General features: G+C 47.2%; 6 protein-coding genes and 1 pseudogene across 18 annotated transcripts; 4 read left to right on the top strand and 3 right to left on the bottom strand.

The window, feature by feature from the left end:
- Window positions 1–25,260: 25,260 nt before the first annotated feature.
- Window positions 25,261–26,094, top strand: LOC116755060 (histidine-rich protein PFHRP-II-like). The gene has a single exon (XM_032633911.1). The coding sequence runs from the start codon at window positions 25,261–25,263 to the stop codon at window positions 26,092–26,094; it is 834 nt and encodes a 277-aa protein (XP_032489802.1).
- On the top strand, window positions 25,916–33,786 carry DEFB136 (defensin beta 136). The gene is made up of 3 exons (XM_032633824.1): window positions 25,916–26,050; window positions 32,148–33,140; window positions 33,568–33,786. Exons 2-3 carry the CDS (start codon window positions 33,086–33,088, stop codon window positions 33,738–33,740), a joined length of 228 nt encoding a protein of 75 aa, XP_032489715.1. The 5' UTR covers window positions 25,916–26,050; window positions 32,148–33,085; the 3' UTR covers window positions 33,741–33,786.
- Window positions 27,894–29,733, top strand: LOC116755059 (annotated as a pseudogene).
- Window positions 33,787–64,030: 30,244 nt separating the features above from the next.
- CTSB (cathepsin B) lies at window positions 64,031–129,090 on the top strand. 8 transcript variants are annotated; one of them, XR_004350220.1, is made up of 11 exons: window positions 91,201–91,332; window positions 121,267–121,414; window positions 122,397–122,482; window positions 123,401–123,515; window positions 125,074–125,192; window positions 125,740–125,825; window positions 126,120–126,263; window positions 126,563–126,679; window positions 127,638–127,766; window positions 128,094–128,232; window positions 128,649–129,090. XR_004350220.1 is itself a non-coding variant. In XM_032633833.1 (11 exons), the coding sequence occupies exons 3-11, from the start codon at window positions 121,292–121,294 to the stop codon at window positions 128,177–128,179; spliced, it is 1,005 nt and encodes a 334-aa protein (XP_032489724.1). In that variant the 5' UTR covers window positions 91,210–91,336; window positions 113,083–113,250; window positions 121,267–121,291; the 3' UTR covers window positions 128,180–129,090. The 8 variants fall into 8 exon arrangements, 6 of the variants coding, with proteins under 6 accessions (XP_032489722.1, XP_032489728.1, XP_032489724.1 ...); XM_032633833.1 differs by adding an exon at window positions 113,083–113,250 and having other exon boundaries at window positions 91,210–91,336; window positions 128,094–129,090; XM_032633834.1 differs by adding an exon at window positions 92,986–93,092 and having other exon boundaries at window positions 91,217–91,332; window positions 128,094–129,090.
- Window positions 129,091–132,480: 3,390 nt separating this feature from the next.
- Window positions 132,481–176,018, bottom strand: FDFT1 (farnesyl-diphosphate farnesyltransferase 1). Of its 5 annotated transcripts, none has more exons than XM_032633826.1 (8): window positions 175,765–176,018; window positions 165,118–165,215; window positions 164,127–164,310; window positions 159,211–159,339; window positions 155,064–155,255; window positions 149,276–149,452; window positions 148,008–148,160; window positions 132,481–133,367 (listed from the first exon to the last, which is right to left on the bottom strand). In XM_032633826.1, the coding sequence occupies exons 1-8, from the start codon at window positions 175,861–175,863 to the stop codon at window positions 133,146–133,148; spliced, it is 1,254 nt and encodes a 417-aa protein (XP_032489717.1). In that variant the 5' UTR covers window positions 175,864–176,018; the 3' UTR covers window positions 132,481–133,145. The 5 variants fall into 5 exon arrangements, with proteins under 5 accessions (XP_032489717.1, XP_032489719.1, XP_032489718.1 ...); XM_032633828.1 differs by lacking the exon at window positions 175,765–176,018 and adding an exon at window positions 165,733–166,313; XM_032633827.1 differs by lacking the exon at window positions 148,008–148,160 and having other exon boundaries at window positions 175,765–175,943.
- A 5,922-nt stretch (window positions 176,019–181,940) lies between these two features.
- Window positions 181,941–196,681, bottom strand: NEIL2 (nei like DNA glycosylase 2). Its single transcript, XM_032633830.1, has 5 exons — window positions 196,557–196,681; window positions 194,558–194,697; window positions 189,089–189,423; window positions 184,688–184,887; window positions 181,941–182,991 (listed from the first exon to the last, which is right to left on the bottom strand). Exons 2-5 carry the CDS (start codon window positions 194,693–194,695, stop codon window positions 182,630–182,632), a joined length of 1,035 nt encoding a protein of 344 aa, XP_032489721.1. The 5' UTR covers window positions 194,696–194,697; window positions 196,557–196,681; the 3' UTR covers window positions 181,941–182,629.
- Window positions 196,682–205,085: 8,404 nt separating this feature from the next.
- Window positions 205,086–254,261, bottom strand: GATA4 (GATA binding protein 4). 2 transcript variants are annotated; one of them, XM_032635312.1, is made up of 6 exons: window positions 253,646–254,261; window positions 218,185–218,354; window positions 217,054–217,179; window positions 209,521–209,608; window positions 207,826–207,956; window positions 205,086–206,769 (listed from the first exon to the last, which is right to left on the bottom strand). In XM_032635312.1, the coding sequence occupies exons 1-6, from the start codon at window positions 254,259–254,261 to the stop codon at window positions 206,587–206,589; spliced, it is 1,314 nt and encodes a 437-aa protein (XP_032491203.1). In that variant the 3' UTR covers window positions 205,086–206,586. The 2 variants fall into 2 exon arrangements, with proteins under 2 accessions (XP_032491203.1, XP_032491202.1); XM_032635311.1 differs by having other exon boundaries at window positions 218,185–218,351.
- Between the last annotated feature and the right edge of the window lie 34,097 nt (window positions 254,262–288,358).

Raw genomic sequence — 288,358 nt, 5'->3', positions numbered from 1 at the left:
CAAAATGGCATATATTGCATAGCATGCTATGTATGATTCCATATATATATGAAATGTGCAGAACAGGCAAATCGTCAAAAAGTAGATTAGGGTTTCCCTGGTGGCGCAGTGGTTAAGAATCCTCCTGTCAATGCAGGCAACACGGGTTTGAGCCCTGGTCCGGGAAGATCCCTCATGCCCACTGAGCCTGCGCTCTAGAGCCCGCGAGCCACAACTACTGAGCCTCCGTGCCACAACTACTGAAGCCCGCGCACATAGAGCCCGTGCTCCACAACAAGAGAAGCCACCGCAATGAGAAGCCTGCGCACCGCAACGAAGAGTAGCCCCCGCTTGCTGCACCTAGAGAAAGCCCAGGCAGAGCAACGAAGACCCAATGCAGCCAAAAATAAATAAATTATTTAAAAAAAAAAAAAAAAGTAGATTAGTGGTTGCCTGAGGCTGAGCGGGGATGGAAAGATATGGAGAGTCTTATGGGCTAAATTCATGTCCCCAGAATTTCATATAATGAACTCCTAACTCCTAGTACCTTGAAATGTGACTTTATTTGGAATTAGATCAATTGCAGATATAATTAGTTAAGATGAAGTCATTAGGATGGGCCCTAATCCAATATGACTGATGTCCTTATAAAAAGGGGAAATTTGGACAGACATACACACAAGAAGAATGCCGTATGAAGCTGATGGCAGAGGCCTACAAGCCAAGGAACACCGAAATTTCCTACAAACCCCAGAAGACAGGAGAGAGAGAAAAGGAACAGATTCTCAAAGCCCTCACAACCAGCCAACCCTGCCAACATCCTGATGTTAGACTTATAGCCTTCAGAACAATGAAACAATACATTTCTGTTGTTTAAACCACCCAGCCTGTAATACTTTGTCATTGTAGCCTTAGCACACTAATACAGGTTTTGCTACTGGAAAATGGGGTGTTGCTATAACAAATACCTACAAATGTGGAAATGGCTTTGTAACTGGGTAATGAGTAGAGACTGGAAGAATTTTGAGGTGCATGACAAAGAGAGTCTAGATTGCCTTGAGAAGAATCTTGGTAGAAATATGAACATTAAAGGATATTCTAGGGAGGGCTCAGAAAGAAAAGGGGAGATCTGTAGAGGCGGCTTCAGTCATCTTAAAGAATACATATGTCATCACGAATAGAAGGTTAGGAATGATGGATGCAGTTCTGGTGAGGTCTCAGACAGAAATGAAAAACAAGAATCTGGAGGAAAGGGGATCCTTGTTATAAAGTGGCAGAGAATCTGGCTGAACTGTGTTGTTAAATGAAAATTAGAACTTGCAAATAATGAACTCAGGTGTTTAGCAGAGATAATTTCTAAGCAAAATGTTGAAGGCATGGCCTGGTTTCTCCTTACTGTTTATATTAAAATGCAAACGGAAGGAAATAAATTAAAGAGAGAATTGTTTAGAAAAAAAAAAAGAACCAGAACTTGAAGATCTGGAGAATTCTCTGCCTACCCATATTGAGAAAAAAAAAAAAATGAGAAGGCACGCTATGGAGAGAACTCTAAGGGTGTAACTGGACAACAAGTGCTAAAGATTAGGTGTGCTTCCATTAGCCGAGGAATGCCAGCAAATCAGAAGCTAGGTGAGAGGCAAAAAAGAGATTCTCTCTCACAGCCTTCATAAGGAACCAACCCTGCTAACATCTTGATCTTATGATACAATGAATATCTGTTATTTATGTCCCCTGGCTTGCGGTACTTTGCTATGGCAGCTCTAGCACACTAATACAGGGAGTGACTGCTACAAGAGGTTTTTCGGGGAGTGATAAAGAAGAATGCTAAACTTGATTGTGGTGATGGCTGCACAGCTCTGTGAACCTATTAAAAACCACTGAATAGTACACTGAATATATTAAAAACTGCTTAATTGTACACCTGAAAACCACTGAATTGTACACTTTAAAGGGGTGAATTTTATGGCATTTTGGAACGTGAATTATATATTAATAACGTTGTTTACAAAGAAAACTAAACCTAAGACGAACTTATGACTGAGAAACTCCACTCATAAGAATTTACCCAAGAGAAATAAAAGCTTATCTTTACAAAAAGATTAGCACGAGAATGTCCACTGTAGCTTCATCACAATAGCCAAAAACTGGAAACAGTCCAGATGTGCATTAGGAAGACAATGGATTAAAAACTGCAGTGAAGTCACACAACAGAATACCCCTCAGCAAAAAAAAGGAATGGACTACAGATACAAGCAACATCATGGAAGGATCTAAAAATATTACCTCAGGGAGGGAAAATCCTTACACAGCACAGTACACACTCTAATTAGACACTATATGTATGAAGTTCTAGAACAAGCAAACCTAACCTGTGGTTAATATAAAACATAACAACAGCTGCTGCTCAGAAAACAGAAACTTGGTGGCAGATATCAACTGGAAAAGGACATCAAGGAACGTTCTGGAGTGATGTAAATATCATCTTGATAAGGTTCAGACTATAGGTGTATGCATTTGTCAAAGGTCTTTGAATGGCACACGAGACGTGCATTGCATGGTATATAAAATTTTTAACGTAAAAAGAAACTATTAAACTCTAACGACATCATTCTGAATTCTTAAGGAGAAGTGTACTGATGCTTGTAACTTACTTGAAATGCATCAAAAAGTTAGATGGATTGGTGGATGTCTTTTACATTGATAGAAATAAGTACTTTGTGCAGAGTTGGAGGGATGATATTGGCCCTAATCTATTGGCAAAAGTTCAGCTGTATGTGGGGAAAGGGACAAAAGGGAAAAAAAATTTTTGCAAAGATTCCTGGAAGGAGAGAGGAATGCAGACTCAGTAGAATGGTATCTCTTTTCCTTCCAGGCCACATTAATATCTGCCTGAGTCCTGTGTGGAAAGAGGTTTCAGGAAATAGCAGTAAATGATGTTTTCAAAAGGGAATCATATGATCATCTCAGTACCTGCAGAAAAAGCATCTGACAAAACTCAACATCCATTTATGATAAAAACTCTAAGTAAAATGGGTATGGAGGGAACATAACTCAACAAAATAAAGGCCATTATGACAAGTCCACAACTAACATCAGAGACAATGGTAAAAAGCTGAAAGCTTTTCCTCGAAGATCAGAAACAAGACAAAGACGACCAACCTTGTCACTTTTATTCAACGTAATATTGGAAGTACTGGCCAGAGTTCATTATGCAAGAAAAAGAAACGAAAGGCATCCAAATTGGAAAGGAAGAAGTAAAACTGCCACTATTTGCAGACAACGTAATATAAATATCACATATAGAAAACTCCAAAGAGTCCACCAAAGGAGTTTGGGATTGACATCTACACACTGCTATATTTAAAATGGATAACCAACAAGGACCTAATGTTTAGCACAGGGAACTCTGCTCAATATTATGTAACAATCTAAATGGGAAAAGAGTTTGAAGAATAGATGCATGTATATGTACAACTGAATCACTTTGCTATACAACTGAAACTAGCACAACATTGTTAATCAACTATACTCCAATATAAAATAAAAATTTTTTAAATAAAATTAAAATTAAGAATTACAAAAAAACCACTAAAACTAATAAAGAAACTCAGTAAATATGTAAGGTATAAAAAATCAATATACACAAATTGGTTGCGTTCCTTTATGCTGATAATGAACTATACAGAAGAGAAATTTAAAAAACAATCCCATTTACAACTGCATCAAAAAATAAAATAAAATACCTAGGAATAAATTTCACCAAGGAGTTGAAAGACCTATATAATGAAAACTACAAGACACTGATGAAAGGAACTTAAGAATACACAAGAAAATGGAAAGATATTCTGTGCTCATGGATTACAAGAATTAATATTGCTAAAATGTCCATACTAGGGGACTTCCCTGGTGAGCCATTGGTAAAGAATCCACCTTCCAATGCAGGGGATGCAGGTTCAATCCCCAGTTGGGGAACTAAGATCCCACATGCCATGGGGCAACTAAGCCTACATGCCACACTATTGAGCTTGGGTACCTCAACGAGAGAGACCACATGCCGCAAACTACAGAGCCCCCGCGCTCTGGAGCCCACGCACCACAACTAGACAGAAGCCCAAGCACCACGACGTACATCCTGCGTGCAGCAACTAAAACTCAACACAACCAAAATTAATTAATTAATTAATTAAATATGTTTTAAAATGTCCATACTACCCAATGCGATCAACATCAAAATTCAAATGGCATTTTTCAGTGAAACAGAATAAGCAATCCTAAAATGTGTATGGAACCACAAAAGACCCTAAGTTAACCATCTTGAGAAAAAAAGAACAAAGTTGGAGGCATCAAGTTCCTTGATTTTAAACTATATTACAAAGCTACAGTAAATAAAAGATTATTTCATTGGCATATAAACAGATACACAGATCAATGGAACAGAATAGAGAGCCCAAAAATAAACTCATGCGTATAAGGTCAATTAACTTACAACAACAGAGCCAAGAATATACAATGGGGAAAGGACGATTTCTTCAATAAATGGTGTTGGGTAAATTGGACAGCCACATGCAAAAGAATGAAACTGGACCACTATCTTACCCCATACAAAAAAATTAACTCAAAATGGATTAAAGACTTTAATGTAAGAACTTAAACCATAAAACTCTTAGAAGTGAACACAGGCGATAATCTCTTTGACATTGGTCTTGGCCATGAGTTTCTTAATCTGACACCAAAAGCAAAAGCAAAAATAAACAAGTGGGACTATATCAAACTAAAAACCTTTTACACAGCAAAGGAAACCATCAACAAAATGAAAAGGTAACATACTGAATAGAAGAAAATAATTGCAAATCATATCTGATAGGGGCCAACATCCAAATATATAAAGAACTCTTACAACTCAAAAGCAAAAAGCAAACCATCCAATTTCAAAATGAGCAGAAGATCTGAATAGACATTTCTTCAAAGAAGACATATAGAAGGCCTACAGGTACATGAAAAGATCCTCAACATCACTAATCATCAGGGAAATGCAAATCAAAATAATGAGATCTCACCTCACACCTGTCAGAATGACTGTCATCAAAAAGACAAGAAATAACAAGTGCTGACAAGGCTGGGGAGAAAAGGGAGCCTTTTGCAGTGTTGGTGGGAATGGAACTTGACACAACTATGGAGAACTGTACACAGATTCCTCAAAAAATTAAAAATAGGGCTTCCCTGGTGGCACAGTGGTTGAGAGTCCGCCTGCCGATGCAGGGGACGCAGGTTCGTGCCCCGGTCCGGGAAGATCCCACATGCCGCGGAACGGCTGGGCCCATGAGCCATGGCCGCTGAGCCTGCGCGTCCGGAGCCTGTGCTCCGCAACGGGAGAGGCCACAGCAGTGAGAGGCCCATGTACCACAAAAAAATAAATAAATAAAAATAAAAGTAGAACTACCATGTGATCTAGCAATTCCACTTTTAAGCACCTACCAGAAGAAAACAAAAACACTCATGCAAAAATATATATGAACCTCCAGGTTTCCTGAAGCATTATTTACAAAGGCCAAGCTATGCAAACAACCTAAGTATCCACTGATGGATGAATGGATAAAGAAAATGTATCATGTACATACGGTGAAATATTAGTCGGGCATAGAAAAGAACAAAACATTATTTGTGACAAAGTGGACCTCAAGGGCATTACGCTACGTGAAATAATTCAAAGAGAGACAAATTATTGTATAATCTCTCTTATATGTGCAATCTTAAAAAAAACAAAAACAAGCTCATGGATACAGAGAACAGACTGGTGGTTGCAACAGGTTGGGGGTAGGGTGGGTGGGAAAAATGAGTGAGCTGGGGATTTTTTAGTAAAAATAAATTTAATTTTTTAAAATAATGCTATCAACAGGGCTCTCTATGAGACCTGAGACCATGAGCAGCATTGATTTGATACTCAGGTGATTAAAAAAAAACAGAACAGGAATATTTACCCTATCTCAATATGGATCATAGCACGAGGCGGGCTCAGTGAAGCCTACAGGGAATGTGGCAACCCTTTCTTTTGATGTCTCCCAAAATACTGAGAGACATCAGTATGACTAGGACAGCAACAATCCCAGTGGCAGCTACAAAGGGAAGATGCCACCTTCCAGTCAAATTTCCAGTAGCAGACACCCCAACAAGAAAAGCAGGAAAGAATTTTGGGGGAGGTCACATACGACACATCCAAGGTCTCTCAGCAGTAAGGAGTGACGTGAGGTGGACAAAATGAGGAAGCACAACCCAGCACAATCTTAGCTCCATCATTATTCAGAGGCCTGAGGAAACTCATGTATCACAGATGCTATTGGCAGAAAAATGAAGGCTAGCCTATTCCACAAACACATATGGATGACATGAGCAAACAACAGTAAACACTGAAAGAAGAAAGAGAAGGGCAAGGGGAAGGGGAGGAAGAGACAGAGAAGAAGAAGAAAGGGCCCTGTTTATTGGTTGTAGCAGATAAGGAAGGAACCACCCGTACTACTTATTCTCCCCATCTGAGCAGGACACTCTCAAGAGGAATGTAGCTGACAGTAGGAATGATGTTAATGACACTGAAAGATGATTTGGCTGTGCATGTAATCACCTTTGTCCTTTTCTCAGAAGAGCCAAAAGAGTCTAGTCCTAGCTCAGTCTTACGACGCAATCTGCTCAGGATGGGTACTTCACCCATCACGGCAGGTTTGTTTACAGCTCCCCCGTCATGCTGGAAGCACTGCCTCTCTCTCATCGACTTAATTCCTCCTAAAAGCTACTCAAAAAAGAAGGGGGTTGAAGTGTCATTAACTCAAGTGATTTGTCTTGCTTTGCTTAGGTTAATGAAATTTAAAAATACTTAAGAACTAAAACATTTTGATGGCCTGGTCATACTAAGCAGTACAAAATTTCTGTAACTGTGCCTTGTAAACTATAATGTACTCCATATTTAAACAGCAATATTTTCAATACGAATTTCACTTTATTATTGCCAATGTCAAATAATGAGTGTTCCTTAGGAGGTTCCCAAGTAGAAAAAGTTAAGACAATCCAGTAGAAAAACAGATGAAAGTCTTGAACAGTACATCACCAAAAAAGGATTATCTAAATGGCCAATGAACAAGTGAAAAGGGGTTCAGTTTCATTAGCCATCAGTGAAATGCATATGCCATTACGATCTACCTCCTAGATGGAAAAAAGGGGAAGATAATAATAGTTGTGGAAAAGGATGTAAAGCAACAAGAACTCTCAGACACTGGATGGGAGTTGTAAATTGGTACAACCAATTTGGAAAACAATTTGGCCATATCTACTAAAAGTGAATACATGTACAGCCTATGACAGGAAATTCCATTCCTGGGTATATACCCACAGAAATGCTTGCATATAAGCCTTAAAAAGCATCCACAAGAATGTTCATCACAGCGCTATTTAAAAGAGCCAAGACCTGAAAACTACACAAATGACCATCTATATTACAATTTTCAAATACACTGTGGCCTATTCTCCAATGTAGTATTATACAACATGGAGAATGAATCAATTACAGTTACATCAAACAATAAGAATGTCACTGAAATAATGTAGACCAGAAGGAGCCAGATACAAAGGAGTACCTACTGTATGATTCCATTGATATAAAGTTCAAAAACAGGTGGCAGAACTCCTGCTGTTAGAAGTCAGGCTACGGACTGTCTTTTGTGGAGTAGTGACTCGTAGTGACTGGAATATTATTACATTCTTTTTTTCATCTGAGTTCAGGTTACATGGGCATGCTAAATTTGTGAAGTTCATTATGAGGTTCACTTATGATTTTTACACTACTCTGATTATATGATTATTTCCATGGGAGAGACAATGAACGCCTCTAAATAAAGAGAAACACAGCCAACACAAAAACATCAGCTAAAGCCATCATTTTAATGGGATGGTACATCTGAGGAAGTCAGCAGGGGCCTCATATACAACTATTTCCCAACCATTACAGGCAAATACTTTTTGTCAATGCAGCACAGAACTGCCACTTCACAGAAAATATGAAATATTTCACCCGTTCCACATGATCTCTTGCAAACACCTTTTGTTCGCCAGCATGTATGAAACAATCTTCTTATGTATGCATTCGGTCCAATTCTGCCAACAAAAACAAAAATAAGTGCACAGTGCTTGCAGGGTCATAAAGCTATGGATAAATTAGATTGAAGGCTACACTTTACAACTTTTTAACGGTAGACTGGACAGGATCCAAAGACCCCAGTCATGTTACAGCTGAGTGCCCCTTTTTCAGTTGCTCTTCAGTTATTTTCCACAGACCCTATTATGAATCCTTAGTTCCCATGGTCCCGACTCACATGAATCACTAAACAACTATGTACAGGCAAACAGGGCCCAGCAGATTCGCTTGGGAGTGTTTGTTATGGAAGAAACATTTACACCTCAAAGTAGACCAAGGAGTCTGTCGAGGCCCCATACCAGGAGACATGCAGGGTCTAGGATAGTAGCAAGGCAGTCTGAGATTACCAAGTGTCGGCTTGAAGAAGGAAAGATCACTAACACAGAATCACAGAAGCCCATGGTTCTAGGCCTGCCTTCCCAATAACATTCTATTGGACTTTTTGCTCCATGCCTGACTACCTGCCTAGGCTTACTCACAGGTTAGTTGAAAGCATCCCGTGGGGTAACGAGTGTGAAATGGTTTGAAATACCTGAAACATGTATCTAAATCAATTGCTAGTATTTTTCCTAACCTTAAGACCGGGGTGCCTCTGGAAGCTGAGGGGTCAGGGAGGAGTGGTAAGGCAGGCAGTTTAAGAGGGTGAAGGTGGCTCTGAGTCACCTTACTGAACGACCCACTCTTCTGTGCTAAGCGTTATCAGTCTCTCCACCCAGCTGGCCCATGGGTGTGAGAGTAATCAACGTGGTATGACCAAAGGCCACCGGCAAGCAAATGTGCCTTTCACATGCCCATTAGCCCTGGAGTACCTCTCGGAGGACAAAGGAGTCCAGTGGAGACACCATGTGTCCAGAGGTCCTGCCATCCAGGACAGTGGCAGAAATCTCAACACAATCCTCACCTGCCCTTTGAATACCTCACCTTTGGCCCTCAAGTGATACCTTTAGAATATGAAGCTTCGGGGCAAAGGGTAAAAGCTTTCTGCAGACTTTAGCAAACCACAAGCAAAGTCTGAGAACGTCCACTTCAGTGACTTAAGTGGACCCTCTTCAGCAGTGTCAAGTTGCTGGTTTCTGTCCAGAGGGCATAAATTCTGACCCCCTCACTGATGTTCCATAGGATCCCATCGTGCTTTGAGCTAACACCCTGGAACAACTTGCTCTCTCCGTTGAGAGAGCTGCTCAGCGTAAAGTCTGCCTTGGTTTCTAAACACGTGTGAAAAAATAATCCAGGTAACTGACTTGGGAGTGCAAGTTCTAAGAGTCCTAAAGGAACAGCCCCCTTCCCACTCCCAAAGCCTACCTGTCCTCTAAAGGTCTCACACTTTTGCGCTGCCAATACCATCAGTCCAACTTTCCCTGCAAGCTTCACAGATTCCCCAGACCAAAATCCAGAACCAATTTCTTCTTTGAAACTACTATGTGTCCTGAGCATTTATCTCCGTCCCCTGAACAGCCTGGAGCATACATCTCTGCTCACATCCCTCCCTGTTTCAACTTCCTTCATCCAAGTCCAGCTTCCTCCTCACTCTTATAGGACCTCATACCCACTTTCCCTTAACTGTTCATAATGCCACGGGGAGGGGATTCCGTTTTACCTGGTGGAACACAGGAGAGGCAAGACTAGGACCACAAGGATGAAGAGTGAGCTCCTCATAGCTGAACCAATCAGCAAAGAGACAGCTGATGGCAGGGGAGAGACTCTATGTAGCTCTCGAGACACAGGGAGCTGCATGACTAGTGAACCTTTTAGGAACAAGAACATCTGCTTGCTCCACTGAGCAGTTCAATAAACTAAAAGTCTGACTTGGAACATGATGTCTCACCATTAAAATAGACTTCCTGAGCGCCACTTGCAAACTGCATTCTCACCGTGGGAACGGCCCTGACGGCCTGGGAGGGTGCTGTGTAGGCTTCCTTGTATCTTCACTGTACATCCATTTAACAAATGCCTACAGTGTGCAGAGAACTGCAAGGCTACTTTATTTAGCTGACAAAGTGTTTTCAGCAATCTCTCACCCTGAAAAAATAGAAAGCCCAGGTAGATATAGCACTCTCCCATTTTAAAAGCAAAGAATACGAAGCTCAGGTGGAAAAAATGACTTGCTCAAGTTTATACGGATCATAAATGACAGCAACACAACTTAATGTGACACCTGCATACAGAAGAATTAAAGCATGCTCCAGCCCAGTTCTAGGGAAATCAGAGCTTCCCAGAGGGCAGGGCAAAGCCCTACAACACCATCAACATGAGTCTCCCATGCTGGGCAAAGTGGGATCTACAGAGAATTTGTGTTAGAACTCTTGCTTTGAGGGACTGAAGGTCAGAGCACTTGACAGTTTACCTGACGGTTTTCAACGTGTTTTAAGCTTAAGGAAACCTCTATCTGACCTTTATAGAGAACATGGAACCCAGAATCAGGCAATCCGGGTTCAGATCTGGACTCGGCTTGATGAGCTTTCAACACGTCACTTCTCTCACCCCTAAGAGAGGCCGTAGAGACGCAGCTCCTCCAACTAGAGAGCAGCGGAGCCGGGGCAGCAAGCCACCCCTCCATCACTCTGCCCCACGCGCTTGGCGCCTCATGGAAACTCACCTGCACGGGTATCACTTTGGTGGCCTCGCGCTTACCAGCTTCAGGAAGCCTGTGATGTGACTGCCCTTACAGAGCTGTGCAAGACCCAAAATCAACTGCAAAACAACCATTCAGTACAGAAAAAGGTGAAAGACATGAGTTTGGGGAAATGATCAAGAGAGCATGGGTGCACTTCGGGACATGAGAACCACTTTCCAGACCGAAGCAACAAGTACAGCCAGAAAGGCATTCTTTCACCTCATCTGGCTCTGATCTCCTCTTCTCCAGCCATCCTCCTTGGCCTCCAACTCCACTCTTACCACGGTGCCCTCCAGAACCCCAATTCCTTCTACTTTATACCTTCTCCCCAGCACACCCTTCCACCTCTACGTTCCAGTGAAACGCTGGGTTCTCCTCTGAAGGATGCTGCTTCCCAGCAACCTTTGGTGACCAGAGGCTATTCATCTGTTGAGGGTCCACACACCATGGAACAGGCAAGAACATTTGCTAACAGCCTCATGCAGTTTCCAGAACAATCCCAGACATGATCTGACACCTCCTCTCCCTCACCCCACCCACACCGCATTGCTCAACAAACCTCACCAATCAGCTCACTCCCACCCACCCCTCCATCTGCACGACCACCACGCAGCTCGAGGTATCACCATCTGTCATTCGACTGAGTAACTGGCCTCTTAACCAGCCTCCTGTGTCATTTTTACGTATTTATCATTCCTGCTTCACGTAGTCATCAAAATGACCTTTATAGGACCTTCTCTGGTGGCGCAGTGGTTGAGGGTCCGCCTGCCGATGCAGGGGACACGGGTTCATGCCCCGGTCCGGGAAGATCCCACATGCCGCGGAGCGGCTGGGCCCGTGAGCCACGGCCGCTGAGCCTGCGCGTCCAGAGCCTGTGCTCCGCAACGGGAGAGGCCGCGACAGTGAGAGGCCCGCGTACCGAAAAAAAAAAAAAAATGACCTTTATAAAACAAACTGGATCACGCATTTGCCACGCGTAAAGCCTTTCACCGTCTTCCTAATGGGCTGAAGTACCAGCTGCTTACATGGACGCCAAGCTCCCCGACTGGCCCCCGACTACCTCCCCAGCCCTATTCCTCTCTTTTGCCCACCCCCTCCCCTTGGTCCAACCCCTGGACTTCACTGTTCTCAAACACACCCCCTCACAGCTTCTACCCAAGCTATTCGCACATCCTGGAAATCTGCATCGCCATCCCCCAACCTTCACCTAACATTTACTCATTTAAAGAGAGATTCTCGGTCTTTTCCACAGAATAAATTTTCCTGAATGCTCCACACCTAAATCATATTCTCCCTCGTTAATTTTTATCACAGGATCCTTTTCCATTGTTAGCATACTTATGTTTTTCTTGATTTAATATTTGCTCCCTCCACTTGACTACAAGCTCAATGAGAGTATGCACCACGCACATCACATGTATATGACATCACATCAACCAAACCCAAATTTTTTTCTAGGGCACTGCATTAATTCCCTAGGGCCGCCATAATAAAGCACTACAACCTGGGGGGCTTAAACAACAGAAATGTATTGTCTCACAGTTCTGGACGCTAGAAATCTGAAATCAAGCTGTCTTCAGGGTTGTTTCCTTCTGAGGCTTGTGAAGGCAGTATCTGTTCCAAGTCTCTCTCCTAGCTTCCAGTAGCCCCTGGCATTCCATGGCTTGGAGATGGTGTTCTCCCTGTGTCTTCACATTGTCTTCCCTCCATATGTGTCTGTGCCTGTGTCCAGTTCTGCCCACTTATGAGGACACAGTCGTATTGGATCAGGACCCACCTTAACTCGATCATCTGCAGGGACCCTATTTCCAAATAAGGTCACATTCACAGGCACTAGAGGTTAGGACTCCAGCATCTTTGCACAGTTTAACCCATGACAAACATTAACCTTTCATCTTCCTGGGTAATATCTATGACCCAAATGACATCACATCAAACAATTTTTTTCTAGGACACTAATTGTTATTTTTTTCTTCTATCACACTACACAGAAGAAAAGTCAGCCACAGGGCTACTTCTACTCCTAGGCTTCTGAAAGCCACTGGAGAGTATTACACAATCCTGCAAGCAAGCTGAGAGTAGAAATTAGGTCCTTCCTTTCACTTCAGATGCTATTTGACCTCACCGCCCACCAGAGCCTGTCCTACTCTCAGCAGGTGATCTGGTTTCTGCTCCAGAAAAAAATAAACGTCAGAGGGTCTTGAATCATTTACCTTTGCACCCTATTCCCACCCACCTCACTCAATAAGCAACCATATACCTATAAATATATATGTATTTTTCCTCTTTTCCTTCTTCTTCAGAGGAATAAGTGTCAATTCTCCTGCCAAGTCTTATCCTTCCAGCCACGCTCCTAGCACATTCCCACCCATCTCTTAAGTTATGCTTTGTCATTAATCCCCTCTTTTAAAAAAATAAAACTTTTTTTTTTTTACTTTTATTTGCATTTATTTTTTGCAGCATTTCTTCAGTTTCTTCTGGGATATCTTTTTCTTCTGTGCAAACTGCTCTTCTGCTTTAGAAACAATCTGTTCTTTTTCAGTAAGGATCATCTCAGTGGGGCTGGGAGAGCTCATGTATGGGATGATCCAACCATGAGCTCTGTAAGTCCTGCACCAAATCCTGGCGGCTTTGTTCACCTGGATGTTCTCAATGACCACAAAATCTACATTTAAGCCCTTAACTTCAGCATTACTCTCTGCATTTTTGAGCATGTGCAGTAAAAATTCAACACTTTTTTTGGGCCACTCACCCTGCGTCCAGCCCCACGGTTTGGCCTGGACACACCTACCAACTCCACCATTGTAATGATGGAATGGCGCACCGCGCAGGCTCAGCGGCCATGGCTCATGGGCCCAGCCACTCCGCGGCATGTGGGATCTTCCCGGACTGGGGCACGAACCCGTGTCCCCTGCATCGGCAGGCGGACTCTCAACCGCTGCACCACCAGGGAAGCCCCACATTGCTTCTTTAAAGTGACATCCTTCAGATACTTGGTGGCTTTTCGGATATGCATACCCTTAATGGCCTGGGCAGTTTCACAAGTGTTCTTAAAGTGAACACGAAGATTTGAACCTCCTGACTTGCATGATTTTGTGGGGTTTTCTGGGTCAAGTGAATAGCGAACCACTTTTGGAGGTCACCTCAGGCTGCTTACTGGAAAAGGAATCAAAAAAATAAAACTTTTGGTTGTAAAATACATAAATAACACATGTACAAAAAACCCACAAGACAAATGTAGAGCTTCACAAATTATTATAAGCTTAACCCTATAGTAAACACCACCCAGATGATAAAACACAACTTTGTAGCCACCCAAGAAATACTTCTCTATACCCCCATCCCAATCATAAACCTCGCAAGTTACCACAACCCTTGACTTTTATTGTAATCATGTCCCTGAATTTCCTTCTATTTATGCCAACCAATTGAGCAAACTACAATTTACAAATCTTACAAAACTAAAATTTCATTTTGCTCATTTTTTATTTGATGTATCATTTGGTCTCTGTTTATCTGTGTGTTCTCCCTCCTGCTCTCTTACAAATTACCTGTTGAATAGCCTAGGACCCCTGACCTGCAGATTTACCCACAACCTGGATTTTCTTGACTGTGTACTCACTCACGGTGACATTGAACTTGTACCTCTGTCCTCATATTTCCTGGAGATTGGCAGCTGGATCCAGAGGCTTGGTCAGGCTCGGGTTCAACCCCTTTACCATAACTACAAGTTTTCTTGTATCTTTTCATCAAAATCTCATAATAGGGCTTCCCTGGTGGCGCAGTGGTTAAGAATCCGCCTGCCAATGCAGGGGACATGAGTTTGAGCCCTGGTCCGGGAAGATCCCACGTGCCACTGAGCAACTAAGCCCGTGAGCCACAACTACTGAGCCTGCGTTCTAGAGGCTGTGAGCCACAACTACTGAAGCCCATGCTCCTAGAGCCTGTGCTCTGCAACAAGAGAAGCCACCTCAATGAGAAGCCCACGCACCACAACGAAGAGTAGCCCCCGCTCGCCACAACCAGAGGAAAGCCCTCGCGCAGCAATGAAGACCCAACACAGCCAAAAAATAAATAAATAAATAATTTTTAAAAAATCTCATAATATCTGGTTGTGCCTCTTTTTGTGCTTTCAGTAATCATTGATACTTAACTCTCAGATCCATTAATTCATCAAGGGTTGAAAAGGGGTGATATTTTAATTGCCAATGGCAGTTTTTACAGAATAAAAGTAACAATTCTAAAATTCATATGGAACCACAAAAGATCCCAAATAGCCAAAATAATGCTGAGAAAGAACAAGAAAGCTGGAGGCACCATGCTTCTTAATTACAAACTATATTATAAACCTATAGTAATCAAAACAGTATGGTACTGGCATAAAAACAGGCACATACACCAATGGAACAGAAATAAGAGCCCATGCATATATGATCAACTAATATATTTCAAGAGAGCCAAGAACACTCAATGGAGAAAAGATAGGGAGATGCAAATAAAAAACACAATAAGATATCACTTCACACCTGTCAGGATGGCTATCATCAAAAAGACAAGAGATAACAAATGCACATGAGGATGTGGAGAAACGGGAAGCCTGATACACAACTGATGGAATGTAAATTGGTGCAGCCACTATGAAAAACAGTTTGGAGGTTCCTCAAAGATTAAAAATGGAACTAACAACCCCAATATTCACAGCAGCATTATTTACAATACCCAACATATGGAAGCAAACTAAGTGTCCATCAACAGATGAATGGATAAAGAAAATGGGACGGATACACACACACACACACACACACACACACACACACACACACACATATATAATCAATGGCATACTACTCAGTAATAAAAAAAGAAATGAGATTTTGCCATTTGCAACAACATGGATGGACCTGGAGGGTATTATGCTAAGCGAAATAATTCAGACAGAGAAAAACAAGTATCATTATGATATCACTTATATGTGGAATCTAAAAAATAAAACAAACAAATGACTATAACAAAAAAGAAACAAGACTCACAGCTATGGAGAACAAACTAGTAGTTACCAGTGTGAGAAGGAAGCGGAGAGGAGCAAGTCAGGGGGAGGGGATTAAGAGGTACAAACTACTATGTGGAAAACAAGCTACAAGGATATATTGTACAACACAGGAATTACAGCCAATATTTTATAATAACTATAAATGGAGTATAACCTTTAAAAAATTGTGAATCATGGGCTTCCCTGGTGGCACAGTGGTTGAGAGTCCGCCTGCCGATGCAGGGGACACGGGTTCGTGCCCCGGTCCAGGAGGATCCCACGTGCCGCGGAGCGGCTGGGCCCGTGAGCCGTGGCCACTGAGCCTGCACATCCGGAGCCTCTGCTCCCCAGCGGGAGAGGCCACAACAGTGAGAGGCCCACGTACTTCAAAAAAAAAAAAAAAATTGTGAATCACTGTGTTGTACACCTGAAACTCACATAATATGGTACATCAACTATATTGTAACTAATAAAAATCATCACTAAAACTATTACTAAAAGATGCACTTCATAAAGCAGTAAATTAAGCCCAGAGAGAAGAAATAAGATGAAAAAGCATTAATAAGGAAATTATTTACATCAGAGAATATTATAAGCAACAACTATTAAAATAATAAAATATATAAATAAGTAATTTAGAGGTATAAAAATAAGGTTAAATTAAAATATTAAACACAATATGAAAGGTGAGCAGAAAACCACTGCACTAAAACATTCCAAAGTCTTTGAATTATTGGAAGAAGATGAAGATAATGATTAACTTTAGACATTTCTTAACCAAGTTTACTGGTTAAAAATAAATCTCTATTAGAATAAAATTAGAACGTGTAACTTCGAAACCAAAGGAAGCATAATCAGTACAAGCAAAAATCAATCAATAATCACTTAATCAATAAAACAGTAAATAAAAAGCACAAAAAAGACAGAAATAAATTGTCACTTATCAAAGCAAATATAAATGGACGATAATTATCAGTTAAAAGACAGAGGTTTTAAGATTGATTTTTTTAATCTGGCAATAACCTATTTATAATAAGAGTGAAAACAACACCGGCTATAATAGTCAGAAAAAATAATGTCAATTCTAGCAAAAACTGCTGATTTTACATTCCAGTATACTTTCTCCTATTTTTCTTTAATAATCAGCCAGAGCACAGGGCCACTGGGGACTTTCATTCTTTAGTTGCAGTTGAGCAGTCCATTCACTAATGAGCTTTATGATTTCATATCTCTTAGCAGCCATAAATAATGAGGCCCACAAATTAGATGCACATTGCTGGGCAGAAACACCTATGACCCTCCTGGTTTACAAAGATCAGGGCTCTGATATGTGCTTGGCTGTGTCCTTTAGCTTTGTTTTTTAATGCCATAAAAGTGGGCACCTACAGTACGTTTAGAATTATTGTATCTTCCTGTCTCTTATCATTATGTAGTGACATTCTTTGCCTTTTTGCCCATAAACATTGTTATAGTTTTTTGCTTCAGATCCTCTTTTTGCTAATGTTCATGTAGCTTTACCAGGTTTCTATGAAATATAATTTTCCTGTGGTGACACTTAGGATCTGGTATAATGTAAATAATGGGAAACCCCAAAATAAAAGTGACTTAAATAAGATAGAATTCTCTCTCATATAAAGGAGACCTAGAAGGAAGTTGAAACGGCTACCAAACTGAGTAGCTGAAAACTACTAAATGTCCTCATATCTCTGATGCCACCAACAAGTCATGTTCAGCTTAGCCTAGGAGGAGACTATCTGCATCCCACAGCACCAAGTCGCTGAACAAAGTGAGGAGCCTTTCTGTCTTTAAAAAATGATAGATAGAAGGTATGGACATGTACTCCATCTACCACATAAGCCTCAAAGTTAATATTATTTCAACTTTAGGAAGCATGTTTTAGGACACAAACCAAGGAAAACCAATGTAAGATGTGTGGACTTCAAACCCGTATCAATAAAACGCATTATTCTCTGGCCACCCCTCATCAGTGTAATCGTGATCATAAAATACTCCAACCGTGTCCATCCTCCAGCAGTGCATGCGGGGCTCAAAGTACTCTTGCTGCAACCCAGCTGACATAGAATATTTCAACCCCGTGATGACTGTTTCTCATCATAAATCAATATGTTATGATACATGTTTTGTAAATAAATCTGATGAGCCTGGTTTATGTGAATCTAGACCTGGGGGATGGATATGCTTTGGGAGAGTGGAAAACCAAGACACAGACCCCGGATTATGGCAAATACACAAGTGTAATGAGTACCCCAGAGTCAGACCACTCTTCTTCACACACTGACATTACCTCTCCCCTCAACATCTGCATAGGCTTCGCTTGTACAATATCACTGGCTTATTAATAGTTCTATAGTGGACACTACCAGCTTGAGCAATGTTTCAGTGTAAGGGACAAGCCAACAGAGGCGTTGCCTAATGAGCTGACTGAACACTTGAAACAACCTTCTAACTTCCTTAACTCGAATCCTGCCCCGACATCCATCCCACACAGAACTGCTCAATGGGTCCATCCAAAAGACAAGTCAGACCTTCCCACATCCTCACACTCCCTTCAGGAGTGCCTCTATAATACACTCAGTCTACAGTTGTTAACATTTCACTCATGGGGGGAGGGATAAACTGGGAATTTGGGATTAACATATACACACTACTATACATAAAATAGATAAACAACAAGGACCTACAGTATAGCACAGGGAATTATATTCAATATCTTCTAATACCATGAAAGGAACCTGAAAAGAATAGATATATATATATATAAAAACCCTCCAGAAAGTAGGCAAAGAAGGAACTTACCTCAACATAATAATGGCCATATATGACAAACCCACAGCCAACATCGTCGTCAATGGTGAAAAACTGAAACCATTTCCACTAGGATCAGGAACAAGACAAGGCTGCCCACTCTCACCACTATTATTCAACATAGTTTTGGAAGTTTTAGCCACAGCAATCAGAGAAGAAAACGAAATAAAAGGAATCCAAATCGGAAGAGAAGAAATAAAACCATTACTGTTTGTGGGTGACAAGATACTCTACATAGAGAATCCTGAAGATGCTACCAGAAAACTACTAGAGCTAATCAATGAATCTGATAGAGTAGCAAGATACAAAATTAATGCACAGAAATCTCTTGCATTCCTATACACTAATGATGAAACATCTGAAAGAGAAATTAAGGAAACACTCCCATTTACCACTGCAACAAAAACAATAAAATATCTAGAAATAAACTTACCTAAGGAGACAAAACACCTGTATGCAGAAAACTACAAGACACTGATGAAAGAAATTAAAGATGATACAAACAGATGGAGAGATATACCATGTTCTTGGATTGGAAGAATCAACATTGTGAAAATGACTATACTACCCAAAGCAATCTACAGATTCAATGCAATCCTTATAATACTACCAATGCCATTTTTCACAGAACTAGAACAGAAAATTTCACAATTTGTATGGAAACACAAAAGACCCCAAAGAGCAAAAGCAATCTTGAGAACGAAAACCGGAGCTGGAGGAATCAGGCTCCCTGACTTCAGACTATACTACAAAGCTACAGTAATCAAAAGAGTATGGTACTGGCACAAAAACAGAAATATAGCTCAATGGAGCAGAATAGAAAGACCAGAGATAAACCCACACACATATGGTCACCTTATCTTTGATAAAGGAGGCAAGAATATACAATGGAGAAAAGACAGCCTCCTTCAGTAAGTGGTGCTGGGAAAACCGGACAGCTACATGTAAAAGAATGAAATTAGAACACTCCCTAACACCATACACAAAAATAAACTCAAAATGGATTAAAGACCTAAATGTAAGGCCAGACACTATCAAACTCTTAGAGGAAAACATAGGCAGAACACTCTATGACATAAATCACAGCAAGATCCTTTTTGACCCACCTCCTAGAGGAACGGAAATAAAAACAAAAATAAACAAATGGGACCTAATGAAACGTAAAAGCTTTTGCACAGCAAAGGAGGCCATAAACAAGACAAAAAGACAACCCTCAGAATGGGAGAAAATATTTGCAAATGAAGCAACTGACAAAGGGTTAATCTCCAAAATATACAAGCAGCTCATGCAGCTCAATATCAAAAAACAAACAACCCAATCCAAAAATGGGCAGAAGAGCTAAACAGACATTTCTCCAAAGAAGATATACAGATTGCCAACAAACACATGAAAGGATGCTCAACATCACTAATCATTAGAGAAGTGCAAATCAAAACTCACACCAGTCAGAATTGCCATCAGCAAAAAATCTACAAACAATAAATGCTGGAGAGGGTGTGGAGAAAAGGGAACCCTCTTGCACTGTTGGTGGGAATGTAAATTGATACAGCCACTATGGAGACCAGTATGGAAGTTCCTTAAAAAACTAAAAATAGAACTACCATACAACACAGCAATCCCACTACTGGGCATATACTATGAGAAAACCATAATTCAAAAAAGAGTCATGTACCACAATGCTCACTGCAGCTTTATTTACAATAGGCCAGACATGGAAGCAACCTAAGTGTCCACTGACAGATGAACGGATTAAGAAGATGTGGCACATACATACAATGGAATATTACTCAGTCATAAAAAGAAATGAAATTGAATTATTTGTAGTGAGGTGAATAGACCTGGAGACTGTCATACAGAGTGAAGTAAGTCAGAAAAAGAAAAACAAATACCATATGCTAACACATATATATGGAATCTAAAAAAAAAAAAAAAAGGTTCTGAAGAACCTAGCGGCAGGACAGGAGTAAAGATGAAGATGAAGAGAATGGACTTGAGGACACAGGGAGGGGGAAGGGGAATCTGGGACAAAGTGAGAGAGTGGCATGGACATATATTCACTAGCAAATGTAAAATAGATAGCTAGTGGGAAGCAGGCACATAGCACAGGGAGATCAGCTCGGTGCTTTGTGACCACCTAGAGGGGTGGGATAGGGAGGGTGGAGGGAGATGCAAGAGGGAGGGGATATGGGGATATATGTATACATATAGCTGATTCATTTTGTTATACAGCAGAAACTAACATACCATTGTAAAGCAATTATACTGCAATAAAGATGTTAAAAAGAATAGACATATAGATACATTTATGTATTACTTAAATACTTCCCTGTATACCTGAAACATTGTAAATCGACTATACTTCAGTAAGTTTTAAAAAAAGAATCTGAAAAAGAATACATATAACTGAATCCCTCTGTTGTATACGTGGAACACTGTAAATCAACTGTACTTCAATAAAAAATAAAATTAAATAAATAAATTTTCACTCATGGTCCTTTGTAACCTGGCTCTACCTCCTTCTCCAGCCTTATCTGTAACCACCCCCCATGTTCTAGTGATACATAAATGTGTGTTCATACCGGCACACACCAAACTTTTCTATACCTCTCTCCCCCGATCCTATGGATCTACTGATTGTTCCTAGAGCCCTCTTTCTTGTACTTCCTGGATAATCCCTACTTAGCCTTAAAGATTCTACTCCAGAGTATCATCTCCTCCAGGAGTCCTTCCCTGTTTCCCTCAAAGCTCAGTTTCATGCCCCAAGTTTCCATAGCACCCTGTACATAAATCCTGTAGAACAGCTTTTACCTCATCATATTAAAATTATAACCTATGGCCCATGCAACTGTGAGCGCAGAGTTTTCTGTCTTCTTTACGTCCCTGGAACCCAGAACAGTGCCCGGCATAAAGTGCCACTAATTTCAGTGGCCACACTGAATGGAACGGAACTGAATCTCCCCCTTTTCCTGCTCTCTTGAGTGCTCTACTTCCACGCCCCATGCTACATTTCTCCTCCACACCCACAGTGATCCTGGCCCTTCCGTAGTTTCCCACATTGGGTCTGTGCCTCACTTCTTACAGATATGAGTCTGAGTAAGGGAAGGGTGGGCTGCTGATCTGCCCATACTTATGAGCAAGGCTGAATATGTGTCACATGCCAGGCACATGACCAGTGTTGCAGAACTGCCTTTCTCCACAGCCCCTCATAGAAATCCTTGGAGATGCGGACAGCCCAGTTAGCTACAAGTGTGCTAAGAAATTTGAGGACGGGGAAGAGACTTCAATGCCCAATGGAAAAAATCATGTTCTCTAAGCAATCTGGCAGAAGCTAAGGAAGAAGGCAAACTAGCCCTGGGGACTTCTGGGCATCAGTCCCAGTGGCATAAGGCCATCTGATCTTGAAAGAAGGTACTGAGAACATTCTTCCCTGCGTGTGGCCAGGGACCAGTTCCCAGCCAATATCTCCTCACAGAATGTCCTAAGACTCCAGACATAATCAAATCTTGCTAAAGGCAATAAACTGATTCACCTGATCACACAGCCCCTTCCAGGCAGATGTATCTCTTTGATCACTTGGGACAACCAGACCCCACTTTCCTCTCTCAACTTCTCCAGGTCCAGGGAGTGATTTCTTCATTATCCTCATGTCGAAGGAGCTGTTATGTGTAGCCAGCTGGATTTTCCTACTTGGGTTTGGACTTGGGTTTTGGTCTGAAATTGTCTCTCAGAGCTTGCAGGGTGTTAGAGACACTGAAACTATGATCTTAATCCTCACTCTAAGTCCTGCCCCAGCAAACAGTTAGAAGAACATGGTAAAAGAGTGGAAGGTTCTGGACCATGGCCTAGGAGAGCCAAGATTTAGGTCAAGTTTTGCCAGTAATCAGAGGAGCTGCTGTGCTCAGACCCTTTGTTCCTGTTCCTCTGCCCCCAGTCGCTGCAGCCTCCGCTGCTTTTGGGCCTACCAGCCTAAAGAAAGAGTCTGAAGTCCCACAGCTGCTAAGGAGACGGCAGCAATGCACTCCTACCCTCTGACTTCCATGGAGTCTCCTATCAGCTCTATATGGCAGAATGGGTCATACTGAAGCCCCAACCGTCCTGCCCAGCTTGAAGCAAGGGTCTCTCCATCTTCCACTGGGAAGTTCTAGGGTCTGAACCATGTCCCTTCATCAGATATGGAAGGCCACCTCCTTGCACTGACCCGGATCTTCCTCTTGACACGTGTGCTTCCAGATAAGGGGATGGGTGTAAGTTAAGCTGGGCCACGGGAATAGGTCTCAGGCCTTCCCCGAGACTGACATCTCCACGGATTCTCCAGGGATGAGCTGGATGTGGGGCAAAGATCCTGCAAGAGGAGGCTGGTCTAGGGAAATGAATCTTTAAACCTTGCGATCCAGTGCTCTGTTGTGAAACCTTGGGCTCCTGGTCAAAATCTCAGGCACCATCCCTCCCTACTCCCGCGTTCCTAAGCCCCGGAGATTAACCACAGAAGTTAAAAGGAAAGGAGCTCTGTGTGCCCACTGGTATATTCCGGGATTAGTGAGATGGGAGGACTTTTTTTTAATCCCAGGGATTTTCACTATAGGAAACAGAATCTCTTCCAACTTGATTCTGGGTAAAGTATTCATTATAACACGAATACACTGAGCATTTTGCAGTCCACGAAGGCAGGTGTGCAGCAGATCATATATCACAAAAGAGAACCATCAAACAAGCAAGGTTGTAGCAACATAAGCGTTCTGTTGTTGAAATAGGGACGGAATCCCTTGGGGAGCCCTGGCAAAGCAGTACCCTCAGAAGCACACCTGGGAAAGATATTTTCTGAGGGTAATCCATCCCTGACCCTCACCTAAACTTTTTCCAATGAAAAAGCTGTGTGCTTGGGCTTCCCTGGCGGCGCAGTGGTTGAGAGTCCGCCTGCCGATGCAGGGGACACGGGTTCGTGCCCCGGTCCGGGAAGATCCCACATACCGCGGAGCGGCTGGGACCGTGAGCCATGGCCGCTGAGCCTGCGCTCCACAGCGATAGAGGCCACAACAGTGAGAGGCCCGCGTACCGCAAAAAAAAAAAAAAAAAGCTGTGTGCCTGCTAGAACAACCAGATTTTCAGCTATTCCATCAGGGGCAGGCAAGTGGAGGCCAAAGACGCGTTGCAGGAGGGATGAAACTGACAGAGAAACACAGTTCTACAAGACTTGCTGAAGAGCCACAGTGCAGTAGGTAAGGGCCAGCCTGCCAATGTCGCTCTTGTTCTTTTCTCATCCCTCTTCTCTCGCAATTCTTTCGACTTATAATATTATACATATAAGGCCAAGTCACTTTCCACTCATTTTTTCCCCTTTTCCTGATTTAAAAAGGCAGAACAATCAACAAGAACCCACAGTTCCTATATTTTATATTTGTCATCTCCATTTACCTCTACAATAATCTTATAAACAGGTACATTTATTTTCATTTTACAGATGAAGAACCCGAAATTCAGACATATTAGGTAACTTAGCCAATATCACATAACTCATAAGTAGCAGAGCCCAGAAGCCAACCCATTCTAGCAGAAGCCAAGGTCTGTGTTCTTTCCACTATCCATGGCCTGCCTTTACATCAGTACGAAAGTTAGGGTAGCAATCGTAAAAGAAACCATTCTCTCTCATTTATTCCCATTTGGAGCGCCCAATTTAAGTATGGGACCCTACATAGAGTGAGTTTTCTTTGAGCTTCCCCATCCAACGAGACTCGATTTCCATGTCTTTCATGGGCCTCAAGCTCTGCCGTGCCACAAACTTCATGCAACTTTTATGGCTTCTTTACTTTATGTGCCTTTTTTTTTTTTTTTAACCGCTTACCTGTCTTGAAAAACCTTCTCTTGTTCCTGCGTAGGGTGCCTACCCTATGATATTTATTTCTAACAGGTCACCCTCCGTAGTAGACAATAATAGCAAATAACTGATAAGAACGTATACTTTGCTATCTCCACCCCCGGTCGCGGCAGCCTCCGCTGCTTTCACGCCTAGCACTCTGAAGATAAAAAAAAGAAAAAAAGGTTTTTTAAAAACCCTAAAACGCTTTAAAATCTAAAAACTGACGGGGGCAGAAGAGCGAATCCTCCCCGAAGAAACCGCGGGGAAGTCACTTTCGCACGCTTCCAGAACCTGGGCGACCATTGGTCCCCAACCGGAAGGCTAGCGGTGAGCCGCCCGCGTGCCCGCGCCCACGCGCCTCCGCCCGCCGCCCTCGCCCGCGCACACCGCGCGTCCGCGCACAGGAGTCCGCCCACCATGTTTCCGCGCAATACGTGTCCGCCCACCACGCGTCTGCGCACCAGACGTCTGCCCACCACGTTTCCACGCACTACGTGTCCGCTCACCACGCGTCTGTGCACCAGATGTCCGCCCACTACGTGTCCACGCACCATGCGTCTGCGCACCAGATGTCCGCCCACCAAGTTTCCGCGCACTACGTGTCCGCCCACCACGCGTCTGCGCACCAGACGTCCGCCCACCACGTTTCCGCGCACTACGTGTCCGCCCACCACGCGTCTGCGCACTAGACGTCCGCCTACCACGTGTCCGGACACCAGGCGTCCACCCACCACGTTTCCGCGCACTACGTGTCCGCTCACCACGCGTCTGCGCACCAGATGCCCGCCCACCACGCTTCCGCGCACTACGTGTCCGCCCACCACGCGTCTGCGCACCAGATGTCCGCCCACTACGTGTCCGCGCACCACGTGTCCGCCCACCACGCGTCTGCGCACCAGACGTCCGCCCACCACGTTTCCGCGCACTACGTGTCCGCCCACCACGCGTCTGCGCACCAGACGTCCGCCCACCGCGTTTCCGCGCACTACGTGTCCGCTCACCACGCGTCTGCGCACCAGATGTCCGCCCACTACGTGTCCACGCACCATGCGTCTGCGCACCAGACGTCCGCCCACCACGTTTCCGTGCACTACGTGTCCGCCCACCACGCGTCTGCGCACCAGACGTCCGCCCACCACGTTTCCGCGCACTACGTGTCCGCCCACCACGCGTCTGCGCACCAGACGTCCGCCTACCACGTGTCCGGACACCAGGCGTCCACCCACCACGTTTCCGCGCACTACGTGATCGCTCACCACGCGTCTGCGCACCAGATGCCCGCCCACCACGCTTCCGCTCACTGCGTGTCCGCCCACCGCGCGTCTGCGCACCAGACGCCCGCCCACCACGGGTTAGCACACCACGTTTCCGCGCACTACGTGTCCCCCCACCACGCGTCTGCGCACCAGGCGTCCGCCCACTACGTGTCCGCGCACCACGCGTCTGCGCACCAGGCGCCCGCCCACTACGTGTTCGCCCACCACCTGTCCGCGCGGCGCGCCTCAGCGCTGCCTTGCTTCTACTCGGCGTGGGAGGCTGTTGCGCCCAGGGCTTGCCTTTGCCGAGTTGGTACGTACGTATATTTGGTTTCCCTCTTATCCGGGCTGCTGTAATTTTAAACCCCAGGAGCCCGAGGCCTGTATTTATACAGAAATGCGATTCTCGAGGCCACCGTGTGTACCCTTGGGTTGCCTCTTGGAAGTATTTGTGTCGTTTTCAGGGGAGTCCCCGTTTTAATTGTGTGTGTGTGTGTGTGTGTGTGTGTGTGTGTGTGTGTGTGTGTGTATGATTCAACGCATAATGACGTTTATTAAAATTTTTAAATACACACAGGAAAACAATGCTACATCTTGTTAAAAGCCACCCTCATACTTAAAGACATACCAGACACATTAGAATGGAAGGGAGGGAACGAGAATGGAGACAAGGGACGAGAGGAGGGAGTCCTCGTTCTGATCAGTGATTACAGGGTGCTGTGAAGTCATTGGGAAAGAGGAACTCCATTCTGGGACCTTGAGAACAGCAATATAAACGGATAGTCAAATGGGTTAATAATATAAGTTGATCAGGAAGGAGCTCCCTGAAGAAATGGCATTTCACTTGAGACTTGAAGGGTAATGGTTCCTGATCTCAGGTGGTACATTTTCTTTCATTTCTTTTTCTTTTTGGAGTAAAATTGCTTTACAATGTTGTGTTAGTTTCTGCTGTACAATGAAGTGAATCAGCTATATGTATATCCCCTCCCTCTTGGACCTCCCTCCCATCCCCCCCAGCCCACCCCTTTAGGTGGTCACAGAGCACTGAGCTGTGCTCCCTGTGCTCTACAGCAGGTTCTCACTAGCTATCTGTTTTACACATGGTAGTGTATGTCAAACCTAATCTCCCAATTCGTCCCACCCTCCCCTTCTCCCCCATGTCCACACGTCCGTTCTCTACATCTACATCTCTATTCCTGGCCTACAAATAGGTTCATGTGTACCATTTTTTTAGATTTCACATATATTCGTTAATATACGATACTTGCTTTTCTCTTTCTGACTTACTTCACTCTGTATGACACTCTGGGTCCATCCACATCTCTACAGATGACCCAATTTCATTCCTTTTTATGGCTGAGTAATATTCCATTGTATATATGTGCCACATCTTCTTTATCCATTCATCTGTCATTGGACATTGAGGTTCTTTCCATGTCCCGGCTATTATAAATAGTGCTGCAATGAATACTGGGGTATATGTGTCCTTTTAAATTATGGTTTCCTCAGGGTACATGCCCAATAGTGGGATTGCTGGGTCTTATGGTAGTTCTGTTTTTAGTTTTTAAGGAACCTCCATACTGTTCTCCATAGTGGCTGCACCAATTTACATTCCCACCAACAGTGCAAGAGGGTTCCCTTTTCTCCACACCCTCTCCAGCATTTATTATTTGTAGACTTTTTTATGATGCCCATTCTGACCGGTGTGAGGTGATACCTCAATGTAGTTTTGATTTGCATTTCTCTAATAATTAGTGATGCTGAGCATCTTTTCATGTGCCTCTTGGCCATCTGTATGTCTTCTCTGGTGAAATGTCTATTTAGGTCTTCCACCCATTTTTTTAATTGGGTGGTTTGTTTTTTTGATATTGGGCTCCATGATCTGTTTGTATATTTTGGAGATTAATCCTTTGTCCGTTGCTTCAGACCAGGACAGCTGAAAATTAACAGACTCCCAGGGAGGGCCATATGAGCTTTGAGAGCCTGCGGTTTGGCAGTCTCTTGGGAGCCAGCCCCGAACTCCTCTCTCTGGCCCTCGGAGCCCCCTCCAGCTTCTCTGAGCTTCAGACCACGGCTCCAAGCAGAGCCCCTATTGTCCTGTGTGGTCCCGCTAAGATGTCCTCCTGGCAGGTGTGGGAGTGGTCAGGGCTGGGGAGATGAGCACTGCTGCCAGCAGCTACCCCACGGCCCCCCATGTGTGGGTAACCTGCACTCGCACATCACTGAGGCCTCGCTGTGAGCAAAGTTCAGCCCTGCGGGGCCTGTGCTGTCCGTCTGTGTGGGCCACTCCCTGGGTTCTGCCTGCGTCCACTTCCAGCAGCCGGCTTAGCGGGCCTTGGAGACCACAAACTTTGATGTAAGGGAAGGCTGACCCGTATCACGCGGCCTCAGCGGATCCCTCTTTGAGAAAATCTGGTGTGGGAAACGTCTTCATGAAGAACCTGGACAAATCTATACGTATCAAGGCACCTCGTGATTCTTTTTCTGCTTTTGGAAACATTCTGTCCTGCAAGGTAGGGTGTGATGAGACAGGCCCTAAGGGTTATTCCTTTGACCCAAGAGGCTGCCGACAAAGCCATCGAGAAGATGAAGGGCATGACCCTCAGTGACCACAAAGTGTCTGTGGGCAGATTCAAGTCTCGAAAAGAGCAGGAAGCCAAGCTTGGAGCCAAAGCCAAGGAATTCACCAACGTTTACATCAAAAACTTGGGGGAAGAGGTGGATGATGAGAGACTGAAAGAGCTATTCAGCCAATTTGGTAAGACCCTAAGCGTCAAGGTAAGTGAGAGATCTCAGCGGGAAATCCAAAGGCTTTGGCTTTGTGAGACACAAAAAACACAGGATGCCAACAAGGCCTTAAAAGAGACAAATGGAAAAGCAATCAGTGGGAAAGTCATTTTCCTCGGCCGTGCACAGAAGAAAGTGAATCAGCAGGCCCCGTTAAAGCGGAAATTTGAACCGCTGAAACAGGAGAGAATTGGTCGCTGTCAGGCGGTGAATCTCTACATTAAGAACTTGGATGACACCAGTGATGATGAGAAGTTCAGTAAGTTTTCTCCTTTTGGATCAGTCGCCAGTGCCGAGGGGGACGCAGGAGGATGGGGAGAAGCAAGGGTTTGTCTTTGTCTGCTCCACATTCCCCCAAGAGGCAAGCAGGCAGTCACTGAGCGGATGCATCGCGGGCTCCAAGCCACTGTGTGTCACCCTGGCCCAGAGAAAGGCTCACCTGCCCAACCAGTATACGCAGCGGGTGGCAGGGATGAGAGTGCTCTCCACCAATGCCATCTTAAATCAGTCCCAGCCTGCAGCTGGGGACTACTTTGTGCCAGCAGTTCCACAGGCTCAGGGGAGCCCTCCGTGTTACACACCTAACCATCTAGCACAGATGAGACCTAATCCACGCTGGCAGCAAGGCTTCCAAGGAATGCCAAGTGCTATATGCCAGTGTGGGCCTCATCCAGCTCTTCGCCATCTGGCTGCATCTGGGTCTGAGTGCCCCCGGACTGCTTGGCTATGAACTTCGGTGGCTAGCGCTGCCTAGCGAGGTGTGACTGACAGCTGCCCGTCTGGAGGCGGTCCCCCGTTTTTGCAGAACTTACCACCTCGTGCTGCTGGTGCTACTGCTACTCCTCGGGCTGCTGCACCTTACAAGTCCACCTCAAGGGTATCCCTCACCCTGCCGTACAGCCTCTGCAGACACCCCAGCCTGCAGTCCACGGACAGGGCCAGGAGCCGCTGAGCGCACCCACGCTGGCCGCCACAACACCTGCACCCCTCCACCCCGCCAGGAGCGGAAGCAGGTGCTGCGCCGGTGGACGTTTGCACCGGCTCATGCGGACCATGCACTCAAAACCCCTTTATGAGGGAGGGAGTGGGCTGTGGTCACTCAGTGGTGCACTAGGACCGTCGGTGGTGCTGGAGAACATCTGTTTCCTTGATCTGAGTGGTGGTTACACAGTGTTTGCTGTATGTTCAATCACTAAGCTGCGTCTGTGATTTATTTTTCTTTATGTGTATTAAATTGCATCTTTTATCAATAATTTATGTTAAAAGTTTAAAAATAAGAACCACGGCAGAGCACAGAGGATTTTTAGGATAGGGTAACGATTCTGTAGGATACTACAGTGGTGGATAGATGTTATACGTTTGTCAAAACTCACAGAATATACAACACCACAGGTGAAACTTAGTGTAAACTATAGATTTTGAGGGATACTGTGTGTCAGTGTAGGTTCGTCATTCGTAACAAATGTACCACTCTGATGCAGAGTGTCGATAATGGAGGTGGTTGTACACGTGTGGGAACAGGAGGGAGCTGTCTGCACTTTCTACTCAATTTTCCTGTGAACCTAAAGCTGCTCTAATAAATGGACTTTATAGATTCACAGGCATAGAGAACAGACTTGTGATTGCCAAGGGTGGAGTAGGGGAGAGATGGATTGGGAGTTTGGGGTTAGCAGATGCAAACTAGTACATATAGAATGGATAAACAGCAAGGTCCTACTGTGTAGCACAGGGAACTATATTCAATATCCTGTAGTAAACCATAATGGGAAAGAAAAGCATAATTTTAAAATGGAGTTTAAGTCATTGCACTTAGGAAGGGTCTGACTAGTGAATGAGGCAACTGAAAAGGAAGCCTGCTCCTTAAACAGGGTAATTCATTTAGGGTTACATAGGATGTGCAGTGGATGTTTTTTTCTCAAAGGTAAGGACGATAATAAGGAGGGCATGAGAATTCCAGCAAATTAAAGGAAGAAAGCACCAACAGAGCAACACTAAATCCATTTGTGTTTCCCTGGCAGCTTAGCCCAACAAGACCTGGGGCAGAAGGAACACTTGGCTCACTTAGGAGGATCTCCTGCCCGAAGGTCGGGACGGTAATTTAATCAGGACATCTGTGGGTGGAAAGGAAAGGGTCTGTCCTGAACACATACTGATCCCCAGACACATATTAGATCTGCTTTTCCAGAACTGCATGTAGGAGGGACTCAGAAGTATTTAGAAAATGTTAGGTTCATAGTTCCCATATTCCCTAATGCACAATTGAACAATCTAAAAGACAGAGTTCCGAACCGAGTATTAAGACAGCTGAACATTTGATGCCAGCACAGCCCACAGCTTGCTTCTTTCCTTTGTGCAAGCCCATTCACCAATCTGAGCCTTGTTTCCTCCATCTCTAAAAGAATAAGGTGCCACTACTAGCCTACACTGTGTCTATGGCAGCAGATGGTAAGGATATGGCCTGGGCTCCGTGGGCGGGAATCATATGCCCAGTGCAGGGTCTCTTGGGAGCCTTTCCTGGGGACTGCAAGGGAATGCTCAGCCCTGATCTAGCACCGACCTCCATATTTCTAGTCCACTAGCCCACCATTTCTCTCCCACTCCCATTCCAACCTACAGCCATGCTCTCAAACATACGCATTGTTGGAACCCAGAATAAAACTTTCCCTGCAGCATTTTGCATTCACTAAGAAGTCTCTTGGAGAGGGTCTGCAGAAGAGAAAGAAATACAGCTATAGTGGTGGTGGGATTTAATACAGAATAAGCACGAAGAGTAGCAGAAAGAGGAAGAGGAGAGGAGAAGAAGGAAATCTATACCAGAATGAGCGTGATGCGTTTTTCAAGCTCTATTTCATTTCATCATCAAAAAAAACCTCTTACAATGCACTTTTAGAGAAAAGGAAGCTTATCTGAAAAAAAAAAAAAACAGAAACACTAATTTGAACAGATACATGCACCCTAGAGTTCATATTCATAGTAGCACTATTTACAGTAGCCAAGAAGCAACCTAAGGGTCCATCAACAGATGAATGGATAAAGATGTGGTGTATATATACATACAATAGAATACTACTCAGCCATAAAAAAGAAAGAAATTTTGCCATTTGCAGCAACATGGACGCAGAGGATATTATGCTAAGTGAAATAAGTCAGACAGAGAAGGCAAATACTGTATGATATCATTTATATGTGGAATCTAAAAAAATTACAACAAACTAGTGAATATAACAAAAAAAGCAAATTCACAGGTTTTCAGAACAAACTAGTGGTTACCACTGGGAAGAAGGAAGAGGGGATGGGCAGTACAGGGGTAGGGAATTAAGAGATACAAACTATTAGGTATAAAATAAGCTACAAGAATATTGTACAACAAAGGGAATCTAGCCAATATTTTATAATAACTATAAATGGAGTATAACCTTTAAAATTTGTGAATCACTATATTGTACACCTGTAGCTTCCATAATATTGTACAGCAACCATACTTCAATTTTTAAAAATAGTTAAAAAAAAAAAGAAAAGAAAGAGGCTGAAGCTCAGAGATGCTAAATAATTTATCCAAGGGCCTGTTAATCAATAAAAAGGGAGTCTAATCAATAAAACTATGCTCTGTTGCCACTTTACAGAATCAGAATCCTACAGTCATGGGTCACTCGGGTACAAGCCTGCCTCAGGGGCAAGAATAAACCCTAAGTTCGTGTCTTCTCAACTCCCGGTCCCCTACCATCCCTCCAAGGAGGCAGACCTAATGACCCTTCACCAGATCCACGTCCCTGCAGCTCCGGGGAAGCGTTGTTCTACTCCACTCCCGGCAGAGGGCAGCCAATCCTGAACGTAGCACTGAACTGGCTCTTCCCGTCAGGGGCCAGGAGAGGGCTCTAACCCACCCACTCCAAAAAGAGAATCTTTCTCAGAACGCTCAAGGTTGCCAAACTCCAGCCAACATTTTATATCAACCATTTGGAAAACGAAGACCCTCAGCGAACTTCTCTGGGGGAAAGATTCCCTGCAGCGTGGGCCTCCAACAGGAGAACAAATCCGCATCTGAAGAGAAGGCTTTCCCTTCTCCACTGTGTCTGAACACCTACCTAGCTCTTGGTCAGGCCACGACAGCTTGAGATCCTTTGCTTCTTGGAACACTGTAAGTTCTTGCCGACTTCCTTTCTGGCCTGAAATTAAGCCTGTATTTTATCACATCACCTCTCTGGGCTCCTGTGTTCTCAGTTGGACCGGAAAAACGAGCAGACATTTTCCTGCCGTTTTTCCATCAGTGTACATTTGAAGTTACAGGGGAAGTACCCAGGCCTGAGCGTGAGGACGCCTGGTCTCTACTCCTGTTCTGCCTTCACTGTCCCTTCTTCTCCCATGATTTGTAGAAGAGGAAGTAGTGCCGAATGGCCTAGGGACTTTTTTTCCTCTAACCCTGAAGAAGCCTGTCTTCCCTGGGTGTCCTTCCAGATAGAATGAGGCCAGCATCCAGCCCCACCCAGCCTTGCCCAGCGCTATAAAGGAGCCTCCCAGACAGCCACCCCCAGGCAGTTGCAGCTCTGTGCCCTGCTCAACGATGAGGCTCTGCCTCTCTGGGTTACTCTTCCTCTTTGTGATCTCATTGCCTTCAGGTAAGATGATGGGGTCAGGTCTGATCATGAAAATGAGGATCTTCCAAGGACTGAGGCACTTGAAAAGCCCTATTGGTGTAAGCCCAGCAGGGAGACACCAATATCAGATCAGCAGACTAGGGGCAAGAGGTGGGTCGGTGGTGTTCGGCCCCTGCCCTGCTCCTCTGTCACTACATCCTGAAAATCTGCCAAAGCTTAAGAGAGTGGAGCCCGTTTCACCACATGCAGAGATCACTTTCCAGCTATCCAAATTCCCGTTTCCCTCAACTTCGTCTCTTGAGCGTTGGACTCAGCGGCCCTCGCCGAAATGTAGCAGCAGGTGAGAGGGTAGAGTCCTTCACCAGGAAAGAGAGGACAGCCCTAAGATCTCCCCCAGCCTCTTGAGGACTGATTTTTCTTTCTTGTGTGTGTGTGTTTTTCCCTTCAGGGAACGGCTTGTTCGGAAATGATGGAGTGGAAGTTCGTACTTGCACTGCGCTCGGGGGCAGATGTTTCTTTGGCTGTAGCATAGGATGGAAATGGGTTGCCTACTGTCACAATGTATTGTCTTGTTGCCTAAAACTGAGGAGACATCGTCCGCCTCAGGTCTATAGAGCATGAGCCTCACCTCATGGGTCCACATTAAAAGGATACGCAAATGGCTAAATGGACAAGACCTCCAGTCTGTGTGTAAGGATGGTGGACGAGCTATGGGCGCCAGATGCTATAACCAATTTACTGGCGAAATTCCAGGTGTGTTTTTCTAAAGGGGCATTGTGGCAAAAGGCATTCCTGTTCTACTGTCTGCCCTCCAGTCTCCAATCGATAATTCCTAAATCCCATTCAGAATCCAGTGATCAATACGTGACCACAGGCCCAAGGAGATGACATCCACTGAGCCTAATAACAATCGCTTACCACGTGCCAGTCCCACTTTTAAGTGGTTTACACGTGTTCAATCACTTAATCCTCACCCAAAACTCTATTATTTCTCCCATTTTGCAGATGAAGAAACTTTTCCAAGGTCACACGACTAGTAAGAGTTAGTTAGCGCTGGATTTGAACCCAGACTGTCTTGATCCAGTGTCTACACTATTAAGGTGTACCACCTTTCAATTACTAAGTAGAGGAATCTAACTGGATGTTTTTTTTTTTTTACTGAAGTATAGTTGATTTAGAATGTTGTGTTAGTTTCAGGTGTATGGCAATGTGATTCAGTTATGTGTATGTGTGTGTATATATATACACATATATGTATATGTATACACACACATATATATACAAATTTTTCAGATTCTTTTCCATTATAGATTACAAAATATTGAATATAGTTCCCTGTGCTATACAGTAGGTCCTTGCTGTTTATCTGTTTTCTATATAGTAATGTGTATCTGTTAATCCCAGACTCCTAATTTATCCACCAGAGGCTTCCCATCTTCCCTTTCACTACCCAGTTCCCAATTTTGTATCTCAGGGGCTCCAAAAACCACACTGGGAGAAATTGTCCTTGGTGGGGTGGGCAAGTGGGGTGCGAGACTGGAAAGGCGGGGAGCAGTTTTGTATCAGGGGGCGCCTCTGTGGCATCCTTCTCATGTCCTCTCTCTGGCCAGCAGTCGGGTCCGGGAGTCAGAACTCCGCACAACAGAACCGGGTCATAGCGTCCCCCTGAGGTGTTTATTACATCCACCACCACTGGGATTGTGCCAGACTCTGAAAAAAGGAAGCATTCTATGAGCAAGACGATGTGCTCCCTACCCTTGGGTGCTCAGAGTTCCAGTCGAAGAGCAGAAACCCCAGACCAACCTTTGGCAGGAATCACATGTCTTCTGTCTGCACGAGAACGGCCGGTCATGCTGGGCACACGCCCAGAGACCCTAGCAGACAGGACTGCGTGCGGTATGATGGGGTGTCATGGAGCCGGGCCATTCCGGGGCTGTGTTCCCCACCCTCTTTCCCCTCCAGAGTGACAGCAGAGCAGCAGTGAGCTCCACCTGCCAGGTCCAGGTGACAGCCTCTGCTTCTTAGCTCTTCTCCACAAGCCGCCGACGAGAGGTTCTGACTCCATAAGACACGAAGTACCTTGGAATTAACCTGTTGAGACAATAGTGCCTCCTGCACGTGCTGGTGGTTTGGTTTGGATATGAAACTGTGCAACTCAGACTGGGACTTGAACCCACGCGCCAGAACTCAAACCCAGACAAAATCCAAATTGGGACATGAATCCACGGTCTTTTAATTGAGATCACACACCTGGTCTCAGGACTTAGTGAAGCTCAGGCTCTTGATGTTGCAGAAAGAATTCAGTGAGAGACAAAGTGATAGGTAAGAAGTGGATTTATTCAGAGAGAAACACACCCACAGAGTGTGGCCCATCTCAGAAGGTGAGAAGCCCCCAAATATGGCATAGTTAGTTTTTATGGGCTGAGTAATTTCATAGGCTAATGAGTGGGAGGATTATTCCAACTATTTCGAGGGAAAAGCCTTCACAGGAAGATGGAAAATAACTGACTCCGTCAAACTTGAACTGAGGGAGAAGGTGATGTTTCCCCTTCACACTTGTAAGTGAAGGTCTGCTCGGGTGTGTGCCTGACCTAAAACCTTCTTGCTCCAGGCATGAAGATTCTCTGCTCTGTCTCCTGTCTCTCCCTGTCTCTGTCTCTGTCTTTTTCTCCTTCTACTCTTGGCCCACTCTCTCCTAGGTAAAGCAGAATCTTGGGAGGAGACAAGGTAATTATTAATAAATCCTGGGTTCTGCGGGCCTGGGGTCACCTAAGGCCAGGGCTGGCCTGAGCTCTTCTGGAAGATCATGGTCACGCCCTGACTTTCTGCTTCTGCCGTTGGTGAACTACCACACGGGGACTGCTGCTCCCACCTTCGATCAGGGCTTACAGGACACCTGGGGTGGGACCCGAGAGGAGTCTGATGACAGAATGGATGAGAGGCAGTGAGACAAGTTCAAGCATAAGGACTCAAGATGTTCCTGGGGCTGCCGGCCACCTGGCTTGGGTCAGGGGCCCTGATGCCATCAGGACTTATTAATGGGAGCGAGGTCATGTACTCATTCAGAATGGGCCTCAGTATCAGACAACCTGGATTTCAATCTGGGTCCTTCCGGAACTACATCTCAGCTTGGTGACCTTGACCAAGTCATTTAATTCCTGTTAGCCTCCATTTTCTCTTCCCTGGGAAAGGAGTAGTAAGGGAAAAGAATAAGAAGGGGGAGGAAGGAGAGGGGGAGGAGGGAGAGGGGGAGGGGAGGGAAGGGGGAGGGGAGAAGGAAGGGGAGGGGAGGGGAAGAGGAAGGGGAGGAGTGGGAGGAAGGGGAGGAGGAGGAGGGGGAGTGGGAGGAGGAAGGGGAGGGGAGGAGGAAGGGGAGGGGAGGAGGAAGGGGAGGGGAGGAGGAGGAGGGAGAGGAGGGGAGGGAGGAGGAAGGGGAGGGGAGGGGGAAGGGGAGGAGGAGGAGGGGGAGTGGGAGGAGGAAGGGGAGGGGAGGAGGAAGAGGAGGAGGAGGGGGAGTGGGAGGAGGAAGGGGAGGGGAGGAGGAGGAGGGGGAGGGGAGGAGGAGGAGGAAGGGGAGGGGGAGGAGGAAGGGGAGGGGAGGAGAAAAGATTGGAATAATAAGAGAAGTTACTCCCTAGGACGGTTGGGGACTTGAAGAAGCTAAAAAGTTCTTAACACAGAGCCTGGCACACAGTAACACTGGATAATTATTAACCCCTAGGTAAGCACTCAATAGGGACTAATTTTTTTTTTCAGATTAGTTATTGTTGCTGCTGCTATTAGTGTTGGAGCTGGCCCATTGCCCCCTGATTTCTGTCAAGTTCTCTTCTCACTGCAACAGGGCAGTAGATCAGGGTAGCAGCCCCCAGAAGCCCCTACAACTCACTAACAAAATGATTTATTCCTAGAGGTACCCACTGCTGGAGAGGACAGCCTTGTGGTCCAGCTGCTGGGGAGATACTCCCACAGCCAGCACGTCTCCCCCAGCCATGGCCACACCCCACCCTCACCACCTGCCTACTAGGAAACCACACGATTTGCGCACAAAGTCCTGGCCTGGGAGCCCGGAAGCTGGGATTTTCCCCACTCATACACAAACCATCTCTATGATCCTGGACACATCACTTCAACTCTTTGCACTAGGAAGGGTGGGCTGCATGTATCATGGTTCTTCCTATGAAGGAGGGTGCCAGTCTAGAAAGCAGCCTGGAGACAGTAGCAGATGCTACTGTTCATGACTAGCTTGGTGGCATCACAGACACACGGAGTGTCCCTTGGGCAGCGTCCTACCAAGGGCAGAGAGGCAGTGGACACATCCCCTCAGCAGGCATGAGGGGGAGGGTGCACTGTCTGAAGAGGATTTAAAAACGATCATAGGGACTTCCCTGGCGGTCCAGTGGTTAAGACTTCGCCTTCCAATGCAGGGGATGCAGGTTCGATGCCTGGTCAGGGAGCTAAGATCCCACATGCCTTGCGGCCAAAAAACCAAAACATAAAACAGAAGCAATATTGTAACAAATCAATAAAGACTTTAAAAATGGTCCACATCAAAAAACATAAAAATAAATAAATAAATAAAAACAATTATAAAGCCAACTAACAGCCAGTCTACTCTCTATTATCACCACATGCCAGCAATTCTAAACAATGCCAATGATAAAACACTTCTGGGGACAGGGAGGGGGTACCACTCCTATTGCCCTAGATCCACAGCTCCCATCTCCTAGCCTGTATATTTCCTAAAATGCTCCCTGTCAGCACCCACCCCTCTCTGTCTAGAATAATGTTCTTTTTCTCTGTGCCCCAGCTGCTGACGTCTCCCCCCCGCCCACTGCAACCACTGAGATCACCCAGACTTGAGAGCCTCAACCTTGAAAGCCCTAAGTTGCCCTCACCTTTGCTGTGCTCCCTCCCGGCTCTGTACCTGGCATGGAATCCTGACCAGCAAAAGAGAACATAAGCTTGAATGTTAGTTGTACCAACTCTGCCATCTTGGGCAACTCAGGTAACCTCTCTGAAACCTCAATTTCCTCAGCTGTAAAATGGGGATAATACATAGCACACACACTTGTGAATATTGACCAAGATACTGCACGTGCAAGCCTTTGAAAGGTTTACACAAGTTTGAGTTGCTTTTGTCTTGTTTATCCATCACCATTTTTATTATTTTGCTCAGCTCATTTCCTCTGAGCCACAGGACGTGGGTCGAAGCCCTGTGAACCTCTGCTCAGCTCTAAAGCTCGGTGTCCCAGGCACAGTTTTTCAGGCCTGCTCTGGCCAGCATAGAGACACCAGCAGCCTCCCCTCCCTGATTCTAGATTCCAAAATCCCATGAATGCAGCCTGAAACCAAATTCCCTTTGCAAGAATCGGTGACCACCAGTTTGAATGCTCCATCTACAGGAGGCACTTTTTCTTTTTCTCTGATGCTGTAATTAATCTTCATCCTCCCAAAACGGATACTTGTGTCACTGATTTTTTTTTTTTTTTTTCTTAAATTTGGCTGCATTGGGTCTTCGTTGCTGTGCGCGGGCTTTCTCTAGTTGCGGTGAGCGGGGGCTACTCTTTGTTGCGGTGCACGGGCTTCTCATTGCGGTGGCTTCTCTGTTGCCGAGCATGGGTTGTAGGCGCGCGGGCTTCAGTGCTTGTGGCACGTGGGCTCAGTAGTTGTGGCTTGCAGGCTCAGTAGTTGTGGCACACAGGCTTAGTTGCTCTGCAGCATGTGGGATCTTCCCGGACCAAAGTTCAAACCCGTGTCCCCTGCATTGGCAGGTGGATTCTTAACCACTGAGCCAATCAGGGAAGCCCTGATTTTTTTTTTTAATCTAAGGGCACAAACTTACATTTATTCCAGTTTGCCTTTGTTTTGTTAGATTTGGCCTCTCAACGCCAGTCTGTTGAGATCTTTCCGGATCCAGACTCTGCCACCCTGGCAGAAGGCAAGAAGCTCTTGGCAGGGAGTGGGGGGGCGGGGTGCGGGTCAAGCCTGAAACCTCCCCCAGGAAAACAGGGCGCCACAGGCCAGGCCCAGGGAACATCTGTGCCCCAGGCTCCACTCCTGGGATCCTTGCCTTCTGTTATGAGTGTACGTTCAGGGCAGTAATGAACAAATTACGAGGCAGAGGATGTTGGTATTTGAAACCTTCCATCTTTGCTGTCACCTTCCTTCTCCTTTGCTAGACCACCTACTGCCTCACTTTCAGCAAAGTTCATCCCAGAGTGTCCAAGGCAATTGACTCCATAAAGGGAATCTCAACTTCAAGACTCAACACGCTTTTTCTGGAAGGGTCAGAGAATATGCGTATTAAGCTTTACGTCCGGGCTTCCCTGGTGGCGCAGTGGTTAAGAATCCGCCTGCCAATGCAGGGGACGCGGGTTCGAGCCCTGGTCCGGGAAGATCCCACATGCCGCGGAGAAACTAAGCCCATGCGCCACAACTACTGAGCCTGAGCTCTAGAGCCCGGTTGCCACAACTACTGAAGCCCGCGCACCTAGAGCCCATGCTCCGCAACAAGAGAAGCCACTGCAGTGAGAAGCCCGTGCACCACAACAAAGACCCAACGCAGCCAAAAATAAAAAATAAGTAAATGTATAAGCTTTAGGTCCATGTGATCCCTGTCGCAACTACTCAGCTCTGCCTTTGCAGTGTGAAAGCAGCATGTTTCAATAAAACTTTATTTATAAAAACAAGCGGTGGGTAGGATTCCACCCACAGGGCTTGGTTGGCCAAGCTCTGCTCCAGGGGATGTTTCAGCCCCTTGGCTGACTGTGGAAGCCACGGGAAATGCCGAGGGCCAGAGAGCCTGGGCCAGGGTGTCTGCCCTCAAGGGGCTTATAATCTACATGTATTCATGATAGATGAATAAGTACACGAATGGAAACATTTCATGGTATCTATCAGTATCACCGCTGCTTTTCCATTCGCTCCTCGAATATCTGTTGTTGACCTGCTATGCGCCAGGCACTGCACTAGCCTGTGGGGGACGTGGAGGTGGAGCCCCCGCACTGCCCTTGGAGCCCCTCCTCCCACTACTGGCTGAGTGAGCAAGGCTTCTGGACTTCTACCCCAGGGCTATGTCAGGGATCACATGGTCAAGAGGGTAGAGGACAACAGCAAGAAGAAGCAAGGTCCCCAAGTCGCCCCATATACCTTCCTTCTTTATCCATCAGTGTGACTTTGGACCAGTCACTGAACTCCAAACCTCAGCTTCTCCTCCTAGTTAAGAAAAAAAATTATTAGGGTGCAATGGAGTCAGAACTATTCAGCAAAGAAAAAGTTCAAGTGCCACAACTGGAATACTAAAGCATGGACAAATGCTTCATGTGTACTGAAAATGTCAATTTGGGATTAAAAACATTTAAATGTCAAAAAAATAATAATATTTATCTCAAGGGATTTTATTAAGCTTAAATGAGACATTTTCAAGGCACAGGGCCTGACATATATTAGATGTTTAATAAGTGATAGTTACATTGATTCAAAAAATCTTCCTGGGCTTCCCTGGTGGCGCAGTGGTTGAGAATCTGCCTGCCAATGCAGGGGACACGGGTTCGAGCCCTGGTCTGGGAAGATCCCACATGCCGCGGAGCAACTAGGCCCGTGAGCCACAACTACTGAGCCTGCACGTCTGGAGCTTGTGCTCCACAACAAGAGAGGCCGCGACAGTGAGAGGCCCGCACACTGTGATGAAGAGTGGCCCCCGCTCGCCGCAACTAGAGAAAGCCCTTGCACAGAAACGAAGACCCAACACAGCCATATATAAATAAATAAATAAGTAAATTAAAAAAAAAAAAAAAACCTTCCTTATAAACACTATTCCTGACCATTCTATGCAATTCTGAGTCATGTTTACTCCTTCCAGGGCAAGAACGAAGCATTCGTTTTTTGTATTCATTTATTCATCTAACAAAAATAAAATTCTTGGCTACTGTGTGAATAGGCACACACACACACACAAAAAGGGTTGTGATCACCATCCTCTTTGAATTTATAGCATACTAGAAGTGATAAACCAAAAGTAAATAAAAAAGCAAGCAAATCAATAATCACAAAAATGATTACTTCATATCTTTCTAAATGTTTATTGGGTTATCATTTTAAAATGTTGCCTTGATCATTAGATTCTGTAGGAAAATCATAGTAAAATTGTCTTTATAAAAATCTATTCCCCCAAATATTTTAATGGAGCTTATATGACTTCACCAATTCTCACGAAATTGAAGTGAAAATTACTATTGCCTTGTACTCATAAAATATATTTTGGTGAAATTATCTACTCAGTTACCAAAAAAATCACAAAAATGGTAATTGCTTTGAAGGAAGGGTGTAGGGACACATTAATATATGTGTATATGTACATACATACATACATGTGTGTATGTACATATATACATAAGTGTGCATACGTAGTACACAACCTATGTAACCACACCCAGATCAAGATATAGGATATTTCCACCACCTCCAGAAGATTCTCTCTTGCCCCTTCTCAGTCAATAACCCCTTCTTTTACCAGCAGTTAGTTTTGCCTATGGTTGAACTTCATGTAAATGGACTCATACTGTGTGCAGTCTTATGTGCCTGACTTTCATTCAACACAATGTTTATAAAATCCATCCACTATGCTACATGTAACAGTAGTCCGTGCTTTTTTATTACTGTGCAGGTACCACAGTGTATTTATATACCAATTTCTTCGTGAATACTGACAGTTTCCAAACTGGCTGTGCCAGTTTAACTCCCATCAGCAATGTGTGAGAGTTCAGGTTGCCCTGCATCTTCACAAACACTTAGCATTGTCAGTCTTTACATTCTCAGCATTCTGGTGGGCGTGTCTACCGTCTCTTTGTTATTTTAATTTGCATGTCTTTAATGAGCATAATGCTGAGCATCTTTCACATGCTTATTGGCCACCTGGAGAGCCTGAGTTATGAAGCACCTGTTCATACCTCTGGCCAATCTTTTATCGGGCTGTTTGTCATTTTTTTATTGATTTGTAGGACTTCTAAAACATTTGAGTTGACAAATATGTCGACAGTAATGAAATGATCTTTATCTGCTTTAAAATCGAGCTCGACAGCCCTGGCACCATAGCTAAGCCATGAGGACGTCACTAAGTTAATGACGGAGCCCAGACAAGAGCTTGGGTCTCCTAACTTGTGTCGCCTATTCCTCGGAGTATTGTAATGTTCACACACGCAACCTTGATACGGGGAAGATGAGAGGGGATGTGGCGGAAAAATGAGCGCCACAAAATGCTATTAAATTGTTCCTTTTTAAAACAATGAACAGTTGAGTTGTCACCCTGGACCAGGTCCCGGAGGATGTACCTTACTTGCTTATCACCTCTCGTTATGATTAAATAAATAATCGTGACCTGTCCTGCAGACCAAGTCTAAATATCGATAGATCACGGGGCTGAAGGAAATCAATCCGTACCAAGGCAAAAACAACTTCATTTATGGAACAGTTCCTTCTGCTCTCTGTGCCAGACGCGTGGCCAGCCAGCTCTTCCCTTTCTGTCCTGCTTGCTCGGGGGAGCTGCACAGAGCACCCCGTATGGGGCAGTACTCTTTCCTGCCACCAGGTGGCAGACTCTGCCTGTTTTGCTCCCTCCGCAGCCTTCTGACTCAAGAGTCCACCGGGAGCCCCCGCTGACCACCGCAGGACGTCTTCTCCAACGTCCAGCTTAACAACCAGCTCCTTCGTGTCCTTTAAGGTCCTCATGGTCAGAGCGATACTGGGCATAGAGTCAGCATTCGATCAAAAGCACAATCGATGAATGAAAGCAGAGCCCCCTCTGTGCAGTGATTTCTCCGCAATGCTGTCCACTTTCCAGAGGGCTCTGTTTACAGAACATGACAGTTTACAGAAACGAGGGTCCCAGCCACACAGCAAGTGAGAGTCAGACCCCACATGAAAATTTAAGCCAAGGACCACAGCCATTAGTGTCCTAACCGTGGGTTGAGGGAGGGAGCAGAGCGGGCTGAGGCTCTTGCCCTGCTGGGTCTGACCCAAGCACAGGCCAGTGAGGAAGCCCCCTCTTGTCTGAAAACACTCACGCACCGATGCCTGGGTCTGGAAAGGCCCTTAGAAATCGTCACCACAGATGAGAAAACGGAGGCCCAGAGAGGGGAAGGGAAGCCACTAGTGAGGCCAGAACCCAGGAAAGGCCCCAGGTCTCTGAGAGGCAGCCCCGTGCTCCCTGCTCCACACCACGTGCATTTAGGGAAGGAGCTGGTCAAAATGATGGGCCACCATTTACATTTTTTAAATCTTTTTAACCGTGCCTGTTTGGGAAGGCAAATCTTTTAATTTTTAAATTAAACATTTTAAATTTTAAATTTTAAATCTTTAAATTTTAAATTTTAAATCTTAAAATTTTAAATCTTTCTAACCGTGCCTGTTTGGGAAAATTGATACGTGCCAACTTGTGTAGGACTAGAAATAAGTTGGACCGAAATTAAATGCATCCGATGATGGTCCAAAAGGGACTCGAGTCACTGAAAAGCCCCTAAGAGCTTTTGCTCTGAGCAGGTGAGAGTGACCGTGGGCAGGAAGACCCCTCCCACCCCATCCCCACCCCTCTGCGGGCGAGCAGGTAGAGCCTGTTCTCACCACCAGGGGGCGCGGCCTACCTACTTTTCCCGCTCGGGCGGGCGGCTGAGGTGTGTGCGCTTCTCCCATCCCCGTGGGCGGCGGTCTTTGCAGAGCCCAGACGACCCCTCTCGCCACTTTTCCACCAGTAGGAGGCAACATTCAACAACTTTTGAAAGAGTGGGACAGAAAACGAAGAGTGTGAACTTGGATATAACCTCACATCACACAGTAAGAACCAGAGAAATGAAATTGTACGTTGTTTAGTTTTGGGGTTTGGGGGGAATTTTTTTGCGGGGAGGGGAAGGGGGATTGGAAGGGGAGAGTATTCCAGTTTTGTAATGAAAGTCAATTTCTGACTGTTTAAGACATGGAAATCATTAGCAAATATAAATTGATAAGATGTATCAATTGGAGGTGAAGTTTTTTAAATTGTACGTTAAAATGTATATGAAAGGAAAGAAACTAACTTGCGGGGAAAAGGGGAAGGCAGAGCAAGTGTAATAGAAAGTCAGTGACGAGAACAGCACTGAAGTGTTATAGACTCAGATGCAGCCTCCCTGCTTCAGGCCCAAGTGTCACCTACTAGCTGAGTGATATTAGGAAAAGCATTGAACCTCAGTTACTCATATGTAAATGGAAAATAATAATCACTCAAGAGGCCATACATAAGTTCATGCGGTTGGCACCGTGTCATGGTATGAGTCAATAGATGTGGTATCTATTTGTTGATAATGAGAATCAATGACACAGGTAAGGTGTGTACCCAGATTCTGGTTCACAAGAGGTGAGAGGAGGCATGTTCCAGGGTACATAAGTGTTTTCTTATATAATAGTTCTAATTTTAATATGACCTTTGAAGTTCTCTGAATATGTATTTTTCATATCCATTTTTATACTTCAGTATACTTCTTCCTTTTATTTCACAATATAATGTTCAACTAGTTGAACAAAAAATCCAAAATCATTCTTTTGGAATGTTTCCTATGGAGTCAAAAATCACCACCAGGGGGCGCTGCCTACCTGCTTTTCCCGCTCGGGCGGGCGGCGGAGGTTTTCGACTCCATAGGAAACATTCCAAAAGAATGATGCTCTGACTTTTGAAGGTGTGTTTCAAAATAATGATGGAGCTCTAATTTGAGAATAGTCACTGTCAGCTGGCTGGGTATCACTTAAAGAGCACATCAGCTGCAACTAGTCAAGAGCAGCTGAAAAAGGTAAAGACAGCTTTAGGGCCACACCTGAGGGCACTGCCCCGAGCCTCACCTAAAGGCTTGCCCTTCCACTGCTTACCAGCCACACCTTAGCAGGGTGCCTGGCACTTGGGCACTGGTGGCACCACCTCATCCAGCGGCCCCAGGGGCACCTGGTCTGTAACTGTCAGGTGGGCTCTGCAGCGGGCTCAGGTGGGTATCGGGGATGGGCTCCCTCTCCTGCTGTGCTCTACATACTAACACAGAGCAGCCAGCTCTGGATCTGGGTGGTCCACAGGGAGCACAGAACCAGCTCCTGCGGCCCCACCCTGCCCGGTGTCCTGATGAGGCTGTGCTGTCCCAGGCCCAGCCCAGGGCTAAGGGCATCAGCTTGACATCTTAGCCTATACCGGCTGCTCTAACAAGATACCACAGACTGGGTGGTTTACAAACAGCAGAAATTCACTGCTTACAGTTCTGGAGGCTGGAAGTTCAAGATCAAGATGCCAGCAGATTGGGTGTCTGGTGAGAGCCCGCTTCCTAACTCACAGCCTTCTTGCTGTGTCCTCACATGGTAGAGGGGCTAAGGAGCTCTCTGCGGTCCCTTGTAAGGGCACTAACCCCCTTCCTGGGGGCTCCACCCTCATGACTAAGCACCTCCCAAAAGCCACTCCTTCTAACACCATCACCTTTGGGGGTTGGGATTTCAACGTGTGAATCTGGGGGTGGGGACACAGAATTCAGACCACATCAGAGGGTGTGAGGCCCTGGGTTCCGGGCTTTCAGCTTCCCTCTGTTTCTGACCCCTTCCCTGAGTACATGCGCATCATATCCCATGCCTGAGGAAGAGCACAACGTTTTTCTCTGCCTGGAGAAGCATCCCAAGATGGGCCTTCAGTCCAGTCCAAGAAACCCACCCAGCACTGGACGCAGTTTCCCTCATGCTCCACTAATCAAGAATAATGGCTGACATGGTGAGTGTTCCTCTGAGGCTCTTTGCTTCTGCTTCCAAGGCTCCGCCTGCTCTTGTCCACCTCCGTCCAGGGCTTGTCTCTGGCCTCTCTGTCCCCTAAGAGACACATCCTTCACTGTGCCTGGGCCCTAGACCCTGGGACACAGATGGTCCTTCTCCTGGTCTTGATTTCTTGATGATTGGTTGGTTGGGTCTTACGCCCATGGGTGCCCTTGCCCTGAGTGGGCTCACACTTCTGTCACCCTTGTTACTTTGCCCTGCAACATTCTCTGTTGCTTCATTTGGGAGCGAGGAGGTAACTTCCAGCACCGTCTCTCCAGGACGCCCCTCCCCCTCTCAGAGAGCTGGATTGGTCCACCGCTTCCCCGCGACCTCGGCACTTTGGAATGTCCTTTAGGTTCTTTCCTTCTTCTGTGGCACATGGTCAAAGGAGTGCTTACATCAGATCCCGATTGAATCATTCCCGGTATCAGCTAGACAAACTTTGCAGAGACCTACAAATGCCCCGATCCCTGACATTTCCACCAAACTCTCATTTTCTCTTCCAGATTTGCTGACAATACACAGGCCTTCCCACCGGGCCCCCTGCCCTCCTAGGGCCCCCATTCCCACCCACCATCGCCTCCCCGCAGCGGGCACTGCCTAGATAAGACTCAGGCTTTCCAACCCGTGGCGCCAGCCTGAGGAAGGCAGACAGAGCGGGGACCCTGTGGCCCCTCGGCCTGCTCCCCCAGCCCTTCCCTTCCCTGGCACCAAAACAGATGACTTCATGGCAGAACCCAGCTCCTATCAGCTCGGCCTCCCTGGGACCGGAGAGGGGAGGGAGCCTGGAGGCAAAGGACAGCCCGAGCTCTGGTTATTTTGGCACAGGCTGGGCCTCTGCGGACTGTCAGCTGCAGCCTTCAAATCCGCGTGGCCCCGGCCTTTTTCTGGGGGTTCCTGCTGCCCCGGCCATCAGGGCACATGGCCACCTCTCCTAGCTCAGCTTCCACCGCCCTCCAAGCTGCACTAGGGAACAAGGCCAGCTGCAAACAGAGCCACCACTTAGCCAGGCACAGAACAGCAGAGGGAGTCTCCCCTTGTCCCCTGAAATAAAAGTCCATGCTTGCTCCCAGGTCCCCACGACCCAGGCCATTTCTTTCCATCCCTGTTGGCCGTCTCAGTCCAGCCCAGCGCGGCACTCATCCAGCTCAGGAATTAAAGTCTCCGGCATGGTGCAGGCTCAGCATCCACTGTCCTCCTCCGGTGTCGTGTGAGGCTATGGAGAGAGCTGTGGGGAGCTGGGGGAGCCCAGGGGAACGGCCGTGTCACTGCTCTGCTGGCTTCACAGCTGGGGTCGGTATCCAGTCTGGTCCAGCACTGCAAGGGCTGGTTTCTGCCCCGGCCAGGTGGGGCTCGCCTTGTCACCCCCAGAGGACGGGCCTGGAGCTGGGCTTCCCACGGCCATGTGCTCTGAAGTAGAGACAGTTCCCTGCAACCCCAGTTGCCACATCTGTAAAATGGGAGTGTAACTGTTACTCCTCAGAGCATGTTGCAAGGACCAAATAGACTAATACATTAGTACTTCATGCCCGGCGGGCAGCAAACACTCAAGAAACATGTTCTTTTCGTCCCCCGTCTCTGAGAGATGGTGGTCTGCCCCCGCTGGGCTCCCTCAGCCCCCAACAGTCTGCCTGCACCACCTTCAGGTGTACAAATGAGGGTTCTATAACTCCCCCCAGGGGCCCCTGGGCCCCCCTCTTGCTGGATCACAGGCCTCCAACCTCTCCCCCCAGACCAGGACACACAGGGATTCCTGGTGCCTGGGTACTTCAGCCACCCCTGACTTCAGGAATCGCTAGATGGAGAAGGGGACGTTTGTCACACATGAGGGGAGCACTGCACCGTGCCTTCCCCCACCCCACACGGGTGAGGTGCCAGTGAGGGAGAATATGCCATCCGTACACATCCCAGGGCCTCTCTCTCCCTTCTGCTCGCTTCCTGTGCCCTTCCGGAAGCACCAGGCCAGTCGACTCTCACGAACGTTTGTGCAGACTCTGAGTGTCCCTTCTTGGCCAGGAGGCATCTCCCAGGTAAACCCTGCACCTCCCTCCTAGAGGTTGGATGCAGGGCAGATGGTCAGGGAGCAGAAGGGGCCTAGAACAGTATTTCTCATCCCACGTGCCACCCAGATCTCACATTGTTGCCCATTTCCTTCTTAATACCTCCGATAGCTTCCTGCATTTTTGTGAGACTTTTATCTTTCCCTACCTGAATTGAATGCACCTCATCTCCCCGACAACAGCTCCACGTATTGGAAACGTGGTTTTTCTGTCTCTATCTTGTGCTCAAGAACATTGAGAAAGGAGAGAGCCAGTGACTTGCCCAAGGTCACACAGCTGGTTCGAGAATAGGATCTGGACCTTCTGGTTCTGGTTCTAGAGAGCAGGCCTGTATCTGTCTGGCTGCCCCCAGGGAAGAGGCTCGCTCCCTCCTTTAGGGATAGCCGGGCCAGGACACCTAAGGCTTGGCCTCCAGATTCCCCTCCCAGGCCCACAAACCCTTTCCCCCGATCCGGGTGATGACCGTGAATTGCTAATGCTTACTGAGGGTCTTCCATGTGCTGGGCACTTAAATTCCCCCAGACAGTAAGACCCTCCAGGACCATAGTCTCATGAGATCCCATTTTTTTAGTTGTAATATCAAGTACAGCAAGTCCCCTACATACGAACCTTCAAGTTGCGAGGTTTCAAAGATGCAAACGTGTACTCGCATGCCATCACCTGAGTTAGCTGACGTGCCTGGTGTACAGGGTCACGAGGCGTGCATCCTCTACAAGTGGTTGTGCTTTTGTGTACTTCACTGTACAGGACTGTATAGAGTGCAGTAGTACAGTATCTTTATTTCAATCCCAGGATGTCTGGAAGCAAGAGTAAAAGCAGCAGTGATGTAGCTGGTACTGCAGTACTTTTCAAGGTACTGTACTGTAAGAGGAACAATTAAAACAGCTTTAAACATTAAAAATGTTTATTTTTTGTGTTTTTTTAATGTATTTTTTGTGTGAAAAGTATTATAAACCTGTTACAGTACAGTACTATATAGCCGATTGTGTTAGTTGGGTACCTAGGCTAACTTTGTGGGACTTACAAACAAATTGGACTTACGAACTCACTCTTGGAAGGGAACTCGTTCGTATGTAGGGGACTGACCGTATGGGCAAGAGTGCTGGTCAACAGGAACTGTCACCCCTTGCTGGGAGCAGTGAAAATTGAAACAACCTTTTTTGGGGGGAGATCGGGCTCCACGGTTCAAAACACGTGAAAACCATGACCCCCAAATACTCCAGTTCTTCTCCGTGACCCTCCCGTCTGCTTCCAAACCTCTTCTTGACCCAGCTCCGAATCCCAGCTCCACATTAAAGCTTCACTCCTGCTTCTGGCCCAGTTTGGCATTTGGTTTTCCCACTGTTTGATATTTAACCCTAGATTCTTTTATAGAATTCCGCCGTGGACCCCAGTGTATGACTCTTCCCAGTCTAGACAGGCTGTGCTTGGACTTGCGCAAGTTGTGGCCCTCACATCCAAGCTCAGGGTCCCGTCACACGGCTGTCACTGGGGTCAGGATGCCGATGTGCGGTAAATCAGAAGTAAAAAACTCTGAGGGTTTGGGGTTTCAATCTGACTGGAGAACAAAAGGCTCAGACTATTTCTAAGGAAAAAGCCAGCGGCTTCATCAACTACTGCTGGGAATATTATTCGGCTTATACACACACCCAGCCCATAAACCCCTCAAGCCCACCCTTAATGTCTAATTTCCCCTTCTTAACCTTATTATACCTGGAGGCTCATGTTGGGGGCTGAGCAGGGCATAAATGTGACTTTCTCTGTCTCCCATCTCCCTAAGGATGCACACAGGGGCCTGGGCCCCAGGAGAACACAGGGGATGCCCCCGCCTCGTCCACCGAGAGGGCGCTTGCCAAGCTCCCGTGGATGTGACCCGTGGCTGGGCCCGCATTCCTCGAGTCCAGAGACGTGGGTTCTTCCCTTCCCAGCTGTGCTGCCTGGGGTGAGTCATTTAACCTTTGCAGGCTTCAGTTTCTTGTCTGTAGCAGATGTGAGGAGCCCTGCCCCTCCCGCCCAAGTGGGAGGACCAGACATCATCAGGACGGGCCACCTTCACGCTCTGCACAGCCTGACAACGTCTCCAGGCTTCCAAGCAGAGTCTCTCGGGCTCCAGCTTCTCCTTCCGAGCCCTGGATGCGGGGAGGTGGAGCCGTGTATTCCTCTGGCCTCAGGTTCGTCGCTGCTGGTCTCCCATGTGCCCGTCTCCAGGTTTTTACTTCACAAATAGCAGTAAGGACTCAAAACAGGCATTGTGAGCAGCCTGATCTATCAGCAGCACCGAGACCATGAACGTTGGACACAGCAGCAAGGAACACGGGGCAGGGAGACATGGTCTAGGATTATAAAATAATTATAATGCCAGAGGGATCCGAGACATGTCTCCAGACCATGAGGTACTTGAGGGCAGAAATGAGCACTTAACTGTGTTCCGTTTCCTTTAGGACGAGCAGAGTCCCTGGCACTCAGTAACCTATTGCAGAAGCCACAGCGTAGAGGCTGACAGGGCGGGGAAAGGAGGGAACGTTGGCAGCAGAGGGAGTCTTGTTACCAGGGCCATCCCACCCAGAGTGCCTGGTAGACAGAGCGGAGGAAGGTTTACACACCTGTTGGACGTACCCCTCAAGCTTGGCCACTTTGCATCCTCCCTTCCAGGCCACAGTGATAATGTGGGCCCCTGAGATTACTCTGATTGGCTGCTGTACTCCCAGGTGATGCTGGGCACCCGGGCATCCCCAGCCACGCCACAGTCGTGGCTGTGACCCCTGCTCCTAGGTCCTCATTGCTGTCCACCCGTTCATTGCTCAGAGCTGCTGGCCCAACCCAGCCGCAGGCACAGCCGTGACGACGGTGGCTTCTCAGGACGGGCGGGCTGAGGGCTGCAGAGAAGCTGTCAGCTGGAGTATTATTGTCCAGATGTGGGAGGCCACTTATCTGGGACGCCCACACAGGGAAATGAGATAGTTTGCGGCACTTTTCCCACCAACAGTCTTATCTTGACTGGAAAGAAGATTGCGTTTGTGTGTGAAGACGTGTGTGTGTGATTTTACAAATTTCCGTGGATGCCTGTTCGAGTGATTTTCACTCCATGACTTCTGACCATATGGATTGTGTTTGTGTGATTTTATGACTTGAATACAAAGTATGAGTCTCTGAAGTGTGTCTGTGTTTGGTGTGTCGGAAGAGAAGTCGATGGCACTAAGGGATGGAGAAGAGGGAGAGTAGTGAGAAACAGCGTCAGGGAAAACATTTAAAAGATGAAAACAACCGGTTTTGGTGAAAGGATGAAGACATAGGTATTGTTATCATCTTTTTAATTGATATATCGTTGATGTGCAGTATTATGTTGGCTTTTGGTGTACTACATAATGATTTGACATTTGCATATATTATGAAATGATCACCACAATGAGTCTGGTAATCCTCTGTCCTCATACAAAGTTATTACTATGTATATATATATATAATTATTTTTTATTTTTTGTTGCGTTGGGTCTTCGTTGCTGTGCGCAGGCTTTCTCTAGTTGCAGTGAGCAGGGGCTACACTTCGTTGCAGTGTATGGGCTTCTTATTGCAGTGGCTTCTCTTGTTGCAGAGCATGGGCTCTAGGCGTATGGGCTCAGTAGTTGTGGCACACAGGCTCAGTTGCTCCACAGCATGTGGGATCTTCCCGGACCAGGGCTCGAACCCGTGTCCCCTGCATTGGCAGGTGGATTCTTAACCACTGCTCCACCAGGGAAGTCCTGGTATTACAATATTAATGGCCATATTCCTTATGCTGTATATTAACATCCCTATGACTTATTTATTATGTAACTCAAGGTTTGTACCTCTTATTCCCCTACACCTATTTCACACGCACCACCCACTACCCTCCCTTCTGACAACCACCTGTTTATTTTCTGTATCTGAGTCTTTTTGTTTTGTTTCTTTGTTTTGTTTTTTAGATTCCACATGTAAGTGTGATAATGTGGTATTTGCCCTTCTCTGTCTGACTTATTTGACTCAGCATAATATCCTCTGGATCCATTCCTGTTGTTGCAAATGGCAAGGTTTCATTTTTTATGGCTGAGTAATACTCCATCGTGCGTGTGTGTGTGTGTGTGCGTGCGTGCGTGTGTGTGTGCGCGTGCGTGTGTGTGTGCGTGCGTGTGTGCGTACGTGTGTGTGTGCGTGCGTGCGTGTGTGTGTGCGTGTGCGTGTGTGTGTACGTGTGTGTGTGCGTGCGTCTGTGTGTGTGCGCGCGTCCGTGTGTGTGTGTGTGCGTGCGTGTGTGCGCGTGTGCGTGTGTGTGCGTGCGTGTGTGTGTGTGCGTGTGTGTGCGTGTGTGCGTGTGCGTACGTGTGTGTGTGCGTACGTGTGTGTGTGCGTGTGTGTGCGTGTGTGTACGTGTGTGTGCGTGCGTGTGTGTGTGTGCGTGCGTGCGTGTGTGTGTGCGTGTGCGTGTGCGTGTGTGTACGTGTGTGTGTGTACCACATCTTCTTTATTCATTCATCTATCAATAGACACTGAGGTTGCTTCCGTATCTTGGTTATTGTAAATAATGCTGCAATAAACATTGGAGTACATATATCTTTTCAAATTAATGTTTTTGTTTTCGGTGCGTAAATACCTAGAAGTGGGATTACTAGATCATACAGTAGTTATATTTTTAACTCTTTGAGGAAACTCCATACTGTTTTCCGTAGTGACTATACCAATTTACAATCCCACCAACAGTGCACAAATGTTCCCTTTTTCTCCACATCCTTGTCAACACTGAATTGTCAAAATACGGTGATCCCTGCTGTAGCCCTGCTGACTTTGTTTTTGTTTTCAGTTTTTTGGCAGTACGCGGGCCTCTCACTGTTGTGGCCTCTCCCGTTGCGGAGCACAGGCTCCGGACGCGCAGGCTCAGCGGCCATGGCTCACGGGCTCAGCCGCTCCACGGCATGTGGGATCTTCCCGGACCGGGGCACGAACCCGTTTCTCCTGCATCGGCAGGTGGACTCTCAACCACTGCGCCACCAGGGAAGCCCGGGCCTGCTGACTTTGTTAGGCGACTTCTGGGTTATAGTCCCAACTGTGGGAAGCTGTGGTCTGTGATCATCCCTAGGCTGCAACGTTAATCTGGAGATAGTACTGACTGTCAATTGTAACTACCTCCTTCAGCCTTCTCCATGAGATCTTACCTGCAAATCCCAGATTCGGTGCCAGTAACATTCTGACGTTTTACACCACATCTCCTTATGGAGACTGGACCATTCTTTAGCAACAACGAAGAAATGAGTCTGTCCAGTATCAAACCAGCAAATGCATGTATCATCTTCATCTCGTCACCTCTACTGAAGAGCGCCATTCATCTTTAGCCCATACATGATGAGTCTTTTGTTGCTATTCAGTTATTTGCATCAACTGCGGTAAACCTGTTAATTATAATAATAGCAGCCAGCAAGTATTAACAACTTTTGCTATTTAAGCTGCTCTACTGCCATCAGTGCCAAAAACCTGGACCCCAAATTTTACATTCTTATTTTTTATTGTCCTTACATACATGTAATTATACAATACACCGTGAATATATAACTTTACTATATAATATAGTACAATAAACATATACTATATAATAATCATTACTATTATTATAACCTATATTAAACGAAGAGATAAGTGCAGAAAAACACTCCATTATTACCTCCTCCAAGATTTAATTGATGTTTGCACTTTTTCATATCAGCTTCAGATTTCTTTAAAGGAAAAACATAATTATTACATATAGAGCTAAAACCCTTACCACACTCTCCATCTCTACCCTCCCCAGAGGTAAGTTCTATCTTGAAGTTATGCTTGTCATTTGAAGGCATATTTTATACTTTTTCTGCATGTGCTTATATTCATGAATAACATATGAATTGCATGCTTTTACACTTTTTTACACACTATAAACTGTTGGAATCAAGGGACGACTCGTTGCCCGGCGTACGTGCACTGCCTACAAATTCCGGTAGATGTCGCTAGCGCTCCAGCCATGGGGATCCGGTTTCTCCGCTCTCAGTGCCGGGCTTTGGGATTTCCTTCTGCGCAAGTTTCAACTCTCGTTTGCAGTTGGAAGCTGTCTACAGGCAAGATACCGGAGCGGCAGCACCGTAAGCAGTGAGACCTCCGATGATTTCTTTCAGTTCTTTCCCTAGAGGGAAGGCCTGTGAGCTCTGGGGTGCGCAGAATGCTTTCAGCAGCGCCAACCTGGGCAGGCACGTTGGGTCCCTGGACCTCGGTGCCAAACCCCCCTCACCACCCCCTCACCCCACCCCGAGAATCAGTGGTAGCAAACGCTGCATCTCCCTGAGGCACTCCGGTCCTTTGATAGAGGCTCCCTGGGGGCTGCTCTGGGCAGAGGAAGGAAAGATTCCCTAATGCACGAGGACAGAGGGGAACTGGCCGCCTGCAGCCCGGTGTTCGCCATCCCAGAGGTGATGAGCTCTGGGGGGGTCCTTCCGGCTCGAATCCACCTCCCACCCTCCCCAGGTGCTGTGTAGCAGCCCCCCAGCGACTCGCAGGCCTGGGCCGTGACCATCTCCCATCGTGGTTACACGGGTTTCTATTTATTATTTTCTTTTTTAAGTAGCTGTGGCTTGAGTCCCAGGAAGGCTTAGCTGAGATGAAACCTTCTCGGTGGCGGCTTCAGGGTCAGAGCACAGAGGTTGAGAAAATGTTTGGAGCGTGATCAGGCCTTGGCTTTTCCTGAAACCACCGCCCAGATTAACCCCGGGTACCCTCCCACCCCATCCACAGCAGGGCCTTGAACACGGAAGAGACCAATCGGACTACATGCTGGATCTGGTTCATTTACTTTTAACCTTTGCTTTCCGCTGCTTTTGTTCACTGAAAAGATACTGTGTATACATAATGGCCTGCCTCGGGGAACCCTGCCCCTCTGCCTGAATATTGAACCAAAGTGCCTTTGTTCGGGGAAGCATCCGGACACGGTTCCACCTGTGGCTGGCCGCAAGAAAGAAGAAATGAACACATCCCCTCCCCGAGGCTGGCGATTCCAGAGGATATTTGCAAAACGTACTGGCCTTTTTACTTTAACTTCCTCATCTCCTCCCCGTCTCTGTGCTATAAAAGAAACTGACATCCAAGCCCCGGTAAGATGGTTATTTGGAGACTTTAGTCTGCCATCTTCTCCGTTCCCCCTTGCCTCGACACCTGTCTCCGATTTATTGGCCTGTCGAGCGGCGAGCAGAGCGAGCTTGGACTCGGTAACAAATGCCCGAGTCTACTTCCCCACATACTAAAATCTGCCAACAGATACAGCAGATTGCGATGAAACAAGAAAAAGTCCAGGGAAGGAAGTGCTGCCAGTTTGACAACTTCCCAGGAGTTACTGTGGCCAGTGGTCTGCCCAGCACACGTCAGTGCGTCCTAACAACTGTTTGGCCTAGAGGCGGGGGCTTGGACCAACAGTAAGGCCCTGAGCCCTGGAAGCCTGGGCCCCTGTGGGATCTCCTGAGGACCCCCTCCTGCTGGCCCCTCCCTGACCTGCCCCCTCTCTGGCCTCAGGGCCCTGGGGGAAGCCTGCCCAGGCCGTGGGAGTTTGGCTACCATTATCCGGCCCTTATCTGGGCCCACTTAGTTCAATGACCAGGAGCCGACCTGAGGGTCACGCCTGTCTCCAGGGAGCCAGTGCTATCTCGGTGACCTGCAGAAACCCTGGCGTGAGCTCATGTTTTCTGACGACAGAGAGGACCCCGCCGTATCGCTGCCCTGCATCCCCACCCCCAGCGTCTGGCAGGAGCCCGGCGGAGGCTCCACGGCTCCTCACTGAAATAGCAACGTTGATAACTGGGGCAGACAGAAACACATTGATGAATTTCCATTGAGAAAAGTGCCCCCTCCCACCCTCCCCCCTGTGTTCCCGAGGTCCCACTCCGGGGGACATTCGGGGCTCACAGGCGGGACCTTCTTCACAAGTGTCCTCAAAATTGTCCTCACCCCTACCACCACCACCATGAAGTTGTGCGGTGACCCCAAACCCCTAGAAAAAGGATGTATCCAAGAATTCCTGCTGAAACGTACTTGTTCCTCGTTTAGGATAAGTAAGGATAGAAATTTTGTTTTCACCCATCTGTATGTTCCAAACTCTGACACCACCCAGCACGCAGTGGGCTGCTCAGTACTGAGAGACTGGGTTTGATTGGACTGGGTAGGGCTGGAGGAACACAGGACTAGGAAGCAGGGTGCTGCCCCCTGCCCCCGGGCTCCCTGGGAACTTGGGTAAGTTAGTTTCCTCTCTGGTCCACACAGAGTTACTTTACACCGACTTAAAACCTTTGTTACAGGAGCATTTAGTGCATTTACATCTAATGGGATTACTAACATATTTGAGTTTACATCTACCACTTCTTTTGTGATTTTCTTTTGTCTTGGCTGCTCTAAGTTTGTTTTTCTGTCTCTTCTGGGCATCACTTGACTTGATTAATTTTATCATTCCTTTTTTTTTTTTTCCCTCTCTACCACCTTGGAAGTTATAAGCCCTATTTTTATCATGATTACCCTGAAAATCACAGCATGCAGAGTTAACTACTCATCAAAGTGTAAAGTTGAACAATATGTTTATCCCACTCCCAGACAGTGTAACAACACTTTAATTCCACTTACCCCTGCAGCTGGCGTGCTATTGCTATATATGTCCGGTTTCCCTGTTCTTCTTTCAAATTAGTATTTTTGTTTGACACAGTGTATCATTTACATTTACCCATATTTTCACTCACCTGCTTGGATCTCTATTATTGCAGCTCAGTCCTTCCATCTGGGATTGTTTTACTGTCAGCCTGTAGAATTCCCCTACGTGGGTCTAATATTGAAAAATCCCTCTGGTCTTATTTATCTGAAAATGTCTTAATTTTGCTCTTATTCCTAAAAAAAAATTGTACTGTATAGGATTCTAGATCGGCAGTTATTTTCTTTCAGCACATTGAAAATGTTGGATTACCTCCTAGATTCCATTATTACTGGTGTGATCATCTCTGTTTTTTCTCCCTCTGGTGATTTTTAAGATTTTTTTTTCTTTGTCTCTGGTTTTCCGCAGTTTTAGTAAGATGTGTCTAGTGTGGATATATGTTTTCTTTATCCACCTAGGGATTTATTCTGTTACACTTGAACCTGTGGATTGGGATCTCTTACCAATTCTGGGAATTCCTTAACTATTATTTCTTCAAAGATTGTCTCTCTTCTATTCTCTCTTGTCTCCTTCTGAAACTCCAACTATACATATGTTAGACCCTCTTATTCTATCTTCTATATGGCTCACCCTTTCTTCTCCATTTTCCATTGTTTTGTCTCCCTGTGTTTCATTCCAGATGATTTCTTCTGGCTAATTTCCTGTTCTTCTACTTAGTTGTGTCTAATGGACTGTTATTTCCAGCCACTGAGCTTTTAATTTTTGGTTATTGTATGTTTCATTCATAAACGTTCTGTTTGGTTCTTTTAAGATCTGTTATGTCACTTTGGAAAATTTCCTGCAGATATTTTCAAGCTTCTCTTTTATTTCTTTAAGCGTATTTAGTATACTTTTTGCGGGGATACACTTGGAATATTCAGACAGAGAGGAGAGCGACGTATTTGTATATCTGTTTCTATTATCTGTTATTTATGCTGGTTCTCCTCATGGTACCTTGTTTTCTTTTGGTGCCAGTTTATCTTCTATTGTGAGCTGCTCGTTGTACTTGAAAAAATATTTATAGCAATAATTTAAGATCTGGGGTCAAACTACCATTCTCCAAAGAGGATTTTGCTTGCTTCTGTCAGGTATGTAGGGGCTATGCACCTCCAGAGCTGCCTTAAACTAAGTTCAAAGCTTAAGGTTCCTTGGACCACCCAGACAATGGGAATGCAATTTCTAACCCCCAGTAGGATGACTGTACATCAAGTTCACCCTTACTCTAGGGATGTAACCCTTTGTGATGCCAGCATATTGCAGGAGAAATTTTCTATTAGACTTTCCAACTTACATGGGCTTGGACTTTTATTTCTGTCCTCTATCATCCAACCCATGAGACCGTCAAAGGAAAGTCCAGATTTTCCAGGATCAGCAAATGCCCTCAAGGCAAAAGTGGTTTCCAGATTCTGCTTACATCTCTAGGTACTTGTTTATACTTCAGTTTTGACCTGATAATTTGTTGCTGTTATATCCCTATTTAAATGCTTTTAAGACTTTTTTTTTTTCATTCCAGAATTTGTTGTTTTCGGGGGGGGGTGGGTTGGTATTTGGCCCAAATAACTTATCAATAATTTGCCATGGCCTGATGTCTTGAACTTATTTAACATTCATTTAATGAACGGTGGTTTCCGTCAACCAAAGAACATTCTGTCTGTCTCAGAGGACTATTTAAAGACAGTTAACTACGTACATCTTTGAAAGGACAGTTTTTGTGATTTTGTTCAAGATGTTTAAAACTAAAAGTAGTGTATCTTAATCTTTAACTTAACTGGATAATATGATTCCCATAGTTTTTCATGGTATTTGATGTATGTCAGTGTTTGCTACCTATTGCCATATAACAAATGATCACAATCTTAGGGACTTAAAAAAAATGACATGTATTTATTATCTCACAGTGTCTGTATATTGAAGTCCAGGAACAGCTGACCTGAGTCCTCTGCTTCAGCTTCTCTCAGAAGGCTGCAATCAAGAGGTCAGTCAGGGTCTTCCCTGGTGGCGCAGTGGTTGAGAGTCCACCTGCCGATGCAGGGGACCCAGGTTCGTGCCCCAGTCCAGGAAGAACCCCCATCCTTTAGATACAAGGGTACCTTGAGCAAGTCAGGTAACCTCTCTGAGCCTCTGTTTCTCCATCTGTGCTGAGATCCTTGTCCCACCCACCTCCCGGGGAGGACCTCCTGCTAGATGGTAAATTTGAGCTCCTTGTAGCTAAAGCATTTTATAACGTGGGTTATGTTCCCCTCCTGTTCCCCAGCTCCTCCCTGCCAACCCAGGCAGCCAGCACGACCCTCTGGGGACCTCCAGAGACTGCATGGAGGATGCTGGCCAAATCCGAGACCCATCCCCATTTTCAACGCGATAATTGTCACCTCTCGTGGCACCCGCTCCACCCTTAGACATACTGAACTGCCCCGGGAGCCTGTTTCAGGGTTCACGTCCTACCCGTTCATTCACTGAACTGACACTCTGGATGTCCACTGGGTGTCTGGCCCCGTGTTAGGCCTCTGCCACCAAGGGAAGACACAGCTCACAGGGCCACAGTGGTCAGGGCAACCAAGCGAAGAAGTGCAGTATCTCTAGAGCACAGGGGAGGGTGTTCCACCACCTCGCCAGCCAGAAGAGGAGGACAGCAGTGCTGCCCGGGCCCAGGAGGGTGGCAAGGGCCTGTGAAGGGACCGGTCTGTGCTGTAGGAGATGGGGGAGGGCCCGGGGGTGTAGCTGGCCCACTCTCTGAAAGGGGGCCAGCCCCCTCCCCTTCCCAGGGATCACGGCCCTCTCCAGCGACAAGGATGGTGGATGCTCAGAGCAGGGACAGCAACGCTGAGATGCCACCAGCTGAAAATCTGAGACCCAGGCTCCCTGTCAGGTGAAACGTTCAGGATTGGTCCCCCCAGATAGGCTTCTTTTTTTTCCTTTTCCTCTTATCTGTGTCAGTACCCACACACATTCCCCCGTTCCCCTTGGTTGAGACCAGGTCCAGCGACCTCTGAGTCTTTCCTTCCTCGGCACGGCCTCCCCCCTGCACCCCCCCATCTCAGCCCTGTGTCTGCAGCCACATCCGACACCCGGGTGTCCCTGAGGACAGGCAGACGTGTGGGGAGACCTTGGGGAGATCAAGGGTGAGGGTGGGAGAGGAAAACAGGAAGGTGGAGGTGATAAGGAGAGAGTCTCAAGGGAAATGGAAAAACAAACTTGAAAACAGCAGGTTTGGGGAAATCCTGGCCTGAAGAGTAGCAGTCCCTGGTCATCAGAATGACAGCAGAGCTGGCCTAGGAACACTCTTTGGCGCAGGACAGGGAAGGAAGACCCTGACCCCTTCATTTACTCGATATAACATTTATGGGGACTTCCCTGGTGGTCCAGGGGTTAAGAAGCCGCATTTCCACTGCAGGGGGCATGGATTCAATCCCTGGTTGGGGAGCTAAGGCCCCACATGCTGCACAGCACAGCCTATATATATATACATATATATATGACATTTATGGGCAGCCTGTTATGTTTTGCACAAACACAAATGTGGCAGGTCTCCGTGGGCTGAGGTGTCTTTTCCTGAACATGCCAGGTACACGCCCGCCACAGGGCCTTTGCACTTGCTTTTCCCTCTGCCTGGAATGCTCTTCCACAGATATTCACATCACTCCTTCCCTCATCTTCCTCAGGTCTTCAGTAAAATATCACCTTCTCTGTGATGCCTTCCTGACATCTGATCTAAAATTGCAGTGAGGCTCCCTCCCCCCGCAAAAAGTCCCTATCCTTATTTTCCTGGGCCTGACCCTAACATCTGTGGATCCTGCTGCAAGAGTAAAACCGTGGTCCCCAAAATATAGCCCCTCCTTTCTCTTCCCACCCCCATTTCCACCTGGCCCCTCAAGATCTTCACCCACACATGTGAGCATCCCAGCTGTGTCCCCAGCAAGAGACCACCTCCTGATCACAACGCGGACTTAGGGGTACACACACCTGTGTTCCATTCTACCTGCTAAGATCAGACCTCAGGGAGATCCATACAAGCCCTGGATGTGGACTCTGCGCCATTTGGGCAGGAACTTTTGAGATTCTGGGTAACCAGGGTGTGCTCTAAAAAGGGGGTTTAGGCTCCCAGGGGTGCATCTCCTTGGCTTGGCAAGCTCCTCCCCCTGGAGGAGACCGGGCAGGCCTCTAAAGTGTGGGGCTTAGGGCAGGGGTCCTTCTAGCTCAGTCTAGGGATGGGACTGTCCCTTCCTTGCTTTGTTTTTCTCCATTTGATATAGTATATATTTTACTTGTTTATTTGGCTTATTGTCTGGTTCCCTCCAGTAAAATGTAAGCCCCAAAGAAGGCAAGGATCTGTTTTGTTTGTTTATTAATTTTTTTTATTTTTAGGCTGTGTTGGGTCTTTGTCGCTGCGTGCAGGCTTTCTCTAGCTGTGGTGAGCGGGGGCTACTCTTCCTTGCGGTGCGCGGGCTTCTCATTGCAGTGACTTCTCTTGTTGCTGGGCGCGGGCTCCAGGCGCACGGGCTTCAGTAGTCGTGGCACCGGGCTCAGTAGTTGTGGCTCATGGGCTTAGTTGCTCCACAGCATGTGGGTTCTTCCCGGACCGGGGATCGAACCCATGTGCCCTGCATTGGCAGGCAGATTTTTAACCACTGCGCCACCAGGGAAGTCTGGCAGGGATCTGTTTTGATCACTGTTATATTCTCTGTTCTTACAATAGTATCTGTCACGTAATGAGCGTTCAATAAATATTTCTTGAAGAAATAATGGATTTGGGGGGTATGAGATACCAGGATAGAAGCCAGGCTGGGGGTCTTCATAAAGTTCCTGTGTCCTACAGAGGGCTTCTGGCATCAAGGGTGATGTGATGCATGTTGCCAAACTCCTTCTTTTCAAGTTTACAAACTCTGGAGAGGAAATTATAAGTTTTGCTCTTAGAGGGTAGTTTAAAAATTCAGTGGCTTGTTTTTAATTATGTGTGTGATATTTACGTCAGTACATACATACTCAGTGGATGTGTTTTGTGACAAAGACTCTCTCCTTGACCAAACATTACAGTCAGGCTCCTCTGAGCCCTCCTCTCAACTGTGTCTCGACCTTGGCCCCCATCCTGTCCCCAGGCCGCTTGACTCAGTTTAGCAAGAATCCCCCCACCCTTGATAACTGATCACCCCGATATCTGATCACCCTGGGTATCTGATCAAGTTCCTCATGCCCCACCCTTGCTATCTAAGTCCTTGTCCTGCCTTTAGCAAGAATCCTGTTAGATCAGTTTAGCAAGACTCTCCCCTACCCTTGACATTTCCTCTTAGTAATTTTCCATCCATTACCCCCACTCTGCTCCTTGACTAGAAATCCCCGCTTGTCTTTTTTTTTTTTTTGGCCACGCTGCATGGCTTGCAGGATCTTAGTTCCCGACCAGGGATAGAACCTGTGCCCCCTGCAGTGGAAGTGTGGATTCCCCCCAACTTGTCCTTGTTGTAGTAGGAGTTGAACCCCATCTCTTCCTCCTACTGCCAGAGTCATAACCCCCTTTGCAATAGTCTTGAATAAAGTATTTTTTACCGTTTTTTTCATTTTTTAAAATTGAAGTATAGTTGATTTACAATGTTGTGTTAGTTTTTCTTACCATTTTCACAAGTATCAGAATAATCTCTCTTTATAGGTAGGAATACAAAAATCTATCAGACAGGGTCCCAGCCTCAGTTCCAGTCAAGTGGGGAAATCAGTTGCCTAAACCAATAGCCAAATGCAAGATAATAAATATGGAAATAAAAGTATGGTCAAGCTGTCGTCAACACCCAGATGAGAAAGCAGTTAACACTGCCTGTGCGAATCAGAGAGTCCTTCAGACAGGAGTGACATGGGCTGGGCTTTGCAGGGTGAGTAGGAGTTCGTGCTTTCTGGAAGCTCAATAACTAACTTCAGAAGCATAATTTTTTTTCAGAAGTATAACTTTTGCACATTAAAAGATGGTTAAGGGACTTCCCTGGTGGCTCAGTGGATAAGAGTCCACGCTTCCAATGCAGGGGGCCCAGGTTTGATCCCTGGTCAGGGAACTAGATCCCACATGCATGCCACAACTAAGAGTTTGCACGCCGCAACGAAGGAGCTGGCGAGCCACAATTAAGGAGCCCGCCTGCTGCAACTAAGACCTGATGCAACCAAATAAATTAAAAAAAAAAAAGATGGTTCATAGATATGATCTTATGTTTGTAAAATACATGTACTTCCACAGAAAAAATTATAAGTCTAGAGGAATGTACTAATTAAAATTAATAGTAGTTATATCAGGGTAGCGGTTTAATGGGTGATTCTTACTTTTTCTTTAAATGTTTTGTACAGAACAGCACACACATCACCCTTCTAATTAGAAAAACATTAAGATAATTAACAAACTGTGTCAACACGTCCAATATGAGCTTTTGGTCCTGGAGCTCGGGTGGCAGAGACTTGTCAGATGTCTGTGAAGGCTCAGGGAGCAAAAGCAGAGCCCGTGTGGATGTGCAACATTTCAGGCCAAGGGAGCTGAGCGGCCTTCCAGCGGAAGACACTAGTGGGAAATTATGGAAATGTTCTGGGGGAACAGCGACGCTACCTGTTGGAGGAGTAGGCTGAGCCAGAAGATGGGGTCTGGGATTGCGGGGGCGGGGGGGGGGGCTTTGTTCCCTGACCTACAGGCTCAGGGGGCTCCACAGCAGAGCTTGGAGGGTGCGAGCCAATCAAGGAAGCTCTGTTTTCGACCGTGAGCCTCTCCTGCCCCACGTGCCCTAGGTCAAGATTCTCCCATGGGGCACAGCTCTGTCTGGATCCCAAGTCCCTTGACTGCACGCACGCCTTGGGTCACTCAGCGGCAGACACCTGCGTGTCTAGAAAACGGAAGCGTTTAATGAAAAAGAGGAAGGAGTGGGGAGGAACCGGAGGGGACAGGAATTCCCAGGAGGTCTGCAGGGAAGGCGAAGACGACTGAAACCCGCGCGCCGCGTGCATCTGTGAAAATGCTGCAGGTGCGGACGGGAGGCCCCCCCCGACAGACTCAGCACAGGGCTCCCCACAAGTCTCAGCCCTGGGCACACACAGAGCCCACTCCGGGGACGGGAAAAGGGGAAAACCTTAAGTCACGGCAGCAGAAGCAACGGAGGTGGCCCTAGCTGGCTTGTGTGTCGCCGTCCGTCCTCCACAGGGAGAAGGCCGCCCCCCCTGCCTGGGGTGGTTTCCATCCGACCCAGCGGATCGGGACCAAAGCGGGGCTCTCCCCACCGCTCCGTGCCCAGAAGCCCCCTCCCTTTCTCCGGGCGGTGGCGACTGTTCCCAGGTGAGCCGCTGGGTGGCGCTGTCGGCAGTAACGGAGGATGCCGCGGGCTCGCAGCGTCTGGAGAGGCGGCCTGGGGCTGGGCGTGGATCCTGGAGCTCCGCCGGGAAGACCGAGGCTCGTGGGGTTCCAGGGACCCACCCGCAGTCTGAATTCGAAACGAATACAAACCCCGGGCGCCAGCTCTTGGCTGGCTTCAGCGTGAGGCTCCAGAAGAGAGGGTCTGTCCAATCTACATACGACGAGAGGGCACGAACGGCGGTGGCTTGTTTGCGAGTCTCGGGGAAACTGGTCCCTTGAGATTATAGGATTTACTCGGGTTTCTCTGGCTCCGGAGTCCAGTAAGTACACTTGTTTCTCATTTCGTTTTTTGTTCGGTGAACAGTGTATGTTTGTTCAATAAATAAAAATGGGAAGGCGGGATCCACAGGGAAAAGAGAGAAGATAAGGTACACCTGAAGCAGGTAAACTGTGTGAGAGGTCAAGCCGCGTGATGCTGAGGCTGCCCTGGGAATAACTCCACCAGGTCTCTCTGGGCTGGAGAAGGAGTCCTGCCTCCATCACTCCCAGCCTGACCCTCGGTCAGTTTCCCTGTAAAATGGGCACACTGACCAATGCCCTGCCCATCTCAAAGGGAAAAAGGACACTAGGCAAGGACAGACTTTTTAAATTGTTGTGTGCTCAGTTAGTGTAAAGAATTATTAGTATCCTCACCCCAGTCATCATTACTGGCAAATCATTGCTCTGTGATCCACAAAACCTCCCTGAGGCAGCAGAGCAAAGACCACCAAACCCACATCCTGGCTGCTTCGGCTTTACACGGACATCAGGTTGGTGATAAGATTAAGCTCTGGTGTTTGCACTTTGCAGCCACATTTCCTGGTAATTTGTATGTCCGTAGTTTGAGGGGATTTCAACCTGGAGCCATATAGGGGCTGGGATCAAAAAAGTGGGAAGGGGTGCCTAGACGCAGGGACCTCTCCAGATACATGGACCCTCTTTCAGAGGTTACGATGCCATAAGATGCCCGCCAACCTCACCGCACCCCCGTCCTCTGCATGTGACCCTGTTGGCTGCATTTGCCCAGGTCCTTATAGTTCCCCTCTACCACCACCACCACTTGATGTGGGCAGCAAGCTATAAAAGTCAGAAGGAAAACTAGGCAGGGCGCACTCTTCCTGTGCAAATAATTTACGTGTTTGTAGCACTCTCTAGACTTTGCATTTCACTCACTCAGAAGAAGACAAATGGCCCCATTTCAAAAATGGGCAAAAGCCTTGGATAAACATTTCACAAAAGAAGGTATATGAATGGCCAATAAGAACATGAAAAAGTGTTTAACATCACTAGTCATCAGCAAATTAAAACCGTGATAAGATACAGCTGCCTACCCACTGGCCTGTTACACTAAAGGATGACCACAGCAGGTGCTGGTGAGGGTGCGGAGGGGCTGGAACTCACACACTGCTGGTGGGAGTGTAAAAAGGTATAACCACTTAGAAAACCAGTTTTGACAGTTGCTTGAAAAATTCAGTGTACACCTACAGGCGATCTAGCCATTCCGCTTTTAGGTATTTACTCAGTAGGAATTAAAATACTGATTCACACGAAGACTTGCGCTCAAGTGTTCATTGCAGCTTTCTTTATAATAGCCAAGAAATGGAAACAACCCAGGCTTCCATCCATGGTGAGTGAATAAAATAAAATGTGGTCTATTCAATGGAATACTACTCAGTAATAAAAAGAAAGTGAGCATGTACCTACAGAGACGAATCGACATACAAGAAGCCAGACAAGGGACTTCCCTGGTGGCTCAGTGGTTAAGAATCCGCCTGCCAGTGTAGCGGACACGGGTTCGAGCCCTGGTCCGGGAAGAGCCCACATGCCCTGGAGCAACTAAGTCCGTGAGCCACAACTACTGAGCCTGTGCTCTGGACCCCGTGCTCCGCAACAAGAGAAGCCACCACCACGAGAAGCCTGCACACCGCAACTAGAGAAAGCCCGCGCGCAGCAACGAAGACCCAGTGCAGCCAAAAATAAATAAATAAATTTATTTAAAAAAAAAAAGCCAGACAAAAAGGACCCCATACTATATGATTCCACGTATATAAAATTCTAGAAAATGTAGTTGAATCCATAGTTAGAGCCAAATCAGTGGTTGCCTGGGGCCGGGGGTGGTGTACAGAGAAAAGCAGCAGGGAGGGATTACACAGGGGCACAAGAAAACTTTGGGGAGTGATGGATGTTTTCATTATTTTGATTAATGTGATGGTTTCATTGTGCATATTCATGGGTCAAAATTTATCAAAGTGTATACGTTAAATACATGCAGTTTATTGTATGCCAATTGTACCTCAATAAAGCTGTTAATATTGTTTAATTTTTAAAAAGGAACAAACTCACAGGGAACTCCACTGTACAGTAGAAACTAACACAACATTGTAAAACAACTATACCTCAATTTAAAAAAGTTTTTTTAAAAAGGAACAAACTATCGGTTCCTTTTTTAAAAAGGAACAAACTATTTTCAAAATCATTATGTTGAATGCAAGGAACCAGACATAAAAGAGAATGCACCGTGTGGTTCCAGTAATCTAAAATTCTCAAAAATGAAAATGCTCAGTAACAAACAGCTTATCAGTGGTTGTCTGGGGTCAAGGGTGAAAGTAGGGATGAATTACAAAGGGGCACAAGGAAACTTTGGGGGGATGGAAGTATGTTCCCCGACCAGGGATGGAACCTGTGCCCCCTGCATTGGAAGTGTGGAATCTTAAGCACTGGACCTCCAGGGAAGTCCCAATGTAGGCATGTGTTGAAACTCATCAGCCTTATGGGTGATATGGAAAGCGTTTAGTGGTCTGGATAGAAGATCAAACCAGCCACAACATTCCCTTAACCCAAAGCCTAATCCAGAGCAAGGCCCTAACTCTCTTCATTTCTTTGAAGGCTGACAGATGAGGAGGCTGCCAAAGAAAAGTGAAGCTAGCAGAGACGGGTTCATGAGGTTGAAGGAAAGAAGCCGTCGCCACCACGTAAAAGTGCAGTGAAGCAGCAAGTGCTGATGTGGAAGCTGTAGAACTCAAGAGATCCAGCTCAGATAATTCACGAAGGTGGCTGTGTAACAAGGAAGACCCTTTGTATTCTATTACAAGTTAATCCCTAAAAGGATGTTTCCCAGAAGCTTAAATGATACATAATGGCCCATCTCTGGGAACCCTGCCCCCCAGGTAGTGAGCATTCAGCTAAAATACCTGTGTTTAGCTCCCAGGAAACATCCTGACCAAGCCCACCTGTGAATGGCTGCAGGAAGGAAGAAATTAACCTATCCCCTCTGGAGGCTGACTGAATCAGGACTTTACTCCCACCCCTTTCAGTATAAAAGAAGTCTGAATTCTAACTAGGGGAAGATGACTCCTTGGGACACGAGTCTACCATCTTCTGAAGCCAGCCAGGAGCCTTGCTGCTTGTGGCCCGCAGGCCCCAGATTGGGGAATATTCTGGTAAGGCCCGGGCAGCTGCTGGGACCACTTGTCCTGAGACTCTTTCCTTGAAAATTCCCTGAAGCAGCACTGGCTGCCCCTTGGCAAATGAAGCAGGGAATTGACATCTGGGAGCTGACAGGCTCAATACAGTAGGGTAAGTCACTCTGGTGTACAGCCAGAATTTTTATTTCCTCTGTTTTGGGCTTTTTTTTTCTCCAGAATAAGCCAGTTTGCTTTGTATTTGAGTGGGGTACCCTGTTGGAGAGAGGAATTAGTTGCTAGCCTTGTACCTGATCTGTGAACCAGTTCGTTTGTTTCTTTGGATGCTGCTAGCATTTGTGTGTGCCATTTGTGATTTGTTTCTCTGGTATTTCTGTCTTTAAAAATTGGGGAATGTTTCAACTAACCCTAAAGAAAGTCCTCTGGGGTGCATTTTGGATAAGTGGTCTGATGACAGTTACGAACCCATGACTGACAGGAAGATATTTTATTGTAACAATGTGTGACTACAGTACCTGTTAGGGTCTCCAGGAGTGGCTTAGGCAGGGTTATCTTGGTACCCTGTGCACCATGTACTGTCACCCTTGCTGTGTTAATTACATCGTTTGTGGTCTCCTGTATCATTGGCCTGGCCAAGGAGTCGCATTGCATGGGGGTTGGGTTGATGGTTCTTGTGATATGTAAAACCCCGAGACAAAACTTGAGGGTTTATTTAGGGTTTTCTGTTTGTTCTTTGGGTTTCTCATTTCATTTTGTTTTGGTACCATTTCTCCATTTACAGACTGATGTCAAATTGAGGAAAAGAACCAAAAAAACCTGTCTGCTCTTGTCCAAAAGTGGGACATTCCCAGGGAAAAGAGAAAGTTTCCACTTGGTTCCTAAAATCACCAAAAGGCCCATCCCAGAATTCAGCCCAGTTGGTTGATGCCAAGGCAAAAAGGCATCCTTTTAATGAATGGTTAGAGATGATCAATTGCTATTTATGGTTTCACGGTGGCCTTCGAGTGGCTCTATAGCTGTTCTGTGAAGACGTGAGGAAGAATGATGAAATCCTCTATGAGAAAGCATCTGTGCTCTTATATCAGGGTGGGAAAATGTCAGACAGTCGTCACCATATGGTAAAAGAAACCCAAGGGGAAATCTGTCATACAGGAAGAAAAGAAAGGGAACAAGGTTTAGGATATGGTGCCCCAACCTCTGGCCAGGCTGGCTGTCCCAGCTGCTCTAGCTGTTATGCCAATATACCCACCCCTCCCACTGCCTCTCGTTCCCATCCAGCCCCAATTCCCGACACTGGGGCTCAGGAAGCTGTGGTACTGGCTCCCCCTCCTTGTAGGGATCAATTAGAAAATCCTGTGTTAGTTCCTGGGACACAGGGACCTGGCCTGGTATCGTGATCTAAGACCCAATAGGGCACCCAGCGTGGGCCAGGAGCCGCTCCCAGGGCAGGGCGGTTTCCCTTCCGTCATTGTCCTATAGGGGCCTAAATGCAGTGTGAGCTTGGAATCCATAACAGCTACACTAAAGAACAGATTTTCAGTGTAGACGAAATGCCTTATATTGGAAGAAGGTGCCACCTAGGAATTTCATAGCTAGAGAGGAGAAGTCAATGCCTGGCTTCAAAGATTCTAAGGACAGGCAGACTCTCTTGTTAGGCTCATGCAGCTGGTGACTTTAAGCTGAAACCAATGCTCATATACCATTCCCAAATTCCTAGGACCCTTAAGAATTATGCTAAATCTACTCTGCCTGTGCTCTATAAATGGAACAACAAAGCCTGGGAGACAGCACATCTGTTTACAACATGGTTTACTGACTATTTTAAGCTCATGTTGAGACCTACTGTTCAGAATAAAAGATTCCTTTCAAAATAGTACTGCTCATTGACAATGCACCTGGTCACCCACCATCTGACGGAGACGGACAGTAACATTAATGTTGTTTTTATGCCTGTTAACACAATGCCTGCAGACTATGGATTGAGGAGTCTTTTTGACTTTCAAGTCTTACTATTTAAGAAATACATTTCATAAGGCTATAGCTGCCATAGATAAGAGATTCCTCTGATGGAACTGGGCAAAGTCCATTGAAAACCTTCTGGAAAGGATTCACCATTCTAGATGACATTAAGAACATCCATGATTCATGGGAAGAGGTCCAAATATCAACATGAACAGGAGTGTGGAAGAAGCTGAGTCCAGCCTTCATGGATGACTTGGAGGGGTTCGAGACTGCAGTGGAGAAAGTCACTGCAGATGTGGTGGAAAACGTAGGAGAACTAGAATTAGAAGTGCAGCCTAAGGATGTGACTAAATTGCTACAATCTCATGATAAACCTTGAATGGGTGAGGATTTGCTTTTTTTTTAATTAATTTATTTTTGGCTGAGTTGGGTCTTTGTTGCTGTGCGCATGGGCTTTCTCCAGTTGCGGCGAATAGGGACTACTCTTCATTGTGGTGCGCGGGCTTCTCATTGCAGTGGCTTCTCTTGTTGGAGAGCACAGGCTGTAGGCGCACGGGCTTCAGTGGTTGTGGCACGTGGACTCAGTAGTTATAGCTCGCGGGGTCTAGAGCACAGGCTCAGTAGTTGTGGCTCATGGGCTTAGCTGCTCTGCGGCATGTGGGATCTTCCTGGACCGGGGATCGAACCCGTGTCCCCTGCATTGGGAGGTGGATTCTCAACCACTGCGCCACCCGGGAAGCCCCAAGGATTTGCTTCTTATGGATGAGCAAAGAAAGTGTTCTCTTGAGATGGAATCTGTGAAGATTGTTGAAACAACAACAAAGGATTTAGGATATGACATCAACTTAGTTGATAAAGCAGTGGCAGGGTTTGAGAGGATTGACTCCAATTTTGAACGAAGTCCTACTTTGGGTAAAATGCTATCAAACAGCATTGCCTGCTACAGAGAAATCATTCATGAAAGGAAGAGGCAATGGATGAGGCACACTTCACTGTGGTCTTATTTTAAGCAATTGTCACGGCCACGCCAGCCTTCAGCAGCCACCACCCTGATCAGTCAGCAGCCTTCAACATTGAGGCGAGACCCTCCACCAGCAAAAAGATTGTGATTTGCTGAAGGTTCAGATGAAGGTTAGCATTTTTTTAGCAAGAAAGTATTTTTTAGTTAGGGTATGTACATTGTTTTATTTTATTATTATTATTTTCTCTTCTGCCTGAGCTGCATGGCTTGTGGGATCTTGGTTCCCCAACCAGGGCTTGAACTCAGGGCCCCGGCAGTGAGAGCACAGAGTCCTCACCACTGGACCGCCAGGGAACTCCCTGTACATTGTTTTAAACTTAATGCTGTTGCACGTATAACAGACTGCAGTATAGCATAAACATAACTTTTATACGCACCGGGATACAAATTCATGTGACTTGCTTTATTGCAGTATTCGCTCTATTGTGGTGGCCAGGAACCAAACACACAGTACCCTGAAGTATGCCTGTACTAGTTTTGGTGTAATCGGTTGCTCATACTGTAGTTAGTGATGGGCAAAAGCACTAAACCTGAGACCCAGGGCTGAGTTTCAGTTCCTGCTCTTCCCCTGGTTCTGTGTCACTCTACACTTTGAGCCTGGTTATCGTCCTAGTCAATTCAGAATCAATAACAAGGATACCGTAGATTGGGTAGCTTACCCAACATTTACTTCTCACATTTCTGGAGGCTGGAAACCCAAGACCAAGGTGCCAGCAGATCCAGTGTCTGGGTGAGAGCTGCCTTGTCACTGTGTCCTCACGTGCTGGAGAGAGGGTTCTGATCTTTCTCCTGTGAGGACACTCAACCCATCATGGGGGCCCCAATCTCATAATTTTATATAAACTTAATTATCTCCCAAAGACCCCACCACCTAATACCATCCAATGGGGGTAAGGACTTCAACATATGAATTTGGGGGGTGGAGGGAGGAACATAAGAGTTGTCTTTTAAAAAATAGCATGAAAATACTACTTGCCTCCCAAGTTTGTTTAAAGGGTCAAGCGTGTACAGAGCACCCAGTGCCGGGCAAGGCCCAGAGAAGAGTCAATAAATAAATACCAGTGTCTTCTCTGACCACACTTTTCCCACCCCATTGTCCCACTTGACAATGGACCATCCCCTCCGTCAAATGGACTTGGAGTGCCTGCCCGCAGGGTTGCTGCAGGAATCATATGGGAGTGTGTTTGGAGAGGCTTTGTAAACCAAAGCAGCACGTGAGGGCTGTCATTAGCGGGTCAGGGCCTGTCTCAGGACAGTGTGCGCCGTGGGTTCCTCTAGGGAGGCTCAAATCGGGGCGCCCCAGGACTCACTGCACTCACGTGGACGGATAGAGAGCGGCGGAGAGACTTGTCCACACTGCTGACCTCAGGCCCACACATTACCTATGGCCAAAGAGTTGGGGCTTTATAAAGCTCAGACTCCAAGGTAGAGAAAGGCATGTGACTCTACAGTCAGGAGACGCTGAGGTCACTGCATGGGCCAAAGATACAGAGAGGAAGCAAAAATGCCAAAAATAAAAGACCCTTACTAACCACTTCCGAAGAAAGCAGCAGAGTTTCGCTGCGCTGTGAGGTTTGCGCGCCCTGCCCTGAGCTGTCCAGGGGCTCTGCCCTCGGGTCTTCCTGAAATGGGAGCCGGGCTGGGCAGGCTCAGGTCCGGTAAGCATGCAACCCTCTGAAATCATGTCCTGGCAGCAGGCGAGGAAATACGCAAACAGGGAGGGAAAGAGGAAAGAAAACAACCATGACTTGGTCACATCATGCCACAGGTCCCTGTGTGCAGAGTTTGGCTCTCTGAGAATTTTGTCTCAAAATCTTATTTTCCTTTTTCCCCACCTGTATTCCTTTATTCCCAAATACCTGGACAAAGCCATAAATGAATACATTTGAAAAGCAGGCTATACAGCAACGGAACCGAGTGCAGAACAGCTATATAAATCAATATGAATCAGCGTCAGGTGTATAACCTTGAACCAAAAAATATGTCACAAAACTAGGATGTACACCATTCTAATAAACCTCAAAATAAATAGGACTGAACAATTACCATTTACAGATTCATAATTCACAGCAATACTATTTTTAAAAAGGTAAAATAGTGATAGAAGTTCAACTTTGAATATTTATTACCTCTGGGAGGGAGGGGGTAGATAGGGAAAAAGTATACAGGTGATGCACTTCCATGGCTAACACTTATTCCTGGGTGGGTAGTGGGGTCACAAACTCACGTCATTATCGTGTTCCATCACCTACGTGTTTCACATACTCTCTTAAAATCTGGATTCCTTCTATGCGATTTTCCTATAATATTTTCCACAGAAGTGAATATAAACATATTAAAGAATTTTGAAAAATTAAAAGGGAGAAAATCTTCCACAGTCCTACTATTTCAGCTTTCCCTCTGCAATGGGTCTCCTTTTTACCCGGTCATAATCACACTGTACATAATTCTGCTTTCTGTTCTTAATTTGGAAAACTGTTTATAATAGTACCTGAAAATCTTCAAAATCATCCTTCTTCATGGCCACATAGTGGAATATCTATACTTAATGAAAATTCCAAGAATATCAATGACTTCTGTATAGTATACATAAACTTAAAAGAAAATAATTATGCTGTTGTATGAGTCTCCTAGGGTTGCCATGTCAAATTACCACAAACTGGACTGAAAACAGTAGAAATGTATTCATTCACAGTTCTGGAGATCAGAAGTCCAAAATCAAGGTGTCAGCGGGTCCATGCTCCCGTCAAAGGATCTAGGAAAGAATCCTTCCTTGTTTCCCTCGTAGCTTCTGGTGATTCCCGGCAGTCTTGGATTCCTCAGTTTGTAGCTGGTCACTCTCATCTCCTCCTCTGTCTTCTTATCTTCATATCCCCTTCTTCTCAGTGTGTCTCTGTGTATCCTCCTCTTCTTCTTTTTCTTTTTTCCTGGCTGTGTGGTGCGGCTCGTGGGATCTTAGTTCCCCGACCAGGGATCGAACCCAGGCCCACAGCAGTGAAAGCACCGAGTCCTAACCACTGGACCACCAGGGAATCCCCTTCCTCTTCTTATAAAGGCACCAGTCATTGGATTTGGGGGGGCCAACCCTAATCCAGTAGGATCTCAACCTAATTACATCTGCAAAGACCCTCCTTCCAAATAAGGTCACACTCTGAGGTTCTGGAAGGACATGAATTTTGGGAGATACTATTTGACCCACTCCGGCTGCCTTCTTCAAAACTCTGAAATGCCAAACACTGGCTTTTAAACAAGGTGTCAATGGGCTGCCACAAGCCAACGAACCCAAGTGCGCTGGCTGTGGCCTCTTAATCATATCGTAGAAAGTTGGCACCAGAAGAGACCTTGGAAATCTGTCCAAACTTCTCATTTCATCAATGAGGAATTTGAGAGTCAGTAGAGAGGTGATTCATCCCAGGAGACTCCAGTTTCCAGGTATAGTCAAGGAGTCTGCCTCAGGCCATTGTTAACTGGGCCCAGAATAAACTCCAGCCTCCATCTCAAAGAGCTATTTCAGGATTGTGTTATTTACCTACTGCCAAGTAACATTAGCACACCATTCCTTAAAACACATCTACTATCGCACAGCCGCTCTGGGTCAGGAATCTGGACACAGCTTTGCTGTCCGCTGCTCGGGGTCTCTCACAAGGCTGTAGTTGGCCAAGGTTGAGGTCTTGTCTGAAGGCTCAGCTCGGGGAGGATCCGCTTCCAAACTCACTTCTGTGGTTGTCAGCAGGATTCAGTTCCTTTGGGGCTGTTGGACTGCTGAGGGCCTTAGATCCTAGCTGGCTTCTGGCTGGAAGCTACCCTCAGTTTCTTGACTTAAGCAATAGAAATTAATTTTTTCACAGTTCTGGAGCCTGGAACTCTGAGATCAAGGTGTCAGAAATGTTGGTTTCTTCTGAGGCCTCTCTCCTTGGCTTACGGATGGTCACTAAATTAGGTTCCTGAACCCAATTCTAATTAGGGGGGGCGGTGGTCCCGCATACCACCAAACAATCCTCAGACACCACCAGGGTATCTTACAATTCAACTCAATTCTAACATGTCTACCCAGAGATAGCATCAGATCCCACAGGTTAAGGATTCAGTCCTACAAGACTGCCCCTCTCCCCCACTTCAGACACAGTTAATTTGCTAGAGCAGCTCACAGAACTCAGAGAAACATTTTACTTACTAGAGGACTGACTTGTTGCAAAAGAATGTAACTCAAGAACAGCCAGGTGGAAGAGATGCACAGGGCAAGGTATATGGGAAGAGATGGGGCACTTCCATGCCCTCTCCAGGCACACGGCTCTCCCTGAATTTCCTCGTGTGCACCAACCCAGAAGCTTTCCAAACTCCAACGCTTTGGGTTTTTTGGATACTTCATTACATAGGCATGGTTGATTAAATCATTGGTGCCGGCAACTGATCCAACCTCCAGCCCCACCCACCTCCCCAGGGGTTGGGGGCAAGACTGAAAGTTCCAACCCTCCAGTCACTTGGTTGGTCTCCCTGGCAACCAGCCCCCATCCTTAGGTGGGATCCAAAAGTCACCTCATTCACATTTATCACTCTCAACCCTTAGGAAGTTCCGAGGGTTTGGGGAGCTGTGAGTCAGGAACTGTGGACAGAGACCAAATATATACGAGGAATATATTTTGGTAATCTGGGTGACCAAATATGTAGTTTTTATATATCACAGTATCACAGTCTCCTTTTCACCGTGTGCTCATGTGGTCTTTTCCCCTCTGTGTCCTCTGCCTGGTCTCCACATTTTTTCTTCTTATAAGGACAGCAGTGAGATTGGATGAGGGCCCACCCTAAAGGCCTCATTCTAACTCAGTCACCCCTTTGAAGACCTTATCTCCAAATATGGTCACACTCTGAGATATGGGGGCTTCAACAGATGAATTTGGGAAGGGGCACAATTCAGCCCATAGCGGGGACCTGGCCTCATTTCGCAGCCCTTACCACCCCCTGGCTCTCACCAGAACCCCGGCCCCAGTGTCAGCCTGACAGGATGGCTGGACCAGCAGCCCTGGAGCTCAGGGAAGACCCTTCCCCTGGGGGTGAGTCCAGCGTACTCTGGAGGTCAGCCCCAGTGCCCAGGGCCCGCAGGGGACACCTCTGGACAGCTGTTTATCCTCAACCACAAATTCCCACTCACTCGTAGGGGCCGCTCCCCTCACACCCCGGCCCTCCCTGAACTGCTGCTGAACGCGGCCCCCAGCTCCGTGCCGCTCGCTGGCCCACCAGGGACCCTCATCCCCCGCCCCCGCAGGTCTGTGCAGCAAGCGATTGTGTAGAGCTCCTTGGAATGCATTCTTCATGGGATTCCCCAAGGACACACCCTCCTGGTCTCCCTTCTCTTTACCACCAAGAACTAGCTCACTGCTTGAGGACTAGTAAGGGCACCACTGCATCCAGACTGACTCATCCCTTTTTTTTTGCGGTACGCGGGCCTCTCACTGCTGTGGCCTCTCCCGTTGTGGAGCACAGGCTCCGGACGCGCAGGCTCAGTGGCCATGGCTCACGGGCCCAGCCGCTCCGTGGCATGTGGGATCTTCCCGGACCGGGGCACGAACCCATGTCCCCTGCATCGGCAGGCGGACTCTCAACCACTGCGCCACCAGGGAAGCCCCCCCCCTTTTTTTTTTTATTCCTTTTTTTGACTGCACTGCATGGCATGTGGGATCTTAGCTCCCCAGTCAGGGATTGAACCCACGCCCCCTGTGTTGGAAGCATAGAGCCTTAACCACTGGACCACCAGGGAAGTCCCCAGACGGGCTCATCCCTGAGATCAAATGTTCCAGCCTTGCTGTGAGGACAAAAATGTGTTCATCAAGAAATTATATATATATATATATATATATATATATATATATATATGTAACTGAATCACTTTGCTGTACACCTGAAACTACGACATTGCAAGTGAAGTATACTTCAAGTTTAAAAAATGGTTAGAATTTTTTTTTAATTAAAAAATAAAAAGAAATTATGAACAACAAGGTCCTACTATGTAGCACAGGGAACTATATTCAATAAGCTATGATAAACCATAATGGAAAAGAATCTGAAAAATAATGTATATACATGTATAACTGAATTACTTCACTGTACAGCAGAAATTAACACAGCATTGTAAATCAACTATACTTCAATAAAATAAATTTAAGAAAAATAAAAAGGACGTTATGGAACCAAAGCAGGGAGGATGGTGCCATCATTAGAGGAAAATCCTGCAGGTCCCATAGGTGCTGCCTGGCCAGATAGCCTTCAGAACTGCCTTCTGCTGACCGAAAGAATGTCTCCATCACTCTGATGACAGTTTTCTTTCTCTGTGTGGGCGATGAGAACTACTCACTTCTATGGCCAGAATCTTCCAGAACTGAGCAGAAGTTATCCCTTTCTTTAAGGCTTACATGCTCTATTTCTCCCAACTCCTCACCACCCTCTTAGTTTCTCCCCAACACTGAGGCCAAGTATTAGTTACCACTTCATCATAATCCCTGAATTGTTTTTTCTTCTAATAGAGAAATAGTTCTCTGAGCCAGACTCTTCTCAAAAACGGGAAAAGGACCTCAGAGCCGCCAACTCAGGGAATCCTCTGATGGACTCTGACATGACAAAGACAGTGTATGAAATGCAGAAGGGGGCTCACGACGTGGTTGTGTACCTTTGTGCGTTCACCTCCTCATGTCTGTGAATGGCTCCCCCCAGGGTCGTGCAGTGAACCATCTGCACAGCTGTTCAGTGTATCCTGGAGAAAAGATAAGATACAGCAAGAAGGATACAGATGTGGCCAGCGGACGATGGCCCCCAAATGGGGCTGGGAAAGTGCACTAAGGCTGACAAAGGAGCCCTTTCAGCTTTACTAGGATAGAGAAGAAGAATGAGGAGGCCTTGGGCTGGCAAAGCACAGAAGGAAGTGAAGGCCTTTAACTCCTTCCTCCTTTCATTTTCACCAAAGCGCGTGAAGCTCAGAGGGGAGGGGCAAAGCAAGCATCAGGGGGCCTCTGATGTGCAAGGTTAGGGATGGGCACCTTGACCTTGTTCGTGCAGGGGCTGGCGCCGCCGAGGACTCCGGACTCGGGAGTGAGCCCGGCACAACTGGCCTCCCTGGGTGAGGCCTCACCTCCACACTTTCTGTCACAGTGAGAAGCAAGTTTCTGGACAGTAAGAGACAGAGACCAAATGGCTTTGTGTTCCCTTTATTTCCTGACCTCCCGACTCTCCCTGGGCCACAGGGTGAACCTTGATGGGCGCCCAGGACCTGCAGCGAAACTCAGGGGCAGCACACCAGAGAGTGGCTTGGAGCCCCTCTGTCCTTCCCCTGGGGCAGGAAGGGGGCCCACAGAGATGCGCTACTGTAATTCTGCTGCATCTGTAATACTGAAGGGCAAGTGTCCTGGGTTTGAACTGTCCAACAGAAACAATAAAATGCCAGTGAACTTCGTAGACCCAGAGGGGCTCCTGCAAGAGATCCTGCCGGCAGGAGGCAAGGCGTTCCCCCTTCTCTGCCTGGCACGTTTGCTGGGAAAGGGGAACGCAAACCGTGTGAGGGTCCAGACTAGACAGGGGTCCAGCTTAGCTCCGTCTGCCCCCGGAGGAGAGAAGCTTATTGCACAGTGAGAGCCGTGGCCTGGAGCGGGGGGGGGGGGGGGGGGGGGGGGCGGTGAGCGGCCAGGGGGCTCCCGGGGCAAGTCCACGGACTTATTCAGAGGAGGGGCTGGGATGAGCACCACGTGCAGGGACAGAAACGGGGTCCTGGAAAGGGACAGAGGTGAGCAGGGCACCGTCCCTCCCTCCCAGGGCTCCCAGTGTACTTACCCCGAATGACCATTAGCTCCAGTAGCTCAGGAGGGTGAGGTCCTTACCGCCACGGGATCAATAAATGCTTCAGGGAAGAGGTGCGTTTATTCTTAGCCTGGAACTCAAGTGGAAATAAAGAGGGGGAGACCATTAGAAGCAGAGGGCGCTGCGAAGACAAATTCCAAGTTCCAAAGGCATGACAGGGAAAGAGCGTATGTAGAAATTCTTCGAAACGGGAGCCGTGCTGGGTCTACCATCACCCCAGCGCTTCCCCTGCTGAGTCCTCTCCCCCAGGCCCCTGGCCACACCCAGCCCTCCTCAGGATGTGCCTGCCTCGTCCCTGGGCCCAAAGCTTTGTTCCTGCTGTTCCCTGCCTGGAGGGATCTGGGGCCTCTGCTCCCCAAGTCCCCTCCTCCTGTTCAGACTCTACTGTCTTTCAAAGTCTAACTCCGAGGTCACTTTGGTAAAGCTGTCCCAGATTCTCTCAGTCAGAACCCTCGTCCTGCTTTCCTTCTCCCCATCCTTTGCTGGACACGGACGTGTATGTGTGTGTGTGTGTGTGTGTGACGTGTGTGTGTGTGTGGTGTGTACACGTGTGTATTTGTGTGTGTTGAAGTACAGTTCATCTGGCTCCCTGGTAAAATGCCACCAGCCGGTTGGGCTGCGCTCTGGGGCCCCCCTGCTTTCTGCCCGCCACCTCCTCCCGGCCCCTGGCTCTAGGAGGGCCCTTGGTGGCGCTGGTTACTGCTCCCGACTGATTTGCTGAATCGCAGCCAAATGAGCAGATTCCATGTCCCGGCTTTAGTGCTGACTGGCTCTGGGTCCTTGGACAGGTTACCTCACTGTTCTGCCTCAGTTTCCTAATCTGTTTAAAGATCTTACAGGGTCGATGTAAAGACTCAATGACATTGTGCACTGAAAGTGCACGTAGACTCTTATTATCTTTCTTTTGTCCTTGTCTCGCTGCTTGCAGGATCTTAGTTCTCTGATCAGGGATTGAACCTAGGCCCTTGGCAGTGAAAATGCGGAGTCCTAACCACTGGATTGCCGGGGAATTCCCTACTATTATCATTTATATTTACTTGTTATGTATGTATAACATATATTTTAAAATCTGTCTTTGCGAATTCCAAAGTCCCTTTCCCCTGGAACCCAGAGATAAGAGTTTGCTTCAAGGACTGCCGTTGAGCAGAAGAGGCTGGCCTGTCCTCGGGCTCACAGTGACCTGGGAGTGTTCTGGAAAGACAAAGGCATGCCTGTCATCCTCTTTGCAGCTCAAACCACAGGTCAGGCTTTTAGAAATCCATAAAATATTTAAGGCAAGGCCTTTGTTACACCACAGCTGGTCAACATTACTATAAATAAATGAACATATTATTCATAACAATAAAGGGGGTGAGAGACAGGTGACTTGATTGTGTAGCCCTAACCCAACCCTAATACAGAGAAGGGAGAAGGTCAAGTGATTTAATGAAGAGTCTGGACATTAGGAATTTGAGAAAAAAGACTCTTTTGCCTTTAGAGAAACCATCCATTGGGCTTCCTTGGTGGCGCAGTGGTTGAGAGTCCGCCTGCCGATGCAGGGGGACACGGGTTTGTGCCCCGGTCTGGGAGGATCCCACGTGCCGTGGAGCAGCTGGGCCCGTGAGCCATGGCCGCTGAGCCTGCGTGTCTAGAGCCTGTGCTCCACAACGGGAGAGGCCACAACAGTGAGAGGCCCACGTACCGCAAAAAAAAAAAAAAAAAAAAAATAGAGAAACCATCCATGAGCGCACTGCTTGTGGAGAAAATGGCCCTTGGGTCTTGGTGGGGAGGGCTGTCCCCCATCCCACCCCAGGCACTGCACTGCTCTGGGTTGGATCCATTCTGGAGGCCATGCTTTCAGGGAGATAGTGGTAAATGGTAAGAAACCCGACCAGGATGAGGTCAGGTCTGGGAACCGAATCCCAAGAGCATGAGCTGATGGAATCGAGGCCATTTGGCCCAAATCAAAGGATGTGGCGGCCTCACCTGGGCAGAAAGTGATACTTGAACCTGGGTGGGCGGGGCAAGTAGGACAGAGATCTAACTCTGTATTCAGATGTCAGGGAGACCTGGTGAGGTAGCAAGCATCCTAGCACCCTCACTGTTCAGGCAGAAGGCCAGTGACCACCAGCCAGGGTTCAAGTTACCTATAGAAAGTACTACTGCCTTGTAACCTTTGGCAGTGGATGTATGGGCTATTGTAAACAGTCTCCCTCCGGGAGAACAGAGAGCCTGTCGAGACCCTCTCTGTATTCCCAACATCCAGGAGGGTACCTGGCACGTACAAGGCCCTCAGTCACGTTGAGGTGCCTTTCAATTTTAAGATTACTTAGACTCTTTCAAGGACAATAAAAGTAAATAATAATGCTACTGGACTTCCCTGGTGGTCCAACGGTTAGGACTCCATGCTTCCACTGCAGGGGGCATGGGTTCGATCCCTGGTTGGGGATCCCGCATGCCATGCAATGTGGCCAAAAAAAAAAAAATGCTACTAAGAGAGACCTCACCAAAAAGACTCCACTAATGTGGATGTAGAAATATCCTCTAAACACCCTTTCTTCATTTATGCAGCAAATACCCCATCACAAAAGGCACAAGAGGTCGGTTGTAACCACCAGCATGTTTTTGACCTGGGAGTAACACATTTTCCACATATTCAGAACCAGCGACAATTTCTCTACTAGTAAGACTAGCCCAAGGGAAGTCCCTGAGGGTAGACTGTAAAGCAATGCTGAGCAGGCTTTTCACGTTTCCTCTCTTCTTGCCATTAATTAGTTTTTACTATTAAGCTCTGTGAAAAATACTACTATCACCCCCTGCATAATTATCTAAAGCACAAAAACATTCCAGATTTAGGAGCAGGGAGAAAGAGGCTGGGGAAAGAAATGGCAGGGTCTCATAATAATGAGGATCTGTGGAGGCCACTACTTGGCTGGAAGCTTTCCCTGGTGTTATGGGCTGAATCGTGTGTTCCCCCCGCCACCCAATATTCATATGTTGAAGCCCTAATCCCCAGTGCTTTTTTAAAATTTTATTTATTTTTTGCTGTGTTGGGTCTTCGTTTCTGTGTGAGGGCTTTCTCTAGTTGCGGCGAGTGGGGGCCCCTCTTCATCGCGGTGCGCGGGCCTTTCACTGTTGTGGCCTCTCCTGTTGCGGAGTACAGGCTCCAGATGCGCAGGCTCAGCAGTTGTGGCTCACAGGCCCAGTTGCTCCGCGGCATGTGGGATCCTCCCAGACCAGGGCTCGAACCCGTGTCCCCTGCATCGGCAGGCGGACTCTCAACCACTGCGCCACCAGGGAAGCCCTCCCCAGTACTTCTGGATGTGACTGTGTTTGGAGATAGAGCCCTTAAAGATGTGATTAACTTAAAATGAAGCCAGGCCTTGAGCGTGGGCCCTAATCCAACCTGACCTGTGTACTTATAAGAAGGTGAAATTGGAACACAGAGAGACACCAGTGGTGCTCAAGCACAGAGGAGGGACCACCACAGGGCTGAGAGAGACGGCGGCCATCTGCAAGTCCAGGATGGAGGCCTCAGAAGAAACCAACCCTGCTGACGCCTTGATCTCAGACCTCCAGCCTCCAGAACTGTGTGAACACAAATTTCTGTTGTTGAAGCCCCCGAGTCTGTGGTTCTCTCAGCCTACTGTTGCAGTAGGCTGAGCAGACGAATGTACCTGGGATACTCCCTCTCACCCTCATAAGCACTCTGATTATTTTGCAGAAGAAATCGAGGCTCACAGACATCAGTTAACCTGTCCCAGTTCTCACAGTGAGTGAGTGTCAGAGCCTGGATCTGGTGTCAGGTTTGTGGGTGGCAAAACTCACATTCTGGGCTTCCCTGGTGGCGCAGTGGTTAAGAATCCGCCTGCCAATGCAGGGGACACGGGTTCGAGCCCTGGTCCGGGAAGATCCCACATGCCATAGAGCAACTAAGCCTGTGCGCCACAACTACTGAGCCCGCGAGCCACAACTACTGAAGCCCGCGTGCCTAGAGCCCGTGCTCCGCAACAAGAGAAGCCACCACAGTGAGAAGCCCACGCACCGCAACAAAGAGTAGCCCCTGCTCGCTGCAACTAGAGAAAGCCTGTGCGCAGCAACGAAGACCCAATGCAGCCACAAAAAAAAAAAGAAAAAGAAAAGTGAACCCTAATATAAACCGTGGACTCTGAGCAATAATGATGTTCAAATGTAGATTCATCACTTGTAGCAAATGTACCATCTGGTGGGGGATGGTGGTAGCGGGGGAAGCTGTATGCTTGCCGGGGGCAGGGAATATATGGGAAATCTCTGTACCTTCCCATCAATTTTGCTGTGAACCTCAACAGGCTCTACAAAACTGTCTATTAAAAAAACAACTGAGGAGTTCCCTGGCGGTCCAGTGGTTAGGACTTGGCGCTCTCACTGCCGTGGCCCCGGGTTCAATCCCTGGTCCGGAAACTAAGATCCTGCAAGCCCTGTGGCACAGCCAAAAGTAAAAAATACATTTTAAAAACCTGAAGAAATCTTCAGGGCAACCTTGGTAGGTGTGTCTCGAACGTGTTCCCTTGCCTGGGAGGGCTTCTGCAGCATGAGTGCCTCACTCGTGCCACCTACGAAGGAGCTGCACCTCCAAGCCCCTCCCAGTGTTGGGCTCCCCTGGGGCACCTGGAACCTGGGAGGCCAGGACAACGTGGAGTCTCCATGTGCGCACAACCCCACAGCAGTCCTGCCCTGACCCACTTCGTTCAGCTGAGCAAGATTGGGATTTGCAAAAGGAACTTGCCTGGAGAAATGAAATTAAAAAGAGAGAGCACAGCTGAACCCAGAACTCCAACCGATACAGGAAGGATCTTGAGCTAGGCCAGGTTGGGACAGATGAGACCTTGTGGGGTGGATGAATGTCAGCAAGGACCCCGACATCAGAGAAGCGGGGAGGCAGCTGTACGTGAGGCAGGGAAGGAGAGAGGAGAAGTCGGGGCGACATGAAATCCAGCACGGTGGGGTCGGCAAAGAACATCTTATGGAAGGAGATGCCTCGGGTTCTGGATGGCTTTCTGCAAGGTACAGCTCTCTTCCACCTCATGGCCTCCAGCTGCCCATCCTCGCGGTCTGTTCCTAAATCTCCAGGAGGGTTTACTAAACTCACCAGATTCAGTGTGAGCTTCAGAAATGGAACAAGGGTGGTGGATCTTCCCTGGCGGTCCAGTGGTTAAGACCTCGTGCTTCCACTGCAGGGGGTGAGGGTTTGATCCCTGGTCAGGTCACTAAGATCCCCCGTGCCTCACGGTGTGGCCAAAATAAATACATAAATACATAAATAAAATAATAAAGGAGTTGAACAAGGGTGGAGTTTTACGTCTTCAGAAAGCAAGCACGTCCTCCTCCCGCAGTATCCTCCTTCATCTGGAGATTTGCAACATCTAGGGACACCTTTAACATCCAAAGACCGTCAAAATGGAAGTTTTCCATTCATTTTACCTGAATCTAAAGGGAGGTGAGGTCCCAGGTGAAAACCTAAGGTGCAAGAAAATAGCAAAGCGTAAAAAGGAGCAAGGATATTTTTGCTAACAGCATAGATATTTTTGCCTTGATTAACTCAGGCTTGTCTCAGACACACAGACCCTAGTTCCCCTCTTGCCCCTGGGCATGAGCTGATGTGCCTGTTCATGGCAACGGCTGGCTGCAGGCTCGAGCTCAGCCTGTCCTCCTGCCCTTAGCTTCCTGATGGACCTCTGGCCCAGCGCTACCAGCAGATTGCTGACAGCTAGAAGCCGGCCTCCTACAGGTCACATTCACTCTGCTGGCACGAGGCACCGTTCTTTTTTTTTTTTAAACTTTATTTTTGGCTGCGTTGGGTCTTTGTTGCTGTGCCCAGGCTTTCTCTAGTTGTGACGAGTGGGGGCTACTCTTCGTTGCGGTGCGCAGTCTTCTTATTGCGGTGGCTTCTCTTGTTGTGGAGCACGGGCTCTAGGCATGTGGGCTTCAGTAGTTGTGGCACACGGGCTTCAGTAGTTGTGGCACACGGGCTCAGTAGTTGTGGCACGTGGGCTCAGTAGTTGTGGCACACAGGCTCAGTAGTTGTGGCACACAGCCTTAGTTGCTCTACGGCATGTGGGATCTTCCCGGACCAGGGCTCGAACCCGTGTCTGCTGCATTGGCAGGTGGATTCTTAACCACTGCGCCACCAGGGAAGCCCAGGAGGCACCATTCTTTTATGGGTTCATGAGCCTGTTACCCCAGCCACGAGCATGTGTGAAGCTCCTGCTCCAGGACTGAAGGCCACTCCTGGCTGAACGGAAGGCAGAAAACTGACTGGGATTCAGGCTGTACCCTGGCCCCAGTGGATGCTCAAGCCCTTCTCAGCTCTTGTTGCAAATTCACCAACTTCCCCCACCTACTCCCTGATGACTAATCCGCTACTCCCCTTCACACACAGGCAAATTAGATGACTAACAATCAGAAGATACTTTATTCATCCAGTCACAGACCAATGCCAATTAGAGGAGGTTTTCTCACCTCCACAGAACCCAACATAAATAGACTAAATAGATGAGGATGGGAGCTCACACAGGCAGACATCTGGAGAAAACAAAGGATTTCGTATCTCACCATGCATTTCTTTTCTTTCTTTTCTTTTTTTTTTTTGAATTTTTTTGGCTGTGCTGTGCAGCATGTGGGATCTTAGCTCCCTGACCAGGGATCAAACCCGTGCCCCCTGCAGTGGGAGCATGGAGTCTTAACCACTGGACCGCCAGGGAAGTCTCCTCACCATGGACTTCTAAAATCTAAAGACATCCTCAAGCACAAGAAGAATTCATGAGAAATAAAAGATCTTCTCTGAATATTAGTTGATTTTTGAAAAGTACTTATTGGCCATCTACAGCAAACAAGCCTTCTGAAATCGATAGAGAAATTACACCATCCGTCCATGATGACCTCACTGGTCTCTAAAATGAGCCAGAGCAATGACTATGCATTTAAACGGGAACAGTTTACTCTTTACCTTCCCTTAGCAAAAAGAATCTCATACTCAGAAACGATTTCTGCTGGTGTACGGTAATAAAACTTTTCTCCCATTTGAGCCCCAAATGATGGAGAACTCCGAATTGGGGTACTTCCCTATTGTCACTCTTCCTGATGACTTTGCTGATTGTATGTTCTCTATTCACTGCTGACGGCATGGAGCTGCTTTTTCACAGAGAGCTAAGTCAACAGATCTGTCTCTAGGGGAAACTTAGTACCTAGGACAGAAACAAGTCTGACACATTCCAGGAGACCCCCAAGTATGGGACCCAAAGCAGACTCGTCAATTCTCTGTAACTCAGACCCCTTTGCGAGCTCCTAGGCAGCCTTGGAGTGGGTCCAAGGGGACACATTTTGCTAAAAGTGGTGCCGGTGACCTGAGAAGAAGAGACAGGAAACACATGGGCTGAGTCAGGAGACTTAAGTGCACGTGACTTTAGCAAATGGCCCAGCCTCTCCTGGGTTTTCTCATCTGGAGGAAGCCTACCTCAGAGGGCGGCTAAGAGGCTCCAAGTGGGAAAGATTATGAGGGTGAGACTGCTTTGCAAACTGTAAAGAGCTATATGAGTACAAACATATTCACATGTGTGGTCAGCACTCTTGATCTGGAGTGTGTTTCCTGTGCTGGGCGCTTGGTGCCTTACATGTATTAACTCCCTTAATTAACTCCATTAATGGACTGAATCGTGTCCCCCCCAGATTTCACATGTTGAAGCCCTAACCCCCAGTGAGATGGTATTTGGAGGTGAGGTCTTTGGGAATTAGGTTTAGTTGAGGTCCTGAGAGTGCCCTTATCAGAAGAGACTCCAGAGAGCTTGCTTCCTCTCTCACTCTACTTTTAATTAAAAAAAGAAAAGAACCCCCATTGCTTCAAATCCTTGCCAACATTTGGTATTGTCCATGTTTTAAGACCAGAACTTTCTATATATCTCGCTCTGGCCATTAGAAAGTGGGAGGAGCTTTGTAAACTTGAAGAGTGTATTTGTGGGTGTTACCAAACCAAACTTGGTTCCGCTCACCCAGATGTGCAGCAAAGCCAATATATTGACACCGGGTTGTGGTGAAGGAAAGTACAGCATTTATTGTGGGGCCAAGCAAAGGGAACGGACAGCTCACGCTCAAAAGACCTGGACTCCCCACTGGCTTTTAGGGAAGGGTTTTTAAAGACAAAGTGAGAGGGAGGGTCTGGGGTACATGATCAACTCATGGACATCCTTCTAATTAGTTGGTGAGGCAGTAACAAGGTGATCTCAATTATCAGTTTTCTGGCTCCAGCAGGTCTGGCGTCTAAGTGCTTTGCTGCTGGTGGTCCGAATGTAGTTAACATCTTCCACCTGATGGGGGGTTTTTGTCTCTGCAAAACAACTCAAGGATATGCTTCAGGATATTATCTATAGTCCTTGAGGAGGAACTAAAGGTCCTTGACTCTGTTTTATGGCTAAACTATTATTATTTTGTCTTCTTTCACTGTTTTCCTTTGTTTCTGCATTTTTAAATTTCTCTGATTAAATCTGCTCTTTGGAACTTGAGGAAGACCTAGGAAGTTAAAGGTTTTTTACAAACAAGAGGTGGGGAACATGGGGGGAGTTTGTCACCAGGAAGGCCCCTTAGTGTCCTGCTCGGTTTCATGGGCACTGTGGTTGGTGCACTACACAGAATCTAACTTAAATTATCCCCTCATAACAACCTGTTTAGAGGCTGGGAAAAGTGAAGAAACTTTGGAACTAGAAATCAAACCCAGGTTTTTCTGGGTCTGTTTTTTTTTTTTTTTTTTCTACCCTGGCTAGGACCAGTGGGAAAAAAGAGTGTTGAGAAGGGAGATTGTAAGCAGCTAGGGTAGGGGGTCCTGGAGAAAGGGATCCAGGAATGGTTTTCTTGATACAAGAGAACCCATTTTGGCCTAAGCCCTTTTGTGATCTAAGCCTGGCCACAATGCTTGCCCTTGAGTAGGTCTCAGTAATTAATGATTTTAATGGAACAAAGGAACGCAGGAATAGAGAAAAGGCAGTCAAGTAGTGCAGTGATAAAGCAGAGTCCTAGTTTCTCCTCAACGGGTATACATAATAATATGTCCTTTTAAAAAATTTATTTCTTGTGGCTGAATGGCATGTGGGATCTTAGTTCCCCGACCAGGGAAGTCCCACCAATATATCTTAGAGTTCTGCGGGAAAAAGGTCCCTACCCAGGTGGAGGACAGAATGATGACGTTGACCCTCCCGACTTCAGTCAGCTAAGACTTGGACTCTGTTGACCTTAGCCCCAGTTCTGTGCTAATGGTCCTCTGCTCAAGCCCCTTCATTAATATGTATGTACCCTTAGCTTAAACCTTCCCAAGTTTTGCTGTTTGGGGAGATACTGCTTTGGGAAAGGTACCCAGTGTTCTCCTTCCTTGCTGCAAGTAATATACATCCTTCTCCTGATCTTTCACTTGGTTGTGTCTATTGGCTCAACATCCAACAGGAGGTGAACCCAGCTTTCAGGGAACAAGATCTCTGTGCAGGAGACTATTGTCAACTCTTCCCATTGGTCAGAGCCCTCCAGGAAGCTCAGAAGATTCTGGTTCATGGTAGAATCCAGTGCTTCTGGCCCTGTAGGCTTGAGTGAACTGGGGGCAGGGCATAATGGGGGAAAGAAATCCTCCTTCAAATACTTCCTTCCTTCCACCTGCTAGAGGTCTCAGGAGATCACACTCTCAGGCTCATAAAAGGCCTAAAGTAAGAATTAGGGGCCCAAGGAGACCTTCAAAAGGTCTTATCTGTGGGACTTCCCTGGTTGTCCAGTGGCTAAGACTCTGCGCTCCCAATGCAAGGGGCCTGGGTTCTATCCCCGGTCAGGGAACTAGATCCCACATGCATGCTGCAACTAAGGAGCCGGTGAGCCACAACTAAGGAGCCCGCCTGCTGCAACTAAGATCCCACACAACCAAATAAATAAATAAATATTTTTAAAGAAAGAAGGTAGAGAGAGGATTCGCTCTTATCAGTTGTCACTCTGTTGGGTTAACACCTGGGAGGAAGAACTAGCTGATGCCCAAACCGTCAGACTCCACTGTCAGCTACTAAAGAGCCCAGTAAATATCGACAGACCATCCATTAAAAATCTCTCCACCACCAGCCTAACTCCTCTGGATTTAGAAGCTGGCAGAAAGAGGTCAGAGGAAAATGAATTTACAAGTGTTTACAAAAGAGGGAGAAACAGATCAGGTATTTCTTCAGAAAAGGGACTTTTTAAAGGACAGCCAGAAAAAGTGGGGGGAGGATTGTTTCTACTTTAGCCTTTTCCAGTACTTCCTTAAAGTCTTTAAAAAATTTTTTTGTAATAGTTTTATTGAGATATAACTGACATACCAAAATATTTACTCATTTAAAAGTGTACAATTCAATGTGTTTTTTTACTAGGCTCATAGGGTACATATATATCTATCACCACAATCAATTTTAGAGCACTTTTATTACTCAAGAAATCCCATACCTTTTAGCTCTCACCTCCCAAATCTCCCATCTCCCTGTCTGCCCCCCCATCCTGAGACAATCACTAATCTACTTTCAATCTCTATAGATTTGCCTCTTCTGGACATTTCATATAAATGGGATCATATAATATGTGGTCTTTGTGACTGGCTTCTTTCACTTAGCATAAATGTTTTCAAGGCTTATCCATGCCATAGTATGTACCGATATTTCATTCCTTTTTATAAATGAGTACCATTCCGTCATATGGGCATATGGCGTATTGTGTATCAGTTTATCAGTGGACAGGCACTGGGTTGTTCTACCCTTTGTTTATTGTGAATAATGCTGCAATGAACATCTGAATCCAAGTTTTTGTGAGGATATGTTTTTATCTCTTTTGGTTGTATACCTAGGCCTCTTTTCCAGAAGCTCAACAGGCAAACATCTTCTGTGCATACAGGCCAAGGCCCTTCTGTACATTCTGAGAGCTATTCCCTGGTCCCAAACCTGGCAAGTTAAGCCAATATTCTATTAAACCTTCAAAGTCCATTTCATTCATTTATGAATTCACTCAATGAACAAGTGTTCGTTCTCTACTAGGTGCCAAGCACGCTACTATGTGCTGGGGATGCAGAGGGAACAACACAGGCAAAATCCTGGTCCTCTTGGAGCTTAAGAACCAGTGAGAGCAAAGAGGGAAGTAACATAGATCCTGTGGCATGTTGCTTCCTCCATGAAGCACTCCTGGATCTCCCGGGAATGGTTCAATTCTACTCTAGTAGTACCTGCTTATTTTTCTTTTGTTCTATTTCAAAAGGGATTTCTATCTCTATAATGGCACCCATCCAAAATCCCGTAAAATTGAGTGAACGCATGGAAAGCACTTGGCACTCCTCTTGTCATGCTATAAAGAAGAGAGAGGGAGAGAGAGAGATTTATCGTGATCATGGGCGTGTCCTCCTACTTGTGCCTCTTATGAGCACTCTTATGGAATTCAAGAATGACTGATGTCATATGAAGGTGACTTGGCAAAACACTGACTTGCAGTCTGGAGTCCAAGGCTGGAGTCTCTTGATCCCCTGCTTACAGCTGCTGTTGTAAGTTCCTTGGATATTCCACACACTTGAGGATGCAGCAACCATGTGTGGACTGAGTCTTTTTTCCTTCCACTCTTACCCCTAACTGGGACCAAACAGGTGTGACCACATGTGTCCGGAGAGCTCTCTGAAGGGCCCTGGCATGCACAGGGACTGTGTCACGGCTCATGGCCAGGCATCTGCAGGACACAGCAGACATCCAGGGCCTGCTGGAGTTGGCCAGATCTACAGCTTTCTTACTACAGGAGCACCAGGATAAAATACCAGACTTTTCTGAGCCCGTTGGATAATACTGGGATCATACCAACCTCGCAAGATTGTCATGTTAGAAACATCCAGGGGACTTTCCTGGTGGCGCAGTGGTTAAGAATCCGCCTGCCAATGTAGTGGACACAGGTTCTAGCCCTGGTCCGGGAAGATCCCACATGCCACGGAGCAACTAAGCCCGTGTGCCACAACTACTGAGCCTGCGCTCTAGAGCCTGTGAGCCACAACTACTGAGCCCGCGTGCCACAACTAATGAAGCCCACACGCCTAGAGCCCGTGCTCCACAACATGAGAAGCCCCCGCAATGAGAAACCCTCACACCACAATGAAGAGTAGCCCCCGCTCGCAGCAACCAGAGAAAGCCCGCGCGCAGCAACGAAGACCCAACACAGCCCCCAAATAAATAAATAAATAAATTTATTTTAAAAAAACATCCGGGGAATCATGGAACCAAGTGGGACTTGAGCCCCTCCATCAGCCTCCATAGGAACCCCCACCAAGTAAACTTCAGGTACAACAGTGTGCTTGCTGTGTACGTCCTCTTCAGGACCGGCCTCCTGGCAACCACTCTTCCAAACAGATTTTTGCCTCTCAGGTGCTTCTCTATAGAAATCCTGATGCAGCTCCTGAAATTGGTACTCAGTGGTAATTAACTACTACCTTTTTTTTTTTCTTACATAGCTGGACGATCTGATAGGCACAGTCTCAGAATAGTAAAGCTAACAGTCTTTTAAGGCTTTTCTGGGAAGCCTGCTGTCTCGATACCCCCCATCTCTGGCAGTTGTTTCTGGATCAACGAAATAAGAAACAGCTGTCCCCTCCCTCAAGTAGGAATCCAGGCTTTGGCTTTGATGCGCTGCGTCTCGGCCGGGTGGGCCCCGGGGAATCTCTCCAGGCAGGGTGAGGCCCGAGGGCCGCCTCCAGCCCCCTTCCGCTCCGCACGGGTCCCAGCGCGCAGGGTGGAAGCCGGCGGCGCTCAGAACCCCTCTCCCCAAGCGGCTGGAGGCCCGGGAGCCGGGCGGGCGCGGCGGCGGGCCGCCGGCGGTCAAGTGGTGAGTCAGCCGGGCGCGGGGCGGGGCGGGGCGCCGGCGGTCACGTGAGGAGTCAGTCGAGCGCGGGGCGGGGCCGGGCGCTCTACTTAGCGCGGGGGCGGCCCTGAGGAGCTACAGCTGCTGCTCAGGCACCGGCATTATCACCAGCGCCGGCCAGGGCGGTCTCAGTCTGCAGGCCCAGGCCCTCTGCGACGGCAGCGGAGCGCGGTGAGTGAGTGCGTGCGGGCGGGTTGGGGGGATGGGGAGACCGGCGTCCCTGGCCGGCGGAAAGGGGGACCCTCGGGCAGTCGTAGCCGGGCGAGCCGGGGCGGCACGGCGTCCTCCCGGATGTCGTTGTGGTGAGAAAAGCAAAACTCAATCCCAGAGCGAGTAGCCGGTGCTCCTCCCCCATTCCCACTCCGGCTGGGAGGCTCGTGTTCCCCCCACCAGCCCCCAGTCTCCGAGTCGTGTTCTGACCCCAGGCCGGGTCATCCAGACCCCACGGTCCGCCGTCTTCAGGGCCGGGGAGGGCCGGGCGGTGGGATCCAAGGGAGGAGCCTGCGAGGAAGAGCTTGGCCCGGGCCCCGCTGACTTCGGCGGCAGCTCGGCTCCTCAGCCCCTTTTGAGCTAATGGGCCTCAGTTTCCTCGGCAAATTGCTGGGATGATAATATTTACCTGCATCAGTTTTAGGTGCATTCTTTTTCTAAAGGGTTTGCCCGGGCAGTTTCTTGCACACAATCACACCCAAGTCCGGGGACCCCCAGAGGACAGAAATTGGGAAACAGGAACCTGGAACTGGGTGGAGGAAGGTGGGACCCACAGGAAGAGTTAAATCCACAGATGGGAGGAGAAACTAAGCAGAGGGGGGGACAGGAGGCTGTAGGACCCGGGGTGCCAGCCCCGGGAGTGTCGGGGGAGGGAGAGGCCGGGCCCCTCCCTGGATTGCTAAGGAAGGGAGCCGGTCTGGGCCCAGGGTGCTGCGGGGGAGGCGAAGGCAGGGCAGAGCCCCGGGGGCATCGCCTGTCCCTCAGCTGATGACCGTGGAGGCCTCGGAGAGGGAGCGTTGTGGGGTGACCGAGTTTGGGGGTCCGCCGGCTGTCCAGGTAGATGTGAATTGGATTTGTCTTCTTCGTGGGCCTCGGTCAACCCCTTCCCCCGGCACTGAGGAAGCCAGTAGGCTGGCACGGGGAGAAGGACAGTAGCTCAGGCTCCACATTCCCTCCCCCTGACCCAGGAGAGACTCATACCCAGTGGGGGGAGGAGGGGTTCAAAGGGAGGCCTAGCACCTTTGGTTACCTTTGGAAAAACCGACCCTCAGGTGCCTCACTAGAGGCGAATGCAGCTGAGGCGCGTTCATCTAATTGAATCTATAGATGCAGGGTGATATGAGGAAGAGCCTTAGCAGGGCGTCTGCTTTGGTAAAGGCTACTTTCCTTTTCTTTCATAACATCCTTAACTTGCTGGAGGATTGTTTCCTGTTGGCACTGGGGATGGTGACTTAGCGCCTTTGAGCTTTGTAGAGAAAGGGGCTGTGCTGCCCCCAACCTGTGTGGCTTTCCCAACGAGTTGAAGGCACCCTGGAGAATGGATTCACTCAAACCTTTGGGGGCATTTTTGTCCCAGAGCTGGGGTGCAGCCAAGTGGAAGGGTGCTGATCCCTTATCTGGGGGCTTCCCAGGCCCAGGGGAAGGCGACTTGGGCCAGACACAGCCCTGACTCCACTTGAGCTCCCCTGCTGCTGGGTCTGGACAGCCTGTTTCTGAACTGGCCAGGCAGTGAGTGTGGAAGCCCTTTAGCTCCAGGAAGCACCTTCCTGTGTGCTGCCGATTCAGCAGCCTGGGCTGCGGCCCTCCTTGTAGATGGGCTCTTTCTTTCCCCAGCTGCCGGCCCTGGGAGTTGGAGTAGGATGTGGTCTACGTTTTAGGGCTAAGATACCTTGTGTTACCATTGGCAGCTGGATTGGGAAGTGAAGGAAGAGTGCTTTCAGGTGAGCCTTGGGTTGTCTCTTGGGTGGTTTTCTTAAATGTGGTGATGAGTTGGGGTTGTATTGAATATCCCTGTGCTCGGGAGAGAAGAACTGAAACGTTTGAGGGTGAGGAGCCACAGTGTCTGCCGCCTGTTTTGGGCAGTTTAGCATAAGGAAAGCGTTGGAAATACGTGAGGCTGAACTACATGAAATGGTAGTTTTTGTACATCAAGGAGGATTGCAGTCAGGCACTTGGATATGGTTCAGCCTCACGTGTAGAGGTGGTCAGGATTGACGGTAAATTGACGAATCTAGTTGAAGCACACGCAGGTGTGTGTTGGACTCACTGGGTTTTGGGAGGCTGTTGGCATTCCACCCCTCGTCCCGTGTCTTCATCTTTCTTGGTTCACGCTCAGCGCACACTCCAGAGCTGCCTAAGCAAGGGTGCCTGGGAGATGACTCCCGAGTTCCTCCATGCCTGGTATGTTCACATCCCAACCTAGTTTGGGTAGGAGGGGGATCTGGGGAATCTAGGGATCAAACACCATTAAACATTTAGACTTCAGTCCCGTTTTAAAGCACAGGCCTCATCCCCACCTGCTTTCTGCAGCACCCACAGCTTCTTATCTCAGGTGAGTGTGTGTGTGTGGTCTTAGAGTCAGTGCCTTCCCTGCTGGTCATGGCCCCGGTGGGCAGGCAGCAGCTTCCAGCTTCTTCACTCTGCGAATCTGTTACTGGTGTCTGAGGGACCTTGTAACTCCTAACTGCTCTTCTCTTTATGATTCTCCTGCCTGGTTGGGTTTTTTTTCTCCTTGTTCTTTTAATACTTTGTATCAATTTGTGAATAATGTTATTGAAATTAACATACTTTAATTATACTGCATGTGTCCTTTTTCCACTTGTGTCTGTGAGATTGATTTACATTAATACATAGCAGGTCCAGTTCATTCATCTTAAATGCACGGTGTATTTATTTCCCGAGGGACAGTTAGTTTTGCTTTTTCACTGTTCTCAGCGCTGCAGTATCCTTGTCTCTGTCAGACACTTGCAAGAGTTTCTCTAGGGCAGAGGCAGCGGAAGTCAGTAAGTTGCTGGGTCCTAAGGTGTGTGCACCTTCCATTTTTCTAGATACTGACAGTGCTGTCCAATGAGGTTTTACCAACATATATTTCCAGTGGCCTTGAAGGTTTTTGTCTCTCATATTTACCAACACCAGACATTATCGGACTTTAATTTCTGCCAGTCTGGTGCGTTTGAAATGCTGTCCTTGTTTTGATTTGCATGACTGGGAAGTCAAATTTAATTCTTCGCTCTAGGAAATCATTGATGAGATTTTTCTATTTTTGTTGTTGATCAGTGATAGTTTGTGGGTTCTAATGTGTTTGTCCACAGCAAGAACTTAAGAAGGCTTCTTTTGATCCTAACCTAGGTATCTGGACTTGTCTGCAATTAGATAATATTTTCTGATTTTTTAACTTTGAGGATGCATGTGGATTTGGGTACTGGAAGTCTGACTCTTCCACTTCACAGGTGAGAATACTGAGGCATCTGCAAGTTTGTGACGTGACAGGTGTCACCCAGATAATTGTGGAGGAATCTCTACAATTCGATCTCTTGGCAGTTCTGTCCCTACCCAGGTACACCATCCAGAGCTTGCCTTGGGTCTTTTCTTAAGCTTCCGTTCCCCTCACCTGGGAAACAAAAACCTTAATCAAGACCAGAGGCCCTTTTCCATCACTACCATCTTATGAATGCTGGGTGCTGGGAAGGATGGTGCCTGCAGTCTTGACTGTATTACCTGTCTCTATGGGGCAAATCACTCACTTAGTCTGGTCATCAAGGTAACCTAGAGTTACCAGCACGGATGCGGCAAGGAGGATGGGACAGATACCATCTAGATAGTGAACTGATCCAGTATAGAGCAGTGTGAAACTAGCTACTCTGCCGAGAGACCCAGCGGGGCTGAGCTTCTCCGTGACCGCCTGACCTGCTGACCTGGACTGGGGCAGGATGTGCTCACTGGAACAAACCAGTCACATGGCCTCTGGGCTTGCGCAAGACCTGGGAAGGCGATGCCGCCCAAGGGGTTCAGCCACTCCAGGGTACAGGCCTTGTCACACATCAGCTGGGAGCCATCAGCCCCCCCTTCTCCAAATACTTAGCCCTGCAGGTATTTGGGGGGTACTTTGTTCTGGTGGTCAAGATAGCAGGATAAACCATCATCTGAGTAGGGGGATCATGATTTTTCTTCCACACTGGGATACAGCTGAGAATAGAAGAATTACCCTGGGATGGCAGGAGTTAACCGGCCTGTGCACAGGGAGCTGTATGTTTGCGCTGCTGGTTCTGGTGCGTGAGGGATTGTTTTCTGTTGGCAGTAGGGCTGTCCACACCCAGCCAGGCTGCAGGGAAGACGTCTCCTTCCATCTCCCAGCAGCCTGGCGAGGGGAATGTATCTTCCCAGGGCCCCAGGGGAGGAAACCCAGACCAAGCCGGAGAGGCGAGGCCTTTCTGTTGCTTGTTCTTGTGTCTGCCAATTCCCCCCACCAGTGCCCAGCCAGCAGGGAGATGTACTCCAGCCTGGGATTGAATTAGGGAGCTGCTGTGTTCCCGCAGGCTGGAGAGGCATGGCACACTAATCTCATTTGAATCTCCAAGGATTTCTGGAAGCTTTTATGAAGTAGCCCCAAGGTCCTTCAGAATCCAGGCAGCACGCCCGTTTTAGAAGCTGAGACACGGGGATGAAGCACCTCTTCAGCATCTCACTAAGTCAGGGTCAGAGTCGGGGAGCAATCCAGCAAGCAAAAGCCTCCAGAACTTTGCCCAAATGGTCATGTTTCTCAAAACTACAAAATGTTTTGACCGCTGAGGGCCTTCTTGGGGGGTCCATGGTTTTAGGCCTAGGAGAGTAATTTTCTAAGCGTGCAGGTTATGAGCTGCTGTGACCGACCTTAAGCAGTGTCCCATTTGTGGGCAGTGTAGCCGCGCGGTTTCCAGGCACCATGGGAGAGCAGCTCGAGGAGGCCTCCCTGCTGAGCCTGGTGGGAATTAGTCACTTATTTCAGGCAGACAACTGGCAGACGGGGAGCAGGGGAGTCCCTGTGAGTGTCCGAAAGGGTTCAGGTGGCGGAGGCAGGTGGGGCCTTCTCACAGCTTCTGGAGCCTGCAGTGACGCGCTGGGTGCCTTTTCTGGGCCACACAGCGCTTGCTTGGGCGCATTCAGCTGCGGGGAGCTGGGCTCTAGGGGCTGGAGAGCCAGCGGTGCCTGGCCATCTGTCTCCTTAAAGCTGTGAGGATGAAGACTGGCAGCTGTTTTTGTTTGGTTTTGGTTTTGATTTAAAGATTATAAGCCAGAAAGCAGCTTCACATGTTTCCATTAGGAACCAAGACGTAAAACAGAAAGACCACGTCGAGGCTGTGCTTCAGACCCAAGGAGAGGTCCTGGGTGTCCTTCGGGTCGATCAGAGCACATCTGAGGTCAAGGCGCTTGTACCGCTCCAGCATGGAGGTGTAAGTGGGCGGCTGACATGGAGGGGAAGCGCAGGCCTGCCTGCTTCTGTGTGGGTGCGCTGAAATGGCCCAGGCTCCCGGAGCCAGTGCCGCGGTGACGGCAAGGGGCAAGAGCAGCCTTTGGGGAAGAGAAAGAAACACAAGCTGTAGCAAGGTCCCACTGAACCTTCACAACCCTCCAGCCCTTCCACCTCCCCCGCCCCCCCCCATGCCAACAGCCACTTTGCTGACATGAAAGAAACAATCTTAATTTGTGGCTATTGGAAAAATGTAGGCACTCAGTCCTTTAGAGCCAACAGTGAAAGGGGTCAGCAGTATTTAAGCGGCAGCAGTGGGTAAGGAAGAGCAGAGGACCTGATGAAAGACTGTGGCTGGACATGCATCCATCTTCTTCTGGATTAGTCAGAAGATTGCAGCTGGCTGATTTGGAAATTTCAGGTACATGTCCTGTCTCCTTAGATCAGATTTAGAAACCAGTCTACAGAGGATTCTTAATTACGTAAGAAGCCTGTTTTAAAAATCAAGCTTGCCATATGATTATCTCAAAACATGCAGAGAAAGCTTTGGACAAAATTCAACACCCATTTATGATAAAAGCCCTGCAGAAGTAGGCATAGGGGGAACTTTCTTCAACATAAAAAAGGACATAAATGACAAACCCACAGCCAGTATCGTCCACAATGGTGAAAAAATGAAACCATTTGCACTAAGATCAAGAACAAGACAAGGTTGCCCGCTCCCACCAATCTTTTTTTTTTATGGCATTTTTTTTACATCTTAATTGGCGTATAATTGCTTAACAATGGTGTGTTAGTTTCTGCTTCACAACAAAATGAATCAGTTATACATATACATATGTTACCATAGTTCTTACTGCTTGCGTCTCCCTCCCTCCCACCCTCCCTGTCCCACCCCTCCACGCGGTCACGAAGCACCTAGCTGATCTCCCTGTGCTACGCGGCTGCTTCCCACTAGTTATCTACCTTAGGTTTGGTAGTGTATATGTGTGCATGCCTCTCTCTCGCTTTCTCACAGCTTACCCTTCCCCCTCCCCATATCCTCAAGTCCATTCTCTAGTAAGTCTGTGTCTTTATTCCTGTCTTACGCCTAGGTTCTTCATGACATTTTTTTCCTTAAATTCCATATATACGTGTTAGCATACGGTATTTGTCTCTCTCTTTCTGACTTACTTCGCTCTGTATGACAGACTCTAGGTCTATCCACCTCATTACAAATAGCTCGATTTCGTTTCTTTTTATGCCTGAGTAATATTCCATTGTATAGATGTGCCATATCTTCTTTATCCATTCATCCGATGATGGACACTTAGGTTGTTTCCATCTCCGGGTTATTGTAAATAGAGCTGCAATGAACTTTTTGGTACATGACACTTTTTGAATTATGGTTTTCTCAGGGTATATGCCTAGTAGTGGCATTGCTGGGTCATATGGTAGTTCTATTTGTAGTTTTTCAACGAAACTCCATACTGTTTTCCACGGTGGCTGTATCAATTTACATTCCCACCAGCAGTGCAAGAGGGTTCCCTTCTCTCCCCACCCTCTCCAGCATTTATTGTTTCTTGATTTTTTGATGATAGCCATTCTGACTGGTGTGAGATGATATCTCATTGTAGTTTTTTTTTTTTTTAAACATCTTTATTGGGGTATAATTGCTTTACAATGGTGTGTTAATTTCTGCTTTATAACAAAGTGAATCAGCTATACATATACATATGTTACCATATGTCTTCCCTCTTGCGTCTCCCTCCCTCCCACTCTCCCCATCCCACCCCTCCAGGCTGTCACAAAGCACCGAGCTAATATCCCTGTGCCTTGCGGCTGCTTCCCCCTAGCTATCTACCTTACTACGTTTGTTAGTGTGTATATGTCCATGACTCTCTCTCGCCCTGTCAAAACTCACCCTTCCCCCTCCCCATATCCTCAACTCCGTTCTCCAGTAGGTCTGCGTCTTTATTCCTGTTTTACCCCTAGGTTCTTCATGACATTTTTTTCCCCCTTAAATTCCATATATATGTGTTAGCATACGGTATTTGTCTTTTTCTTTCTGAGTTACTTCACTCTGTATGACAGACTCTAGGTCTATCCATCTTATTACAAATAGCTCAATTTCATTTCTTTTTAAGGCTAATATTCCATTGTGTATATGTGCCACATCTTCTTTATCCATTCGTCCGATGATGGGTGCTTAGGTTCTTTCCATCTCCGGGCTATTGTAAATAGAGCTGCAGTGAACATTTTGGTACATGACTCTATGAATTTTGGTTTTCTCAGGGTATATGCCCAGTAGTGGATTGCTGGGTCATATGGTAGATCTATTTGTAGTTTTTTAAGGAACCTCCATACTGTTCCCCATAGTGGATGAACCAATTCACATTCCCACCAGCAGAGCAAGAGTGTCCCCTTTTCTCCACACCCTCTTCAGCATTTATTGTGTCTAGATTTTTTGATGATGGCCATTCTGACTGGTGTGAGGTGATATCTCATTGTAGTTTTGATTTGCATTTCTCTAATGATTAATGATGTTGAGCAGTCTTTCATGTGTTTGTTGGCAGTCTGTATGTCTTCTTTGGAGAAATGTCTATTTAGGTCTTCTGCCCATTTTTGGATTGGGTTGTTTGGTTTTTTGTTGTTGAGCTGCATCAGCTGCTTATACGTTTTGGAGGTTAATCCTTTGTCAGTTGCTTCATTTGCAAATATTTTCTCCCATTCTGAGGGTTGTCTTTTGGTCTTGTTTATGGTTTCCTTTGCTGTGCGAAAGCTTTGAAGTTTCATTCGGTCCCATTTGTTTATTATTGTTTTTATTTCCATTTCTCTAGGAGGTGGGTCAAAAAGGATCTTGCTGTGATTTATGTCATAGAGTGTTCTGCCTATGTTTTCCTCTAAGAGTTTGATAGTTTCTGGCCTTACATTTAGGCCTTTAATCCACTTTGCGCTCATTTTTGTGTATGGTGTTAGGGAGTGATCTAATCTCACACTTCTACGTGTACCTGTCCAGTTTTCCCGGCACCACTTACTGAAGAGGCTGTCCTTTCTCCACTGTACGTTCCTGCCTCCTTTATTAAAAGTGAGGTGACCATACGTGCGTGGCTTTATGTCTGGGCTTTCCATCCTGTTCCTTTGATCTGTCTTTCTGTTTTTGTGCCCGTACCGTACTGTCGTGATTACTGTAGCTTTGTAGTGTAGTCTGAAGTCAGGGAGCCTGATTCCTCCAGCTCCGTTTTTCGTTCTCAAGACTGCTTTGGCTGTTCGGGGTCTTTTGTGTTTCCATACCAATTGTGAAATATTTTGTTCTAGTTCTGCGAAAAATGCCAGTGGTAGTTTGATAGGGATTGCATTGAAGCTGTAGATTGCTTTGGGTAGTAGAGTCATTTTCACAATGTTGATTCTTCCAATCCAAGAACATGGTATAGCTCTCCATCTGTTTGTATCATCTTTAATTTCTTTCATCAGTGTCTTATAATTTTCTGCCTACAGGTCTTTCGTCTCCTCAGGTAGGTTTACTCCTAGATACTTTATTCTTTTTGTTGCAATGGTAAATGGGAGTGTTTCCTTGATTTCACTGTCAGATTTTTCATCATTAGTGTATAGGAATGCCAGAGGTTTCTGTGCATTAATTTTGTATCCTGCTACTTCACCAAATTCATTGATTAGCTCTAGTAGTTTTTCTGGTAGCATCTTTAGGGTTCTCTGTATAGTAGCACGTCATCTGCAGAAAGTGACAGCTTTACTTCTCCTTTTCCGATTTGGATTCCTTTTATTTCCTTTTCTTCTCGGATTGCTGTGGCTAAAACTTCCAAAGCTGTGTTGAATAAGAGTGGTGAGCGTGGTCAAAGTTGTCTTGTTCCTGATCTTAGCGGAAATGCTTTCAGTTCTTCACCATTGAGGACGATGTTGGCCGTGGGTTTGTCATATATGGCCTTTATTACGTTGAGGCAAGTTCCCTGTATGCCTGCTTTCTGCAGGGTTTTTTTTTTTTATCATAAATGGGTGTTGAATTTTGTCGAAAGCTTTCTGTGCCTCTATTGAGATGATCACATGGTTCTCTTCCTTCAGTCTGTTAATATGGTGTATCACATTGGTTGATTTGCGTATACTGAAGAATGCTTGCATTCCTGGAATAAACCCCACTTGGTCATGGTGTATGATCCTTTTAATGTGCTGTTGGATTCTGTTTGCTAGTATTTTGTTGAGGACTTTTGCATCTGTGTTCATCAGTGATGTTGGCCTGTAGTTTCCTTTCTTTGTGACATCCTTGTCTGGTTGTGGTATCAAGGTGATGGTGGCCTCGTAGAATGAGTTTGGGCGTCTTCCTCCCTCTGCTATATTTTGGAAGAGTTTGAGAAGGATAGGTGTTAGCTGCTTTCTAAGTGTTTTATTTTTCACCTTTATTGGAGTATAATTGCTTTACAATGGTGTGTTAGTTTCTGCTTTATAACAGAGTGAATCGGTTATACATATACATATGTTACCATACCTCTTCCCACTTGCGTCTCCCTCCCTCCCACCCTCCTTGTCCCACCCCTCGAGGCGGTCACCAAGTACCGAGCTGATCTCCGTGTGCCATGCGGCTGCTTCCCACTAGCTATCTACCTTACGTTTGGTAGTGTATATATGTGCGTGCCTCTCTCTCGCTTTGTCACAGCTTACCCTTCCCCCTCCCCATATCTAAGTCCATTCTCTAGGAGGTCTGTGTCTTTATTCCTGTCTTACCCCTAGGTTCTTGATGACATTTTTTTTTTCTTAAATTCCATATATGTGTGTTAGCATACGGTATTTGTCTCTCTCTTTCTGACTTAGTTCACTCTGTATGACGGACTCTAGGTCTATCCACGTCATTACAAACGGCTCGGTTTCGTTTCTTTTTATGCCTGAGTAATATTCCATTGTATAGATGTGCCACATCTTCTTTATCCATTCATCCGATGATGGACACTTAGGTTGTTTCCATCTCCGGGCTGTTGTACGTAGAGCTGCAGTGAACATTTTGGTACATGACTCTTTTCGAGTTATGGTTTTCTCAGGGTATATGCCCAGTAGTGGCATTGCTGGGTCATATGGTAGTTCTGTTTGTAGTTTTTAAAGGAACCTCCATACTGTTCTCCACGGGGGCTGTATCAATTTACAATTCCCACCAGCAGTGCAAGAGGGTTCCCTTCTCTCCCCACCCTCTCCAGCATTTATTGTTTCTAGATTTTTTGATGATGGCCATTCTGACTGGTGTGAGGTGATATCTCATTGTAGTTTTGATTTGCATTTCTCTAATGATTAATGATGTTGAGCAGTGTTTCATGTGTTTGTTGGCAGTCTGTATGTCTTCTTTGGAGAAATGTCTATTTAGGTCTTCTGCCCATTTTTGGATTGGGTTGTTTGGTTTTTTGTTGTTGAGCTGCATGAGCTGCTTATACGTTTTGGAGGTTAATCCTTTGTCAGTTGCTTCATTTGCAAATATTTTCTCCCATTCTGAGGGTTGTCTTTTGGTCTTGTTTATGGTTTCCTTTGCTGTGCGAAAGCTTTGAAGTTTCATTCGGTCCCATTTGTTTATTATTGTTTTTATTTCCATTTCTCTAGGAGGTGGGTCAAAAAGGATCTTGCTGTGATTTATGTCATAGAGTGTTCTGCCTATGTTTTCCTCTAAGAGTTTGATAGTTTCTGGCCTTACATTTAGGCCTTTAATCCACTTTGCGCTCATTTTTGTGTATGGTGTTAGGGAGTGATCTAATCTCACACTTCTACGTGTACCTGTCCAGTTTTCCCGGCACCACTTACTGAAGAGGCTGTCCTTTCTCCACTGTACGTTCCTGCCTCCTTTATTAAAAGTGAGGTGACCATATGTGCGTGGCTTTATGTCTGGGCCTTCCATCCTGTTCCTTTGATCTGTCTTTCTGTTTTTGTGCCAGTACCGTACTGTCGTGATTACTGTAGCTTTGTAGTGTAGACTGAAGTCAGGGAGCCTGATTCCTCCAGCTCCGTTTTTCGTTCTCAAGACTGCTTTGGCTGTTCGGGGTCTTTTGTGTTTCCATACCAATTGTGAAATATTTTGTTCTAGTTCTGCGAAAAATGCCAGTGGTAGTTTGATAGGGATTGCATTGAAGCTGTAGATTGCTTTGGGTAGTAGAGTCATTTTCACAATGTTGATTCTTCCAATCCAAGAACATGGTATATAGCTCTCCATCTATTTGTATCATCTTTAATTTCTTTCATCAGTGTCTTATAATTTTCTGCCTACAGGTCTTTCGTCTCCTCAGGTAGGTTTACTCCTAGATACTTTATTCTTTTTGTTGCAATGGTAAATGGGAGTGTTTCCTTGATTTCACTGTCAGATTTTTCATCATTAGTGTATAAGAATGCCAGAGGTTTCTGTGCATTAATTTTGTATCCTGCTACTTCACCAAATTCATTGATTAGCTCTAGTAGTTTTTCTGGTAGCATCTTTAGGGTTCTCTATGTATAGTAGCACGTCATCTGCAGAAAGTGACAGCTTTACTTCTCCTTTTCCGATTTGGATTCCTTTTATTTCCTTTTCTTCTCGGATTGCTGTGGCTAAAACTTCCAAAGCTGTGTTGAATAAGAGTGGTGAGCGTGGTCAAAGTTGTCTTGTTCCTGATCTTAGCGGAAATGCTTTCAGTTCTTCACCATTGAGGACGATGTTGGCCGTGGGTTTGTCATATATGGCCTTTATTACGTTGAGGCAAGTTCCCTGTATGCCTGCTTTCTGCAGGGTTTTTTTTTTTTTATCATAAATGGGTGTTGAATTTTGTCGAAAGCTTTCTGTGCCTCTATTGAGATGATCACATGGTTCTCTTCCTTCAGCCTGTTAATATGGTGTATCACATTGGTTGATTTGCGTATACTGAAGAATGCTTGCATTCCTGGAATAAACCCCACTTGGTCATGGTGTATGATCCTTTTAATGTGCTGTTGGATTCTGTTTGCCAGTATTTTGTTGAGGACTTTTGCATCTGTGTTCATCAGTGATGTTGGCCTGTAGTTTCCTTTCTTTGTGACATCCTTGTCTGGTTGTGGTATCAAGGTGATGGTGGCCTCGTAGAATGAGTTTGGGCGTCTTCCTCCCTCTGCTATATTTTGGAAGAGTTTGAGAAGGATAGGTGTTAGCTGCTTTCTAAGTGTTTTATTTTTCACCTTTATTGGAGTATAATTGCTTTACAATGGTGTGTTAGTTTCTGCTTTATAACAGAGAGAATCGGTTATACATATACATATGTTACCATACCTCTTCCCTCTTGCGTCTCCCTCCCTCCCACCCTCCCTGTCCCACCCCTCGAGGCGGTCACCAAGTACCGAGCTGATCTCCGTGTGCCACGCGGCTGCTTCCCATTAGCTATCTACCTTACGTTTGGTAGTGTATATATGTGCGTGCCTCTGTCTCACTTTGTCACAGCTTACCCTTCCCCCTCCCCATATCTAAGTCCATTCTCTAGGAGGTCTGTGTCTTTATTCCTGTCTTACCCCTAGGTTCTTCATGACATTTTTTTTTTCTTAAATTCCATATATGTGTGTTAGCATACGGTATTTGTCTCTCTCTTTCTGACTTAGTTCACTCTGTATGACGGACTCTAGGTCTATCCACGTCATTACAAACGGCTCGGTTTCGTTTCTTTTTATGCCTGAGTAATATTCCATTGTATAGATGTGCCACATCTTCTTTATCCATTCATCCGATGATGGACACTTAGGTTGTTTCCATCTCCGGGCTATTGTACGTAGAGCTGCAGTGAACATTTTGGTACATGACTCTTTTCGAGTTATGGTTTTCTCAGGGTATATGCCCAGTAGTGGCATTGCTGGGTCATATGGTAGTTCTGTTTGTAGATTTTAAAGGAACCTCCATACTGTTCTCCACGGGGGCTGTATCAATTTACAATTCCCACCGGCAGTGCAAGAGGATTCCCTTCTCTCCCCACCCTCTCCAGCATTTATTGTTTCTAGATTTTTTGATGATGGCCATTCTGACTGGTGTGAGGTGATATCTCATTGTAGTTTTGATTTGCATTTCTCTAATGATTAATGATGTTGAGCAGTGTTTCATGTGTTTGTTGGCAGTCTGTATGTCTCCTTTGGAGAAATGTCTATTTAGGTCTTCTGCCCATTTTTGGATTGGGTTGTTTGGTTTTTTGTTGTTGAGCTGCTTATACGTTTTGGAGGTTAATCCTTTGTCAGTTGCTTCATTTGCAAATATTTTCTCCCATTCTGAGGGTTGTCTTTTGGTCTTGTTTATGGTTTCCTTTGCTGTGCGAAAGCTTTGAAGTTTCATTCGGTCCCATTTGTTTATTATTGTTTTTATTTCCATTTCTCTAGGAGGTGGGTCAAAAAGGATCTTGCTGTGATTTATGTCATAGAGTGTTCTGCCTATGTTTTCCTCTAAGAGTTTGATAGTTTCTGGCCTTACATTTAGGCCTTTAATCCACTTTGCGCTCATTTTTGTGTATGGTGTTAGGGAGTGATCTAATCTCACACTTCTACGTGTACCTGTCCAGTTTTCCCGGCACCACTTACTGAAGAGGCTGTCCTTTCTCCACTGTACGTTCCTGCCTCCTTTATTAAAAGTGAGGTGACCATACGTGCGTGGCTTTATGTCTGGGCTTTCCATCCTGTTCCTTTGATCTGTCTTTCTGTTTTTGTGCCCGTACCGTACTGTCGTGATTACTGTAGCTTTGTAGTGTAGTCTGAAGTCAGGGAGCCTGATTCCTCCAGCTCCGTTTTTCGTTCTCAAGACTGCTTTGGCTGTTCGGGGTCTTTTGTGTTTCCATACCAATTGTGAAATATTTTGTTCTAGTTCTGCGAAAAATGCCAGTGGTAGTTTGATAGGGATTGCATTGAAGCTGTAGATTGCTTTGGGTAGTAGAGTCATTTTCACAATGTTGATTCTTCCAATCCAAGAACATGGTATAGCTCTCCATCTGTTTGTATCATCTTTAATTTCTTTCATCAGTGTCTTATAATTTTCTGCCTACAGGTCTTTCGTCTCCTCAGGTAGGTTTACTCCTAGATACTTTATTCTTTTTGTTGCAATGGTAAATGGGAGTGTTTCCTTGATTTCACTGTCAGATTTTTCATCATTAGTGTATAGGAATGCCAGAGGTTTCTGTGCATTAATTTTGTATCCTGCTACTTCACCAAATTCATTGATTAGCTCTAGTAGTTTTTCTGGTAGCATCTTTAGGGTTCTCTATGTATAGTAGCACGTCATCTGCAGAAAGTGACAGCTTTACTTCTCCTTTTCCGATTTGGATTCCTTTTATTTCCTTTTCTTCTCGGATTGCTGTGGCTAAAACTTCCAAAGCTGTGTTGAATAAGAGTGGTGAGCGTGGTCAAAGTTGTCTTGTTCCTGATCTTAGCGGAAATGCTTTCAGTTCTTCACCATTGAGGACGATGTTGGCCGTGGGTTTGTCATATATGGCCTTTATTACGTTGAGGCAAGTTCCCTGTATGCCTGCTTTCTGCAGGGTTTTTTTTTTTTATCATAAATGGGTGTTGAATTTTGTCGAAAGCTTTCTGTGCCTCTATTGAGATGATCACATGGTTCTCTTCCTTCAGTCTGTTAATATGGTTTATCACATTGGTTGATTTGCGTATACTGAAGAATGCTTGCATTCCTGGAATAAACCCCACTTGGTCATGGTGTATGATCCTTTTAATGTGCTGTTGGATTCTGTTTGCCAGTATTTTGTTGAGGACTTTTGCATCTGTGTTCATCAGTGATGTTGGCCTGTAGTTTCCTTTCTTTGTGACATCCTTGTCTGGTTGTGGTATCAAGGTGATGGTGGCCTCGTAGAATGAGTTTGGCCGTCTTCCTCCCTCTGCTATATTTTGGAAGAGTTTGAGAAGGATAGGTGTTAGCTGCTTTCTAAGTGTTTTATTTTTCACCTTTATTGGAGTATAATTGCTTTACAATGGTGTGTTAGTTTCTGCTTTATAACAGAGAGAATCGGTTATACATATACATATGTTACCATACCTCTTCCCTCTTGCGTCTCCCTCCCTCCCACCCTCCCTGTCCCACCCCTCGAGGCGGTCACCAAGTACCGAGCTGATCTCCGTGTGCCACGCGGCTGCTTCCCATTAGCTATCTACCTTACGTTTGGTAGTGTATATATGTGCGTGCCTCTGTCTCACTTTGTCACAGCTTACCCTTCCCCCTCCCCATATCTAAGTCCATTCTCTAGGAGGTCTGTGTCTTTATTCCTGTCTTACCCCTAGGTTCTTCATGACATTTTTTTTTTCTTAAATTCCATATATGTGTGTTAGCATACGGTATTTGTCTCTCTCTTTCTGACTTAGTTCACTCTGTATGACGGACTCTAGGTCTATCCACGTCATTACAAACGGCTCGGTTTCGTTTCTTTTTATGCCTGAGTAATATTCCATTGTATAGATGTGCCACATCTTCTTTATCCATTCATCCGATGATGGACACTTAGGTTGTTTCCATCTCCGGGCTATTGTACGTAGAGCTGCAGTGAACATTTTGGTACATGACTCTTTTCGAGTTATGGTTTTCTCAGGGTACATGCCCAGTAGTGGCATTGCTGGGTCATATGGTAGTTCTGTTTGTAGATTTTAAAGGAACCTCCATACTGTTCTCCACGGGGGCTGTATCAATTTACAATTCCCACCAGCAGTGCAAGAGGATTCCCTTCTCTCCCCACCCTCTCCAGCATTTATTGTTTCTAGATTTTTTGATGATGGTCATTCTGACTGGTGTGAGGTGATATCTCATTGTAGTTTTGATTTGCATTTCTCTAATGATTAATGATGTTGAGCAGTGTTTCATGTGTTTGTTGGCAGTCTGTATGTCTCCTTTGGAGAAATGTCTATTTAGGTCTTCTGCCCATTTTTGGATTGGGTTGTTTGGTTTTTTGTTGTTGAGCTGCTTATACGTTTTGGAGGTTAATCCTTTGTCAGTTGCTTCATTTGCAAATATTTTCTCCCATTCTGAGGGTTGTCTTTTGGTCTTGCTTATGGTTTCCTTTGCTGTGCGAAAGCTTTGAAGTTTCATTCGGTCCCATTTGTTTATTATTGTTTTTATTTCCATTTCTCTAGGAGGTGGGTCAAAAAGGATCTTGCTGTGATTTATGTCATAGAGTGTTCTGCCTATGTTTTCCTCTAAGAGTTTGATAGTTTCTGGCCTTACATTTAGGCCTTTAATCCACTTTGCGCTCATTTTTGTGTATGGTGTTAGGGAGTGATCTAATCTCACACTTCTACGTGTACCTGTCCAGTTTTCCCGGCACCACTTACTGAAGAGGCTGTCCTTTCTCCACTGTACGTTCCTGCCTCCTTTATTAAAAGTGAGGTGACCATACGTGCGTGGCTTTATGTCTGGGCTTTCCATCCTGTTCCTTTGATCTGTCTTTCTGTTTTTGTGCCCGTACCGTACTGTCGTGATTACTGTAGCTTTGTAGTGTAGTCTGAAGTCAGGGAGCCTGATTCCTCCAGCTCCGTTTTTCGTTCTCAAGACTGCTTTGGCTGTTCGGGGTCTTTTGTGTTTCCATACCAATTGTGAAATATTTTGTTCTAGTTCTGCGAAAAATGCCAGTGGTAGTTTGATAGGGATTGCATTGAAGCTGTAGATTGCTTTGGGTAGTAGAGTCATTTTCACAATGTTGATTCTTCCAATCCAAGAACATGGTATAGCTCTCCATCTGTTTGTATCATCTTTAATTTCTTTCATCAGTGTCTTATAATTTTCTGCCTACAGGTCTTTCGTCTCCTCAGGTAGGTTTACTCCTAGATACTTTATTCTTTTTGTTGCAATGGTAAATGGGAGTGTTTCCTTGATTTCACTGTCAGATTTTTCATCATTAGTGTATAGGAATGCCAGAGGTTTCTGTGCATTAATTTTGTATCCTGCTACTTCACCAAATTCATTGATTAGCTCTAGTAGTTTTTCTGGTAGCATCTTTAGGGTTCTCTATGTATAGTAGCACGTCATCTGCAGAAAGTGACAGCTTTACTTCTCCTTTTCCGATTTGGATTCCTTTTATTTCCTTTTCTTCTCGGATTGCTGTGGCTAAAACTTCCAAAGCTGTGTTGAATAAGAGTGGTGAGCGTGGTCAAAGTTGTCTTGTTCCTGATCTTAGCGGAAATGCTTTCAGTTCTTCACCATTGAGGACGATGTTGGCCATGGGTTTGTCATATATGGCCTTTATTATGTTGAGGCAAGTTCCCTGTATGCCTGCTTTCTGCAGGGTTTTTTTTTTTTATCATAAATGGGTGTTGAATTTTGTCGAAAGCTTTCTGTGCCTCTATTGAGATGATCATATGGTTTTCTTCCTTCAGTCTGTTAATACGGTGTATCACATTGGTTGATTTGCGTATACTGAAGAATCCGTGCATTCCTGGAATAAACCCCACTTGGTCATGGTGTATGATCCTTTTAATGTGCTGTTGGATTCTGTTTGCTAGTGTTTTGTTGAGGACTTTTGCGTCTGTGTTCATCAGTTGATATTGGCCTGTAGTTTCCTTTCTTTGTGACATCCTTGTCTGGTTGTGGTATCAAGGTGATGGTGGCCTCGTAGAATGAGTTTGGGCGTCTTCCTCCCTCTGCTATATTTTGGAAGAGTTTGAGAAGGATAGGTGTTAGCTCTTCTCTGAATGTTTGATAGAATTCGCCTTTGACGCACTGTGGTCCTGGGCGCTTTTTTTTGGAAGAGTTTTAGTCACAGTTTCAATTTCAGTGCTTGTGATTGCTTTTTTCATATTTTCTATTTTTTCCTGATTCAGTCTTGGCAGGTTTTGCTTTCTAAGAATTTGTTCATTTTTTCCACTTTGTCCATTTTATTGGTATAGAGTTGCTTGTAGTAATCTCTCGTGATCTTTTGTGTTTCTGCAGTGTTATTTTTCCCTTCTCCTTTTCCATTTCAAATTCTATTGATTTGAGTCTTCTCCCTTTTTTTCTTGATGAATCTGGCTAATGGTTTATCTATTTTGTTTAACTTCTCAAAGGGCCAGCTTTTAGTTTTATTCATCTTTGCTATCATTTCCTTCATTTGTTTTTCATATATTTCTGATCTGATTTTTATGATTTCTTTCGTTTTGGTAACCTTGGCGGTTTTTTGTTCTTCTTTCTCTAATTGCTTTAGGTACAAGTTTAGGTTGTTTATTCGAAATGTTTCCTGTTTCTTAAGGTGGGCTTGTATTGCTGTAAACTTCCGTCTTAGAACTGCTTTTGCTGCATTACATAGGTTTTGGGTCATCATGTCCCCTTTGTCATTTGTTTCTAGGTATTTTTTTATTTCATCTTTGATTTCTTCAGTGATCACTTCGTTATTATGTAGTGTATTGTTTAGCCTCCATTTGTTTGTATTTTCTCTAGATCTTTTCCTGTAATTGATATCTAGTCTCATAGCGTTGTGGTCGGAAAAGATACTTGATACAATTCCAGTTTTCTTTAATTTACCAAGGCTTGATTTGTGACCCAAGATATGATCTATCCTGGAGAATGTTCCATGAGCACTTGAGAAAAATGTGTATTCTGTTGTTTTTGGATGGAATGTCCTGTAAATATCAATTAAGTCCCTCTTGTTTAATGTATCTTATAATGCTTGTGTTTCCTTATTTACTTTCCTCTTGAATGATCTGTCCATTGGTGAAAGTGGGGTGTTAAAGTCCCCTACTATGAATGTGTTACTATCAATTTCCCTTTTTACAGCTGTTAGTATTTGCCTTATGTATTGAGGTGCTCCTATGTTTGGGGCATAAATATTTACAGTTGTTATGTCTTCTTCTTGGCTCGCTCCGTTGATCATTATGTAGTGTCCTTGTTTGTCTCTTCTAATAGTCTTTATTTTAAAGTCTATTTTGTCTGATATGAGAATTGCTACTCCAGCTTTCTTTCGGTTTCCATTTGCATGGAATATCTTTTTCCATCCCCTTACTTTGAGTCTGTATGTGTCTCTGGGTCTGAAGTGGGTCTCTTGTAGACAGCATATATATGGGTCTTGTTTTTGTATCCATTCAGCCAATCTGTGTCTTTTGGTGGGAGCATTTAGTCCATTTACATTTAAGGTAATTATCGATATTATGTTCCTATTCGCATTTTCTAAATTGGGGTTCATTATTGTAGGTCTTTTCCTTCTCTTGTGTTTCTTGCCTAGAGAAGTTCCTTTAGCATTTGTTGTAAAGCTGGTTTGGCAGTGCTGATCTCTCTCAGCTTTTGCTTGTCTGTAAAGGTTTTAATTTCTCCATCAAATCTGATTGAGATCCTTGTTGGGTAGAGTAATCTTGGTTGCAGCTTTTTGTCCTTCATCACTTTAAATATGTCCTGCCAGTTCCTTGTGGCTTGCAGCGTTTTTGCTGAAAGATCAGCTGTTAACCTTATGGGGATTGCCTTGTGTGTTATTTGTTGTTTTTCCTTTGCTGCTTTTAATATGTTTTCTTTGTATTTAATTTTTGACAGTTTGATTAATATGTGTCTTGGCGTATTTCTCCTTGAATTTATCCTGTATGGGACTCTCTGTGCTTCCTGGACTTGATTAACTATTTCCTTTCCCATATTAGGGAAGTTTTCCACTATAATCTCTCCAGATATTTTCTCAGTCCCTTTCTTTTTCTCTTCTTTTTCTGGAACCCCTATAATTCGAATGTTAGTGCGTTTAATGTTGTCCCAGAGGTCTCTGAGACTGTCCTCAGTTCTTTTCATTCTTTTTTCTTTATTGTGCTCTGCAGTAGTTATTTCTACTATTGTGTCTACCATGTCACTTACCCGTTTTTCTGCCTCAGTTATTCTGCTATTGATCCCATCTAGAGTATTTTTAATTTCATTTACTGTGTTGTTCATCGTTGCTTGTTTCATCTTTAGCTCTTCTAGGTCCTTGTTAAATGTTTCTTGCATTTTGTCCATTCTATTTCCAAGATTTTGGATCATCTTTATTATCATTATTTTGAATTCTTTTTCAGATAGACTGCCTATTTCCTCTTCATTTGTTAGGTCTTGTGGGTTTTTATGTTGCTCCTTCATCTGCTGTGTGTTTTTCTGTCTTCTCATTTTGCTTATCTTACTGTGTTTTGGGTCTCCTTTTTGCAGGCTGCAGGTTTGTCGTTCCTGTTGTTTTTGGTGTCTGTCCCCAGTGGCTAAGGTTGGTTTAGTGGGTTGTGTAGGCTTCGTGGTGGAGGGGACTAGTGCCTGTGTTCTGGTGGATGAGGCTGGATCTTGTCTTTCTGGTGGGCAGGTCCATGTCTGGTGGTGTGTTTGGGGGTGTCTGTGGACTTATTACGATTTTAGGCAGCCTCTCTGCTAATGTGTGGGGTTGTGTTCCTGTTTTGCTAGTTGTTTGGCATAGGGTGTCCAGCAGTGTAGCTTGCTGGTCGTTGAGTGAAGCTGTGTGCTTGCGTTGAGATGGAGATCTATGGGAGATTTTTTCCATTTGATATTATGTGGAGCTGGGAGGTCTCTTGACCAGTGTCCTGAAGTTGGCTCTCCCACCTCAGAGGCACAGCACTAACTCCTGGCTGCAGCACCAAGAGCCTTTCATCCACACGGCTCAGAATAAAAGGGAGAAAAAGTAGGAAAACAGAATTATAAGTAGAAAGAAAGGAAGGAAGGAAAGAAGGAAGGAAGGAAAGGAGGGAGGGAGGAACAGAGGGACGGAGGCAGGAAGGAAGGAGGGAAGGAAGCAAAAAAGAAAGAAGATAAAGTAAAATAAAATTAAGTAAAATACAATAAAGTTATTAAAAGTATAGTTATTAAGAAAAAAATTAAAAACAAACAAAAAACAGATGTATAGAACCCTAGCAAATGGTGGAAGCAAAGCTATACAGACAAAATCTCATACAGAAGCATACACATACACACTCACAAAAAGAGGAAAAGGGGAAAAAGTTATAAATCTTGCTCTCAAAGTCCACCTCCTTAATTTGGGATGATTCATTGTCTATTCATGTATTCCAGAGATGCAGGGTACATCAAGTTGATTGTGGAGCTTTAATCCACTGCTCCTGAGGCTGCTGGGAGAGATTTCCCTTTCTCTTCTTTGTTCTCACAGCTTCCAGGGGCTCAGCTTTGGATTTGGCCCCGCCTCTGCGTGTAGGTCGCTGGAGGGCGTCTGTTCTTTGCTCAGACAGGATGGGGTTAATGGAGCCGCTGATTTGGGGCCTGTGGCTCACTCAGGCCTGGGCAGGGAGGGGTACGGTTGCTGGGTGAGCCTGCGGCGGCAGAGGCCGGCGTGACGTTGCACCAGCCTGAGGCGCGCCGTGCGTTCTCCCTGGGAAGTTGTCCCTGGATCCCAGGACCCTGGCAGTGGCGGGCTGCACAGGCTCCCGGGAGGGGAGGTGTGGAGAGTGACCTGTGCTCGCAGGCTTCTTGGTGGCGGCAGCAGCCTTAGCATCTCCTGCCCGTCTCTGGCGTCTGCGGTTTTAGCCGTGGCTCGCACCCGTCTGTGGAGCTCCTTTAAGCGGCGCCCTTAATCCCCTCTCCTCGCAGAAACAAAGAGGGAAGAAAAAGTCTCCTGCCTCTTCGGCAGCTCCAGACGTTTTCCCGGACTCCGTTCCGGCTAGCCGTGGTGCACTAGCCCCTTCAGGCTGTGTTCACGCCGCCAACCGCAGTCCTCTCCTTGCGCTCCGTCCAAAGCCGAGCCTCAGCTTGCAGCCCTGCCCGCCACAGTGGGTGAACAGACAAGCCTCTCGGCCTGGTGAGTGCCGGTCGGCACAGATTCTCTGTGTGGGAATCTCCCAGCGTTGCCCTCCGCACCCCTGTTGCTGCGCTCTCCTCTGCGGCTCCAAAGCTCCCCCCTCCACCACCCGTAGTCTCCGCCTGTGAAGGAGCTTCCTAGTGTGTGGAAACCTTTCCTCCTTCACAGCTCCCTCCCACTGGTGCAGGTACCGTCCCTATTCTTTTGTCTCTGTTTTTTATTTTTTCTTTTGCCCTACCCAGGTACATGGGAAGTTTCTTGCCTTTTGGGAGGTCTGGGGTCTTCTGCCAGTGCTCAGTAGGTGTTCTGTAGGAGTTGTTCCACGTGTAGATGTATTTCTGGTGTATCTGTGGGAAGGAAGGTAGTCTCCGCGTCTTACTCTTCCGCCATCTTCCCCTCCCTCACCATTCTTATTCAACATAGTTTTGGAAGTTTTAGCCGCAGCAATCAGAGAAGAAAAGGAAATAAAAGGAATCCAAATTGGAAAAGAAGTAAAGTTGTCACTGTCTGCAGATGACATGATACTATACATAGAGAATCCTAAAGATGCTACCAGAAAACTACTAGAGCTAATCAATGAATTTGGTAAAGTAGAAGGATACAAAATGCACAGAAATGCCTGGCATTCCTATACAATAATGATGAAAAATCTGAAAGTAAAATCAAGAAAACACTCCCATTTACCATTGCAACAAAAAGAATAAAATATCTAGGAATAAATCTACCTAAGGAGACAAAAGACATGTATGCAGAAAGTTATAAGAAACTGATGAAAGAAATTAAAGATGATACAAATAGATGGAGAGATATACCATGTTCTTGGATTGGAAGAATCAACGTTGTGAAAATGACTCTACTACCCAAAGCAATCTACAGCTTCAATGCAATCCCTATCAAACTACCACTGGCATTTTGCACAGAACTAGAACAAAAAAATTTCACAATTTGTATGGAAACACGAAAGACCTGAATAGCCAAAGCAATCTTGAGAACAAAAAAGAGCTGGAGGAATCAGGCTCCCTGACTTCAGACTATACTAGAAAGCTACAGTCATCAACACAGTATGGTACTGGCACAAAAACAGAAAGATAGATCAATGGAACAGGATAGAAAGCTCAGAGATAAACCCACGCACATATGGTCACTTTATCTTTGATAAAGGAGGCAGGAATGTACAGTGGAGGAAGGACAACCTCTTCAATAAGTGGTGCTGGGTAAACTGGACAGGTACATGTAGAAGTATGAGATTAGATCACTCCCTAACACCATACACAAAAATAAGCTCAAAATGGATTAAAGACCTAAATGTAAGGCCAGAAACTATCAAACCCTTAGAGGAAAACATAGGCAGAACACTCTATGACATAAATCACAGCAAGATCCTTTTTGACCCACCTCCTAGAAAAATAGAAATAAAAACAATAATAAACAAATGGGACCTAATGAAACTTCACAGCTTTTGCACAGGAAACGAAACCATGAACAAGACCAAAAGACAACCCTCAGAATGGGAGAAAATATTTGCAAATGAAGCAGCTGACAAAGGATTAATCTCCAAAATTTACAAGCAGCTCATGCAGCTGAATAACAAAAAAACAAACAACCCAATCCAAAAATGGGCAGAAGACCTAAATAGACATTTCTCCAAAGAAGATACACAGACTGCCAACAAAGACATGAAAGGATGCTCAACATCATTAATCATTAGAGAAATGCAAATCAAAACTACAATGAGATAGCATCTCACACCAGTCAGAAATGGCCATCATCAAAAAATCTAGAAACAGTAAATGCTGGAGAGGGTGTGGAGAAAAGGGAACCCTCTTGCACTGCTGGTGGGAATGTGAATTGGTACAGCCACTATGGAGAACAGTATGGAGGTTCCTTAAAAAACTACAAATAGAACTACCATATGACCCAGCAGTCCCACTACTGGGCATATACCCTGAGAAAACCAAAATTCAAAAAGAGTCATGTATCAAAATGTTCATTGCAGCTCTATTTACAGTAGCGCAGAGATGGAAACAATCTAAGTGTCCATCATCGGATGAATGGATAAAGAAGATGTGGCACATATATACAATGGAATATTACTCAGGCGTAAAAAGAAACGAAATTGAGTTATTTGTAATGAGGTAGATAGACCTAGAGTCTGTCATACAGAGTGAAGTAAGTCAGAAAGAGAAAGACAAATAACGTATGCTAACACATATATATGGAATTAAAAAAAAATGTCACGAAGAACCTAGGGGTGAGACAGGAATAGAGATACAGATCTACTAGAGAATGGACTTGAAGATACGGGGAAGGGGAAGGGTAAGCTGTGACAAAGCGAGAGAGTGGCATGGACATATTTACACTACCAAACGTAAGGTAGATAGCTAGTGGGAAGCAGCCGCATAGCACAGGGAGATCAGCTCTGTGCTTTGTGACCGCCTGGAGGGGAGGGATAGGGAGGGTGGGAGGGAGGGAGACGCAAGAGGGAAGAGATATGGGAACATGTGTATGTGTAAGTGATTCACTTTGTTATAAAGCAGAAACTAGCAAAGTATTGTAAAGCAATTATACTGTAATAGAGATGTTAAAAAAAAAAAAGCTTGGCTCTGTGTCCCTGGGATGTCAGGACGCCTGTGTTCATTTCTCTCCTTCCTGAGCCCCAAGGCCCATGGTGGTCCCAGGACTGCATTCAGCGTGGTGTGGGGAGCAGCTCTGTTCTTAGGGGAGGCTCACAGCGTCACCTGGACGCAGGCCCTAGTTTGCCCAGGCCAACATTCTGCGGAGCTCGAGCGGAATGTGCTTTCATATAAACAGTCAAGTGCTCTAAGCATTTGGAGCGGAAAGAAGTGACAGAGGCCCCCCCCCCCCCCTTTTTTTGCTCTCACTGTTGTGGTCTCTCCTGTTGCGGAGCACAGGCTCTGGACACGCAGGCTCAGCGGCCATGGCTCACGGGCCCCGCCACTCCACGGCATGTGGGATCCTCCCGGACTGGGGCACGAAGCCGTGTCCCCTGCATCGGCAGGCGGACTCTCAACCACTGGCCACCAGGGAAGCCCGAGAGCCCCTTTCTTAAAGCCAGAGAATAGCTTGGAAAAGGGCCAGAGGGTGTAATAGAGCCCAAGGTCTTCCCAGGAAGTAAGCTGACTGAGGGCTGCAAGTCACATCTGCCCACAACCGCCCTTCCTCCCGTCCCCACCCTGATGGGGATCTGGTGACTTGCAGGTGTCCTAATCCTGTTTGGGGCCCTTTTCCCTCACAGTAAGGACTTTCTGTCCTTTCTCTCTGGTTTTTAAGGGGGGAAGAACCGCCACAGAATTGAGAAAAGGGAAGTGTTTGTTTAAAAGAGGGGAAGTGGAAGCTGCTGGTGTTTCATGCTGAGGCCACGAGTGGGATGGTGACTGGCTTTGTAACCTCACAGCCCATGCTTTAAACCATTTGTAGTTAGTTTGTCCTGTTTCAGGATGCATGTGGATGGGGACAGAAAGCAAGAGGTGGTGTCCACTGGAATGCAGGGGCATCTGTCTGTCCCCACAGGAGGAGAAATCTGATTCCGTATTCTCTGGGATCTCAGCAACCCCCGGACCCTTAGAAGGAGAGGTCCGCTTGGGGATTGATTGGAGTTAAAATCTCAGTTTTAATTGGGGCTCTTTGTGACGTGGAGGTATTTGGGGCGGGTTTGAGTGAACTGGACTTGTCTGGCACGGACTGCAAGTGGGGAGAGGAGAGGAGACAGGGAGGAGGAGAAGGGTGGGGTCTCTGCTGCCTTCTGACTGGCAGGCACCCTCCTTTCCCTCTGACTTCCACCCGGGGACACGAGTGCCCACCAGCCCCATTTCACAGGTGGTGAGACGGAGGCTCAGTGAAGGCGGGTACACAGTTGGGAAGTACGCGGAATCCAGGCCCACTCTCATCCTCTCCAGCGGCTCCCGCGGCTTTTGACCACTTTAACTCCAGCCCAGATGCTCTCCTGTGATGCTGTGGCCCCGGCAGGCGGGCTGTGGCTGCAGGGAAGGCCCCATGACCAGACTGGAGTGGTGGTTCATACTGCACCCTGACCCCAGGCTCATGGGCCCGGTTCTCACTGAGGCCAGGGATGAGCAGGGAGAACAGTTGACAGGAGCCGTGGAGCAGGAAAGGAGGGTGGGCCGTGGGGCAGTTGTCAGCACGGCAACTGAGAACCAAATGGGAGCTGCCCACGTTCCCCGCCCCCGCAAAACCGGAGAATCTTTTCGTCTTTTTTTTGGCTGTGCCATGCAGCTTGCGGGATACCAGTTCCCGGACCAGGGGTGGCCAGGGATCGAACCCAGGCCCTCGGCAGTGAAAGTGCCAAGAGCTAACCACTGGACCGCCAGGGAATTCTAGAAACCAGAGATCTGTGCAGTCCGGTTGCGTGGAGGGGCCCCACGCTCCACGTGAGCGGCCGGCTAAGTCCGCAGGGGGCCCTGGGGACGCTCCTGTTGGACACACGGGGAGTGTTCTGTGCGGATGGCCTCTGATTTCCTGAGGACCCTGCCATGTTCCTGACACCTGGACAGGTAGTGGTGAGAGCCTAGGGTGGCGACCCTTCCAGGTGCGATTCTGACATGCCCATCAGCCAGGCCTCCCCCTGCCTGGTGGGTCTGGACGCCCACTTGTGGGGAGCACACTTCCCATCTTGGGGCCTTGTTGATGCCAGGGCTAAGTCAGGGTGTCGATACAAAGGAACCCTCTGCTTTGCGTCTCTGCCCAGAAGACTTTTAAAAGAGGCCCCAGACAGCTCTGTCGCCCCTCCTGCCACACGCGGATACGGCAAGACGTTTCCTAACAGTTTGGAGGCTCCTGACACAGGGTCACGTGAGCATCAGCTTCCCCATGAGTCACTGAAAATGGGAGGGTTAAGCATTCTGAGCAGGAAGTCACTGGGGAGAAGGCACCTGATCGGAAACAGAGCATCTGGGGGCTCATCAGAACAAGTGTTCTTTCAGGTGGGTGGCTCCGGGTCTTTGGTAGCACCAGCTATTATTTTTCCTTAAAAAAACCCACAAATGTAACATACTCATTAAAAAAAAAAATATATATATATATATATATATATGTAACATGCTCATTTTTAAAAAAAGGTGGCTATATAGTGAAAATCAGCAGTTTCTTGGGACTTGTGTATGTTTTTCTCAATGTTTTGCACGAATGACAGGGATAAACATGTACGTGGCTTGATGGGCTCACACTTGCCATGACTCACCTGCTGCTTTGCTCCCCTTCACTTACTGTCTGTTTTGGTCTTTTTTATCAGTACAGTGTGATTCACTTCAACTAGTTCATTTCTTAATGGCTGCTTTTGTATTCTGTTATTTAAGCATTTACCACAGCTGTTACAGTTAATGTTATTAGATGCTTTCTTTCCGGTCTTTTGCGAACACCAAGAATGTTTAGTGAACACCCGTATACCGGTATCTTTCGTCTTGAGGCTTGTGGGATACATTTCTAAATGTCAAACTGCTGAGTCAAAGGGCATGCAGTTAGGAGAATTGCTAGAGTTTGGGTCATACCTACCACTGGGTATTCATCAGCGTTAGCGTCTGTTTTCTCTACACGTCTACTAACCCCAGCTGAAAACTTTCCAACCCTGCCGCCACCTTTGCCGGTCGGGAAGATACATAGCTCTTTGCTGAGCATCTTAAACTATCTGTTGGCCTTCTATAGTTTTTTCTGTACATTTACTGTATATGTCCTCTGGCCATTTTTCTATTATGCTTTTTCTATTCTGATTTTTTGAGTCCTTTGCATATTAGGGAAACAGCGCCCTAAGTATTTGTAGGGACTGGTTTTTGTCCATTTGTCACTTTATATTTTGTTTTTTTTGGAAGAGAGGCTTTATTTTCATGCAATCATTTTCCCCTTTAAGATTCTGTTCTATGTCAATCTTAGGCATTCCTCACGCCAATGTTACATTTTTAAAAGTGCCCTTATTTTCTTCATACAACTTCTGTTTTTATTCCAGATCTTTGTTTCATGTAGCACTTTTTGTATAGTAAGGACTTGAGGGTAAAGATTGAGTCTTCGGGGTTTTTTTCCCAAAATGCACAGCCAGTTGTGCAGGCACCATCCACCAAGATGTGCTATTTCCTCCCTCATAGGATGTGCTTCCAAATGGCCTGTTTAGTTGACGCAGCTCTTCCTGGGCTGGCGTCACCCAGGGTTTATCATACGTTTCCCACCCCAGACCTTCAGGCCTTCATCGCTGTTCTTTTCCAGAACCGTCTGGCTGTCTTCACACGTGGATTCTTCCAAGTGAATTGTTGCCTAAGCAACGATTAAGTTAGGTTTTCCCTTGAATATAATTCACTGTGTGGAAGGCAGCATGTTCAGTGCTGTCACCTACGTCATCTTCATGTACCCCTCACAAAAACCTGTGACCTGAGGAGGTGACCCAGTGACCCTGCTGTTCCAGCCCCTGAGGTCAGGGACAGGAAGTCCCAGCATGCGCGCACATAAACACACACACACACACTCGCTCTCTTGCTCTCTCGCTCTCGCTCTCTCTCACTCACTCACTCGCTTACTGAGTGGGCATCTCACGAGGCCCTGCAGTGCCGTGGCGCCCAGGTCACATTTCTTGCTCTCATCAGAGCTTCTTGCCTAAGAGTGTGCCTCAGAGGCTGAGCTGGAAGTTGGCAGTCTCCTGCAGGCCAATCCAAGAGCTAAGGCCTTCGTGGTGATGGGATGGCTTCCCTTCTCGGGAGCCCTGTCTCTGAAACTGGAAGCAGAGCCCTTGGCTGACTGGAAAAGCCAGGGACAGTTCCGGGAGACCTGTGCCACCAGCCAAACTAGCTGTGGTTTCCCAGCTCTCGAGACAGCACACGCGGGGCTGGAGGTGGGCTTGTGTTTGCTTGTTTGGTGTCCAGGATGTGGCTCATGAGATTTATCTTCTCTCGTGTTTTTCTTATCCCACTGGTCTTCCACTTGAGACATGATCACGGGGAAAGGCTGTTTATTCCTTGGGAGCACAAACTTGGGAGAAGTCACAAACTTTGTTCCAGGAACCCATGGAGAGGCAGGTTGACCATAGTGGGGAGGGCACTGGATTCGACTTTGCCTGAAGATCCGGGTTTGTCCATTTGTTTGGGATGGACTTGTTGAAACTGCTTGTCGCCTGGGCCCTGGGGTGGGTTCTGACAGATAGCAGAGCAGCCTCGGCCCCGACCTCCCAGCTCACAAGATAGTTGATCCACAAACCATGTAGTGACCAGCATCATTTCAGACTGTGAGCCCTGCCCTGGCCCTGCAGCAGCTCTAGAGACCGAGTGATGTGGTGTCCTGCCGGCATCCAAGGGGGCCTCACGCACACAGCACAGCCCTTTCTTGGCTTTCTCTCTCGTGCCTGCTCCCAGCCACCTAGAGAAGCACACAGTCTGTCTTAGCCATTCAGGCCATTACAACAGAATGCTACAGATGGTGGATTCCAAACAAACTTACTGCTCACAGTTCTGGAGACTGGGAGCTCCAGATCAGAGGCCAGCATTGGCCAGTGAGGGACCCCCTGCCTGGTCAGACTTCCCCTGTGTCCTCACATGGAGGAAGGGGGGCCAGGGAGCTCTGTAGGAGCTCTTTCATAATAAGGGCACTAATCCCATTCATGAGGGCTCCACCCTCATGACCTCATCATTCCCCAAAGGCCCCACATCCTAACACCATCACCTTGAGGGGTAGGATTTCAACTTGAATTTGGGGGCATGGGACACAAACATGAGTCCATTTCACGGTCCTGCATGCTATGGGCAGGGGCTGGGACTTTGAGACAAGGCCTGAGAGCACATGGTCACCGAGGCTTGAAGGCTGTCTGCTGACACCTCAGTTCCAGAAGAGGAAACTGAGGAGCACAAGGGGGCAGGTGGTAGAGCCAGGACGGAATGGGATCCCTTTGACCACTGGGTTGTTTGTGGCCCCAGAACAGTGCTACCTGAGGTGACACCTTGTGTCTGTCAAGCACTTGAACTGAGGGAAGAAGCATCCTGATGTCTTGTGTCCTTTCCTTTCCAGGTTAATCTAGCATCCAGTTTCCAAAATGTGGCGGCTCCTGGCCACACTCAGCCTGGTGGTGCTGACCAGTGCCTGGAGCGATGTGCATTTCCCGCCTCTGTCGGATGAGCTGGTCAACTTCGTTAACAAGCAGAACACTACGTGGAAGGTGGGCTGGGGGCCCCTTCTGTGTACTCTGACTCCCGAGGGAGGGGCTGCAGCTGTGGCCCGCGGGACAGTGTGTCCTAGACAGTTGATCTGATTCATAGACCTGGCCACTGAGGCCCACGCGCACCGCCCTGTCCCCTTCCCTGGTGTATGTGTTGTCTGTGTGTGAGAGAGTGTGAAGGTGCATGGGGGAAAACCAGCTCTGGAAGAGTTCACCACCGGGTAGACACTGTAACCCCACCGTGGTAGGTGTCACAGCCCATCAGTACCACCAACTCCGTGATTCTACCCAGCCCTGAGGCCCGAGGCTACAGGAACAGAGGGATGAGGGATAAGCCGTGTTCAGGGCATTGGAGGCTCTCTCGTGACGTCAGCAAATGGTACAGCTTGGGGGAGATCCCCACTGGTCTGAGAGCTACCCACTGCCCGTGCGGTCACTCTGGGCCGCTCCCCGCCTGCTTTGCAGATGCCTGTCTTAATCCATTCAGACTGCTGTAACAAAAGCACAGAGGCCAGTGCCTGTAAACCGGAATGTGTTGCCTGCAGTTCTGGAGGCTGGAGGTCCAAGATCGGGGTGTTGGCACGGTCGGGTTCTGGTGGGGGCCCTCTTCCGGGTTGCAAGTGGCTGACCTCTTGTGCCCTCACTTAGCCTGAGGGGTAAGCTAGCTCTCTGGAGTCTCCTTATAAAAGGGCATGATCCCATTCATGGGGGCTCCACCCTCATGACCTAAGCACCTCCAAAGGCCCCACTTCTTAACACCATCACATTGGGGTTAGGTTGCAACATGAATTTTGGGGGGGGACACACATATTTGTTCTGTAGCAGTGCCCCAATCCCCTTGCTCTGCGGAGGTGGAGGGGCCCCCGGCCTTGTCAGGGCTTGTGTGGGTGGTGTGCGTGCTCCACCCCGTCTCTGGAAACATCCCCACCCCGCTGCCGCCCCGTGTTGGTGGGTGACTGCCATGGGTGCGGCTGTCTTCCAGGCTGGACACAACTTCTACAACGTGGACCTGAGCTACGTGAAGAAGCTGTGTGGCACCTTCCTGGGCGGGCCCAAGCTGCCCCAGAGGTGAGTGCCCACCACTGGGGAGGACGCACAGCTACACCAGCACCGCTGCCATGGGAGCAGAGATGCTCGGCACAGAGGGAAGGGGGAGGCAAGAAGGCTTCCCTGGCATCTGTAGGCCTCACTGCCCCCAGAGCTGCAGGGACTCTGCCTGAGGTACAGGGGCTAGCCACCGATGCCAGAGTTTACTACAGTGCTTCTCCAGGTGTCCCAGCCGCAGTGGGACAGGCCCCAGGTCTGGGTCTCCAAGATCTGAATGGACCCAATCTTGAATTTAAGGAAAATCTAAGAAAAGCCATATGATCTGCCGTTAATGTTTTTGTTCTTTTTTCTGGAAAAGTCTGCAGTTTCTATTTTCATGTAGATATTACTCTTGAAGGAAGTGTTAGAAAAACCTAACAGTGAGGATGGGATAGTTACGTTATGGGGACCATTACACAGTTGTGAAGGTACTTAAAAAATGATGAACCTGGGCAGATGTTTGATTCGGGGTCGGGTTGGGGAAGCAAGAGATACAGTTATCTGGACCCCGTGGCGAAAACTCTTCAAAAATATCTATAAAATGGGTGTAGAAAGAAACGTACAGAAGAGTAAGTTACGTGGAGCAGTAGAACCTATTTTGTTTTATAAATTCCAAGGGGGGGAATTCCCTGGTGGTCCGATGGTTAGGACTCCACGCTCTCAATGCTGAGGGCCCGGGTTCGATCCCTGGTTGGGGAACTAAGATCCTGCAAGCTGCACGGCACAGCCTCCCCCAAAAAATTGTTTAAATAAATTCCAAGGGGACACCCTTGCATACGCCCTCCTTTGCATGTCCTCGTGCCAGTCCCCTTCTAGGTGACGGCAGTCAGCTGGCCTTTGCGGGGATAGGCGAGTGGGTTCTAAGGTGACAGCTTGTGACGGAGACCTTCCTTTTTCCAGAGCTGCCTTTGCTGAGGGCATGATCCTGCCTGAAAGCTTCGACGCCCGGGAACAGTGGCCAAACTGCCCGACCATCAGAGAGATCAGAGACCAGGGTTCCTGCGGCTCCTGCTGGGTGAGTACCCTGCTGGCCGGGAGGGCTGCGGCCAGGGGACAGGTTGGGGTGGGAGAGACCAGGGGAGTTGAGGTTAGACCAGCTGTGACTAGGCAAGTCACAGAAGGTTCCCGAGTCTCAGTCTCCACCAGTATAAAAACAAGAAGGATCCCTAAGGTCGTGAATCATTGCAGGACCAGGCGGAAGAATCGGTACATGCAGAATGCCCTGTACAGGGCGTGTCCCACGTATGGGTTGTGAAGCAGTTTTTATTTCTGTTTGACACACTGTCCCAGGCCATCAGCAAATACCACTAACTGTGAAGAAGCATCCCATCTATATCAATGGCTACCTTAATTGTGCTTGTTTGGGTAAAATACACGACATACATTTAACCATCTTAATCATTAAATGTACCACCCAGTGGCATTGGGTCCATTCGGGTTGCTGTGCAGGTATCACCACCTCTGTCCAGAGCCCTTCATTGTGCAAAACTGAGACTCTGTCCCCACGAAACACTAACCCCCATTCCCCTCTCCCCAACCTTCAACAACCACTCTTCTCTTGTGGTTTTTTCTTTTTTTAAATCAGTGAATCAGTGTATTCCAGGGTAACTCGCAGGGTGGGATTGGGATGAGGGGTTGAGTGGGGACGGCAGTCCGGAAGCACGTGCAGTCGCATCCTGCACTGCTGAGGAGCCCCTGGGACTTTTTTTCTTTTTTTGCGGTACGCAGGCCTCTCACTGTTGTGGCCTCTCCCGTTGCGGAGCACAGGCTCCGGACGCGCAGGCTCAGTGGCCATGGCTCACGGGCCCAGCCGCTCCGCGGCATGTGGGATCTTCCCGGACCGGGGCACGAACCCGCGTCCCCTGTATCGGCAGGCGGACTCTCACCACTGCGCCACCAGGGAAGCCCCTCCCTGGGACAGTTTTATAGCTCACCCGGGGTATGGGGGGTAGGTAGGTGCTTGGAAAGGGAAAGTACATTCTTAAGATTCATGAATGGGTAACTGGTCTGTTTTGTGGGTACCAGGAATATGTCAGCGAAGGTTTTCATCATTGTTTAGGGACTAACAGAACATAGAGGCTACCAGGTCCTAGTGATTATTAAAATCTAGTAAATACTAAAACCTTTGATGACACAGAAGTGATTGACTGCACCGTGCAGTCCTGGGTAGGGTCAGCAGAAGAATCGGAGGAACTGTAAGGGCCCAAGGGGGAATCTGTCACGCTAACTGCTCTGTGCTCCACCCCTTTTTTTTTTTGGTCTCTCACTATTAACTAGTCTGGGTACCTCATATGTAAGTAGAGTCATACAGTATTCGTCCTTTGTACAAGCTATATTTTTATGTCAGAAACCAAAGACCGCATGTTTCAGCAGCGAACTGAATGCCCAGGCAGAGGTTTGGGGTGGACTGGTCTCTTGCTTTAATGCCCAGCTTGAGTACCAGGCCCCTCCGCTGCAGTGGAGAGGGACCAGCTACCAGGAAGGCATGGGGTGCCTGACGTCGCCCCCCGGGTGGAGGCTGGAGGGCCTGCAGTGCAGGATGGGGCTCAGTGTGCCGGTTCCGGTTCTTGCAGGCGTTCGGGGCTGTGGAAGCCATCTCTGACCGGCTCTGCATCCGCAGCAATGGACGTGTCAACGTGGAGGTGTCTGCCGAGGACATGCTGACCTGCTGTGGCGACGAGTGTGGGGATGGGTGAGTCGGAGCCGCCCAGCAGACCCGCGGGTGGGCGCTGGCCGGGGGGCTCCCTGCGGGCGGGAGCGCCGCTCCCTCAGGCGGGACGACGCCTCTGCTGAGACACGATGAGGACCCGGGGCGTCGGGAACCAGGCCGGCCGTGCAGAGCTGGGTGTGGGCCATGGGGGCCAGACACAGCTTCTCCGCACAGGCGGCTTAGCTTCTGGGTTTTGTCGTGCTGGTTCCCTTCCTGCTTGAGGCAATGTAGTGGTCTCTGGGGCCTGTCTCCTTCTCTGTAATTAAGGGTGGTGGGCTCCCAGATAAGCCACATTAGTAACCAGATCCCTCTTCTGCCAGCTCTGCCCTTGCTTCTGCAACAGTGGTTCTCAGATGTGGCTGCGGATTAGCAATACCTGGGAGTTAAAAAAAAATGCCCAGGTCTCACCCCACAGCAATGAAATGGGAATCCCTGGCATTGGTGTTCGCAGTGGTGGTGCACCGGGCTGTGGCCTGGGAGCAGCGAGAACCACTCTCACCATAAGTTTAACCAGTGGTTCTTTTCTCAGCTGTAATGGCGGCTTCCCCTCTGGAGCCTGGAACTTCTGGACGAAACAAGGCCTGGTGTCCGGGGGCCTCTATAACTCACATGTGGGTGAGTGTCTGCCCTCAGCCCCCATCTGGCCAGATGGATTTTATATGCAGGAATAATAGTGGTCTCATTTTCCCCTCTAAAGTAGAGGTTAAGGGTTGAGGGCAGGAATGCTGGGCTGAAAATCCAGGTCGAAAGACAAGGCAGCCTTGTGTATGGCAGAGTTAGCAACAGGAGGACAGCGTCAGTGCCGCAGACTTGAGGGTAACTTCCGTTCCCGCGAGCCGTCACCCCGATTCTTCCCTCTGGCCTCGAGGGGCCTCCTCCTGACACCCACCTTTGTCCTTGGCCCTCCAGGCTGCAGGCCCTACTCCATCCCCCCCTGCGAGCACCACGTGAACGGCTCCCGGCCCCCGTGCACGGGGGAGGGCGACACCCCCAAGTGCAGCAAGATCTGTGAGCCCGGCTACACCCCATCCTACAAAGAAGACAAGCACTTTGGTAAGCGGGGCGGGTGCCGCCAGTGCACCGGCCGGGGGAAGCCAAGGAGGGAGGACCAGGGCTTTGGGCTCTTAGGTCAGGAACACAGAATGGAGCAGCACACTGCATTCTTTGCCCATTTCCACCCTGAAGTCTGCAGGAATGGTGTCTTGGAAGGAAGAGACCAAAGCCCTCATTTCATGGGGGAGTAGTCTGCCCTAGAATCCTTCTGGGTGCCGCCTGCCCTGCTTCCAGGGCCTCAGGCCCCATGCGACCCTCTGTGGGGGGCGCCCTGCCCCACTTGGCCGGTCCCTTTGCAGGATGCAGTTCCTACAGCGTCTCCGGTAGCGAGAAGGAGATCATGGCGGAGATCTACAAAAACGGCCCAGTCGAGGGGGCCTTCTCCGTGTATTCGGACTTCCTGCTGTACAAGTCTGGTGGGTCTCGACCCCTGGTGGCAGCTGGCGGGGGAGGGAGGGCTGGGTTCCCAGCTGGCAGGACCTCCTGGGGGGGGGGGGGGCGGTGCCACACACCCCTGGCCGCTCCTTGGCTGGTGGTAGAGCTCTCCGCAGTGGAAAGGCCAGCGCACGTATCTCCTCAGGGAGCCTTTCCCCCGTTGCTTCCTCATCGCATTCACGTTGGCCTTGGCAGAGTCTAAGCGTCATGCCCAGCACCCAGTGGATGAGGAAGGAGGGAGCACCTTGTTGTGGGGATTCAAACGGCCGGGGACAGGATGGTCGCCACCTGAGAGCTTAGAAATCCCCCATTCCAGACAAACAGTCTGTGCTGAGGGCTTCTGTCTCATTTTATACGCTGCTAGGTTGAAAACTCCAAAGCTCTCCAATCTTATAGAAAAAAAACCAAGGTGCCTGGCAAGAAAAGTTCTTAACACAGTCTCCACCAGTATTATATGAGAGGACGCATTTCCAATTTGACGAAGTGATTCACCAGTGAGGTGGTAGCCTGGGGGTCCTCAGAGCACCTTAGCCAGCATCTTTCTGGGTCATCAGCACTGCCAGCCCAGCCCCTCTCCCACAGCACCTCTGCAGGGTGTGCCCCAGAGCAGCAGTGAGACTAAGCCACGTGGAGTCACTGTATGTAACACAGTTAACTGTTGTATTTTTATTAGAATTTACAACTTTAAAGGGAACCAACGAACACATTTGATTGGCCTCCATCTTAATATTTACCTCCTACATTCGAGTGTGGTAGGCTTTCAAAAATAAGTAATTCCAAAATGCTGTGGGAACCCCTGGAGCCTTCTTGTGGAACGCCAGGGCCCGTCCTTTCCTCCAGCCCCGTCCATCCTGCCTGGGTGACCAGCTGAGCTGGAGGGGTGCTGTGGCAGATGGGGCGGCTGCCCGGTCTTGGTCTGACCGCTGTCTCCTTTCCCAGGGGTGTACCAGCACGTCACAGGAGAGATGATGGGAGGCCACGCCATCCGCATCCTGGGCTGGGGAGTGGAGAACGGCACCCCCTACTGGCTGGTCGGCAACTCCTGGAACACCGACTGGGGTGACAATGGTGAGTGCAGCCCCTTCCTGCTGAGAGCAGGGCCCCCTGAGCCAGGGCACAGCGGGCGTCCTGTCCTGCTCCGCCAGTTGCGCAGGTGCCGGGGCTTCCACGAGGGCAGCCTCTGATCCCGGGAGGGTGTGTGCTCGGCCTGGGTCCCCACGGCACCAGGTGCAGGGGCCGGATGCGGGGTGAACGGAAGCCGGCAGAGCACCTTGTGGGCCGGCTGGTGACAGCTTTGGGGCTGGTTTGTGACTTCTGTTTCCCCGTTTTTCAGGGGTGGGTCTGGATATGTCGGCAAAAGCCAAGCACTCTCTAAAGGCGTCTTCTGCTCTCTAGGCTTCTTTAAAATCCTCAGAGGAGAGGATCACTGTGGAATCGAATCGGAAATTGTGGCTGGAATCCCATGCCCTCGTCAGTACTAGAAGATGTAACCTCCTGTGGGCCTGTCCGCCGGCCCTGGGGATGAGATGCAGGGGTAGGAACGTCTCTTATTCTTTGATTTAGCCAGGACCTGGAGGACTGGGTCAGGCCAAGCCCCACGTCTGCCATCCGCACTGTCTTCCAAGGAGACGCAGCCAAGGCCAGCCCAGCGGACGGGAGCACTTAGCCAGCAAGCCTCCCGTAGACCAGCTGTGTAGTGCCTGCTGCCCCCGCCTCTGCGTCACCAGGGAGCAAGACCAGAAGGGTTGTAGTTTCCCAAAGGAGTGGAAAGTAGAGCTCTCCTAGCTAGATGGATTTCTGCCTGCTTCTTTCTGGATCTGGAATAGGTTGAGAAGAGATAGATAGTGGGGCAGCCCTTTGGAGAAGCCACGTTCTCCCAGGGCCCCTGCATCTGTTGAGGTCTGCAGCGCTGCTAACCCTCTCTGGTCTTGTCCTTGGCATGATTCTTAGGTTTTCTGTTGTGTGCTCCTCGGCTGATCAGGTGGATGAGTCTGCTGGGTGGAAGAGCTGTACTAGTGGAAGAGCTGTACTAGTGGTACAGATTGTCTCCTTCAAACTCAGTGGTTGAGATTTCTCTTACCTGCTGCCCTCTGATACCACAGTCTGGGGAGAAGCCGGCTTTTACTGTTTTGAAATCACTGCTTCACCCTGTTAACATAACAAAGAAAGAAAGGAATGACTGCCAATAAAATGCCTCTTCTTCAATGTGAAGTCTGCGTTCTGGTGGCATCTCGAATATTGTTTCTCACTGTCTGTAGACGTTTAGCTGCCTGTCTCTCCTTCTCCTCCAGAAGGAATCGTGTTCCCATGGATCTGAGTGCCCTTGAACCTCTACAGGGATATCTTGCCTGGGTTGAGTGGAACAAAATAAATACCTAACTTTTTAACTTCACTGCTGCAGCCGTACTGTCAAACCACAGCACCTCCTCTCTTACTTTCCTGTCCTCCTGTCGTTCTCATCAACCCTTTTCTATAAATCTGCCACCCCACACTGCCCCAAGCCTCGGTGAACTCTGTGCCTGCTTACTTAGAACTCTTACCTCTTTTTCTTATTTTACCAACTGCACACCAGCAGTGAGGGTTCCTGCAGGCGCGGTGTAACCAGTCCTGCCGGAAGACCAGCTTCCCGGGTCGGGGCAGAGCCTGTGTGCAGTGTTAGGAGCTCCTGTCTCTTGGGATGCTCGTTAAGATTGCTGCTTTGCATCATCCTAATTCCCCGTACGCAATGGGAGGACCCCAGTTAGTTCTCCAGGGAACAGGAGACTGTTAGAATCTCCACCTCTACCCGCACCCCGGCCTGTCAATACCCCAAGTCATTTCCCTTCCACAACTGGGAGTGGAACCAGCTCTTCCCAGAAGCACAGGAGGTTTAACTTCTGACGTGCCCCAGAAATTAGGATCAGAACTACCTCAGACACGCTCTTGAACACGTGGTGAACATCATTGCAGGAAAAACTGGTGAAACTCATAGTACTTACAGAATGTTTAACAAGGGTTAAAGCTACAAATTCTTCACTGCTAGGATACATTCACAGTGAAGTTCTAACATTTTCTACCCACTCCCAAACTGCATTGAATAATTCTGTTTACTACTTTCTCCCATTCGCACCCCTTACCCACCTGCACCTCCATCCTCACCCGGACGCCAGCAGACATGCACTAAGTGAACCGAACTGGACCTCGGGGCATCTTCGTGCTTGGCCTAAGGAGTCTTTGTTAGAAAATAGAAAGCAATGTTTACGATTGGGACTGACGTCACTACTTCAGTAAACACACTACCCTACTACCACCACCTCATTGCCTCAGTTCAGTAGGTGGGAAGTTTTTCTTGGGTGCCTCCAAACAAGATGACAGAAGTGACAATACCTTTTCGTTCTTTACATGGAGAAGGGTGTATTTTTGTTCAGATTTAGAAGGGTGAGCAAAGGTAGTCCAACCTTTCCCGTTCCTTTAATAGGCATCAGAAACTGTCCTTTGGAGCCTCAGGAGTGGTCCATGGACCAACAGCATTGCCATCTCCGAGGTTCTTGCAAGAAATGCACAGTTTGGGGACAGGCCTGAATCTGCATGTGTGGTTAACCCGGACTCCACTATGGGTTGAGGAACGCCTTAGAGCAGTGGCTCCCAAGCTGGTCTCCTGCCCAGCAACATGTGTGGCACCAGGGAACTTGTTAAAAACATAGGTTTAGGGGCACCTCCCCAGATCCACTGAGAAATCTAGCAATCTGGAACCTTCAAGCAGTTCACTGAAGTTTAAGAACCAGCCTTAGAGCTCTCTTTCCAAAACTAAGAATAACCTAGGGCTTCCCTGGTGGTTAAGAATCCGCCTGCCAATGTAGGGGACACAGGTTCAAGCCCTGGCCCGGGAAGATCCCACATGCCGCGGAATGGCTGGGCCCGTGAGCCACAACTGCTGAGCCTGCGCTCTACAGCCCGTGCCCTGCAACGAGAAGCCACCACAATAAGAAGCCTACACACAGCAAGGAAGACCCAAAGCAGAAAATAACCTAGAATGCCTGTTAATTAACAAATGTCTAGCCACCCCTCCTCCTCCCCCTACAGCCGTGGCCACAGAGAAGGGGCTCAGTAGATACAAGAGTGGGGCTTCCAGGTAGTAGTTTCCCAGGGCAGGGTGTGGGTGTGTGTGCAGGTCTCAGCTAGGGCTCCAGAGAAAGTTCTCCAAATGGGGTTAGGCTCTGTTAAGTTTCTTGATTTAAAGCCCTGGATTCAGATGGGTCAGATATTCCTCTGAGGAAAACTTAAAATCTCCCACTGTATGAGTCACGTAGACTATGCCAGGGATCTTGTACATTTAATTACTTACCTTAAAAGTGTGCAGTAGACGGTGGGGTTGCCAGATTCAGCAAGTAAAAATACACGATGCCAGGGCTTCCCTGGTGGCGCAGTGGTTGAGAGTCCGCCTGCTGCTGCAGGGGACACGGGTTCGTGTCCCGGTCTGGGACGGTCCCACATGCCGTGGAGCGGCTGGGCCCGTGAGCCACGGCCGCTGAGCCTGCGCGTCCGGAGCCTGTACTCTGCAACGGGAGAGGCCACAACAGTGAGAGGTCCGCGTACTGCAAAAAAAAAAAATACAGGATGCCAAATCAGATTTGAATTTCAGAAGTCATCTTTTAGTATAAATATGTCCTGTGCAGTATTTGGGACATAATTATACTAAAAAACCATTTTATCTGAAATTCAAGTTTAACTGGGTATCCTGTATTATCCGGCAATTGCAGTAGAGAAAACATTTAGAAGGGATATGTTCTTCCAAAGGAGTGGGCATGCGAGCTAAGACCTTTATAGCTTTACAGCTGGGAGGGACCTAAAAGATCATACAAACCATCAGAAGCTCAGAAAGCCCCACAGCTGAGCCAGGAGAGAAGCTTCCAACGCATCCACCTCAGACCAAGGCTCTTTCCACCGGGTTGTCCCGTGTCCTACGTGATAGATTTCAACACACAAATCTTAACACCTACCTTGGAATCGCAAACCAAGTTTTGATGCTTAAATTACTCACTGCTGAGTCTGGCTTAGAGCTGGGCTCTAAGTGGTAAGTGACTTTGGCTTCAGTGTGGTGACTGGTTCATCCAGGACTGAGTCTCAAATGAACCAAAACAGTTCACGGTCAGGCGGCGGCAGCGACCCACAGGAGAAGAATCAGTGTGGGTACGTGTGTCACAGTGCAGACCCAACGTTACTGCTGGAACATAGCTCCTTCAGTGACTAAGTCACACACAGAGAGCTGCAGCAAAAGAGGACTGACTATACACTACACACCAAGAGCACAGCTTCGGGAAAGTACTGTAATGCCCTGCGACAGGGATTCTCGGCCCGAGGGGCTTTTTCAAACACCCCCTCTGAGCTGAGACTCGGAGTCACTGGGTGGGCACAGCCCAAACCTCGGCGATGCTGGGGGGAAGAGGGAGGTGGACCACCGTGCTGGGGGAACTGGGCTAAGTGCCACTTGGCTTTCAAGCCGATCACCCGAAAACATCTTCTGCCTTTCTTGAGAAACAAACAGAAAAAAACCCCAAAGCTGAAAATACCCTCCGAATGCAATAAAATTTCTGAATGCAGCTAAGAGAATTAGCTAGAAGTAGAGCAGGCTGGCGGAGATGATGCCCTTGCTCCCTTCCCGGCAGGCACAGCGCAGCGGGGGGAGGCCGGGTCCCTGCTTCCCAGTGGCAGCAGTGGCCACCGTCCCTCAACCAGTAACTCCAGCCTGGAGTTCCGTACCTGCCACGCTCATCCAGGCTTCAAGTGAACTGCCCTTGACAAATGCCGAGTAATTCAGTTCTTTATTATAAAAATCTCAAAAACGTCAGCCTTAACTGGAAACCAACCTGCTACGATGGGACCAAAGGCAATCCTGAAACCTAAACTCCTTTTAAATGAGGAAATAATGCTAACCCCACCCAGAAGTTACTTCCTAGCCTTCACGTGCAGAAGACAGTCTGCATCCTTAGGAAACGGGAATATTCCTAGAACTCTAAACATTCACATCTACTACATTCAAGTCCACTGAAGAAAACAAAAGGATGAGAAAAACAGGAAGAGAACAGAAAGAAAATGCACTTCACTTTCTACTAGGATAGGTATTCAAAGGTTGCTTCAAATTAAATACATTTAAATTTAGCCCGTATTCACACTAAGTATGATCTCTCTGCAGGCCTGGATGCAGCCCTGACTGTGACCCACAGCAGTGGACGCTCAGCCCTCAGTCACCCCGCCCAGGTGGGCACAGGTGAACACAGGTGGCCAAGGCTGAAGTGTCCTTTCCCTTTAATCTTATCTTCACCACATGTCACAGTTTCTAAAGTTCTAGGCCCACAGAGTTCTTTGAGGAATTAAAGCAGGAGGGGAAAAAGGGGGGAAGCCCACATCCATCCCTGAAGAGAAGGTAAGTCCATTCCCCAGGGTGTTCAGTCTCCCGACCAAGCCCAGTCAGCGTTCTCCAGTCTGAACATAGTCCTCTGTGACCTGGGACAGGGTGCTCAGATACTGCCAGCTCAGGGCCGCCAGGAGCATGACACACGACAGGTACAGGGGTGAGTAGTGGCTCCGAGAGATGAGCTGACAGTTGGGAAGACTCTGTGTCCTGATCGTGGAGATGATCTGCCTTGTTTTAGTAGAACATGGGTCGGAGTTGGGGATTCTGTGATAAATCTGTGGAAGAAAGAGAAGAAAACAGTCGTAGGAACTTTATAAACATCTGTGTTCACTTCTTACCACAACCTGAAACAGGTAGGCATTTTATGCCCATTTTACCATTGAGAAAAACTGAGGCTCAGAGAACACAAAAGCAATAACCCAAAGTCACTCCACTAATAAGGCAGGATGTCAGCGGGGCCTGTGTGATCCCACGGGCCATCCCGGAGCAGCAGGGTGGCCCCCGAGAGCCCCACCCTCGGAACCTCGCAGAGCCAGTGACATCCATGTTGCTCGCTGAGGCTACAGCGGAACCACGTGGAGGAGGAAACACACTGCACAGACCGGGCACGGGCACTCAGGAGAACGCGATGGACTCTGAGGTGCACGCAGCAGGCGAGAACAAAGCAGGGCCCCCGAGAGTCACCCTGGAGGCCTCCCCGTCCCTGCACACCCTCCCCTCCGAAAGCTCCAGAATCCCCGCTGAACCCAGGCCTCCTCCCCAGGCCTGCAAACACTGCTCCTGCTTAGGTTAGGCCCTCCCACCGGAGCTTCCAAATCGAGCTCCTGCCTCTGTGCTCGAACCCTAAAGCCATGCACCTGCCCCACCACGCTGTCACCAAAGAGACCTACAACCCCTTCGGCGTGACAGCCTCGGGGGTTCCCTATCCCCGGCCGCGCGAGGCCTGAGCTCCCGAGCGTGCACCTGGCCCTGCCCAGGCCCCCACGCACGCCAGCAACAGCTGCCGGTGATCGTCTTCTGTGTGCGATGCTGCTGTTTCTGTTCCCTCCCCGCTCACACCATTCCCTCTGCCCCCGGGAACGCTCCTTCCACGTGCCGTCGCCAGGCTGAGTCCCACCTCCACCCAAGTCTCGCCCTAGGTAGCTGTCTTCCATGGCACCCGGCCCGAATGCCCAGGTCGGGCCGAGGGCCCCCTCGGGTATATACTATCTCCCCGTCGCCCATGCCGGGCCAGCATCTGCACGTCGCCCTAAATGGACCGAAGGCCTGAAGGCACCGCAGCTTCCTTGTCTTTCCATCTCCGGCCCAGCCCTGTGCCCGGCACAGAGCAGGCCTTCGATCAACGTTTCCTGCCTCAAACCAACTGACCCAGAGGTCATTAAGGTGGAAAGCGACGGGGACCCGAGCCCAGACGGAGGCAAAGAGGATGAAGAGGACGGAGCAGGCATCTATAAAGTTATTATCTTCAAATTTTCCATTACACAATGGGTATGTTTTTCCCACAAACGTTCTCTTATATTCTTGCCCCCCTCACCCCAAAAAGCACAACTACAATTTAATATAGCGAGGAAATAAAAGAACATGCTGACAGGAACACGCCAATGACATCTAACATCTAACGCGATGCTATGAAGCACAGCTACAGAGAGAAGTCCACACGGAGAGAAACTATAATGTCTTCTCAAAAACTGTAGATGATAGAATTATGGTTATAAAAATAGGCAAAACAAAAAAAAAAGAAATCAAACTTCCCTTACATTATTCCCCCTCGCTTTGTCCTTATTAGCCTATACATATAAATGTACAAACCGTCACATATTAATACATACATTAATGTAATATGATATACTAGTGTAGTTTATTCCTGGGTTTATTCCAGGAATGCAAAGATTCTTCAATATACGCAAATCAATCAATGTCATAAACCATATTAAACTGAAGGAGAAAAACCATATGATCATCTCAATAGGGTCAGAGAAAGCTTTTGACAAAATTCAACACCCATTTATGATAAAAACCCTGCAGAAAGTAGGCACAGAGAGAACTTTCCTCAACATAATAAAGGCCAGATATGACAGACCCACAGCCAACATCGTCCTGAATGGTGAAAAACCGAAAGCATTTCCACTAAGATCAGGAACAAAACAACGTTGCCCACTCTCACCACTCCTATTCAACATAGTTTTGGAAGCTTTAGCCACAGCAATCAGAGAAGAAAAGGAAACAAAAGGAATCCAAATCGGAAAAGCAGAAGTAAAGCTGTCACTGTTTGCACATGACATGATACTATACACAGAGAATCCTAAAGATGCTACCAGAAAACTACTAGAGCTAATCAATGAATTTGGTAAAGCAGCAGGATACAAAATTAATGCACAGAAATCTCTGGCATTCCTATACACTAATGATGAAACATCTGAAAGTGAAATCAAGAAAACACTCCCATTTACCACTGCAACAAAAAGAATAAAATACCTAGGAATAAACCTACCTAAGGAGACAAAAGACCTGTATGCAGAAAAACATGACACTGATGAAAGAAATTAAAGATGATACAAACAGATGGAGAGCTATACCATGTTCTTGGATTGGAAGAATTAACATTGTGAAAATGACTCTACTACCCAAAGAAACCTACAGATTCAATGCAATCCCTATCAAACTACCACTGGCATTTTACACAGAAGTAGAACAAAAAATTTCACAATTTGTATGGAAACACAGAAGACCCCGAAGAGCCAAAGCAATCTTGAGAACGAAAAACGGAGCTGGAGGAATCAGGCTCCCTGACTTCAGACAATACTACAAAGCTACAGTAATCAAGACACAATGGTACTGGCACAAAAACAGAAAGATATATCAATGGAACAGGATAGAAAGCCGAGAGATAAACCGACGCACATACAGTCACCTTATCTTTGATAAAGGAGGCCGGGATGTACAGTGGAGAAAGGACAGCCTCTTCAGTAAGTGGTGCCGGGAAAACTGAACAGGTACACGTAGAAGTGTGAGATTAGATCACTCCCTAACACCATACACAAAAATGAGCGCAAAGAGGAAAACATAGGCGGAACACTCTATGACATAAATCACAGCAAGATCCTTTTTGACCCACCTCCTAGAGAAATGGAAATAAAAACAAAAATAAACAAATGGGACGTAATGAAACTTCAAAGCTTTTCCACAGCAAAGGAAACCATGAACAAGACCAAAATACAACCCTCAGAATGGGAGAAAATATTTGCAAATGAAGCAACTAACAAAGGATTAATCTCCAAAATTTACAAGCAGCTCATGCAGCTCAATAACAAAAAAGACAAACAACCCAATCCAAAAATGGGCAGAAGACCTAAACAGACATTTCTCCAAAGAAGATATACAGACTGCCAACAGACACATGAAAGAATGCTCAACATCACTAATCATTAGAGAAATGCAAATCAAAACTACAATGAGATATCACCTCACACCAGTCAGAATGGCCATCATCAAAATATCTAGAAATAATAAATGCTGGAGAGCGTGTGGAGAGAAGGGAACCGTCTGGCACTGCTGGTGGGAATGTAAACTGATACAGCCACTGTGGAGGACAGTATGGAGGTTCCTTAAAAAACTACAAATAGAACTACCACATGACCCAGCAATCCCACTACTGGGCATATACCCTGAGATAACCATAATTCAAAAAGAGTCATATACCAAAATGTTCACTGCAGCTCTATTTACAACAGCCCGGAGATGGAAACGACCTAAGTGCCCATCATCGACTGAATGTATAAAGAAGATGTGGCACATATATACAATGGAATATTACTCAGCCATAAAAACAAACGAAACGGAGCTATTTGTAATGAGGTGGATAGACCTAAAGTCTGTCATAGACTGAAGTCAGTCAGAAAGAAAATGACAAATACCGTATGCTAACACATATATATGGAATTTAAGGGAAAAAAATGTCATGAAGAACCTAGGAGTAAGACAGGAATAAAGACACAGACCTACTGTAGAACGGACTTGAGGATACGCGGAGGGGGAAGGGTGAGCTGTGACAGGGCGGGAGAGACGCCTGGACATAGATACACTAACAAACGGAAGGTAGATAGCTAGTGGGAAGCAGCCGCATGGCACAGGAGTATCGGCTAGGTGCTTTGTGACTGCCTGGAGGGGTGGGATAGGAAGGGTGGGTGGGATAGGAAGGGTGGGTGGGATAGGAAGGGTGGGTGGGATAGGGAGGGTGGGTGGGATAGGGAGGGTGGGTGGGAGGGAGACGCAAGAGGGAAGAGATATGGGAACATATGTATATGTGTAACTGATTCACTTTGTTATAAAGGAGAAACTAACACAGCATTGTAAAGCAATTATACCCCAATAAAGATGTTAAAAGAAAAAAAAAAAAACAACTGGGACCTAATGTTACTTCAAAGCTTTTGCACAGCAAAGGAAACCATAAACAAGACCAAAAGACAACCCTCCGAATGGGAGAAACTATTTGCAAATGAAGCAACTGACAACGGATTAATCTCCAAAATTTACAAGCAGCTCATGCAGCTCAATAACAAAAAAACAAACAACCCAATCCAAAAATGGGCAGAAGACCTAAATACACATTTCTCCAAAGAAGATATACAGACTGCCAACAAACACATGAAAGGATGCTCAACATCACTAATCATTAGAGAAATGCAAATCAAAACTTCAATGAGATATCATCTCACACCGGTCAGAATGGCCATCATCAAAAAATCTAAAAACAATACATAAATGCGGGACAGGGTGGAGAAAAGGGAACCCTCTTGCACTGCTGGTGAATTGCACTGGGAATGTGAATTGGTTCAGCCACTATGGAGAACAGTACGGAGGTTCCTTAAAAAACTACAAATAGAACTACCACATGACCCAGCAATCCCACTACTGGGCATATACCCTGAGAAATCCATAATTCCAAAAGAGTCAGGTACCAAAATGTTCATTGCAGCCCTATTTACAATAGCCCGGAGATGGAAAAAACCTAAGCGCCTATCTTCGGATCAATGGATAAAGAAGAGGTGGCACACATATACAATGGAATATTACTCGGCCATGAAAAGAAACAAAACTGAGCTATTTGTAATGAGGTGGATAGACTGAGAGTCTGTCATACAGAGTGAAGTAAGTCAGAAAGAGAAAGACAAATACCATATGCTAACACATATATATGGAATTTAAGAAAAAAAAATGTCATGAAGAACCTAGGGTTAAGACAGGAATAAAGACACAGACCTAGCAGAGAATGGACTTGAGGATATGGGGAGGGGGAAGGGTAAACTGTGAGAAAGTGAGAGTGAGGTTTGGACATATATACACTACCAAACGTAAGGTAGATAGCTAGTGGGAAGCAGCCGCATAGCACAGGGAGATCAGCTTGGTACTTTTGACCGCCTGGAGGGGTGGGATAGGGAGGGCGGGAGACGCAAGAGGGAAGAGATATCGGAACATATGTATATGTATAACTGATTCACTTTGTTATAAAGGAGGAACTAACACACCACTGTAAAGCAATTATACTCCAATAAAGATGTAAAAACAAAACAAAACATTTAGAGAAGAGCTAACACCTATCCTTCTCAAACTCTTCCAAAATATAGCAGAGGGAGGCACGCTCCCAAACTCATTCTACGAGGCCACCATCACCTTGGTACCAAAACCAGACAAGGATGTCACAAAGAAAGTAAACTACAGGCCAATATCACCGATGAACATACATGCAAAAGTCCTGAACAAAATGCTAGCAAACAGAATCCAACAGCAAATTAAAAGAATCACACACCATGATCCAGTGGGTTTATTCCAGGAATGCAAGGATCCTTCAATACACGCAAATCAATCAACGTGATAAACCATATTAACAAATAGAAAGAGAAAAACCGTATGATCATCTCAACAGACGCAGAGAAAGCTTTCGACAAAATTCAACACCTAGGTATGATAAAAACCCTGCAGAACACAGGCATAGAGGGAACTTTCCTCAACATAATGAAGGACATATATGACAAATCCACAGCCAACATCGTCCTCAATGCTGAGAAACTGAAAGCATTTCCAGTAAGATCAGGAACAAGACAAGGTTGCCCACTCTCACCACTATTTTTCAACATAGTTTTGGAAGTTTTAGTCACAGGAATCAGAGAAGAAAACGAAATAAAACGAATCCAAATCGGAAAAGAAGAAGTAAAGCTGTCACTGTTTGCACATGACATGATACTATACAGAGAAAATCCTAAAGATGCTACCAAAACACTACTAGAGCTAATCAATGAATTTGGTAAAGCAGCAGGATACAAAATTAATGCACAGAAATCTCTGGCATTCCTATACATTAATGATGAAAAATCTGAAAGTGAAAGCAGGAAACACTCCCATTTACCATTGGAACAAAAACAATAAAATATCTAGGAATAAACCTACCTAAGGAGACAAAACTCCTGTATGCAGAAAATTATTAAGACACTGATGAAAGAAATTAAAGATGATACAAATACATGGAGAGATATACCATGTTCCTGGATTGGAAAAATCAACATTGTTAAAATGACTCTACTACCCAAAGCAATCTACAGATTTAATGCAATCCCTATCAAACTACCACTGGCATTTTGCACAGAAGTAGAACAAAAAATTTAACAATTTATATGGAAAAACAAAAGACCCCGAAGAGCCAAAGCAATCTTGAGAACGAAAAACGGAGCTGGAGGAATCAGGCTCCCTGACTTCAGACAATACTACAAAGCTACAGTAATCAAGACACAATGGTACTGACACAAAAACAGAAAGATCAATGGAACAGGATAGAAAGCCCAGAGATAAACCCACGTACATACGGACACCTTATCTTTGATAAAGGAGGCCGGGATGTACAGTGGAGAAAGGACAGCCTCTTCAGTAAGTGGTGCTGGGAGAACTGGACAGGTACACGTAAAAGTATGAGATTAGATCACTCCCTAACACCATACACAAAAATAAGCTCAAAATGGATTAAAGACCTAAATGTAAGGCCAGAAACTATCAAACTCTTAGAGGAAAACATAGGCAGAACACTATAACATAAATCACAGCAAGATCCTTTTTGACCCACCTCCTAGAGAAATGGAAATAAAAACAAAAATAAACAAATGAGACCTAATGAAACTTCAAAGCTTTTGCATGAAAAAGGAAACCATGAACAAGACCAAAAGACAACCCTCCAAATGGGAGAAAATATTTGCAAATGAAGCAACTGACAATGGATTAATCTCCAAAATTTACAAGCAGCTCATGCAGCTCAATAACAAAAAACCAAACAACCCAATCCAAAAATGGGCAGAAGACCTAAATAGACATTTCTCCAAAGAAGACATACAGACTGCCAACAAACACATGAAAGGATGCTCAACATCATTAATCATTAGAGAAATGCAAATCAAAACTACAATGAGATATCATCTCACACCGGTCAGAATGGCCATCATCAAAAAATCTAGAAATAATAAATGCTGGAGAGGGTGTGGAGAGAAGGGAACCCTCTTGAACTGCTGGTGGGAATGTGAATTGATACAGCCACTGTGGAGAACAGTATGGAGGTTCCTTAAAAAACTACAAATGGAACTACCACATGACCCAGCAATCCCACTACTGGGCATATACCCTGAGATAACCATAATTCAAAAAGAGTCATATACCAAAATGTTCACTGCAGCTCTATTTACAACAGCCCGGAGATGGAAACGACCTAAGTGCCCATCATCGACAGAATGTATAAAGAAGATGTGGCACATATATACAATGGAATATTACTCAGCCATAAAAAGAAACGAAACGGAGCTATTTGTAATGAAGTGGATAGACCTAAAGTCTGTCATAGACTGAAGTCAGTCAGAAAGAAAATGACAAATACCGTATGCTAACACATATATATGGAATTTAAGGGAAAAAAATGTCATGAAGAACCTAGGAGTAAGACAGGAATAAAGACACAGACCTACTGTAGAACGGACTTGATACGGGGAGGGGGAAGGGTGAGCTGTGACAGGGCGGGAGAGACACCTGGACATAGATACACTAACAAACTTAAGGTAGATAGCTAGTGGGAAGCAGCCGCATAGCACATGAATATCGGCTAGGTGCTTTGTGACTGCCTGGAGGGGTGGGATAGGGAGGGTGGGAGGGAGGGAGACGCAAGAGGGAAGAGATATGGGAACATATGTATATATGTAACTGATTCACTTTGTTATAGAGGAGAAATTAACACAGCATTGTAAAGCAATTATACCCCAATAAAGATGTTAAAAGAAAAAAAAAAAAAACAACTGGGACCTAATGTTACTTCAAAGCTTTTGCACAGCAAAGGAAACCATAAACAAGACCAAAAGACAACCTTCCAAATGGGAGAAACTATTTGCAAATGAAGCAACTGACAACGGATTAATCTCCAAAATTTACAAGCAGCTCGTGCAGCTCAATAACAAAAAAAACAAACAACCCAATCCAAAAATGGGCAGAAGACCTAAATAGACATTTCTCCAAAGAAGATATACAGACTGCCAACAAACACATGAAAGGATGCTCAACATCACTAATCATTAGAGAAATGCAAATCAAAACTACAATGAGATATCACCTCACACCAGTCAGAATGGCCATCATCAAAAAATCTAGAAACAATAAATGCGGGACAGGGCGTGGAGAAAAGGGAACCCTCTTGCACTGCTGGTGGGAATGTGAATTGGTTCAGCCACTATGGAGAACAGTACAGAGGTTCCTTAAAAAACTACAAATAGAACTACCATATAACCCAGCAATCCCACTACTGGGCACATACCCTGAGAAATCCATAATTCCAAAAGAGTCAGGTACCAAAATGTTCATTGCAGCCCTATTTACAATAGCCCGGAGATGGAAAAAACCTAAGTGCCCGTCTTCGGATGAATGGATAAAGAAGATGTGGCACATATATACAATGGAATGTTACTCAGCCATAAAAAGAAATGAAATTTAGCTATTTGTAATGAGGTGGATAGACCGAGAGTCTGTCATTCAGGGTGAAGTCAGTCAGAAAGAAAAAGACAAATACCGTATGCTAACACATATATATGGAATTGAAGAAAAAAAATGTCATGATGAACCTAGGGGTAAGACAGAAATAAAGCCACAGACCTACTAGAGAACGGACTTGAGGATATGGGGAGGGGGAAGGGTGAGATGTGATAAAGTGAGAGAGAGGCCTGGACATATATACACTACCAAACGTAAGGTAGATAGCTAGTGGGAAGCAGCCGCATAGCACAGGGAGATGAGCTCGGTGGTTTGTGACCGCCTGGAGGGGTGGGATAGGGAGGGTGGGAGGGAGGGAGACGCAAGAGGGAAGAGATATGGGAACATAAGTATATGTATAACTGATTCACTTAGTTATAAAGCAGAAACTAACACACCACTGTAAAGCAATTATACCTCAATAAAGATGTTAAAAAAATAAATAATCTCTGAAAAAAAATAGATTATCCACAAGGACCTACTGTATAGCACAGGGAACTCTTCTCAGTATTCTGTAATAACGTATATAGGACAAGAATCTAAAAGAATGGATATATGTATTTGTATAAATGAATCACTTTGCAGTACACCGGAAGTTAACACAACATTGTAAATCAACTATAATCCAATATAAAATTTGAAAACATTTTAATTAAAAACATTGCACGATGTTAAATAAAACCAAAAAACAACCTTATAGAGTTTTTATAGTTTAGTTTTATAGTTTAATTATTTTATTCTTTGTCCTCCCCCACCCCGCAACTTCTATCTTAGCAGGCTTGAAAAAACTAAATCTACTTTACCACAGAGTAGTGCCTTTATAGGAAATAACCCAACGGTTTACTTCTGGACCTGCCTCATCAGTATCAGCTGGGAATACCCTGTAATCGTGACAATTCATTAACCTCTGCTGTAAAAGCAGGAGAAAGAAGACTCACGCTATTTTTCTGTGAAAATGGTGGTTAGAAGAAGGGGTGTTGTAGGGGTGTGAGGGGAAAAGAAGAGAGAGTTAATGAAACAGAGTAAAGAAATAAAGAGAAAAAATTGTAGATGATGGAATTATGCTTAAAAAATAGGCAAAACAAAAATAAAGAAATCAAAATTCCCTTACATTATTCCCCCTCGCTTTGTCCTTATTAGCCTATACATATAAATGTACAAACCGTCACATATTAAGCTGGTGTAGTTCCTTTTATACCTCTTGCTACACCCATATAAGCCTCTATACAAACACAAAATGTCATAGAGATGTATTATATATTATGCGTACTATATACGATTATATATGATGTACAAATATATATCATTCTATATTATCCATATCAAGTTATACATACACACAATTTTATTTAAATTGTATACCTATTTTAAATTTTATTTAAACTGTAAACCTACTAAATTAATAGGTTACAAACATATTGTTCTATAATTTGACTTCCTTCACTCACACGATTTTTTATGGACATTTTTTAACGCTAGAACCCACAAAATAATGTCATTCTTTTTTTAAACACAAGCTGCATAGTATGAATGTACTACAATTTAATCAATTCATTCCCAACGAGGCATGAGGACAAAATGCTCCAATAAGCATTGCTGCACATTTTCTGGTTATTTTTTGTAGGTAAAGTTCTAGAAGTGCTCGGTCAGAGGGTAATGTGCACAAAATTGTGACAAGTATGAAAGCATAACCAGAACAGCCAAGACGTGGAGATTCCTGAGGTGGGTTAGGGAGAACAGAGGACGACATGCAACAGCCTCCAGGTTACCTGGATTCCACGATTAGGTGAAAGGTAATGTCATCAGACAGCAAAAAGAAGTTAATGACCAAGGCCAGAGCTGGGGGAGCTGGAGAGCCCTTATGTGGTGAGGAAACACGAAAATCAAGAACGAACCCCAGGAAACACCAGGAGCCAGAGGACAAAGGAGCAGGCAGAGGGGTAAGAGGTTGAACTGGGGTCAAGTGTCACAGAAACCAAAAAAGGAAAGGGCTTCAAGGAGAGAGACCCACAGTGTCAAACGATACAGTGGGATCAGCGAAGAGTAAAGAAAGTGCTCATGAGATCTGTGCGCGGGCGGGATCATCAAATCACTTAGGTAAGAAAAGTTCTAATGACAAAGGTAGGAAACAAAAGTTACAATGAAGTAGGCTGAGGAAAAAAAAGGGGAATCAATAACATTAAGAACACCTGCCCTGGGACTTCCCTGGTGGTGCAGTGGTTAATACTCCACGCTCCCAATGCAGGGGGCCCAGGTTCAATACCTGGTCCGGGAACTAGATCCCACATGCATGCCACAACTAAGAGCCCCTTGAGCCACAAATAAGGAGCCCACCTGCCGCAACTAAGACCTGACGCAACCAATTAAATAAATAAATAAATAATTTTTTTAAAAAAAGAAGAAGAAGAACACCTGCCCTTTCAAGAAGCTTAGCTGTGAAGGAAAGGAGAGGGAGCGGGGAGGCAGAGAGCTGAAGCCCAGGAGGAGTTGGGATGTGCCTGCTGTCTGCAGGGACTGACCTGAGCGCAGATATACACCGAGAGGCAGGGGCGGGGGAGAAAGGCGGAGGAGCTCAGGCAAGAGGGCAGGAGGGAAAGAGTGCTTAGATGGGGGTCAGGACACAGACAAAAATGCAGCGAGTTCAGACATCCAATCGCAAGTTCACAGCATCCAAACCCAAATTCACAGCAGCCGGTTCCCTAATTGCTCACAGGGTTAAATGCACAGCTGACTGAGAACGAGGTGGGGAGCTAGAGCTGTGCTCTTCAAACTGTGTTCAGAGGCGCCACCCGGGCATCCTGCTGTGGGCACATTCTGACTCAAGGACTGAACCACTCACATGCCGGCAGGGGACGCAGAAGCCGGGAGGAGGACCACACTCTGAGTCACAAGGACCCACAGGGACCGAGAGTACGGCGCCGCTCTAGACCGACCACAGACAAACGGGAAGCCCTACCTGCTTGAAAAAGTTGGGCCTTGCCAAGGAATCATCTTTGGCAGAGAAGGAAATAAAAGTTTCTGGCTGTTTGCCTGAGCATTTGTTTCTGCCCCGGAATAGCTGGTTAGCTTCTCACCAGCTGCCAGGTAGCCAGACTGGTTTCCAGCTGGGGCTGCTCCAGAGGATGAGCGCCTGAGGGGCAGCTCCCCTGCTCAGAGGATCCGGGCTTCACTCCACCTCGTCCTTTACATCTTAGAGTTGCAAGAGGAGAACTCTGAAGTCCCCTGCAGGTGCGCTACTGCTACAACCAGGGACCTGAGGGGTAAATGTCTTCCCGTCTTACTGCAAAGGACAGACGTGGTCAGTGAGGAGATGCAGGAGTAGAGTTAACGTCTGGCCACCAGCAAAAAGCCTGACAACTTGTGGACTTCATACAAAAAGTCTTCATTTGAAATTGTATTGACGGAATGTCCTTGGGCTCCCCTGGTGGTGCAGTGGTTAAGAATCTGCCTGCCAATGCAGGGGACACGGGTTTGAGCCCTGGTCCGGGAAGATCCCACATGCCACGGAGCAACTAAGCCCATGTGCCACAAGTACTGAGCCTGCGCTCTAGAGCCCGAGAGCCACTACTGAGCCCACACGCCACAACTACTGAAGCCCATGCTCCGCAACAAGAGAAGCCACCGCAATGAGAAGCCCACACATCGCAACGAAGAGTAGCCCCCGCTCTCCGTAACTAGAGAAAGCCCGCGTGAAGCAACGAAGACCCAATGCAGCCAAAAAAAAAAAAAAGTCCTTAAGGCTGATATTAAAACCATTATCACATTCTATTACTTGAGACAGAAATTTTCAGTTTTTTGAGTCAAATCAACTTATTAGTATTTCCTCCAAAATACCCTGAGTTTCACTAGAGTAGCTTTATAGACTTTTAAAAAAATATTCATTTATTTATTTGGCTGTGCCAGGTCTTAGTTGTGGCATGTGGGATCTTCGTTGCCACGTGTGGGATCTTCGCTGCGGCATGCAGGATCTTTTGGTTGCGGCATGCGTGTGGGATCTAGTTCCCTGACCAGGGATCGAACCCAGGCCCCCTGCATTGGGACCTGGAGTCTTAACCACTGGACCGCCAGGGAAGTCCCTAGAGTAATTTTAAACAAAATAATTCATGCCCTAGATCAGAGGTCAGCAAACTTTTCCTTAAAGGTCCAAGAAAGTATTTTCAGCTTTGTGGGCCCCCCCTGTTACAGCCACTCAGCTCTGCTGCTGTAGAACCCTGAGAAGCCACGGACAATATGGAAACAAATGGGCATGGCTATGTCCTAATAAAAAGGCATTTACAAAATCAGGGGGTCAGCCAGCCCTGCTCTAAATCAAACTGTGAATCACAACTAGATTTAATTCCAGTAGTTAATGAAAATACCTAATAAAATCTGAAGTTTAATATAGTATGGAACTGCCTACCACAGTTTTTAAAACATTTTCTAAAATCAGTGACCAGAATAAAAGTGCAAAACTAAAATATTCTCTGAACTACAAACCATATAGAATGTTTCTAATTTACATAAAATGGAGAAACAGCGCCTAAAAAAGGCACTATTCAGTTTAGAAAGGGTAATTCAAGCCCTTAGAATCGTGGTGAACAGTGTAGGCTCCGAAGTCAGCCAGACCTGGGTCCAAATTCTGGCCCCAGCCGTGGGGTTAGGGCCTCAAATTTCCTTGACATTAATAGTATCCACCTATTTGGCTGCTGTGCCAGGCACAGAGTACGCCCCGAATAAGTGCTGGCTAAACAGTGAACCCCAATTTCCCAAGTCTCGTCAGTAGCAGTTTTTTAGTCAACATATTCATCTAGTCAGTAAAAGAATTTTAGGCTTTTTTTTAAAATCTCATTTTTCTCTTATACCTTCTATAGGTGCCTCGGGCAGAAGTGCTGAGGTGCAAAACTTGGCAGGTGCAAGACAGGGAGGAAATACAAGGAGAAGGTGCAATGTGCAATGGAAATCAGAGGAAAGAGTTGTTTTGTAGAATTCTGTTTAGATGAAACTGCTGCTACAAATCTCACCCGTCAAAGCGCAACCGGGGGACTGGAAGGGTCAGAAAACTAGGGGCAGCAGTGATCTGCGGGGAGGGAGACCTTATGTTTTCATCTCCTTCTGCAGTATTTCAGTCTTCACTAAGAACCAACCTAAGGATCTCGGGTGTCTACGCACCAGATGGTAGTAGCCACTCACACCCCAGCATGACAATCAAAAATGTCTCCACACATTGCCAAGTGTCCCCCAGGGGAGGGGGAAGCCAGATCACCTCCATTTGAGAAGCCTTACTCCAGGGCCTGGCAAGTAGAGTTCTAGCCTCTAAGAAAAAGTTCTTTTGAACCAAGTCATGTATTACACCCTCCAGAGTTGGAGATTTGACTAGAACAAGCATGTTCTGTTTTACTGGATGGTTTGGGCATCTGAAATGAGATCTGCATTAGAAAATTTAGAAATAGGTGCAGTTTGATGGTTTTCCTTTGCTGAATCCCCCACAATGGTTTCTCAACTGAGGTCCCTGCCATAGTGGAAAGTACTGGACCGGGTGTCGGGAGTGTGGCCTGGGGTCCTGGATCCACTCAGTCAGATGCTGCGTCAGCAGCCACAGCCTTGGCTTCACACGCGTCAGCCGTGAGACAAGAAGCCTGGTTGGCCTCTAACTTCATCTTCCAGCTCAAAAAATATGATTCTCCTGGGAGCTCCATCCTAAGGCCTGGCTTCCTTTATCCCCTCTGACCAGGGTACCGGGCAGCTCCCAACACTCGGCACTCTGTGCCTATTCTTCCAAATAAAGGACACCAACCCGTCCAACACCAATGCCGTAACACTGTGAGCTGTTAAGATCATCTAATATCCAAATACAAGTGTTTAAATAGTGATATTATTAAATGAAAGCCCACCTCTTCCATGTACTGGTGTATTATAGCTTTTACAGCGGGCATGTTGGTGGCATCCATCATCAGGGTGACTGCTTGCCCTTTTCGTATCTTCACCACCCCTTTGAATACCTGCTGATTATTATAACAGGCGGCCAAAGTGGCAATGGCCATGACCTACAGATAAGGAGAGAGAGAGGAAACACTAATTCATCTCATTTCATGAAAAGAAGTAAGAAACTGCACGGTAAGCAATCATCACGAGAAGGGAAGAGAACCTTCGGTAGAAAGTGCCGAAGGGCTAAGATGCAACTAACCAAGAGAAAAGACCCATAAAGAAAGCAAGTCAAGACCTCTCCCTTTCCCATGTTTCCCTTTCTCAGCAAAACACAGAATCAAGTGCCCTTTGCAGTCTTGAATAATTCTATAGTTTAGTCACGATATTTCCTTTTTATTTGGAAAAAACAAACACAAGCCAATGTAACATTTTCCATGCTGGGGCAATGGGTTATTAGATCGAAAAATAGATATTCCAAAATAATATCTGGAAAGGTTTTTCTATTTTGTTTTTTCTCCCCATTTTTCCTACAATGAACATAATCATTATACATTAAAAAAAAAAGTAGCATGAGGGTGGCAAAGGACAAAAGAAAGGGGGCCGTGTAGTTTCCCATGCTCAAAGGTAAATTATTTCTAGGATAGATGGAAACATAAGTCTGGCATAAAGAGTTTAGTTCCATCAACTGGTCAGATTGGTCATTAGAACAAGACGAAACCATGCTTCCAAATCAGTTAAATCTTATAACTTTCTTCATTTTATTTGAGTTAAAAACGGAAATAACTGATAAAGGCATTTAAAAAGTATAAGCTCCCAGGTCCACAGGACCAGGTTCTGTTATCCCAAGATCTGGGAAAGGAGAGCCAAAATTAGGTGCTTAAGTAAGACTTTTTAGTAACAGCTTCACCTGTGTTTCACCCGGCACTCCTCATAAATCTGACTCAAAGCCCTAGATTTAATTGTGAGGATAAACATCAAACTAGCTCGTTTAGAAAAAAGGGTTCTAGAAGGTTCTGGAAAGCAGCAGGCTTAACCTCAAGGCTGACCTGAGTGTGATGGCCATGGGGCAGAGGGGAGGTGTTGTGAACGTGCCTGCCCCTGGCAGAAGAAAATACACTACAGTCATTTTTTTGAGGAACCACATTCCGGAATACACAGACCAAAACAGTACACGCATTCCAGGCATGGCATCCCCAGCACACCACCCCGACCCCTCGGCCTCCCCAATCCACACCTGTGGAATAGCACAGAAGTTGAATATGCTCTGGTTTCTGAGTCGTGAAAGGTAAGTGATGACGTCAGGGATGTGGTGCAGCGTGCTGGCTATGAGCTCATTCAGGCACTGCACAGCCAAGTCCATGTTCTCTGGCTTGGCAAAGTCACCCAGCTTGTTCACATACTTGCTCCAAGCCTAGGCAGATAAGAAGATCGAAAGACGAGTCAGCACACGCACAGGGGAACAGTGTACAAGTCACATGAAAGGATCTTTGTGTGTAAGAACTATGATATACAAAGCCTTTCTTAGCTGCTGCCTCATCTTTCACCAAGACCAAGTCCATTTTAACCTCTATGCAATGTCTATTATGACTACAATCAAGATCTAATCATAATCAAGAGTCAGTTAAGTATTTGGGAAAGTGTCCTTTGGGACAATTAGTGCAGCATGTACTAAGCAATACTTTGATGACCTCAGGCCAAAGAGGCCTCCTGTTATGTGCAAGGCATTGGTCTGTTCCTGAAAAGATAACCAGCTTTAACAAAATCAGCTACAACAGCATTACAGGCTAAACACTAAACATTCTCAAGATGGCCAAGGCATCAAAATAATTAATGATTAACATTACATTCCCAGTTCTGATAAGAACACTGCTGAACAAGCCTATCTGGGGAAACGAGCTGAGTCTCTACTGTAAGAACATTACCTCCTTGACCTTAGTGACCTGAAAATGAAATAACAGCCTCAACTCCAACAACAGAATTGGTCTGATGATCTTTAATAGTATTTAGAGGATTCTCTGAAGCTAGCAAATAATTTACTTTTATCCTTGGGTATTCTTAAGCTTCCTAAAGAATAACGCTTATTGTGACTTTATACACTCCCCAAAATAAATGACTAGGCCTAAAAGGACTAAGAGATTCTATGGTAAGTCACATTTGCTATCCATTCTTAATTTGCACCTAAACCCACTCAGATTGCTGGTACTAGACTGTCCTGCAGAACCTGGAGAAAAACGCTAATGGGCGCCTACATATCCATCCACCAGCTTCAACAGTTACTGACACTTGGCCAATCTTGTTCCAGCTATACGGCCCCAGACCCAAAATTATTTTAAATTAAAGCCCTAATATATCATTTTATCCACAAATACTTCATTATGAATATCTAAAAGACTAGGAACCTTTCTTGTACATATATCTTATCACAACTAAAAGTTAACGATAAATATTTAATACAAATTATCCAATTAGCAGTCATATTATCCCACTGTCTAATTTTTTTTTCCACTTGGTTTCTTCCAGTAAGTACTTAAACAAGATGCATATATTGCATGTGGTTGATGTCACATAGGTCTCGCTGCTCAGTTTTTATTTCACCCCTCAAGGTGGGTCCAATCCTGGAAAAGAATCCTGACTGGTCTGTGTCCACGTCCAGTTCAAGGGGGCCAATGCACTCCAGCTCCTCCAGGCTTCTCCATGGCCCCCGTGGACTCGCCCACAGCCAGAGAAGGAACACCCATTCCTGTTTCACCTGCTCTTCTCAAATGGGTCCATCCCACTGTCCACTCCCGCTCTCGGGTCTGAGACACCTGTAGCACCTTGGCTTTGTCCTGCACAGGTTTTGCAGGGTTTGTTTTTGGAGCTGCTGTTTTGTCTGCACCCATCTGTGTTCTGGAGTTCCTGGGGATGCTTTGTCACTTGTGCTTCTGGACATGCTATCCATTGTTTTGGATACATCTGTTTCAGTTTTTTGGTTGAGTTTTTGTCACCTTTTTTTTTTTTTTTTGGGTGAGAATCTGGGAAAATCCAAACACTATGATGCTACCATCATCACAGTTTTGCAAAATCCAAAATTCCAGCTAATAAATGCAGAAAGGATGACAGAATTAAGATAGCACCATTTAGCATCTCCACTGATAATGGATCTAGGCAGTGACCACCAAGGAGGAGAAAAAGAACCCATAACATATACGGAAAAGAAAAGTAAGTTATCATTAGATTTTCAACAGCCAGTCCTAAAGCGGGAGAACATGGAGTAACACGTTTAAGAAACTTGAAAATGTGAGCTAAAAACTTGATATCCAGAAAAAGTGACCTTGAAGTATAAAGGACAAACTATTACCAACATGTATAAACATAGGGAAGCATCGTTCTTTTTTTTCTTCAAAATTCATAAATATTAATGGACTCCCCTGGTGGTGCAGTGGTTAAGAATCCACCTGCCAATGCAGGGGACATGGGTTCAAGCCGTGGTCCGAGAAGATCCCACATGCCACGGAGCAACTACGCCCGTGCGCCACAACTACTGAGCCTGCACTCCAGAGCCCGTGAGCCACAACTTTCTCTAGTTGCAATGAGTAGAGGCTACTCTTCATTATGGTGTGTGGGCTTCTCATTGCGGTGGCTCCTCTTGTTGTGGAGCACAGGCTTTAGGCGCACAGGCTTCAGCAGCTGTGGCATGTGGGCTCTAGAGCACAGGCTCAGTAGTTGTGGTGCACGGGCTTAGTTGCTCTGCAGCATGTGGGATCTTCCCACACCAGGGCTCAAACCTGTGTCCCCTGCGTTGGCAGGTGGATTCTTTTTTTTTTTTTTTTTTTGCCGTACGCAGGCCTCTCACTGTTGTGGCCTCTCCCGTTGCGGAGCACAGGCTCCGGACGCGCAGGCTCAATGGCCATGGCTCAGGGGCCCAGCCACTCCACGGCATGTGGGATCTTCCCGGACCGGGGCATGAACCCGTGTCCCCTGCATCGGCAGGCAGACTCTCAACCACTGCGCCACCAGGGAAGCCCAGCAGGTGGATTCTTAACCACTGCGCCACCAGGGAAGTCCAGTCTTAATGGCTATCTGATCTGACAATTTAGATATAAATACAATATAAAAACAAGGAATTAGCTAGCATATGCGAAAACATTTTCAACTGTGTTCAGTAGTCATACTTGGTAGCAGTAGCACTACAGTCACTATTCAGAGACTGTGGTAATGTGTAATTACATCTGTCATGTGGGAAAAAAGCAAATGAGTCATTATGGGATATACTAATTCTATCATCTCCTATTTTCCTTGAGAAATACGACTGTGGATGAGGAAGAGGTAGAGATGTAATACAGAAGAGACTATGTAACAGTCCTGAGTTTGAATTGGAAATATCAATATGAACTACAAGGTAAATACTTTAGATTTAAAACTAAATATATACGACGACTACTCCAAGAGCAATGACCACCCCGAGTGCCCAAGTGTCGTCTGGAGGCACCATTTCCCATTAACAGAAAGCTTAGGCTTCCTGAAAAGCTGCGTGAGTCCAAATCCCAGTCAAAAAAATGTACAAAATGAGCTTGGAACATCTTGACATACCACCAAATGGCACGGCAGCTATCAAAGGCTATTAGGGTCCCACCAAGGGGACTGAGGAGCCACTTGAACCTCTTTCTACAATACAACTCTTAGTAGATGGAGCTAGAATTCTCTAAGAGAAACGATATCATGAGTTCATACTGATATTTCCAATCCAGTTTAGGATCACTGGAGTTTTTGCTTAACTTCAGTGTTTTCTATCTTTACAACTTTTATTTTAGACTGAAAATCTTGCTTCCTAATGATACAAACAAAATTACCTATTTTCTTTAAGCTGTAAAGTTTCTATAATAGTTTCAATATTATTATTCACAATATAATTACTGAAAGCTTTATTCCTTTCTGGTTTATCCTTCCATTGGAACTACACATACTGTTATGCATCTTGCTTTTTTCACTTAGTAATATAACCTGGGACTCACTCCACAGTAGGCTCGCTCTTTTGCTGCTCCACTGTGTGGACAGACCATAGTTCATTCCCTCCGTCCCGTACGGACGGACATCTGAGTCGTTTATAAACTAACTATTACAAACAGTGGCTGCGGTCAGTAACCTCCCACAGCCGTCACTGGCCAAGCTCGCGCTCACCACCCGCACGGGAGCACCCATTTCCCCAGCATGGCTTACGGCTTATCAAACTTCCGACATTTTGCCAATCTGATGCAGGAAATGGTATCTCACGACTGTTTTTTGTGGTCGTTAAGCTGCTTGAACTGACGTTTACTAAGCACTCTGTGCTAGGAGTTTTTCTCATTTTATTCGCACCACTGCCTGGCGTATAAACTATTCTATTTTACAGAAGAGTGGGCAGTGAGGCACCTGCAGGGATGCAGAGCCTCGTCTGAAAGGCGGTGTGGTTTCCTGGACAGGCACCGGGCTGAGACCCAGGAGACAGAAGCTCCCCTTCTGGGAGTCCTGAGACAAGCCCCTTCCCTTCTCTGAGCCTTGGTGTCAAAGGAGGGGTTGTCAAGAGCTGTTTCTCGACCTCGCTGCACACCACAGTCACCTGGGAGGCTTGAAAACCTATGATGTCTGAGGTCAGGGGAGGTTTAATGTGAATTTCACCTATCAGGAGTAAGGCTGATCACCTTCCCAGATATTTAAGGATCATTTCCATCTTTCTTTCTGTGAACTACCTGTTCTTATCCCTTTACCCATTTTTTCTGTGCAGTTGGTCTTTTACTTAACTTTTGGCAGTTCTTTTTTTTTTTTTTTTTTTTTTTTTTTATGCGTTATGCGGGCCTCTCACTGTTGTGGCCTCTCCCGTTGCGGAGGACAGGCTCCGGACGCGCAGGCTCAGCGGCCATGGCTCACGGGCCCAGCCACTCCGCGGCATGTGGGATCTTCCCAGACCGGGGCACGAACCCGTGTCCCCTGCATCGGCAGGCGGACTCCCAACCACTGCGCCACCAGGGAAGCCCTTGGCAGTTCTTTTAATATTAGGAATATTAACTCTTTATCTGCAGTATAAATTCCAAATACCTTTTCCACCTTCTCACCTGCCTTTTTTCACCTTAAAAGCGCTTGGTTCTAAGAAACCGTTTTTTTATCTTTATTTTTTAAAAAAAAATAAATTTATTTATTTTTGGCTGCATTGGGTCTTCATTGCTGTGCGTGGGCTTTCTCTAGTTGCAGAGAGCGGGGGCTACTCTTGGCTGCGGTGCGTGGGCTTCTCATTGCAGTGGCTTCTCTTGTTGAGGAGCACGGGCTCTAGAGCGCAGGCTCAGTAGTTGTGGCGCACGGGCTTAGTTGCTCCGCGGCATGTGGGATCTTCCCAGACCAGGGCTCAAACCCGTGTCCCCTGCACTGGCAGGCGGATTCTTTAACCACTGCACCACCAGGGAAGTCCCTAGGATACCATTTGATGGATTAAAACAAAAGGTAAATGCTGGAGTAAAATCAGGAGATAGTCATAAGATTTCCTAGCTTTCCTTCTGAATAAAATCAATGTCAAAGCCCTTCCTTTCCCTGTCCATTTTAAATTAAGTCAAAGATCCACTCTTGTCTCTGATAATGAACATCTGTAGTGGGTGCCCGTCTGGTGCCCCTTCTTGCCACCGAGTCCTTCTTTCTTGGAGGAAATCCATTCTACACGTGTGGGCAGACATATTCCAGGTCTAGACTGAGTGCTCAACGCTCTGGCTACTAACTGATTAAGGGATGGGCATAGGAACCAAGCCTATGAGTGAGTCATGGGACGTTATACCCACCACTGGACAAAGCCTGTCCAAGAGGTAGAAAGGGGACAAAGCCTTATTAACATAGTCTGAATCCCTGGATGCAGCCCGTCCCCCTGAAGCAAACTAAATCCTAACCTAGTCTACACCGTCTCCTATGCTGTCTAAGGGAGCTTGATTTGTGTTTCTATCACTTGCAACCAAAAGGGTTTAATGTTTTGTTGTCAGAGAGCATTCAAAATTATTTCTCCCCAAATCCCCTGAACCTATTACCTCTTGAGGCCAAAACTCTCTTCCTTCTCGCTGGTCTTCCAGATAATCACGGATGATGTTTGTTTTCTGCAGAAACAGGCCCATAGAGTTGGCAAGCTCTGTGTCTTCACCAATTAAGGGATCTTCTAACTCTGAGGCCGAGAACAGACGAGAAAGGCCAATTCCCACCAGCCCAGCAACATAGTGACAGTACTGTAAAAGATGATTTTTAAAGTACTTTAATAATGAAACTTTTACTAAAACAGAAATGCTACAGATCATTAGCTATAAAAAACCAGGTTCCAAAAAGAATGTAAAAGATCTCATTTTGCTTAAAAAAACCACATTATACACTATGTACATGTAAAGAGTAAAAAACATTCCAAGAAGGATGTGCACAAAAGACTTAACAAAAGTGATCTCTGGCTCATGTGATGTTTCTGGTTTTTTTATTTTATTTTTTACTGTATTTTCTATATCTGTACAATGCACATGCACTGCTTCTAGAATAAAAGGTTATTGAAAAAATAAACTAGTAAACTTTTTGATATCCCAAATTGGGAGTGAAGGCCTTGAGGGAATACGGAATATTCTAACAGAAACTAGAATACTAAGTAGAATTTAATCTTGAAGACATTTTAAGATCTTGCAGTGTCTCAGAATCCTCATTAAGTAAAAGAACGTAGTGGTACTACTTTGTTTTTTCACATAACAAGGATGTGTTTTATTTATTTTTAAAATATACTTTCCTAAGTTTTTCACTCATTTTTAAAAAATTTTTTAAATTTATTTATTTAGGCTGTGCTGGGTCTTAGCTGCAACACTCGGGATCTTCAGTTGTGGCATGCAAGATCTTTGGTTGAGGCATGCAGATTTCTTAGTTGCGGCATGCATGTGGGATCTAGCTCCTTACCAGAGTTCAAACCCAGGTCCCTTGCAGTGGGAGCGCGGAGTCTTACCCACTGGACCACCAGGGAAGTCCTCAGTGATGTGTTTTAAGCATGCTGCATATTCGGTCCTCACAAACATCTTCTGGGGCACATTCACTAATTATCACCATTGTGCAGATGCAGAAACTGAGGCACAGAGACGTCACTTAACTTGCACAAGATCACTCATCTGGCGCGTCAGAGGCCAGGGATTCTCAGCCAAGCCATATGGCTTCAGAGGCAGGGTTGAACAACTTTGCTAAAACTCTGCCTTTCTCTCAAATGAAGTCTGAGTGAATGTAAATCTTAATTGTCAAAGACGTTTTTTTCTGTACAAGTGCTTTGTCAAAGCTGTCCTCCCCGGAGAAGAGTATTCCAAGACAACTCAATGGAATACTCTTTGTTTTTAAATTGAAATATAGTTGATTTACAATATTGTATTACTTAAAGCAATACGTTTATAAAATGAATGTCCACTAGACAACTTAAGAAGTGAAGAGGAGTTAAAGAAGGTACCCTCTGCAGCAGAGTTAGGGGAAGACCAGAGTAGAGAGTGTCTCTGGTTTAAAGTAATACAGGGCTTCCCTGGTGGTGCAGTGGTTAAGAATCCGCCTTCCAATGCAGGGGACAAGGGTTCGAGCCCTGGTCTGGGAAGATGCACACGCCACGGAGCAACTAAGCCCATGCACCACAACCACTGAGCCCGCGTGCTATGGCTACTGAAGCCCGTACGCCTAGAGCCCGTGCTCTGCAACAAGAGAAGCCACCGCAATGAGAAGCCCACGCACCACAATGAAGAGTAGCCCCCGCTCGCCGCAACTAGAGAAAGCCCATACGCAGCAACGATGACCCAACACAGCCAAAAATTAATTAATTTTTTAAAAAAAAGAAAGTAATACAAAGTCACAGACTAATCAAGGGGTACGATGAAATGGTAGAAAAAGCACTTGAAATATGTTCCAGGAGAGGAAGGATCTGGAAAGAGTAAAGATATGCTGAAATCAGAGAGAAAGCAGCTGTGGACAACTATAAGAAATTTTTAAAAGACTTATTAGAAATTAATAAAAAACATTACATATTACATTACAACATCCATATTGCTGTCCAAGGAAAAATATATTTTATGTTAAGATAACAGTTCTTTGGGTAGAAATACTAGAATGGAGGTATTCATTTTCCTCTAAAGTTGAAGGAAAAGAAAAATATTTACAAGTATTCGGTTTTATCTGATCAGAACTTCTACTCAACAGCCTATAATTAAGTTTCCTGAATAGATCTGCATGGCAGAAGAGGAAGTTACTGTGCTGATAAGCAGCGCTGGTTCGTGGCCAGGAGTTTCAGCTTTAACTTTAAATTCATAAACTGATATCCTAGCAGCAGCCACACTCACACTAACTTGTGGAGCATAAACCACCAGTTCCAAAGATGCTGTCATCAAGTTTTGAGTCGTGAAAAATGAGGAGGCCAGACCTTGGACCTACACTCACTTGATGAATATGCAGTAGCATCTCTTTTGGGATCCTAACCTAAACACTATTAGAGACACAAAATATGTACGCAGTTTAGACGTTGAAAATGTCTCTGCTTCCATCGAGGTGATGAGTAAGTCTCACAGAGGCCATTCCTATGGGAAATGGGCAAGACTCCCTCCCCTCCTATCTTGTATTTTGAGTCAAGTTTAGTCCCCGTAGTCAATTACGTCACTTTGTCCACAGAAGCAAGCTCTCCCCAACCCCTGGCCAACATCCTTCACAGCTGCTGGTCAGGGATAACCTCTGGCCAAATGAAAGCCAGTATAATTGTATCTGCCACATCATCTGCTCTCACAGCCCTATCCAGCTGCTCTGTCCCTAGAGGAAGACAACCTGGGCCCCCCAGGGGCTCCTTTGTGTACCTCCATGTATGTGCATCTACAAGCACCATAAAAAGAGGTAGGTGGACGTCAAGAAACCTGGAACCTCTCGCATCATCTTATTTCTATGAAAAGATGATGGGGAAGGAGGAGTGGGTATTAGAAAGGCACTCACTCCTCAGCGTAATGCAACTATGATCCAAGTTAGTGCCTTGGGATCCTCGTGAACCGTTTCGTTTCTGAGGAAACAGACACAGAATACAATTTAACAGTCTGATACCTATTCCTAAGTAAATGGGGCCAAGGTGGCCCTGAATTTAAAAGTAAGCTCGTGGGGACTCCCTGGTGGTCCAGTGGCTAAGACTCTGCACTCCCAATGCAAGGGGCTTGAGCTCAATCCCTGGTTGAGGAACTAGATCCCGCATGCCACAACTAAAGACCCAGCATGCCGCAAGTAAGACCCAGCACAGCCTAAATAAAGAAATGTTGAAAACGAAAACAGGGGCTTCCCTGGTGGCGCGGTGATTGAGAGTTCGCCTGCCGATGCAGGGGACGTGGGTTCATGCCATGGTCTGGGAAGATCCCACATGCCGCGGAGCGGCTAGGCCCGTGAGCCATGGCCGCTGAGCCTGCGCGTCCGGAGCCTGTCCGCGACGGGAGAGGCCACAACAGTGAGAGGCCCGCGTACCGCAAAAAAAAAAAAAAAAAAAACACAAAAAGAAACCCAAATTTCATTTTAAAAAAAACTAAGCTTGTGTTATGAAGGAACTGGAAATGACTCAGAAACACACACGCGTGCTCAGTAAAGGAAAAAAACATAGAAGACACATTTTAAGATGTGAAAACTATTGATGTCTCTATATCACATGCAATAATTTGGTCATTAACCTCAAATTTCACAGCAAGTCAGAGACACTTTCATCAGCTTAATGTTTGCACCTCTGGGACGAGTTATATCTGCTTTGGCCTAACTCAGTGGTCCCCAACCTATTTGGCACCAGGGACCAGTTTCGTGGAAGACAGCTTTTCCACGGACAGAGTGGGGGTGTGGGGGATGGCTAATGCGAGCGATGGGGAGCAGCAGATGAAGCTTCGCTCGCTCGCCCACCGCGCACCTCCTGCTGTGCGGCCCGGTTCCTAACAGCCTGTGGACCTGTACCGGTCCACGGCCCAGGGGTTGGGGGCCCCTGGCCTAACTTGACGAAAAACTCCCCAGAGCAACGATTATTCCAGGTATGACGACACATAAGCCCCTATTAAGTGTTTATGTGGAGACATTACAGCTGGGCTGTGAAACCACCCCTTGTCCCTCGGCCCGAATGTCATGGTGAGCACTGCCAGTTCATCAGTGCCACTCACACCCACAACGCTCCACAGGGACACTAACCTTGTCCCACTCCCGTTCAGACATCACACGCTTATCCAAAAACTCTGCCATCCCAAATCCCATCTTCCGGCAAATGTCAACAATCACTGTTTGGTATTTCTCAGCCAGATTTCGAAACTCCAGGGAGATCTGAAATGGAGGTCATAAAAAAAACAGAAAATATGAAATACGTATTAAAACTGGGAACCAACAGGGTACCTACAGATCATAAAGCAAAGCAACAACAGAACGCCATTAGGGAAGACTCCCAAATGATCCAGCTATAAGTCTAACATCTAGGTTATGCTAGCTTTCTACATATAGAATAAGTTCGGCAAATTTCATAAATATTAAAATAGAAGGGTACAGAAATGCTAAAGTTTCTAGACTCAAAAGAAGATTCAGGGAATTCCCTGGAGGTCCAGGGGTTAGGACTCTGAGCTCTCACTGCTGAGGGCCCAGGTTCAACCCCTGGTCAGGGAACTAAGATCCCACAAGCCTTGGGGCAAGGCCCCCCCCCCCCCGAAAAAAAAAAGAAGATTCATAGTCTTATTATACGCTCATCTTCCCACCTAATGAGCAATGAGATAATTCAACATAAAACTGGACATACGTGTAAGAATTTTAGGAAGGATGCCTCATTTTCAGACAAGCCTCATGATAATGAAGATTCATTTGTGCAAACATGTCTTGGCCACTTCCTATGCAACAAGCACTGTTGTGGGCACTGGGAATGCACAGCCGGGAGATGACCAGAAACTCCGCCTCCAGAGCTTATGTTCTAGCAAGGAGACCAGCCAACCACTGTCTATCCTCAGTTCCCGAATTCATACCATGAAGCTACAGTGTCTCCCTACTACAAGGCTACACTTTCTAATTCCTTAAACAACTCAGTTTAGTTCAATCTGCAGCAGGCTATCCAACATTTATTTTTCATAGCCGAAGCTTTAATGTCGAAAAGTACTATTGATGTTCTTAAAAGTCACTGCTACTGTACAAGTATCTTAAGTTCAAAGAAGTGTCTGTAGGTTATCAAAACAGAATATACTGGATTGGGCAAAAAGTTCGTTCGGGTTTTCATCCCATCTTACAGAAAAACCAGAATGAACTTTTTAGCCAACCCAATGAAACACCATGAAACTTCTCAAATAACATGCTATTAACACACAATACTGAAAACAGTGAATACACTTTGCTAAGCTTCCGAAGTGTGAGAAATACCTGGTCTATGTTTACAGAAAGGTTAGAAAAACTCCCTCAAGGAACACCTAAATTTAAGGACCTGAGAGAAACCTAGAGGGTTGCAGGGCACTGAAGGGGTTCAGAAGCCTAAGATCCTTTAGGATTATTCTGATGAACATAAACTGTTAAACCCCCAAATTCCATAAAACCAAACTGATCTCTCTAGAACTCTTCTCTACAGAACAGCTGTTCCAAGACAGAGCCAAAAGGTAATTCCCACGTGGACTGAAGCAAACGAACAGCTCTACCAAAGGTCATTTGAATCCCTCAATCTCCCAAGGACCTGGTCTTTCAACAGATCCCAGGCTGGGTCAGTTCTATTTATAAGAGGGGAAAGGCCAGCGAGCTGGGGGAGGAGCAGCTTAGGCTTGAAAACAAAGGCTCCAAAATAAACACTTCACTGCTGGATGTGAACCAACTTCAACTCCTTGGTACTTACTACATCATTATATAATTCAAAACATGAAAACAAAAATATCTAGGGAGGAGTGACCATGAAGAGCTCTAGGTTTTCCCAGAAACCTGAGGGAGGGTGGGGAGGGAGGGGCCCGACTCCCCCAGGCAGCTCTGTCCGTGAGGTCAGCCAGGAGCGGCTTTTCCTTGTCCCTCCAGGGAATTCTGTTTCCCAGCTATAGTACACTTCTAGGTCCCGGGGTCACTCTCTAGTGATTCCAAGTACGAGAAGGAAGGACACCACGGGGAGTCCACTGGTACAATGGAGAAAGGCCAGCCCCGAAGCAGGGGCAAGGGGAGCATGTACACAGAAATCCCCCTGATTATAAACCTTGGGGTGTTATGATCAAAACACTGGGTGGGGCTTCCCTGGTGGCACAGTGGATAAGAATCCACCTGCCAGTGCAGGGGACACGGGTTAGAGCCCTGGTCCAGGAAGATCCCACATGCCACGGAGCAACTAAGCCTGTGCACCACAACTACTGAGCCTGCGCTCCAGAGCCCGTGAGCCACAACTACTGAAGCCCGTGTGCCTAGAGCCCATGCTCCTCAACAAGAGAAGCCACCGCAATGAGAAGCCCGCGCACAGCAACGGAGAGTAGCCCCTGCTCGCCACAACTAGAGAAAGCCCACGCACAGCAATGAAGACCCAACGCAGCCAGAAGTAAATAAATAAATTTACTTATTTATTTAAAAGAAAAAAAATTTTTTAAATGGTTTCCTAGAACCAAGTGCTTTTAAGGTGAAAAAAGGCAGGTGAAAAGGTGGAAAAAATATTTGGAATTTACACTGCAGATAAAGAATTAATATTCCTAATATTAAAAGAACTGCCACTAAGCCCATGTGCCACAACTACTGAGCCTGCGCTCTAGAGCCTGCAAGCCACAACTACTGAAGCCCGTGTGCCTAGAGCCTGTGCTCCACAAGAGAAGCCACCACAGTGAGAAGCCCGCGCACAGCAACAAAGAGTAGCCCCTGCTCGCCACAACTAGAGAAAGCCCGCACGCAGCGATGAAGAGCCAACACAGCCAAAGAAAAAAAAAAAAAAACCACCAAAACACTGGGTGATGCTACCTTCACCTATATGCAAAGTTTTTATTTTTAACCATTTTTTAAAGGGGCAGTAGAGTGTGCCAGGGATTAAGCACAAGGGTTCTGCATGTAGGCCTTTTGTGTTTGAATCCTGGTTCTGCCACTTAACTTCACAGGTGATTTGAGGCAAGGGGCTTAAATCTCTATGTCTCAGTTTCCTTATCTATACACATGTGGTTAACAGAGTATCACATCCATTACATGTTAAAACTATATTAATATTAAATAAAACAAATGATAAACCAATAATGAAATACATTTCATAACTCATAGCTCAATAAATGTACGCTATTATTGCCATTATCATTTAAAAGTAGCCCTTTCTTATTTCTCAAGCTGTGTTTGGAGGTAGATCTCTAAGACTACCAGTCTCCACTAGTACCAGGTGAAAAAGATGTACTCTAATTTAACCCATAATATACAATGAGTGTTCTAGAAAGCTTGGTATCAACTAATGAGCACTGAAACCTTATTACAGCCCCAGGTCCCATGTCAATGCTGACCAGAGGAAGGCTTCAGCCACTTCACTCGGTTAGAAGGCCCCGTGGGGGCTCAGCCCCACCTTCCACCGGGCCTGGGGCAAGAGCACAACGGTGGCCACACGCCATATGGCTCAAAATCTTAAACCATCAAGCGAGCTAGTAACTTACCAAGTGCAGTATGTTCTCTTCTCCCACCCTGACAAACATACCTTCACAACCACCTGGAGGACTCGGGTGTGAATTTACAGTTCTTGGCCCCTCAGGCTTCTGTTCCAAAATTAAATAGTGCAGAGACTGCCAGGAGGAGGAATCTCATACTCGTGTGTAAGGACACCCCAGACAGCAGGGTCAAGCTTCACCCACGACCCTCCTGAAGAGCCACCCTCAGGCCAAAGGTCACGGTCACTGGTGCACAGTACACCCTGGAGGAAATGGGCCCCAGGAAACGGACTGCAAGCCGGTGTGTGTGTGGGGTGTCTCAGCGAATTAGGGGCACGCAACCCCAGACCCCCAGAAGATGGTCTACAAGGGGAGCTGCACAAGCTTGGGGCAGTCACGCTCCCACAGCCCCCCTTGAGGGTGAGGTGGCCCAGAGGGGGGCCCTCTAAAGTGAGGGGCAGGAAGGGACTTCCCTGGCGGTCCAGTGGTTACGACTCTGGGCTCCCAATGCAGGGGTCACAGGTTCGAACCCTGGTTGGGGAACTAAGAACCCGCATGCCATACCGCGCGGCCAAAAAAAAAAAAAAAAAAAAAAAGATGGACTTAAGAAAAATAAATAAGTGAGGGAAGGGGGAAGGGCCCTTCTTGCCCCTATCTGAGAGCAGTGCTGTGTGAGGGAGGCCCTCGCCCCAAACCCACTCACTGTACAGCTAACCCTCGGCAACCGGAATTTGTGGGATCTTCTAAAGCTCAAGATTTTAATTAGAACCCACTTTACTCCAACTGAGTGGACTAAATACCCAATATTTATAGAACACTATTCTAAGTACTCTACGTGTATGAACTCATTCAGGCCTCGCAGCTCTAACTTCACAAATCAGGAAACTGAGGCACAAGGAAGTTAAGGGGTGTGTCCAGGCTCACACAGCTGCGGGTGGCAGAGATCATCCTGCTTCAGTCCTCAGCTCAGCTGCGAAGAGCCCGCGCCCTACCCCACAGCTGCCACCCATCGTGAGCTGCAGCTGCACAGCACGCCACCAGGTTCAGGGTGCCCCAGAGGCCAGCAGCGCGACACACCTAGGCCGCGTTCTCGGGTGCACTGGCTGGAGAACCCATCTTTCACGACACTGGCACTGGAGTACTCTTTCCACAGGAAGGAAGGCTGGACTTCCCAACAACATCCTGGTAATGACAGTAGCAGCTAACACCTAAGAGCTCCACCTACGTTAACTCTTTCCATCCTCACAACCACACTGGGAGGCAGGCACCATTATTCTCTGTCTTACCGATGAAGAAACAGAGGCACAGGCAGGCTATGTAACGCAGCACCAGTTAATGAGTGGGAGCGTGAGGCCGCCAACCCAGGCAGTCTGGCTTGAGACGCACCATTGCCACATTATGCTACACTGCCCTGAGACCGCTGGTTTTGCAGTTCCCGCCAGGCACACGGGCCAGCTGACGGCCACCCCACCAATCATGCGCACGACTGCATCCCGTTAGTCCCGCTACCGTTGGAAAGTCCTCCAGGACTTGTCGGTCCTTCTCCTTGCTCTCCGTGAACCGCCAGTCGGGCTCATAAAGGTACGAGTGGAAGTTGTGTAACAGGGGGACCTTTCTTTCTATACTGATGGTCATGTCATCTTCCAGAGTGTCCAGCGCTCGGAGAACCAGATAAAATATGCATACTGCATGGCTGTAAGAAAGGAATAACTATCAATACATTGGAACAAACGTTCAAAGATATTTGTTTTAAAATCACATCTCATTTTTGCTGGGCCGTTTTCTAAACCCTCCTACACCCTTAACTCTACAGAACTATGAAAGGATATCCAAAACTTTTCGTACTTAATGCAACTTCTTGGCTTTTCTTTCTTAGGTGGGAGCAATGGACTTCTGTAGTTTATTTATAAAAATAAAGAAAGAAAGAAAGAACCTGCCAGCTGGACGTCACTACTCCTCCCACGATGAGTAAACATTTAACTAATGCAGCACAACTGTAGAAAGACCAGCAGACCATTTGGAAGGAACTATTATTTTGCAGATAAAATAAAGTCAAAAGACACAATAACTTCTCACTATCAATACTATCATACCTAACGGCTAAGTCATGTACACAATCTGCACAGAGGCAACTTCAGAAGAATTAACCCAATATACTAGAAATGCAAAGTAGCATAAGTGAAGCCAAGGAAAATGCATGAGCCGCTTAGAGACAGGTCCAGCTGCCAGCACTAAAAAAAGTTAATAAACATCCCCTCCCCCTCCCTGAAAGAGCTGGGCCTGCAGGGAAGCTATGAGATGGCCAGGTGCCTGGAAGGGCATTCTAAAGTAAACACAGGAGTGTTTCAACCCCGAACATTTCCTTCACCCACCGGGGCCTGTTCAGGGTACGCCACAAGCACGGCGACAGCAACGCGAGGGGCCGTGTCAAAAAGTGGCTTCGAATGGCCCGTGGCAGTTTTCTTCCCCCAGGTCACAAAGAGCTGCCTGCGCCACTCACCGCATTTCCCCATCCAGCGCCTGGATAACAGCTGCGAAACTGCGACTGGTCTGATTCAAGTACTTGTAACAAGTTTTCAAGCTGCTGCTGAGCGAGTCCTGCGGGCAGAGGAGACACACGGCGGTGGGAGACGCGGAGGGGCTGGAGTGGGGCTGGGGCGGGCGGCCGGCTACCGCGGGGCTCCGCAGCCGGCCGCACACGCCCTCTCCCCGCGGCCGGTCCTTGGAGGGCCAAGCGGCGGGGGGCAAAGGGCAGCCGCGCGGGGGAGTGCCCGCGCCCCTGGGCGCCGCGCCGGGGCTCAGCACCAAGGTCCGCTTGAAAAGGGACATGGCCTTGGTGCCGCAGGCGACTGCGGCCATGGGAACCGCGAGACCAACGCCGTTTTTCCTCCATAGACCCGAGAAGAGCGGAGGGGCGCCCACCGAAGGGCGGGACCGGCTCTTGCTCCACCGCAATAGGCTTGGGGCGGCGGAGCAGTGAGCTGGCGTCCGCCGCCCCGCCCGCCCACGTGCGAGCCGAGCGCCGCCCCACACGCCCCGCGGCCAGCCCCGCCCACCCTGCCCAGATGCGAGCCCCACCCCGCGGCCTACGGCTCACCACCCGCGCCTTCCTCACCTTGTTCCCCTTCTCCCCAGAACCCGCAGGCTGTTGACGGAACCCGAATCTCTCCTCGGCCAAACTTTAGTCAGGCTCCTGAATCCTCCACTTCTATGTTTATCTTTTGCGTCGCTCAGCTTTAGCAAGAACTCTGCTAAATTGGTTTAGCCAGAATCCCTCATCCGTCATGTATGATCACCCATAATCACCCGCACCATCTGACCCCGTTCCTCTTCCCCCACCATCCCAGCGCCCTAACCTGCCTCCAGCAAGAATCCCGGTAGGTCGTTTCAGCAGAATGCCCCTTACCCCAGAGATTTCCTCTTAGTACTTTTCCATCCACCCACACCCACACTCTGCTCCTTGTTGTATTCGGAACCGAGCCCGGTTCTATACTGAGGTCTCTTTCCTCTATTGCAATTGCTTTTCTGAATGAAATCTGATTTTACCCCTTTAACTACTGTCCAGTTCTGGTTTTCCTTTAACACCTGTTAAACCTCTATTATCCTCTGGAAAGCTAGCTATTCCTTTTAAGATTTCTAATCATCTTTCCCTTTCAAATCAGTGAGCTGTAACGATCTTTACGAACCTTATTTACTCTTCCCTAAGGAAGACAAAAACTTTTTCCAGAAAAAAAAAAAAAAGCCATGTTCTGATATGCAAGCATATCAGAAAGAATTGCTCGCTGTTTTGTATATTTTTTTATGGAGACTTTATATTTTAGAACAGTTTTAGGTTCAGAGAAAATTGAGTGGAAAATACAGAGTCCCCATATACCACCCCCCCAAGTCTCCCCCACTCTCTTTTTAAGAGAGAAACAGGAAACATTTGCAATATCTAACAACAGGGGGGATGGTTTAAAATAAATATATGTACACACATATACATATATGTGTATATATACATATATATATATGTATGTATATGGAAATCCCATAGTCACTTGGGAATGTCAACAGTGAACCTTGGGACCCTGCTGGGGTCCAGGTGAACTATCTTCTTTTCATATGTGTTTATTTCCTACCATGGATACATGTTCTTCTGTCAAGAGAATAAAGCTTTTCTTTTTAAATCACATAACCATGAGAAATTATTGCCAAGTTCAATTTAAAAAATTAGTAAAAATTAACATTTACTAAGCACCATATATTAGTAAAATCATTTCGTACATACAGTCTGGCATATAAAAATACTCAGTGAAGGTCTGATGAGTAAATGAATAAGTTCAAAGAGTATTTAAAAACAATTCACCAACTCCTTCCCTATCAAAATGTGGAGAGGCAAGACTTCACAATAAATAGAAGGAACAGAATAACAGCTCTTTTCTGAGCTCTAAGCCAGCTCTTCACATACAACTGTTGTTACCAGGCCACAATGATTCCTTTCACTGCACTGCCAAATGTTTTAATCCCCGGATACAACTAAGGGTTTGGGGGCTGATGTCAAAGGTGCATCACACATTGGGACTTCCCTGGTGGCGCAGTGGTTAAGAATCCACCTGCTAATGCAGGGGACACAGGTTCGAGCTCTGGTCCAGGAAGATCCCACATGCCACGGAGCAGCTAAGCCCGTGCGCCACAACTACTGAGCCTGCAAGCCACAACTACTGAGGCCATGCACCACAACTACTGAAGCCCCCATGCCTAGAGCCCGTGCTCTGCAACAAGAGAAGCCACCGCAATGAGAAGCCCGCGCACCGCAACGAAGAGCAGCCCCTGCTCGCTGCAAATGGAGAAAGCCCGCGCAAAGCAACGAAGACCCAACACAGCCAAAAATAAATATAAATAAATAAATTTATATATTAAAAAAAAAAAGGATCGTCGCACTCGTTCTGAAGAGCAACAATCTTGAAGGACGCCCCCTCCTTTCCAACACACCTTCTCCACTCTTCTTTTTTTAAAGCAGTCATCCTTGTCTTTTTTTTTTAATATAAATTTATTTATTTTATTTTTGGCTGCGTTGGCTCTTCGTTGCTGCTCGCAGGCTTTCACTAGTTGCGTTGAGCGGGGGCTACTCTTCGTTGCAGTGCACGGGCTTCTTATTGCGGGGGCTTCTCTTGTTGCGGAGCACGGGCTCTAGGTGCGTGGGCTTCAGTAGTTGTGGCACGTGGACTCAGTAGTTGTGGCTCACAGGGTCCAGAGCACAGCCTCAGTAGTTGTGGCGCATGGGCTTAGTTGCTCCGCGGCATGTGGGACCTTCCCGGACCGGAGCTTGAACCCATGTCCCCTGCATTGGCAGGCGGGTTCTTAACCACTGGAGCGAGGTCACGAAATCACTTCGCATCTCCTTACCCCATCATTCTTTTTTCCTGGCACCTATTTGCGTCAATACCTCATTCTGTAACAATAATTTCCTCAAATTGCCAAGAAGATACAGGGAGATATAACTATGAAACACACTATGGAAAACACCACTGTTAAAAACATTTCCACTGCTTGCTTCCCATGAGCTAATGGAAAAAAAAATTTTTTTAATAAAAAGCTAAAGCTACTGTGGCCTGTCCCTAGAGCCTCCTGATGTTTTTCTTTGCTGTCTTGAGATGAGCGTGCTCACAAGAACTCTCCAGTGAGAGAAAACAGGGATGAAGAGCATTGAGAGGAAGAGTGTGCAGTGGTGAGAAGGACAGGACTGTCCTCCCACGACTGGGGTTCCACCTGAAAGATAGTTCCACAAGTGGACGGCAACCAACCCTCCCCACAGCCTTCCATTCAGATTAAGTAACACAGGCTCCCTGAGAAGGGAGGGAAAACCTCACAAACTTGAGAAATGAAGTTACGTAACAGCAAGAGTAATACCTGCCACTTACTGGGCAGCTACTACATGCCAAGCACGATACAAATATTACGCAACCTTTTAAAGATGATATGATACAGACCTGCAGTCCACCCAAGGTCTTCATGGCCAGATGTGTAGCACAATTCAGAATCTGGAGTGTTTTAGAAGACAGGCAATGAAATGCACATACAGCCTGTCATTGTGGAATGGCTCCCTGTAACTGATTATCGACACTTCCTCAGCAAAACATTTAGAATAGTTATACTAAGTGGGATCACTTTATCATATATCAGAGCACATTGTACTGCCAAGTGACCTTGAGCCAGACTTATTAAAAACCTCTTTGTTTTCAGACCATTTTGGAGTTGGGAAATTGTGATTGACAGATTGTGATCCACTGTCTCTATTATACGGAGGAAGAACCTGTTGCTGGAGGTTAAGTCACCAAAAGGAATAGAGTCAGGATTAAACTTCATAGACATTAGTCTAAGTAATAGGATTTAGACTTGATAGAAGCCAGAACTGCATGATTACAAAACACCGAGTTTTTCCATTATGTGCTCTCTTAGTGATGACACACAACTTGCAGGTGGTAGTATGATGCCAGATTTACTGATATGCTCCTAAAAATTCAGGATAAGTCAATTTAGGGAATCCTGAACTCCTACAGCCAAATCCTTCTGTGACTGAAATAATCTCAGCCCTCCATGTCTGCTAAGTGTAATCTTTCTCCCCCAGCTTCTTTGTTACCTAAGAGAGAAACTAAGATAATGTTAAGTGAAGGAAAATGGTTTTTCCTATGTTTCCTCTAACTAGAGGTATACTCAGCTATTTTTAAAAAATGGATCATGGGGGTAAAAAACGGCTCAGGAAAACTACAACTAACAAAATAATACTGTACTGCATTGCTCATCAAATCTTAGAGCTAGGAGAGGAAACAGCCCAGGTCTCACTTTTTAAAAAATTTAAAAGATTATACTGTGAAAAGTCTTACCCCTACCCCTTACTGTGGCCACCCATTTGCCTCTCTAGAGGTATCCAATGCTACCATTTTTTCCAAGTCTCATTTCATAGAGAAGAAAATGTGACACAGAGAAGTCTCTGGACCCAAATCACAACCCTATAAATTGCGTCCCCTGACTTTAAGACACTCAGCTCCCTTGCCCTTCTATCATTTTCCTTTGTAGTACTTCTCTCCACCTGAAATATTGTATATTTGCTTTTTTTTCCCTTCTCTCTCTATTAGAATGTACGATTCACAAAAGCAAGGTCTTCACCTATTTGGTTCACCGTTTTATCCCAGCACCTAGAACAATATCAAGCATGCAACCGGCGGCCAGACGTTTGTTAAATGAATATAGGAAGGATAGGAAGGAGGGAGGGAGGGAGGAAATACACAACAGAATTGGGAAGGGCAGATAGAAGCCAGAAATTGCTGTGTGCCCGTGAAGTGTCTGGTGCACACATGACAGCACTGGAATGTGATCAGCTCTCTGGGACCAGTCAAAGCCTGTGCTCTTTATTCTGGGTGGCCTCCAGAGTGGAAGCATGAAGGTCTTCAGACAGGCCAGGGATGGCATCATGGAACCACCACTCAAGAGCTTCCAAATTCAACTCCTTTATGCCAGTTTCCTAATGTGTAAAATGGCAGTAACAATAGCACTTATCGCTTTAGCGTTGTCGTCGAGATCGACTAAGTATGGTAAGTTACAAAATGGCCATAAAGTTTGTGGCTCTTCCCATCAGGAGGTGGAGTCTATCTCCACCTCTTCGCATCTGGGCTCCCCTTGTGACTTTTTTTGGCCAAGAAGACAGTAGCAACTGTGAGTCAAGCAGAAAGCGGAAGAGTGCGTGCACACTGGGGTTTGCATGATTCTAGTCAAGAGAGGAGAGTTCCCAGGCTAGCCTGCTGGATGAGACACACAGGGCTCAGCCTCCCCTCAATGCTCCAGCCTACAGCCTGCTAATCAGATGGTCCAGCCACATGCCAACCAGCCAGCTGAGCAAACCCAGTAGAAATCACTCAAGTTGGCCCAGACCAGGACTCCCCAGCTCTCCAAGAGAACTGTGAACTAAGTAACAGTTATTATTTTAAATCACTGAGTTTGGTTCTTTACTTGTGGTAAAATATACATAACATGAAATTGACCATCTTGGCCATCTGTGAGCGTGCACTTCAGGAGTGTTAAGTCACACTGCTGTGCATCCAGTCTCCAGAATTAAGCCACTCCGTTTCGGGGTGGTTACCCAACGAAAGCTAACTGATAACACTGACATAACAGACTTCCAGAGCTTCGCCAGTGCCTGGAACACAGAACTCAATAAATGCTGTCTATTAATATTACTATTATCGTTATTAATTTGATTATTCTCACAGTTTAATCCCCTAATTCCACTCACCTGCCAAACTACTGTTCCAAAACTACTGCTTTCATAGTGCCACAGGTGCATCTGACCATTGCCTGCTTCACGGAATACAGCTCAGCTCCTGGACTCCCACATGTACCCACTGCACTTTGCACTCAATTCCAGCCACACACACTGTGCTTAGTCCTACCTACATGACTTGGCTCACATTGGCTTTCCCCACAGAGGATCCTCCCTGACTAATCTAAATCTAATACCTCTTTTCAAGGCCCTACACTTTGCAAAGCACTTCTGTGTTTTTTAAAAACTTTTCACTGTAAAAAAGTTCTACTTCACTAAAATTTCCTGAAATCTCAATGTACTTAAGATGACTTGGCACTTCCTAGGTATCTTTTGTACACCTGCCCTCCATCAGGCTGGGAACTGACTGAGGATACACAGTTTCCAGTCTGTGTCCATCACACAAAGCGTGTTCAGCTTTTAGCTGAATCTGGATGACCCTCTGCTTAATGTGACTCTCTGGCCCATCACCTGAATGACCAGCAGCATGATGGGGTCAAGAGAGTGAGCTCTGGACTCAGACTGCCAGGGTCAAAGGCGGTCTCCACCCGTGAACAGCTGTGGGACCTCAGGCAATAACCAACCTCTCTGTGCCTTTTTTTTCATCTATAAAAACAGGAAAAATAATAGTAGCTTCCTCACAGGGTTACTGGAAGGTTTAAATAATACACGTTAGGAGGCACTGGGCACACAGTAAGAGCACAATAAATGTTAGGCATTATTATGACACCCTTTACCTAAAAGGTAAAGATCTAGGTTTAAAAAGTCTTTCAGGAGGACATCAAGATGGAAGAACAGACCTTGAAGGGATCTGGGCTGACCATGGTTCTAAGTCCACAGCATGGTGAGACTGCCTAAAAAAGTCAATGAACCAAACAGACTTAATTGATATTTATATAATTAAAGTGGCAGGATACACTTTCCTCTCAAGTACTCACAGAATATTCTCCAGGATAGATCACCTCTTGGGTCACAAAGCAAGCCTCGGTAAATTTAAGAAAATTGAAATCGTATCAAGTATCTTTTTCAAACCACAACGCCATGAGATTAGAAATCAATTACAGGAAAAAAATTGTAAAAAATACAAACACATGGAGGCTAAACAATACGCTACTAAATAACCAAGAGATCACTGAAGAAATTAGAGAGGAAATAAAAAAAAATACCTAGAAACAAATGACAATGAAAACACGACAACCCAAAACCTATGGGATGCAGGAAAAGCAGTTCTAAGAGGGAAGTTTATAGCAATACAATCCTACCTCAAGAAACAAGAAAAATCTCAAATAAACAACCTAACCTTATACCTAAAGCAGCTAGAGAAAGAACAAACAAAACCCAAAGTTAGTAGTAGGAAAGAAATCATAAAGATCAGAGCAGAAATAAATGAAATAGAAAAAAAGAAAACAATAGCAAAGATCAATAAAACTAAAAGTTGGTTCTTTGAGAAGATAAACAAAATTGATAAACTTTTAGCCAGACTTATCAAGAAAAAAAGGGAGAGGACTCAAATCAGCAAAATTAGAAATGAAAAAGGAGAATTTACAACTGACATCACAAAAATACAAAGGCTCTTAAGAGACTATACAAGCAACTATATGCCAATAAACTGGACAACCTGGATGAAATGGACAAATTCTGAGAAAAGTACAACCTTTCAAGACTGAACCAAGAAGAAATAGAAAATATGAACAGACCAATCACAAGTAATGAAATTGAAACTGTGATTAAAAATCTTCCAGCAAACAAAAGTCCAGGACCAGATGGCTTCACAGGTGAATTCTAACAAACATTTAGAGAAGAGCTAACACCTATCCTTCTCAAACTCTTCCAAAAAATTGCAGAGGGTGGAACCCTCCCAAACTCATTCTATGAGGCTACCATCACCCTGATACCAAAACCAGTTCAAAATATCACAAAAAAAGAAAATTACAGGTTAATATCATTGATGAAAATAGATGCAAAAATCCTCAACAAAATACTAGCAAACAGAATCCAACAACAGATTAAAAGGATCATACACCATGATCAAGTGGGATTTATTCCAGGGATGCAAGGATTCTTCAATATATGCAAATCAATTAATGTGATACACCATATTAATAAATTAAAGAATAAAAACCATATGATCATCTCAATAGATGTAGAAAAAGCTTTCAACAAAATTCAATACCCATTTACGATAAAAAGTCTCCAGAAAGTGGGCATAGAGGGAACCTACCTCAACATAATAAAGGCCATATATGACAAACCCACAGCAAATATCATTCATAATGGTGAAAAACTGAAAGCAATTCCTCTAAGATCAGGAACAAGCCAAGGATGTCCACTCTCGCCACTATTATTCAACATAGTTTTGGAAGTCCTAGCCATGGCAATCAGAGAAGAAAAAGAAATAAAAGGGATACAAATTGGAAAAGAAGTAAAACTGTCACTTTGCAGATGACATGATACTACCCAGAGAAAATCCTAAAGATGAAAGCAGAAAACTACTAGAGCTAATCAATGAATCTGGTAAAGTTGCAGAATACAAAATACACAGAAATCTCTTCCATTCCTATACACTAACAACGAAAGGACAGAAACAGAAGTTAAGGAAACAATCCCATTTACCACTGCAACTAAAAGAATAAAATACCTAGGAACAAACCTACCTAAGGAGGCAAAAGACCTGTCCTCAGAAAACTGTAGAACACTGATGAAAAAAATCAAAGATGACATAAACAGATGAAGAGATATACCATGTTCTTGGATTGGAAGACTCAACACTGTGAAAATGACTATACTACACAAAGCAATCAACAGATTCAATGCAATCCCTATCAAACTACCACTGGCATTTTTCACAGAACTAGAACAAAATATTTCACAATTTGTATGGAAACACAAAAGACCCTGAATAGCCAAAGCAATCTTGATAAAGAAAAATGGAGCTGGAGGAATCAGGCTCCCTCCCTCACTGTAAGATAACACCTCCTAAAAACCAGAACTGTCTGGCGATGGGCAGTCTCCAGAGGTAGTGAATTACCTGTCACAGGAGGTGTTCAGGAAACTGTATATCCTGGATTGTAAAGCAGTGACTATTTTTCTGTTTTGGGTCACAGATCCCTGGAAGCATCTGATAATAGTGAACAGAATTCTCTTCCCCCCAAAACACACAAATATACAGTAACATAAATATCTGCAAATAATTTCAGGAAAGGGCCAAGTAAGAACTCTTAGCCAAAATCTCCTAATTAAACAAATATCTATTGATCAAGGCACAGGAGAAATTTAAGGCTGCATTTCCTTTAGGTATCCCTCAAAAGATGAATCCCCTATCCCAGCCAGCGGTGATTTTTCCCTTCTGTGAATTTCCTTATGGCATTTACTATATTCTGCCACAGTTACTTAAGTTTCTCTTGTTTAAAAACCTAGAGGTATCTTGAGGGCATTGCATCCACCTTTTGTTCATTAATTCACTAAAGGTACATCAAACAAGACTCCTGTTTTCAAATAGCTTAAAAGTCCAGAATCAAACATAGAATCTTAAATCTGAAAGGTACTTTGGGAACATAAAACCCATAGACAAATAACCGCAATACAAGACTATGGGACTGATATAAGGTAAAACAGTGCTAGAGAAAATGGTCGAGGGAGGGTCACAGATAACATTAAAAGGCATCTCGTTATGGTGACTTCCTAAGCTTTCTATGAACAATTTTATAACATTTTATCGACCTGACAAGACAATGAGCTCTTTGAGTGTCTTATTTGTCTATACATGTTATCCTGCCCTTCTGCACCCAGTATAAAGCCTAAAGCGGAACAGATGTTTAATAAATATCTGCTGAATGGTCAACAGAGGTGGCATTCACAGAAGCCAGACCTTGAAGGATGAGAAGGATTCTGAGTTATAAGACAAAGGGAAAACTTTTCTTTCTGATAAGAAACGAAAGTGTTTTAATAAAGGACAACAACTAAGAGTATAAACACAGGATGGTATTTGTGTTACTTCCATTGGGGAAAAGAATTTAGAACTTTTGATATAACCCCACTAATTCAGTTGAATGTGTCTATTTATTCAATAATCACTTAATGATTTTCCTGTTGGAATAAATACCTTTGTAAGCATTCATTTAACAAAGGGTACAGGAGTGAGGAAGATGAAATATAAATAAAACCAAGTCTGGCCTTCAAGCAGCCAACAGGGTAACTAATCAACAGATATAGAGAAAATTAATAAGAACTCGCAAAAGTAGACAAGTATTCTAAAAACCTCAGGGAGCACTGAGGAAGAAGGGTTTGATCAGACTGCAGGAAAGGGGGAGAAGCTTATGGAGGTGGTGTAACTGAAAACTGGAAGGATGAGTAAGGTTTCATTCCAGAAAAGGTATTCGTGACAACATTTGCATAGTTCATTACGTTCACAAAATTCTTTCACACGTCCTCTCCCACTTAATCTACCCACGCAGTCTCAGTTTTGTAACCCACATATTAGAACCCAGAAAAACATCTATCTCAGGGACAGAACGCAATATGAAGCAAAACTACTTGAAAACCAATGTCGTGAACGAACAGAAACATTTTAGGCAGCAAGACAACTTGGGGATGGGGGCGGATGCCTAGGAGACCAAGGGCAGCTGGGCCCGACATCTGATTAAGGAGAGGGGAACCAGGCTGGGAGGGTGGGGCCGCCTGACAGGGGTCAGGGGGCTGCTCCCCCGAGGGAAGGAGGGAGCCCGAGGCGTTTGGCACCCCTTGGCCGCAACCCTGGCCCTCGACTCTGGGCCCTGCCGGCCAGGCCCAGAAACCGGCGGTCGCGCGCAGCCTCCCGGCTCCGCCGGGATGCAGGGATGCTCGGCCCACCTGGTCCATCTTGGGCATCACCTTCTGCCGGCCCCCCATCTGGAAGCGCAGCAGGTTGTAGAACTCCTCGGGGTGCCCCAAGCACTTCACGAACTCCATGCCGGCGGCGGCGAACTGTCGGACCTCGGAGCTCACCTGGCGGATACCTCAGAATGGCCCCTACCCGCAACCAAAGGATTAGTCGGAGGGCGGGGCGGAGGCGGGCCCAGCGCGGCGGCGCCACGCCCACTTCACCACCAACTTCAACTAGCCTCGGTCTCTCGCGCCGCTGCCCGTGGGCTCGCGGGGTGGACTGGCGAGCGCTGATTGGCCAGGGCCGCTCGCACCAGCAAGATGCCGGCCAACAGGCGGCAGGATGTGTCTGGCGTGAGGACCACATCCTAGAAGCTAATTGGAGGGAGAGAAAAAGGCAGGCGAGCGGGATTGGTGCTCCTAATGGGGGCGGGACTTTGCTTTCCTCTGCTTTCCCAGTTTAGGACTGGAGGAGCGAACCGAGACTTTGAGAAGCCCCCCGAGGCGGAGCTCAGTGCGTGGGAGGCTCGCTCCGGCCCGGCTTTCGCTGAGAGCCCAGCGGGCCACAGCCCGCTAAGCCCTCCACGTGTCTGTCCTGCCAGGCAGACTAGCTCTTCCGGGACGCGCTCGGCTCACAGCCGCGCATCGAATGGGTGCAATCAGCCTGAGGCTTCCGAACACGTAAATTTTGTCCCAAAAAAGGATCTGAAGCGTTTCTACGGCCTATCAAAGGGTGATGTGGAAATTTTTATCTCGATCCTAGAGCACTCACAAGCCCTGGAAAAATACGTGCTACCCCAACCCCCAAATCTATTTTAACACCGCAATCAGTGATCCTTTTAAAAATTAAGGCAGCTCTGATCACTGCCTAAAAATCCTGCAATATCTGTCCATTTTACTCGGTAAAAGCCAAAGTCCCCACGAGGGTCTAGAAGTTCTGCACGAATAGCCCTCCATCCCCATTACGTCTCACCTGCATTTTCAAACCCCTCCCTCCTTGGCCCCAGGACTTGTCTACACTTCCTTCTTCCTGCAATATTTTTTCCCCGGATACGCAATTGGCTAACTCGTTCACCTCCTTCAAGTCTTTGCCGAACCCTCACCTCATTTAGGCCCACCCCATCACACTGTTTTATACTACAGCTTGCCTCACCCTCACCACTGCTGACTCCCCGGCCTGCTCTAGTTTTTCCCGTCCTATTGTTACTGACTAAGGTCTTTGGACTCTTTAGTCAATAGAAATTGATGAAGCCAGATCAGGAATTCAGGCAAGGCGTTACTGGGACTCCAGGGAGTGAAGACAAGTAACAGGTTCCCTTGCTCACTCTCTGAAGCGGGGAGAGCTTGTTCCTTAAATGGGGGGAAGGTAGAGGCAGATCAGTGGGTGGTGGGTGGGGCCGGAGGGGTGGCTTAGGTGGTCTGCCCACCCCTTCGGTGGTACTGTGTGCAGGGATCATGTAGTACCTGCTTTTGTTCCTGGCACCTCAGAAGTGCCAGTTGGGTTTTGGTCTTTTTGTATCTTATTGTTCAGGATTTGCCCCAACTGCCCACGCAGTTATTTTTAGTCCCTTATAGTTTCTTTGTATTCTGTTGCTCATTTGTCCAGGTGCAAGCACTACAGGAAAGGGTCTCAGGTCCCAGCCTATCTCAGCACTGATCACGTTCTGATATAAAATACATTGTTTACTTATGATGTTTAGTGTCTGTTTTTCCTTGCTAGAATATAAGTTCAATGACGACAGACTTTGTTTTGTTTGCTCACATACCCCCAAGCCTCCAGAACAGTGCAACTCTTTGATGTCCCCTCAGCATTGCAAACTTAACATTGCCCTAACTGGAATCTCTCTCCCATTGAGACTGCTTCTCCTGTGAATGGCACTAACCGCCTCCCAGTTGCCTAATTATAAAATCCAAACGTCATCCCTAACCTCTCCTTTCTCTCCCTACACCTGCCCTTTGTAAGTCATTCAACAGTTCTCTGGAATCCAAGAAACAAACATCTCTCCTCTTAATCTCTCCTCTCTGCTCCGGCGAGGTTCAAGCCCCACCTTCTCTCTCAAACTGTTACAGGTCAGTTTACCATCTCTCTCTCTATATCCGTTCCCATGTAACAGCTTGAGTAATCTCAATCTTTCAATTTTATTTTATTTTATAAGGTATTATGATTTTAATTAGCTTAAGGTGAGGCCCTGTGGGCTTCTTGACTTTGGTTCCATGAGTCCAGTCTGGCAACACAGAAAAACAGACTGAAGGGAGCTTCACTGAGAACTGACTCATTTACCTACAATTTCTTTGTGTTGTATCTGATGTTTGGTCCTTTTTTAAACTCTGTCAAGTTATAACTTTATATCTCTACTTGCATACTGCTTTTGGCCAGAAGACATAAAGCTAAGAGTTTTAGCACTCCCCTGCCTGTTAAAAGGACCCTGTAAAAAAACATTCCCTTCTTTCAATTTTAAATTGCACAAAGGAAATGCCTTTCAAGATAAAATCTGAGAATTCTGGCATAGAATAAAAATCCTCCCATCATTTGTCACCTACATTCCCTTTGGATTTCAGCCTCCTATTCAGTCACTCGACAACTCTCAAACCCTGACCCAGCCCTGGCAGCACTCACCACACAGGCCACAGTAGTTCATACCCCAGGACTCAAGTAATTCACCTGCCCTGAATGCCCTTCCTCCGTCCTCACCAAGCTACCTGCCAGGCTTCATTACAGCTCAGGTTCCTGCTTCAGGAACCCTTTCCTGAAGCTCCCTGGCCTCTCCTTTATCCGTTCTTCAGACTTAACAAACACCCACTGAGCACCAACAACAACGTGGCAGACACTGGAAATAACAAAGTAGATGAGGTTCCATCCCAAAGAGGGAGAGACAGAAGCACCTGGCACGGTGCTGCTGTTTACTAGGCACAGCTGGAGCCTCCTTCAGCTCCGGAGTCGGGTCCAGGTGCCCAGCCAGAGACTGTGGGAATGGACAGACAGACAGTGACCAGACCATATACAGTATCACAGTCTGTCCCACAGCCTCTGCACCAACTGGCCTGGAATAGTCAGGACTTGATCAATTGCTTCTGTATTCTTTGCCTCCACTTCCAACTCAGGACCAACCACAGAAAGCCAAACATGCTCCCCAAACCAATCACGTAAGACAGCCCACTTCCAGTTAGTCTGCTTCCAGCATCCCCTTGCCAACTTCCTCCCATCAGAGCACAATGATGAGTTCATTTTTTTTTTTTTTTGATGAAGTTTTCCCACTCCCTGCCTGCCTCTGAGTTTCTGCCACATGCAAGTGATGGGGGCTGCTGCCCTTGCTATAGCAAGCTCTGAATAAAGGGCCTCACTTGCTTATTCTTATTTTGGTGGTCTTTATTTCCACAAACCTCAGTACTTCAATGATGTTCAGTGGTCACTCTCATCCTGAACTTTCTGTATGCTAATTATCCCTTGTCTGACTCTTCACCTCACCTTGAACCCCTCAAGGTCAGGGACAGTGTCTAAACAGGGCACCTGGCACAGTACTTGCCACTTAAGAAGTCTCCATTACTTCTTATTAAATATCAGGGCTTGAAATAGGGACTGTACTGGAACTTTTAGAACACAGACGGGCAGTCACTTATCCAATCCCCCGCCCCCCCACAAAAAGCACTTTACAATAACCTACTAAAGTGCTTCTAACACTCTGTTGTAACAAGCCCGCCTCCTCCTACTAGTACAGAAGTTTTCTTGTCTTGTTTATCATTGTATTCCCAGAACTAGCATTTAGGAGGCATTTAAAAAATATTTATTAGATGGCTAAGGCCACTGAAACCTCACACAAAATTGCAAGTTTTTTACCTCAGTAATCATGAAACGCCAGCTCATAAGTAACTCTTTACCCTGGAATCTGCTGAGTCCAAATGCATCACCTCTCTCTCTTCTAAGTGAAACCGGGACTCGCTGACTCTGTACCCCATCCCTCAACTGCAGCCTTTCCTTACGTCCAACAGGCACGCAGGCCACAGGAGTCATTCCCACTGTTCACCTCGCCAGCCCTGTAGGTTCTGTACCACCATCCTCTTCTCTTAACCCTCATTCAGTCCACCTCTGCTATCCCCGCCTTTCCCCTTTGCAGAAGTAACTTGAGACTTTCTGCCGAGAGCCTCCTGCCAGGATGAATGATAACCTCGCGGAGGGCTGCAGTAGCTGTGCTTTCTGTTGGCAGTCCACGTTTCCGCTTCTCCGCTGCTTCCATGCGGAACCCAGTCTATGCAGTTCCGATGCAGAACTCATGGTGCGGCCATCAGCCTTTACGACTCAACTGCTAGGTGCTACTATTTTCCCCCAATACAGACTGAAGTCAGAGAAATGATGTCAGCTCCCAAGAGGACAGGGTAGACTGAGGATTATTCTTCCATGTCTTGCTCTATAATCTTTTGTAAGGCTTGAATCTTTTGATGTATCTTTTAAAATAATTTTAAACAACTTAAAAAAAATAAGGATTCTCCTTTGCCCTCTTGGACTTCTACCGTTCATACCCTGACGACCTTCAACTGTGGGTTCATCCAGCATCCCTCTTTGTTTCTGACCCTAAGCTACTGGAGACTGCTGTACAAAGTTGGGAAACGGAGCGACTACTCTGGTCTCTAGTGTGGCTCTATAACCTTCCCTCGAGCCCTAAGCGGCTCTAACTTCCCCTCGTAGCTGTTACAAACCTCCCCACTCCTACTCTGTGCCAACTGGTTTTCTCTGGGTCTACTTTTCTTTCCCCACCGGAGCCCAGGCGTCTCTAAGTACTGGTGCTGGTGTCTCTCTCCCTCCTGGTTTTCCCCTCACCTGATCACACACGAATCCTCATATCACATCCATCCTTTCATCACTCTCCCTCCCTGACCTCCTTTCTCATTTCTTTCAAGGACAACCTTTTTTTTTTAAAAAAACATTTATTTATTTGGCTGCGCCAGGTCTTAGTTGCGGCACGCTGGATCTTTTTTTTTTTAAGTTGCGGCATGTGGGCTCTTAGCTGCAGCATGCATGTGGGATCTAGTTCCCTGACCAGGGATTGAACCTGGCCCCTGCATTGGGAGCTCATAGTTTTAACCACTGGACCACCAGTGGTCCCTCAAGGACAACCTTCTTGAAGAGCAGAGCACACTCACTGACCCCTGGGCTCCCACCCAGTCCTCAGCCCCTGCAGACCGGCTACCACTCCACACAAATGGCTCTTGAAGGTCATGACTTCAAATTCGACCAAATTGAGGTCATGATCTCAAATTCAACCAACCGTCAAACTCGAAGGCCTCTTCTCTGACGTGTGCACCACTGGCTGCCCCCCGAAGTTCCTTCCTCCTGTTTTATCTGATCTTCCATTGGCTTGTCTTCTCTCGCCCCTTGAACAAAAGACCTTCTAAAGGTTCCCCTGTGACCTCCATCCTTCTCAGGCCGCATGATCGCCTTGTTAACCTTCTCGAACCGACCCTCAGCTGTGAGGGAAGCTCCCAAATCCATACCTGCAAGCCTGTACTTGCGGGGAGCCAGGCCCATTTCCTGGCTGTGTTGTCCCCCCACTTTGGTGCAGATGCCTCAAGCTCAGCACACAGGGTCTGACTGTCTCCTCACGGAACCTGCTCAGCTCCCGTGACTCTCTGTCTCAATGGCGAGGTGGGGGCAGCTTCCTCCAGCTCTCAGCACCCTCCCTCCCTCGTTTTCACATCCAGCCGGCTGACATGTAGGAGCCCATCACCATGGTGACCCTCCCATCTCTTCTTCTTTCCACACCCACGGCTGTTTCTAGCCCTGTCGCTGCTTTTCTCAGCAACTGCAACAGCATTTCCCCTTTTCTACCGATCGCAGTGGGTGCCCACCCGCACGCAGGCTGTGATGCCTGTCCAGCCCACCCCCCTCTTGTACTCCAGACCCTGACAGATGCTGACTTACGGGAAATGGCCTGTCTGGGTACCATCTTGGCCCTGAGCTAATGCCTGCCATAAGGTGGCTTTCCCCGCTGTGGACAACTCCCAGTGACTTAAGGCAGAGAAGTATAAGGGTGCATGTTCACCTTTCTCCCCGCCCTGCTCCTTTTAAATGGATCCATCCGACCAACCCAACAAGTCCTAAACGGCATCTTCACAAAGAGCTCAGTTATGTACAGTGAAAGAACCTTTACAGCCAAATAAAGGTGACAACACAAAGTAACAAAGAGCTTTATTTCCTGGTTTCTTCTAGGTTTTGCTAACAACCTGGATTCCTGCACTGTTGAGCACGTCAACTGTCACAAACACATCACCTTGGGGAGGAAACAAGTCGCTTTTTTCTAAAGCCCATGGACACACCGGGAAAGGACACACCAGGACACTCCCTGGTCCCCCCGTTTCCCCTCCTTCTCCTGGCATCTCTGTCACATGGGAAGGGTCCAGGCAGGAGGCTGAATCCGAGCAACACTCTCCTGTTACTCCCTCCCTCATCCCTGGATCCCTCTTGGGGAACCAAGAAGGATAATTCCCTTTTCCTGGTTCTCAAATGGAGGGACTTAACACCAGCCAGTGTTTCAAAACCAAAACCAAACCAAACCAAACACCTGCAAAGCAATGCTGGCACAGCTCTCTTCCACTGGCTCTCGTTTTTGTTGCCCCACTGTCACCCCGGGAGGTTTCCCCTTAACTGCCATCACGATTTGCCTCATCTGTCAACAGTGGTGGGATTAGATAGGAAGAATTAACCAAAACCAGAAAAGAACAAAATCGGACCCTGTGGAGACTGCCTCAGCCTGAACTCCGGTGAGGTGAACACCAACAGCACTGGCATCCCGACCCCACCCCCCAATTCCTGTCCCCAGTCCCAAACCCTGCCCACAACCCCTGTGGCGACACTCAGGCATCACGGTCCCTCAAGGGCAAGGCTCTGTGTAGAAGGGGCCCGAGCACCCGAGGAGGGCACCACCTGCTCTGGCTCGTCCAGTGACAACCTGGGCTGGCACTGGGGACACCACCACGTGAGCCTCTGGAAGCCCCCTGGAGGTCCCAGTGCCTCCTTCACAACCTGGTGCCCAGCAGGGCACCACTCCTTCTGGTAGATCTGCGTGTGCTGCTGTCTGCCCTGGAACTTGCCCCGCAGCCAGCCTGCACTGAAGGCCACCACATGGTCCACCAGGGCCTCGAGGCGCGGAAGACCCAGGAGTGAGCCGGGAGAAAGCGGGTGGATCCCAGCTCTGAACAGGGCCTCGTTCTTAATGATGTTCCCTGGAAGGAGGCAGGGAGGGGACAAGGGAAGGAAAAAGGACACATCCATAAGGAAAGCTGGCCACAAAATTAACAAAACAGAGCACAGCTGATACGATGGCAGTGGAGAGCATCTCAGGAAGATCCAGCTGGCCGAGAAGCTCTCGGGCAAGCCTCACACTGAATCATCCGGTCCGTCTGCGAAGTATTTGCTAACACTTACCCTTTAGGTTGTTGTGAAATGACATAAAACTCAGGCGTGGCCCATGTTACAGCAAAGAGATTAACAAAAGGGGCTCCGGACCTGAGTGCCTGGCTGTGAATCCCGGCCCAACCAGATCCCGGCTACCTGACCCTGGTGAATTCCCTGCCTTCTTGAGGCTTCCGTTTCCTGGTCTGTAAAGCGGGGGTAGGTTCCCCGGTTTTCGTGGGCAGTAAATGAGAATTCTCACACACACATACAAATGCTGAGCACTGTGCTGGTACGTAGAGAGAATCAATAAATACTAGCTGTTATTATTATTTAAAATGTCAAGCATGACGCCTGAAATATAGAAAAGTGTTTAGGAGGTACTATTATATTATTTTCCTACTCCTGCCTCATTTGCTGTGAAGTCAACCTCGACCTCTCCTTCCTGAATCAGTAAGTTTCTTCAAAATGTCCCAACAGTGCACTTTCTTTAACCTCTACTAGGCATTTATCACAGTCTATCTTTAGCTCCAGGGGGCTGAGTCCATGCTTGCTGGGTCACTAAACAACCCTCTCCTTCAGGAGAGAAGGTGGGCTCGGTGGAGGCCAGGCGTTCGGCACATGTGGAGAAGATGGACGGGTGAAGAGGCTGCTCTTTCCAAGAGCTTCACGGTCACACAAAATTTCTCTCTAAAATTTGCCAGCAGACTACCTGCTTCATATCTCAGCTGTGCCCTTAGAGCAATGTGTCTTTTGCTTTAGTTTCTTCATCTGAATGAAGGGAAAACTAGTAAGTGGCCATCCTGAGGAAGAGCAGTAAGGATGAACCCACGTACCTGGCACAGTGGAGTCACCTGGAAAATGTTGGCTGTTCTGATTATCGTTTGTAACAACAGCTGGTTACACAGCATTTCTCTTACTAATTTACCCCAAAGGCCGCTCCTGGAAGCCTGTGCTCCTCTGGGTGCAGGGTCTGCGTTTGTCCTACTATACTTCAATTAAAAAATAAATTAGGGCTTCCCTGGTGGCGCAGTGGTTGAGAGTCCGCCTGCCGATGCAGGGGACGTGGGTTCACGCCCCGGTCCGGGAAGATCCCACATGCCGCGGAGTGGCTGGGCCCATGAGCCATGGCCACTGAGCCTGCACGTCCGGAGCCTGTGCTCCGCAACGGGAGAGGCCACAGCAGTGAGAGGCCCGCGTACCACAAAAAACAAACAAACAAACAAACAAAAAATAAATTAAAAAAAAAAATAAGGATGGAGGGGACGTGATCCCTGCCCTCTAGAAGGTCATGCTCCAATGTGGCTATCAGGCAGACTACGACTGATAATATAATTAGGGTAGGAGAGAAGTTAGAAATGGCCTGATCTACCCCCTCATTTTAAAAACGAGGGAAGTGGAGCTAAGGAGCCCAGGTGATCATCCAGCATCACTGACACCAGTGGCAGGTGCCAGTTTCCTGCCTCCTGGACGAGGGACTTTTTCATTAGGTCGGTCAGCAGGACCACCCTCTGCCATCAGCCATACCTAAGCCTGAGAAGTATCTCTGGTCCAACAGCGTATAGCAGACGGGCTGCTCCCGGCCCAGAGCTTCCAGGGCCTGTCCTCGATGGAACTTTTCCGACAAGATGTCAGAGGTGGGTCTGACCACCGGGGAAGAGGAGCTCCACACCATCTGACAGTTATAGAAGGCCAAGAAGCCGCCCCCGCCGAAGTGCAGGACCAGCCTGGGAAGAGAGGAGAGGTCACAGTGCACAGGGCTATGACAGCAGCATCAGGTCACACGTGCACACACAGCTCCCACTCCACTCAGGATAATCTGGGGAAGCTAAGGTCCCAGAGGAGAAAAGGGATGGCTCTGCCAGAATTGTTAAACTCTCACGGCCAAATGGAGTAATTAAAAGAAAATGTATACTCTCTCCTTTTTTCTGATAATAACAATAGGTGTTGGCAGAAGACAACTTGGGACGTACAGAAAAGTCTCAAGTTCAGGAGGTGTGGCTATGGCACAAAGCAGGGCTTGTTAAGGAAGGAGGACAGAGAAACTGATGCCAAGTAGGCACCTCTCCCAGTCCTTGGCAAGATCTACCAAGAAAGACACATACACACACCGCCCCCACCAGGGACACAGGAGAAACCTCATGAACCTTGATAAGCAATAACGGGTTACTCTGTGAGGGGAGAGACTCGGGCTGCAGCTGGACTCCAAGACTCACGTATCTGACCTGGGTGGTATCTTATGTGGAAGTAAAGGGACAACTTGAGAGGAACAGGACTCAGAAAAACACCTACGCATAGTACCTGCAGTAATTACTCAAGGAAAAGTACATCCCAACGGAAAGTAAATCAGCAAGGATCTCAAGAGGAGGGGAGATGGAAAGGATAAATGGAAAGATTAGCACTGGACTCTGTCACGTCTACTGTGAGATCCGAGTGGCCTGCAATCATAACAGTGCACCTGTAATCCAAGTGTGAGGAAAGGATTCTCTGAACAAAAAGACACCTGTATTAGTGTGTTTTAAATATTAATTAATTTAATTATACATAACTAACAGTGTAGTTAATTAACAATATGGAACTAAAATTCTAAACTACCTCAGCAGACACAAGAGATGGGGTAGAAATGGCAGGAAAGTACAGAAGTAGAAATATTTTAAAGGTCTCATCTCAGAGGGAGGGGGGAAGGAGAGTGAGCAAAATACCAGTGTTAATAATAAGGGAAAAGATTATTAATTTAATGCTATTAAAAATTTGATAGTTATTAACTCAGGGAAAAAACAGATATCATTTAAAGATAATATTATTACCAAAAGAATAAAGATGAATAGCAGTACTTCCAAATTAACAGAGGTTTAAAAAAAAAAGGAAGAAAAGAGACTTCCCTGGTGGCGCAGTGGTTAAGAATCCGCCTGCCAACGCAGGGGACACAGGTCCAAGCCCTGGTCCGGGAAGATCTCACATGCCGCGGAGCAACTAAGCCCATGCGCCACAACTACTGAGCCTGCGCTCTAGAGCCCATGAGCCACAACAAGAGAAGTCACCACAATGAGAAGCCCACGCATCGCAACAAAGAGTAGTAGCCCCCGCTCACTGCAACGAGAGCAAGCCCGCACACAGTAACAAAGACCCAACGCAGCCAAAAATAAAATTAATTTAAAAAAAAAGGAAGAAATGTGATAAATCCAACAGAAAAAAGAAAACAAGGGACAATAAAACTACAAATGAAAGAAAATCCAAACAGCACAGTTACCCCATTTCAAAACAAGGAGTTTGCATCTGAGTTTAAAGAGATACAAAAGCCTGCTATTTACTGTTTATAGCAAGCATACCTAAAATAAATGAAAAAACAGACCTACAACTAAGTGGAAAAAAGACCAGGGGGTGAGCCAACCAAACATGGAGTGGCACTATTAACATCAAAGAGAAGCAGAATTAGGGCTAAAGGCAGAGAGAGGGTCCAGGATTGTTTAATAATGAAGCTGTAAAGAACCTTTGAGAGTCAGGGACCCTGATACCTGGGACCAAGGGCAGCAAAACACAGAAACAAAAACAAAGACAAGGAGAAACTCTATAAAACCACAACTAGCCTGGGGGACTTCAATGATCCTCTTCCCAAGTTTTGCATATTAAACAAAAAAAAATAAGCAAAGGGCTTCCCTGGTGGCGCAGTGGTTGAGAGTCCGCCTGCCGATGCAGGGGACACGGGTTCGTGCCCCGGTCCGGGAAGATCCCACATGCCGCGGAGCGGCTGGGCCCGTGAGCCATGGCCGCTGAGCCTGCGCGTCCAGAGCCTGTGCTCCGCAACGGGAGAGGCCACAACAGTGAGAGGACCGCGTACCGCAAAAAACAAAAACAAAAACAGAGAAAAGCTGAGCTATCAAAACAATAACCTGTTCTTAACATTTACAGAATGTTTTTCTTTTTTTGTTTGTTTGGTTTTTGTCAGAATGTTTTACTTTTAATGAACATTCTATCTTCATTTATGTACACAAAACGTAAGCAAAGATCAATTATGTGTTTGGCTGCAAATCTTGATGCCAAAAGTAGAAAATTTACAGGCTGCCACCCTGATCGTAATCCAATAAAAAAAATTAAAACAAAAAAAAACCAAAAAAGATGACCTCAAACACTCAAATATTTGAAAAATTAGGAAATACTCTTCCATGTGGTTAGTATACAAAACTATTATTTATTTGAAAGACCAACAAAGTAGATAAAACTCAGGCAAGACTAATAAAGAAAAAAAGGGGGTGGGGCAGGCAAAGCAAAATATGCAACATGGAAGGAGTTATAACGTGACAGGAAGAGATTCAAAAATAAGTGAATGCCATGAGTTCACTGTGTGGCAATAAATTTGAAGGCCTGCAGGACCAGCCTTGTTAGTGGAAGAGCGTTCCAATCGCCCCGGCTGGTGACCGGGTCCGGAATCAGCCCACGAGCCCAGCTTCGGGCCATGAGAGGTTTCCTGGGGGTTTCGGGGAAAGCTCTCCTTGCTCATCTGAACTTTAGAAATGACCCTCTCTCTCCTCTCTTCCTCTTTTCTTGTGTGGATATAAGGCCTGGAACTGCAGGAGTCTCCTGCTGCTGGTCTAAGGACAAAAGCAACACGTGGCAAAGTGCAAAGTCAGGAGAATCACAAGAATGGAAGCCAAAGGCTTGGACCTGCGTCAACGCCACGGCCCGCACTCCCTCTGAGCTTCTAATGTGGTTGACCCCTGAACAACTTGGGGGTTGGGACACCGACCCTCTGAATAACTGAAAATCCGCGCACGTAACTTGCAGCCGGCCTCTGTATCCACGGTTCGGTACCCACGGATACAACCAACCTCAGAGTGAGTCGTGTAGCAATGTAATATTACTATTGAAAAAATCCCCGTGCAAGTGGCCCCGTGCGGTTCAAACCTGTGTTGTTCAAGGGTCAACTGTCTGTGAGTCAAAAGAATCTCCTCACCATTCAAGCCACTCTGAGGTTTTCTTTTTTTCTCTCTCTCTCTTTTTTTTTTTTTTGGCCTCACCATGCGGCTTGTGGGATCTTAGCTCCCCGATCCGGGATCGAACCCAGGCCCTCGGCAGTGGAAGCGCCAAGTCCTAACCGTTGGACTGCCAGGGAACTCCCGATCTGAGTTATCTTTATAGTCCCAAGCATCTTACTGGCCTTACATAATACCATAAACAAAGACTGTAGTTCTGGACATGAAAAAATATATAATTATGAAACCAGAAAAGTATTTTGATTTGGAGGTAGAAGGAGCCTTCTTTAGCAAGAGGATAAAACTTAAGAGCTATCAAGGAAAATACTGACCACTCAGTACCTACAAACTAAAAATCCTGAATGCCTAAAGGCACAAACACCATCAAAGGACACAGACAGGCTGGAAACACTAGCACCACACATCACAGAGGTTAACACACAAGGTCCGAAAGCCCCTACAAGTTGATAAAAAGTACACAAAAAACTCAGTGCTACCGATAAGAATGTTCATTCTCTTTGACCAGCAATGATTCCTCTGGGAACCTACACTAAGGAAAGAATCCTGAACATGGATAGAGTTTTCTGCACCGATATTCTCAACATGAACAGACTGAAAACTGGGGCAATTTTGTCCCTATAGTCAGAGAGCACTAGTCAAGCCATAAAATGTTGTTCAGAGGCCTCCCAGCCTCAAGGGCTGTGCTTGTTGGGAAAGTACTCCCCGCTCTCTAAGCTGCCAGGTGGTCCCCATCCCTCTCTGGGTGCAGACCACAGTCGACCTGCCATCTCAGTGGGCAGAGGAGTGGGTTCTCTCTCCTAGGCGGCAGGCTGCTGGAGACCACCCAGCTTGCCCACAGAGCCCGGCCCAGGCCCGCACAGCGGAGCCCTGGCGAACCCCACAGACCCCGCACAGCTGCCGACAGTCACAGCCCATGGCCTGCTCAACCACGCCTTACCTTGGAACAGGGTCCCTCCAGTCACCTCTCTTGTTTGCTTTCTTCGCTCTGGAGAACTCGTTCCCCCAAATGCTGCCAAACAAGCCAAAGCTGACCTGCAGCCACCTCTCAGCACCTCCTGCAGGGGTGTCTCCCCACAAACACCGCAGACCATCACCTCCACTGGGGACAGCATCGTCTCCTCCTGGGGACTGGGAGGACTGCTCAGAGACTTCCTGGTGGTGCCCGGCCTCTTCCTTCCACTCTTTTTGTAGAGGCTCTGACAGTGGGTTGTTGCCAGCGGACACGATTTCTTCATCTGGATCAAATCTAAGGAATAATTTCTTTCCATGGACCTAGAAAAAGATGAACATGATCTAAGGCTCTGCTATAGACTTATCTGTGTCCTCCCAAAATTCATGTGTTGAAATCAATCCCCAGTGTGATGGTGTCTGGAGGTGGGGCCTCCAGGAGGTGATTAGGTCATGAGGGTAGAGCCCTCCTGAATGGGATTAGTGCCCTTATAAAAGAGACTTCAGTGGGCTCCCTCAACCCTTCTTCCACATGAGGACACAGCAAAAAGATGGCTGTCTACAAACCAGGAAGTGGGTCCTCACCAGACACTGAATCTGCTGGCACCCCGACCTTGAACTTTCCATGCTCCAGACTGTGAGAAATAAATTTCTGTTGTTTATAAGCCACCTGGTGTGAGGTATTCTGTTACTGCAGTCAAAACAGACTGAGCCTTACCCAGAAAGGGGAAGACTGGAAGAGGTGTATACAGACATTTATCCTAATGCAAATGTCTCCCCTCTTGCCTCTTCCATGAAACTTTCCCAACTTGAATATTTGGGACTTGCCTTTTGCTTTTTGCTCCAGCCGCGTGGGCACTTAGTACATGGTTTTCAAAGTGATTAGAAGCAAGTGGAAGAATCAGATCAGCAATGAAATAGATGCACGCTAGATGCAGGGCCTAGAATACCTGAGGGGAAATACTCCCAATTTTTCCATGAATTAGCTAATAAGTAAATACTAATTGTCATTCCTGTATTCAGTTCATAATACTTTTTCTTTGTTAGAAATAATCAGCATACATACACATACACACCACACACAAACTGACAGCAGCTAAAGACGACCCACTGTGAAATTCTGCAGCCCTCGCCACCCCTGAAATTGGATTCGATAGAAGGAATGGCCACACGAGACCTCACAATCAAAAATGACGATCAACACGATTGCAGCAGAAGAAAATGAAAACAGAAAATGTGTGTAAAAGAATGTTCCAGCTGCTGAGTATTCTATCTCCATATTGCTAGTCCTGGCAGGTAATGTGTACATGGCCCGATTCCAGGATAGGCCTGTTGTGCAAGACCCATTAAACCCAAAACATCTGGCATTCATAATGGAACTGCCTGTGATATTTTGACCCCCAAAGGTACATACTTAAAGATCACAGTTCTGATGAGATCTCCAATTTGTCAATTAGTATAAAAATTAACAACTGGAGCAGTCTTTTGAAGACCTCGCCCCCAAAGAGGGCATTATCTTTCTAAATAATTCCAGAATAGCTTAACTGCAAATCTGAGCACAGCTGTTTGCGCCACACATCAGAAATGGCTTAACTGAGCTCACATAAAAACCTGGGCAAGGAATTAAGCAGGCATAAGGGAATTTGCTCCAGGCAACACTTTCTCGGTGCAACGTCACCCACGTTGGGATAAGGCTGATGAAAATATCTGTCAGATGACCCTCAAGGTCAAAACATTTACCAGGTCAAAAGGCCTAGGTCAGGAGACCCTTGCACCCTTCCCAACAATGGCAATTTCCGCCGTCCCTCTTTTAAATTCCTCTGACACTATGGATAGTTCAGTTCTAATTGCTAACTGGGTTTATACAACGTGCCAGACAGTGTGCTAGGTGCTGAGGGTCACACAGATGAGTGAGTCTCTGCTCCTTCCCTCAGGGAATTCAGGATTTAAAAGGAATGAAGTTCTGACACAGGTTGTAACAGGGATGAACCTACGAAACATTATGCTCAGTGAGAGAAGCCAGTCACACACGGCATGATTCCAAGTATGTGAAATGCCCCCCCAAAAGGCAAATCTGTAGGATAGAAAAGAGAGTAAAATGGTCGCTTAGGGCTGGGGGTGGAGAGTTGAGGTGAAAGGGAAAGGACTAACGGGCACAAGGCTTCTTTTGGGGGTGATGAAATGTTCTGAAGTTGATTATGGTGATGGTTGCACGACTCTGTGTCAAGAAACTCAACTGCACACTTGAAATGGGTGAACTGGATGTGGTGTGAATTACACCTCAACAAAGCTGTAAATATTTTTTAATTGGAGGACTGATATAAAGTCTAAGTATACAGTGGGATTTTTTTTTTTTTTTTTTTTTTTTTTTTTATGCTGTACGCGGGCCTCTCACTGTTGTGGCTTCTCCCGTTGCGGAGCACAGGCTCCGGACGCGCAGGCTCAGCGGCCATGGCTCACGGGCCCAGCCGCTCCGCGGCATGTGGGATCCTCCCCGACCGGGGCACGAACCCGCGTCCCCTGCATCGGCAGGCGGACTCGCAACCACTGCGCCACCAGGGAAGCCCTACAGTGGGATTTGATCTCCAGATGTCCCACCCACCCAGACTAGGATGGGACAGAAACATTAACAGGCGGAAAGGACTCAATATTTACCTCCCACCCCTAATGCTTTCTTAGGCAGCTCTGGAGTGTGTGCTCTGCAAAATGAGAGGCTAAAACAAAAGAGAAGATGATATGGGACCAAGTGTGGAGAGACTGCTGGCTGCCTCCCAATATCCCTCTCTCCCCTTCTCCCTACCAACAAATCTACTGATTTACAGGAACGTCAACATGCTCAGCTAAAAACCTACGTCTCCCAGCCTCCCTTACAGATGGGGAAGCCAGTGAGATTGTGCAGGAACGGTCAAATGTGGTTTCCAGGAAATCTCTTTGAAGTGGATGAACCAGTTTCCAGCTCTCTCCTGCCTTTCCTTCCTGCCTGGAATGTGGATGTAATGGCTGGAATCCCAGCTGCCATGTTATCGTCATCATCATGAGGATGAGGGCTACACCCCAGGGAGAGAAGAGCAGGAGCTTGGGCCCCAGTGATCTTGCATCACTCCTACACCACCCTGGACCCCCTGCTCTGGACTTCCCATTATGGGAAGGGGGACAATAAACCTCCTGACTTGTATAAGCCACTCTTCTGAGTCTGTAATGAGCAATTATACGTAATTCCTGACACAGAAACTGGAGAGCTTATAAGGAAGGACAGTGAAGGGCCATATGCCGGATAAACAGCCAGCACACAGTGGAGCCAATTTTCCTCTGTCTCACGAGCCCACCCTGCTCATTCCACCTCCATGTTTGAATCTGCAACTGATTCTCAAACCTGAAATGCCCTTTCTTCTCCTTTTGACCCACTTAAGTCCTCCATCCTTCAAGGTCCAACTCAAGTCCCATCTCCATCATGAACGCTTTTTCTCCAGGCCATAGGACCTCTTCTATGTTGAGGCCCCCAGCTGGGCCTTAATCACACGCTCCCTTCCTCCATTCATTGCTACCTAACAGCTTCCCATTTAGGGACACAGGTCTAAACTTCCAAATTCAACTCTCAGATCCTGAGAATAGGACCCACGGACAGAGGAACAGAAAGGGAGCCCACTGATGGGGACCCACATGCCAGGCAGCTCCCCAAGGCCACCTCCCTTAGGCTTCTGGGCTCCCAACACTGACCCCTGCCTTGGTTTACTGGGAAACCAGTGCCCAGATCCATCTCAAGGCTCCCTTGCCTCACATTCTTCTGTCCACTCAGCTATCGAGTAAATATTTTCTGCAAGCCAGCTCTGTGAAGGCAGGTGCTAAGATCCCGGCCACTGGGACCCAGAGGCAAAGGGACATTAATCCTGTCCTGCAAACTCTGCAGGACAGTCTGGACAAAGAGTCCAGGTGCTCTCACGGGAACAGCACAAACCTGGAGGTCAGGGGGCCTGTGCTCCAGTCTCTGTCCCTTGCTAGCTATGTCGGCTTGGGCTAACCACTCCCCCTCCCTGAGCCCCACCTCCAAATGCAGAAAACACACATGAAGGTGTAGCAGACCTCTTCCAGACCTCTTCCAGTTCTAACCAAGAATGGTTTTATAGTGTGTGTGTGTGTGTGTGTGTGTGTGTGTGTGTGTGAGAGAGAAGGGCAACGTGGAAGACAGAGAACTAGTATTTACTGAGCACCTATTATGTGCCAGGCATAAAGTCGGCTTAATTCAACAATTTTAACTGGTAGGTGTTTATCCCCATTTTACAACTCTAGCAGACACTAGAGCTAAGAGGTTATGTAACTTGCTTAGAAACACACAGCTAAGAAGCAGCAGAAATCCTTGGTTTTTCTACCGCCAATTACCAAATGCCTCCTAAGTGCCGGGCACTCAGGTGCCAGGAATACAATATTGTGCCCTGTTTACTTGTCTCCTCCACTCAACAGGCAGGACAAATTCGGCAGTGAGCATCCAACAAGAGGTACAGGGTGCCCGGGAAGCACAGCAGAGTCTCTTCTCCAACTCAGAGCAGGCAGGGCAGGCTTCTCTGAGGATGTGATGGCAAGGCTGAATCCAGAAGAGACCAGGAATTACCATGGTAACATGAAGGGACAGGAATGGGGGTGGAGCTGGGAGAAAAAGGAAGACCTGCCCGCACAGGGGAGCAGCACGTCACCTTGAAGGACTGTGAGAGGAGCTCTAGATAGTTCAAAATGATTGGAGAGAGATCTGGGGCAGGGTGAACTGCAGGCCAGAGAGGGAGGCATGAGTCAGACCACAAAGAGCTCTGCGAGCCCCTTAGGGCAGGGGTCCCCTACCCCTGGTACCGGCCGGGCCGCAGCCTGTTAGGAACCGGGCCGCACAGCAGAAGGGGAGTGGCGGGCAAAAGAGCGAGCAAAGCTTCATCTGTAGCTCCCCGTCGCTCACATTACCGCCTGAAGCATCCCCCCTACCCCACCGCCCCCGCCATCCGTGGAAAAACTGTCTTCCACGAAACTGGTTCCTGGTGGCAAAAAGGTTGGGGACTGCTGCCTTAGGGAATTCTGACTCATGCTCAGAGCAAAGATGAGTCAGGCTGAAACCCAGATCAGAAGGCTATGCTCTTTCCTCACCTCCTTGCTGGCCCCATAGAATTAAACACGGTTTCCAAACAAGGTGCACATCAGTCTGTCGGAGTCATCACCACCACTCCAGACGCTGAATGTGAATACCCAGCTCATGCACATGTATTTTTTATAGTTCCACAGGCCACTGTGCTGCTCACCCGAGGCTGAGAAATGTCAGAAGGGGAGCTGCGTGGGGTCCCAGCATGGTCGCCTCAGGCTCCAGGAAGTGACAGCATGAAAAGTCTTGAGATAAATTTAGGGGCGGTACAGGGTGTGCTGATGGGAGTCAGCCCGCTGGGGTGAGCTGTGGAACGAGCCCGTCAAAGGATGACGAACTCACCTGGGTGTCCTGCAGCCACAGGGACTGGAAGCCCGCAGGGTTCAGCTTCTTACTGCTGCCCCCTGTCTTGACCACCTGCTGCCCCACGAAGGGGGAGACCAGATGGTGAAACTTCCTCACAGACGGCCCCTCCGGCATCCCTGCAGGCAGAAATGTGGAAAAGAGGCCACTAACTTAGCTGGTTTCTCTAGCATTTCTGATGGGTGCCAAGCTCCACACAGCCGTTTTTTGGGGGTTTTTTGCCATCAACTTTAAGAGCATATACGGCCAAAAAGGGAATGTGCTGGGAAGCGGGGGTCGGATCAAAGAGAAAGCCCTGGTGCGGCAGGCTGTGAGCCAGCTTCCTGAGGACTGTTGCCCCATCCCAGCCCCTCTTGCCTTTCTTCAGGCAGCACCAACAGTGTGCCAGGCATCACACCACAAGCGCCCTCCACTTTGATCCTGTGGCAGCCTGGACGGGAGCCCACCCTTGTTACTTGTTTCCTGGACTGTGGTCCTAACTCATCTCCAGGCTTTCTCTGTCCTCCTTCTGCCTCCCCAAACCAATCATTCCAGCCCACTGCTGCTGCTTTATCTCCCCTCTTTCAGTGGCGAGATGGTCGAGGTAGAGAAGGCTGTAAGGGACACAGACACAGATGCAGATCCAGCCCTGCCAGGACCACCCTGCTAGTAGCAGCACTGCGTATGTGACAACAATGCAGAGCTCAGAATCATGACAGGTGCAGACACAGGGTCATGTCAGGTCAGATCAGGGAGACGCCACATCCGGCTTCCCTAGAGAAGATTATCCCTGGTAACTGAGAAACAGCTGGGGCTCCATTTTAACCGTGATGTAGGGTGACCTGTGACCCCCACCTCTTCCTGCCCAAATCATCCAAGTTCACTGCGAGCTTGTGCGGGAGGCATTCATATGTTTGCGCCTGAGTGCTCGGCACCCCAGCTTCTAAGACACAGAAGGCATTCCCCCCACCCTTACCCTACTTATCCACTTGTTTCCTCACCTGCACAAGACTGCAAGTTATGATGAAAACCCAAAGAACTAAGCAGTTTCCTGGCGCAGTGGTAGCTACTGCATTTCAGTAATTTTAAGTAATATTTTAAAATCTCTGAAATGGCGGTGCCTCTTACAGTCCATGGTTTCTCAGAGTTTAATTAGCAGCACGTTCCATAATATGTATTTTTAATTTGATGGTGCTTTAGGCTCACTAAAATGTAGTACAATTGCCCCTAATCAGACCTTCAAGTCACTCGAGAGGCTCTCCTGACAAAACTGCGGGGCTGCAGGAAGACCGGCCACAGTGCAGCCGACCTGAACCTCAGCCAGCTCTGTGCCCTGGTCTCTCCAACCGTGGAAGCTTCTGGAAAAGCTCCCCTCTGAAATGCCTCTGATGCTTAAAATCTTTCGACACAAGGGCATGTTTCTTTCTCGGGTTTATTTATGGAGATGGAAAGCTGGGCAGCGAGCTGCCTCTACCACAGCCTTAAAAGATAAGAAGCCGAAGGGACACAGGTCCCGAGGGGACACCCCGCGCACCCTCGTTAACCGCGCGAGGCTGGTAAGGGGCTGGCTAGTGGACCACACTGACAGAGGAGAGGGCGTCACCTCCGCCCCCGCCCCCGGGAGAGTCTAAAATGCCTGCTTTGCCCAGCGCCTTCTCGGGGTGATGCGGGGGAGAAGCGGGCGCAGAGACGGGACTGACGGTCACTGCAGTAGCCTCGGTCGGGCGTGCGGGGAGGGGGGGTAATGTTAAAAAGTGGTAAACAGCCAAAAAAGAAAGAAAAATTCAACCCGGGCTGCGGGTTTCCATGAGGGACGCTTCTAAAAGGTTCGCTAACCGAGTTTTCACGCCGGTAACAAGGTGACGAGGGTAAAGCTGGGGAAAGCCCTGCATTTCCGACGGGGAAGGTGGACCCGCTACAGCAGAGGACGCGCCGCTCCGCCCCCTCCCCACCCGCGCACGTCCCGCGACGCCGCAGCGGGACTCGCGGCGGGACTTACCGGCTCCCCGCCCGCAGACCCCGGAACCCCAGCGCCTGCGAGGCCCGCAGACCGCCTCCGCGCGGGCCGTGGAACAGCCGGCGCCCGGTGTGCGCGCGTGTTCCTCCCGCGGTGCGCGCTGGACGCTGTCGTAGGCGGGCGGGGGAAGCGTGAGGGAAGCAGACGTCTGACTGCAGGTGGGGAGTGGGTCGAGCGACGCTCCCCCCTCGAGGGGGTGGGGTAGCTCGGGTCTCCGCCCCCCGGTGAGCGTAGGAGGCGGGTCTCGCCCTGCGTGGGTGGGGTTCGGGATTTCGTTGTCCAAACAGGTGCGGGGCTCTGTCCTGGGAGGCGGGAGTGGGGTCTCGCCCTTGGGAGAGCTGGTGAGGGTGCGGAGCTCCTCCCCTAAGGAGGTCTCTGGACGCTGGGCCAATGCCGAGTGTCGCGGCTAAAGGGTGGAGAGAGAGTGAGTCTGAGCAGACGGGGGGAAGAAGCAAACCGCGTTTGGAACGTTTATTGTCTTAACGAAGATAGAGAAAATTAAGTTGCTGAATAGGAGAACTTTAGGTGGTCAGGCAAAGGCAAGCCTTTGGTTTTGCTGGGCCTCCGAGCCCAGCGAGGTAATTGTGAAAAGGAAACAGGTTGTCAAGAAATCTCATGAAGTTTTTAAAGGGTGGGATTTTTTTTTTTTACTTTATATGATTTGAATATTATTATTTGAATTTTTACCATAAGCAAATTTTGCTTTAAAGGTAATATTAAATTTTTCCAGACAATAAAAAAGATAAAATAGTAGACTATTTTAAAATAAGAATGTTCCATTGTTGTTATTTCTCCAAAGAGGATGGGGAACTAGCACTTTCCAAGAAGTCAGCAGGGAAGTTTGGGGAAACTGATCAGGATGGCAGGCACCAGGGACCATAGCTGAGAGGGCCATGGGGAGGTCTTGGCCAGAACAAGGAGACAGGGCCCAGCCCCTCCCCAGGTTGTGTCCTGCTGATCCAGCCGGAGCAGTACGGGTGGCCCTTCTACTGAACCGGCTAGGGCAGGAAGTGAGGAGAGGAAGGCTGGAAGGTCTGGGCTACTGAGGGTGCTCAGCACAGAGGAGCCCTAGAGGGGGGATGAGGTTTGAGGGGATGGTGTTTCCATCCCCCCTGGGCCTTCTGGTCTCCCTCTTTCTGTACCTGGCGTCTTCTGGGAACAACATACCCACCACAGGATGCCACCTGCTATAGGATCAAGCACACCCTAACAGTAGCTTCTGGAGCCCCTAACTCCCCATTCTGTAGACGCTGGCTGAGCTGGGAAGGAAGCCAGAGACACAGTCCTTGCCTCACCTCTTGGACTGAATGCCTGGTGCCTAAGAGGGCTCTTCTGAGGCTGAAGGGTTATAGAGTTGAGCAACCACGTGGTTCACAGCTTACCTCTGTCATTTACAGCATAGCTGTTGTTTGCTGAGCACATGTACTGTTCTAAGCTCCTTACATATATTGCCTCAATAGTAGTTATGGGGAGACAAGCAAGTCACAGTACCTCTGAATCTATTCAGCATGAAGTGGGATAGCTATTTCATGGTGTCATTATGGAAATATCACAAAGCAAGGTTTGTAGCAGGGCCCAAGATTTTGCCTTTTTCCCACAAGCTCACGGATGCTGCTGCTGGAGGTCCAGGGACACAAGGTGGAGCAGCGAGGACTTAGGAGCACAGTGGTTGGCAGTTGGTGGGCACTTAGTAAATATTCTTTGAATGAATGGCTAAATGAGGTCTTAGATACGAAACTCATAAACTGTAAAGTGCGGTGCAAATGTATGCAATCACCATTCTAAGACAATAGAGCTGGGGAATCTGCCTGGAGAAGGGCAAGCTTCCAGAAGCGCAACTCTACAGGATAGCAGTGAAGAACACTGTTGCTGCATCAGAATACCTGAGTCCAAATCCCACCGCTCAGTGGGCAGAGCTGGGCGAGTAATTTAACCTTTCCATACCTTAGTTTCTTCGTCTGTAAAATGCAGTGAAATGCCTACCTCACTGGGTTATGGTGGGATTTACTGAGATGATTCACCTAAATCTCTTAGCACTTAGCCTGACATATAGCAATAGATCAATATGTTCTTAGTTATTATTAGTTGCGTCCTGGACGGGGACGGGGGGCAACCTCAAAGCCCTCAGGAGCCTGGGCCTCAGCACTACGGGGGTCAGCACCCAGTTTTCTAAGGGCCATGGAGCCAATTTCTCCCTCTCCCTTTGTGCCAGTGACATCTTAAACAGGGTTAAAGTTACAATGCCCATGAAAACCGATTAAAGCAAGAAAGGATGTGATGGAGAAAAGCAGTAGGATGTGGTGAGGAATCAGACTGCCAATGAATGAGCTTGGGGTCCTGAACCGCATGGAGTAGGTTTCCTGTGTCTCTAGGAACACCTGGGGAGCCTGGAGGGCTGAGAGTGAGGCTCCCGGGTCCATTCCAGTTGCCCCTCTTTTTTGGACATGTGACTGTGGATGGTGAGCCCTATTTTCCAGTGGTTCTAGGGTCTTCTTTCATCATGTCTAAATTGGAGAATTCGGAACCAAGGATTCTCCCCAACTTCTAGAAAGACGTTGAAAGACTTCAGCTTGGAGTGGGACCCCAGGTTGTGTGGGCTTTTCAGCTTTTAGGTTTCCACTCTTTGGGAGAGGCAGGGGGGCGGTGTAAAAGCTCAAATTCTGCAGTCAGGTTTGAATCCTGGTTCTGCATGTACTAGTTCTGTGGCCTAAGGGAGCTACTTAGAATCCATGGGCTGTATCTCCTTCGTGTGCAACACGTGGTTGTGAGGATATAGGAAAGTTTTAATGGATGTATAAAGCTACTTACTAGCGCAGCTGATTTGCAGGAGTGCTCGGTAAGTGGCAGGTACTTTTTTTAGCACAATTTCCAGGGTGGTCTCAGATTGAATGTTTGAAAATCAGACTGTTGCATTCTGGAGGCCACAAGGAAGGGAACGCCGGCGCCCCCAAATGGTAAGCACATTAACTGCAAGGGAGGTATCTTTATGCCAGTCTCGGCCTCCTTAGTGAGGGTAGGTGCTCAGTAAGTGCACCTCTTCCTCATGCCAGCTCTGTGGCCTTGGGCAAGTTCCCTCGACGATGGTGGGACAAGAGGGTTTGGACCCGATGATCTCTGAGACCCCTCATGATCTGTAAATGAGTCAGGCATGGCCTCCCAATCCAGGCATCCTTTTTCCTAGTGGGGTTATTTCCCTTCAGTTCGACTTGCCCTGGTCAGCTGAGGAAGGAAACCTCAGCAATACTACCCCCAGTCCTTAGAAGCTCGTGTCCTGTAACCCCTCCTGTACTCCCACAGACTCCAGGCCCAAACCCTCCTGTAAGGAAGGGGCTACCAGGAATTCCTCAGCCCTGTCCCTGTGCAAACTGCTAGATTTTAGGCTGCAGGACCTCCAGGGGGGCCTAGGGCCTTGACAGCTGCCCGGGGACTGTCCCACTGCTTTACTTCATAGCTAAATAGCAAGGTTTGCTCTGGGTCCCAAGTACCAGGACACCCTGGTCAGATGGAGCTGACCTGGTCAGTTTGTCCAACAAAGCCTTGCAGCCCTGGACTAAACTGGAGCCTGAGTGTAGGCGTTCTTAACCTGGGGAATATGGAGAAGTTTCCAGAGTTCATAGAACCCCTGAAATTGTGAATGGTGTATGTGTACCACTCATATATGTGTACCTTTCTAGGAAAGTGGTCATGGATTTTGTTACATTTTCAGAGAGGTCTGGGACTCCAAAAATTAAAACAAAAAAACAGAAAAACACTGCCCCAAATTGCAGAAATGACTTTCTTCAAGCATTCTCCAAGCAGGACCCTGTTCCGGTCCCATAACCTGCAGAGTCTCTCAAACCTCATCAACGCGGCTGGGTAGTGAGGGAAGACACCAAGGTCATTTGATGGACGTAAGAAAACACACCACAACTACAGCATGGCATGCTGTCCCCATCAGTGTGACAGTGGCAAAAGACCTGAAAATGTTTCCCATCGATCTGCTTCCTCCACTGAAATCAGCTTTCAGAGCCTACAGTCCTTTCTTCAATAGCTCTTCATGATGGCAAATTTCTATTCTTTGAAGGGGGCGTTTAGGATCAGGACAGGTGACAAAAATTGGTCAAGTGATATAATTCTATTTGGGACCCCCAAATTCTGTTTGTGGCTGAGAAGCAATAAGCTTGGTTCTTTTAGGCTGATCTGAGCAGGTCTGGAGAGCCTCTAAAGGGAGTTCCAACCTATGTTTTCACCGTGGCTGAAACAGTGGAATAAGTAGTTTGCAAGGCAGCTACTTTGAGAGGCAATGCTCATTTGGATGAAAAGCTTCTGAAACATTTTTAAACCTCATTACTTGGGTCACAATAAAGGTACTATTTCCCCCTTGGAGAACATCTATCCGGAGTCTCCAGAGGGAGTATTTTCAAATCTTGGGGCCCTGAGATTTCATCTGTACCAACAAGAGTATGTAAGACTCAGAGAGATGAGCCACTTTGCTCAACTTGTGGTTTCAGAGCTGCTGGTCCAAAGTCCTGGATGCTGTATCGAAGTCAGTGTGACCCCAGGGATGAATTTCTTCATGTCTTTTCCTGACCATCCTCACAGCATGACACCAACCAGCATGGGACTTGGTGCTCCCTGCGTGATACCAGATATGGCAAGGATAATTTCGGATTATTTCTGCTCTCACAACTGCTTAGAGCTTAAAGAGAACTTAAAGATTCCCTCCTCCAAAACATTTGCAGATGAAGCTGCTGAGGTGAAGAGCAGCTTGGTGAAATGCCCAGAGTCACACAGCTAGACACTGGCCAAACCTGGGCTAGAATTCTGAAACCTCAGAATCTCGTGTCTAGCTCTTTCTGGTGGGCTCCTCCCTTACTTTTCTTTTCTTTCTTTTTTTTTTTGGCCGTGCCACACAGCTTGTGGGATCTTAGCTCCCCGACCAGGGATTGAACCCGCGTCCTTGGCAGTGAAAGTGTGGAGTCCTAACCACTGGACCGCCAGGGCAGTCCCTCCCTTACTTTTCAAGGAAGCAGAAGCACGGGTGGAAATGGGTACAGAATCTATTCCAGAAAGTGATTGTATGGTAGTGGTCCCCTCCGAGAGCCCCCGGGACCCAGAGATTCACCCAATAGGACCCCGTGAGCCATTTTCAAATAGTCAAAAAAGCCCCAAGGTAACCATCTATCCGATAGCCATACCAAGAGTGCAGAGCAACCTAAATCGAGCATCTCTGCCGAAGACGGGAATTCAATCAGCTTAGTGTTACAGACTATCCGGTAGTACTTGTCAGTAAAGATGAGCAGTTATGCTTTCTGTTCTTTTAAAAACTGAAGTGTAATTTGTATGCAGTTTGGGTTTTGATCTATAAAAAGTGAGAAAAGCCCAAATAACTATGTAGACAAAATAATTTCAAAACGTAGGGGTGGGGTAAAGGGGGAACTTTGGCTGTGGTAAGGCTGGAGGCCACATTAAGGAAATCTGCAAGGATGTTAAGGGGTGGGGGGACAGGAAGACTTCCTGAAAGTGTGTCCAGCCCATACCACTACAGAGAAGTCTGGGGGATTCTCTAAGTACAAAGCAATGGCTTTACACTGTAAGGTACATTAGCTGGTATCACTCATTGCTTTGTTCAGCAGAGTCCTGGTCAAAAGTCTGTTTAGGATTCTGTTATTTCAGTCTTACCTCTTTTGTTTCCCAGCCCAGCCCCGAAGTCTTAAGAGAATCAAGAACCCTAGAAATAACGGATCTTTTCAATTTTTTATTTTCATGAGTTCTAAAGGAAAAGGACAGAGGAGGAATGATAGAGCTAAATGTTTCACATGTCTAATTACAACCCAATTCATCTGAGTAAATCTATCTTAAAGAAGCAGTGGCACAAGAAACTACAATATCTTGGTTGTAACAGGGGTCTATTGGTAGTGTTCACTAGTATCATTTACTAGTAGTGAACTTCATCTGAATTAAGTCCTGCAATCAGAGATTCACTGATTTGGAACTTCCAGACTGCCCAGTGATTTGAACTTCAAGTACATCTGGTTAAAAACCTATGCAGTCACGTTTATTTCTCAGGTGAAGCGAGGCCACCACAGCTGTAAGACAGAAGGCAGTCACCGCAAAGCAGGGAGGGGATGGAGTGTGTGCGTGACGGGGGTGTGGGGATCTCATGTTATCACCCTTCACTCAAGAGAAGCTCCCTCTTTGGGTCTGTCTGAAAACCCCCTCGCACAGGGCCTGCCACCGCTGCTAAGCTGGGGCTCAAGAGTACCACCGGGTACCTTGCAGGCTTTTCCTGGTTCCACTGTTCCTGTTAGCCCAGAGCACGGCTGTGTATGATCGCCTCTTTCTGTAAAACTAAACCCACAATCCCCCAGGCTTCAACCAGTGATCTAGTCATGCATAGACCCAAAGAAGACTGGACTTTGAGAAACTAGGTCTGTTTTAATGCCATTCTTGCTCGGATTATTTAGTTGTCCTTGTTATTGAAATCTTTTTACAAACGTTACAGCTGCAGCTACTGGAGGGGAGATAAAAATCGCACAGGAGCCAGGGTGAAGTAGAGCAGCAGTGGTCCCAGGACGCAAAGGAACTGAACGGAAAGCAACAGTGTCCAGGGAAGGGAGCCCTCAGGAGCATGGATTCCACTTCCCAGGCTAAACCTGGACGCTTTGAGGCTGGTCCTTGGCTCTGGGAAGATACATATCTGTGTTGGTAAGGATGGTGGCGTGTTTGTGTTCCAGCTTCAAGCAAGGCAAGGATGCAATCTGAAGAGTAGTTTCCAATGTCAGAAAATGATTTAAAAAACTGAAAACCAGTCACCTCCACTCCAAAAGCAGCTTTCCAAGTGGCTGTTTCTCATGCACTAGTATCCAAGTCAGTAAGTTCTACAGGCTCGGAAAGGGGGGCACATCAAATAAACTCCAGTCCCGCTCCATCTGATGCATGTTCAGTGAATATAATCTTATTTTCGCTACTGTCAACCCAAGCCAAACATAATCATGGCTAAATCTGCTACTACTCACCCCTAAAGGCATCCAGAAATTAAGGATTAATGCTCTTGACTGTTAAAATGATTTGGCCTGTGCCTCAGAATTTTTGTCATAGTGAGAGGTGAGCCCGAAAGGGAATGTGAAGGATGTCTGAGCCTGAACACGTGCCACTGGCTGCTGCACTCACCGTGTTAGGCCAGACATTTCTCGTTGCTGGCCCCCTACCCCCCCACCCCACCTCCAGCCACTTCCCAGCCATCTGGGAATTGCATCCTTTTGAGTATCCTGATTGGTAGCAACTTGACGTACTCTGAGGATGCCTCGATTTGGGAAAGCAACCAAGTCTGGTGAGCAAGGAGGCTGAATCAACCTGGATTTTACCATCTGGAGTGAAGCATAAGTTATGACTATATAAGGAATGAGGTCAATCTTCTGGTATATTGTGTGTGTGTGTGTGTGTGTGTGTGTGTGTGTGTGTGTGTGTGTGTATCCTTCTGAAAACCATTCCTAAAGGGAAGTGGCAAAAATGTTCTCGGCAAAGACTTCATCATCAGAAAACACGTCCTCCCCAAGGCCAACATAAATCCTGGTAGGTTTTATTTTTGGTTTTGAATCTCTTTTGTTATTCTTTGCTAGAGTTATCGGTTACTCATCCCTTTGGATGGTAGCTGTGTTTAGTAGCTTTGGCTATTTCTTAGCCAATTAAAAAGCTTTTCCGATTTTACATAGAAGAATGGTTGTTAGTTTTTTTTCCCTTACCTGCTCAAAAATAACAAGGGTGTTGTGAAAGGTCAAAGGCCGCCAGTTGCCCACTGGGTTTGGCATAAGCCAGCTGAGAGGCAGGAAGCTACTGCCAACAATTCTCAGTGGGGTTGGATTTGCCTGTCTGGGTTCCGTTCCACAGGCCTTAGGGCCGCTCCCCTCAACCCCACCTCACTTTTAAGATGAAGCAATTAAGCAATTCTGTAGACTAAGAAAGTGAAAACAAAATGGACAAAGGAGAAATTTTCACCTTCTGTGCCACTGGCGTGGAGCACCACTGACCTCCTCCAGGGGTTTGTTTGAATCAAACCAGAAAGTAGGAGATGGCAGAGCACGTCTAGTGCACGTCTCAAACCAGGAGGGCTGGAGAGACCACTGCCCTGCAGCTCTGCCTCATGCTCCAGCCACTGGTGTACCCGAGGGGAGGTCTAAAAATGCCCCCTTCGTTGGGAGGCAACTTCTGGGCCACAGGAAATTTAGTTAAGGGCTGGTCCAACCCTCTCCTAGGAAACCAAGCCTAGAGGTTACCTGTCAAGGTCACAAGCTAGTCCTTGTCACTAGCCCCCGACACACACAGAGGAAGCCTCGGCCAACTGCCGAAAGGAATGAAGGGAGAAACGATTCAGACGCAGCCTGCGAGCGGATCAGCAAAGGGGCCTCAGTGGCTCAGGGCTGCCTTGCAAAGGGCAGCAGCGAACCTCCCAGGAAAGACCTCAGAGGGAGGAGGAGAAGGGAAAGAGGAATACAGATAAATTTATTAGTTAAATACTGATTTTACAGCCATTTCACCTTAAGACAACGTTAGCAGGTTTGTGGATTAAGGAAGGTATATGAAGGCGGCTTTCTCAGAAGAAAGCGATGTAAATGATTAAAACAGAACCTGGGTTTAAAGATACTCTCTGCTACCGCCAGGAGGATTTGGGCTGGGGGCTGGGTGTTTGGAGTAGCACAGAGGAAGGCCAGTCAGCTACATTCTGTTGGCAGCCAGGACACGGAAGGAAGCGTCTTCGTGAGCCCAGGGCCACGGCAGAGACAGCAACGTGGAGAGGAGGCCGATTCCCAGCCCGCGAGAGTGGGAGGGCACCCCCCACCCCGGCCGCCCGCCCGGTGTCTTCTCATCACTCGTCGTCTTTCTTCCATGAGTTGTGTTGGTTTGAAATTATGTTGAGAAGCCCCTAGCATTTGGCCTCCTGGACAAAAGACTGCTGCTGGAGAAAGGACGTGGGTGCAGGAGCTACGCCCCTCGGATGCCCTCGGTCGGCAGTCCCGGCAACAGACGCGTCTCCGCGGAACCACGGCGCATGCGCAAATTCCAGGCTGACAACCCCGCCCCGCGCAGCGCGGCCCCAGGCCCGGCGATGGTGTCCACTAGATATCCTCTCCAGAAAGATCTCAAGTCTTGCATGAATGCTAGTCAAACTTGCTTCAGCACCAGAACCGTTTTTGTTCTTACTCAGGACCCCCCTGAGCGTGACGGGGTGGAAGAAGGATTTGGGGACGTGTTCAAGCTGCGGGCAGAGCTGAATCACCGAGAGCAGTGGAGGGGCGCTTATTTTCAGAGGCCTCGGGGATGAAGAGAAGGAGCGATTTTAGCCGCGGAAGGAACTTGCGTGGGAGGCAAAGTTGCCAGATTGCGAGTTTGCCGAAGCCACTTTGCGGTGGGAGAAGCGGCCCCTCCTCCATCTCCCCACGGAGCATCTGGTAACACTGGCCCTACCCCGTGTTTCTGGAGTCAAGATTCAGTATGAGGGATGCAGGTGTGCCGAGCCGGAAGGGGAGTGTTGGGCGAGGGCAGGACCCGCCGAGGGGCCAAGGCGTCCAAACACATGTCCATCAGATACCCTGATTCAGGCTGGAGCAGGGGCCCCGGCACCCTGCCCTCGGATCCCCCGTGCCGGGAACACCGTGGAAAAACCACCATTCCGGGCCACAGCGGTGGAAAGACAAGGGAGAAGGACATCTCGTCTCTTGTCAGGGGTGGTGAGGCAGAAAATGAGAAAGGGTCTGCAACTCCGTGGAAGGGGCCTAATTGTGATCTAGCGAAGGGGGGGTGTCTCTTCCAGATCAGAGTCTGCACTCTCTCCAGTCCCCCACCTTGCAAAGCTATCCAATAAAATCCAGCGCCCGCTCCCCTAACCAAATCATTGACTTCAAGTTTCTTCCCAGTTGTTGTCTGGAGTCATTCCCAGACAGAGCAGGCCGGCCCCTGGGAGCCCAGAGCCTCATCTCTGCTGTCCTCCCAGTCCCAAGTCCATGCAGGAATCCAAGGAGGGAAGGAGGTGACATTATGCAGTGATTATGTCCCCGTGACTGTCAGCCAAGGCCAGGCTGTTCCAAGGGTCCTGCTTGGAGCTGGCCTGTGGTGACTGGTTGACAGAAGACGCATAACCTTGCGGAGAGAGCTTCAGGGCCGAGAGGACTGGGTGGATGGAGGACCCGTGGCCGGACATCGCGCTGACCGAGAACGTCTGAAAGCGAGAAGTATAAGATGCGGTCAATGGGATCCCTCCTGGGGCTCAGGAGGGGGTCTGGGCTGGAGAGGGAAGCCCCATTCCACAGCTGTGCCCAGGCTGGCTCCCACCCCAGGAAGGGGACGAGAGGACAGGGCCAAAGGACAAGGGCAGGAGAGGCAGCACTCTGTTCCCCTGACCCCTGTGTGCTATGGGATGCAGGGGGTCTGCGTGACTCGTCAGCTGCTTCTGAGCACTGACCCAGTAGCTTTGTGACTATTCTGGTTTCTCAGAAGCCTCTGGCGGTCACACGAGGCATTTTCTAGTCTTTTCACCATCAATCTCCATTTTCAGAAGGAAGCCATCCCCGCCCCTGCCCAGAAGGGGCTCCTGGGTCTCCTGGCCCCAGGGCACCAGCTTCTCTTCACCCTGACGGCAGAAGGCTCCTTAGGACTCGCCCGCCTCAAGTACAGGCGGAGAAGAGATCAGTTAATGGGAGACCGTGACCAAGCTTGGGGGCATCCTGATCCCGGATGGGGGAACCACACAGGGAAGGGGCTAGAGGAGCAGGATTGCCATTGTATCTGACAGAGGGAAACGAGGGTCCTGCTGGCCCGTCTTCTGGACACACATGTGAAGCTGGACCCGCAGCCAACCCTCGTGACAATGGCATCCTGCCTATGACCTCCTCACCAACCCCAGCCCGCCCGCCCTGCCCTCTGCAGCTTCTACACCTTTGCCCACACCAGGAGGGGCCTCCTCCTCCCCTTCCTCCTGTTAAGATCTACCCACCCTCAAGGCCAAGGTCAAGCCACCCTTACTTAGGAGACAGACTGGCCTAGAAAGCCCCGCTCCGCCTCCCACACAGCGGCCGCACTCTGATTCCAGTTGTAGCAATGTTGTGTGCCAGCACACGGGTCCTGGCACAGAGGAACTGCTAAACGCGTGCATGACGGTCGTGTGTCCAAATCGCTGTAGCTTGATCAGATGTGCTGAGACATATCCTCGTGCAGACAGCCCCTTGCCTCGGGCGGGGGCCTGGCCGCCTGGAGTCTACCCCGCAATGAGCAGTACCTGCGACAGGGAGCTGCTGTGCCCATAGTGGGATGAGAGCCCAGGCTCTGTCTTGATGGGACGCATCTCTTCTGCGCTGCTGCTGGTGGAAGCGCTGGTGGTGGGAGGGAGGCTCTCACTGCCCGAGGGACCTGGAACAAGGCAGAGTCAGGACACCCAGCCCAGGGGCAGGGACAAACGGATGGCGGCCCTTGGAGACAGCCAGGGCAGATCCGCGCTAACGGCTTGTCTACATTTGCTGGGGAGAGAAGCAGGGTCCTTCCATCAGTGCAGGGCAACGGTTCTCACAATGAAGCAGAAGTAGCAGAATTTCAAGGGAACTTTTTCAGATGACAGTCTCCCCACCGCTTATCCCAAACACTTGGGGCTACGTGTGTCTCAGGATTCAAACTTTTGGATTTTAAAAAGGACAAAGACTGAGTATTAACAGAATACCTGCAGCGGGGTCTGGGACAACACCCCGTAATTAAATACATTAATAGTCCTACAGCAAAACATGGGAATATTCGCACATGGGATAACTGAAGACTGTAACTAGCCTGTGTCAGTTCAGATTACATTTTACTGCCTAATCTAGCTCCCTGGATTTGGAATTTCGGATAGGGGATTGTACACCTGAACCAATGCCTGCTCCCGCTGGGACCCCACCATGTAAAGAGATGAAGTTCCCCAGGGGAAGGTGCTGTTCATATAAACAATGTGGAAGCAGGGAGAAAGGCCGAGGACCTGGTGTGAGCCAGTGAACGCTCTGCTAAGACATGACTGCCAGAAGGAGCGAGCCACTGTCGAATCTGGAAAAGGAGAACTTTGGTCATGTTCTTAGCAGTGGAACAGGGAAACTTATCTGACTTTGTCAGGCCTTAGATTAGAAGATAAACTTTCCATCATATCAGCCGACTTAATTTCTCCACAACTGCCACATTTTCCAGTGAAATCTTTAATTTGACAGCGGTACTGAGGAGGGAGTGCTCTTGGTAGGGGACCCAAGTAGTCCTCATTCTGAAATCTAGAAATTGAGAAGGCAGAGTATATATTGAACAGAATATGGGCCCTGAAGTGAAAACTCGGGTTTAAATTCCAGCTCTACCCATTCACAGCTGTGTGACCCTTGTGATGTCATTGCCCTCTCTGAGCCTCAGCTTGCTCATTAGTAAAATGGAGATCATAAACGGGGTCTCATGGGCGTCTGTAAAGATCAATGAGATAATATTTGTGAAGGAGCTTGGCAAGGTACAGAGTACTACATGATGTTAATTATACACTGGCTTACAAATTAATGTTACAAATCAATCTGAACATGACTCACAGGACCCTGTCTTCCTGCACCCCACTTAGCCCAAAGCAAATAGAAAGAACTTGAGTTCCTGAGTGGCTGGAGCACCAAAGATGGAGGGACTGACTCATGTTCCTTTTTCCTCCAGGCCCTCAACCGGTCCAGCTGGACCTCTGCAGTCTTTGCAACTGGCAAAAACCAGGCCACAACATGAGTTGAGCCTGCTTTAAAAGCTCCCAATATGTTCCATGGTGATGTTACTTTTGCACTGGGTTATGCATTCTGTCCTGAACGGCCGGGGATGGACGATGCTATCATTACACCCTGGTAGCCTGGGCTGGCCCACCTGAGCATACACGATGCTCACACACTCTGAGAGCTACTGAGTTATTCATATAATTACACATCGATCTTTTTCTCACCTGCTGGTGTCTTCGATTTGTTAAGGTTCTTGGGCTTCCGTTTTCTGGTTTGAATCCCCTCTTTCCGCATCGCAAGAGGCCTGGGGACCTAGGGGGTCACAAGTCAATATATGTGGTTTTCCATTTGTACCTGATCCGTGACATTATTTACACACACACACACACACACACACACACACACACACACACACAGAGACACACACAGATCTATGCAATTCCTCTACAAACCTTGGGGCTGAGACTGAGTGAATCAGGCCTGGAACTCCTGCTGAGCAAGAAATCAATTCTACCAAAAAAAAACATGTGTTGAGCATGTCTATTCCATGCTGGGTATTATACTAAACTCTGGAGAAACAAAGACCTAAAGTCCCTTCTCTCCAGAGGTTCACAGTTGGGAAAGACGGACAGATAGAAGATAACCAGATTCATTAGGTGATGAGGGAAAATAGAAAAGAAACACTGAACTGTGTCCCGGGCTGGGGGAGGGAAAGTGGCACATGGGCACATCAAGGCAGGCCTCCCTGAGGAGGTGATGCCTGGGTTGTAGGAGACTGTCAAGTAGATGAGGGGCAGACATTTCAAGCAGCAAGAACAGTATGTGCTAAAGCCGCTACCTGATCAGCCACACTGGGACACTGTGTGAGTGAAGATGGGGTGCTATTAATAGCTATGCCAAGACCATGGGCACGCCCTGAGGCGGCCTGGAGAGTGGGGATGTAAAGTCACTCTACACGGAGCAGCTCTGCACCGTGCTGAGCCTGGCTGGGGCAAGTGGTGGTTTCCATGGGGGTCGGGAGCAGCGGGGACAATGGTGGAGAGACTGCCCTGTGGCCAGTGCCTGAGTCCTTTATGACAGCCCTTTAGGGCGTCTGAATTCTCCTAAACAAGCAGTGACTGTCGGGCATCACACTCCTGAACCATTCAAGATGCCTAAACAGGTGTCGGGGGCAGGCCTGCAGGGCCATCTTTCTACTAGTTTAAAATAGTGTGCCTGCCCCACAGCTGGCTTCTTTCAGGCCTGGCCAACCCAATTGTTTAGCCCCTGGTCTGTGCTACTCTCCCATATGGGACTAGCAGAGGCCACACCTGCAAACACAGAAGGACAAGTGATGACCACGTCGGAGATGTGAACATGGAATTGTTAAGAAAGAAGTGCCGGGAATTCCCTGGCGGTCCAGTGGTTAGAACTCTGCACTCTCACTGCTGAGGGCCCGGGTTCAATCCCTGGTCAGGGAACTAAGAGCCCACAAGCCGCGCATGGTGCGGCCAAAAAAAAAAGAGAAGTGCAGTAGCATACGTGAACTCGAACTGCCTTCTAGTCAACTGAGAGTCAGATGAGACAGCACTCCCACTCGTGGAGGAAAGTATCCTCCCCTCCCTGCCCTGCCACCCCCTCCCCCCCCGCCCTGTGCCCACCTCTTGAAGACCATCCTGACTTCAGAAGAATCCTGTCCTCGTGTTTATCCCCACCCACCTCACTACTTTTTCTAAAAAATTGTCATAAAATGCACATCACATAAAATTTACCATCTTAAGCATTATCAAGTGTGCGTTCAGTAGTGTCAAGTATACTCGCATTAATGGATAAAGTCACCTGTGACAGGATAGTGTAAAGAAAGGGAATGCTTTCTAAAAAGACTGCGCAGATTTTCATTTTGAATTTTAGGTGGCAATTTTGAATTTCGGCTGCCAGTGCCAATCTCAAACCTGTAATTCTTAACATAGACGTTAAGATTGTACTCGTAATTATGATCAGATGTATGTTAATTGATTTTCCTAACTTGGTGTCAGTTTCTAAGAATAAGTCTCCTCTTAGATGCCGTAATTAAATGTGTTTAGAGCTGATGATAAATTTCTTAATCTTAATTATTCTGGGAGTATTGTCCTAGAGACATAATGTTCTTATGAAAATTCCAAATACCAAAAATGCCACAGGGTATTTTGACATAGCATAGTGATGGTGGGGAGAAGAAATGCATGTGACTGAGTCACTAATTCAGTGTTTCTTAAAACTTTTGTTTGTTTGTTTGTGGTACGCGGGCCTCTCACTGTTGTGGCCTCTCCCGTTGCCGGAGCACAGGCTCCGGACGCGCAGGCTCAGCGGCCATGGCTCACGGGCCTAGCCGCTCCGCGGCATGTGGGATCTTCCCGGACCGGGGCACGAACCCGTGTCCCCTGCATCGGCTGGCGGACTCTCAACTACTGCGTCATCAGGGAAGCCCCCTTAAAACGTTTTTTCATCAACCCCACCCCCCAAGCCTTTTAAACTTTTTTTTTTTTAAATAGTGCCCCAATGAATTTTTTTGGCCGTGCCACACAGCTTGTGGGATCTTAGTTCCCCAACCAGGGATTGAACCCGAGCCCTCGCCAGTTAAAGCATGGAGTCCTAACCACTGGACCGCCAGGGAATTCCCCCAATGAATTTTAATATCATAGATATGCTGTATATGTATTATATCTGCTTTATACATGAAAAGACTAGGGGTTCTTTTTGGTCCTACTTGGGGGTGACACCACCCCCATTTGAGAATGCGTATTCTAATATATCTTTTTTAAAAGGAGAGGGGACCTAGTGATAGACATTTGCACTGGCAGATGTATCTCTGTGTGTCCAAATCTTGAAGCAGTATTTTTTTCTGCCAGCGTCACTAGAAAATAGAAAAACTTTGTTTTCTGCCAGTCACCATCTTTTAACAGCTGTGCTTTATACCCTTCCCACCGCAGGCATCAGACAGATCATTTCCCACTGGCTTTGGAGGTCTTGCCAGATTCTTACTTGATTTATAAATGTATCATAAATAGAATCATTCAGGTTCCTTCTCATCTATAAAAATCAATTAAAATCCTAGGTGGATGAATTTATTTTAATTAAAGTTTTTCATCATAATACGTTGATAAATGGCACTGAAATTTTACTGGTGAGTCGACTGTCATATTCAAGTAGGCTGCTTGCAGGAACTGATAGAACTATTGGTTGATTTAAAAATGGGACACAGATGCCAAAGTTTTAGTGTACATTATTACCAAGACTACTGAATTATCTTTGTAAAAATTTCCTCAGATGCTATTTACAGGTGCCATGTAAAATAGGCTAATGTGCATTTCTATGAGAATTCTGGTAAACTGCCTTGCTATGATTTTTCATGTAAAGTATGTCCTCTAGTATTGATATAGAGTATGTCTATTCACCAGCCTACTGAAACCTAGTGGTTTAAAATATGACTATTAAGAAATAAGTTTTTGGGCTTCCCTGGTGGCGCAGTGGCTGAGAGTCCGCCTGCCGATGCAGGGGACACGGGTTCGTGCCCCGGTCCGGGAAGATCCCACATGCCGCGGAGCGGCTGGGCCCGTGAGCCATGGCCGCTGAGCCTGCGCGTCCGGAGCCTGTGCTCCACAACGGGAGAGGCCACAACAGTGAGTAGGCCCGCGTACCGCAAAAAAAAAAGCAATAAGTTTTTAAGAAGACTTTATTTAAGTGGGATCTAGAAGATGTGATAAGTACTTTTGACTTCAAAATAATGAATTTATAATTGGCCTCTGTCTAAAAACTTGAATTGCAGTGGATTTGTACCTAAACACAATCTTATGCGTAATTGTATGAAATTTGGTGTGGATCAGAAAGGCTTTCCCTCCCCACTTTTTTTCCTTCTATTTAACTGTGGGCTATTAGCAGCCATATCAAATCCAATCATTTTAATTTTCCAATGCACCTATAATCCTTTTATCCTTATTCTAAGATTATCATTTCACCTCTTAATGAATTGAAAAAACGGTGAGGATACTTTACAAATTCACTCAATCACTGTCAATTTAGTAACTCTTTTTTTTTTTTTTTAATAACTTTATTTATTTATTTTTGGCTGCTTTGTGTCTTTGTTGCTGCGCACGGGCTTTCTCTAGTTGCGGTGAGCAGGGGCTACTTTGTTGCGGTGTGCGGGCTTCTCATTGCAGTGGCTTCTCTTGTTGCGGAGCACGGGCTCTAGGCACACGGGCTTCCGTAGTTGTGGCGCACGGGCTCTAGAGCGCAGGCTCAGTAGTTGTGGCACACAGGCTTAATTGCTCCGCGGCATGTGGGATCTTCCCGGACCAGGGCTCGAACCCATGTCCCCTGCATTGGCAGGCAGATTCTTAACCACTGTGCCACCAGGGAAGTGCCCCAATTTAGTAACTCTTAATAACCTTAAAGTAAAAGCTCAACTGCTTGTGCCTACTATAGAGCCGTTGAGGAGACGTGGCAACAGACCTGCTCAGTCCTTTGCTTTGTAGACTTTATCTAGAGGGACCAGTCAATATCTTATTAAACTATGATACGATTAGAATGGTTATGGTTGTATTATTGCAGTTCTGGGAACTATGCATTAAATGTGTCTAATGAATTTGGGGTGCTGCAGAGTTATCAAATATAACTGAGCTGTTTCATTTCAGGGAATTTCCAGTCAGTGTAACCATTTTAAAATATTTTAGGATGAAAATAGTTTAAACCACTATTTTAAGCTTGAAATCCTGAAGACTGTGCTTCAAGTTGACTTAGAGGTAAACCTATTGGGGAAATAAGTGACCCACTTACAGACTGAAGCCTCTATTACTTCAGAAAGATGTTCTACATTTTCTGGCATCCTAAGAATAAAATTTTATCTCGGTAAGTACACCTCATTTCCATTCTAGTTAGGACTAATGGATCCTCGTGTGGCAAAGAGCTGAAGAATGGAGAAAACTGGATAGCTGATAATCCACGTAGTTCTTAGCACTCTGAACAACCCCAAGTACAGCCATCCAAGCCAGTAACTACATTGCTGCATTATTTCTTTGTGAAATTTGCTTCTTGTCTGTACCCTTGAAATTGAATAACATTTCATGAGACTCCTTAAAAAAAAAAAAAGTATACTTGCATTGCTATGAACCATCACCACCATCCATCTCCAGAGCACTTTTCATTTTGCAGAACTGAACTCTGCTCATTAACTGGTCACTTCTCATTTCCCCGTCCCCTCAGCCCTTGGCAACCACTATTCTACTTTCTGTCTTTAGGAATTTGACTCCTCTGGGACCTCATATAAGCGGAATCACACTGTGTTTGTCTTTTTGTGGCTGGCTTCTTTCATTTAGCACCACGTCCTCAAGGTCTATGCGTGTTGTAGCCTGTGTCAAAACTTCCTTCCTTTTTGTTGTGGAGCACAGGCTCCGGACGTGCAGGCTCAGCGGCCATGGCTCACGGGCCCAGCCGCTCCGCGGCATGTGGAATCTTCCCGGACCGGGGCACGAACCCGTGTCCCCTGCATCGGCAGGTGGGCTCTCAACCACTGCGCCACCAGGGAAGCCCAGAACTTCCTTCCTTTTGAAGGCTGAATAATATCCCATCGTATGTGTAGACCACATTTTGCTTATCCATCCATCCATCAATGGACACATGGGTTGCTTCCACCTTTTGGCTATTGCGAATAATGCTGCTGTGAACGTGAGCATACAAATGTTTGTTCGAGATTCTGCTTTCAATTCTTTTTGGATCTACACCAGAAACAGATTGCTGTATCATATAGTAATTCTATTTCTAATTTTTTACAGACACAATCCTTTTAATACCTACATAATATTCCTCTATCAGCTCCTTTTATCGTTCCCCTATTGAAGAACGATAGTTTCTTTAACCATTTTCCTCCCAAAGGTTTTTTTCCTCCATTTTCATTATTACAGTGATTCAACAAGTATCCTTGTATACACTTCTTACAAAAGTTGACCCTTGAACAACATGAGTTTGAACTGCATGGGTCCACTTAAACGTGGATTTTTTTTCAAGAGTAAATACTACAGCACCACATGATCCGTGGTTGGTTGACTCGGCACATGTGGAGCCACGGGTAAGGAGAAATCACGTACATGTAGGGCAGACTATAGGTTAGAAATGGATTTTTGAGTGCAGAAGGTCGGCACCCCTAACCCCTGCATTGTTCAAGGGTCAATATGTTTTCTTATGAGTATTCTTAACTATATTTTTAGACTTTTTTTTTTTTTTGGCTGTGTTGGCTCTTTGTTGCTGTGCATGGGCTTTCTCTATTTTTAGACATTTTTAAGCTCATTATAACAAGAAAACATGAAAAGATGCATGAGATTAAGTTAATAACAACCCCTCCCATCTTACTACTATCAATCCTCTGCCCATGAGGCAATTGGAATAACAGCCTGTTTCTTACATTTTAAAAAGTTCTCAAACATGTGTGCACATGTACATATCTATATACATATGTATGTGTATTCATCCATCCAAAAGTGTTCAATGTATATATAAGCAACTACATATAAATTATGTTCTCCCTCTTTCTTTATAAAACTGGAACCATGCTATGTACAGTGTTCTGCACGGACTTCGTTTTTAAGCACTGTGTAATGGAGATTGTTCCAAATTAGAACATAAAGAACTTTGGTAATTCCCTGGCGGTCCAGTGGTTAGGACTCTGCACTTTCACTGCCAAGGGCCCGAGTTCGATCCCTGGTTGGGGAACTAAGATCCCACAAGCCGTGTGGCCAGCAAAAAAAGAGGCTTGTAGAAGCTCTCTGTATTCTGGAAATATTAATCCTTTTTCTCATGCATGTGTATATTGGTTTTACTTTCTTGGGGTATCTTTTTCCATACACTAATATGAAATGTTCCACAATCAACTATATCTAATTTTTCTTTTATGACTTAAGAGTTTTGAAAACTTGCTGAAGAAAACGTCTCCTCCCATCCTCAAGGTTATATAAATACTCCCCCTCTACATTTTCTTCTAGTATTTTTATTGTCTCTATTTAAAGATGTTTTATGTTTCATATGTTTAATACATCCAAGCTTATTTTTGCTTTTGGTAGGAGGTAGAGGTCAAGTTTTCTTTTTGTTTTCCAGATTATATCAATACAGTCATTCTTAAAAAGCTATCCCTTATCCACTGAATTGTTACCTTTGTTATATATCATACTACCACACACATATAGACTATTTTTTAGTCTCTTCACCTGTGAGATGGGAATTAGACTTATGTAATGTTAAAGATGGAAATGATGTTCCATAGCAATGTCTCTGTTATGGTCTGAATGTCTGTGTCCCTGTCAAATTCATATGTGCACAAACCTAACATGAAAGGTGATGGTATTAGGAAGTGGGGCCTTTGGGAGGTGATGAGGTCATGAGGGTGGAGCCTTCATGAATGGGATTAGTGCCCTTATAATAGAGACCCCACAGTGTTCCTCTGCCCCTTCCACCAAGTGAGGACACAGTGAGAGAAGTCTGCCTCTGGACAGGGGGTCCTCCCTCGACCCTGCTGGCCTCTGATCTCGGAGCTCCAGCCTCTAGAACCATGGAGGTTAATTGCTATTGTTTAATCCGCCCAGTCTATGGTATTGCTATAGCAACCCTAACTCACTACGACAGTCTCTAAGGTCCCTTCCAGATCTACATTTCTTTGTTAAGAAGGAGAAAATGAATTATGATCTGCAGGGAGGAAGAGGGGTGAGACCCGAGCGGTGGAGGAAAGCGCGGGACACGGTCGGGGGGACCCTTACGCCGTGGAGCTTCATGTAGAGGCCGCAGGCGTTGCACACGGGCTCGCCCTCGGCGTTGCGGCGCCACAGAGTGGTGGTGGTAGTCTGGCAGTTGGCGCAGGAGAGGCCCACTCGGCGGGAGGCGGACTGCAACACAGGAGACAGACCCTTCAGGTCCAAGGACAAGGACACGGCAGGCGCCCTAGCATCTCGCTTCACCGGCAGCGAGTGTGGGGCGTGGCTGTGTGAGAGTCTCAGACCAGCCACCGCGTCCCTAAGCCTCTCCTGGGGGCGTGGGAGCAAAAGGGCTGTGCTGCAGGGGGATGGCAGATCCTGGTCATAACTGCGGCGTCAGCAACATTATCAGTCACTCGCGTCAGGGAAAAGCCCAGCAAGCCCTGCACACTGTAGGCAGAAAAGCTTCTCCCCAAAGTAGAACGAATCCGGGCCTCAGGGGCCGGGAGTGAGTGGGGGTGAGGAATTACTGTGTCCGAGTGTCTTCAAAAACTGACCTCAAGAAAGGGAAGCACCAGGGTTTATCCCCTCTGTTCTTCTTTCCCTAATATCTGTGGAAAGCTAGTTCAAATTGGTCAAAATCAAATTTTAGTAGAAAAGACCAGGAAACTAGGAGACAAAAACTTGGTTCCAACTCTTCCCCAGCCACAGGGCCCAGCATGCCCCACATAATCTCCCTGGTCTTTGGGTTTATCAACGGATCAACTGAAAACAGGGTAAGTCACAACACAGAAAGGATGAATTAGCCTTCCTTGTGGAGTTGATGTGAACATAGGCGATACACCAGACAATGCTGGGTCGGGGAGCAGGAAGTCTGGACTCTGGTCCCTGAGGGGAGACTCAGTGTCTAAGTGGCCATGGGCAAGGCCATTAGCTTTTCTGAGCCTCACTGTTCATTTCTGCATAATTAAGGGGTTGAACTAAATGGCCTGGACCATCCTCGTAGCTCAAGCCAACTCCGAAGGTGTAAGAAATTACTATTTGCCACTCATCCAGCCCTTAAACCTGCACCTTCTCTGAAACATGACTTGAAGCCCCAAACTCAAAACCAGGAATTTCCCACCAAGGCCGAGCCCTGAAGCCAGGAGCTGACAGAGGGAGAGAAGCCTGGCTGCCGGGCGCCCGGCACTGGCTTACCAGGCGGCGCTGGGGCTTGATGAGGGGCCGGTTGATGCCGTTCATCTTGTGGTAGAGGCCGCAGGCGTTGCACAGGTAGTGTCCCGTCCCATCCCGCCGCCACAGCGGGGTGGACATGGCCCCGCAGTTGACACATTCTCTGCCTTCTGAGAAGTCGTCAAACACATCTACTGGGTGGGAAACAATACAGAGGATTAGTTCTCTGTTTATGCCAGAAATCTCACAGCGGAGAATCTAGACACCAAGGAAATAATGCCCTCTCCCTGCAAGGAGTGGAAGACGGATCGCTTTGGGCTGCCTGGCTTTTCCTCGCTCGGCCCTAAGCCTTGGGAACCGGCTCAGAGGGCTGTCCTAGCAAGCGGACCTTACCCCCGGCATCCCAGACACAGCAGGCTCTCCCTGGTCATGAGAAAGGGAACAGAGTGTGGTAGAGACCACGAGCGCCTGGGTTTCTCTCTTCAGAGCCTGGCGGGGGCGGGGTTTCACCTAACACTGAGTTCCACTCAAGACCTTCTTTCTCTCTTTTTTCCCTTTCAAAATTGAGATTTCATTTCCTTTTCAATAAAAATATAATAAATATTTACTTCGGGAAAATTAAATGCTGGAATGTGTAAAAAAATATAGGAATCATACATAATCCTGTAACTCAAAGATCACCATGTTATTAACATCTTGTTCTGTTAGATCCTTTGCAACGTCTTATATATTGACATATTTTTGTCTACTTGAGGTCAAGCTGTATCATTTTGAGCCCATTTTTTCACCTCATACCAAAGCATTTTCCCACATTAGAAATTCTTTATAACGTATCTTAGTGTATATTATCCCATGCTAGTACTGCACCATCCTTTATTCTCATTGGACTTCTACTTAGCCAGTTTCTGACTTTTGTAGACACCGCTCATTTTGAAAGCTAATCTTAGCATTTCTGCTTATTCCTTAGGATACTCGCCTAGACACAGAATTACTGAGCCAGAGGGACTATCTTTTTCTGAAAGTTCTTGAAATTTTCAAACTTTCCTGCAGAAAAAGGCTGTAACTCATTTTTCTCATTTCAATGTATCCGTATGATACGCTGTGTCATAGCTTGACATTTTTCTTGCTTATTGGAACATAAAATAAAGGTGCATATTATGAGCAACGGTGCTTTAGAGTGGAACCCGTCCACAGGAACGTGGCCATCCCTGCCATTTCCCTGCACTCACTCACAGGCCCCTCCCTCCCCATCACCTTTGTCTTCCATGTCTACAGAATTTAACAATTGACTCATCTCACTCGTGGCCATTTCAGTCACCCTGCTGAGACAGGCTCGGCCAGTTTCCTTATTCCTTGTGATCTACATAAAGTCTGGCTCAGAACTTCCAGAAGTCTCTCTGACTCCATGTATACAAAATGCTTCCTATTTTGAACATTTTTATATCCTTTCTAAATTTTCTGTCCCTAAATACAGCCACCCTGGTGTTCAGACTGTTTTTGTCCTACTACCAGAGGCAAAAGTGGATTTTTCTCTAGTTCAGGGGGGAGACTTGGGGAGGAGGGTAAGAGCTCTCCTTCCATCAGCCTAGCCCCTTACCCTGGGGTTTAAGGCCGCACATTCTGCTAGTTCTGTGGCCTCGCTACCTGCTCTGAGGGAACTCGGGCTGGAGAAGAGGATGGTGGAGGCCCTCTCCTCAACTCTGGGTACACAAACAGTCATTTGCACCTGCAAACAAGTAACTATGAGTAAACAGTGTGCAGGTGTGAGGGGCTGTTTGCTCAGGCCGGGGAGCTGAGCACACACCGGTCACAAGAGAGGCTATTTTTGCACCTGGGTCACACTGAGAACCCTCCAGCAAGGTCACCTGCCTTGAGAGCCGCACATGACACGATGACTCCTGTTCTCGGCTTGCTTCCCCAAACCCGGGGGGGAGGCGTGGAGTGAACAACCTGCACGTCACCCTCCACCTGCCTTTGCCCAGTAGCCCTGCTCCCTCGGCCCAGCCTTCCGGTGAGGGGACTGGAAAGGCCAGGGGAGCTCACAAAAGGCCCTCAGACCAAGGAGGGGCGCTGGCAATGTCCTCATTTTGTAGAGTGTTTGCAATCAACACTAGATGGCGCTACAGCCTCTAAATTGATCCCCTGCGTTCCTGTCTAAATCACGATGGAGGGTTTTTTACATCACCTTTTCCACAACCCAATTAGTCTGTTTTTTTTTTTTTTTAACAATGAACATTTAAACATATTAAAAAGTGGCCCAAATAGGAAAATTAGCTCTTATTTAATCACCATCCAGCTTCCAACAATTTGTGGCCAATCTTGTCTCATGTACACCTTCTCCACCCACTTCCCCCATCCTGATTTCTTTTGAAGAAAATCCCAGACATTCTGTCATTTCACTCATAAATATTTCAGAACGTGCCTCTCACCGATGAAGATTCACACTCTTTTCCTTTTAAAGATAAGCAAACCAACCTCTTTCCTATGTTCCAGTTCATCTAAAGAAGGCTGCACAGGGAGAGGGTCTTTCTCCATCCATTCCTCTTTTCTGGAGGGGAGATTCCCTTTTCTCTTCATATTTATTGTTTTACACCCAGGACAGGATCTCAGCCCAGGAGCCTCCCTAGCAGTCCTGGTCTCTCTGCTGGTTACTGGCCTGACTACCTTGAGAACCCAGCACCGAGGCTCGCCTTAGAAATGCCTTCTTGCCACACGGAATGGGTTACACAGTCAAGCAACCATTTTACAGGCTGGGGGAAGGCACTGGAGGTTGGCAAGTGTGTATTTGTCACCGACAAATACTTACTGAGCATCTGCTATTTCAGCACTCCGAGAGATGTCACAGGAGCTCAGAATGCTAATGACCTGGTTGGGCAGATGGGGTCAGAGTATCAATAAGGAGTAAATATTACTGAATTCAATTGGGCCACATATCTTAAACAAGGTGGGCATTACGGTGGCAGAGACTTCTTGCCTAGGGTAGGAAGTGTAGAAGTCCCAGATTGAAGAGTCAGGTGTTACAACAGCAGCCAAAGGAAGGATGGGGAGGTGAAGGCCGTGCTTCCTAAAAGCATCCCTCAGATGCACCACATCTCCTTACAAACCACCACAACCCCAAATGGGCAAAGTTTCCATATCTTCTACCAGAAAATCTTGCCATCCGACCCACTCAATGGAACGTTACATAATTGTAAATGATGATGACAAAGACAACCTAACAATAAAGAAAAATGCCTACCTCCCATGTTAAATGAAAAATGCATCACGCAAAACACCAAATACACTGTGATGGCAGCTGAGACTACCAGGAAGGGGCTTCTATGAGGCTAATCAAATTGTATAGACTTTTTGTTTTTATTTTTTTATTTTTTAAATTTACTTAATTATTTTTGGCTGCGTTGGGTCTTCGTTGCAGTGCACGGGTTTCTCATTGCGGTGGCTTCTCTTGTTGCGGAGCACAGGCTCTAGGCACGTGGGCTTCAGTAGTTGGGGCACGCAGGCTCAGTAGTTGTGGTTCACGGGCTCTAGAGCACAGGCTCCGTAGTTGTGGCGCACGGGCTTAGTTGCTCCATGGCATGTGGGATCTTCCCGGACCAGGGCTCGAACCCGTGTCCCCTGCTTTGGCAGGTGGATTCTTAACCACTGTGCCACCAGGGAAGTCCCTGGACTTTTCATTTTTTAAAACACCGTTCTATAATGTAATAATTGCTTACCTTTTAAAATGTGAAAAAAAAATAACGAAACAAAAACATTTTTTTGATCACCTCAAGCAGCTCCCAGTACACTCTGGGGGAAGGGACTGTTTTACTCTCTTACATCTGACACATACATATATTTCCCCCCTTGAACTGAAGAAGGGAGAGAAAGAGGTTCAAACCCTGCTGTTTAGCACCCACACTGGGGGAGGTGGGAGGTGACAGGCTGGGAGCCCCAAACCAGCACCATCATCTGACGGTGCGAACCTTGCTAATAACCACTTCATCAGACGTGCACTGGGTGGAACTTCCCGAGGGCAAGTGGGCAGCAGCCTGATTTCTAATAAGGAAGGGCACAGCCATGGCCTTGAATTACGAAAGCCCCGCCCACCCAGTGCTGGGCATCACGGGAATTGGACCAACCACTTAGAAGGCAGTGGGAATCCAGCTCTCGGAATGGGTCAGCTTTACCCCACATTCAGAGGAAAGACTTGTAATAATAGTTGTAAAGTACTTTGTAAATAAGAGGAAAAACTCACAACAATGGTTGTAAAGTGCTTTGCAAACACCAAATGAGATAACAATGATGGGTTATTGTCAGGGTTGGAGGGTTTGGGACGGAGTGGGGACAACCAGGGAGAACCTTGGTGCCTGGATATTGGGGGAGGGACAGATAAAAGAGCCAGGAGATTTGGGAATCTGACCTTTTCTCAGAATTGTAAATTGTCTATCACTCTCAGACTTGGCCCAGTTTGAGACCTGTGGGCAGGGAATGAACTTGAAGGCAGGTTGACAGGTCTCGGGGCTCTGCTCATGGGAAATATTAATTCGTGATCATTTTAGCAACCAAAAGGAGAAAATGAACTGTGCCCTCACCCCAAGAATGGGGGTCTAACTCCTCACTTCCATCCATGCCCCACTTTAAAAAATTCTTTTTAAAGAGGGGAACAAACCCAGCCTGATTTCTTCGGCATCTAATTTAGTACCGATAGTCCTAGGAACTAAGGCAGACTACTCCCACCCAAGTGCCTGAAAGAAAAATGGGGGCCAGGAGGTTGAAGGATCCCACCCTGACTTCCCCACGGAGAGCTGACGCAATCACGGGTAGGGACCTGACCTCCCATGCCCGGCCTCATCCATCTCGGGGAACCCACCCACAGGCCAGCAGGCGAGTCAGGGCTGGGAGGAAGAACGCCAGGAGAGGAAGAGAGGGGAGGTGGAGGGGAGGAGGGAGAGGACTCAGAGGCCGGGATAGCGGTTGGCAACACCCACTGGGCGCGGCCCCAAAGCTGGTTTGTCTCCTGACTGCTGGAGAGAGAGCTCAGGCTGAGGGATGGGGCCATGCGTGTGCGGGCTGCTGGGTCAGAGCCACAGAGCCTGGCTCTGCGCTGAGCTCCACCACAGGGGTGTCCGTCACACCCTCCCTCTTTGGAGGGGCTTCCACTTGCTAGGGGAGCTGGGTCTTGAGCCCGAGCCCGGGTGGGAGAGACCCTCCTCTCCCTCAGTCCTCAGGTGCTGAGTCCATCTGGTTTCTGGTGGGGAGCCCAAACATTTGCCGTGTGTGTCTGCTCTACCTGCCTCTGTAGCAGGTGATGGACATAGAGATATACTAGGTCAAGTTGGGGCAAAAATCTCTGCCCCAAGTTGTTTCTGTCTAGCTGGGGATGCACAACCCAAAACAAATAATTACATTCAATGTGACAAACTGCAGTGACGCCTGGACTGAATCACTACCCGGCCCCCCTCCCCCCCGCAGCACATCCTCAGCCATCCTAGATCTCTCTGCGATCTGCGGAGGGAAGACACACAAACACAACGGAAATTACCCATGCCCAGGGTAGCGACTCAGTGCTGCAAATTAAGGCCGGCAAAGAGAGGGGAGGGGCCGCCCGGAGACCTCCCGGAGCCAAAGGGGCTTCAGGAACAAAGTCCCCAGCCCCACCCAGACGTCCCATGCTGAACCCCAGCCCCGAGTCCCATCCAAAGTTCAGCAGAGATTGTGCCTGGATTTCCTGACAGGCCCGGCTCTGTCCCAGGGGCTGGCGCCTGGTGAGAAGCAAACAAACCCCGAGGTTTTGGGGCAGCTCCTGAGGCTTCAGTCTTCTGGGCTTCGTCAGGCCCAGCCTGTGACAGGCTGCTGCTGTGGGGAGGGCGGACACAGCTCAGGCAACGTCAGGCTGGCGGGATTAGAGCAGCTACTTTGGAAGCTCCTGCCGAATAGAAGCGGTTCCCGCTGGGCTGGGCTGGAGCTGCCCTGCGGAGCCGGAGCCGGGGGCCCTGCCTCTGAGCGCCCAGAACAAAACGCTGGGGTTCACAGAAAGCATCCACTACATCCCGACCCGATCCACGAGGGGCAGACAGCTTTAGAAACTTACAAACAAGGAAGCTGAGTATCATCTATATGAAACATTTAGCACACTACATTTCTGGATAGCCACGGAATAATATGAGAGACCTTTACACTTTTCTCTGGGTGAATACTGTAATTGTACTGGAAATAGATTTCCACCACAACCCCCAACACACACACACACAGACACACACACACACACACACACACACACACACACACACACACCTCCAGCATTTACCTAGGACCCTGGCTTCAGGCTTGAGGTGAGAGTTAAAGAATGAGTCAGGTTAAAAAAAAAATCACAAAGAAGCAAGGACATTCTGAAAGGAAGGAACAAAAGCACCAAAAACAGGGAGGGATGGAGAGAGAAAGAAAGAGAAAGAGATAGACAGGGAGGGAGGGAGGGAGAGAGAGAGAGGAAGGAAGGAAGGAGGAAAGAAAGAAAGAAGAAAGAAAGGGAGAGAAAGGAAGGGAGGGAGGAAGGAAGGGAGAAAGAGAGAAAGAGAAAGAAAAAGGGGAGGGAGGGAAAGAAAGAAGAGGTTGAAGAACAACTCTTGCTATGACAGACTGGAGGAAAATATTTACAGCATATTCCCAAGAGTTAATACCCCCTAATAAGCTAAGAGAAATTACACATCACACAGAGAAACATGAGGCGAAGACTTCACTGGGCAACCAGTGCCTGTCACTGAAGGAGCTGTGGGAAGAGACAAGCCTCTATCTTTCCTTTCTGTGGACCACCTGCTCCTCTCTTGAAGATCTACAGGCTCCCAAGTATCTACCTCCACTCCTACCTGGTCTGTGTGCACAGCAGGGGCAGAGTGGGAGGGAGGCCCAGAAAGAGGAATGTCACTGGGGTTCAGAGAAGTTAGGTCTTGCCCAGGAAATAGAGGAGCTGGGATTTCAACCCAGACTGACTGGGCAGCCTCTCAACCGTGGGCCCAAAGACCCACCAGCTCCTGCCGGCAGATAGATGGCTTGACCATCCTGTCGGGGACTCAATTCTCTTCCCAGCAGCAGACAGCGTCAACACGAACAGTTCGAAAATCAGTACGTGAAAGATACTCTAGGGTCGCAACATTGCATGTTAGTGGCGAGGACCACAGGAAGTCCAGGACGCAGGTATGCCCTGTTTACCCAGCTCACCTGATCACAGAAGCGTCTCAGGGCACGGGTGTCTCAGTGCTCCCCAGCACACCAGCTTGGGAAATGCCTGCTAGCCTGCATCTCTGTGGCCTTCAAGAATCCCCACGTGGGCTTTCCTGGTGGCGCAGTGGTTGAGAGTCTGCCTGCCGATGCAGGGGACACGGATTTGAGCCCTGGTCTGGGAAGATCCCACATGCTGCGGAGCGGCTGGGCCCGTGAGCCACAACTACTGAGCCTGCGCGTCTGGAGCTTGTGCTCCGCAACAAGAGAGGCCGCGACAGTGAGAGGCCCGCGCACCGCGATGAAGAGCGGCCCCCGCTCGCCGCAACTAGAGAAAGCCCTCGCACAGAAACGAAGACCCAGCACAGCCAAAACAAATAAATAAACTCCTACCCCCAACAACAACAACAACAAAAAGAATCCGCACGTGTAGGGATATAATTACAGGGTAAAAATTTCCCCGTGACAGATGGGTCAGTCACTGGCCCAGGAGAAATTTCTCGGTGCTTAAGAATTCACAGTTGACCCTCAGTGACCATGACGTCCTGAGCCTCCTGCATTGTGCAAAGTTAAGTCCATGATGGATACAGACTGCCATGCGGCTATTTAGAGTTCTATGGTGTTAGGTTCTGAGAATGTGACTTCGTTTGCCAGATCTGGAAGTTAAACACCCGTAGACTCCCAGGAGAGGGTCACTGTGGCCCTTCCCACCTGTGATCCACGGGCTGGGAGACCGTCTTCAAAGTAGGCAAATGAACTGAGCAGGAAACACTCAAAGATTGTGTTGTGTTATAATTTCTAGTGTAAAACTCTTGCTAACGTCGGTAGTTTGCCCTTCTAACAATAAGTGTTTTTACGAACACTGTTTTGCCCAGTGGTCTCCTCGTCCGTTGTGGGCTCCCTCCTGTCCATTTCTACCCAGTGGATGAGCTGCCTGGAGTCTTCCCCGAGGGGCCTGGGGAAGAACCCTGCGGGACGCTGAGTGAAGACTAGCCAGGGTCTCTATAGGCTGCTGCATTCAGCAGACACCCTGTCCTGTAGCCTCCACCCTCTTAAATCCGGAACCACCGGCTCTCCTCTTTTCTAACACCCCTCGGGCTGGCTTGGATGCCACACACCTCATCATCCAGAATGGCACGCTTCTGAGGGAAAGGTGCTTATTACCAATTATTCTGGGACAACAGGCTTAAAATCAGACGTATGGCCACTTGCGGCCGAACTCCAGGTATGAGACCTACAACCCTGACACGTTTATTCCCCCGTGGTCCCCTGCACACTCGTTTCTCCCCAGTGCCACCACCTCCCAGGCAGGGTGCATGCAGAATGCAAGGAAAGAGGTGCCGAAAACTGCTCTAAATGCTGGGTTCTCTAGTTGGTCACTGACATCTCCCAGCTCCCTGGGTTCAGGCTGGGTTCGGCCTTCGGCTCGGCTACAGCCACGGGATCCCTGGGTGGCCATCAGCCATTGAAAATGTTTGCTACTTCCTGGACTCCAGGTATCGAGCCCAAACCCTACCCTTCCTTTTCTGGGCCTGGTAAGTTCTGAACAGCCCCTCATCCTGGTCGCCCTGTGCTGGCTCTAAGGCTTCTGGGAGGGCAAGCACTCAGTCTCGAAAAACTAGAAGAGGTGTTTGGGTGACTCCGTGGACATGCAGTGGAAGAAACCAAGGTCCAGAGATGGTGAGTCACTCACTTAAGCTTCTAGAACATTTCGTGACCTGATCTTTGCCCTGCGAGCACCACGCTGCTCTCAGGCTGGGTCACTCCATCTGCAGTGCTCAGCACACAGCAGAAACTCAGTGCATTTTGACCGATCAGATTTCAACAAATCAGCATCCTAAAGCCTCTAATGAGGCAGCAGTAGGATGGTGTCAATCTGAAGGCTCTGCCCCTGGCCTGCCTGCCTGGCCACTAAGATGCATGTTCCTGGACAAACATCATAATTCGGCTGACAGAATATGTGTATATATAATTATATATACAGATGGATGGATGTGGAAGAGTGCTCTGTGATGCATTAAAAACCAGCCCACACTTGCTAGTGATAAAACTGCTCTAATAATTCATTAGTATACATCAAAAGGACCCCATCACCACCACACAGAGAGACAGAGGAAGAGAGAAATATTTATTTTTAAGATGTTCATGGCAGGGCTTCCCTGGTGGCGCAGTGATTAAGAATCCGCCTGCCAATGCAAGGGACACAGGTTCGAGCCCTGGTCCGGGAAGATCCCACATGCCATGGAGCAACTAGGCCCATGCGCCACAACTACGGAGCCTGTGCTCTAGAGCCCGCAAGCCACAACTACTGAGCCTGCGTGCCACAACTACTGAAGCCCACGTGCCTAGAGCCCGTGCTCCCCAACAAGAGAAGCCACCGCAATGAGAAGCCCACGCACCGCAATGAAGAGTGGCCCCCGCTCGCCTGCACGCAGCAACGAAGAGCCAATGCAGCCAAAAAATAAAATGTAAATAAAATAAATAACTTTATTAAAAAAAAAAAAAGATGTTCATGGCAAAACACTGGAAACAACCCAAATCTCCACTGATAGGGGAATGAGTAAGAAAACTAAGCTGCAGTAAAAAAAATATGAAAATTTGAGTTGATTTTTAAAATGACAATTACATGGACTATGTTTAGATTTTCTCTTCCTATAACACAGCTCAAATTCATTAAATCAGCAGCTAATTAAATAAGCATCTCTGTATTTGGGGAACAGGGCTAGAGGCAGAGGGAACAGCAATGCAAAAGCCCTGAGCTCGGGGGAAAGGGATGGTTAAAAATAATATCATGTACCATGAAAGAAGCTGGTCACAAAAGACCACTGAATGTGTGGTTCCATTCATACGAAATGCCCAGAATGGGCAAATACACAGGGACAGAAAGTCGGTTAGCGGTTGCCAGGGGCTGGGGGAGAGGGAATGGGAGTGACTGTTAATAGGTTCAGGGCTCTTCTTGGAGCGATGAAAATGTTCCCAAGTTGATTGTGAGACGGATGTGCAACTCTGTGAATATACTAAAGTCCGCTGAATTACACACTTTAAATGAGTGGACTTTAGAGAATGTAAATTACACATTATTTGCATAATGCATATTAATAAGGCTGTTACAAAATAACTAATACCATTTTCCCCCACATATACTAGTGTGTATCTGTGAATCCCAAACACTAATACAATTTTTAATTTACTTTTCAAAAGCATCTCTGCCTAGGAGTCGAGGGATTAGAGAGATGTCTACTTCATTTCTTCAGTTTCCCATGATCCTCTCATTCCAGTGACAAAGTGTCTTCTCCACTGTGGGCCCAGGTGCCTCCCCGCCCACAAAGGTGGCCCTCTCTGGGCTCAGGTATCCACTATGGCACAGACTGTTCTTCCCACCCCACAGAGGGAAAGACGAAGGTCCTTTCCACAGGGGGCAGGACCAGAAAGTGTGGGGATGTATGACAAGCTAATCAAAAGCTGTCTGCCCATCTTGCTGTGGACAAAGTCCGGCGCTGCTTCTGGCTCCTTGGAGTCCAGGCCTCCTGCCAGCCTGCCTCAGTTACCTAATTGTGCCCCGGGAGGGGGGTGTGGGGAAACAAGCAGGCAGATATTGATGGAGAGCAGGACATGGTACTGCCGGGGGCTAGGGAGATGGGCAACATGACAATATTTCAGGAAGAGTATAAACACTTGCACACTTGATCTAGAAATTCCACTTCCAGGAATTTATCCTGCAGATGCACTGGCGCTTGCGTAAAATGGCTGACGTACGGGGATACTCAATGTGGCATTTGTTTCTGCAATGGCAGAGGACTGGGAAAACAACTTATATGTTCATCAATATGGAGCGACTGTCAACTCAGTTAGGGTGCACTGTGTAGCCATAAAGAACGAAAATCTTTTACACACTGATATGGAATTCTTTCCAAAATATACTGTGAAATATTAGAAGGTACAGAACAGGGTACATGACACTCTCTTAAAAAAGAAGAGGTAGGCATCTATACACAGATTTATTTGTATGCACAGTAAAAATACCTCTAGGAGGATAGACAAGAGACTGATAATAATGACTTGCTTCCAGGGAGACTGTAACCTGGTAGCTCAGGGATACTGTTCACTGTATGTTCTTGTGAACATTTTGAATACTGAACTATGCTAATTTACTTCCTAATTGCAATAAATAATTCTTTCATAGGTTAAATAAAGTAATAAAGTAAATGAACATGCCCTGACTAGCATCGTCACTCTTTCATGTAGTAATAGGTTTCATTTAGAGCAGGGAAGTTTCCCTTTTTTGATTTCCCACAAGAGCATCTTATCTCCCACCATTTTCCAAGCAGGTTCTCAGTCTAACCGACCCGCTGTCATCTCTCAGAGCACCCTGGTTCCTGTCCCAAGGGCCCCCCGGCCTTGCCTTCTCGGCAGGCTTAGGCCCCAGACCCCGGCGGATCTGACTTGGCTTCTAACGCTCAGTTACACCCATGCACACCGCTTGTTTAGACCTTGTTCCTTTTATTAATTAGGAAGACTGAGAGGGAGCTATCGCCAGGCCCTTTATCAGGGCCACAGGCGGAGACTCATACCAAGGCAGTCTGGGCCCGTTTGACTCTGCAACCCCTCTTTAAGCTTTTGACAAGCTGGCAGGAGGGAAAGGAAATACTGAACAAATTGGCAGACCAGCTCCCTCAGGGATCAAGACAATGGGTCTGGAGGGAAAAGGCTTTTCCTTCCAGCCCAGTGGCCATCAAAAGGAAACAACTTTCCTTTCACCTCCTGGAATGGCAGCAGCCAGCCAGCCAGCTGGGGAGATTTATGGAGATATAATGTGACCTCTTTATTGCTCTGAATGCTAGGGAGGCATTTCAGGGGAGATTTACGCCTTTTAGAAGGGGAGCAGCGCTACGGTGTAGAACTGTGTACACGGGACCATTTCCCCTTCTGGGGCTTTCTTGAGGATTATTTAATCAAACTAAGGTTAAACTCAATCACCAGCACTTTATATCTTCTTCTCCTGCTAATCCACCTAGTTACCCTGCAAGCTTTTCGCATGAAATGTGATTCTAAGGAGAGTCAGGAGGGCTCTGTTTAGCTTTGAGTTCACTTGACGTAAAACAAAACAAAAAATAAGGATGAAGATCGCTTACAGCAGGGCCGGGCGACGGTGTCCCTCCCTAGCGATGGACCCAGGCAGCACTCGCTGTACCCGCCTATGACCAGGATCTTCTTTGTAAAATGGGGGTGTCAGACCACATATCGAGGCCCTTCCTAGTTCTAAAATTATCCAGATCAGTATCAGATCAAATGTATAAATGACTCTGCACCAGTGATTTTGATGTCACTTGTTTTTTTTAAGCTGCAGATCCATTTCTTCAAAGAGAATCTTATTTAGGAAGCTTGACATAAAAAGACAGAGAAGTGCAGCTGATCGGGTGAAAGGATGAACCAGACTCTTCCCAAATCCCCCTGGACATATCTATATCTACACACAGTGGCCTTGAGGAAAGTCCTCCAACCACTAGAGGGCGCAGAAGTATAGCTGCAGGAGTGTTTCTCAGGACTCTGCCTATGATGTGAATGGGGTCCAGCCTCTGCTTCAATATCACAAACTACATTTACCAGATTTATAGGCTGGGAGTAATGAGACCCAATTCCAGAAGCAACTGGAGGCCAAAATGTTCAGCAACAGTAACGTTACCTCTCTTGCTCTGGTCTCCGCAACTCAAAAATGAAATATTTGGAAAAGATGATTTCTAGCTCCCTACTTTTTGAATCATCTAACTTGGCACTACATTGTAACTCTTCTCATATATATATTTATTTATTTCCTCCTAATTTATGTTTAAATTGTATACATCACAACTGCTATAAGAATTCAAATACTCCAATAAAGATGTTAAAAAAAAAAAGAATTCAAACAGTACAGAAAGATGTCACATGAAAAATAAAAGTCTCCACAATTACCATTATCCCACTCCTCAGAGGCAACGGTGGCTAACAAATTTTCTATTTCTAGACATTTTCTGTTATTAATTATAATTTTCATTTTTAGAAATTTAGAATTACAGAAAAGTACCAAAAATAATATAACAATCCCTTTTATTCCCTATCACCATCTCTTAACCAACCACTATTTTGAATTTAGTGTATATTCTTCCAATTCATTTTTATACTCTTACACACAAATATACGTACCTCTGAACATTATAAGCATGGCTTTGTATAAATTTAAATTTACATGAATGCCCTCACACTGTACATTATGTTTACAAATTTACTTTTTAAAAAACATGGAATATTTCAGTAATTGAGAAGAAAAGAATATTAAAAGGCTCCTGAAGCCAGCACCTAGCTTTGTTAAATCGTAACATTTTACCATATTTTCTTCTGATTTTTGAAAGAAATAAAGCACTGCAGATAGTTGATTCCTGTGTATCCATCCGTCTCCTCCTTCCCTCAGTAGAAAAAACCTCTATCGTGAATAGGTTTATCATTCACGTGAATGTTTTTACTCTGGTAATATGTGCATACTTTTTAAAAAGCAATATATATTTTTTTGCATGTTTTAAACTTCATAGAAATAACATGATTTGTATCCTTAAGTTTTATTTTTTCTTATTAATATGCTTCTGCATTTTAATTATGTTGATACATGTGGAGCTACTTTATTTGAGTTGCTTTATGGTTTTCCATTATATTCACATATCATATTTAGTTTGTCAATTTCATTACTGATGTATATTCAGGTAGTCTTCAATTTTTGCTGTAATAAATGCTGCAACAGGCATCCTTGTACATATCTCTACAATATATTAGGCACGTTATAGACATGTTCAAAACCTTCCATCCCCTGTAGTTACTGACTGCATGTGCCAGGCTTCTAGAAATTAGTATGTTAAACTGAACCAACTTGATGGGAGTAACTATCCACCGGACTTGTTTTCCAAAGAAAAGTACTGTTTAGAGTAGCAAAATTATAAGCTTACCTAGACATGTTGTAAAGTCCTTGAAAAGTAACTCAGAGCCAAGTTTTGTGAATTGGAATGCAGTGCTCAAGTCACATTCTGCTTTAAAACTTGTAACAGATATAGATGAATTAAAGAGAAAAAATATATATATTCAGAAAACACATGTTTGGTTTTGGTGCTGTTTAACAATGTATCAGATAGCTTTTGCTAGGTTATGCTGTAACAAACAATCCCAGAATCTCAGTGGCCTACTATATTAAAGATTTGTTTTCTGCTGTTCACAGTGCATGTCAGTTGCAAGTTGGCTGCAGTTCTGTTATACATGTGTGCTTTGCTCCAAGACCCAGGCTGAAGGTGCAACCTCTGTCTGGGTCATACGAGCCTCATGGTGGGGGCAAAAAGTGATGTCAGAACTACATAACGACTCTTGTTTTTGTTTTGTTTTTGCGGTACGCGGGCCTCTCACTGCTGTGGCCTCTCCCATTGCGGAGCACAGGCTCCAGATGTGCAGGCTCAGCGGCCATGGCTCATGGGCCCAGCCACTCCGCAGCATGTGGGATCTTCCCGGACCGGGGCACGAACCCGTGTCCCCTGCATCAGCAGGTGGACTCTCAACCATTGCGCCACCAGGGAAGCCCCATAATGACTCTTAAAGCTGTGTCTGGAATCTGCACAAGTGACTTCTAGTCACATGTCATGGATCAAAGCTAGTCTCATAGGCAAGCCTATGTTATCAGCGTGGGGGGATATAATTCTGCCCCGGGAAGGGACACCTGCAAGAACAGTGCCATCTGCCCTGAACGCAAATGGGATCATACCACACAGACTTTTCTGCAGTTTAGTTTCTTCGTGGAAACTCATGTAGTTGGATATTTTCCCATATCAGTACAGATCTATCTCACTCTTTGAAAAGGATTTATTAGTTTTGTACTGTAAAGGTATAAAACATTTATGTTCTAATCCATAACTCCCACAGTTGTTTAGCTGTACTTTGATATCTGAAAGGATACATTATTTAATGCCAGTCTTTTTGTACCATAGCTTCCCCTTTCCTAATGCCTTGGCTGTATTTCAGCAAGTAATTTTTCACCACTACATACAGCAGGGCTGTAATGAACATCATTGCCTTAATTTCTGCCAGTACCTGTTTATTTTCACTTGTTTTGATTTCTGATAGCACAAGTTCTCCCTTCTTACGTTTTCTTTATAAAAACTATCTTGGCTATTCTTGCACAATAACTCTTCCACGTAAATTTTATAATCAGCTTGACAAGTTGTATTTAAGAAAGCCTGCTGGGATGTTTGCTGGGACTGCATTAAATTTACAGATTTTGTTTGGCTGGGCGGTGGGGGAATTTGGAAGAAAGAATACTGCTAAGTTTTCCAATCCGAGAACATAGTATCTTTTCCCACTTATCCATGTCTTTTTAAAATATGTCTTTTAAGTTTTATAGCTTTCTCCATAGTGATCTTACATATTTGTTTACCAAAGTTGACTATTTCATCTGCAAATAATGAAAACATTGGCTCTTCCTTTCCCATCTCATCTATTTTCTTACCAGGTAAGTTTACATGGGCTGGAAATCTGAGAGGTATGGATCAGCTCTCCAAGTCTTCCCCTCGATGTGGTTTGAATTTCCATTATATTTGAGAGTATTTCTGTAGTTGAGGGAATTTTCCTAGTTTCACTAGAGATGAAATTTTTACTGTATTCTGAGGGTTCTTTTCATCTGATTTATCAGTATTCAGGGAGGAAGGGGAGAAGGCATACTTTACTCTGCTATCTTCCCCAGAAAGTCTCTACCCGATTCTTCACTGTTTTTTACGGTACACAGGCCTCTCTCTGTTGTGGCCTCTCCTGTTGCGGAGCACAGGCTCCGGACGCGCAGGCTCAGCGGCCATGGCTCAAGGGCCCAGCCGCTCCGCGGGCATGTGGGATCTTCCCGGACCGGGACACGAACCCACGTCCCCTTCATCGGCAGGCGGACTCTCAACCACTGCGCCACCAGGGAAGCCCCCGCTTCTTCACTGTACAAGCATCCTTCTCACATCCTAGCACCTGCTCTTCCTTTTCCTGTCGCGAGCCTTCCTAGACTAACCCGATGCTTCCATGGGTTTATTCGGCAATTTATCACATTGATCTTCAATTGCCTGTTCGTATCCTTGTCTTGGAGTGTCATTTACATCTCTTGGTATGACTTCATTCTTTTCTTCCAAACTATATTTTGTTCCTAAACCAAGTTATAAACACATGGAGATCAGGGTATATTTTATACCTTGTTTATTGGGTTAGTTTTATTTTCTTTCTCTTTTTTTCACTCTAGTCTCAGAACTCTGAGGCCAAGCAGACATTTACAAATTCCATATAAAGATGTGGAGTTTCTCCACACTGGGGGCCTCACAGCGCCCAGCTCTCAGCCCTTCTTTCTCCCACCTGAAGCGCAGCAGCTGAATCCCAGCGCTCCTGGACCGTTTTTGATGACAAAGGCCTAGTAGTTCAACCCGTCCTTTTACAACTTTCACAAACTTGGCAGACATCTCAGGAAAAGTGTGAAGCTGCTACAGAAAAGCAATCTTATAGAACAAGTTCAGAAGAGATAGTACTACCAACTCTTAGATTAATACTGCTTATACCTTCGTGGAGGCAAATAGTATGCAGTGTTGGGGACTTGCTAAGCTTTTACACCGTCTCTCTTCCTGTTTTTTATTTTTAATAGAGGTAAAATACACAAAACATAAAATTACCATTTAACTGTTTTAAGTGTACAATTCAGTAGTGTTAAGTATTTTCATATTGTTGTACAGCCCATCTCCAGAACTCTTTCCACCTTGCTAAACTGAAACTCTGTGCCCATTAAATAACTACTCCCCTCTCCCCTCAGCCCCTGGCAACCACCATTCTGTCTCTATGACTCTGACTACTCTAGGTCCCTCCTGTAAGTGGAATCATGCACAGTGTTTTGGCTTATTTCACTCAGCATAATATTCTCAAGATTCATCCGTGCTGTAGCCTGTGTCAGAATCCCCACATTGTACATATACACACCATGTTCTGTGTATCCACTCATCTGTCTATGGACACCTGGGTTGCTTCCACCTTTTGGCCACTGTGTCTCTCCTTTTTAAATCAATTATTTATTCATCTTTACAAAAAAAAACCAAACAAACAAAAGCTAAAAATCAGGAGCGAATGCAGAGCTGTGCACTGAGCAGCCAAATAAATCAGTGAGATCTCGACCACTATGGCTCCGGTTTGCTGGCCCAGCTGGGGAGATTCCTCATGGCAGGGTCTTCCTACGGCTCTGTCTTCCAGAAAGAAACTCAGAGGTAGCAGCAACTTCAGAAAAGCCAAGACAAAAGGGAAATCCTGTGGCGGCAAGATCCCGAGGGAAGGAAGTTCAGGCACATGTGCGGTGGCCTCAGCACACACAATTCCCTGAATTCCCACGATGATGTTAACCAAGTGGTGCTGGGCTTGGACCCCAGGGAAGACCTCACTGAAGCAGCTCAAGGCGGAAGGGGTTCTCATTTACTGTCAGACTCCCAGCGACAGACCCCAGCCGGGCCTCCTCAGGACACATACCCCCCCACAGACGCACCACACAACCCTTCTTCCTTTCTAAGTGGTTTCTTCGTTTTTTCCCTTTTGTTCAGCTGTCGCTGGAGGCAGACAACTGACTCCACCTTCCTCGGAAGGATTTAAAAAACATTCCAAAGCTATGACAAAAGTCACTCTTCAGGTGTCTACAAGCCCCATTAGCCTTATGGACATGTGCCCCGCCCCGTATGTAGAAGAAATTACAGACATTAAGTTGGATATGGGGTCTATGTCCCTAAATGTAGACTAATACTGAGAAAGAAGGCCACTTTGAACAAATACAAAACCCTCATTTAATTCCACCTGGCAACCTAACCTTTCATTAGTGGAGCCAAAAAATCCTGTTTGAAATAATATCTGTTTAATGATAACAGTGAACATTTACTAACAGGTGACCAGTGACTAACACTTAAGGATGCTTACCGCATGTCAGGTACTATGCATTATGAACATTATTCCTATTACTCACCATGACCCTACGAAGTGGCTTCTATTCAATTTTACGGACGTGAAAAGCGGGGAACATTACAATGGGTAATAAAGCTGGAATTTTAAATCGGATGTCTGACTCCAGACTCGCTCCCTCCACCACAAGCCTCTTCCGTCGCCCCGTCATCAGCTGCCAAACAGTAAAAAGATGGACGTCCCAACAAGAAATATAAGCAAGAGTTGTGACTATGATGAAAACCAGCCCAGCTAACGGGCTCTGCCTTCACCGAGAACAGCTGGTCAGATGGTGCGCTCGGCCAGCTCTCCCTGGCCCGGCAGATCCGTCCTCCTGGTCCTTCTCCACCGCCCCCGCCCCCCGCCCCTTCTGCTTTGTCTTGGGAAAAGGGTCCCCTTTATTAATGCTATTCCTGGAGATGTGTTTACACAGGGCAGGAAACTTAATATCAACATTCCCTGAAGGAGAGTGTCTTGTCACTTCTGTGAAGCACTTCAGGCAGGCAGAGACCAGCCTCCCGAATCAACAGGCACTTATGCCCTTTAAACAGAGTCTGACGGGAGAGTTTGTTTCTACAGAGAATCTTTGAGTTCCTGAGCCCGTTTGTTATGATGAGTTTGAGAGGCGGTTACCCGTATACACAAAACTCTCCCTGGTGCCTTAAGAGGCTCTCTAAGAAGGATCTCAAGGAATCTATTCACAGAGAGGAGGAGGGAAAAGAGTGGATTCGGGCACTCAATGGGTTGGAAAGGACAAACTTGATGAGGGAAATTCTGCAAGTCTCCATACACTGGCAGGGGGAGACGGGCTCCAGGGCCAGAATTCTGATAGGATGTGAAGGCTTGGTGGCGGGGGCGGGGGGGACTTAGGAAGCCCAAGGGGGCACCATCAGGGCTCAGCAGAGCATCACAGGATCAAAGAATGAGCTCAGGTGGGTTTTGCGAGGTGAAAATGGAGGGCACGTAACTGTCGATTTTTTCAGCTTCCTTTCTTAGCTCCTCTTGTCAGGCATCTCTTACCTGTTACCCCTCCCACCTCTGCTGGAGGCCAGCACTGCCCCCCCAGCCCCCCGTCACTGTCCCCACGACCCTGGGGGCTCTATCCTGGTCTCATGGCTTCAAACAGAGTGATGATCCCAGACTCCAGCCCCGGCTACCTGCCTCCTGGACATCCCACCTGCCTGTCCCTCCCCCATGCCTCTGGCCCACCATGTCCAATACGTTGTCCCACCCCTAGGTGCCCTGTTTCCTTGCTGTTACCTTTGAGGACACATCACTAGAGTTTTCTCTGCTCTCCCCTCTCCCGCCACCTCCTAGGTTTGGGCTGCCTGAGCATGATTCTAACAGCTCTTCAATATCCTCCCCTCCCCACACCCCAGTCCCACCAGATCCCTCTCCCTGTAAAACTGATCATGATGGGGCCATGCTTGTCCCTGGACCCCTCCCCCTCAGGTTCCTTCTACAAGGATGGTTCCCTCCTCCCAGCCAGTCTTGGTGGACCCAGACTGCAGGTATGAATATATGAGCCGGAGGGGCCATATACTTTGTGATGAATTCCTGATTTTATCTTTTCAGATAATGAACGTTTACTTAGTATTTACCATGTAATCGTATCATGGACTCCAAACTGAGTGACGTATAATTCTTGCCCTGGAAACACTTTCAATCTAGAACTATAATCCAAATAAAATGACAGCACCATGGAAACGGTGAGAACGCTGGCTGTGTACGATTCTCGGGGATTCTGCCTGTAGGTGAGTCAAAGGCTGCCTGGAGAGACGAGCCCACCCCAGCTCTCTTGCATTCACGACAAGATCCACCTCTGCTCCCTCTTGGCTACCAAGAGGCAGTGTGAACCTGATTTCTTTGATTCTTCCTTGTTTGCTTCTGGTTCTTCCACAGGCAGGTGAGTGAGAAGAAGAGACCACAGTTGTGTGCATGAAAAAGCCATTGTGGAATTACTAGGGTAGAAGGAAAAATGAGACCATCAGACACCAGGTGGCTTGCCAAGGCGCTTCTTCCCCACGACAGACAGCAGGCAGCCTGGCCTCTGGAGTTCAGAGCTGAGCTCAGAAGCTCCCACCATCTTGGCCTTGCCATCAAAGGCCAAGACTCTCCAAGCTAAGCAGTAAAACCCAGGGATTCTCTGGAATACAGTAGAATTTGCCCTTCTCTCCACAGGAAAGTAGTCAAATAAGAGCCTGCCAGCTCTCCTTGGTGGCCTCGCTTAGAAGGGCCAGGTATTTTCCGGGCTGTCCCAGCAGTCGGAGGCTACCAGGCAAAGGGGGAAGTGATGCCTCTGATTCCCCAGGCCTTAAATGGGAACGTGCGGGTGAGAAATTCTACCTAACAGTTTACTCAACTCCCTATTCACAAGTTCCTCCAGACTTTTTCAGTGCAGCAAATCAAGGTACTGGGGGTAAGGAGTGTGTGTTCCTGATGGGGAAGTGGAATCCCAGACAAGGGAAGAAGTGACATTGGCCTGGTCCACACAACAGGTCAGGGATGTGAGGCCTCAAATCCAGGATTCCTACCTCGATCCAGTATCCCCTTTGCTACCGTGTATCCCCTCTTTCTCACCCCCACTCCCACCGGGAGATTATCAGCTAAGTGGAAGGGCGGCATGGTGGAAGAACAGTTCAGATTCCCAGAGAAGGGAAGCAAACTCAGATGCCACCTCTGGGCCAGCGACTGGGGGATGACCACCCCCAGCCCGTGTAAACTGGGGGATGAGGGGCGCATGGAAGCTGACACATACCGCTGTCTTCACCCATGCCTTTCCTGCAACAGTCTGGCCTGGTGACGTCTCAGGCCTTTCCTTCCATGTCCTCTGCCATCACTCACTCATTATCCAGGCTAGAGAAAGCCTCTGACAGCCTCTAACTGAACCAGAGGCCTTCTGTCTCCATGCCAGCCTCCCTCCCTCCCTCCCTCTCTCTCTCTCTCTCTCTCTCCCACACACACACACACCTCTGTGTGTATGTATTCCCAATTTATTGCTTCAATTATGTTTGCCTCTATTCATAAAGTCCTAAACTCCTCTACCCGACTTTCAAGGTCCTCCACAACTGGCCCCACTGTGTCAACCCTGCCGGTCCCTAAAGGACAACCAGGCCACTGGAGCACTGGGAAAAGGTCTAAGATGTGGCGGATGACGTGCCAGATGCCCAAGGTGGTCCTCTGGGGTGCAGCGCTGCATCAAGAAGCAGGAGGTAGGGGGAGTTGCCGTAAGCAACCAGCACGTGTAGTTGCAGAGGAGCCCAAAACCAAGAGCTGGAAACACTGGAGGTAAATCCGAAGCCAAAAGGCAAGGAATGACCAAAACAGACAGAACAAGTTTCAGTAACCGAGGGTCAAGCTTAGCGTTGGTACTGGTTTCCTCAGACTCTTACGGATGTTACGGCATAAAGCAAACGAGGAATTATGTTGGGGTTTTTGAGGATGAAGATTCTTGGTGTGGATGAGAAGATTTAAAGATGTAAAATGGTGCAGTCACCATGGAAAACGGCATGGTGGTACCTCCAAACCACACGATCCAGCAACTCCACTTCTGGGTATATTCCCAGAAGAAATGAAAGCAGGGACTCGAGTAGATATTGGTACAAACAGCACGATTCACAACAGCCAAAAGGCAGAAGCCACCCAAGCGTCCGTGAACAGATGACTGGATAAACAAAATGTGTTCTATCCGTACAACGGAATAGTATTCAGTCTTTAAAAGGAAGGAGATTCTGACACAGGCCACAACATGGATGAACCCTGCGGACAGATGCTAAGTGAAATAATCCAGACACAAAAGGACAAACACTGTATGATTCCACTTACATGAGGTAACTGGAATAGTCAAATTCCTAGAGACAGAAAAGAGAATGGTGGCTGCCAGAGGCTGAGAGGAGGAAATGGATACAGAGCTTCACTGCAGGGGGGAGACGAAAAAGTTCTGGAGACAGATGGTGGTGATGGATGCACAAAAATGTACATGCACTTAATGCCAACTGAAGTGATACTGAAAAAATTGTTAAAATGGTCAATTTTATGTTGTGTATATTTTACAACAGTTAAAAAAAAAGGATGCATAAAGGGAAGTGAAAGTCTTTCAGTCCTAAATTTGAATTGGAAGTATTAGCATCCACACATGATGTATTTTATCTTATCTTCAGGTGGACGGGGGAAGTATTTCCTAACTCTCTATACGGAATGACTAACCCAACAGCAAAAAGCACAACTAGAAGAGCCAACTCTAAGAGTGGTGTCCAAATACCATTTCTCACTAAAAGGAGTCTGGGTTTCCTGGAGAGATAGCCAAACCCAGGTCTGGGAGGAGAAAATGTATAAGAGCTTGGAACATTTTGTCGTATGGAAAGCAGGAAAGGATCAAACCAAGATTTTGTCAAAAGAACTCAGGAGACAATTTGGACAAGTTTCCACTGGCAAAAGATGGGACAATGTGAACATCAATCAGGATAATAAGGACATGGGATAAAACACATCATATCTGTTTAAATCCATGAGTTCTTAATGATACTAAAAAGTTTTTATTTCACTGGTAATCTCGGAAGGATGCTAGGGAACTAATTCATTATTTTGAACACTGAAAAGTAAAGTGAAAGAAGCAAGCATTTATCCTGCCTTTCCTATACAAACTGTAACTCAGGGTAACCAAATATTTGATAAACTAAAAAAAAAATTTTTTTTACTGTTATAGACGTGTATCAGCTAATAAATGAAGAAGGAGTGAGAGCGTTAGAATGCGACCGTTTGCAACCCCTGATGAAATAACAGGTCTAGGCAATGACCGTCCATGGCTGCTGAACATTACCTAGCCTATTTTTCCAATCACAGATTTACACGAAAAACAGGGGACAGAGGAACATGTTAAATGAGGGGAATGCAATCAACAAAATCCAGGCTGTGGGAAACCTACAGGAAAAGCCTAGTTTCTTTAGCAAACATTGCAGGAAAAAGAAGAGAGAGTAAAAGGGGAACTATAGGTTAAAAGAAACTTAAGAGACATCAACAGAGGCAACGTATGGACCTTATTTAGATCCCAATTTGAACAAACTGTTAAAGAAAATTAGACAAATGGGAAATTTGAATACTGATTCGATATTTAATGATATTAAGGAGTGGTGGTTAACTGTATCAGAGTGATACTGGTCCTGGGGCTGTATTTTTTTTTTAAGTATCCTTATATCTTTTAGAGATACAGACAGAAGTATTTAGAGATAAAATGATAAGTTGTCTGGAACTTCCTTCAAAATAACCTAGTGTAGGGGAATGCGGGGCGGCGGGGTGGGGGGGAGCGGATACAGATGAAATACAGCTGGCTGAGAGTTGACATTTGTTGAAGCTGGGGGATGAGTAGACACTCTCTACTTTTGCATATGATTGAAATTTAACATATTCTTAAAAACTTGTTTAAAAGGCAGGAATTGAACTTAAAGTCTTCATCTTCACCTCTAACCCTCCTGGGAGGGAGGTGCTGTGGCATCTGGCTTTGCACACCTGCATAAACAGTATTTTCCCCTGTAATTATCTGTATTTCTATTCAGGCCACTCCTGGCCCTTTACATCTCACCTTTACGGGCAGAATCACTGAGAAGAAGAGGGTGGGACCCCACCTCTGAGGTCAGATCAGCCACGGCCCCATCCTTTCCAGGGCAGGGATCTGGTTTGGGAACTAGAATCAGCCTGGATTTCTGCCCCTTCTTCTACCTCAGCCTGGACACAAGCCGCCCAGCCTCACTGTGCCCTACTGCTAACGCACCCACAGACACACAGCCCCTCCACAGCATCTTCACAGCGAGCCTCTTCCTTTCCATCAGACATCTTTCTCTAAGTGGGAACGGGTGCAGAAATGCAGAGGGAAGGCGGTCATTACCTTGCAGGAGCGAGGCAAAAGCAAAACAAACAAGAGCCACTATTTTTAGCCTTTCTACACTATAACCAAAACGACATATCCAAAATGCTACTTGAATCCTGCCCCTCCACTGTCTAAGTCTTCTCTTCCCCAGGCCAAGTCCGAACTCTCCAGATGCCTCTGCCTGCTGCATGGCCCCCTCACCCCACCCCCCGACACTGCAGAAGCGCCAACTCAAGAGATGTCCTCAGCTTTCATCGTTTCAGACTCCCTATAGGAGTCCACTCCTCCAGGAAGCCTGGTCTCTGTCGGTTTGGCATCCTGGACTCGCGTGGAACCCAGATTTGCCCCTCTATAGCCCTCCATATACTCAGACTCTCACTTTTTTTTTTACCTCCCCTGCCAGACTGTAGGCTCCTGGGATGCAGAGACCACCTGGTTCGTTTTCGATCTCCAAAGCCTAACAAGTGCCCAGCTCACAGGAAGCAGGTAAAAAATATTTTTTGGCTTCTTGGCCGATGAGGCAAATGGTGTGTCTGGTACTGGTGTTTGTAACAGAGCTCTACCCTCTGCAGATCTCCGCGGCCTGCGGGGACCTTAGGCACTGAATGGGTTTAGTGAATAACAGAAAAACAAAACCAAAGGAACCACAAACTGAGACCAATTCTGAGGTCACTTAACCCATGGTTTCCCACCGTTGTTTTTACATTTTAGTAGTTAAGTATTTTATAAGAAAAAATAAAATTAGCCCATCCAACTTGAAATTTCACAGATACTACTGCTTAAAATGAGGCAGGTAGCCATGGAAACCTGCTCTACACAGACTGCATGAAGTCAGGTGGATGCCAGGTAAGCTCAGGAAGGTGCCATGTTACTATGGTAGCTTTGCTGTAACAGCCAGCATGAACTATTGTCATGGGCACTGCCATCAGACCCTGGATTGATTTGATTTTCTTTCTCCTTCCTTCCTTCCTTCCTTCCTTCCTCCCTCCCTCCCTCCCTCTCTCTCTCTCTCTCTCTCTCTCTTTCTCTCTTTCTTTCTTTCCTTCCTTCCTTCCTTCCACTGTGGGCCTTAAGGAATCTTAGTTCCCCGACCAGGGATTGAACCTGGGCCCACGGCAGTGAAAGCGTGGGGTCCTAAACACTGGACCGCCAGGGAATTCCCAGACCCTGGATTTTAAATACCCCTTCTCACTATTTCTGTGCCTGGCCTGATTTCTTAACCTTGAGTGCAGATACTCAAGCTCAGAGGGGCTTCATAAGTTGTCCAAAGTCACACAGCAGGAAGATTAGAGCAGGGGACAGGATCTTGGGCTGGACTGATACACTTTCACCTCACTGACCTCCCCTTCTAAAAAGTGGGTTGAAAGCTACTTGCTCACATTTCTCAACAAACCAGAGCCTCACAAATCAACACCTCCTGCAGCTGGTCACCTCACTTCAAGGGGGCAACCACTTAAAACTTATAAATATGCTCTAGCCTTAAAACGGCTAAACATAACATACTATAAGATTGAAAAGCTATGCTTTTATACACAACGCTCCCATTTGATTGGCTATTTATTATTGGCAGCTCTTTCAGTCAATTTCCCAGTTTTGCTCTATTTAAGAGACCAGTCTTTAGGAGCCAGTCTGGGTCACCAATCTTATGAAAACTTTCTTCAGTGCTGAAATAACTAAACAGTAACTTTTATGACTGTTTAAATATATAGATATACACATGCCTGTATATGTATGGTAACTAAGAAGCCAAGGATTAATGTCTAACAGTGGTTATCTTTGGATGGTAAGATTACAAATTCTGTGCATTGGTTTATATGAGTTTTTCATTTCTCCATAGTAAATATACCTGAGTTTAATAAAAGAAAAATACTTAAGTTTTGCTGATACTATTTGAAAAAAAAAAACTGTTTGTTTTTCTGAAGCCATCTTTGACGTGGAATACGTTCTCTTTTTTCAAATAAGCAGTATTTTCCTATTAAGTGTACACTGTGAGAACCACGGGTCAAGTTAAGTTCTCTCTATATGCTAGCGAAAGGTTTTATTTGTTGTTTGTTTTCCCCCGCCTACTCAATTTTGATGGGTAACCTGTATTATTGCCTCTCTTTGCCTAGTTTGATTTATGATCCTGGAAGTCAGGTCATTCTCTGCTAGGTCAAAGAAAGAAAGAGAAAAAAAAAAAAAGGTTTCCCCACCTAATACCTGATAAAATATCTGAAAAGGTCATTGCAGACCTTGACAGAAACACATACAATTTCAACCCAATCTGATAAAACAGCAACTAGAAAACTTTTATCAGAAGAAAATGTAACTTGCCATTTCCCAGCTCAGTTGACTGAACTTGTTTTTATCTGAAATGACAGACATCATAAGATAGGAAAAGCTGCAGATAAGAAGCCAAATTGAGTTGTCTTGAATCAGATCCGATTGTCTGCCTGGGTTCAAACTCCCACACCTGCTCTGAATGTGTCAATGAGAGTCTCTTGGCATGGTCCCGGAGGGGTTTGGAAACATTGCAAAAGTGGTGAACTTTGAGACTCCAGCGTTTATTCTGCGATTATAATTAACCTGCTCACCAGTTGCTATCGATCAGTACTGAATGGAGCTGATAAAGTTTGACTGGATTTCTAGAAGTAGAAATGGAGACTTAAACTAGGAAGGAAAAAAGGAAGATTAAAAAATTACTTTAAGGATTTAATTCAGTTTTAAGCAGCAAAACTGGATCTGTGACTGACGAATCGCAAAGCCTGCGGCTTAATGATCCTCAAAATTTCCCACCATATTCTGGTGGTAACTCCTTGATGTCTCATCCTCCAAAAGAAAGTTCATCTATGATGATTCAACACAGAGTGAAAGACATCCTCACATTCATTCCATTTGCAGAGGGTGAACCACATGGCATGGCTTACCTGTCTGGATTATATTCCTCCTTTGGCAAAAAAAAAAAGATATTTAAAGACATGAAGGCAATTTGGGGGCTCCTGCAAAGTACTGAAGGCCAGAAAACCAAATTCCCTTCATTCAGATAAGAGGCTTAAATATCCTGGCTCAGTTCTGATTACAGAGTAGCAATAGATAAAACCCTAGGCCCCCTGCCAGAAACGAGAAAGCTTCCACTCATGGCTTCTGTGATCAGCTCAGACCAATTCCATGGGCTCTTACCAGCCTTGGGGTTTTATCCACTGTCTTGATCCATGCCCCTATTCTCATCTTCATTAAAAAATATAACCACTGTGATTCCTCTCCTCCTTTCTCAGCTCCGACCTCTGGAGAAAAGGGAATACGGAGAAGACGGTTCTAGTTTCCTTAAGAAAAGGGATTTTTGAGAGAGCCAGACGGCTTAGCTCTTCTTATGCAGCCAACAGTCCCCCCCAGAGTAAGAAGAATCTTCTAGTTTGGAGGGTCTGAATTCTGGGCAATCTCTAATTCTCCGCACACCCAAATCAGGATGCTGAAAGGAAGCTTGTGTGAGGCAGGGATTCCTGGCATTGCAAGTTCTGCAGTATCAGAATGAGATGGAGAGACATTGGTGGGAAACAGGAAAACAGAGAAGAGAAACTACACTGGGGAGAGGGAGCAGGTAGTGAGCAGAGTAACACAAACTCCTGAACTTTACTTGAGTCCTTCAAACACCACGTACCTTCTGGATCTGAAGAGTGGAGCGCCCTTAAGCTTGGCAAATGCAAAGTGTGGCAAACAGGGAAAAAGCATGGTCCTAGAAGTGGGACTTACCTGGGTTCTAAGCCAGGGCTGTTTACTACCAGCAGGAATTGGGGCAGATTAATCATTCTGACCATCAGCTTCCTCTTCTGCAAAATGGAGATCACAATATCTAATTCTCAAGAAGGACTTAAAAGTTCCTGTTACCTGACTGACAACTTCCTCATTGACCCTCGAGAAAGGATCCAACTTACTTGCATATATGCATAGTACACAATACATATATATATATATATATATATACACATAGATATATGTATATATGTGTATATATATATATATATGCATATATGGTAAAAGATATAGGTTCCTGTCCCTAAAAAGCTGAAAGTTGTTAGCTGGTTTCCAAACATGTATGTACGCAAACCTGTAAACTTATTTTGTATAAATTAAAACAGGTCAGAGGTTATTCCTAGTATAACCCCACTCATATTATTTTCCCTTACCTTCTTGAGAAGGAGACAAAAGAGTAGCTCTATAGTAGCCAATAAAACGTTTAAATAATCCTCCCTGGAGTGTGTTACATGAGACCATGTCATGGGCCATAGAAGGTCAATATAACAGAGTGATACTCATTCCCAAGCCATGAGAGAGCCTTATCAACTGCACCTTACGCAGGATTGGAGGTCAAGGAAGTCACCAGCAGATAAATACTTTCTGATGTCAGAAAGGCCCCTTCAAGATCTTAAAACAGCAGCATCCCTGGACCTGCAAGAATTGCCTACTTCTAGAGCAAGGCAATGGGAAAACCTGTGGTCCTTCCTCTTTCTTATGCAAACAGAAGCAGCAACGTTTGCAGCTCTAAATTCAGTACAACTCAAAGGTCTTAAAAGGACAGGTTGAAAAGAATTGGCTAAAAGACTTACCTTGCCTCGGGAGAAGGTAATGTGGTTTTCTAACACAATCCCATCACTGTCCTAGGTTAGTGGTTTTCCATTCTGGCCCCAAAATAACCTGAGGGAGAAGTGCCCACACCAGGAAAGGTCACCAGTGTATGTGCCCACGAGGGGATCTTAGGAAGTCACGTCAGTGGGGTTGGGTTCGGGGAGGGGGGCGACATCTGACAACTGTGGACGGAGATCTGCTCCCAGAAGGCATTACTGAGAGTAGGATAAGGGTTTTCTGACCCCTAGGTAAAGGAATCTCCTGTTGGATAAGCAAAAATCAAAAGCCGAATTCAGTAAATAACAATTTATGTTTTAAAGTACTCTTCCTGTACATCCATAAACTCTAAATATAGAACTCTATTTTTAAAAAAAAGCCGGGAGACTTTCAGGAAGTTAATTCATGAGTACTATGTCTTTTTAAAAATTTAATTGGTTTAATGTTTTTTTAATTGGTAATATAGTCACATGGCTCAAAATTAAAAAGGTTCCATTTGTACACCCACGTCCACAGCAGCACTACTCACAAGTCAAGAGGAGGAAACAACTCAAGTGTCCATGACGGATGAATAAACAAAATGTAGTACACACATACAATGGAACATTATTCAGCATTAAAAGGAAGAAGTCATATCACAGGCTACAACATGGATGAACCTGGAGGACATTATGCTAAGTGAAATTAGGCAGTCACAAAGAGATGAGTGCGGTATGATTTCCACTTACATGAGGGATCTAAAGTAGTCACGTTCATAGAGACAGATCTGAAGTAGTCAGATTGGGCTTCCCTGGTGGTGCAGCGGTTAAGAATCCACCTGCCCGTGCAGGGGACACAGGCTCAAGCCCTGGTCTGGGAAGATCCTACATGCCGCAGAGCAACTAAGCCCGTGCGCCACAACTACTGAGCCTGCACTCTAGAGCCCGTGAGCCACAACTACTGAGTCCACGCACCACAACTACTGAAGCCCGCGCGCCTAGAGCCCGTGCTCCGCTACAAGAGAAGCTACCGCAATGAGAAGCCCGCTCACCGCAACGAAGAGTAGCCCCCGCTCACCACAACTAGAGAAAAGCCTGCGCGCAGCAACGAAGACCCAATGCAGCCAAAAATAAATGAATAAATAAATTTATTTTAAAAAAATAATAAAGTAGTCAGATTCATAGAGACAGAACGGCGGTTACTAAGGGCTGGGGGAGGGTGAAGTTCGGAGTGTTGTTTAATGGGTATAGACTTTCAGTTTTGCAAGACAAAAAAATCCTGAAAATCTGTTTCACAAGAATGTAAACAACAACTTAACACTACTGAACTGTACACTTAAAAACTGTTAAGGTAAAAACAAAACAAAGTAAATCTTAACTTTAACCTCCCTGTATTTTAAATGTATTTTCTTCTTATTTAATGGATTAATAAAGAAGCACAGAAAGGACAATGAAAACTGGTTAAGGTGGTTAAAAATTCAAAAAGTTCCAAGGCACAGATGGTGAAAGTCCTTTTCTCACCCTTTCCCCTCACCTCTCCAGTTATTCCCGACGGGCAACCAATGCTACAGGTTCCTTGTGAATATTTCCAGAGAGAAATTAAATATTTCCAAATGCATATCATCTTTTCTTCTCTTTTTTTACACAAATACAGTGCTACACACACATCCTGCACTTATAAATGTCTTGAAGAGGATACCATACCATTACATAATGAACTTCCTAATTTTTTTATGCTGGCAAGATATCATATTGTTTGTACGTACCATGTGAACACAAACACTCCCCTAATAAGGCGGATATAGATTATTTACAATTTTGGTTGGAATAATTAGTTCCAACGACACAACAGTGCTGCAACTAACATGTACCCATAGAATATATTCTATATTTGTAGAATAAATTCCTAGAAGTTAAATTTCTAGGTCAAGGGTATCAGCTCTGTAATTTGTCAGATAACACAAAGGGCTCTCCATAAAGGCTGTACCAATTTACACTCCCATCCACAGGTATCAGAGTTCCTGTTTCCCCACACCTCGGAGTATGTTTGTTTTCTTAGCTCGTTTAAGTAAAAAAAAAAAAAAAAAATAGGGAGGGATACTGAAGAAAGTGTTATCTAAAGCTGTCTCCTGTGCATCATTTCACCTGAGCGCTTAGAAAGTACCTAACAAATGTGGCTTGACCTTTCAATGGGACACCCCTGGGCAGGTGACAGATCTCACTAGAAGCAGTGACATATCCCTGGCTACACCCCCCTCCCCAGCCACACACACACCTTCCCCATTTAAATGGTTCTCAGGGCAACACCACAGACCAGCCCCAGCTCTGACTGACCTGCTCAGGGTGGTAACGGAAAGTTAAACAACTTTGGTTTCTCAAAGACTGACGAATGATTCTCTAGCCAAACAAGCTACCTACGACGAGTTCATCTCACAAAGTTCCCTACATAAATGCACTGGCTCTGAAAGCAAGTGGCTTAATTGATAAGCAGTTCCCAAAAGATCCAGAAAACACTTCAGAGTCTTCCACCAACCTATACCATGAACAAACTCTTAGAACACCGTGAATGAGACAAAGCTTTCAAAGAAACCATTTGGCTAACACTGAGTGATATACACGCATTTCTTTGTGTTGTTATTTTTTTTTAATCAACCCTTAAAGTGATTCAAAACTGTTGCACTCCTTTGAAATCATAACTGCTTGTTCTTCTATTACACAAAAGAATTGTTATTCCATCATAAACTATATTTTCATAGCTTTTCCAGTAACATCTACCACAATGTTATTTTCTTTAAGGCATAGTCTCATATAATTTCCAGTTTCCTTTTCAGCCTTAAGCATTTACAAGCATTAATTGGTACAAAAATCAACGTTACTGTGGTGTAATGTACACACAATAAAACACTCCTATTTTAATAGTATACATCCATGAATTCTGACAAATGGATATGCCTACGTTAACAACCGTGATCAGGATCTCTAAAAGGAGACAGCTATATCATCCCGCCACAGCTAACTCACAGGCACACCAACGCAGACCCAAGCCCTTGAAATGCAAGAGTCCCCAGAACAGCTCCACTGGCAGATGGCCACATGGTGTCTCCGTAAGCACTTTCGGTGCCCAGGGGTGCATGAATAAGACATAGCCATTCCATTTCAACAGCTACAATCCTGTGTGCAAAAGTGTTCTCCTCAAATGTAATATCTGCTCACCTAGAGCACCACAAAGTTAAAAGGACATAGACTTCTGCCTTTTAGATATTTATACACAGACACTCTCTCCCTCTCTTACCCACCCTGGGACTTCTCCAACGGAAACTGCTCCAGTGGTTTCCCAAGGCTTCAGGAACCCTCTCCCATCTGGCTCACTCCTCCCCAGAGCCCTCCGGTGGGTCTCTTCAGCAGCCGTGGTGTGTGATTTGACCTGGGCAGAGGACTGCAGCAACTCCCTCCTGGATCTCCACTGAAATATTTGCTCAGTGCCCAGCATGTGCCAGGCACTTACACATGGGTGAGACTCTGTACCTGGTCTCAGTAAGGTCACATAATTCCATCAGTGCAGCCTAATTCATGAATTCAATGGTTGTGTCAGGGCTCATATTGAACTTGGAATGAATTAAAGTTTATATACATGGCAGTCAAGGCAGAGTCATTCCTTCCACCCTAAGTCCAGAGCTCTACAGAGGCCCCTGTTTGCTTTTATTACTTTGCTTTTTGCCTTATTCCAATAACCAACAAAAGAACTCTGGCAAGATATGAACTATTGTTAATACTAACGTTTAATACTTCATAGAGAAATGAAGGTGGTCTCTTTTTTCTCCTCTTTGAAATTAAAAACAGTTTCTGTGTGAAGAATGAGGTAAGCTGTGTGGTTTCACCTATGGTGATAAATACATCATTTAAACAAAGCCAAGCTGGGTTCTATTATTTCATGGTACCAGACAGTGTGACAGTAAATGAGGGCATGCATTTTCTTTCTTTCTTTCTTTCTTTTTCTTTCCAAATTGCAGGTACTTTTCCTGACAAACTCTATTTACCCTTCAGCACCAAGTGCAGACGGTACCACTTAGGTGAAGACTTCCAGATTCCTAGACAGAGGGAGGTACCCCTCTGTCTTCTCTCCTCTGCTCTCAGCTCATGGCCATAGTCCATTGCTGGGTCACTCACCTGTCTTCATGCCTGTTTAGGGCGACCAATTATCCCCGTTTGTTGGGGGCCTGTCCTAGGTTTAGCACTCAAAATCTCCAATCCTAAAAAGCCCTCAGTCTTGAGAAAATCAGAAAAATTGGTCACTCTGCCATGATAGTGATTATTTACCCAAATAGCCATCATTTATGTGCCCAAGCCAAGAACTTCACAAATGTTACCTTATTTTTCTAATTTAAAACAACACTAAAAGTAGTTACAACCATCCCGTTATACAGGAAAAGAGAGGAGACTGAGAGAGGTAAGTACCTTGCCCGAGATCACAGGGGCACCCGAAATTGAATCTAGGTTTGCCTTTGTCATACCTCACCCCGTACTGCCATCTTAGGACCCAGTGGCAACTCCCCACAGCAAGCTCTCAATAAACACACGGACTCAGTAATCACTTGTCATCATCCTTCGATCACTCAGCATCAGTTAACATGTCAGTGATGGTCCTCGATAAAGCTACCAGGCATTAACAGGAGGGTCCATGTGATAGGAGGAACATATAAAAAGCACATGTACATATGCTGCTTTTAACTGGCTTTTATGCAAGTGCCACACGCAGAACATGCTGGAGATCTGAATGCCAACAAATTCAACGTGCCTCCTGTCCCCTCACATAGGTAACGTGGAACCATTCACCACCTGCCCACTTAAAACACTTGGCTGCGTACAGAAGAGAAAATCCAACTGCTTGGCCAGACCCCAGGGCTGTCTTCAGGTGGGACTTCCTGAAGTAGTGGGACACAGCACAGCGTGCCAGGAAGACAGGCCACACTTGTCAGCAAGGGGGCCCTCCTTAAAGGTCGGCTTGCCATCTGTTGACACTGGAGCGTGGGAAACACTACTTACTCCAACACCCTCCGGCCTGGTATGGGTTACATTTGAGAATCTAAATACTGTGTGCACTCCCCCACCGTATTATTGTTTTTTACATTGTTGTGGCTGTGACTCTCATGACCACAAAGAATCCCCCCCCCCCATCTTTGGATGTCAGACTTCTCTTTTTGCCCTAACCAAGCACCAAATTCTCAGTCCAGGATCACAAGGGTTAGGAAGCAACCTCCCCACCCCACCCCCAAGTTCGAAGAAGTGAAACTGTGTGGACCATTCCTCCCTATTTTAAAATAGGAGTTCTAGAGGGAGCTCTAGAGAGAACTCAGGAGGGTTCTAAGAACGTGGGGCCTGAGGGGCCCACGCCCAGCATGCCCACCTCGAGCTGCCATTGTATGGAGATGCTGCCGAGCTATCTCTCAAGGTCCTCCCGAGGGTCTCCGGAGCCTGGGGAGGGGCGGGCCTTCCTCTCTGGGGGTGCCGTCTGGCTCCCCCGTGACGGGGAGGGGGAAACTGGGAGCCACAGCTCCAAGACCCGGCGCCACATCCATGGTTAATCAGTTTACCTGAGATGTGTATTTGGGCGGACACCCCTGGGGCTCTTCCCCAGGCCACCCAGGGTCTGAGGATAAATTAAAAGCTCTTCAAAGCCTGGACCCTTCTCGGAGCCAGCCCAAGACTGGAAACCTGGGAGGAACAGACTTTACTCTTCAAAGTGAGAACAAATGCGAAAGGATTTAGCACTTAGTAGGTAGTCAATAAATGTTAACTTTGTTGCTCAAGTCTGGGCTTCCCCTCCCCTACAAGAGTAGTCTCCATCCAAGCCCGATCCCGTCCCTTCCTGAAATTCCACAGGACCAGAGGTCATTTGCATTTTGAACTAGCGTTCCACTTCCTTTCTCTCTCAGCCTGAAGCGCCGAAGCCCTTCCTCGGACTTCATTTTGTTCATCTGTAAATGGGAGCAAGGGGCACACGTTTGATGTCCTTCCCAAGTCTGACATTCAAAGAAGCTATTAAAATTGTGCCCATTACGATTGTAATTTCTAACCCCAGCCCTCGGGACCGGACGAGGCTGAACACTTGGACCTCCGGCAATATAAAGATGCACCTCTGGGCTTCCCGCGTTCCCGGACACCGAGCTGGAGTGCGCTTCCAACGCAGCCCTGGGCACCTATGCCCCGCCGACCAGCACATGGTCACAACACGCTCTGGCCCCGAGGCACCCACCTGGCACTGATCCCAGTTCAATCCATCTCCATTGCTAGGGTCCCTCCTTTGTTCCCGGTGTGAACTCCCCGACAGGAAAATCTTCTGCCACCCCGAGGGATCCTCCAACTGGCCCGCCAAATGGCCCAGAAGATGTTGGGCCCAAGCCATGTAATCAGTTCCCTGCGGAGGACGCTGAGCAACGGCCGAGAGAAGGTGGGAGCAGAAACCCGGTGCTCCCAGCGCTGTGCAGCCGGCTCGCCCGGCGGCCTCCGCAGTCACCTACAGACGGGTGCTGCCCGGGCGCACGTAGACCCAGACACACCCGATGCCCGGGGCCACCCTGCAGTCGTCTCTCCCTTTCAGAAAAGGATCTAGAGGGCAGGCCCGCCCTCACTAAACGGAATCTGGGTTCCGTGGGTATGTGACCTTCACCGCCACTACCGCCCGCCCTGGCCGCCAGGTTCTGTCTCCCAGTTTGCTTTCCTTGGAAAAACTCACGTATCCCCTCTATCCCCTGCCCCCGCCCCCGCATACCTGTGAAAAATTAAATGTCCCAAACAAGGCTCAGAACTACCTCTGTTCCGGCCCCGGACCGCCCGGGGACGCGCGCTCAGCACTCACCGAGATTGGGGTGTCGGGTTGCAGGGTTGGCCCGGCCGGGCAGGCTGTGCAGAACCGGGCTGTCGAAGGGACCGGCGGAGGCCGCGGCGGCCGCGGCCCAGGACGCGCCCACGTCGGCCATGTAGGCGGGGTAGGGGCTGGAGTAGGAGCCCGCGAAGCCGGCTCGCCCATACTGCTCGCGGCCCGCCAGGCCGGCGCCCGCCGCCCCGCCGCCACTGCTGTAGGCCGCGGCTTCCCGGGCCGCAGCGGCGGCGGCGGCGGCGGCCAGGGACCCGGTGGTGCCCGGGAAGGAGAAGCGCGGCGACACTGGCGGCGGGGTGTAGGCGGCTCCCTCGGCTCCCGCCTGGCTCCAGCCCGGGCTGCCCTGCTGGGTCCCGGGCCCTGCGCCCGACGGCGCGGCCCCTGAGCTGCCGCCCGAGGCGGCCCCGGACACGGTGCCCCCGCCTCCACCCTGGAGGTAGGACAGGCCGAGCACGGAGGAGGGCACCCGCGGCGTGGGCACGTAGACCGGCGAGGACGCGGCGCCTGCGCCGTGCATGAAGGCGCCCGGGCCGCCCGCCTCGTAGGGGCCAGGAGGGGGGCCGTGGTTGGCGGCCATGGCCAGGCTCTGGTACATCGCCCCGCGCGCTCGCAGCGTCCGAGTCCTCAGGACAAGGATCAGTGCGGGGAGAGAAAATAAAAATACAAAAATAAAAAGACGAATAATGTACAAGTGAGGGGCTGTCACAAAAATGAAGATCAAAAATCAAAGGTTAAAAAAAAACACACACGAATCCTTCAAAAATATATACGTATTAAATCCAGCATTGAGCCAAAGACTCTAGGCTCTGGTTTACTCAGGAAAATCCCAAACTGAATTTGCGGTTGTTCCCGGAGGTGGTGGAGGAGGGGCCGAATCCACTGCAGGGACTGGAGGTCGCGAAGACGCAGGGTAGCGCCCGGGCGCGGGCAAGGGGCTCCAGCCGGGGTCACGCGGCCTGGCCTGTCGCTGCGCGGCACCGCCGTCTTCAGGACACCCCGGCTTGCGGTGCAGGGTGCGGGAGACTGGCTCCAAGGCCGAGGGCCGGGCTGGCTCCTTTCCTCCGAGATGCAGCCGCGTCTAAAGAGGGAATGACAAAGAGGGAAATAAGTTCATCCAGAGCTTCCAGAGCCCATTTCCCCTAAACTTGGTTGCTTCTCCCGCCCTGCAAACAAAATCGCCACTCTCGGGGGCCCAGCTTCGGAGGCCACCCGGCTCCGCGGGAAGCTATTCTGCAGAGGCCGTGGGGTCCGGCTGCCGGAGGGAAGCCTCGGGGAGGGGCGATTTAGAGACCCGGGGCTTCCCAGTTATTGGACATGAAATTACTGGTTATGATCACGCTCATTTTTTTTTTTTGTATTGCTTGTCAGGAAGGACTTTAATTTTACCCTATTTCTAGCATATTCTTGTCACAGTATTTTAAAAGTCCAAGGGTTTCCGGTTTCCGCACAGAACCTAGACCTAAGAAATCTCGCCCCATCTCCTCTGTCCCCCCACCTATCCCCAACTGATCCTGGCCATGAAAGAACTTTAGATTGCCCATGGAAGACAAGGACAAACTTTATAAAAACCAGCAGCCTAAGAAATTTTTGTTTGCAATCTTTTTTTTTTTTTTTAACTAGAGGCAGAGTCTAAATATTTATAAGTGAGCACAGTGTCTGCTAAATCTCGGTGAAAAAGTTTGTGGAATCTGTTATCCATACGCTATATCACGTGGACATCAAATCAGACAAGATACACGTTTCTCGCAAGTAGTTTTATTTTGGAGATTTTGCAGACTGGATATCAAGAAAAGTAAGAGGAATGTACAAAGTCACTTTACAGAGCTACAGTACTCACTGAACCATTCCAATTCATCGAACGGGTTTTTCATATGGAATCACTGATCCACCCACATATGGAATCAGAACACCAATGAGACTGCTTGGGGGAAAGAACAGTTTGTAGGACTTGATTATATCCTTGTATCCTGTGTTTTTATTTCACCAGGCAATTTTTCTGATAAAACTAAGCACTACACGTTCTGAAGCACCTGCTTAGCTCCAGGTCATTTTCTCCACAATTCCACTAAGTAAAAGTGTCTCTCCTCATTTTACAAAAGAGGGGACTGAAGCACCGAAAAGTTTTGAAACTCCTTTAAGATCAAAGTACAATTAAAGGGGGTAGGGGACAGGATCTGTAGAACTCCAAGGGTTTAAGGCTGTCCAGTCCATGCCCACTTTTCTCCTTAGGAGAGGCAGCTACCCTTAACATTTTTTTTTTAATTGCAGTAGTAGACTTACAGATATATTAACTGAACTATGTACTAAATCCAGGCTCTGCCGCTTACTGAATGAATGACTGTAGACACATTTACTTAACCTTTCTGTGTCTCAGTTTCCTCATTTGCAAAAATTCAAATATTAAAGGTAACTATCTTGTATGGTCATTGCGAGGATTATAAATTAATATATGGAGAGCACTTATAATAGGGCCTTATAAAACTTTTATAACAGGCACAATTCTATACAATTGACTATTACTTTTACTACAATGTATCATGAGAAAACGCTTCAGACGTATTATGTACTATAATAAATGGTCATCTTTATTCTTGTAAAAAAATTCTGGAAAAGGAATGTCTAATACATACTATATAATGCTTTAACCACTTTTGCAACATCACTAATAATAATAATGTTATAGCACAGTATTATACAGTCATATGTTAACTCCTAAGTGGTTTATTACTTGCTTTCAAAACTATACAATAAGTTATGAGTTTAGGGAACATTTCCTTCCAATAAGAAGTTTAGTTAGAGGATGGATATTTAAAAAGTTGACCTGAGATCACCAACTTTCCCCTTTGAAAATGAAGGTAAAAAATTAATACCTATAGGAATCTCTGGGCTTCAGTAAGTAAATACACAGGTTTACCTTAATAAAATATTCGGTATTTGATTTAAAAATCAAATAGCTGACCTATTTCATTGTATTTTCTGGAATACTCCTACAGTTCTAAAACAAATGTCATAAGTTTCTTTTCTCAGATAGCTGCAGGAAAGGAAGATTTATAATTTTGTAATCCAATTTCCAATATACATACAGGTGCTAACTTAAGCTTTAAAATGGAAACGCTGAAAACGCCATAAATCTAACATCTGTCTTTATTACATTCTCTGCCTTTTTAAATGGCTGATACATTACCTCAGAGTTGGATTACTGAACAACAGAGGGGGAAAAAATACCCCTCTATACCTTTCTGTTAAGACAAGAAATGAACTACTCCCTTTAAAAGACTCTTGCTTGTTTCTGTAATTGACCCTCCTCGCAGGCCATCCCGGGAGGGAGCAGAACGAGCTCCTGAGAATGGCAGAAGATGTCTGGCCTTGCTGTGGGGATCCGGGCTTATGCCCCAGTTTTCCGTATCCTGCTCATCACCCATCCCAGTTCACCCAAAATTCACAAGCCAGACAGGAAAGCTTTCTTCCTTTTGCTGACTGAGCTCAGAGCCCTTTTCTGATCTACTTCTCAGAGCGGAGAGGATCGAGAGCGTCCTAACGTTCCCGTGCATTTACAGGTCGCTCCTGCTGCTTCGGTTCAGCTGGCGCCTTCGCCCTCGGCCTGCTGCACAGAAAACTGTCACACCCGAACGCACAGCCAAGCCGGCAATAACGGACCTGGTCGCTGCGGGGGACGTGGAGATCCAAAAGTGGAGGGGGGAGTATCACCCCGTCACCCCAATAAAACCTTTCTCTCTTTAAAAGCCTGAAACCTGCTCTTGGCTGCAGTTCCTTTTCTGAGAAACACAGGAAATCCTTCCCCGAGGCGCTTTCCCAACCTTCCCGGCAGCGCTGGCCGCGACTCCCACCGGCCCCGGGACTCTCACCACCCTGTTCCCCCAATCGCAAGGCCCCTCATTCTTTCAACCTGGTGGCAGTCTACCACCTGGGCATCCTCCTCTCCCCTGGGTGACCCCCGCCCCCAGCCCAAAGCCAAGAGACATAATTTCGTGGACCGGGGTAGCTAGCCGTGGCCAGCTGAGGGACATCACTGCTCTCCGCCGGGTTCCCGCCCTCAGCCAATCCCACCCAGAAGCAGTGTGGGTTTAGTCCCCTGGACCCCAGATAGGAAAACTGGGAGGCATAAAAAGTGCGGGCGCTCAGCAGCTATTCCCGACTTCGGAGCGCCTCCCCGGGGCCCGAGGCCCAGTTGCGCCGCCTCCCACCGCCTCTCTGTCACCCACGGGCGACACTCCTCCGTCTGACTCCCTTCGTGTTCGAGCCACCGTGCAGCCTGTGCAGGGTAGTCGGTCAGGGGGATTTCTCGCGGCCACCATCGCCACCCAGGCCCAGGCCTGCGAGATGCAAACAAGGTCTGGGAAATCTGCACGCAGGGGCGGGGATTAAACACGTTCAAGTTCACACAAAAAGAATCCAGAAGCACTTCGAATATCCCTGTCCGCTTTCCCCCCAAATCCTACTCTGCTTTGATGAAGCTGCTAAGCCAAAGGAGAGCCGGCTTTGGGCAAGGTTAGGGAGAGGGGGATGACCAACGTCTCCCTTCCATCCGCTGGTTACCTCTCTACTCCCAAGCAAACAAGCGCGGAGGAGACGGGAAAGAGCAAGGAGAGGTGCGGGAGAAGCCTACCTGCAGCGGCTCGAGCTTCCTGGAGGCCGGCGCGCGCTTCCCTGGGCGCCGCGGGAGCTTCGGCGGTGGCGGAGCTCTCGCAGCCTCCCTGCCGGCCGCCTCGGAGTCCTCCAGCTCGCGGCGCGGATCCCCTCGTCCCTGCGCTCCCGCTCGCCGGCGCTGACTGGCCCGCGGGAGTCACGTGCAAGGACAGGGGGCGGGGGTGCGCCGCGACGGTCTGCACCTCCGCTGGGCGCCTAGCTGCGGAGCTGTTCATAAAACTCCCCTAGCAGGCAAAGTCCAGGCGCAGGGATCTCCTCGGAAGACTCCGAAGTGCGACCGCCGGGGCGCGCGGGCTTCACCCACCGCCCTGCCTGAGGTCGATTCGGTTTGCGGTTTTGCCCAGGGTCAGCTTTATTAACGAGTCGTCTCTCTCCCACCTCCTCCCCTGCCTTCCACCTCCTCCCTCCTCCCTCCTCCCCACGCTTCCTGGTGGTCCGGTTCCAGCCGCGGCCCCGGACGCGGGGGGCGAGGGGCGGGGCTGATAACGGGGAAGGTGACCTCTTGGGCGCGACCCCGGCTCGGGTGTGGGGCCCTGGGTCACCGGGGGTGCCCGGCTGGTTGCAGGGCTCCGGGTGATAGTGGGTAGTGGGATTCTCCTAGCCCCAGATTCTGGGGAGGAGGAAGAGACACCGAACTTGAGATTGCCCCCCTCAATCAGAGCGCGGACACCTAAGCCTCCCTTTCACCTTCGCAGTAGCCCGGGGAGTCGGCCAGGCTCCTGCGCTCAGTTTTATGTTCATGCAGATAAAAGTGCACGCTTTCAGGGCGAAGCTTCCCAGCCCCCGCGGCCTCCTCCCTTCAGATCTTTGCGTTTTCTCTGCTGCCTGCGGCGCCGCAGCTCCAATCCAAGGGACTTAGGGAGCTCGGCAGTCCAGCGGAGTTTCTCCGCCGATTGGACTCTTCCAGCGGCCTCAGCCCCCCTGCCTAGAGCGGGGACGGGGAGGGTGGCAGGCCTGAGTTTGGAGTCGGCGTCAGTGCCTAGAGGCCCCAGCTCAGCGGGGCTGCGAGCCGGAGAGTCCCTCAGACAGGTCTAAAGGTTAATAGAGCAATCACAGGGCCCTATTACCGCGTAAAAATAACCCATCGATTACCGCAGCCTTCAGCTCCAGATAACAGCCGGCCGGTGGCTCTCAAGCTTTCGGTTAAACTTCCCCCCATCCCCCATAAGGTCGCGTTTCTCTCCCTTGCGCAGGTTTCTCATACCAGATTGGAGGGGTCGGGAGGGGGCCGGGGATACCACCCTGAAAGAAACCTGTGCGCCTCCGAAGTAAGGGTACGGGCGAGACCCGCTTCCGCAGTCTGTAATCGGTCGTGGATTCCCGGCCTGCGCGAGGGCAATCCGGGCGCTGAGGCCGAGGCTAGGACGCGGGGCTGATTGGAAGGAAACCCCCCAAAGGGATCGTGGCCAACTCGTGGGGATTCTCAGGAAAATCCCGGAGGAAGGACTGAGCGCGGCTGCGCGGGGAATTCTCTTCCCCGAGCTGAAGGTGCGGAGGTCCAGAGGGGCTCAGGCCGAAGAGAGAAAACTGAGGCGCCCGGCAGAGCGGCGGAAGGGCTGAGCGCCCGCTGGACTCACCGACGCCGCTCCCTGGGCCGCTGCCCGCCTGGGCCCCTTCGCGCCCGGGAAGCTGAGGGTGGCGTGCTAGGGGTCCCTTCTCCAGCTTCCTCCAGCTCCTCGCCAGCGCCTTGCAGAATTTGGGGCTGCAGATCCCAGGCCTGGGAACTTAAGAGGGAGGTGGTCCTGGGGATCCCGGAAGCTGGACCTGGGTAAAGGCGGTTTCGCGGGGACACTCCGACCGGCGCACTTTCTGATGCAGCCGAGAAGGGCACGCGACCCCTGTGCTCTTTGAAACGGGTCCTCCTTCCCCCTGGGGTGAGCGAGAGAGCCACGAAGCCAAAGGCCTGCGCCAGGGCCCTACGAGGGCTTTCTGAGGAGTTGCAAGGCTGAGCTCGGAGGAGCAGAAAGCTGCCCCGGCATCTCTCTCCTCCCTGGGAATTTGTGGCTCCAGCGATGCCCCATGTCTCAGAGCTGCCTCCCGCGCGCGACCCCCAGAGGGCGAAAGGGTCTGAACCTGAAGACTGGGCCTTGGGACCTAGCATCTGGCGGAGCGGCCATCTGAGCGTCCTCCGCAAAGCCAAGGACGCGGGCCGCTCCCACGCGGGCTGCTACCTTCGTAGTGCCGGGTCGGCCGCGGCGCCAGAGCGCGTGTGCTGAGGGTCGCAGTAGCTGGGTGACCAGCGGCCAGCCTCGCCTCACTCCCCCCCCACAGCCTCCCGTACAGTGGTGGGGGCAATAGCAGGCCCTGCTCTGCGTGGCTGTTGTGAGACCCCTGATGGAAGAGACTGCTCTTTCTAAGCGCTTCCTTTCGAGGAACCCCGGATGCACCAGGGGGGCGCTCCTGGCCAGCCCTGCGACAGAGCTCCTTTACCACTACCACCGACACACCCCAGCCCCCCAGCCCTGTCCGCGCTCTCCTGGTGGGCTGAAGCCTGGGAGTCCGTCAAAAATTCCTTGCTTCTAGGAAGATGCCTGGAACCGAGAATTTTGTGTCTGTGTTCTGCGTTTTCCCCTCCCTTTGGGCCCAGCGCCCCAACTTTCTCCCCAGAGGGCTTAGCTCAAGGACGGTCCCGAGAGTGGCTGGCGAGCGGCCCGCTCTTTTAGGGTGTTTCGTTTTCCTTCGCTCCCTCCCTCCTTCCTTCGCTCACCCCCTCCCTCCTTCTTTCGCTCACCCCCTCCCTCCCTTGGGCGAGGAGGGAGCAGCCGCGGCCGCCGCGCCGTTGCCAGGAGCGGAGAGCATTTCAAGGCCTCGCTGGCCCGCCGGCTGGAGGAGGTTTATCGGCTGCCACTAAGTTCCCAGGCTTCTCCCTCGCTCAGGAGGCCGCTGGGAATGGAGTTGGGGATGTGTGTGCGTGTGGTGTGTTCTGAGGTTCGGACTCCTGGCTATTTTTAAGGAGATGTCTCTGGGCTGGCCTGGGATATGGCCCAACCCCATTCATGCTCTCTTTCCACTTTTCTTTCCCATAATCTGCAAGGAAAATGTAATACTGTAAAGTCTTTGACCTCTTTTTTACTAAGGGCCTGGGTCTAATGAAGTGTCAAGTCGTGAAATTTAGACAAATAAGAATTACTAAGATGTGCTATTCGATTAAAAAAAAAACTCTCTCCAGGACACAAGACTAAGTTGCCGGAAATTTTTGCTCCATTAAATGGCCTCTGGGACTTGAGCCGGTCCATACCTTACAGACGTATTTGTAGGGCAGGACATGGAGTACAGAGGAATCGGAACTCTAGTTCCCTGAAAAAAAGTTAATAAACAGTGGACGATGGGATTCACAGCGACAACAGCGACGGTCTCCCCGGGCGGGGTTCTCCGGAGTCCCTGGCGGGACCCAAGCGGGCTTGCTTTAAGCCGAGCGCAACGCCGGGGCCACAGTCTCAGTTCTGGCTGGTGCGGCCGCCGGGCACCCTGCGGAAATCAGCCTCGGCGGCCGCCAGCCCTGAAAACCAACGACGCCTGAAAGAACAGCAGGCCCCCAAAGTCTTCTAATCGGGAGCAAGAAACCCGCAGAGAGACAGGACCGGGGAGGGCACTGGAAAAGTCACCCCTTGTCCTGTGTAACGAATTCCTCCGACATGTAGACGCATCTCTGCGAGCTTGTACCTTAGGGCTCCGGGACAGACAGGCAAAGGGACCCGCGCTGAACGTTTGCCGGCTCCTGTCCCCACGCGGCCCTCCAATTCCCCCGCCAGGCCTGGCGCCGCCGGCACGATTCCTTCTCCCTCTGCGACAGTTGGTCCTCACTCGCGGGGCCCGCACTACGCCCAGAGTCACCCCACACCCCACCCCGCGGGTGGAGCACAGAGGATCCGGGTGTGGAGCAGGGCCGTCGCCCGCGGACGGAAAAATGGAGAACGAATTAAGCTGCGAGGCTAGTAGACCTTCTTTCCCTCCCGAGCCCCTGTGCCTTGGCAGCGGGAATTCTTGGGGGGCGAGGCTAGAGACCCCCTCCCCGGGAACCGAGCTCTGCCCACCAGGAAGCGCTCATCAGCCTCCTGCCGGTGGACGTGAGGAGAGAAGTCAGCCACGCTTCTTAATTCTGTCTTGCTTGTAAAAATACTACTCGGTGCTGCAAGGCGAAGCCATGCTCTGTCTCGGAGACCGCAAACGCTTCCTGCTGCTTCCGGCCCTGAGGACTAGAGTTTCTGGCACACCCTACCATATTTCCAGATTACAGAACACTTTCAAATTCCTTTTTTTTTTCCGAGGAAACAACAACATCGCCGCGCTAGAGGGAGGGAGAGAAGATGTTCCCATCCTCATACAAACGGGAACTAGGAGACCCAGAGAGGTTAAGACACTTGTTGGAGGTGGCAAAGCCGGGGCGCTCTGCAATAGGTCTCGAATCTAGATTTCTGAGTCTTAGTTCTTTCATCCATTCTACTTATTATCGAGTTTCTATAACGAAACGCTTTTTAAAGCCCTCGTTTTGCTTTTCAAATCTTTCTAAATTTCATTTAATGAGGACGTCTGACATTTAAACATTAAAATCAAGTTTAAATAAAACAGTTCGTGTCTCATAATCTAAGAACCCGTGGGAAGGGAAAGAAAAGGAGTCTCCACGTTTTCACCAAGTTCGGGAAGGATGCCAAAAGCTTTCTGAATGGGGAGGGCATTCCTCAGGTCCCGGGGCAGCGGAGGCGAGAACTGAAACCCAGTCCAGGCGCCCGCAAGTCCGGGCTCTGCCGCCAGCGGGTCGCCAAGCACCGGGCGCCCTGCGGCCAGGCTGACGCCCTAGCGTTCGCCCTTCTACCCTCGCCCAGCCTGGCTCCCTCTCCCCTCCAAATCCGAGGACTTCGGATGGGGGTGGGGGAACAGCAGCAAGCGGAAGCTTCCGGTACCCACTGCCCAGGCTGCACCGAGACCCGGTCTGGGGCTGCAGAATCTCCGAGCTGTCCGGAGGGGCCCTACTCTTGGGGACCGAGGCTGTCACCTCCAGGATCTCTCTTGGTGACATGGGCCCCATTCTTTCCCTTGTGGGTTCTCCCTCCCTCCTACCCTGTTAGGGACTTTTGAAGCTGCAGCACTGGCTGCACCCATTACACAGCAAGAGCACGATAAATGTTCTTGGAATACATAAAATGTGACTTTGCTTAATTCCTAGCTCTTCTGTTCCCCGGAGTTACAAATTCGTTTATCTGTGGTTGCTTATACACACCTCTTCCTCCCACACACACCCCAGAATGTAGGCTCTATGAGGACAGCAGCCAGGGCTGGCACATAGTAGATGCTCAATAAATGTTTGTTAAATGATTACAATTACAAAAGGAGTTGCTAATAGCATCTCTCAGGGTTGCTGGGAGTTGGAGAAACAACACTCCCTTCAAAGGCGAATGCATCACCTGGCACACAGTAGGTGCTTAGAGTCACCACCATTTCTCAGAGTAGGACCCTGAGGCCAGGCCCAGGCCAGACACGGAGAGGCCCAGTCTGAGTCGCTGCAGAGTGTTTATCTGCACCGCCACCTACAAATCTCTCGCCCAAATCTAGGCTGCCTCTAAGGAAACCGGGAGTCCCAGGACTCTGGGGTCTGCAGGAAGAAGGGATTTCCAGGCGCACAGTCAGGATTTTGGAGGTCGAGTTCAGCTAGGGACCTGGTTAGGCGCTTAGGCTGCGATGACTGGACAGGGAGGCTGCCCGGTTCCCTAGGACAAAGGCTGACAAGAGACGCCAGGTGTACCATCTCCCGGTGCGGACGGCCCAAACCCGTACCTTTTGGAAAGCTGGAGGGATGCTGTCCGACAGCAAGACCGAGAAAAAAAGTGAGGGAGGGATGGCGAGAGGCAGAAACAAGAGAAAGCAGAGAAAAGGAGGACAGAAGAAGGCAGGCAGAAAAGACAGAGAAAAGACTGGCTTGAGAACCCAGAGGGACAGGGTTTGTTCATTCACCAATTAACTCATTCATCCAGTCATTCATCCTAATTTTACTGAGCACCTACTCAGTGCCAGGGACTGTCCGAGGCGCTGGGATTCAGCATAGAACAAAACAGAGAAAAATTCTGCCTGGGGAGCTTACATTCTATAAAAGGGAGACGGAGAATGAATAAGTCAGTATAGGCTTTTAGGTGGTGTGAAGTGTTATGGAAAAAACAGAGCAGGGGAAGGACAGGCGGAGAGCAGAGAGGAAGAGAGAGACCAGGGGAAAGGCGGGGGGGGGGGGCGTCGGAGACGGAAACACAGACCCAGAGAAAGAAGAAGAGATAGGAGTCAAGGGACCAGGCGACAGAAATAGAGACCGAGAGCCCCAGGGAGACGGGAGGCCAGCGAGAGAACTGGGAAGGAAAGGCCTGGGCCGGATGAAGGCGAGGGGACCAGACGGGGCGAGGTCAATCCCGAATCGCACCCCGCTCCCGGGAGGGCTGCGGTGTTGACGGGGACCCAGCGGCTGGAGCGCTGCCAGTCCAAGACCCTGGCGCTCATGTCGGGACTTGTGGAGCCACCGGAGACGCGGTGTTCCTAGCGCCAGCTTGGGCCGGCTTCCGCACAGGCCGCCCCCAGCACCCTTCCCCGGGCCACCGAGCCCGAGGTGACCCGGAGTTGGGGAAGACGCCCAGGCAGGCGCCGCGACCTGGCGGCGGAGCGAGAGACAGGAAAGTGTCAAGGAAGCGCGAAGCCCAAGTGCGAAAACAGCTTCTCCTCCCTCGCCTCCACCCCCCAGCCCTGGAAGCAGAGCCCGCCCGGGGCATCTCCCAAAGCCGCGGCTGCGGGGCTGAGGGCTCTAGGCCCTGCGGTCCTGCACGTGGGGGAGGACCCTCTCTCCACAGGCCTGGGCTTCCCTGTAATGGACAGTAAGGTCGCTTACAGGCCACCACCGCTCAGTGGCAGCAGGTGCCCAAAGAGAGTGGGCTGCCTTCTCTCACACACCCCTGGGCGCAAGGAGGTATTTATTACTCATTTGTAAACGATCAGTTTCTTGCAACAGCAGAAGAAAATGGGAGGCATGGAGCTTCCAACAGCTTGACCTACCTATTTCTGTCAAAAGGCTATTTGCTGTATTTTGACCTGAGTGAAGAAAAAGACAGCAAGATCCCTGACATTCCATTTCTCTTCGCTAGTTTCAACTTTCCCATACATGCTCCTGTATCTGCCTGTTTGACTGAAAGACAAGGATGTTCTGCCTTTAAAGTCTGCTTTCTTCCACAGCCCCAGGCCCTCTTTAGCAGAGGTGCTAATCCACAGCAAATTGCCAAAGGGCAAGGGACTAAAGGGAGAAAAACCCAGAGGCAAGAGTCTGAGTGAAATGGAATAATCAGCACCTAGATGGGAAGAGCTGGCAGGGTTCCACTCTCGGAGGGGCAGAGCTGACCCCAGGAGCCTCAGCTCGCTGCGCCCGCCCCGTTCTCCCTCTCCCATCTCATACCACCTCTCACTGGGGCTGGAACCTTTCCCCTGTGAGGGGAAGAGTCCTTGCGCCCCCAGCCTAGGAAGTCTCTGGAGATGTCCCGTTCCCATAACCCACACTCTGCTTGGGGATGGGGCAGGGGTGGGGTGGACGGCTCAGAGGAGATAGAATAAGACACAGCCTTATCTGTCAAGAGTGATCAATTTCATAATCACTAGGTGAGAAATTGGTCTTTATTCCACTCCAAAAGCCCTGGCTTCTCATTCTCTCTCCTCGCCTCTTCCTCCCCGTCCCCCCACCTCTACATAAGATTGTCAGAGACTGTGACATTCCCATCCCAAACTCTCTGAACATGGCTGCTCAGCATATGAATTATTTGCGATTTGCCTCAGGATAAGAAAAGCTAAATGTAAGTTGTGTTTTAATCTATGGAAGAGGATTGCTGGTATCTTCACACTTACAGTTTTTACTCCTAATAGCCCCAAACTGGAAGCCACACAAATGATCCTCAACTGGGAAATGGATAAACAAATGGAGGGGAGGCCATGCAAGGGAATACTACTCAGAAACAAAAAAGAATGAACTACAAATACACCCAGTGACGTGAGTGAATGTCAAGTGCACTAGGGCTGCATGAAAGAGGTTGGACTCAAAAGACTAAATGAACCCATTTGTATGACATTTTCCCAAAGGTGAAACCATAGGGATAGAAAACAGAGGTTGCCAGGGGCAGGGGTTTGGGGGAGAGGTGACTGCAGAGGGGAAGGAGGAAGTATGGGGGGGGTGTTGGAGCTAGCCTATAGCTTTTTTTTTTTTTTTTTGCAAATGTTCATAGCAGCTTTATTTGTAAAATCCCAAACTGAAAACCCAAATACCCTCCACCAAATGAAGAGACAAACTGTGGCACATCCATGCCATGGAATACCATTCAGCGATACATACAACATCTTGGATGAATCTCCAGGGCATTATGCTTAGTGAAAAGAGCCAGTTCCCAAAGGTTATATGTTGTATTATTATTCCACATATATAACATTTTTGAAATGCAATACATTGTAATTACTTGTCTTTTTCAGGTTGATTCTCCTTCTCAGGCTCTTTGACAAAACCATCTTTATAAATCAATAGTTCAAATGATTTGGGCAGTTTCCATCATAAGGAGTGTGTCATATTTGGTTATCAAATCCATCTTGCTGTGACCTACACCCAGTACCATTATATCATAGATTTTCAAGGGGCAGAGAGAATTCTAAACACCAACCATAACTATCTCTAACATACAGATGAAAAAACTGAGGTTCAGAGAGGGTAAATGTTTTGCCCAAGATTACACAGCAAGCTCCTAGTATCAGGACCACAGAGATATCCTCAGTCTCGGCAAGAACTCTCCTCTCCGCTGTTTCACTCCAACACTTCTACTTGGGTGCAGTGCCACTGTTTTCACGGTTTTCCTCCTACTGCCCAAGGTACTTCCATACCTTGTGAAGACACCTCTGCTGCTGTCAGTCAGGAGCCTTGCTGGAGATGCCAAGTGAAAAAATATGGAACTAGTCTATATCTTGATTGTGGTGGTGGTTATACCATTTGTGTGTTTGGCAAAACACATAGAACTGTACCCTAAAAAGAGTGAACTTACTGTATGTAAATTTCACCTCAATAAATCAGACTTTTAAAAAAGCAGGGGGTTAAGAGTATTTCTGGGACAGGAGAAAATTCTTCAGCCCCTATTCTCTCTCTCTCTCTCCACACACACACACTCCCGTCTCCAGTCTTTAGTGAGACTTCACATCCCTGGTACATGATTCACTCCCCCCTAAAATACTTCAGAAAAGTGATTTCTATATAAAAGAAAACCTTGCATCTCTTCTAAAAGGATCCAGTGCCCAAGGTTGGTCCTCCCTATTGCAGGAAGGGTGACTTCCCAGGGAGTGTGACTTGTTGTCTCATCCTGAGAGTCCTGGAACCAGGTAGCAGAAGCTCAGAAATTGCTAAGTCACTTCAACCACACTGTTGCTCCCCCAGGCAACTGGCTGGCAACAGATGGAGAGCGGGGAGACCCAGCTGGCCAGAAGCTAGTCAGTCAGAGGAGACTGGGTTTTGTCCAGCTGGTCCCATGAGGCAAAGGAGACTGGGTTTTGTCCAGCTGGTCCCATGAGGCAGGAATAAGCCAAGGCCTGGCCTTGAGAGAATGAGCTTGCCCCTGAGAGTAGAACTATACTTCCTTCAGTCCATTTGGTGAAACGTGGCCTTTCCTGCACATGATCATATTCAGCCCTACAACAGTCCTGCAGGGTAAGTTGTTTTGACTCTGATTCTTACATCAATTTTCATTACACTCAGCTGTAGTGCGTGACCTGCATGCGGAAGGGCTACCATTGCAGATAGATGGTAACTGGAAAAAAAGTGTGTTTTATGCCAGATAAAACCTGTTGTACCTGTATTTACAGAAGTCATGGTCTAGTAGACATCGCAAGTGAGCCCAAAGCCACTGACTACCAGGGCCATAGGATGGCTCTGCTACCTTTCCTGCTCAATAAAAGTGGTGTGTGTGTGTGTGTGTGTGTGTGTGTCTGTGTGTGCTCATTTCTACCCCTTCCAAGAGTTGTCGATAATATCATTGTTTTTAACTCTCCTCAAACCACCGTGGTCATGGAGGAAAAATGACTGTTAATGTTAACAGACACCCATTGGTCTTTGGCTTTAATCTCATCCTGTTCACTTGAATGAAAAAAACAACAGCACTAACAAACACAAAACACCACCATCAACGAAAACAGAACAAAACCCCACAAAATACTGTTTCCTGTTAGAAATAAAGCGAACAGATTGGCTTTGTCTATTTCCCTCTTACTCTCCTCCCCATCCTTCCAAAGCTTGCTAATGAAGCACTGGAAGAACCAAAAGGTGGGAAGGGAAGGGAAGAAGTAAAAAGCATGCAGGAAGCCACAACCAGGAGAGCTTGTGGCAGGTAGCGTTCTGGGAAAAAAAGAGGGAACTCTGGGGGCCAGAGGTAAATCAAGGGCCAGTCTCTCTCTCACGAAATGAGACTAAACACCATGATCTGAGAGTTCCTTCAGCCTCGATGTCCTCCGAACCTTAATCATTTGGATTCCCTTACAAGTATTGCAATTCACTGTAGCAAACACGTATTGAGTGCTTGCTGTGTGCCAGGCACCATGCAAACTTTGGAGATCTAGGGATGAACATAAGTCACTACCTCCAAACTGGTTCAGACCAGTGAGAAAAAGAGCCCTGCAAACAGGCAACGGGAGAAAGTGCTGCAACAGATAAGTTAGAAGAGAAACCATGTTAATTCCTTGAGGTGAGGGGAAGGAAGAGTACATGGGAAGAGGAAGTAAATGAACTCAAGGAACTATATTATTTTTATATGTAGGTGTCTCCCCTCCATACTTTTGCCTCATTTACTGTTCCCTTTCTAGACCTCAGCGTGCGCGCGCACACGCGTGTACACACACGCAGGCGGCGACCTGGCTTGACTGTTAGGCACACCGAGAACCTACAACACGCACGACTTCGTCCATTTCACACATCTGATGCCAAACACGCATATGCGTCGTGGGTCCTACCCAGTGCCCATGTGGTCGGCGCGTGGGCTGGGAATCCGGGGGTCAGGAGACCTGACCTCTCGTTTGCATCGCCACCGGGTTGCGTGACCTCAGGCATGCCCAGTCCCCACTCTGTCTCAGTTTCCTCATCTGTGAAATGTGTGGATTGTGCTAGATCATTTCTAAGCTCCCTTGCGGCTCTTTAAAAACAAATGAACACGTTCTTAAAAGACACTGGGATTAAGAGGTGGAATAAAGTCAAATATTTGTTGATGGATAGAAAACGCTGCCTCCGAGTCGCGCGGGTCTGTTTTCGGGCTTACGTGGAGTCCGCCCGGCTCCCTGGTGACCGCGGGCCTCTCCCGGGTCCCGCTCACCCGAGGGGCCGCCGGCTCCCGTGGCCCGCGCCCGTCCCCCGCGAGGGGTGCCCTGCGCCTCTGGCCGCGCGGGCCGGGTGATGGATGGCAGCGGAGCCGGCGGCCTGTCAGGCCTTATTGATGAGGTGCGCGCCGACGGCCGCCGCGTAACCCGAGGCGGCGGGCGGCGAGCGCCGGGCGGCGGGCGGACGCAGACTCGGCGGCGCTCGGGGTCAGCCCCCGGCCGGCCGCCCCCGCCCCCCGGCGCGCCCCGACCCGGCTCCGCGGAGGGGGCGGCGGGTGCGGAAGGGCCTCCCCGGCCCGGCGCCCGGTGCGCGGCCCCACTCCCTCCCCGCCGCCGCCCGGCTTCCCGCCCCCGCTCGCCCGCGCCGGTTCCCCGGGGGGCCGCGGCCATAGCCTCCCCGGCGGAGCCCCCGCGCTCGCTCGGCCCGCGCCCGGACCTCCGCTCTTACCCGGCGGCCGCGGTCCGAGCCGGCGTCCGACCTCCGCGCCCGCCCTCCGGCCGCGCGCCCGGGAGAGGAGCGCCTGCTCCAGCCGAGGGGCCGCGCCCCGCGAGGCTGGACTACGCCGCCGCCAGGAGTGTCTCGTGCAACACAGCTTAGCAGGGGAAGAGTCAGTTTTCCGGGCATCACTCACGCCTGCGTGAGGGGAGCAAAATCAGGACCCCGGCGAACATTCCATTTGGGTTCGTTCGAATTTTTATATAGTGATAGAAAACAAGACAGGTAGATGAATAAAAGTCAATGCACCTACATGTAAAGATGGTAAGGTTCCAGCGTGGAATTCCCCCTCTCCTCCATTTTTGTACATTTCTGAGGTTTCAACTTCGCTTTTATAATGGAGAAAAACACTTCACTTGCTCGGCTTGAAAAGATAGGATCCAGCTTAGCTCATGCTCAACCTCCCGCTCACTTTCTCCCAGTTCCACGCTCCTCCATCTTGTCTTTGCCCCGTTTTAGAAGAGCAGCTATCTGAGCGCCAGACGGACTGCAGAACTAGGGCAGGTGGCCTTACCCCTCTGCCTTTCTAATGAAAGCCCCCAGGGCCACCTTCTCTGTGGGTGACACTCATGTGGGGATCGTGAACATAGTACCTGCAAAGCACTTTCGCTTAGTGAGAATTAAAGAAGTAAGTCAGCCCTGGAGACAACTTAACACGAAGTGCTAAAGGGCTCAGATTTTTCCTTTCTCCATTCTCCCCACCCCCGCCCCAGTCTGAGTCAAGGGCTAGTTCTGACAGGGCTCTCATTCTTAGATGCGACCTAAGAACTGGGAAACAGGTAGTCTTTTCTCTGTGGCACCGGACGGAGAGCCGAGGGAGGGATCCCAGGTGGCCCAAGAGACTCCCTGCAGAAAGCAGCTCAGGCCAGGGGGTCGGGATCTAGGGAGCAGGTGACTGGTGGAAGCTCATTGATCTGGAGTCAGGAGTCTTGGGTTCTAATCCTGAATCTGCCACCAGGTGAGTGGCAGGACCACAGGCAAATTGCTTAATGTCTCTCTGCGCTTTAGTTTCCTGTCTGTAAGTGGCAGAGGCTGGGTGCTTTCCTACACCAACATTTTGTGACATTAAATCTTCCCAGGTGGATATCTCCAAACTGTGCCATTCTGTTCCTCAAAAGGTCCTATAACAAGGGGCTCACTGCTGGTCCCACACAGTGGAAGGGTGGGAACACCAGACCTCTAAGTCTGAACTCAGTCTTAGCCACAGATAATGAGCAGGTTCAGTGAGGAACACAAAATGTGAGGCCCATCTGCATGTCTAAGATAAAAGGCTTGGACTGCAGATAAAACTTCAGTCCATTCACTAGGCAAACGTTTACTGAGTAACAGCTACCACTGGGCACTTACTATATGTAGGCACAGTGCCAAGTACATTGCATGGATTGACTGTTTCATTTATCTACACAATCACTCTATTCCCCCATTTTACAGATGAAGAAACGGAGGCACAGCACTATTAAGTAACTTGCTGAGCTTAATATGTGGCAGACCCAAGGTTTACAAGCAAGTAGTTTGATTCCAGAACCCAAATACTGCCACTGTGAACAAAGCATTGGTACTACGAGGGACAGAAAAGGGAAAAAGCAAGGGCTTTCTTCTCACATGTCCTCCGTTCAATTAAAACACATTTTAAAAAAAGACTTCAATTCCCGGAATCAATTCCTTCCCCTCCCCGCCCCCCGCATCTTTTCCACAGGCTTTAACACATTGTATTTCATTTTAATCTCTCCACGTGTCCCCCTGTCTCCATAACCCTCTCTTACAAATTTCAGTCTTCTCAAGGGCAGAAATCTTATTTGATAGCTTTGTATTTTCCATAGTTTCTAACACGTAGTAGACGTTTCTAAGAGTTTGTTGAATTGAGTTCAGAAAATTGGACTTTCCGGCTCGTCCTTACACAGTGTAAATCTCTGTCCTTTATGACTGAAGATGTAGTACCAGGGATGTGGCGGAAACACATGTGCCATGGTCCCTTCCACTGTGCAAACATAGAGAAGCTCATGTGCAGAAGGTGCCACGTGGTGCCTCACCAGCACCTCAGCCCCCGTTGAGTGCCCCCGTTGGGGGGGGTGACTATGGGCCCAGGTACCTTTGGCCTCTTTTTGACACTGACACTGATACGGAGAGCTGGAGTTGCAAGGGGGCTTGGGATTCTGGTCCAAGCCACTCATTTAATAGATGAGGTGATTAGGACCCAGAAAGGGCTACAGGCTTATCCAGAGTCACACAGCCATTTAATGGCAGAGCCAGTAGTAGGTGCTTTGAGACCTGGTCATACCCCATTTTTCCATTTCAGTATGCTGCCTTAGGAACTGATAACTCCCCTCTATAAATCTGAATCCCAAGGCCAAGCTTTCCTCACCCTGGTGCAACCACCAGGGTGAGAGGATTAGCGATAAGGCACACTGAGCTCTGGGGTAGCCAGAGTACGTGGTGAGCACTGCCACCTCCATCTTTGCAGGGAGGTGGAAATGGTGATCAGGGCTCAGCCCCGATGGGGGTGGGTGGGGGAAAGAGGCTGCAGTAAAGGGTCTCAGTGAGTCATAGACATTTAAAACTAGTCATTTCAAGCCCCTCCTAGATGGAGGACAAACCAAGCCAAAAGAGGCATTTGGTACATAATATATTTCTGGACAATAGCTTTCAACTATCCTCATAAATATTCCAGCCTTCAAAATAAACAAAATAAGGCAGCAAAGTTGTGGACGGGGTTGGGGGGAAGGCATAATGGACAGGGTTCTGGACTTGGTCCTTGTCATGACCCTCATTGTTTCATGGGGTGATCCTACGTCCCAGTTTATGCCCAATGTCCTGAGTAATTATTCGTAATACACAATTCACTCATGATTTCACATACATTTAATGGTCACCCTTCATCACTTGGACTCTCTAAGCTTTGGTTGCCCCATCTACAAATTAAAGGGTTTTGAGTTAATATCTTGGAAAATGCTTCCATTTATGAAGGTGGGGCTACAAGAGGAGCCTCACAGCGTCTTTTGTCTGGGCAGCTGAGAGCCAAGTCACTTTGGATTTGTGACTGCCCTGTTATTGACAATGACCTTTGGGCCTCAGGTGCACCACTGGGGAGCAGATATTGATTTTTTTAAAATAATAAAATAAACCAGTCCTTCTGAATAACAACATGAGAATTCATGAGCGCTCACCTCCCAAATCCGCAAATCAACTGTTAATTTTATTCATTTTCAACATATGTTACAAATATTTTAACTGCTGTTCCCACCCTAGCAGATCCCCTCCATCTCTTCACCAGTTTGTTTGTATTTAACATGTAGCTGAGTGGAGGAAACGAGGTTTTTGGATTGGGTTCTTAATTGGGGCAGTCAATTCACTGTCTTTTTTTTTTTTTTTTTCTGCCTGTGATGGTTCCCAGCCCTATTCTCATGATAAAGAAATGTTGTTGGGGGACAAGGTCGTGGCAAGGACACCCTCTCCGTGTGCTCCTTGTTGTGGCTACCCCAGCCGTCAGGCAGTCTCCCTTTCCTCCTATTCCCACCCACACATCCCTTTATACCGGCTGACTCTGAGGTTCAAGTGTGTGTGTGTGTGTGTGTGTGTGTGTGTGTGTGTGTGTGTGTGCGCGCACATGCAGAGCTTTATTTTGTCACTTCATTAAGCTTAAACAGTCCTTGATGGTTGGAGTAGTATTTAATCATTCTCCATACCTCCCACTGTGCCCTGCATACAGTAGGTGCTCAATACACACCCAAAATAATGAATTAATGATTGAATGCCTCTGGAGGCCAAATATGGAGTTCTGTATAATAAAAGTGCCTATTTGTGAAATACACAAATTTCTTTCTTCTTTCTTTCTTTCTTTGTTTTTTCCTTCTTTCCTTCCTCTCTCTCTCCTTTCTTTCTTTCACATTTCAGGAGACCTGGGGTCCCAGCCACATTGTAAATGTATGGCTTTACAAACCACTTTATTTTCACTGTTTTGATCGCACATGTGTGGAGGCTCTCAAACTCCTGTTTCACTTTATAACTCGCACCTTAGAGAGGCTGGATGATAAATGAGAGATGAATAATTCCTTATTGCTACTTATCCGCTGAATCTATAAACTAGTGTCAGCATTTATTCAGTTAGGTTTAAAGCTGTGCCTGGTATACTTATTAACCTGCTTAAAATAAGCCATAAAAATGGGCTTGGTATACAATTGTTTTACCTAATTTTTAAAAATGACATTGGTCATATCCCACTAACTCGTGGGGTGACCTTTGGCAAGTCACTTAACCTCCGCGGGCCTCACCTGTAAAGTGAAAGGTGTGTGTGTGTGTGAAATCAGCTTTAAGAGCCTTGCAGCTCTGTCATTCCTTGATTTCAAGATTTGCAGAGGAGTGAATTAAGGGATCCTCATAACACCTATTACAGCAATTACAAATCAGTTCATATAGATCATCTCAGGAATCCTCAGCATATTCCTGGAGGGTGGGGAAGGCAGCACTTACTAGGTAGAGTAGGGCATTTTGAGTTTTATTCTGTTACTTATTAGTCGTGTGACCTTTGGCAAAGCAACATCTCTGAGTCTCAGTTTCCTCATCTATAAAACGGGCATAATACTCTAATAATATCCACACTGATTACCCCAAAGAACAATCAAATGTGAGGATCCAATGTGATATGTATGTGAAAGGACTCTGATACATGCTATTCCTTGTCCGCAACTTACAGACGAGGCCATCGATCAAGGTACTGTTTGTTTAATCAGTTCGTAGTAGGGTCAAGGGAAGGACAGTTTGATCTCTCTATTTTGATTACACGTGAAAATTATTTTAAAATTATATAAAGGCTGAGCTCTTAGGATACTTCCCTGGGGTCAGTGTGTGTTCCAGAAAACCCCGTGCCTGATGAGGCATTTTTTAGAATGCTAAATGGCAGAGTGATAAGAAAATCAGCCAATATCTACTGGCCCACAGACCAAGGAACTCCTAGGTGGTAGAAAATAAAGCATTCTGTGAAGGCTTTGGAAATATGCACCCTTCCCAGCTCTGGTTGTCCTAACTTCTCATACCCCTTGCTTCAGGATATATCCTGGCCAGATGCAGGGTACATATGGTTGGCTCAAGGCTTTGGGTTTGTTCCCTTCAGAGACAAGTACAGAGAAATCAGTTGTTGCTGAGGATTTTTGTCGTAGAGAATTCAGTCAGCAAAGATGTCTAGAATGTGCTCCTGTGAGATTATTCTTCAAAACATTACCTACCACCATGCCTGTACGGTGCAGGGGGCTGGCAAGTGTGGCGTGAAGATAAATATGGTGCCTGACTGGGCCCTGCTTGCCTCGTAGGTGGAGAAGGGCAGAAAGAAACTCACTCCAGTCTACAAAAAACTAAAATTTTGTGGTTCTACCAAAATTCTATTCATATTCCTTTATTACCAAGCAACCAACCAACCAACTATACAAAGGCTGACCTCAGAGTTAAAAAAAAAAGTATAGAGCCTAGAGAGAGAGGATAGGAGTTGTATTTTAAGTCGATATCCCCTATTGTACTCAGACTACAATTTTTTTATTTGCTCAATGTTTATATGATCATTAACATCAATGAAATTGACCTTCGACTCAATGCTACTTTTATCTTCTGTTGCCCGAATGTGTTACATTAAATTAAAAATCTCAGTACAAGATTTTTTGAAGGCTCCCTAAGTTTATGGTGGGATTTTGTTTCTATTTCTTTGAGTTACCACCCTCCCCTCAACCCCATCTTACACTCCACATATGAAGTGGGAGGAAGGCACCCTTCATCTTTATAAACTGCTACTTATTCCTCTACAAATAAAAACTATTTCAGTTTTGAAAATGGCACCTGACATTCACTAATACTTGTAATTTATATGGTCCTCAGTCGCGTTCTCAGTGGTTAACTTTCTTGCTTTCACAAAGGTCTTCCCTTCTGAACACTCTCTCCAGCTTTTTGGCCACCACTAAAGGTCTACTTCCCCTGCCCAAGTTCCCCTCTTCTTCTCCTGGGGTCTGAATAATCAGCTTTTATTTGCAGCTGGACGAGAGCACCTGGCCTTACATTCCACCACATCCTTCTGCCAGCAAAGGGAGTTTTGAGAAGAAGAAAAATTTACAAGAACTTAGACTATTGTTTTCAATTTCAGCAACACTCAAGGTTGCAAGTGAAATTCTGAGGCAATCTGGATGACTGTGAAAACATTTTCTAAAGGGGGAGGGAGAACCCCATTGTGGAAAAATCACTCCCACCAAATGTAAGTGTCTCTAGAGTCCAGGAGTGTTTTTGGAGTTTGAGTCCATTGAGTTTTGGGGACTTTAAAGCTAAATTCTCTAAAATGAATGTTTGTCATAAGCACCATAGTCATGAAATCTTAAGAAGCAAGACATGTATTGGATCTGATCAATCATTCCCACCCCTCTCAAAATTTTTTTTTCTAATTTCAAAGAAACAGGAGCTCATTGTAGTTCATTTGGAAAATACAGGTGAGTATAACAAGGAAAACACAGTCTGTCCTTAACCACATCACCCAGAAAGAACCATGGAGAACATTAGTGTTTTCTGTCTGTCTGTCTCTCTTCCTCCCCACCCCACCCAGCCAGTTTCACACAGTATTTCATAATCTTTTTATTTAAAAAAATATATTATGAGATATTCCCATGTCATTAAATATTTTAAGGAAAACAGTTTGATGGCTACATTATGGATTTTGCAGTTTATGTAAGTAAACTATTATGTTCAGAGTTTATGGTATTTTCTATTTTTCCTTAAAATAAATAAATGTTTGCAGTGCCCTTGTCAAATCCACATAAATTTTGGTAAGTAAAGCATCTTGTAAACCCCTGATTATTTCCTTGGGGTAAATTGCTATTACTGGAAAAAGTGGGTCAAAAAAATATGAACACTTGTAGTGTTTTGGATACATATTGCTAAATTGCCTTCCAGAAGGGTTGCATCCAGAATTCCCACCAGCAACACTCAATTTTGGGTGAGATAATTTTTAAACATATTTATGAATTTTGGGGTAAATTTACACCTCTTGTTAGACAAATATAACTACTGCAGTGTTTTGAAGTTACAGGTTAAGAACAAAACAAACAAAGCCAAACAAACCCGTGAGGGACATTGATGCCCGGCTAATGAATTACACTCCGGAGATTATTTTAGGGACTGGGAGAAGTCTTGTCTGCCCTCTAAGGTTTGTGAAGATTTCAAAATACAAGAAACCAAAGCACAAAAATGTTAAGTAATTTGCCCAAGATAACATAGCCAGTAAGTAGTGGACATGGGATTCAAATCACATTATTCTAACACTACAGTCTAAACTCTCACATTCACCCAGGGACAATGTGCCCTTAGTATCTCATCAGAACTAAAGTTTCCAGAATGTTCTTTGTGATGAGGTCATTATCCAGAAGTTGCCTTTTGTAGCTTTTAAGTTTTTAAACAGCAAATGAGAATAATCTCAGATTACAGAGGGGGAATTTTATCTTTGAATAAGGTGACATCCTCCGCTATTGAGAAGCACATTCACACATCTTATTTCGAGAATACGCCAGAAATAGACGTGGAATAACTTGGTCACCACTGGCATAACTGGGTCCAGGTCACCCAGCTTGTAGGTGGTTGTGTTGAGACACGAATCCAGGCTCTGGACATTCTTTGACTACTGCCTATACTCTGACTGGCAGCACATAACCCCTATGGACAGGTGAGGCAGGCCAGCTTGACTAAGGCCAATGGCATCCTAACATTTCTTTGGGGGTTAGTATCCTGCACCTGGAGACTCCATTCCCAGGGGAAGTCTGAAGGGAAGGTGGTCAGCCGGGTTAGTGGGACACCTGGGGGGTCACAGCGGCACGAGGGGCTTAGCAACCTGAGTTTAGGTGTGGGCAAGCGGAGACCGACTTCTTCTAGGGAAAGACTTTCCAGTCCATGGAGCTTCGTTCAAGCCCACGCGGGCCTCGTTGTGGCCTTCTGGGGCGGGGATTCCTGCATTGAATTGAAGGCTGGACCAGATAACCTCTGAGGCCCTTCTAACTCCCAACGTCTCTGATTTGTATGTCTTGGGGGAAAGAAGTGAGCAGTCACGGGGCTGGAATAGTTGATTTAGGGTTCCGCCCACGTTGCCAACGTAGTCCTCATCTTGGGCAAATAATTTAACATGTCAGTACAAGGCACAATGCCTGCCGGAGGAAAGCTTTGTAAATGTTTGCCGAATGAATGAACGAAAGAATGGGTGGATGGATTTAAGTCTCCCAAGTCCCAGGGAATACTGGAAAATTGGAATCTTACAGTGCCCCTTGATTGGCGTGGAGTTTGAAAAAGACATTGTTAAGTATCTACTGAAATTCTTAAAAGAAAATGTGATATTCCAAACCCAAAGGGATCCTAATTCGTCCTTACACTGACAATGGGTAGAATTATAGTTTACCAGCAACGGAAGCACACCACGTAGGGGCGCCTTGTGAGTCCACACGAACTCAGCTTCATTAATTCCCCCGCCGTTCGCCCCTCCCCCCGCCCCCCGTCCCCCCCTTCCCCCGCCCCCGCCGCCTCCAATGGGCCAGCTCAGCGCCTCCTAGGCCCGGGTGGGGCACGCCAGCCCCCGTCCCTCCCTCCTCCCCCGCCCCGGATAAATGCCGAGGTCTAATGGATTGTTCATGCTGCTGTCCAGATTAGATAGCGAGCCCCTCCGCTATCGCGGCTGGAGCAAACCCGAGCGGCCACCAAGCTGAGAGTTTTCGAAGGCAGCCCTGCGCCAAGCCTGGGGAAAGTACAAGGCCCGGGAGAGCTGACAAATTCGGGGGCCCTCAGGCGGTTTCCTCCCAGAGCCTCCTCGCAGGACTTGCCCTGAACCCTAAATCCTGCCCCTACTCCCATAGTATTTAAGGAAGCAGGTATCCGATGTGGCCGGTAGCGACCATCTGCTGAATTCTAGGGAGTAGTTCTATGACTCGTAGATTCTGCTTGTCAACTTTCCAGAAGCTAGGAACACTTTGAACAACCCTCCCCGCCCATTAATACCAGAGAGTTGCTTTTGCACAAACAGGGGCTATTACATGCGACCAGTACAGTACTGCCTTTCCTAATTTTTGTTGTTCTTGAATCATCGCAGAGGAAGCATAGCTAACTTTCTGACCTCCGTTCTGAATTTCCCATGGTCAAGTTTTTATCTGTTAATGATCTTGTTTCTTTAGAGTTTCTTTTTTAAAGTTTCTTAAAGAAATAAACCTTGAGGGACTTCCCTGGCGGTCTAGTGCTTAAGACTGCCTTCCCATGCAAGAGGCATGGGTTCGATCCCTGGTCAGGGAGCTAAGATCCCACATGCCGTGGGGTGTGGCCAAAAACTTAAAAAACAAACAAACAAACAAAACGCCTTGACACTTCTCCCCCCCATGAGCTACTTTTATTGCGTCTCCAGTTATTTTCTGAAAAAGAAAAGGATATACTATCTATCAGCACTATTATAGGAAACAAAAATTTCACATAGGCTCTAACAACAAATTCCACAGAAAACAAAGAATAGATGCTCAAAATTATGACTTATCTACAAGGAGAGACTCATTGTTCTATCATTATTACACTAGAACTACTCTGATATAACAAAAAGCAAACAAAATCTTAGCTGAGGAACAACTGCAAGTTCTCTATTTACGCCATGTCAATTTCCTGCTAAATCTTTGGAGTTAGTGGAAAGCCATAATAAATGGTGTGGCAGGACAAATCATCTGGCTCAGTATTAAATGTTTCCACAACATTAAACAACAACAACACTGCATCATGATTTTGAGAGAATCAATCTTGTTAGACATCCACCTAGAAACTGGAAAATAATTTTGTAGGGCGCTACTTCTTTAGAGGTGGAGATTTAAGAAATTCCTTAAGGGCAAGCAAAATCGCTGTGTAGTTTAACATTCAGAAATTAAAATACCTCGCCAACAGGAAGGCTTCTGATTCATCCAATAAGACATCCGAATTAGTTAAAACGAATCTATTATAAGGGGGTAAGGGTGTTGGGTTGGGATGAGAAAATATCAGGCCAGACGCAGAGGAAAATTTAAAGGCAGAGCGTGTGTAAGTTAAGAAGACAATACTAAACGAATAAAGAAAATCCCTAAGAACGACAAGTGGGGTGGATGACGGAGAAACTACATCTCTCAATATCTAAAAAAAAAGCAGCAGCCATTCCAACCCCCGCCCAACGTTGACCTTCGCTAACGCTGCAACGGCGCCTGGACCCCGGCCCCCCGGTGCGGGCATCTGCGGGGGGCATTGCAGGCACTGTCCCCGGGTTTAGCGACGTGACGTATTGGAAGGATCTGCGGGGGAGTTTTTCCAAGACCAGGAGGAGGCTTGCTGGGGAATTGTCGAGTTTGGGGCGCGGGCCGAGAAGTGAATAAAAGACTGCCCCAGAACCTCAGCGTGCCCAGGCCCGGGAACCCGTTGATTCCCCCCATAAGCCCCCAGTCCAGAAGCTGCGCAAAATCTCTACTTCCAGCCTCCGCGTGGAGCCGTGCCTGAAAGGCTCTTTGAGCCGAGGCCGAGGGAGACTCCCTGAACCCGGTGTCCGTGGCCACTAAGCCTGCGAGCCCCGGGGGCTTGCCATTCATTCCCCCTCACCCCGCAAACCCGGTCCAAGAAATGACTGATCCAGTGCCTTTGGGCTTGGAGTCTGCGGAGGTTCGCTGCGACCCTCGACTCTGGGGATGGGGAGGTGTCTCCACGGGGATGTTGAGATGCAGAACAGCCTAACTGGGGGATGGAGTGTGTGTGTGTGTGTGTGTGTGTGTGTGTAAGAATAACCGTTTTGATGAAACTCCTACTGTGATCTGTGATTCTTGGCCAGTGTAGGGACTTCACAGGGGCGGTCGCGACCGGAAGGACACCGGGGGACGGGGTTTCGATACAAGCCTCGCTGCCCCGACCGTGGAGGCAGAGGCCTCGGGGCGAGCGGGTCCAGGGGCCGCTAGTGCCCTGCACACGGAGAGGGGCCCGCAGGCGGCGGGCAAAGCCAGCCCCCTTCTATTCCCCGGCACCCAACACGCCCCCCGCCATCAGTGCGTCCTGCGTCCAGCATCCCGCCACCTCTGAGCTCCGTAAATGGGTCTCCCGTGCAGAGGGCAACCCGGGCAGCGTTCTGATCAGCGCCAGGCCCAGGCCCGAGGTCACACCCGGGCCCGGAGCGCGACCGGACCCCACCGCCTGCGGTCTGGGCTTTCTCGCCCACCAACCCTGCTCTCAGGACATTCGCTTGCGCGGGGAACCCGGGGCCTGAGACCCGACCCTGGAGATCGCGGGCGCGACACCCTTCCGAGGTGGCCTGGCCTACAGGGCGCCACAATAATTGAAATGAGTTCAAACCAAACCAGCGACGGCCCCGCCAGGAATAGGACTAAGAGGGATCTCCGCGGCCTTGTGGGCCGAGCGCAGGAGAGTGGAAAGAGCTCAAGGGCGCTGGTGTACACTTGCAGAGGCCCGCCGGCTCTAGGGCGCGGTGTCAGCGGGGACCCTGCGAGCCTCCAGGGGAGCCCCCTCCACCACCACCACCTCGTCCCCTACCCGCACTCGGGGCTTCGCACTAGACGGCTCGGCCGGAGGGGCCCGATCCGGGAGGTTAGCAGCCCCGAAGCGCTTTTTCAGGCTTCCATCCACCAGGTTTCCGCAGAGCTGCATACTTCTCATCTGGGCTCTCTCCTGGGAAGATCTTCTCGGATGAGGACGAGTCATTCAGCAACCGGTTCGAGCCCCTTTGCGGGGGACCCTGGCAATGTGCTGTAACTTTGGGCAGAATATCTTCTTGCAGTCTCTTTTGTCGCCATGCGAACGGTGGGAGAAACAAGAACTCTATGTAAAAGGAATTTGTAAACTTTGAAGCGCCATACAAAAGGGATGAAAATTGATGACTAATGATTAATACTGTCATCCTTTTCCTAATTTTTCTTATTTTGGGACAATTCTCTGGCTCTTTGAGGGTTCCCAGAAGTGTTGTTGAGTGTTCTCATTATTTGGGAGTCTCCATCTCACCCCTCCTCCGTTCCTTAATTTTTTCCCTCCAAACTTTTCGTTCCCTTCTTCACACTCTCGGCGGAGTTAGGTCTGTTCGCCCAGGACCCGGGACACTTCCAGGGTCGCCGTCACCGCCGCAGGGACCCCACCCAGTCCGCCCGTCCTACTCCCTCCCGCGGGCTGCGCGCCCAGCACGGCGGCCCAGGCTCGGCCCCGAGCGCCCCCACGCCGGCGCCCGGACTGGGACCTCCTCGGTTCTCGGCTCCTTTTCATTCCGCCGACAGCCTCGAGATTGCTCTCTTCCCCTCCCGCCCCTGTCCTTTCCGACCCTCCGCCGGAGCCTGACGCCGCCTGGTTTATTGACCTTAGATCGGCTTCGGGACTTTATCAGACCCAGCGGGGCGTCCCGCGGCGCAGGGCCCCTCTCCCAGTGGCGCGGCGGGAGCCCCTTTAAGCTTTTCTAGAAACCTCTCCTTCCTTTCCCATGCCCAACCCTAATCGGAAAACCTAGAGAAAAATCTCCCGAATTCGCGTGGTCGTGGAGAGAGCCGAGGCAGAGCCCTCAGGGTCACGCACATTTTCCCGTGTCGCTCCTTTATCTAGATAGTTCAGGTGAAAGTGCCTCCCCCCCCCAATTATTCGGATAATTGTCTCGAATCTCCACTTGGTGCTGTGTTTAGACAGTTGGAGATTGATCGCTTGAATTGCTTCAGTCTCTGTGCTGTCCCAGCCCTAAACCATCTCCGGACTTACACATGCCGAACTAGAATTTTCCGTCCCATAAATCACTTGGCAAATATAACAAGGCATTAGAAAGTCATTTGAAATGGATATTTTATTGGGTTTGAGAACTAGAACAGGGATAAAGAGCAACTTAACATTTCCTCAGTACCAAGCACACAAAACTAAGATTTCCCCTCTCCCTGCCAATTGAATGCAGTCACTTTCAGAGACAAATTCTTTAGAAGAAACAGGAAATGTCTAGTTCGCTAAACATGAACTCTAATGAATTCTGTAAAAAAAAAAAAAAAAAGGTTCATAAAGTGGGACTTTTAAATATCCTTTTACGCTAGGCTGATTTAATCAAATAAGACTAACAGAAACAAACAAAATCCAGCACATTACTAACTATTAATAAAAAAGCCAAATCAATTTTGTGATGGGATTCTAGTAGCCTTTCACAGTAAGGTTTGCCCTCAATTCAGAGGGGCGCTTCCCTGATTTTGCCCTGCTAAAAACCTCTCAAATTCCCTTAATTTTGGAGAACACACAGAAGAATGAGACTATCAGCCCTGGGGGGAAATGGGGAGGGTTAAGGGAACCAGAGTTGGGCAGGGGAAAGATAAGTAAGGCAGATCAGGGTGAGTTTTTGTTTTGTTTTGTTTTGTTTTTTTGTGGTACGCGGGCCTCTTACTGCTGTGGCCTCTCCCGCTGCGGAGCACAGGCTCCGGACGCGCAGGCTCAGCGGCCATGGCTCACGGGCCCAGCCGCTCCGCGGCATGTGGGATCCTCCCGGACCGGGGCACGAACCCGTGGCCCCTGCATCGGCAGGCAGACTCTCAACCACTGTGCCACCAGGGAAGCCCCAGGGTGAGTTTTGAGACAGCTTTTGAATCACCCCGCTGGAAGCCGGCGTGAGGGAAACATAGCAGAAGGAACACGTTTCCATTCTCTGCTTTGCAGAGTTAATATTTGTAGTAACTATTCAGACACCAAGAGACTTTGCGCTAAATCCTTCCCAATTCCAGATGAGCGCTTGTTTAGTCCTCCTAAGGCTACAGAGTTAAAATACCCCATTGTGTGTTTTCAACCTTTGGGCAAGTGGACGAAGCTCAGATAACCTACGTGGTTTCAAACTCTCCCAGAGCCTTCATTTCTAAGCAATGGTTGGCCATTCTCTATCCGTGTGCTTTCAAAGCTGCCCCTCTGTCTTTACCACTGTGTCTCCTTTTCTTTCTGACTGAGACTGAGCCCTTTTCTCAGCTACAAATAAGATGCAAAGCTCATTTGCCCAAACAGTGGGTTTACAGGTAGCAGAGGTAATTTCGATTTGTTTGCAAAAAGCTCTTGAAAGCGCAAAGTGGGCTCGGGGAAGAGAAATACAATCATTGAGGTACACCTGTTAAGACCCACCTTCACCCCCTCCTTCCCATCACATGTCTGGCTCCAGAATTAAGGAAAAATTAAACTCAACACCAAGCCTGACTGACCCTTGACCTGTGAATAGGTGAAGAAAATTATCAGATCCTGAAGGCCACGAGGCCTATTTACTAACTCACCAGTGAAACCAACAAAAAAACGCCAGTGAGATTTTCTGCCCTGAAAGCATCCCAGGAAGGTCTGACCTGGGTCAGGAAGGGTTCTCCTAAACTTTCTAACCAGTTCTCAAGACAGAGCATCCACAGCAGGGACCCCAGAGGAAAGCCATGTGATCTGGGAGGGCTGGAGGAAGCAAAGGCAAGAGGACTCAGGGGCACCTGGTCAGATCGTTTGATTTTTCGTGTGGCGTGTATTTATTTGTTTTTTTTTTTTTTTTTTTTTTTTTGAGAGACTGCCCATCCCCATCAATTTCTGACTGTTCAAGTGGGAAGCCGAACCAGAAAATGGCGAAACTAAAATGACACCCAATTGTAAGAAAGAGAAACCAAGAAAATAAACCAGAGAGCGAGAGTGGGAAAGCAAGCCTTGGGCTCTGTGGCTTGGTCTGCAAAGAATCTCATCCTTCCTGTCCCCAAGGCCTGAGAGCCTCTGCACACCCTCAGTCCACACTGGCTGGTCCTCTCCCTGCCCTTCTTCCCCCACCGACCTTCTATCCTCCAGCCCCCCTGCTCTGGGCCCTCCCAGCTCCCTCGGTGTATCTCCCTCTCTGCCCTGATGAAGGGGTCACCACGGGGGCCAGGAGGGGACTCACCCGCGGTGGGAGCGGTGTCCCTGCGGCTCCTCACAGCGTCCCTCAGTCCCGGGGACTCCAGGCTGTTCTCAGCGTGTGGGAGGGAGGCGTTGTGAGCTGTCTCCCAGCTCCCTCGGAGCTCCCAGCTTTCCCCTCGGAATTAGATAACAGGAAAAATAGATAAGGGAAGTGGTTCATTAATTCAGCAAGCCTTTTTTTCTTTTTTGGTATGTGTACAAGTAGAAGGAAACCCTGCTAGGGATTGAAGCCCTGGTTGGACATTAAAAAAAAAAGTCAATGTTCACAAGGTTCCAGGGATGCTTCTGAAAGGTCACTCGGAAGGACTGGAGATCAACAGGAAAGAAACAGAAGGAATCACTATTCTTGGGGAGAAATGCTGATTCAGAGTGCAGCTTCTCCAGCCCAAGTCCCTCTCAGGCTCTAGTCCTTCCCTTCTGAGCAGGGAGGGCTGCTTTGTGGTCTTTGCTTGGGTCATGCAGTCATCCTCGGAGGGCAGGAATAATAATAACAGCACTACTATTCTTCCTAGCATGGCAATAAAAAATAACAGATTTTCAGAGCCCTTGCTCGGGTAGGATTTCCTGGGCTCCTGAGGACAGGAGCAGTTGGGCAGATTACATAATAAGAGATAACTGAGGCAACTGAGCTCAGAGAGGTTAGGAACATGGCTAGTCACACAGCAAGGAAGGGGATGGAGCCCACACTGGATTCAGATCAATTGATTCCTAATCCAGTAATAAAGAAATCAATGGATTCTTAGGATTGGAAGAGAACACAGAATTTCAACCTCCTGCCCAAAGCAGGAATTCCCTGCGATGTGATTATCTGCACTCTATTTGAATACTCCTGGTGATGGGGAGTTCATCCCTTTACACTGCAGGGATGTGCAGTGGTACTGGCTACCACGTTTCCCTGCCCCACAAATGACCCAGGATTGCGGGGCTGTGCTAGGCACACAGAAAGAAACAGGGAGCAGCAGCTGTGGCATGATGTGAGGGACCAGGTGGACCAGATCTCTCTTGAGAGGCCTGCTGTGTAATTCTCTTGGGTCATGTCTGGCATCATTTAGGGTAAGTCTCACCTGAGGAGTCAGTATCTCCCAAAGGCAGTTCTTAATAATAGTAAGAATAAACACAATGGCTTTATATTTTTACATATTTCCCTCTTCCCCGTCTCCAGGATTCTTACAACAATCTCTGCAAGGAAAGGAGAGAATATAAAAGTTATTACTGATTTCCAAATGTAGACTAGGAACCTGAAACAGAAAAGGTAAATGAATTGCCAGAAGTCAAAGAACAAATGTTTGGTGGAAAAGGAACTAGAGAGATGAAGGCCTGGGAGAAAAGGGAAAGCATAAGGGAAAATGAATATTTTTCCCTTCTGAGAATTTTTAGTTATGAATATTTTTGAAAGTGATAAATAAGGTGTCTATTATTGTTATCTGTCTTTACACTCTTCTCCTGCCAAATAACTTGTAGGAACTATGCCACAGGAAGATTTTAGTGTACAACTCCCTGTGGTGTCAGATCATTAAAATTCCTAAAGTGTGGGCTGAGCAGGACAAAACGGAGGTGCAGAAGCAGAGCCATGCCTGCTTTCTTCAGGTGGGTCTCTTATATTTACCAGAGGACTGTTCCCATGTAGCCTCCCTTCATGTAGTTTAAAAAATTATTATGGTAATTCAAAAAGACACATGCACCCCAATGTTCTTTGCAGCACTATTTACAATAGCCAAGACATAGAAGCAACCTAAATGCCCATCGACAGACAAATGGATAAAGAAGATGTGGCACATATATACAATGGAATATTACTCAGCCATAAAAAAGAAATGAAATTGAGTTATTTGTAGTGAGGTGGATGGACCTAGAGTCTGTCACACAGAGTAAAGTAAGTCAGAAAGAGAAAAACAAATACCGTATGCGAACACATATATATGGAATCCAAAAAAAAAAAAAAAGTGGTTCTGAAGAACCTAGGGGCAGGACAGGAATAAAGACGCAGACGTAGAGAATGGACTTGAGGACATGGGGAGGGGGAAGGGTAAGCTGGGACGAAGTGAGAGAGTGGCATGGACATATATACACTACTAAATGTAAAATAGATGGCTAGTGGGAAGCAGCCGCATAGCACAGGGAGATCAGCTCGGTGCTTTGTGACCACCTAGAGGGGTGGGATAGGGAGGGTGGGAGGGAGACACAAGAGGGAGGAGATATGGGGATATATGTATATGTATAGCTGATTCACTTTGTTATAAAGCAGAAACTAACACAACATTGTAAAGCAATTATACTCCAACGAAGATGTTAAAAATTATTATGGTAATAAATATATATGTGTGTATATATATATATATATATATATATATAAAGCATGAAATTTACCATCTTAACCATTTTTAAGTTCAGTTCAGTGACACTAAGTGCATTCAGGTTGCTGTGCAACCGTCACCACCATCCACCTCCAGAACTTTTTCATCTTCCCAACCTAAACTCTGTTCCCATTAGATAACAGCTCCCCACCCCCTCCTCCCTGCAGCCCCCGGCACCCGCCATTCCACTTCCTGTCTCTATGAATTTGACTACTCTGGGTACCGCATGTAAGTGGAATCAGACAGTATTTGTCCTTTTGTGACTGGCTTCTTTCACTCAGCACAATGTCTTCATGGTTCACCCATGTTGTAGCCTGTGTCAGAATTTCCTTCCTTTTGAAGGCTGAATAATATTCCATTGTATGTATCTAACACTTTTGTTTACCCCTTATCCGTGGATGGTCATTCTGGCTATTGCAAAGAATGCTGCTATGAATAGGGGTGTGCAAGCATCTCTTCTAGTTGTGCTTTCAGTTCCTTTGGGGTATATCCCCAGAAGTGGAATTGCTGGATCATATGGACCAGAGTAGGGTAAATTTTTTGAGAAGCCACCATACTGTTTTTTCTACCCCTTGTGGAGTTCTGATCTAAAGTGGGGAGAGGAGGTCTCCCTCCCCCTAAGAAGTGAAGAGCTGGGACAGCAACACCCACTTACCTCAGGTGGGGCTCTATCCGGGCAGGTCTCCCTGCCTGCTCAGAAGTTCCCAACTTCAGCTCTGCCGTCTTTTGCCTCTGTCTTCTACATGCGACCACAAGTCGGGGGCCTCATGGCATCCCTGTCCAGACAGCGACGTCAAGGAAAGAAACGCAAGTCGTAGACGGCACATTTTCATGTTCAGAAATTTGAAAAGTAAAAATAATCATGGGAGCATTAATGAAACTTCACGTATTTTTGTTTCTCCTTTACATTACTGA

This window comes from Phocoena sinus, chromosome 6 (assembly GCF_008692025.1).
Source record: "Phocoena sinus isolate mPhoSin1 chromosome 6, mPhoSin1.pri, whole genome shotgun sequence".
NCBI classification, from domain to species: Eukaryota; Metazoa; Chordata; class Mammalia; order Artiodactyla; family Phocoenidae; genus Phocoena; species Phocoena sinus.
This window is presented reverse-complemented; position numbering and strand designations above follow the sequence as displayed.

Coding starts and splice junctions, on each gene's coding strand:
- GATA4 (XM_032635312.1), bottom strand. CDS start 254,261: ATGTACCAGAGCCTGGCCATGGCCGCCAACCACGGCCCCCCTCCTGGC. Junction 209,609..217,053: donor TCTACATGAAGCTCCACGGC/GTAAGGGTCCCC, acceptor GTGACCCCCTAG/GTCCCCAGGCCTCTTGCGAT. Junction 206,770..207,825: donor ACAGCAGCTCCCTGTCGCAG/GTACTGCTCATT, acceptor TCTCGCTTTCAG/ACGTTCTCGGTCAGCGCGAT.
- DEFB136 (XM_032633824.1), top strand. CDS start 33,086: ATGAGGCTCTGCCTCTCTGGGTTACTCTTCCTCTTTGTGATCTCATTG. Junction 33,141..33,567: donor TGTGATCTCATTGCCTTCAG/GTAAGATGATGG, acceptor TTTTCCCTTCAG/GGAACGGCTTGTTCGGAAAT.
- NEIL2 (XM_032633830.1), bottom strand. CDS start 194,695: ATGCCGGAGGGGCCGTCTGTGAGGAAGTTTCACCATCTGGTCTCCCCC. Junction 189,424..194,557: donor TGTGGCTGCAGGACACCCAG/GTGAGTTCGTCA, acceptor ATCTTTTTCTAG/GTCCATGGAAAGAAATTATT. Junction 182,992..184,687: donor GAGATACTTCTCAGGCTTAG/GTATGGCTGATG, acceptor GCCTCCTTCCAG/GGAACATCATTAAGAACGAG.
- CTSB (XM_032633831.1), top strand. CDS start 121,292: ATGTGGCGGCTCCTGGCCACACTCAGCCTGGTGGTGCTGACCAGTGCC. Junction 125,193..125,739: donor GGCGACGAGTGTGGGGATGG/GTGAGTCGGAGC, acceptor TTCTTTTCTCAG/CTGTAATGGCGGCTTCCCCT. Junction 126,680..127,637: donor CTTCCTGCTGTACAAGTCTG/GTGGGTCTCGAC, acceptor CTCCTTTCCCAG/GGGTGTACCAGCACGTCACA.
- FDFT1 (XM_032633825.1), bottom strand. CDS start 165,476: ATGGCCGCAGTCGCCTGCGGCACCAAGGCCATGTCCCTTTTCAAGCGG. Junction 155,256..159,210: donor CTGAACGGGAGTGGGACAAG/GTTAGTGTCCCT, acceptor CATCTTTTACAG/TACTGTCACTATGTTGCTGG. Junction 149,453..155,063: donor GAGAGTTTTGGCCTCAAGAG/GTAATAGGTTCA, acceptor TTATCTGCCTAG/GCTTGGAGCAAGTATGTGAA.
- LOC116755060 (XM_032633911.1), top strand. CDS start 25,261: ATGCCCGCCCACCACGCTTCCGCGCACTACGTGTCCGCCCACCACGCG.